Below are 233,596 nucleotides of genomic sequence, written 5' to 3' on the forward strand. Positions count from 1 at the left end.
ACTGGCCCTCTGCTCTTTAATCTCTGCTGAGAATGCGTGTATTGAACATCAGTGAGAAAATATGTAAGTGCAGGATGTTATTTTTTTTCTACTAGATGTAAATGTAAAAATAGGATTTTTTTGAAAATTTAGCCTGCTACCTGTTACCCCAGGTAATTCACTGAGATTAAAGCACAGACACACTTTAGAGACAATGGACAATTTATTCTGATAATTGAGAAATAAAATTAAGCACAAATTATGTAGACAATAACTTTTTCACTAGGCTGTAACAGCATTAAAAAAAAAGGATTTATCATTATATCTTAGAGATGTTTCTACTTTGATGTTCTCTCTAAGCAGACAATGAAGCTTTCAGAAATAAAAAAAAGATTAAACCCTTTCTTTTAAGTGTCTGCATTTGTAGTTTCCTCAGATGTAGGAGTTTGGGAGCTGGGTAAGGAGGGGACTTTGGGAAGGCGTTCGGGTTTTTGTGAGGTTTTTTATGCTGGGAGAACAAAATCTGAGCAGCATCTAATAGAGCAGCAGGCAATTGCTCAGTTAATAAGCCAGGGGTTTTGCCTCCATTTTGCAGCAAGGCTGCTCCACCAGCCTCTACTGCCAGTGTAAAACAGAAGCTTTGAAGAGCATTTTAAACACACAGTAAGAGTTAGACCTCCTCCCAATCTGCCTTTCGGTATGCCATGCAAAATGTCCCCTTGAGTCTTCAAAATATGCATAATGAAGGACCAGGTAAAGGCATGGAGTGAGCAAGGGGAATATGTAGTTCATTGCATGCACCGTCCTGCTTCATAAGTATATCCATATCAGCACAGACCAAAACCTGAATTCTGTATTATGGACATTCTTTAATACATAGGTAATTAGTGAGCCTCAATGTGATTTAATGTTGTTTATAAAGCTGTTCAACATGTTCATACTCCATAATAATATGCTGATCTCAGGGGTCATACCTGAATCATAGTCACAGACGCTCAGAAAGGCGGTACCCAGCTAATGCTACATGCCAGAGAAGTGTCAGAGTAACAATGTCTTAGTGGCAAGGCATACCAGAACGCTACCTGCTTCAGACAATGAAAGATGGCAGAAGTCACTTTTAGAAGCTCAAGTTAGGAGTCGAGTTAGAAACGTTTCCCTCATCCCATGCAAACTTTTGCCATTGCAAATCAGGATGCAAAGTCAGACTGTTAAAAGAGATAACTTACTCCTCCCCAAAAGGGACTGCTCTAACTCAAATATTTCACTTAGATGTCTTCGAGATGTATGTTTCTTGCTTGTTTTTCCAGACTTGTTTCTCTTGTAGCTAAGAACACATTCCCTGGGCTCAACTCTCATTTAAGTGGTGTGGTGTTTGATAGTGACCCCCCAGAAATACTAAAGCGGTGCCAGTGCTCCTGGAAGAAATGCTGGAGAGAAGCAAAAGGCATCAATTACAGTACCTCAGATTTTCAAAAAGACTTAAACTCTAAAGCTATCACATAACATGGGGATCAATGGGTCAATCCACCCCATTAACTTCATGTACTTCACAGGGTGACCAAGTTAGGATCTCCGCCGCCGGCAATGCCACCTTAGCATGGACAACAGGAACTGTTCACCTTAGAGAGATGCCAGTCTCACGGACCTCACAGGAATCAAGGGCTACTGCCATGCTCAGACAGCAGCCTCTCCCTTGTGCACCGGGAGCTCCTCTGGGCCCAGTTCAGCCTTTCTGAGGATGCTAGCCAAGCTGAGGTTACAAAGAATGAGTAAACACACTTCCCCCGCCACAGGAGCTGATCCGGAGGGAGAGATCCACCAGAAGGAAGGATGCTTTCCATGGCTTGCAGCATGGAGGGACTAAGCTTCCATCAGGTTCGTACCAGTTAGAACTCTGCAGTCATGCTGCAATCCAGCTGCCTCTGAGAAGATGCAGCACTAGCATGAGGCCAAAACTTTAATGGCTGAGAAGATTAGGAGCAGTGTTTGGTACATTTTTTCTCATAATGGAATAATAACAAAATAAATACAGGTAGAAAAGTCACAGTCAATAAGCAAAAAGTGACTACAGAATATATTGTTGTGGTAAAAAAGCAATTACTACTTTGGTTATTACAGAGTCCCTCACCCCCTTGGTATTCATGATGTATCTCAAGGTTCACTAATAAACCTTTACCTTTCATAAATTTCGAACAGCATTTTCACCCCCCATCACATAACGAAGTTATAACTTTCACAAATAATGAAGTAATCTCATTTTCCAAATTGTTCTTTGTTTTATTTTCTTTAAAAAGGACTGACAATCACACTCAGAAATCAGTCTATGTGGCTTTACTCATTTTATTTATTCTTCAGAAAAGATTTGTTCTGGCTAGCGCAAAGGATTTATGTAGGTTGAACAAAAATGCCAATGAAGTTAATAGAAAGTATTCTACTCACTCTTTCGGAATAGCTTCAGGCACATTAAAATTATGTTCCATTACATTTCCTTCCTTTACAGTATGGTGATGGAAAGAAGGAATTAATTTCATATCCCTTCAAGCCTTCTCTGTCACTAAGCAGTTGGTAATGTTTGATTCCCATCTCCTTGGGTGGTTAATTTTTACTGGCAGTAGGGAAATATAATTACCTTCATTCTGGTGTAGTTCTAGGCTATACCTGGTCTCCCAAACATACCAAGAGCATCAAAACTACCTACTGCAGGAGTTTCAGCATATATATGTTAAAATTATATATTAGATTCAGTAAATCCTTTTCCCCTACAGCATCAAATCTGGCCTTTGTGAGCTGGCATTGCATGAAACATTAGCTGTCCACTTAAACACAGAGAATTCATTTGCAGAATTGTATTTTTTGTCCATTTGAAATCCATTTTCAGACTATATCATCTAATAAATACCAGATCCTAATTTATGTTCAGGTAGAGTATTATGTTATGATCCTTGGAACTCTATCTCATTGTTGCGCCCTGCCTACATAAGGCAGTCTATTTTCTTTAGATGCATATGTCAGCCTACATAGATGAGATCCTCCCGCTCATAATAACTGGTATGAAATTGTTCAGCAGTCTCTACACAGAAATGCATAGCCCATTCTGCAATGAGCCATTCAGCAACCACATGAAAAGCCAGCAAGGAAACCACCTTCTCCAAAAGCTAAAATGGCATATCAAAACTTGCGAATCTTGGTATTGAATCAAAGAAACTTAGAGCGTTCTCCAAGGCTCTGGGCACAAGAGCATATGCAGAGCCCTGCGTGCGCAGTCCTTTGCATCTCCTCTGGTATGATGTGAAGGCTAGGAATTAAAGTTGCTTATTAACTTTTTTGCTTACAGAGGAATAAGTCAAAACTGTTCAAGATTTCACAGGGTGTATTTAAGGTCCTTGAGTTACAAGCTTGTTCATTTTCACCTCAGTGTACCATTGTCTTCAATATGTTTTCCCTATTTTGCTTTGCTGTTGTAATGGATGGGGCTGCTCTCTCAGGAAAGCTTGGGAACACTGCTATGGAGCAACTGGAGAGGGAATTACCTGCAAAAAAGAAATTCAAGTGGCTATCTCGTCCCTACCCCACACTGATGGGGAGATTAACCTGTCAGATCAGTGTCCAGTTGCTTCTTGAAATTTTCTGACAAAGGATGTTATAAAGCCTCTCACATCTCTGTCGCTATGTATCTTTAGAATTGATTTTTTTTCCTAAAATCAGACTTACACCTTCTTTTCTGCAATTGAACTGAATACTTCTTGCCAGCTGTGGAAAACAACTGGACATGGAAAGAAATGAAGTGTTATCCTCTTCACAGTGATCTTTTACATATTAGGAATCTGTTATGCTGTTCCCCAACCTTCACCCTCTTCTCCTCAGACTAATCAAAGGCAGTTCTTTCAACCTGCCCCTCAGCAGTGATGTCTTCAAGTCAGCTATCTCATTAATGCTACCTTCCAGCTTTTGAGATGCTCCAGTTCACCCACTTCTTGAAAGGTTCAGGTGGGAAAAGGTAAAAAAGCAGAACTGAACAGAATCTTATTATCTGGTTGCAAAAAGGATACTCTTTAACACAGTGGACACAGTTCAGTCACCAACATATAGGCATCTAGTGTCTTTTGAAATGTCCTACAGGTCTCCCCAGCTGACTGATGCTGCTCTACAAGGGTACAGCCCTCCCATCGCTGTGTATTCCCCAGTTCCAAACAGATGTCTCAGATATCAAAAGCAGCAAAAAAAGCACCATGTTCAAGCAACTCAATGAACCTCTACATGACTGCTTGCTGAGCTGGACAAAAAAAAAAAAATCCTACAAGATACGAATTAATGTCAATTTAGTTGATTCATTTTAGACATCCTTGTGCTTTTGCAGGCCAGACAGATTTTTACTGTCTCATATTATGCAGATTTACACTTCCTGAGGCTCTGCAGGTGCAAGAAGCATGATTTCCTGTCCTTGTCCAATAATAAAGGAGTTTACTGTTAATACAACCTATATATTCAGATCTGAGTCACTCTCTGGCCTAAGTATTTTTTTGTTTTATGAATCATTCTATAAGCTCCAAATATAGTTAGAGGGTGATATCCAAACCCAAAACAAACTTCCATGAAATTTCACTGGAAAATCTGGGTGTAAAACTGAGACTTTTCTCTTTGTGTGAGCCAGCATCTGATTATCATCTGTTCTTCCAAGTATGCTTCTGCCAGCTACTTTGTCATCTATGTAACTATGTAGGGATGTATATGTGGTTTTCTTAGTCTCCTTCTGTAGTTAACAAAAAAGATAGACCCTTCAGACTTTGGGATTGTCAATGCAGATAAATGCAAAGGGCCAGGAAGGAAGTTTACACATTGAACCTTTGAGCATGTGGAACTTTCCTTATTCCTTCATATGTTTTTGATTGCTTCAACTAATTCTTCCCAAGATTTCACCCAAGTCCAGCGCAGATGATAGCAGAATAGCTCCATCAAACATACGTCCCACTTTAGGACATGTATCTTCCATCTCTATGGAAACATCACTTTGAGGGTCTAAAACACAGCTCTCCTGTTGTCTTAGGCACCTGAACTGAAAGAGCACACAGAAGAGTAAACCCAGAAAATCTTTATTATGTGCTTAACGGGAAGTCCCACTGACCAACCCTCCGAGATACCTCGAAGTAAACTGTAAGGCGAACAGCAGGGCATAATTTCTCTCAGTGTTCCTTAGCAGCTATGTGTTTTTTCATACTGAAGGAAAACCATACACTTTCTCTCAACAGAAAACCAAAAATGCTTCTGATAATCTCTATGGTGAAAAATACTTATTAACATGCAGAAATTGCAATGTATAAAATTACAGCTTTTAATTGAAAACTGGCATTGATACAAGCATGTTGCTGGAAAGGGAAATATGGTTTGTGATACTAGCAGTGTTGAGCCCCATAGTGGGCTATTATTTACTGATGTTTTTATACATACAAAGCATACACCCGTCAGCAAGCCCCTGGAGTAAATAAGTAGGGTGTAACTGTAGTTTGCAACTGTAGTTAACAATTATTGCAGCTGAGCCAGTACTGAATACAGACTCTTCTCATCTGCACTCAGACATACAGATTTTCCCCTTTAAGCTTGCTGCTTATGCTTACGTGTGAAAAAATGAGTTCTCTTTTTTATGTGATTTGCCTTTCTATGTTATCTGCAGAACACGAGCACAGCAGCAGGGCTGAAACCCTCCAGAGTGACTCAGAGAGTCATGAAAAACCCACCAGCCACCATGCTAATACAATGAGAACTTGAACGCAGAGCTGCTAACTGCCTCCCTGCAAAAAGCTCCCCCTGTGCTAATACATCTCTGCTTACCGTCTTCATAGCATTGCTTCCATACATATATATATGCACCACACTGTGGGGGCCTCAGTGAAGTCAATTGTAATACTCCTGGTGAGTTAAACAGCTTGCCTCAGGTCTTGAAGTCAATGTGCCTGTGTAAAATCACTTCTAAACAGCAGGCCTGAGCACAGCTTGGGGCATTTGTATTTTGGTTTACCCTAGAGGGAACCCTGGGAAAGTCAGTGTGTCAAAAGTTTGACATAGTCCTCATATCTCACCAGTCCCCTGGCTGAGGCATGAAGAAAGTGCCCCCACTGCTGCGACCCATGGCCAGCCCGCGTTCCCCAAGTATTGCAGCCCACCCTTTAACCAGATCTGCTGTTCCAGTAGCCACAGCAGCCCCCCAACGTCAGCTTCATCTTGTAATCCTGTTTATTGCTAGACCCATCTTACGGGACAAGCAAAATCCCATTTATTGTCACAGAAGACAGGGGCAACATAATTTATTTATGCAATTGGGAACAAAGTTGCAAAAAAAAAAAAAAAGGAAAAAAAGAAAACCTAATGATAAAAGCCACCTGAAGTATTTCTCTGTTCTCATCTGCTCCGTAAGGACTTGCTTGAAGATGTTGCTGAGCGTATGCCATGGATAAATTCTCACAAATACTCTTCAGAGTGTTATTTTGGAGGCCCTGCCTCTCCCTCTGTTCACAGTCCCCTGTTTACAAGTGTTCTGAAAAAAAAACCAAAAACAACTCTAAATAGTAATGAGCCTTCAAAATTTGACCCATCTCCCCAGTATTCCCCTTTTCAGCTATTAACATCAGAGTTTGCACTGTATTTCTGCTCCATTTCTTCTTTGCCCTCTGCCAGTCTGTGCAGACAGGTCCCCGGAGGCGGGTTTGGTGTGTCACCAGTGCTATGCTTGCTGCCTGGCACAGCTAGCCAGGTCCCAGCTGGTGTTTAACCCCTGAGATAAGTGCTGAAAAGTAGACCTTTTTCCTGAACTTTCACACTTCCACTACACATTTCCACCCCCAGTTCAACCAGTCCCGTGTTTTATCGCAAAGCTTCAAACATTATATATTTCTTGTTCCTTAAGATACAGTAGCACTTCACTAACACCCAGCTCAGCAAATTTCTCCCCCCCTTCCCCAGATACCAGCGCCCAAACACGCTCTGTAACAGGGGCAGAAAGCAGAGCGGAGGCAAGAGCTATGAGCCTGCCATCTCGGCCTCGGTGCAATCTGCTCTGGGCAAGCACTTTGCGCAGGGTGAGGCTGAAGAGGCTCAGAGCAGTGGAAGCAAGCCCAGTAAAACCGGGCTTGCACTCGGCTGTGTGCATTCATGGTCGCTGCCGGGGGTGCCTGACCCCTGCAAGCCCACTGTGAAACCCAGCCCTGAAAATGAGGAGCTGAGCACAGAGAGGGTAAATCCCCCCTTGCTGGCGTCCTGGGTGAGATCTTGGCCTCGAGACCCCAGGGGGGCCATGGGAGGTCAAGTTGCCCCCTCCGTGCCCAAGGGTAACACATGGTCGTTCTGATTCAGCAACCCTCCAGAGATGCTCGTGCAGCGGTACCTGACGCACTCCCCTCTGCACTGGTTTTCTGTTCACAGTGTGAAAACAAAAGCCATTCCTGACCAGCAAAACACAGCAGATCAAAAGCCAGCCCTTACTGCAGAGAGTATGTGTTTCTCTAATTAGGGCACCTTCCCGATATCTGTTTTTAACTGCTATGGCAACAGGTGGTATGAACATTAACAGATCGAAAGGAATGGGAGCAGAGGCTCTGAAACAAACAGAAAGACAACATTACACGAGTGGACTGTGCAAAATGACGCAAATGCCAGCAAGACTAGAATTGATTTCATAAGTGATATGCAGCAGGTACGAATTTTTCATGCCTAGAAAATAGGGTAAGATGTACAGAGATTTATCAGCCGAATCCTGGTAAGTTGTATCCCGTATAATTATCGTGACATCTTGAAGTGGAGATGCCTTGGTTGAAGTAACCAGCATTTGGTATCTGCACACAACCTGAGCAATTACTCTTTAATGTAAAAACGTCTTTAAAGCAAATTCAGGGCAGTGCAGCAGTGCAAAAGTGGTTTCTGTTTCTCACGGCTGCAGTGCTTTCCTGAAGGAGCAGCAGTGTCTGGTTGCACTGCCCTGCCAGGACCAGCACCTCCTGCGCTCCAAGGACCAGAGGGCAAACATGGGCACTACAAACGTCCTTCTAAAGCAGGACTGGCAAGCAGGAGAAAATTAAATACAGAATTTATTCTGCAGTTACAGACAAATGTAGATACAAAAATCAAAATTAACGCAAGGTAAGTGTATTTCAAGAGAAAGTGACTGTAAATGAGACAGTATACTGGTACTATATACTTCAGGCATGACAAGTGATTCCTATTCTCCTTACTTCTTCTCATTTCTAGATGGGAATTCAGTTCACTTCTATCCCTCTTTACAGGTAAGCCCCTATTTTCACACTGTCTTGGGACTACCACAGAATACGTGGAAATAAGAGTTTGTGAGGGGACAAACCCAATACATATTCACCTCACTCCATTGACTGCAAACCCATTTTTCTGACTTTCTCGATTTCTTTGTAACATATACATACACTAAATTCATATACATACAGAACATGATGCAACCAAATCAAGAAAAGGCAATGTTGCTTTATCCTAGAAAATCACCAAGAAAATAAACACAGAGTGATTACTACTGAGGATTCTCTAATGCTGGAGTGCTGCTCACTTACTACCTTTACTTGTTATGTAGCTATTTATAGTTCTATAAATACATCTAACTAGTTTCACTAGTTACTAGAAGCCATCAAAACAGATGCGAACAGGTATGAAACCCCACCAGACTGTCTGTCCATCAAGCAGTTGTCTAGGAAAACCTTCAGGGGTCAAACCACGCTTACTCCTCAGTAGGTGATATTCCATCTTCTCAAACCCCAAAAAGACAATACAAGCTAGCAAGGTCTCTGACATGGCTCTGTGTGCTTCTGAGGGTGCACAGCACCTAATGCAGCTGAGCTCAGTCCTGATGGAGTTTGCAGACACTAATAACAACTCATCAGTTAAAAGCCACCTTATTGAAAGAATACACATTCATTTAAGATATTCTAGAAAGAAAATAATAAAATCACATTAACTTTGCAGCTGAACGCAGTCTGTCCAAAGGTGTCAAGAGGCATTCAGCTGCCTCTAGGAGGGTCACAGGACCACGGCTGAAAACAAGCTGCCACCTCTGTAGCAGCACTGCCATCTCCCAAGGTCACCATCGCTGGGGCTCTGCTCGCTGCTCCTTGCTCTCTGCTCACCAGAGCTCCACAAAACCCTCGTGAGCCACCAAAGCAGAACCTTAGTTTCAGGAAATCAGTTTGCTCTTTGAGCAATGTATCATAACTTTGGTTTGAGTTGGAAATAAGGAGTGAGCAGTGTTTTTGCCAGGAATGTGCTCTGGACTATACAGCAACACAGTAACAGTGTAAATGATCATGACAAGATGAAGATGTCTGTGAACTACTTTATTGGTTCCACCACTGAAATTTGCTCCCCCTCAGCAGACCTGCTAAGTCCTCACAGTGGTGAAAGAATTGATATTTAGTGCACACTTCAGAAAAGGAGAAGTTTTGCTGTTAACAGGTTTAAATTCATACAGCATGTCTATGAAATACAAGGCTTGAATACCTATGGATTCAAACATGGTCAGTTTTCTTTTCCAAGTGTATGAATCCTATGCTCAAGTAGCTCAGTATACATACAGTTTTCTAAATCCCTTTTAACAGACATAAGTCACCTCAATTTTATTTCCAAGTTTTATCAGCAGAATACTGTGCCTCATGTACTGAAAATAAACTCTGCTTGCTTTACTAGCTCTACTTACTGGGACATTCTTGCCTGCTTTTTTAACCCTAAGTTCTGCTGCGTATTTATGGATTTGAATATATATAGCAGGAAAAGGAAGGCAAGTGGATTTTCTAAACACCTGCTGTAAAGACCACTCCCAAAGAAAACTCAGGGAAAGGCTGGCCTTGCCACAGGTTCGCCTGTTCATCTGCCACAGCTGCACAGTGGAACCATTTTTTCAAGGTGGAAATGAGCTGCTGGACAAAGTGAGCTAGCCCCTGCAGATAACACGCGGGGTTTCCTTTCTTTATGGGTGAATCTGACCATGTGCTCTGCTATGTGTCATCCAGCTTCCTCCAGAAGTCTCAGGACATCTTCTAGAGAAGCTCCTGTGAGGAGTGCCGACAAACAAAGAAAGCATGTGCCAGGCAGGGCTGCAAACGCAAGTAATCCCAAGGAGGGCTGCTCTGGGCACCCAAGCATCTTGACTAGAACCGCTGTGAAATGGGACAGCCTCTGAGGTCAGGACACACTGGGCAATGAAGTTACCAGCACACCTGAGCTCTTGTCTCCGCAGCAGTATGGGTTGTCCCAGTGCGATTTTCCCTCCGAACCAGAAGATTTTTTCCCAGTTTGCAGCTAGCACTAGCTACCTGGGCCACAGGCACAGTCCGTGGGGTGAGCTGCTTACCCACCGAGTCTTCCCTGGAAGGACTAAGGTGCTCTCCCCAGTGAGCTCAGTGCTGAGAAGCGATAGTGCCTGGCCCCAGTACTTACATGAAAGGCTTAAAGTTTACTTTCAGCTCTGTCCAGTAAAGCATTATTGCCCAAATGATCTTCTGAATCAGAAGAGAAAGAAGAGCTGCCCCTTTGCCAGGCTGCTGCCGCCAGTGTGTAAGGTGCAGGGAAGAACCTCCCGTGCCCTGCAGAGTGGAGTGACAGGAGCTGAAATGCTTGAAGATGAAAAATAAGCTTGGAATGACAGCAAGCTACAGCCCACTGGAGGTCACAAACTTCAGCTCTCAGGAGCTCAGAGACGGCTGGAAAGCTGTCATGAGAAACATGGATACCAGAGATGACCACTGAAATGACCTCTTGTCAAGCAAATGATGCATATATTTTATCCACTCCTGCTTTTGGATGCAAAAGTGTCTAGCTCCCAGACATGAGTATCTATAACATTTCAGGTCCGTACACATCTAGGAGGAAAGCCTGATCTAGCTGAAGGAGCTAGACCTTCTTCTGTGGCAGAAGAGGGAGCAAGGTACGGGGGAAGAACAAGTCCAAAAGGGCAACATGGACTTTCCAAATTGTACCTGTGTCCTGCAGGGCTTTGCAATGTCTCAGGAGGGGCAAAACAGCAGGTCCCTACTTTGCCTCACCCCTTTCCCCAGGGTTTGCCAGCCAGCTAATCTACAGCAAACTCCATTCAAGTCTGCTCCTTTTCGGCTCTGGTTCATCCTTTAGATAGCAAACTGTGGCTTTGGCAATTACTGATTTCCAAAACAGCACAGAAGGCCCCTTGGAGGCTTCATGGTACAAGAGCAGCCAGATACATGGTTTAGAAGTGAAATAGGGATGGGCAATTTCTGGGAGATTGTGAAGAAGAAGTAACAGTCTTTGGGCCATGTGGCAGGTTGGCCCTAACTGGACCCCAGGTGCCCACCCAAAGCTGCTCTATCACTCCCCTCCTCTGCTGGACAGGGGAGAGAAAATAGGACAACAGGCTCATGGGTCGAAACAAGGGCAGGGAGATATCACTCATCAATTACCGTCAGGGACAAAACAGACTCAACTTGATGAATTAATTTAATTTATCATCAATTAAAGTCAGAGTAGGATAATGAGAAATAAAACCAAATCCTTAAAAAAAAAACCTTCCCCACCCCTCTCTTCTTTCTGGGCTCATCTTCACTACCGAATTCTCTACCTTCTCCCCCCAAATGATGTGGGGGGACTGGGAACGGGGGTTGTGGTCAATTCATCAAACCTTGTCTCTGTTGCTCCTTCCTCCTCATGGGGAGGACTCCTCACACTCTTCCACTGCTCCAGCATGCGGTCCCTCCCATGAGAAACAGTCCTCCACGAACTGCCCCAGCGTGGGTCCTTCCCACAAGGTGCAGTCCTTCAGGAACAGGCTGCTCCATCGTGGATCCCCCACGGGGTCACAAGCCCTGCCAGCAAACCTGCTTCAGTGTGGGCTGCTCTCTCTATGGGTTCACAGGTTCTGGCAGGAGCCTGCTCCAGCGCGGGCTTCCCACCGGGTCACAGCTTCCTTCAGGCATCCACCTGCTGTGGTGTGGGGTCCCTTCCACGGGCTACAGGTGGAAATCTGCTCCACTATGGACCACCATGGGACAGCCTGCCTCACCATGGTCTTCATCATGTGCTGCAGAGGAACCTCTGCTCCAGCACCTGGAGTACATCCCGCCCCTCCTTCTTCATTGACCTTGGTGTCTGCAGAGCTGTTTCTCTTATATTCACACTCCTCTCTCCCAGCTGCTGTTGTGCAGCAGTTTTTTTTCCCTTCTTAAATATGTTACCATGGAGGTGCTACCACTGTCGCTGATGGGCTCAGCCTTGGCTAGTGGTGGGTCTGTCTTGGAGTCAGCTGGCATTGGCTCTATTGGACATGGGGAAGCTTTTGGCAGCTTCTCGCAGAAGCCAACCCTGTAGCCCCCTTGCTACCAAAACCTTGCTATGCAAACCCAACACAGGCCAACAAGTGAAAAGCCTGTCTTTGTCCACCAGCTGCTTTTCTGATCCTAACAGTCATTACTGACTGCCCACAAAGTTAATGAAGTTATGTTTCGCTCTGCAGTTCGCTCACTCACCCTTGGCAAAGCGCTTTCTCGTGCTGTAGCTATCCCCACCGAGCAGGTGCAGCCCCATGCCAGCAGTTCATGACCCACTCTCCCTGAGCCCAGCAGGCACGGGTCCTCCATCAGAGGAGAAAGGGAAAATCGTACCTCTTGCAGCACTGAGCTAAAAGCAGAGCAGGTTTCCAAGCTTTCTCCTCCACCCTTCAAAGTTCCGGCTGAACTTGCCCATTGACACATCTTGATCTCAGTTCCCCTGAAACAACCCGTTTCCCGAGGCAGTGGCCGGATGAGCTGGTGAAGCCAGCCCTGGGCTGCAAGCTTGCTCTCATGCTAAGGTCCACAGGCTCCTGGCAATCGCTGGAGCGTCTGCTGGCTGCTTACAGATGGATAAATGTTCACGTTGCAGCACCTCCTCTTTCCTGTTTTCAATCATTTCATGAGATAAAAACAGATATCCCCAAAAAATTTCTGAATGCTACTTGAAAAGCAGAGCTGGGGCATCGGGATGGTGGAGGAGCAGCTCCTGAGCTGGCAATGAGGGAAGAGATGGGCTCGGGGCAGCCTCACCGAAACATGATGCTGCGTCAACAAGGATGACCAGGAATCCCCGCTTGAGGAGATTGGGTCAGAAAAAACTTTGGGCTGTTTTACAGAGACTTGTCCCCAGGACAGGCTTTAAACATCCTGAACCCGTGGGGAGAAACAGGACCAGTCTGTGGGAAAGAGCTGCCCACAGCTCTTCATCGGGGAGGGAGCCTGGTGCAGCGCTGTGCCCCAGGGGAGGGGAGAAGTGCAGGAACAGGAGCATCTGAGAGCCAATGGGTTTGCTAACGCATCTGCCAGCTATGAAAAATCACAATGATGGCAGGTATCACCTTGATAAAATAGGTCTTTCACTGGAAGGAAGCTAAAAGGGACCTAGAGAACATTTTTTGCACTCTGTTAAATTCTGCATGTTTTATGGTAGTTTCTACTGAACTTTATTTTCCCTGTAGTTTTAAAACATATCCCTCATAATTCTATAGTTACAGTTTATCTTTCTTTTAAAGAGATAAATTGGCTCAAAAATCCTTTTCAAATATCATAATTTTCTATGAAGTTTTTTCAGAAGCCACACTGAAAATCCATATTAACAGAAACTTCAGTTACATAAACAGCAGATATGGATATTTTACAAGTGTGTATCCACACATAATAATTCATATTATGCAGGTTTCCCAAATCAAACTATCCATGGGAGGGAATGGAGAAGTGATTTTCTCTATCAAATGCATTCTTTTTCAACTTCTTTTGGCAAGTCGAAAATAAACATTTTAATACAAATCGTTTGCTCTAAATAAATACAGAATTTACTTATTTTCTACATCTTCAAAATACCATTCACTATCATCAAATCCCACCATCTCATATCTATTGATTTATTAATTTATAAGCAGCCAAAGGGATTGGACTTAGATAATACTTTGGTATATAATTGATGAGCTCAGTGTTGCAGATGCCCTTGAGTCAAATAGCTGGACCAAGCTACTCCATCCTGACTGAAGAGGTTTTTAGTGAAATGTCACAAAAGCATGTGATGAATTATTGCCCATCAACACTGTATATTGGCTGGTCCACTGACTGGACAACAACACATTGCCTGCAGCTGCTGCAAGTCCTCCTTACTGCCAGCTTTCAACACGGTGCAGTTTCTGCAGGTACAGATTTTCAATAGCTTGCAGTGAATTACTTTATCCCAGCTGTGAAGTTTACAAAAATCACGAAAAGTAATCTCTGTTTTCCACTTTTTAAGAAAGGGGTTGGGCTTTGTTAAATTCATCAAATTTGTTGCCCAGCCTCATGCCAAAGGCTTCTTCCAAACTTTCTTTTCAAAAAATCCTAAAGGCCCTGACATTTTCTTGCACTCTGAAAACATATGAGGTTTTTACTCTCAAAAGGACAGAGAAAAAATCTTTTCTTCCTACCCCTTCCTCCCCTTCCCCTAAGCTCTCTGCATCTCCCCTCTAGTTTGAAAACCAGATGTAGCCTGCAGTGGCAATGGAAGTGGGTGGGGTAGAGATGGTGTCTGAGGAAGCTTTGATGTCCGCTGGCTGTCATGCCTTTCAATGTGCAGTAGAAGTGGGTGTACGTCCTCTGGCCTCTCCAGTGCAGCCAAACAATGGCTGAGCATTTGCCAGTCCAGCTCGTGGTTTCTGCTTCCTACGGCACCAGTCCCAAGGCAGCAGGACAGGGATGCTCCGAGTTGCCATTTTGCTGCGTTTCATGTGGGCTGAAGAGTTCAGGGGCTTGCCTAGTGGGGGTTGTTCTCACCACCAGCCAAAATCTTTCTATCCTTCCCGTTTCTGCGAGCAGAAAGAGAGAACTAACCCATCTGAGACATTTCCAACATCACTGGTCAAGAGCATAAAGGGAAGTTTTTTTCCACTGGCAAATCCTGACTACATTTGCTATTATGCAGCATCGCACAGAATAAAAGGTACACTCCTTGGTGGCCTAGAAGGGGAAATAAGGTGTAATTTCTGTCTGTATTGCAAGATGTCTCTTGTGAAAATGAAGGCCATGACTGTGGTTTCAAGTTGCCCTGAAAAGACCTTTATCTAGCACATTAGAAACATTTTCCTAACATCAGTAACCTTCTTTTCACTTCCTCTACCAGTTTCTATGGAGCCTGAAATTTAGCTACTACAGAGCAACACAGAGACCCTCCCTCACAGCAGTAAACTGGGTTTTTTACTTATACTTAGGCCGTATTGTCAGTAGTCATACAGAGAAAAAGGCACATTCTCTTGTTCCAGGCCAGGTGTGCAGTCCTTTCATAGAGAAACAGATTCAAGTTGAATCAAATGGTGTAAGGGAATATCAAGCAAGACACTCCACCCCACTTAAGAGTTGGTTGCTTTACTTGGGTAGGGCAAAGAGAACACCAAGGATAAAATCAAGATCTGCCTTACCCATGTTGGCTCATTTTGGCCTGACTAGTGCCATTTAAAGCAATTGTTCTGTATTAACCCACGAAAAGTCCATTAAGGTCACTTGGAACTGGTGAGTTCATGGTGTTGAGGATCAGATCCACATTCATCAAGCTTCAGTGGTTTCCACTTACTCTGTCCTCTCCAAACAGCGTTTTCTCTCACCTTGACCTGACCCTCACAGACAAAAGTCAGTAGAAAGTCCCCCATCGTTACCCATCTTTAAGATGATGTTACATTTCTCTCACTTCCAGTAGCAGAATAAAACATCTGGGAGTTTTTCGCACTAATCTCACCATGGATAATGTGAAAATGTCAGCATCATGGGAACAAACTCTGACAATAATTTGGCTTTGATTTGACAATTCTTTGGCTTTGATACAATAATTTGGATTTGATTTGCCTTTGATGATGATTTTATCAGTGAAAGTAAGTAGATGTTTTAATTTTCACCTGTAACGAGATTTATTCCAAAGAGTTAAAATACAGTCTAACACAGGCACACACACATGCACACACATGCACAGACACCCCGTGCGCAAAATTTGGTCTGCTTAATTTAAATATTATTAATTATTATTAAATATTAAAATAGTAAAATATTTTGCCCTTGGGTCTACAAACAGTTCGTCCATGAGGACACTGATATGCATTATGCAGTATAGAGAATTTAATGCAAAAATACCTGTACTGGCATTACACAAGAACAGCCACTGATACCGTGAAGAGCTGAGCAAGAAACTAACTCCACTTGTAGGAACCAAGAGGGATGTGATTTTTCTCTTGATGCCATAACTGCCTCTTTTTGGGATCCAGTACACTCAATTCACTTGAAGCCGTTTCATTCCAGCAGTGGCTGTCACACAACTTTCACACAGCTGTTGTCAATTAATAACAAGAGGATACTATAATAAAAAGAATAGCCTATTAGTTCACATCCTGGACTATTTTCTCGCCTCACTCTCCAGAAAACCAGCAGGCAGCTGCTCTGTGACTTTGAACTGGTCCCTATTCATTTCCTGCGGGGTGTGCCTGGACACCGAAATGTATTATGCATGCACACCCACACAAAAAAGTCTCGTTCTTGCTTCGAGCGTGTGAAAATAATACATGGGATCTGATGGTTATATAAATAGTCGTAATTATGCAGAAAACAGCACATGTTCCCTTGGTAATGGCACCTCATTAATTTTGCTGAAACCTCCCCAAATTATAGCAATGAATTCTGCTGTCAGGTTCTGGTTTGGGTTTTTTTGTTTGTTTGTTTTTCCCTTTCATGAGCAAATTATGCCATAGAAAAGTAAGACAGGAACGCTTCTGCTGGGTTGCAGTGGACAAATTGCCCATCAGATAAAACAGCAGTGGGAGAGAGGAAGAGCTGTGATGGATAGTATACACTAAAATTGTCCTTGCTAACAGCTGTAGAGAAAGTATTACTTTGACAAAAAAAAAAAAATCAAGTAGCCCCAGTTGCCAATGGATTTGTGTCTTGTGGGTACCTGAATTGCATGAAGGCAGCAGCACGAACTCATCATGTCAGCAGACATGAGAGAACCCTCTGAGGAGAAAGAAACAATAAGAATTTTGAGAAAAACTTCACTTAGCCTTTTTTTTTGTTTTTGATAGTAGTACAACGCCAGATAATGTCCTTAGGAGCCAACCGTTGTCACAGGAGAGGACTCCACTTGTTACCGGCCCTGTGCGTCGTGCAGCTGAAGGTGAGCCGTGAAACAAAAGTCACTGGAGGCCCTGAAGACACCCAGAGCATCCCTTCGCTCTCCGTACAGATCCTGTGGCAACCCGTATGATTTCATCTTGGGCTGGAATATCTTTTCCTTGGTAAGGAAATGAGTGGAAATGCAGTGTCTTTGAGGCTTTCCCCAGCCTGTCAAATATGGCCAAAACTGAACTGCAAGTTTGGAAGTTATTGAGAAGGGAGCTGATGGTGGACATATCTGTGCAGAAATGGAGAACGAGCTTAGTTTCTTTGGAAATCAGGCTAATAGAGAGATCAACTTTCATTATAGTCACCTTTCTGGTTCCCAGGGCTAGCTGATAAAAGTGTCACCAAGCTGATGGCTTTTACATAAAAGTCTACACATATTCCTCTCAAATTCTCTGTCTTTGGGGGTCCAGGCCTTTAATACACGTAATCCTTTTCAATGGACAAACTCTAGAGAAGTAGCCTTCTAGTCTCTAAAATGAAGTATCACATAACTTTTCACATACAAAACTAACTTCAACTCAATGAGTAAAAGGAGGGACCAATATCAGGACAAGACAGCACTGGGAGGTACATTGTCAGAGATCAGTTTGCTTGCGTGCTGAAGCAGTCAATGAAAACATAGTCAGTGTTCGCGGTGCAGCCTGGGAGCAGGAGGTCGCAGAGACTCCTTTCTCCTTACGCATGAAGATGGAGCAAGCAGCTACTGCTCCAGTGATGCCAAACTTCAACAGCCTCAGTACTTTTCAAAACATAATTATTTCAACCATAATTATTTCAGTCTTTATTCCCACTTTCAAAAGACTGTGAAGAGGCTTCTTGAAAGACTGAGAAGAGACTCCAAGCTATTTTGATTCCATTTACAAAATATTGGCTAGATAAATAACTGCTAATAATACTCCACAAATCTGAAGGGTGTGTGAAATTTTGTCCTCTGTTGCTCTTTGTGAAGCCCTAAAAAGGGTTTCCTTTGGTTTGCATTTGGAAGGAGGGGAATTGTTATTGTAGAGCCTCCTATACAAACTAACATTTATTGTTAAGTGAAGTGTTTCTAAAGCATTTCATTTTATACTCTGTACTACCGGAGGCAGTAAGAGGAACAGCTGCTCGGGTCAATTCACCATTGTTGCCCTGCGGCACACACAGAAGCATACAGAGTCACCTGCCACTTCTCCAGTTTGCAGCACAGTTAGTTATCGGTGTGGTTCTGATTGTGTTTTTTTTCCGTTCCTTTGTTAATTTTACCTCATCCAACCTTGCAACTCCTGGTGAGGGAAGCTCCTAAAAAATCCCAAGAATTTGTTATTTCGCAAGTTTACCTCACTCCCAGCTATGCCCCAGCTTTCACCCTGTCTGGTTCATGTATGGCACGCTTCTCCATCTCTTGTGGTCTGCAATCTGCAGCTATACAATGTCACTATTATATTTCAGTCTGGATTATTCATTTCTTTCATAAATTGCATGCCCATGATACGTTTTCCCATACACTTTTCAACAATATGACCATGCTAAAGAATCTTGATACAGCAAAGAGTTAATAAAAGTGTAAAAGCAAGTATTAAAATATAATCTGAAAAAATGAAAAAAAAATTTGTGTAGATGAAGTAATTGGCATGAGCATGTGATATTTCTTGAAAGGCCAGTGGTAAGGTTGGAGAACAGTAGGGAAATCCCTGGGCCAGTTCTCCTTTCTATTGCACTGCTAGAAGTGTACTCTTTATTGTAGCCAACACACCTGCAGAGCCAGGTCATCGCTTTCAATCTCACTTAGTCTGACGTTAGGAATATAGACTACACACAGACTGTTGACTAGAGGCAGGAGTTCTTAGTGACTGTAAAAAATAATGTTTTCTAAATTAAATCCCCAAATGGGAAAAATACCAGTCAATGCCTTTCTTACTAGCTGTTTCAAATTATTCTCCTATTTCATTGTGTTGGGTTTATGTTACAAGATTTTGGTAGCAGGCGGGCCGCAGGGGTGGCTCCTGTGAGAAGACATCAGAAGCTGCCCCCATGTTGGACAGACCCAGCTCCAGACAGCTCCAAGATGGACACGCTGCTGGACAAAGCTGAGCCTATTGGTGATGCTGATGATTCCTCTGTGATAACGTATCTCAGAAAGGGTAAAAAACACTGCGCTGCATCTGAAAGAGAGGAGTGGGAAAACATGAGACAAACAGTCCTGCAGACACAAAGGTCAGTGAAGAAGGAGGGGCAGGAGGAGCACCAGTTCCCCTGCAGCCCATGGTGAGTCACGCTGTCTCCGTGCAGCCCATGGAGGTCCACAGTGGAGCAGATATCTACAATGCAGTGAATGGTGAAGACCACAGTGACACAGGTTGTCTCCTTGCATTGCATGGAGGTCCACAGTGCAGCAGATATCTGCCCTGCAGGCCATGGAGGACCCCATACCAGAGAAGGTGGATGTGCCCTAAAGGAAGCTGCAGCCCGTAGAGAGTCACAGAATCACAGAATAACAGAATGGTAGGGGTTCGAAGGGACCTCTGTGGGTCATCTAGTCCAACGCCCCCTGCCAAAGCAGGGTCACCTACAGTAGGCTGCACAGGACCTTGTCCAGGCAGGTCTTGAATATCTCCAGAGAAGGAGAATCCACAACCTCCCTGGGCAGCCTGAAGTGCTCCGTCACCCTCAGAGGGAAGAAGTTCTTCCTCATGTTCAGATGGAACTTCCTGTGCTTCAGTTTGTGCCCGTTGCCCCTTGTCCTGTCGCTGGGCACCACTGAAAAGAGCTTGGCCCCACCCTCCTGACACCCACCCTTCAGATATTTGTAAGTATATATTAGGTCCCCTCGCAGCCTTCTCTTCTTCAGGCTGAACAAGCCCAGCTCCCTCAGCCTTTCCTCATAGGAGAGATGCTCCAGTCCCCTCACCATCCTCGTAGCCCTCCGCTGGACTCTCTCCAGTAGCTCCTCATCTTTCTTGAACTGAGAAGCCCAGAACTGGACACCCTACTCCTGATGGGGCCTCACTAGAGCAGTGTAGAGGGGAAGGAGAACCTCCCTCGACCTGCTGGCCACACTCCTCCTAATGCACCCCAGGATCCCATTGGCCTTCTTGGCAACCAGGGCACACTGCTGGCTCATGGTTAACCTGTCATCCACCAGCACTCCCAGATCCCTCTCCACAGAGCTGCTCTCCAGCAGGTCTGCCCCAAACCTGTACTGATGAATGGGGTTGTTCCTCCCCAGGTGCAGGACCCTGCACTTGCCCTTGTTGAACCTCATCCTGTTCCTCTCTGCCCAACTTTCCAGCCTGTCCAGGTCACGCTGAATGGCAGCACAGCCTTCTGGTGTATCTACCACTCTTCCCAGTTTGGTGTCATCAGCAAACTTGCTGAGGGTACACTCTAAGTCTTCATCCAGGTCATTGATGAAGAAGTTAAACAAGACTGGGCCAAGTACTGACCCCTGGGGGACACCACTAGTTACCGGCCTCCAACTAGACTCAGCACCGCTGATGACAACCCTCTGAGTTTTGCCATTCAGCCAGTTCTCAATCCACCTCACTGACCACTCATCCAGCCCACACATCCTGAGCTTCCCTAGAAGGATATCATGGGAGACTGTGTCGAAAGCCTTGCTGAAGTCTAGGTAGACAACATCCACGGCTCTCCCTTCATCTACCCAGCCAGTCATGCCATCACAGAAAGCTATCAGATTGGTCAAGCATGATTTCCCCTTGGTGAATCCATGTTGACTACTCCTGATAACCTTCTTTTCCTCCACTTGCTTGATGATGACCTTCAGGATGAGCTGCTCCATCACCTTTCCTGGGATGGAGGTGAGGCTGACCGGCCTGTAGTTCCCTGGATCTTCCTTCTTGCCCTTTTTGAAGACTGGAGTGACATTGGTCTTTCTCCAGTCCTCGGGCACCAATCCTTTCCTCCAGGACCTCTCAAAGAGGATGGAGACTGGCTCAGCAATGACATCCGCCAGCTCCATCAGCACTCGTGGGTGCATTCCATCGGGGAATCTCCACACTGGAGAAGCCTCCTGGCAGGAGTTCCAGCCTGTGGAGAAGAGCCCATGCAGGAGCAGGTTTTCTGGCAGGATCTGTGAGCCTATGATGGCCACAGGTGACCCATGCTGGAGCAGTCCATTCCTGAAGGAGTATATCCCATGGAAAGGACCAATGCTGGAGAAGTTCATGAAGGCCTGTATCCCATGGGAGGGACCCCTCACTGAAGACAGGGATGAGCGTCATCGTATGTTGTCTCTGCTGCAACCCGCATTCCCAGTCCCTCTGCACCACTCTGGAGGCAGAAGAGTGAGGAGTGAAGCTGAGCCTGGGAAGAAGTTTGGGGGCAAGGGGGAGAAGGTAGATTATTTAAGTTTATTTCTCACTATCCTAGTCTGTTACAATTAATTGGCAATAAATTAATTTCCCCAAGGTGAGTCTGTTTTGCCTATGATGTCAATTAGTAAGTGATCTCCCCGTCCTTCTCTCAACCCATGAGTTTTCTTCATATTTTCTCTCCCTTTCCTGCTGATGGAGGGGACTTGGTGGGCACCTGGAAACCAGCTAAGGTAAGCCCACCACGTTCATTTATATAATATTTACTCTTTCTCAAAAGTCCTCTGCACCTATTTACTCTTAGTCTCCCTATCACATACACCTTATTTTCTCTCTCTCCTGTTGCAATGTTTCTTATGTAAATACATAATCACTCATGTTTTTACTAAGCTTTAGTTACTAAAATTGCTTCATTTTTATTCACGAGTTTTGCTACTTAATAATTTTATTTCATTTCGCTTGACCTTTCAAAGTCCATATACAGTCTTTACTAGTGCAACACATTATTCATTCAGTTCCTGCGGTACGCATAGTACTTTTGACAAATGCAACAAGCCTGTCCTCTAACAAGCTTACTGCTGAAATAATAGCTGACAGAAGAAGTCTGAGCTGGGGGCAATCAGGGAATGATAAGATTTGCACAGTACACACTTGAGAATGAATTGACCACAGGATATATATAGATCATCGCATTCTTGATGGCATGTAACCATGTAATCAGGGTCTGATAAAGGCTTCAAGACATCAAAGCAATGAGGTTTTAGAACAATCTTCTTGTTAGAGTTGTGTGAACAAAAAGATAAGTCATTCTGCAGCTGGAGCCTGGTGTGTTTCTGGAAAGGACCGCGTGATGCTGTTGCCTGCAGCAGCGGGAGAGTGGATTTTTATTTTTTTTACTTTTTTTCAAGGTATTTTTGTATTTCCTTGTTGTGAACCAGGGAGGAAAAGGGGTTTGTTAGAGTGTAGGTTTGCAGAAGGTGAATGTCCAAGCTGCATGCATGAAGGACAGCAGTCAAGGAATAGCAACTTGTGAATGGATGAAGAAGTGTCAGCACAAGAGCCAGCGAGAAAGCAGGGTCTTATTAAATTGCTTTCCAGTGCCTTTTCCATCTGCTCCTGTGGTAGCTCTTGTCCATGCTCAAGAGCTGAAAGTATTGGATTGATGGCACAAGAGATGGACATTGAGCATTAGGCAGAGTATCGCTGTGGACCAGTCGATCGTGGACTAACCCAATGACAGCTGCCAATGTGACACGCAGAGCTGTCAGCATGTGGCACCAATCCTGCTAGCTTGCCGAACCAAGTTAAAATAAACCATAAACTACTTTCCAAATAAGCAGTTACTCTAGCTTTTAGAGAGCTAATAAAGGCAGGAAGGAGAAGGAAGGTGGTCTGTTGGGTGAGCAAGGGAAGGGGGGCCATGGCCAGACAATGATCTCCCAACTGACTGCAATCTGTTTTTCAAAGATAGTTTGTACTCCATCTGTAAACAATATATTTCATAATAAATGGCACTACTGTTAGAGTGGCTAGACATTTTAAGAAAAAATTAAATAGTTTATTTGAATATAAGGGGGGTAAAGCATTTGTGCAGGCAAAGCATAATTAAATATCAAGTTCTTTACAGCCCTCAGAACATTGCTGCAAGGTTAAGGTACTGTCTTTTTCGCTTGTGCACTGATTGCACTGATTGTTTTTTACCTACATGCACACACACATACACACACGCACACACAGATGTATTCCCCCAAATCTGTCAGCTTGCTGGACTTGCAGTTTGTTTCCTGATTTGAAATAGCCTTTTCCTACTGTAGAAAACACTTTTATACCACTGCTGCTAGCTTCCCAGATACTGGTAGCATTCAGGAAGCAATGACACGGAATGGCTAATTCGTCCCCCAGGGGTTAGTACGTGCCCCAGTCTTATTCAACTTCTTCATCAACGACCTGGATGAAAACTTAGAGTGTACCCTCAGTACCTGGGAGGACTGGTGGATACACTAGAAGGCTGTGCTGTCATTCAGCGTGACCTGGACAGGCTGGAAAGTTGGGCAGAGAGGAACCTGATGAGGTTCAACAAGGGCAAGTGCAGGGTCCTGCACCTGGGGAGGAACAACCCCATTCATCAGTACAGGTTTGGGGCAGACCTGCTGGAGTGCAGCTCTGTGAAGAGGGACCTGGGTATGCTGGTGGACGACAGGTTAACCATGAGCCAGCAGTGTGCCCTGGTTGCCAAGAAGGCCAATGGGATCCTGGGGTGCATTAGGAGGAGTGTGGCCAGCAGGTCGAGGGAGGTTCTCCTTCCCCTCTACACTGCTCTAGTGAGGCCCCATCAGGAGTAGGGTGTCCAGTTCTGGGCTCCTCAGTTCAAGAAAGATGAAGAGCTACTGGACAGAGTCCAGTGGAGGGCTACAAGGATGATGAGGGGACTGGAGCATCTCTCCTACGAGGAAAGGCTGAGGGAGCTGGGCTTGTTCAGCCTGAAGAAGAGAAGGCTGCGAGGGGACCTAATAAATGCTTATAAATATCTGAAGGGTGAGTGTCAGGAGGGTGGGGCCAAACTCTTCTCAGTGGTGCCCAGTGACAGGACAAGGGGCAATGGGCACAAACTGAAGCACAGGAAGTTCCATCTGAACATGAGGAAGAACTTCTTCCCTCTGAGGGTGACAGAGCACTGGAACAGGCTGCCCTGGGAGGTTGTGGAGTCTTCTTCTCTGGAGATATTCAAGACCTGCCTGGACAAGGTCCTGTGCAGCCTGCTGTAGGTGACCCTGCTTCGGCAGGGGGGTTGGACTAGATGACCCACAGAGGTCCCTTCGAACCCCTACCATTCTGTGATTCTGTGATTCTGTGATTCAGCCTGTGTGGTTCTGTCACCGATCATACCTAGAGACTGAATCCTGTTTAAAATACAGCTTTATTTCCTAAGTGACTTTTTGCCTAGAAAATCAGATGTCTGAATGAAAAAGGCTAACTTCTGGGAAGGCAGGGTGTGATTGCAGCCTTTAGATTTTTCACTGGATTTCAAGTAGGAAGAATTTTTCTATGATGCTACGTGACAGTAAAATCCGGGAGCTCCTGCACAGCACCTACTTCGGAGCCCTAGATTCCAGAAGCCACGCTGGTGCAGAGTCAGGCTGCTCTCTCCCTGGTTTCTGTGGTGCCTGAGCTATCTCCACTGAATGTTTCATTTTCTGTCACTCTGCAGAAGCCAGGCAATGCTGTTGGAATTTTTCAAGCATCTCTAAACACTCTGTCACACAATTATTTCCATTAAAACCTTCTTCAGCTCCTTCATTCTCTGCCTACCTCACCCTCCTCCGCAAGTCCCCTTTTGCTGGGCGGCTGCTGAAACCTTGACACGGCAAAGGTACCTGCTGTTTTGGCAGTTGCTGTCTACCGCCTGGCCCATCCGTCTATGTCTACCCATGGAAACTCGTCAGCTAATTATATTGCCCAGTGCGGAGCAGAGATGGGCTTTGGCCAGCACCCAGGGATCCTGCTCTGTGCCAGAACTCCTGAGCACAACAGTGACACAAGCGTATTGACAAAATAGTACTTGAAATAGAAATGGGGCTCTGCCACAACACTCTCAAGAGCTCCTTTCCCCTCTCTGTTGTTGTGAGAGTAGGAGTTTGGTCTCTCTCTGCACACCGCCTTCACCAGATGTCTTTTGCAGCACACCCAGAGGGTCAGTGGGCCTGGGTTAGTCAAAACCAAAGCAGCTGCCTTTAAGAACATTTCTCTCTAAATGTGTATCATGGATGGAATCCCAAAAGTAGCATCTCCCCCTTGATTTTATTGCATTTCATACTGTTTTGTCTTGGTCTGTTATTTAGTCTTAGGTGCCTTTCTGGCAATAAAGATGTATTTTCCTCCATGAGGGAGCAGAGAGCATTTATTCCTCAGCTCTATAGATCTGCTTCACCTTACTCCATCTCTTTCAGGATAAGCCATCTCTAGCAGGGCTGGGTAAGCACAGTACACTGAACTTTCTGAAGCTAGGCAGGAGCAAAAAAATCTTGGGTGCAATGGTTCAAGCGCAGGGTGTCACATCATTTGTGCCATGGTCTTGGTGAGGGAAAAGAGAAGAATTCAGCGGTCTGCCATGATGCGGCCTGCAGAGACACTTCTCCTTCAAATATGGGGGTGACATCCACAACCTGTTCTCCGGAAGACCAGTGATGGTTGCAGGCCTGGTGAGCTATGGCATATGCCTCTTAATTCTTGAGGAAAAATATCCAGAAGCCCTTGTGTAGAGGCATAACACACCAAACTGACTGAAAGGAGGGAGAAATGGGGTAAAATGCAGGATGGCAGAAATGAGAGGACTGGATGGGACAGCCATCCTACCAGCAAGAAGTATGGCCAGTGACAGGCTCTCCAGAACATGAGGCTACACCATTGCCCTGGGCATCACCTTGTTGCTGACCAGACTTTTTGGCTGTCAATTCTGTGGAGAGGTTTTGTCCTGGAAACTGTTTCCCCATTGCCCCACGTCTGGAATAAAAGCAGAGAGGCTGAGAGAAATTTCAGGCCGTAACGTGATATCTTCAGAGGGCTTCCCAGAAAACATGATCGTCAGTGCCATTGAACAAAGTTCTTCTTGCCCACCCTTGTCTGGAGATCCAGCTTCTCTCCTGCCACTCCAGTAAATTTCATTTCTGTCACGTAAAACAGGCAATGTATTATTCCTTCATGTTCACATACGGATAATGGCCCAGAAGGTGCATCCACTGTAACAGCTTAGATTTGTTGCAAGCACAGCTTTGTTCCAAAAATATCTGAGGTTTCAGATTAGGCCAAGCTTTGCTTTTGTCCTGAGTTAGGACTTCAGACCAACCAAAGTTACACGGAAGCTATTCTTAAGGTTGCCTTTGAACTTTCCTATAAGAAACAGGCCTGCCTGGATATAGACATGTGTCACTCTATTTACCTTGATATGAACTGAAGAGAAACATATTTTATGCTTCTTGAATTTAAAAACAATGGAACAAACAAAGGGTTTGTTGAAAGCTGCTGTTAAGTAAGAAGAGACCAAAACAAGTACTAAAACTTAGTTTCTTTAGTACTTTCCCAGAGTCTTCAAACCTCTGTTCACTTTGTAAAAATCTGGGGTATTAGGAAAAGCCTCCTCGCACGGTTACTCTAGGCAATTAAAGATGTACTATCATATTTTCATACTTGTAAAATTCCTGGCTTTCTGTTGTTGAAGCATCTTAAACCACATGTCACTCACTGTAGTTCTAACAACATTTGTAGTTTCTTTGGGAATACTTCATTTGTCAGTAATTAAAATTCATTATCACTAATAAGATATTCTGATTTCAGATTGTCATTTCCGATTCTAAATATAAAGTAATTACCGGCACATGCGACCTCCCTAATGGAACAATTTTATCATCATTTCCAGAAGTATCATCAATACTTTTGTTGCTTCTTGTAAATGAAAAGCCTTTACCATAACGAGCCCCTGACAGTCAGGTAGAAGTCATTACATAGATATAAAGGAACGAAATAATTGCATCAGCAATTTAGCAACATTTTCTACTTACAAAAGCAAGGAATAAATACAAAAGGGCAGTTACTTAAGTTATTAGGTACAGTTATACAATGCAGCTTTTGGTTTTGTTTCCAAAAAAAATTACCCAAAATATGAAGTTGGGTCTCTGAAAACTGCAGCAACACCAGGCAGCAAAGAGAAGTTGGTGTTGCTTGTAAATCTTAAGAAATATAATATTCTTTCCTTATATTTCAGCATGCCAATATCACTTTGCAAACTATACAGCTATTCACAGGACGCCTTTTAAAATACAAGCAGCAAATTCATAAGTGAGCTGGATTTCAGGGGTAATTTTGTCAAGTGCAGTCCTGACATTTGTGCCCTGCAGCACCTCTTCTTTTTCAGCGTACCTTTTGTAGTAGGCAAGCGCTTCTGTTAGCATCACCATCCCTCTTATGATTTGGCCCTATCAGCCCAGTATGCTCCACATGGGATTTCCTGTGTTTGATATAGAGTATCATAAGATGTCTAAAAAGGGAGTCACACAAGTAAACAGACATTTATACACTCTTCCTCTACCTAGCATTCATAGTTAAGATTATCTAAATAATTACCATATTCTTATACAAACTGTTCCTATTCTATAATAGCATTGAATATCCCTGCGTGTGTCTATATAACACATGTATATATAGCCTCATCCAAGCTTTACAAGTCAGATTTTTAGACTAGCAATATTGAATATATGAAGAACAGTGAATGATTACATAAGGATATAAAGAACATTTCTTCATTACTTATTATTTCTTATTGAGAAACTGTATTCTGTACACACTGTTCTGGTTTATTTTAACTGGAAAGTTTTTCAGAATAAAGTACCATACTGGACATCCAATGAGATCAATACTTGGACAGACATTAACTATGTCCCCTTTGCCATTTCCACTTCACACCCATTTGAAAGACATGAGACTTTTGTGGATTTTTAACCAAATTTTTCTCCTTCTTCTGAGGGAAGGACCATGAGAGGATATTGATGACGAAAGAAAACTGGAAAGATCTTCCTGGATCATCAGATCTAGTCTTCTGCCATCTCTGTCAGCCATGTCATACACATTTTTTCGTAAAGAGACTAATACATAAGTTTTTTTTTTTACTCCTGTTGGAAATCAGCTACCGGTTAGGAGCATTGGGTTCATTTCCACTTTGAAATTATTCTTGTCCATGTTTACTTCCAGTCATTCTTGTATCAGTATTTAGGTCAGGTAAATGCAGCAAAGTCCTTCAATTTATAGTCACAAAATGGTTTTTCCTTTCTTCTGCTTCTCCTCTCCCTCTTGCCACCTTTCTTACAGCTCTTCAGAAAGGACACACACTGTGTGCAGTGTTTTAGGTGGGAACATACCAGCGTTCACACAGGGTTAATAAGACCTTTCCAGTCTCTGACGTAAGTACTCTGCCCGATCCAGCCAAAGGCCCTTTGCTGGCCTTCCTGCAGTTGTATCTCAGCCTGTTCACCCTGCAGTTGCTCAGTATAACAAGGTCTTTTTCCTTCCTCCTTTGTTTCCAGGTGATGAATTCCAGCTTGCAGCACAAATTTCCGCTACTTAGCAACCTTGTAATTTTGACTTTCACAATTTCATTGTTTCTCTATTATGTCAATGTTATGGATTTGCGTGGCAAGGTTTTGGTAGCGGGGGGGGCTACAGGCGTGGCTTCTGTGAGAAGCTGCCAGAAGCTTCCCCCATATCTGATAAAGCCAGTGCCAGCTGGGTCTAAGATGCACCTGTTGCTGGCCAAGGCCAAGCCAATTGTCGACGGTGGTAGCATCTCTGTGATAACATAGTTAAGAAGGGGAAAAAAACTGCAGTGAAGCAGCAGTCGAGAGAAAGGAGTGAGACTTTGTGAGAGAAACAACTCTGCAGACACCAAGGTCAGTGAAGAAGGAGGGGGAGGAGGTGCTCGAGATGCCAGAGCAGAGAGTTTTCCCTTGCAGCTCATGATGAAGACCATGGTGAGGCAGGTTGTTCCTCTGCAGTCCGTGGAGGTCCATGGTGGAGCAGATATCCACCTGCAGCCCGTGGAAGGGACCCCACACCACAGCAGGTGGATGCCTGAAGAAGGCTGTGACCCCATGGGGAGCCTGAGCTGGAGCAGGCTCCTTCCAGAACGTGTGGACCCATGGAGAGAGGAGCCCACGCTGGAGCAGGTTTGCTGGCAGGGCTTGTGACCCCATGGGGGACCCACGCTGGAGCAGCCTGTTCCTGAAGGACTGCACCCCATGGAAGGGACCCACGCTGAGGCAGTTCGTGAAGAGCTGCAGCCGATGGGAAGGACTCGCGTGAGAAGTTTGTGGAGATGTGTCTCCCGTGAGGGGAACCTCACACTGGAGCAGCGGAAGAGTGCAAGGAGTCCTCCCCCTGAGGAACAAGGAGCGGCAGAGACAACGTGTGATGAACTGACCGTAACCCCCTTTCCCCATCCCCCTGCGCTGCTCAGGGGGAGGAGGGAGAGAAAAGGGAGTGAAGTTGAGCCCGGGAAGAAGGGAGGGGTGGGGGCAAGGAGTTTTAAGATCTGGATTTATTTTCTCACTATCCTGCTCTGATTTGATTGGTGATGAATGAAACTCCCTTTTCTCCCCAAGTTCAGTATGTTTTGAGCGTGACAGTAATTAGCGAGTGATTTCTCCTGATGCCTGTCTGGACCCTTGAGCCTTTCATCGTATTTCCTCTCCCCCGTCCAGCTGAGGAGGGGGAGTGACAGAGCGGTTTTGGTGGGCACCTGGCATTTAAGGTGATACTGTTGTTCCTGTACTGTTCCTACCTCCCAGCTGTAAGAGTTCATCAGCCTGTTCCTGCTTTTTCTGCCAACATCTAAGACACCTCTAAGAGTCTCTTTCCAGTCCCGGAGGAATTCAGGTCCTACAGATTAGTCCGCCCCCTCACTGCAAGCCTCTTGCCATCTGCTTATTGGCCATTCCCTTAGCTATCATATACTGACACACAGAACTCCAGACCAATTAATCATTTCTCGTGACAAAATGTTTTACTCAAGTCCAGACAGATTTGAGCTACTCCACTTTCCTTGTATCAAAACTTAGTTGACTCCTGAGAGGTAAATAGTAGGTTAGGTTGGCACAAGGTACTGCTGGGAGATCTTAAATCTATGTTATGTTTTATTCCATTCCCATCTAGTTCCTGGCTTTTTAACTATTTTTTTTAACTATTCTTTCAGACTTCTGGGATTAATATTACCTGACTTCCTAGTCTGTCTCCATTCAGCATTCTGAATTCACAGAATAATAGAATCATAGAAAGATTTGGATTGGAAGGGACCTTAAACATCACCTAGTTCCAACCTCCACCTTGAACACTTCCAGGGAGGAGGGCGCATCCACAGCTTCTCTGGGCAACCTGTTCCAGTGCCTCACCACCTTCACAGTAAAGAAATTCTTCCTTACATCTAATCTAAATCTGCCCTCTTTCAGCTTATAAAGCCATGACCCCTTGTCCTATCACTACAGGCCCTTGTAAAAAGTCCCTCTCCGGCTTTCTTGTAGTCCCCTTCAGGTACTGGAAGGTTGCTCTTAGGTCTCCCCGCAGCCTTCTCTTCTCCAGGCTGAACAACCCCAACTCTCTCAGCCTTTCCTTACAGCAGAGGTGTTCCAGCCCTCTGATCATTTTTGCAGCCTCCTCTGGCCCCACTTCAACAGGTCCATGTCTTTCCTGTGCTGAGGGCTCCAGAGCTGGACACAGGACTCCAGGTGGGGTCTTACCAGAGCAGAGCAGAGGGGCAGAATCACCTCCCTCAACCTGCTGTCCACGCTGCTGGAGATGCAGCCCAGGGTACGGTTGGCCTTCTGGGCTGTGAGCGCACATTGCTGGGTCACATTGAGCTTCTTGTCAGCCAGCATCCTCAAGTCCTTCTCCTCAGGGCTGCTCTCAATCCATTCTCCACCCAGCCTGTATTTGTGCTTGAGATTGCCCAGACCCATGTGCAGGACCTTGCACTTGGTCTTGTTGATCTTCACGAGTTTTGCATGGACCCACCTCTCCAGCCTGTCCTGGTCCCTCTGGATGGCATCCGTTCCCTCCAGCATGTCGACTGCACCACACAGCTTGGTGTTGTCGGCAACCTTGCTGAGGGTGCACTCAGTCCCACTGTCCATGTCACCCACAAAGATGTTAAACAGTGCTGGTCCCAGTGCTGGCCCCTGAGGAATGCCACTCGTCACATTTGAATTTGGTTATGGGAATCAGCATACTTTACCATCAAGCTCAGAATTACTGGGTTCAGTTGAACATAAGGTAACAATTATTTGTAAGGCTATGTTTCCATTATATAATATGTCTCTTTGGGCATCTATATGACTGAAGAAACTTTTCTAATTTGTTTTGAAGTGCATTACAAAGCCTAAATGAATGCCATTTTTCTGCAGTTCTGACTTCAGTCATAATCTTCTTGGTTTACAAATTGTCATTTTTTTGTTGATCTACCCCTTGATTTTTTGCTCATCAGTCTAATGAGTGCCTGTCTCCCTATACAGATTCTAAAGATACTCTCCACTGCAGCAAGCCTTCATCAGCATTGCAGATGCCCGCAAGTCAGAAAAAATGAGAACCAGCCTTTCAAAAAACACTGTAACTAATTCAGGACTTATGGACTTGACATATAATATAAGGCTTTGAGGCCTCTGTCATGAAAATCACGTATAAGATCCTAATGGTCCCGCTGGATTTTTTGTGCGTAATTAATGAGCAAGCTTCTCACTAACCACATCCAGGAAAATTGTGCCCCACTGTTATTAGCATGGTTCTTTACACCTGAGAAGGTAGCTTCCCCATTCATATTGCAATTCTTACTATGTTTTTAACTTGAAGAAGTAATCAAATATTAATGTACTCAAACACATTCACACAAGCAAGCATGGAGATAAAAACTGAAAAAAAATGTCAAAGATGTGTGTGAAATAATTCTGCAGCACACACTACAGTAGTACATTTGTTTCAGTAAAACTAGTAGAAAAGGCCCTTCTTATTGGCATTCTTACTAACATCCCTGCAGTCACCTGGAGCATTTAGCTTCACACTTATTTCTGGTGTAGTAAGAGAACTATAGAATTTGACCTAGTTTGTAGATTTAAGAGAAACAAGACAGACAAAGGAAGAAGCTGGAGGTTTGTAAGGCAGAATGTTGCCAGGGTTACAGGACTTTGCTCAAACAGTGCTCTCCATTACACTCAAACCATCCCAGGGCTGTTTCCTGGGCCCACACGCAGAAATAGGTGCATATGCACAGGTCTTGAGAACGTCATTTATAGATGATGGGAAGGAAGTACAAGATGCTGTGTTCAACATTGCTTTCAGCTCATTTTGTTCCTTATCCCTTATCAAACCAACTATTCTATGTCAAAAAAAAGAATGAGGTGACCTTGGTTTGAGGAAGTTAATTGGACTTCATGGTAGCGCCGACGAGTTTCAGAAAAACAAACCTACGTTTTAAGTCTGTATTCATGCATATTTGTGGTCAGCAGGTTGAGGGAGGTGATTCTGCCACTCCACTGCGCTCTGGTGAGACCTCGTCTGGAGTCCTGCATCCAGCTCTGGAGCCCTCAGCACAGGAAAGCCATGGAGCTGTTGGAGCAGGTCCAGAGGTGGGCCACAAAGATGATCTGAGGGCTGGAGCACCTCTCCTATGAAGAATCACAGAATCACAGAATCACAGAATCACAGAATCACAGAATAGTAGGGGTTGGAAGGGACCTCTGTGGGTCATCTAGTCCAACCCCCCTGCCGAAGCAGGGTCACCTAGAGGAGGCTGCACAGGATCTTGTCCAGGCGGGTCTTGAATATCTCCAGAGAAGGAGACTCCACAACCTCCCAGGGCAGCCTGTTCCAGTGCTCTGTCACTCTCAGAGGGAAGAAGTTCTTCCTCATGTTCAGACGGAACTTCCTGTGCCTAGAAAGAAAGGTGGAGAGAGTTGGTATCTCAGTTGGTCTGAGATATTTCACCTTATCAGCATCTGACCAAAACCAAATGTTTGTTACAAAACAGTACATTCTAAAACCCTCTCACAGAAAGCCAAGTGTGAAGATTTGAAATGTGTAAACCAGGATCTTCCCTGACCTCTTTCCCTGCCTGGGCTACACCACAGGTCCCTTTCACCTGCGACATTCCCTACCGACTGGGCATCCAGGTCATCTTTGTGTCCTTAGTCCCACCTGGCCCTGCCTCCTGCATGAACCTCAGACCCATGGACCACAGCAGTGTATCTGCTGCTGCCGGCTGGACTCCTGACCTGACTCGCTACCTTGTTTCATCTGCAACTGTCAGTGGATCCTGCCACTGCCACCAACCCAGACCCGATCAGATCCTGCGAGACAGTGCCCCATTGCAGAGGGAAAACTAAACCCGAGCTCCAAAGGCAACAGGGTTGACAAATCAGAGCAAAGAAAGTGCAAGCCCTGTGGGAGCTGTGATGAGGATGAGCCTTCCTTGCTCTTTGGTTCTTCTAGACTCTTCTGACTTTCCAGGCTGAGGATCAGTCCAACTGGGCATGGCCTGGCTGAAGCCCGCCTATGCTTCTGCTACAGCTCTTTCCAATTATCCTCTGTGCAAGAAGGATTATGGTAGTGTCTGCAGCAACTAGCTTTGCACGCCAGTGGAGAGTTTTCTTCCACCTGGGAAGGTCCTTCTCTTGCCCGATTACATCAACCATACCATAGTACCTCGGAAGCACACTCTCCAAGGTCCCCTGGGGATCCATGGGGCCCAGGAGAAGCCAGCAGTATGTGAAGCTTGCTTTCATCTCAGAAATATCCAGGTAGCTCTCTGAATGCTGATTGCTACAAATTCTTACCACAGCACAGGGTGTTAGAAACTAATCTCGGTTTCCATGAGCGTGCTCTAAAGCACTCCTTTCCTGCTGAGATCGTTCCACTCATCCTAGTCCTTGCTTTGTTTTCATGGCTAGTCCCTAATTATCCCACTGATTGATGCAGAAGGCTGTGAGGACAGGTTGCTTTTGACATCAAACAACTTTAAAAAAAAAAATTTTCATTAAGGAAAGTTGGAGGTGTGGTTTGTCTGAGGCCCATATGGATAGAGCCAAAAGACCTGTTAGTCCCATAAGTAAAGCTGAGACCAGAGTGATCTCACGGGCTACGTTTTCATTAATAAAATGCACGCCAGCAGAGGGTTAACATTACTTGAGCACGTCTTACCTGGGTTCTTGTGAGAAGGCTTAGTGCCCTTCCCAGCACATTTTAGGCTTTGAAGTACTCTGCCGCCACACAGAACGGGGGCAGGAACGGGTTCAGCCTGCTAGGTGGGCAGTCTGCCGTCGTGAGTGTATGGCGGTGTTACACACAGTACCAACCGGCCCGATGTTGTTCAGGCACGTATGCGTAAATGAGATGCAGAGCGTTCAGAACAGAGGCATTATGCCCTGTCTTGCATCACAGCGCACAGCCCAGCACGGCACAGCCCAGCTGCCTTTTGCACAACCCAGCCCCAGAGCCTCTCGATTCCTGACTCCACAAGCAACTCCTAGAGCTCAGCAGCAGAGAAGAAGGGCAGAAGGCAAGCTGTGGTTTCCCCACCTGCCCCTAAAGGCAGCTCTCCTGGCTCCCAGCCCTGCCTTAGAGAGGAGCAGTGCTCCAGTGGGGCACAGCAGAGGGTCTCTGAATACCTGGAGGAGGAGGAGACAGGGAAAAGATTACGCTGAAGTCAAGAGCTGGGGCAGCAGAAGGGAACTCGCTGTATGACCTCGAACAGCAATATTCGCTGTGGAGACACATCCCAGGCTCATCACCTCTCCTTTGTTCCTGTTCCAGCACCCAATGTACCAGATCTCTCCTAATCAGCATCGCCCTTTGTGAGCAACACAGGAAGTTTCCCATTTTCTAGATACAGCCAAATAATGCCTTGATTGAATTTCCTGCCTGGAGAGAGGCAGAGGGAGAAAGACCTTCTTCCACCTCTGCCCCTACACTAAGAGGCCCTGAGTGCAGCATTATCTACAATACTCAGAAGCAAATTTAGCTCGCTGCCTCCAGAACTGAAAAACAGGGAAATCAAGAATAGCATAAAATCTGTGCTGTCGCTGCTCTAAAATGTCCTTTGACTGCAGCTTTTAAACCCAGCATCAGAACAGAGGCATGTCCAGGCAGTGAACGACTTAAGATGCAGTGTGTTAAGGTTACAAAACCTAGACTCCTCCATCTCCTTTGTTCTAAAGTTTATCTCCTGAGCCTTTGACGTGCTAAGTAACTGCATACCCCCACTGCAGCCAGTTTGTCTTTTTAAAGTGAGGGCCTCGTGGTGTGTGACCCTCAGCACTAGTAGTACCACGGCTAAAATACGCTAGCAGGATATGGGCCGTATATGCCTGCAAGACAATAAATTTATCTTTGCAAGCAGTTCCCATTGGCAGTCTTGGAAATCATGCAATGTGATTACTTAAACATTTGGCTTAGCTAACACAAAAAATAGCATTCAGATATAAAAAGACAATATCGATTTGTAGGAACTTTATTCCATGGTTTAATGGTCTTTGAGGCAGCGTAAGTGAAGCTGTGCGCAAAAACAGAAAACAGGAAAGAAGGCAGTGGTCCTGGCAAATGGCATAGTCATTTATTCTAATTAACTCCATTAAATTACAGGAGTCAGACAAACTGTCTTTCTACAACCAGCCAACCAAATCAATACAAAGGATTAGTCATAGCAAATTTGGTAGTGTTGCCTGTTATGAAGGTGGCTGGACATTTCCTATTACAAGACCTGCTTTTGAGCTAATTATCCCTTGCAAAACTTCGTCTGTCTGAACTGAAATTTTCCATATGTGATATCTAATTTTGACTGATCCTTCCGGAAAATTTTAGCAAGAAGAGTCCAACCATTTCCAAGAATGAAAATAGTGAATAGGATACTGCTTGGCCTTGCTACTTCCCAGGACCTTTCTTGCCACCTTCTTACCCTTTGCTTTGGAGGAGGGATTTGAAATGCAGTAGAAAGTGGAAGCTAGTGTCAGGAACTGGACTTGCGCCTTCCCATAAGGTTTAGCCAAGCCCAGCTTAAGCTTCACCGTCCTCGGAGACTCCACAGATACTCTGCAGAGTTTGACAGCTGTGATGCCCAGAGGTCCAGCCTTCCCTGAGCGCGCTGCGCCCAGCTCCCTCACTGACACAACCCGGAGGACTGCTCAACATACCGGACCAGTGGGAAGCTCCCCTCAACAGCTGCTCTCAGCCATTCCAGACCTACCTGGGAGAAACAAAGAACTTGTACTTGATTGTGCCTTTGATCGCACCCAACCAACCCGAGGGAGGGACCAGTCCCACTTTGAATAAGGAAGGGGCGCAAATCAAAACAGCGAGAAAGGAACAGTCTGTCCAGGTACAGTGGAGTCACACCTAGGCCTGGGACAGAGAGCAAAGCATGATGCAAGAAGACCATGTTGAGACAAGCACCCAGGCGATGGCCCAAGTCCATACTCTGTGGGGGCCCCAGCACATATCAGTGTCCTCCCTAAGGTGGTTTCCATGGGGATAAAGCTCCCTGGGTGCAAACCAGACAGAAGCTTCATTGCAGTACAAGAGGTGCTGACGCAGTGAGGTGAAGAAAGCCAGGGCAAGGGGAGGAAGGAGGACTGGAATGAAGCAGAGGATATGGCACGTCACCAGGCAGGAGAGAATACTGCTGTGAGTGACAGAAAAAAAGACAAATATTTCTTATAATAGCAAAGTTCTAATAAATAAATATTAAAAAGACAGTAAGGCAAAATTAACACACTAATTTTTATTAATCCTCTTGCTCTTCTAGCAGGTGTGCTCACTATTCCTGGCCCACAACACAAGAAGTAACCAAGCATTATCCAGCCACGCAATGGAGCCATCAATAACTCTGTTGCCAGGATGCCTAAGGGAATTCTCTACTAATCTGTTTAAGTCGCAATGAGCTTGGGAGTAGCTGTCAGGGCAGACTTTGATGATCTGTTCTAATCATCTTTTCAGGCCACTGGGGAAGAAATAAAACCAAAGATTTTATTATCTGACTCGCTGTGGGTTTGGGCTTGGCTTTTTTTCATTTCTTATCTGAGGAATTCAACCTCCAATAACTTTCTACTCACTTCCTTCGGTTGGGGCTGCAGAGGCTAATCTAACCATGGTCAGATGTGCTCTGCAGAAATGACTGTCTATCCATACATTATCACTTCCCTGTTGGAGGCGAACACTTCTGCACCCGAATCAGGAGAACTGATTGCTGGACTTCTCCTTAATTGGCCCTGTGCCAGCTGCTGGGTTGATTTAATATTCTCTAGAAGGCAGTTTAACCTACCTACTACCCTGGCTTATTACGCCCTGAGACAGATGAAGAGACCTCATGTTTCCTCCAGCTGAGGGAGCAATCACCTGTGAAATCATCCCACGTATTCCAGCAGGAATCATCTGCTTCGAACCTAAGCTTATGGTGTGCAAATGTTTAGTGCAAAGTTTATGTCCCAGAGCATCTGTTTGCTGCGACAATTTAGTCCACATAATGCTAAAAAAAAGAAAAGCAAGGACAACACAGATGCTGCTGTATTTCAGCGGTTGACAAACATTTGGTTTCGAGATGTTGGCAGGGTAGCATACAAACACTTGTAGATGAGCAAAGTAATGTCCACCTTTTATTCATATTAGAGTTCCCTATAGCATCTGTCTGCCAAGGGAGAAGGCCAGCTTATTCCCTGTATATCCTCTCCTGTGAATCTGAATTCTGAAAATGCATGAAGAAAAAAAAAAAAGGCAATTCAAATATGCATAAGGTCATGCTTTGTGAAAAAATGACATAAATTTGCATGATTTTGAAAAAAAAAAAAAGGCCAGACACAGGGAAAGCATCTGAATGTGGCACACAGATGGGTAAATATCTCTCTGATTTTCATCCCAAAATAATTTGGCTTTAGTATTCTTATCAGGCAGGTGTCATTGCACAATACTGAATCAGATGTGCAGAGTTGTGGCTGAGGAGAAGATCAGCCAGCAGTCCAACGCGGCACTACATTTCTGCTATTTTGCTTCATCAGACAGAACCACTGATGCAAATGCTACCTGTCTGTAGCAGTCATGGAGACCGGCAGGGAGTAAGTATTCTGCCATCTCTCTTCAGCTTCCTTATCCACACCAGTGGGGAAGGAGCTACAAAACAACTGGAAACACTCATAACTCTTACGATTCCCATCCTTTCTTTACAAAATATGTTGAAAACCTCAAATCTTGTTTCAATCTATGCACACTCTCAGATATCCTGATTTTTTCAGGGCAGCTTTGGAACTGATTCATATTTTGGGGGAAAACTGTGGTGCAAAGATTGTTCCCCAGACACCTTTTGAAAGCCATTGCTCTGGTTCCAGCCACAGCAAAAGACTAATCCCATTTCAGGCAAGTATGAGGAGAGGGAGGGAAGAACAGAAACATACCTTCCGTCTCAAGTTGCAGTATTTAATGGTGTCAGCAGCGCAGTGGTCAAGTCTGGCCAGGAACCCCCCACATAAGTTGTTGCATGGAGAAGAAGGAAACTCAGGAGGTAAAAGCCTGAGCCGGCATTGCACCTGCGATCCTCTTCCCTCGGCAGGCACATCTGGCTTCAAATAGTGTATCAGCCTCCCTAATGTGACTCCAGCCAGACATTTTAAGAACTATTAACTCTTCTCCCCCTGCCTTAATTCATTACAGACTTGTTGCCCTTTTTTCATTTGGGACTTCATTATAATACTGCGATACAAGAAAATAATCACTGATAGGAGCTGGCAGTGACCTGTTGCGAAGACGACAAGAAGAAAAGAAAGAAAAGTTAAAACACTGGCTATGGTGCAGCCCTTTACCTTGATATTTTCTGGTGCTCAAATTCTCCTCAGTGTTCATTTCTTTTAATTGTAGTTGCTGCAGACTGTCTCTGCATGGCCTTCTATGGTTCCTGCTTCCTTGTATCCAAAAGGCATGTATTAAACCTCAGAACTGTGTTAGGCTATTTTCCCCAAGAACAATTGCCAAAAAAGAGAAATACGACAAACTGCCAGTTTTTCGAAGTCAGTGGATAACCTCACCCTCTGGTCTCTCATACTTCCAGCCCCAAACTTCTATTCATGCAAGGATCAAATCGATAATATTCTTGTTTTCATACAACGTGTCTTCCTGGTTCGTTCAAACGTGCATTTACTGTCATCCTTGTAGAAATAAAACACGGAGTTGTTCATACCAACAAGAACATGACATTTCAGCAGAAAAACAGCTCAGGGGGCTCAGATTTCTCTGTTCCCTCCAGTCCTAGCCTCCTCTTTTCATCCTTGGAATGAGACTACAGACAAATTAACCATTTGAAGGACATTTGAGACCCCACCTGGGGTCCTGCATCCAACTCTGGAGCCCTCAGGACAGAAAAGACATGGACTTGTTGGAGCGGGGCCAGAGGAGGACCACAAAAATGATCAGAGGGATGGAGCACCTCTCCTGTGAGCAAAGGCTGAGAGAGTTGGGGTTGTTCAGCCTGGAGAAGAGAAGGCTGCGGGGAGACCTAAGAGCAGCCTTCCAGTACCTGAAGGGGACTACAAGAAAGCTGGATTGGGACTTGTTACAAGGGCATGTAGTGAGAGGACAAGGGGTAATGACTTTATAAGCTGAAAGAGGGCAGATTTAGATTAGATGTAAGGAAGAAATTCTTTACTGTGAAGGTGGTGAGGCACTGGAACAGGTTGCCCAGAGAAGCTGTGGATGCCCCCTCCCTGGAGGTGTTCAGGGCCAGGCTGGATGGGGCTTTGAGCAACCTGGTCTGGTGGAAGGTGTCCCTGCCCCTGGCAGGGGCGGTTGGAACTAGGTGATCTTTACAGTTCCTTCCAACACAAACCATTCTAGGATTCTATGATTACAACCTTCTCTTTTTTAACCCCAGGCTGTTAAACTAGCAGTTCAAGCCTTAAGAAGTCCTTCCTTGGAGCTCTCTTGATGCTGACTGTCTCCCTAGGACTGCCTTGCTGGCGAGGAGAGAGCCTGTGCTCTTCACCATGCCCTGGAAACCAGTAAACATAACCAGTGTGAGTATTCAGTTATTTAAGCAGCAAATGCTCTCTAACCCTAAACCCCGTGAATGGTGAGGAAATTTCAGTGCCAAAGCTCCCACAGCCTCACACCTGTGGCATCATGAACTATTTCACTTTGACAAGCTGCATTCGTTCTTCTGTGTCTCTCATGAGCAAAGCCAGCCTCGATCTAAAGACCCAGCAACTGTTCGGGTGACACCTGGGCCCAGATTTTCACAGTGTGCTGAAGTCTTTGAAACATCGAAGAGGAGATCTGGCCTCTTAATGGGTGTATCATAGTGAGACTAGAGAAAGTCTAATGAAATCCATGCTGGGATATTTCATTATCTTGCAGGCAATAAAGCTATCAAAACAAAGCCATTCATTATCTTTCCTATTAGGGGAGAAAACAAGTGATCTGTATCGTTTAGATTACCTCATTATCCTCCCTGGTCAAAAATGACAGTGGCATAACGAACACTAAAGAAAGCAATGTATATTATTCACTTCTTTGTTTCCACAGGAAGAAAGCAGTGCCTTAGAAGTAAGAATAAGCTTGAGGGCTCAGCTGCATAAAAATTGTCTGTTTTACAGCTCATTGCATTGTTAAGTAACATTACAGTGTAATTTGGGCTTTGGGATATAGTTGTCCATAAGGTAGACATAGCACTTGCAGATTTTTTTTAACATCCCTTTCACCCAAATGCGTTACACATAACCAAATTAAATATTTGGGTTTTTAAATCTGCACTAAATGGAAATTACTATGAGCACACATGACAGCAGGCAGCTTCTAGATTCCAAGTCTGAAAACGTAATTGCTTCTAAAGTGATATATTAAACACTTTGGAATTGCTTGTCTCTGTTGTGTATCTTGTTAAAACAGATTGTAAGCTCTTTACGGTAAGAGCTCCGTTACATCAACATGCCATAAGGCTATGATCCTAATAAGAGATTTGGGATGCTGAAAAAAAACAATGATAATAACAACTTTTGTCCTGTTTCATCAGAAAAAGAGACTTCTGTGACTGCACCATTATTTCCCCACCTCTTCCTCAGTCTGTCAATGAGCTTCTCATAACTTCCGGGAAATTTTCAGTCATGTGTGACAAAGAAACAGGGGTCTCAGAAATGTGAAGTTCCTCCAAACTGTGGAAACAAGCTATAAACACGCAGGTAAAAGGCAGTTGTTAGTGATAAAAAGCACCAGGGAGCCAGGCAGGTGCATCCGCTAGGTGCAGGCTGGGCTGACCCGCGCTGCTACCAAGGCAGCCTTAGCAGCAGCTCCTCCGGCCTGGAGTCCCAGGCAACTGCTCTGGGGCTTACCTCCTCACCTCTGATGGTAACGGGAGCACTCAAACAGGGCACACCGTGCTCCAAAATACACGCTTTCCACAGCTGTATAGAACACTTGGGACAAATAAAAATAGCACCTCAGTTGTTGCAATGTTTATTAGGCATGTTCTGCTTAAGCAGCAGAAGAAAACATACTAGTGAGGTATTCTCCCAGGTTTTACCTTCCTGCTCGGCCTTTGCTTTCCCTGGTCTTTACTGCAAGACAAATGATATACATGCAACTTATATTCTTGCTTTATTCTTCCATATAAATATCTGATTAGATAACACTGTACTGTGCTAACAAGCCATACTAGCTTATAAGGACATGTCCAAGGGAATACCTGTAGCCAACCATCAGATCCTAACACACAAAATGTGTCCAGTCTGAGACGGAGAGCTCTTAGCTTTCTAAGCTGAAAAGAGAGGGGACAGGGGGATCTTTACCATGGCGGAATCCCCATTGATTGCATACGGAAGACCCTCCGTACAGACACTATATTTAATGATGATTACACCAGAGGTAGACCAAGGCAATTGTGGAATAGGTTTATCCAGTATTTGGATTCAACAAGGCTAGTATTCCACATCTAGGAAATGACTTTTCACATTTTATGTGCTGTTTGTATTTTAATTAAGCCATAATGAGATTCTAGTCTCCTTGGCTGTGGGAAGTAATCTGAAGCCAAATTATATGGCTTAGAGGCAGCCATCGAAACCAAAGGGAAATTCAGAAGAATGTGTCATTATGATATCGCCTATCTTTTGATGACTAAAGGAAACAGCATCTAAAAGAGCAGCAGCATATATTTTACTTTCAGATTGGAGTCTCCAATAAATAAATGGCAAAAAACCCCTGTTGGCAGTAAAGACAATCAGACTGTATGAAAGCAAGAATGTTCCAGGTTCCCTCAATAAGGAATTTCCCTACAAAGAATGTGACTAGCACACATCATTTTTTAAAAGCTTACTTGTAATAAATTTTTTTTAATTTAGTAGAAGAAATTAAAACTAGGAAAAAATAATGAAATTTCATTTCATGGGGGGAGGGGAATTTATGGATTATGTTCTGGAATTGAATTCTTAATAAACAAACTCATTATTGAATAGCTATTCATTCAGGCAAGTAAAATGGTGGTAGCGCTTAAATTCTGTATTATTAAACAGATGGAACAAAAGCCATTCTCCAAAGTTGGACTTTTATTTTCAGGTTCACTGTAATGCACAAATCTTTAATTGTAGCCCAGCAGTAGATGATCCTCTGTGCTAATTTAGCTTTAAAGTAATTAAGTTCTTAATGCCACTGTAACACAAATTTTCCCTACCATTTTCAACTTAGCTAAAAGGAGAGGGCCCAACGTTGCCTTTGGGCACATTAATGTAAGTTACATAGACATCTGAATGAACTTCATTTGGTATTTGAATTTATAAATTCGCATTTGAATCCAGAAGAGCTATAGCTGACTCGCTATAGCTGACTCTGAAGCTGTTATCTAAAATATATCTCAACTTAGGTGATAATGTATGAAACCATAATCCTACGTAAATGAGTTTTTCATCTCACCAAATACTCCTGTAGTACTTTTCATCCACAACGCTTTCCAAAGGACATCCATTTGGGTAAACCGAGGCATGCACTAACAAATTCATTCACTTAAGGTTGTGCTGTGAGGAATAAAATCCTGTCTCTCAATCCTCACTTCTGGGCTCTAGCAAAAAGGCATCTTCTCCAGATCCTAAACCAGATATGATCATGTATCTATCCTACAAACTACAATACAGGTCAGAGATACTAAAGCTACTTTTAAAAAAGATCTCGCAGAAACTGCATATTCATGGCAATAAGGAGCAGGATATACAGCGATACTGGGAATGAATTACCAGTTCCACAAACACTATGGACAAAAAGGTATGATTTTCTTCACTGTAGGTTGCAGTTTTACAAAGTTATAAAACTAAAAAGAGATGATGGGGTCCATCTGAAAAACACGGGCCAAAGCATACTAGGCATCTAGTTGCTGATTCATCAAAGAGGACTTCAAACTCATTTGAGAGAGAATTATGGCTAAACGCCCCTGGGTAACAGAAATTAGAAACAACATATAAATAAGCTCTTGGACTGAGCTGGTGGAAAATCTGCTATGAAGAGTGAGAAAATCCAGCAACAATACTTTACCAGAAGCAATGGTTCTTTGTCCAAACACAAAGGCTTCCTCCTTTAAAAACCTCCTCTGGAATCTCACTTACTCAGTGATGGTGAGAGCTGAGATACTTGAAGTGCGTGACATGAGAAAAAATGAGAAAAAGATGGCATAATAGTCCATGTTACAATGCAATCTATTGGGAAGTAAAGACTCTCCAAGTCATATATTCGAAAACTCTATGGGGAAACACATACAGTAAAAGAGTGCTTTCTCTAATCTTGGGATATTTTTAATGGTCATAAAAGGTAGCCCAGTAGACTACGTGGGGTGTCCTTCTCTGTTCTTTTGTGAGTCAAAAGATGAAGAAGAGCAGGACAAGTATCAGGACGAAGAAAAGCACCCATAGCGTTGGGCTTCACATCACTGAAGCACTTCTTAAAATCCAACCAAAGCAACATCAAAAAAGTCTGATTTTATGCGCAAGCAAAATTTTTCAGTTTCAGACATGAAAAATATCTCTGCCTTTCAGTACAATCTCTTCACCTTGTAGTCCCCAACCCGAAACATCCATTCTGTTGAAAATAATTATGGACATCTACTGGCAGACACTTAGCAGTGCATGATTTAAGGACTCATCTTCAGTGATTATTTAGTGACAAGTATAAGTCAAATCATTTTCTGGCCAAAAAAATGTGATTTTCAACTGCATTAACAAGTGCAAATATTCAGCTTAACAAGGGAGTGTCACAGAAACATGCCTGAGAAACTGATCATACATCTATTTATGTTTTTTATACTTTCGTACCTAAAAACCTTTAAAAATCTGATTACTTCTTTAAAGAATATAAACAAGGTAACAGAGCATCACAGACCACCCTAGAGCAGAGAGAGAGAAATACAGTGCAAAAATACTGCTAAATTGTTACAGGATTGGTGTCACAGCAATGATGGACTGAGGGTAAAGTGAGGCATGATTTGTGGGGAGTAGTAGTATTTTCATTAGATAAAGTTATATATTTGGGAAAAACAAATTAAATTTCAGGTACACAAGCTCTCCTTCAGATGACCCAAAAAGCTTGTCAAAACTCTTCCCGATGAATCTTTTCATTTCACGAAGATTGTTACATCTGCCTTCAAGATTGCTTCTCCTCTCTAACTTCACACAGTGCTAACCAATGTGTCGAAGAGGCAGCAAAGTGCAGGGTGTTAGTTCAGACAGCAGCAGGCACCTGTTCTTTTATCAAGCTCCTGCTGCTGAACACTGCAGTAAATATTACCAGAATTTTTATAACTGCGTACAGTAGAAACAAAACGTACATGAATTAGCACCCATTTAAATTAAGGCTTCTTACTGTTAAAGAACAAAGCGAGCAATCAAGCAATAAGACTGGGTAACAGTTGCTTACCCCTCTCACACTCACATATTCCTCTGCCTCACACTATGTGACAACCAACTCTCAGCTGAAACAATCCCAGGACTTCTTCTACACACTTCTCAATTTAACAAGCAATCATGTCTTTGTTCCCCAGCGAACTCAGCGCTGCGTCACCCTGAGTAAAAAGCAGATCATTACATGTACAATCTCATGCTTAATTCACTGAGTTATACAAGTAGCAAATCTCCTAATTCATGCCCCTCGGGAGGTCTGATACTCTCCTGCTCACATAAAACCGTGCTGCTATCTAACTTCACGTAGCCAGATCTTTGTGTCTTCAGTTCCTTGCTAAGAAATGTTTGTTGACCAAAACCTTTCTTTCTTAAAGCTTGTATAAAGTTGAAAGAAAATGCTCCCAAGAGTGGTATCCTTGTAAGTCTGTAGACACAAGTCTGGCAATAATAATGATGTTAGCAGTAAGATAGTGTACACGGAAATAACTCTGCATTGGGAACCTGCTTTATACTCAACTATAAATTAGCACAGACCAAACTTTGTAAAAGATGTCACATCATGCTCCCAGGACTAAACACAAGAAAAGTACATTAGCCAGCCACAAGCGTTAGAAGTTAATGTTTTGACTGTTCACAATTCTGGATGCCTATTCAATTTCTCAGACCTTGAGACTCAACCAAACCATGTCATTAGGCAGGTACATTAACAGGACTTCAAGATCTTCCAGGTAGTGCTTGCATTGGAACTATGCTGAGAACAGGGTTTTTTTATGTTTACAAGCCTTCTTCTATCCCTTTTGGGAAAAACTAAATTAAAATCCTGGGTAGGACAGATGAATGAGCAGCACATCCAGCAGAGGAAAAGATAATAAGCATTCCCCAGCCTGAGGCTGGCAGTAGCAGAAGCAGAAGCAGAAGCTGGCACAGGCTCTTATGAACCAGCAGGGATAATAACTGGATGGATAAAGGAGTGATGCACCAAGTTCCAGCCATCAGAGGGAAAAAAGAGGTGCTGTCACTTCTTCCTGTTGAACCTGTGCTACCCCAGAGAAGAGGATTCAAGGCTTGCTTGGCCGAAAAGAGACAGCAAGAGAGGTTCTTTCACCTATTTATTATGGCACTGCTTCAGCAAACAGGAGTCCTGTGCTCTGGCTCCTTTGCCAACAACTGTTTCTGTCTTTTGTTCAATAACGACTTCAAATATATGCACAGTCTAAAGACCTGGGCTCAGGTGCTCTCCCTGCCTCCCTCCCTCCCAAGGAACCTCCTGTTGCCTCAGCTACAGTCACATACTTGCTGTTGCTCCGACACAGGACCGGTTGGGTATTTTTGCAGATTGCCCTAACATTGTCGTAACAGCTGTGACCATTGGCACCGAGAACTGATTTTAACCTTGTTGAGCGGGCAGTCCCCAGAGGAGAGGGGGCCTGGCTGCCTCTTAAACTCAGGAGGAAAATGGCCATGTCTGCTACATCCCAGGGGAGCGCCGTGGGAAACAGATTATTGTTTGGCAAGGGAGGGAGGCACACTGCACTGTAACGCAGCACACCAAAGCAGATGCTGCTGCTGCGCCTCGCGTGGAGCTGGGCCAGCAAGGGCATTCAGAGGACGCGTCCCCGAGCACCCATGCTGTGGATACACCCGTGCAGGACTGTGGCTGGGCTCAGGCAAGCACGAGTTGCTAAACTCAATGCCCTCACTAACACGGAGATGGTTTGAGGCCCACGGGAAGGGTGAATGTTGCACTCTGGGGAATCTTCGGCTACCCAGGGATGAGTCTGCTTACTTGATCCCCCAAACCAAGGGAGTCAGTTAAATCTAGCTGATTAGAAACAACGAGCCAAGGGTAGTGACTAATCCCCATTTCAGCACCTACACATGACACATGAGGAGTAGGATGATCTAACCAAACATAGAGCCTTTTGGGCGAGGCTCTTCTTTAAGGTTCATGACAAGAACGAAGCAATATCCATGGGTGATTCATCTGATCTGCTAAGGATGACTGAAAATCACCTGTCTTTCTCTGCTGATTATAAAAGGAGCCTGTGGTGAGTAGCTCACATATAGGCATCAATATGTAGCTAAACTGATACTGTGCAGGTGCTTAGATGTGCACAGTTCACCTATTTTAAAGCAAGGACTGTGTTGCTGTGTTTTGCATAATGCCCCACCACTCAAGTAGGACACGTACCAAGCTCAAAGAGGACCCAGATCAGGCCATCCAGGGTGACTCCAGCACTGTGCTGCCTGGTTTCTGGTCTCACATGGGAATACAGCCCCAACAACTCAGCAGGATGTCTGTGTGGAAGTTTGAGGAAGCTTTCAGCAAAAAAATGGCTGATAGAAAGGTGAACACAACACCCATACAGGATAGGAACCATTTTTGGGAGTCACAGGAACACTTCATGGTTTGAGAGGTCTCTGTTGGCACACACTCCTTAGATGCACGTCGGAGGCCACCACGGCTGGGTGTTTCCCCAGGTGGGTTCAGAACTGAATCACACCGGCATTTGGAATGGATTCTCAGTTTTGTTTCCTCCAAAAGGAACTGGGGTCTGGTGCACAACAACTGCTGTGAGAAACCAATCACATGTAGTAAAAAGAGAGGGTTTGCTTCAAAATTAACTCTTTCTCCAAATTGTTAATTTAGATTTAGAAAACAAGCAGCATGTTCCAAAGGTAGCAAAAGTTGTATTCAAGCGAAAAGACACCTGAGGTCATATTTTTAATTCTCAAATTGACTCTGTGAAATCAGGAGTTTATTGAAGCTGTTATTGCGTGAGGTTATGTCATGCAGAAGCTCAGAGCAGACTATCCTAACTGTTGCTTTAAATACACAGACTTTGGGATTATGCTTTAATCCAAGACTTGAGCCAGTTCTTAGGTTACCCAAACTACATTACTGTTAACTTCACTAGCAGTATCCAGCTGTTTCTTAAGTGATTAACCGTACAGCCCACAGAAGTAGAAAAGACAGACTTCCCTTTCCTGGAGTATTCCTGAAATACAGAATGTTGTCTACATTTCAGGCAAAGATGGATTTCTAGGCTCTGATCCAAGCCTAAAAGAGCATGTTACCAGAAGTCCAATAAGCCAACCAATTTCCTCAACTGAACTAGCATGTTATGAGCAAATATTTCATATACAAACAAACCATCAAAGTGTAAAGATTAAAGTACACAGTTTTTTCCAAGATGAAAGACAGTTTAACAGACATTATTCTAGCAGCAGGTCAGCTAGGGCAGACCAGGATGAGAGATCCTGCAATCCATGAGGAATTTTAACGAGCAAGGAACCAGACAGTACTCAAGATGACTCACCTGTATACAAACAAAGAACAACAGAACTGGTCCACCTGTGCTCCACAAAAAGTTATTTCACATTAAAAAAAATACACAGCTTAAAAAAAAAAATTACAGATAAAAGTAAAAGAATCAACCAGAGATTGGAAAATCAGCATTTCTGGAATTGCTATTCAGAATGAACTTCCAGTTGAGGTAACATAGACATTTTCTTTGGATATCTAATAGATGCTTACGTAGATATTCTGAGTAATTTTCTGGGAAGTACACAAATATGAACCTCTCATATAATAGAAATTATGTAGATTCTTTTCACTTCCTTCTCTTAGATGAGTCCTTCATTCATTTCACCTTGTCAGCACACGATGGTTAACAATTAAGACACAGCTGAATACCCGAAAAATCTAGACAGTACTGAGAACCTGATACAGGGAGAAGTATCTGGGACACGAAGTCCATTGCCATAAAAAATATAAAGGCTGCTAACTGGGAAAATGAGTAAAATCTTTCAACAAAGCACTGACCGTGTCAACACTGGGGACAGGGTGAAACAATAAGAGGAAGAGTTTGGAAGTTATCACAGAGCTAAAAGCTACCAATTCACTACGCTAGCAAGGAAAAACTAAGCACTACGTGGGACAACATGCTGAGGCACAGAAATATATCCTGTCTCTCCTACGGATGCCCAAGTGAAGGTGCCTCCTCCTGCTTGTGTGCAAGGATGAGGTGTTATTCTCTTTTAGGTACAGAAAGAATTGTACTGTTTGTCTGCTTCCCTGTTGTGCTGCAGTGAGTTTCCCCACTCCTCATGTGGAGTAGACTACATGCTTTCCCAAGGGCAATGTTACTCTGATTCCCTCCTTGATCCACCTTACTCCCTTTCTCGGCAAATTTTAGTCACCTCACATACACAAACAGCAAAGTTGGGGGAAATGAGCTTCAGCCAGTCCCACACAGGTTTCCACAGTCCCTGTTCACTTTTGTGCTGATCTGGCTTCACTGCCAGCTGTAGCCAAGCTGACTCAGAAGTCCTGTATGCTGTAATTACGCTCCCTATGGTCATGAAGACACACACAAGAGTTTGGGCAGAGCCTTTCATTTGCATTGCTATGGTAACTACAACTTTGCTCCCATGAGGAAGTTAGCTCAGGTTGGTAAGTCACTTGTTGCTCTTACACTTTATCCCCCGTCAGTATCCTCCACACGCTTTTGAGCAGCACACCCCTGCCCTTGTGGTCATTGACAATCTGCCTTTCTTTTCCTGAAAACTTCCTTTATCTCGAGGCTGCAAATCCTGTTTGCACAGGTTCTCGCAGAGAACTCAGCCTCTACGTTCAAGCTGTTGCTCAAAACCTCCGATGTCTTCCTGGCAAGCTAGGGCTTAGATGCCTGCAGGGGAATTTAGGAGAACCATGCCGGAGTCTCATGAATCCCAGGTGACAGAACACCCTCTTTGGTACCACCCTGTAACCAACAAAGTCACACTTTGCTTGATATGAATATGACACCACTGTAGTGGCTTCAGAAAAACAGCAGCTAGTGCAAGATCTGGCCCACCCTCCCACAAGTACTCCCTAATGAGGAATAGTCTGGTTGGCCAAGCAAATCCTCCTCAGTGTCTCAGGAAAACTTAGATATATGCCTCTCCATCAGATTCAACCTCTGCAGGCATTACATTAGCAGATGAAGGTTATCACTTCGAGCTGCTACATAAACTAGGAAAGAAATCTCAGCTTCAAGGCAGTCCATGTTAAAGAATGTTGAGCAGATGCTAAAAGACTTCACATGTAAAGACAACAGTGAAACAGGAACAGACACAGCTCTGTCCACGGTATCAGTTAAGTGCAATACTGACCCCACAGTCACATCCAAACTTGGATGCTGCTCCCCTATTTTACAAACAGGCACAGCCTCTGGCCCAACCTAACCAAGCTACAAAACTTTCTGTGAGGGAAAACCTGAGCGTGGCTGGTGTGTCAGCACACGATCACTTTCTGGATGAGGTAAGCATAGATTTTAAGTGTCATCTTCCAACACACCCAACAGATCTTTCCAACACACCCAACAGAACTTCCCAGCACCCAACAGATCTTCAGCCCCCCAACACCCATACCCAACAGATCTTCAGTCAGGTTTTCCCAGACAGCAGTTTAGCTATCTTTAGGCTAGTAAAGCAGACATGCTCACAGAATGAACCCAGGAACAGGTACATGATCATCCACTCTGGCAAAACACAGCACAGCTTTGTCCCAGGGTATGTAGCATTCTCCCCCAGGCAACCTTCTGAGAGTTAGCATGCACTAGGGACCTTTTACAGCAGGCAGCCTGAATGTGGCCCCCTTCTTCAGAGGTAAGCAAGTTTCACAGAATCACAGAATAGTTGAGGTTGGCAGGGACCTCTGGAGATTGTCTAGTCCAACACCTGGCTGAGAGCAGGGTCACCTACAGCAAGCTGTTCAGGGCTGTATCTAGTTGAGTTCTGAGCATCTCCAATGATGGAGACTCCATCATCCCTCTGGGAAACCTGTTCCAGTGTTCAACCATCTGCACCATGAAAAAAGTTCCCTCTTAAGCAGTTTCCCTATGTTTCAGCTCCTGCCTATTGCCTCTTCTTCTGTCACTGGGCACCACTGAGAAGAGTCTGGCTCCATTTTTTTTATTCCCCTTGCATCAGGTTTTTACAAACATTGATGAGATCTCCCTTGAGCCACGTCTTCTCCAGTCTAAACGACATCAGCTCTCTCAGCCTCTCATCATATGATGGATGCTCCATTTCCACGGTCCTTCACTGGACTCACTCCAGTACGTCCATGAAAGCTTAGCTGTATAGAAGCAAATGCAGCCACTGCAGTTGGGCTCAAGAGACTACCGTGCCTGCCCCAATTTAGTATTACAAATACAGCCCTTGAGCCTAAGCAACAGTCAACTGAGCCAACATAGGATGGAAAATACAGACTTTAGATTCTGCTGTGCTCCAAGATTATGCTAAACAGGAGTTTTAACCAGTGGTACTGACCTAGATAGTTTAGCGCATTAGGTTACCTGCTCAACAGTTCATACTTCCCAAGGAGGAAGAACAGATCCAAGTCTATCAAGACATGACCACGCAACATGCAGACGGAGATCAATGCTCTCAGAGTAAATACATATATTAGAGAACAAGTCTTACGAGGAGTGGCTGAGGGAACTGGGGTTGTTCAGTCTGCAGGAGGCTGAGGGGAGACCTTAACGCTCTTTACAACTACCTGAAAGGCAATTGTCATGAGGTGGGTGTTGGTCTCTTCTCCCAAGTAACTAGCGATAGGACAAGAGGAAACAGAATCACAGAATCACAGAATGGTAGGGGTTGGAAGGGACCTCTGTGTGTCATCTAGTCCAACCCCCCTGCCAAAGCAGGGTCACCTACAGCAGGCTGCACAGGACCTTGTCCAGGCAGGTCTTGAATATCTCCAGAGAAGGAGAATCCATAACCTCCCTGGGCAGCCTGAAGTGCTCCGTCACCCTCAGAGTGAAGAATTTCTTCCTCATGTTCAGATGGAACTTCCTGTGCGTCAGTTTGTGCCCATTGCCCCTTGTCCTGTCACTGGGCACCACTGAAAAGTCTGGCCCCATCCTCCTGACACCCACCCTTAAGGTATTTGTAAGCATTTATAAGGTCCCCTCTCAGCCTTCTCTTCTTCAGGCTAAACAAGCCCAGCTCCCTCAGCCTTTCCTCGTAGGAGAGATGGTCCAGTCCCCTCACCATCCTTGTAGCCCTCTGCTGGACTCTCTCCAGTAGTTCTTCATCTTTTTTGAACTGGGGAGCCCAGAACTGGACACAGTGCTCCAGATGGGGACTCACTAGGGCAGTGTAGAGGGAAAGGAGAACCTCCCTCGACCTGCTGGCCACACTCACAGAATCAGAATCACAGAATCACAGAATAGTAGGGGTTGGAAGGGACCTCTGTGGGTCATCTAGTCCAATCCCCCTGCCGAAGCAGGGTCACCTACAGCAGGCTGCACAGGACCTTGTCCAGGCAGGTCTTGAATATCTCCAGAGAAGGAGACTCCACAACCTCCCTGGGCAGCCTGTTCCAGTGCTCTGTCACCCTCAGAGGGAAGAAGTTCTTCCTCATGTTCAGATGGAACTTCCTGTGCTTCAGTTTGTGCCCATTGCCCCTTGTCGTGTCACTGGGCACCACTGAAAAGAGTTTGGCCCCACCCTCCTGACACCCACCCTTCAGATATTTATAAGCATTTATTAGGTCCCCTCGCAGCCTTCTCTTCTTCAGGCTGAACAAGCCCACCTCCCTCAGCCTCTCCTCGTAGGGGAGATGTTCCAGTCCCCTCACCATCCTTGTAGCCCTCCGCTGGACTCTCTCCAGTAGCTCCTCATCTTTCTTGAACTGGGGAGCCCGGAACTGGACACAGTACTCTAGATGAGGCCTCACACTCCTCCTAATGCACCCCAGAATCCCACTGGCCTTCTTGGCAAGCCGGGCACACTGCTGGCTCATGGTCAACCTGTCGTCCACCAGCACTCCCAGGTCCCTCTTCACAGAGCTGCTCTCCAGCAGGTCCACCCCAAGCCTGTACTGATGCATGGGGTTGTTCCTCCCCAGGTGCAGGACCCTGCACTTGCCCTTGTTGAACCTCATCAGGTTCCTCTCTGCCCAACTCTCCAGCCTGTCCAGGTCTCGCTGGATGGCAGCACAGCCTTCTGGTGTATCTACCACTCCTCCCAGTTTGGTGTCATCAGCAAACTTGCTGAGGGTACACTCTAAGTCTTCATCCAGGTCATTGATGAAGAAGTTAAACAAGACTGGGCCAAGTACTGACACCTGGGGGACACCACTAGTTACCAGCCTCCACCTAGACTCAGTGCCACTGATGACAACCCTCTGAGTTCTGCCATTCAGCCAGTTCTCAATCCACTTCACTGACCACTCATCCAGCCCATACTTCCTGAGCTTCCCTAGGAGGATATTATGGGAGACTGTGTCAAAAGCCTTGCTGAAGTCAAGGTAGACAACATCCACGGCTCTCCCTTCATCTACCCAGCCAGTCATGCCATCATAGAAAGCTATCAGATTGGTCAGGCATGATTTGCCCTTGGTGAATCCATGTTGACTACACCTGATAACATTCTTTTCCTCCACTTGCTTGATGATGACCTCCAGGGTAAGATGCTCCATCACCTTTCCCAGGATGGAAGTGAGGCTGACCATCCTGTAGTTCCCTGCGTCCTCCTTCTTGCCCTTTTTGAAGATTGGAGTGACGCTGGTCTTTCTCCAGTCCTCAGGTACCTCTCCTGTCCTCCAGGACCTCTCAAAGATGATGGAGAGTGGCTCAGCAATGACATCCGCCAGCTCCCTCAGCACTCGTGGGTGCATTCCATCGGGGCCCATGGATTTGTGGGCATCCAGATTGCTTAAGTGATCCCTCACTCAAGGGATCCCTCCTCAACCAAAGGAAGGTCATCCTCTCTGTAGGCTTCATCCCTTGCCTCCAGGGCCTGGGATTCCTGAGGGCCTGCCTTGGCACTGAAGACTGAAGCAAAGAAGGCATTCAGTAGCTCTGCCTTCTCTGCATCCTCCATCACCAGGATATCCACCTCATTCAGCAGCGGCCCCACAGTATTCCTAGTCTCCCGTTTGCTACTGATATACTTGAAGAAGCCAAACGTCCTCAAGTTGCATCAGGGGAGGTTTAGATTGGAAATTAGGAAAAATTTGTTTACTGAAAGAGTGGTCAGGCATTGGAACAGGCTGCGCAGGGAAGTGATGGAGTCACCATCCCTGGAGGTGTTCAAAAAACTTGTAGATATGGCACTTCACGACCTGGTTTAGTAGGCATGGTAGTGTTGGGTTGACGGTTGGACTCGATAATCTTAAGAGGTCTTTTCCAACCTTAGCGATGCTATGATTCTGTATCTTTCTTCCTACATCTCCTTCATTCCATACCCCATTTTGGAATGAAAACACCAAACTGCTTTATTTCATTGTTATCCCTTACAAGAATCCAAATTTCATTATTCACATGCAAATGAAAAGCATATAAGTAATCTCACTTTGTTAAAATTTAGTGTGTAATTCTGTATTAGCAGGCTGTCTTTCTTGTCCTGACACTGCACTAACAAATTATTGCTCTCTGCAAGATTTCTGTATTAGGTGTAAACATAAAAATGTAAATGAATACACTTCCACTGAAGGTCCTTACTCGAACAGGATGAGAGGTCTGACATAATGCAAAAGCACGCTTCACAAACATTTTGCTTCAGAAGGATAAGAGTCAACCTTCAAACTTCACCCCCTATCCATGCTTAGGAATTATTTCTTCACAATTTGCACTGTGTATGTAAGGTTTGGCTTTTTCACATCCTCCTCTCTCTTTAGTGAGAGAAGCCTATAGGTTGCTTGTGACAATCATGCTTCATTTCACAGAATGGTTGAGGTTGGATGAGACTTCTACAGGCCATCTGGTTCACCCCTGCTGCTCAAGCACAGCCACCTAGAACCAGACACCCAGAACCATTATCCAGGCAGCTTTTGAGTATCTCCAAGGATGGAGACTCCACAACTGTGCTAGTGCACGGTCACCCTCACAGTGGAAAGTGTCTCTTGATGTTCATATGGAGCCTCCTGTCGCAGGTGGTGCCCATTGCCTCTGATCCTGTCACTGAACACCTTTGAGAAGAGCCTGGCTCCATCCTCTTTGCATCCTCCCTTCAGGTATTCATATGCATCCATGAGATTTCCCCCCTCTCTCCTCAAGCCTTCTCTTCTCTAGGCTGAACGGTCCCAGCTCTGGCAGGCAGGTGTTCAGCCATCTCCACGAAAGCCGGGCTTCATCACATGTAACAGTGACTTGGGAAGACAAACACCATATCCCTGAACATCTCCCCTTCCTCCTTCTTGCCCCTCAGCTTTTATTGCTGAGCATGATGTCATATGACATGGGATATCCCCTTGCTCAGCTGTCCCAGCTGTGTCCCCTCCCAGCTTCTTGTGCACCCCCAGCCTTCTTGCTGGCAGGGTGGTGTGAGAAGCAGGAAAGGCCTCGACTTTGTAAGCACTGCTCAGCAGTAACGAAAGCATCCCTCTGTTAACACCGTTTCCAGCACAAATCCAAAACATAGCCCCATACAAGCTACTATTAAGAAAATTAACCCTATCTCAGCCAGAACCAGCTCACTCTCAGCCTTTCCTCACAGGAGGGATGCTCCAGTCCTTTTACCACCTTAGTGGCCCTTTGCTGGACTCCCTCCAGTATGCCCATGTCTCTCTTGTACTGGGGAGCCCAGAACTGGACCAGGACTCCTGGTGTGGCCTCACCAGGGCTGAGTAGAGGGGAAGGATCACCTCCCTCAACCTGCTGGCAACACTCCTAATGCAGCCCAGGATTTGGCTGGAAAAGGCTCGTTTGCCTTCTTCCGTTTCGGAAATGGCATGCTGCTGCTAACGTCAGCTCCAGCAGGAGATGGATCCCTTGTGACAGTGACATGTTTGTCTCCAGGTTACTGCTCTGTGCAGCACAGTTAGCAGGAAGAGGATTGGTAAGGGCACTGGGAGATCAAGGTGCTGTTGCCAACTCCACTCCAGGTTGCGTGTCTTTTTGTTTCCTCGGTTTTTTGGATACATCACACAGACAATGCAACTGGGACACGACTAAATGAAAAATTCCCTCCTTGACACCACAGTTCACAATTGTCACTATGATTCTTTAACACAGTAGCTAAACACTTCTGAACAACACTATTTAATATATTTGAAAATACTTAGGAAATGCTCCACCTTTCACAAACCAGTGGCCAGTATCTCTCATTGGAGAAGCATACAGTGACACCAATTCTGTCAATACCTGCTATTTCTAAGGCACACATTTGCAAACCACTTTAGAAAAACACTGTCATAGGAGTACATTTTATATTTCTTTACCATTAAAGCTTCTTTTAGAGAAGAGATAAATTTGCTGTGTAGCCTGAGATTTTCCAAAGCAATGCAAAGCTCTCAAACTTACTGTTTAACAAAGCTGTAATAAGCAACACAGTGCTTTTTATTTTTCTATTGATATTGACCTTTTGAAGAATTATAAAAGTCACTTTGCCCAAAACCAAAATGAAACACAAAGCTCAAAAATTCAGAACTTTTCTTTACAGGAAAGGGTGCCCCAAGCATTTGGAGGTCATCAGTTACATAGTTCAGGTCCAGCTTCTGTGACAGGTCTGACGATGCCACATTGCTAATGGGATCCAGCTCACCAGAGGACGGAAAACATGGGTGAACCTTAATTCACCTTTATAGTCTTCTGTTGAAATTGACAGTGTTGCGCAGCTGGAGCCCAGATAATTCTCCAGGTTTATGACTGGTCCTTCTACAACTTTCATACAAGTGTTCAAATCACATTTTAACATATGAGTATATTTACTTTCTCCCTTACAAAATACAAATACAAAACTGCCTTCTAATATCTCTCAGTAATTTTGCAGGTCAGAATTACATTCAGGATTATCAGGCTTTCAGAAGAAACAGAGCAAATAAACTTGAACTGTTGTAAAGCGAAATCACGTATAAAAGCAAAGTGAAAAGACATGTATCCAACATCAATTATTATAATCACAAAGAACTGAAACACAGCAACAATTTCTCATTTGTACATATTGAACAGCAAAAAAGTAAAAAAATATATATATACACATCAAGTTTAATAGGGAAACAAACCTGAAACAATCTTCTACTGCTCATGGATAAGACAACTTCCTCTTAACTTTTTTAGTGCATTCCCTCTCATTCACAAGAACTAGTGCATTTTATCTTCCTGTTCTCAGGCAAACTGAAAACAATCAAATCTTCTTTCAAATCAAGAACAGTTGTGAACTAGTGAATTAATACATATTCACCTGAGATCATTCTGAAATACAGGACAAGATCAATGATAATTAACAGCTAAGGTGCACAACCATTTTGTCATTTTTAAAGAGAAACAGCATTTATACAGAACAGTTTTTGCTAGAGGACAGTAAAAGTGTCATCTGTAAAGAGAATTATTGAAAACAGTACAGGAGAAGACACTATGAGGACCATAAGCAGCTTACTCTTCTACTTTCTTCTATTCAATATTGTCCTGTTCCCAACTTTCTGTAACATAAAAAGAGGGAGGGGAAGGAAGAATAAATGGAAAAAAAATCAATTATTAAAAATATTTCTTCTGTAACTCTGTTTATTTCACGCTTATGTCAGTTTCTCTCAAATCCACTGACTGACTTCAAAGTAGTCCTATGGTAAATACTACATGTAGATGCATTTCATCTAAGTCAAAAGCATAAAGCAAAATCACAGAGCTAAATATAGTCTACATGTGTATCCAGCTCTGATTAATGGGTAGGATTAACCCCAAGATAAAAATAAATGAGCCAACCCTTCTATCCTTCTTTTACATCTGGAATTAGTTATTTAAACCCTTCTAGAGTAATTCTGTTGAATACAATAGGTATCCGCCAATGACATGTTCAAACAAAATCAGCTTGACTACTGATAACTACTTCAAAGCATCACAAAAGTGTATTATCCAAGCACTGAAAAAGTCACTTCCGCAACAGTAAACAGAGAATTACCATTCATAAATTCAATAGAGGAAAGCAAGTTCAAAGCTAAAAGGGCTGTCCTGGACTATGTGTTGCTCTCAAGAAACAGAGCCATAGTGATGTCTGGAGGTGAGAAAGATCCAGACAAGAGTGAAAAGGAACATGACAATGGGACTTTCTTCAATGATTATAACCTGTTAGAGAGGGATGGGATCCACCTGTCTAGAAAAGGCAAGGGGATCTTTGGCAACAGGCTAGCCAACCTGGTGTGGAGGGCTTTCAACTGAAGGACTCAGGGGGTGGGGGCCAAAGTCACAATGCTCATGCCATCCCATCCAGCTGGGGATTACGTGTGGCCAATCACAGCAGTGACAAATGTTCCTCAGCTGTGTCCCAACCTGAGAAGCAAAAGACCAACAACCTTAAGGGTGGGCATGGACACAGCAGATCCTCTTGCACCCCTCCAGGGAAACCAGCATGCTCGAGGTCCTACCTGAAATGTCTGTACACCAATGCATGCAGCATGGGCAATAAGCAGGAAGAATTAGAGAGCTGTGAGCGTTTGCAGGGTCACGATCTCATTGGAATTACAGAGACATGGTGGAACAGCTCACATGACTGGAATGCTGTCATGGATGGCTACAGACTCTTTAGGAAAGCCAGGCCAACCAAGGCGAGGTGGTGGAGTCGCTCTGTATGTGAGAGAGCAGCTGGAATGTATTGAGCTCTGCCTGGGGGTAGAGGAAGAACAAGTCGATAGCTTTCTGATGCAAGTGGTGGAGGAGCCAACGAGGAGCTGCTGGACCTTGTACTGACTAACAAAGAGGGACTGGTTGAGGATGTGAAGGCTGGGGACAGCCTTGGCTGCAGTGACCATGAGATGTTTGAGTTCAGGATCCTGCGTAGAGGAAGCAGGGCGATAAGTAGGATCAAAACCCTGGACTTCAGGAGAGCGAACTTTGGCCTCTTCAAGGAGCTACTTGGAGGAATCCCATGGGTCAGGGCTCTAGAAGGTAGGAAGGTCCAAGAGAACTGGCTGCTGTTTAAACATCACTTCTTCCATGCTGAGGATCAGTACATCCCCCTGAGCAAGAAATCTAGCAAAAGAGGCAGGAGACCCGCCTGGATAAGCAAGGAAGTGTGGGCTGGATGAGTGGTCAGTGAGGTGGGTTGAGAACTGGTTGAATGGCAGAACTCAGAGGGTTGTCTGCGGTGCTGAGTCTAGTTGGAGGCCGGTAACTAGTGGTGTCCCCCAGGGGTCAGTACTGGGCCCAGTCTTGTTTAACTTCTTCATCAATGACCTGGATGAAGACTTAGAGTGTACCCTCAGCAAGTTTGCTGATGACACAAAACTGGGAGGAGTGGCTGATACACCAGAAGGCTGTGCTGCCATTCAGCGTGACCTGGACAGGCTGGAGAGTTGGGCAGAGAGGAACAGGATGAAATTCAACAAGGGCAAGTGCAGGGTCCTGCACGTGGGGAGGAACAACCCCATGCATCAGTACAGGCTTGGGGAGGACCTGCTGGAGAGCAGCTCTGTGGAGAGGGACCTGGGTGTGCTGGTGGACGACAGGTTAACCATGAGCCAGCAGTGTGCCCTGGCTGCCAAGGCAGCCAGTGGGATCCTGGGGTGCATTAGGAGGAGTGTGGCCAGTAGGTCGAGGGAGGTTCTCCTTCCCCTCTACACTGACCTAGTGAGGCCTCATCTGGAGTAGTGTGTCCAGTTCCGGGCTCCCCAGTTCAAGAAAGATGAGGAGCTACTGGAGAGAGTCCAGTGGAGGGCTACAAGGATGATGAGGGGACTGGAGCATCTCTCCTACAAGGAAAGGCTGAGGGAGCTGGGCTTGTTCAGCCTGAAGAAGAGAAGGCTGAGAGAGGACCTAATAAATGCCTACAAATATCTGAAGGGTGGGTGTCAGGAGAACGGGGCCAAGCTCTTTCAGTGGTGTCCAGCGGCAGGACAAGGGGCAACGGGCACAAACTGAGGCACAGGAAGTTCCGTCTGAACATGAGGAAGAACTTCTTCACTCTGAGGGTGATGGAGCCCTGGAACAGGCTTCTCAGGGAGGCTGTGGATTCTCCTTCTCTGGAGATATTCAAGACCCGCCTGGACAAGGTCCTGTGCAGCCTGCTGTAGGTGACCCTGCTTTGGCAGGGGGGGTTGGACTAGATGACCCACAGAGGTCCCTTCCAACCCCTACCATTCTCTGATTCTGTGATTGTGTCTACTTATTTTTTGGTCACTCTAGGACACGTATCAGTACTGTATCTGCATGCACCAGGTCATGAAATCATTTAACATTCTGTTCTTCACTCTCGTAATTTGGGGAGGCATTATTATCTTTAACATGTGGTACATCAGAGGGAAAAAGTAATACACTAAAAATCACAGAAGAAACCCACGCTGCGGCTAAGGACTGAACTCCAATTTCTAGCATCTCATAGCAGTATTTTAATCAGGAGACTCATATGCAGCCTTAATTGTCTTTTCGGCACAGCTGCTTAGTGACTATACCATGCGAGAGGAACAAAATCAGAGGGGAAAGTTGTGTCCTGCTTACAGAAGTGCTCAGAAATACTGAAAAGCATGAATGCACACATGTATCAGAGCACCATACCAGCCACAACTGTGATGAATCTATGTAGGGAAAATAAAGTAAGCCTAAGATTCAAACCCAGACCCTGCAGAGATGAGGTGTCTTGCAGGAAATATAACCTCCAAACCGAAAAGAAATCTGTTGCTAGTATGTTTACCAATGATATAACAACCAACCCAACACCACTTTGGCAAAGCCTAAGGCAAACAAAGCCATGATTTTATAAAACTTGTTTGTATCTCTATCACTCTGCAGATTATATCCAAGTATTTATCACAGAATGGTAGGTATTGGAAGGGACCTCTGGAGATCACCTAGTCCAACCCCTCGCTAGAGCACGTTCACCTACAGCAGGCTGCACAGGGCCATGTCCAGGCGGGTTTTGAGTATCCCCAGAGAAGGAGACTCCACAGTCTCTCTGGGCAGACCGTTCCAGTGCTCTGTCATCTTGGGATGTCTTTGTCGTATCAATGCATCAAATGCAATTACAGGTGAGTATTAACGCAAAATAAAAAGTCCTGTCAACATAGTGTATTCAAAGTGATCCAAACTTGCAAATGGAAGGACCAAAAAAAAAAAAACACCGTAATTTTTTAATGTATTTTCATTGTATCCTCAAACACTAACACAACTTGATTTTGTACAGCATCCTACATATAAGCTGTACCCAAACCATTTAGCAGACTTGAATATCACAAGTGCAGACTTAAGCAGCAGAAGAGGAAAACAATTAAGTGCTGCAGGCAAGGAAGAAAATACAAGCTTTCCAACGGGATATGAAACAAAAGCAAGAATCAATATAACTTTGCCTCCTGTTTTCAGTCTAGAAGTAAATGTCATAAAGCACTATCAAAACTATTCCGTTTACCTCAATAGCATCGTCCATTTTTGTGATCTCATACAATCATTTCAGCTTGTTTCTGAATTAGGGAACTCTCTTTCTGGAGAATTGTCATCGCTGAGGTCACTGTAGCTGTCACTGTTAAAAGCAATACACAATCAGAAGGATCCAAACCAAATATTTTATTTCCAACCCGCCAACCCAAATGATGCACATGACTAACACTTTCCTCAAATGCAACACATTTCCAGACAACTACTTTAAGCTCATGCTCAATTTCAGTATTTTAGAACACCTTCCTCTACAAAAATGGGCTTAAATTTGGAGTCTAAGATGTGGTGAGGAAAAATATTCTACCTGATAAACAGTATGTTCAATTTCTTTTTGCTTGGCTCCTGTACATTCATCCTACAGTCCGCTGGTGCTGTGTGCCTGTGACCATGATTAACAACATGGAGAATAACAGATATTCAGAGCAAGACTAAAAGGAATTTCTCCTTTATGATAAAGAAAATTATTGTTTTGATCCTAAAAAAGTTAAGACAGCTTCAACTCTATTTACTCAGAATGATTCCATTTATACTTAAATTACAATTCTTGCTCTTCCAGTCAGAACATCAATCATTTTCACTGTACCAAGCAATATCCTGATGGTTTTTCCTGAGGTTTTATCCCATTCTGTTGTTTCCCAAGAGAAGCAGACTGGTTTTCACAGAACAAACTGGCATGCAAGTGATCATTTTGTAAGTGGCCAGAACAAGTAAACAGTGAAGGACAGGAATTACCACAGCAACTGAGAGAATGAAGTGCCCACAAACCACATTTTCAGTTAGTTGTGATGTCTGTCAGGGCTCCAGACTTATCTTAACTCTAAGCGTCCAAACCGCACCTCTTCAGCAGAGCCTCCAGTCTCAGTCTCCCCCTGCTACGCTTCACTTTTACAGTCTGTGAGAGGAGCCTATAGGTCGCTTGTGACAATCATGCTTCATTTCACAGAATGGTTGAGGTTGGAAGGGACTTCTGTAGGTCATCTGGTCCACCCCTGCTGCTCAAGCAGAGCCACCTAGAACCAGACACCCAGAACCATTACCCAGGCAGTTTTCGAGTATTTCTAAGGATGGAGACTCCACAACTGCCCTGGGCAGCCTGTGCTAGTGCACGGTCACCCTCAGAATGGAAGAAGTGTCTCCTGATGTTCAGATGGAGTCTCCTGTTTCAGCTGGTGCCCATTGCCTCTGATCCTGTCACTGAGCACCCCGTTTGTGTGGGTATACCAGTGTCAGCCTTGGGTGCCAACTCTACTCCAGATACCGCACATCTGTCTTGTCACTTCTCACTGTTCTCACGCACACCCCTCATCCTCCAGCCAACAGGACCTCAGCCATGTCACGCTTCCCAGCTCTGGGCATGATCTCCCACTGAGACATCCAGCTCATCATCAGCCCATGACCCACCTAGACACAGCCTTATCAGCTGATCCGCAGTGACTGCCTGCTGTGCAATGTTTCGAGGAGCACTACATAACCCCGCAGCTGGAGATCTTTGATCTCGACCGCAGTGTGGAACAGTGAACAAACTGCACTCAGCTACACTGGTGCTTGTTAGTGAGCACTGCTTTGTATCCTGAATTTCACCCTCTCTTCTTTGGAAAAAAAAAAAAAAAAAAATCAAAGATTAGGTAAAAGCACTGCCATTTTAATAGAGTGGGACAAGAGAAGTGGTACCAACAGTCATCTCGATTAATTTCTACCTCTGACTGCTAGGAAAGCCTCCCAGCATTACAGCAACTCACTGCCCCAAATTCTGCATAAGACAGTAGATATTCTGACCTTTCTAACAATTATTAAAACTTTGCCTACAGTGTTCTGCCTTTTCTTCACATGACTTGCATGCTGTTGATGTGGTTCTTATAAAGAGTGTCATATCAGGCTAGTGAGAAATGCTCGGTCATTTCACCAGCTGGCAAACAATTACACTGTTCAAGTGAGGAAAGTGTTGTTAACGGTATGATAAAGCATGCCAGATGCACACAGACAAACACAACGTCATCGACATTGTACTTACTTCTTTCTGAAAGTACCCATGGAAACATGGAATAAAAATTCAGTATTATTAAAACAGTTTTGAATTTTCACATCACAGTAAAATAGCAAGTATTGTCCACAGAACAGAAGGTAAAACTGTGATTGCAGAGCACTGCATAATCTCACAATACCCCTGGTTTAAGACCACAGCCTTCAGAGAACCCTTTTTTTTTTCTGAGGGGCTCTGCTGCCCAGTGGCAGTCACAGCCCAAAAACATATGCCAGAGCTCCATGTACAACACAGTATGGGAGACAGATGCTTAAGTAAAAATGCTCAGGGACCAATGAGGTGAGTGGAGAACCGCCCAGCTTCATCTCTTGAAGACAGTCAGGCCCTGATCCCCACCCAGCACTCTCATCACCAGTCCTCCCCCACTCAGTTACGTGGGTTTTAGAGGCTTTCACCCACAGCAACGGTCACACAACGCTGGCTGCTTCTGTCATTTCATTGACTTACCACTCTAACTTCTCAGGCCTGTTTCCAGTTTGCAGAAGCTGAGGGTCACTTGGCTAGGCCACTAGCCCAGGGGCTAAAACACTTACTCAGCTGATGACAGTTTTGTTCCTGTTCCCACACTGCCCAGTTCAGTACAAGGTTTGACTCCACACCCCAGAGCAGGTCACCACATTCTTGACGGTTTTGCAGTAGCACCTCATGGTCTTTCCTACTTTTGGGTGTAAGTCAGTTTTGTTTCTAACAGGCAGGCCACAGCGGCAAGAAAGGTAGGGAAAATGCCCAGGTAAGGGTCAGCCCTTGGGCTTCAGACTCAGATAACTGTCAGTCTCACAGTTTCAGTTGCTTGAATGATACCTGTAAGCACCCCCAAAAGCTGTGGCATCACGTTAACAAGAACTTGTGCTCCAAGGAAACCTGAATTTCAAGAGCTGAGCTGCCAGTGGACTTGAAAGCAAACAGGGACTCATGAATCTTGACATATCTGCACCTGGGTGCTACAGCTTCAAACCTGTGCTGACATCCAGTTTTTAAGCTTGACTGTGATATGAACTGTGTTCAACGGATAAGAAATCTGAAGAAAAACTCCAGGTAGTGTTAACCACAAATAAGTTATCACCTCTCTTAGGAATAAACATGTGCTTCCTTCTGAATTACACTGAGTTGCTACACATGTACTAAACACAAAAAACAAATGGATATTTTGTGCTCACAGTTGCTAATACTATGTAATCTTACTTAAATGTGCTGGCTAGGAAAGTGGTGGTGGCAGCAAATCAAATAAGCCCAGCTCTTCCTTTACAAAATTCTTTTTCAGACTGAGTCCTCAACTAAAAAAATACACTCATATTTCCTTCACAAGTTTTTTCTCAGTTTGTGTACAAATTACTTAGTAATTATCTTGGGCAGGAACATGACACCCACTTCATCTTGTTTGTAACCATTCCCACAACAGTGGACTCCAACAGGAGCTAGTGAGCAGATCTGAGGCCATCACAGAAGTTTTGTCTTTTTCTTTTTTTTCATGGAATCTGGAGTATAAAGATGTGGCCAAGAGAAAAATAGAACAAAACTCAGAGTATGCAGCGTCACTGCATCTAGTCAGTCACTTCAGTCTTCAAAATGAAGAACTTTGGTCACTTTGATCCTTATGCCTAATTTACCCGTAGTTAATGGAAATAGATTCACTGCAAAGTGAAATATCAACCAGTACCTAGCAGGTATTTCACTTTGCAGTGAACTGCAACATATCTCCTGACTGGAGCAAGGAAAATCTCCTCTGTTGAGTAATCACATTACGGGGTTTTGTTTTGTTTTAAAGTTCATTCATCCTCGGATCCCTGTCTTCTCAAGACATAAGCAATATAAAGAACTTCTCTCTGCATGTGTTCCATTATTACCAAATTCATGCCTATTTCAGATCTCTGTGTTCTACTGACAGAGTTATCACCATACCTCTGCCATGCATCAGTCTATAGCATAGAAGGAGGCAAGATGAGAAGATTGCCTATGAGTATGGTACAGGAGGCAGATGATAGCTGGGGCCACATGGCATGAAGCTGGAATGCATCACCTCAGCAACCAATCTCAGCTACAAAAAATCACTAGAATTAAGACTCAACATCAATTTTAAACCCATATTTCTCAAGTAGCTGCTCAAAAGGAAACTGCCTGCTTTCAATGTTTTCATTAAGAAACACAGGCAACTGTAAAATGGGTTCTCCTTGAACACTGTTTGTTTCATTTAGAAAATTCAGATCAACATTCTTTAAAAACAAAGTATTTGACACAGTTTCAGAGGGACTTTTTCATCCTTTTTAATGTATAATTGACAAAAAAGTCCTTTTCCAGAAATGTAAGCAATTTAAACAATTGTTACTGTAATGTTATTCCCTGCAAAGGCAGGAGCCAAGCTAAGCGCATTTCTTCCTCAATGCAAATTAAAGATGAATGTAATTACATTTAGTACAGGCTGTGGCTGTTTAAAACAAACAATTGCTATAGCTTTTGAGAACCTACCAAAAAGAGATGTCAGTTATTATTTATTCCCCCCCCAAAAAAAAGCTGAATGATTAAAATTATTATAGTCATTCAAGTCTTATTTAAAATAAATGCATATTTGATTGTGCAATAGTTCTAATTGCAGTCATATTTCTCAGCCTATATTTTTATGATCATTATATGATCATTAAAATGATCATATATCATTTATTATGATCACCATTATTATATGATCCTATGCTTCCATGATACGCCATTTCATTAAAGAATCCCTCAGCCTATAACTAAGACTCCCAAGTTCCAATCTGCCAGACATCTGCACTCACATAACTGGACCTAGGATAATGGTTTTATTAGGACCCAACATCACAAAAATCACAACCAAGATTCCAGAACATATCTTGGCATTATAAAAACTCTCAGCTGAGTCTCATGCATGGGATTCAATTCATACAGCTTTAGACACCTTCATCAGAGATATTTACCGCCAGCTTCTTACAGTCATTGGAGAGAAACGGGTGCTTGTAGGGTGCTTCTGATCCATTCAACCATTACAATGAGCTATCGGACTCCTTTAAAGTGCATATTCACTTAGCAACCACAGAAAAAGACTTGGGGTGACTAGCTCAGAAGTGTTTTCACTGTGAACACCTAACATTCAAATGACAAAGTAACTGCCATAACTAACCATTACTAATTTTATCACCAATTAGCACTCTGGTTGAGAAGGGATTTTTTCTTTAAAACTTATTCTGTAGTTTTTCTGTAAGAGCTCTGAAGGCACCAACAGGTCTTAGCCACTCTAACCGTCCTCACCTGGGGCCTTCAGCAATGGGCCCAGGAGCCTTGGCCTCCAATCTCTGCCTGAGCTGCATCGCAGACTTGCCTGTACCCATCTCTGTAGTTCCATAGTCACTTGTCGACTGGACTTCCTGGACTGACCTTAGACCTGACCCATCTCTGCACTTCTGCACTGGACTGTCTGTAGGACATGGTGGACTGCCACTGGAGCCAGCCCACTTGCCCTCCTTGGCAACTGTGGCATTGACTCCTGCTGGTGAGGACACTACCCCTAGCAGCACAGCTGCCACCCCTGAGTCCTGGATTCTCTTCTTTGGTGGAGCAGTCACTCTCTTGGTCCTTTCTTGACAGTCTCCAAGCAACATCATTTCCTTCACTACTCTCTGAAATGTCTGGATTTGGCCAACGGCAGAAATATGATGCTGTGCCAGATGTGTTATTGGTTGGGAACAACATACAGGGGACATCAGAGAGAGCCCTGCCTACACCTCCTTTGTCCCTCACACACCAGAACACATCATACAGGCTGTTCCCTGTTCTGTCTATAGGTGCTTGCCCAAATGTCCCTACACAGCTGGTTTGGGAGACATCTGGACAATGTTAGCGCAGTAAGCACCATATGGACAAGTTTTCCAAGGTTTTCTGTTTATGCACAATTCCTCCTGTCCTCTGGCCATTTTTGTTCCTTTTCTCTGAATGCAACTCATAAGTCATTTTTTATTAATAACCTGTCCAGAACTTAACAGATTACTCTGTGACTAGACACCATTGGACTGGTGCCTTCCATTAGCATATTCACTGGTGACTTGCAAAAACTTCTTTTGGCTGCAGTCCCAGTTGCCCACACTTTTTCACCTAGGAACATTTCTCACCCTACATTTCCTCCCATCTACCAGATATCTGTGTTTAAATTATTTATCTTTAGCCTGTTACTGTCTTCCTCCAAACACACAAGTCATTTCATTATTTTCAACTCAGGTTTCTAATTTGCTGTATCTTTTTATGTTATTTCTTCCTTCTGAATAGTGCTTTCTGCTCTTCCTTAAATGATATTATTTGCAACTATCCTTAATGCACTGCGGCCTACTCTTGCAGACCACTAATATAATAAAGATGTTGGTTGAAGGGAGAGAAGAAATAAAGCCTGCTGATGCTAAACTTGCTGGGGGGGGGGAGGGGAAACCAGCAATATGGCTTTTGCAATCCATATGACACCATTCCCAAAGATAAGCCAGTTTTTATTACTTTTTCCAAGTGAAATTCTGTAAGACTCAGTAAAAGCCAACATTGCGTCTGAAGTTCCCCTCTCCATCCACCAGTTTTCTATCAAAACCTTTTGGTTTCTCTCAAAAAGCAGCAGATTTGTCGGTATTGTACACTTTCTGAGCGTCTCCTGTGGTTCTAGTGCTCTCTGTCTTTTAAAATTAAACACAAACTGACAGCCTCTCACCTTCCTCTGATCCTTATAAAATGGTGACTTCAATATTCCCACAGAACGATTTGGAGAAGGTCATGATTTAAAAGCATTCACAAGGAACTGAAGCGCGTGGCTTTGTCTGATGGTCAGGCACTCATGCCATAAAGCACGAGAGGCTGAAACCACAAATGCAACTTACATGCTCACCTACCACTTCAGGTAACTAACTAATAACTCCACACTGAGTTACTCCAATCTTTTGCTCAGTTCGTGACTGTCTCTGTACACACCAAAGCTCCCAGGAACTAAGTTTACCCCAGAGGATGCATTCCAGTCTCAACATAGCTATGCTCACCCCTATGTGTAAGCACTCTGACTGTTTACCAGACTAGGCCTCACAAAAATTTAAGAGAAGGTTTATTCACTTTTATTTATTTAGGGCACTCTCCTGGGAGGTGTGGTGCATCTTTAAATTTACTGTTTGCTTTGCTCAGAAGCTAGGGCTTCTCTTCAGGTGTCACACGTTCTAAAACTGTGTCCTAATTATGGGGCTGTTAAAAAATGTTTGGGTAATGATTTCCTGTTAAGAATCTCATGCTGAAATATGTGTTTCCTTTTGTCTCAGGACTTCATCATTAACTCTCTTTTTAGTGTTTTTCACAGCCTAGTTTAAGTAATCTGCTCAACTCGCTGGCCTCCACAAATTCTCTTTCAGGTGACATCTTTGCTCTAGTCAACAGCATGACTACGTTTCACGTAGGCAGTGCTGGATGAGGTGTGCAGACAATCCATTCCTCGGATTTGTTTCAGTCTTGTTATGACATGCCTTAGCTTTACTGCTCAATGAAATCACTAGCATTGTGGGGTTTAAAGGTTTAAATTGGAAATCCCTTCCACTCCGCAGGTGGATATGGTAATATGAGTGGGTGTGCTGTAATGAGCACTGAAATTCCCTCCTAAACATTCTTTCCTGCAAAATGCTCCTCTTATACTCTCGAAATGTTTTTCTGTTCCAGTGTTCCTTCTCGAGACAGAGAGGTTTGCTTGATTGCTGTGTAACTAGCTAAATGGTAAAATTTGTATTTTTATATATGAAGTTTTTCAGTATGAATTTTCGTCTTTACTTAATGTTTAAGTGTTCGTTTGAGTTCATTGTACGAACATGAAGAAAAAGAGTTGGGGTTATTTTTTTATTGATTATACATTAATTCAAATAAGTGAAGTGTGGCACATTCACTAACTGCCAAAACTTAGAAAACATATTAGCCATATTGCTATGGGATTTAAATTTCAATTAGCAGGGCACATGCAGATCACTCATTCAAAACCAGTAACTTTTCTTTATCTCAGAGAGACTATTAGGTATACTTGTGGGAGGAAGCAGTAAAAGAAAGGATATTGGAACCTGGGAAACAAGATGAACTGTGAGGCAGAAAGTGCTCAGAAGAAAAAAGCCTGAAGACATGTGGCTTGAAGACTCCCCTCCTACCAAGCACCACAAAAATGTGACCTGTGTAATGCACTAGCACAAATTTTAAAACGTAGATAATGTCAGGACCACTACTAACAGTGACAGGGCAAGGTACTAGGAGTATTTCAATCAAGCTTTCAATCAACAGTTTACAGATCAGAAAGAAATTCTCTCTGTATGTACATCATTGCACAATTGGGCAGTGTAAGCAAAGATGAAGTACATTTAACCGACACCTATAAGGAGCAGGGTACCAAAACAGATTGATCTGGACTGGCTTGCCTATTTTCCGCTACTACTGAAACCTGAACAAAATTTCTATTTCTCACTTAAGAAAAGGGCTTCACTTTAACAATAGAAAGTAATGCTGAAAAGAAGAAAAAATAAACAAAAAACCAAACTAGTTAAGTTTGGTGCCTCGTTTAGAGGAAAAAACAGCAAGCCAGGGTTGGATCTGTTCTGTGTTATTATTCAGTTATTCTGCAATGGTTTTTTTCGTATTTTTTTTATTGTATCCTAGGCTGCCCTCTGACCTCTTTATTATTGTTATTGTAATGAAATTGTAACTGTTATTAATATAATTCAAATAAAAAAGAATGAGTTAACACTGGCTCAAAACTATTGCTACATTCAACAAACCAAAAAAATCTGTGTCCAAGGCAACTGGGACAAAGGATTTTCATTTGGGTGAACCATACAGTTTTGATCTAGATCCAAACCCTTCCATAAGTCTAAAGATATCCCAACTGTTTTGTTTCAGGCCTGTCTCTGCTAGATGATATTAATTATTTAGCTACTGCAAAACAGAATCAGTGTTCTCTTTTTTGTTACTGTCATCATTCAGATACAACTAGGTAAGAATTTCACTTCATTGCTTGATTCTCCAGCAAATCTCTTCCCTGTGAATCATTTCATTAATGAAAATCTCCAGCAAATCTCTTCCCTGTGAATCATTTCATTAATGAAAATCTCCAGCAAATCTCTTCCCTGTGAATCATTTCATTAATGAAAGTTAACACAGGAGGCCACTAACTTCATGTGAATTTACTACAGGTTTTTTACTTCATCTGGTTATAACACATGGATCTAGCTTTAGCCCTAATAGCCTCTGAAAAGGAGAAAGTCGGGAACTGTGCGTACTGCTTACAGATACTTTTAAACAAAGGTTTATGTCAGGCATGAACAGGAACAAGTAAATCGATACATGAAGAACTCCATTTCCTCTTCTGGACTTCTGAATTCAAGGATGGGACAGTCCCTCCAAAAATGTGACTGACAAACTGCTGGCAAGTAAGCAGGAAAGATTACCTTGGAGACAATTTACATCCACGTTGCAGGTATGCATTGAGTGTCCCAGTTGCTGCTAGCAACAGTCCAAGGTATGGAGGTGAAGGTTTCATGGGTCTTGAGGAAAACTCTGGGTGGAACTGAACTCCCACAAAATATGGGTGATCTACAAGATAAATGCCAAAGAAAATTATAAGATGTGGGAAGAAGACAGTAGAACAAGGATTAGGAAAAAAGTTTATTGAAGATTTCACACAGGAGTCCAGAAGCCAGCTCAGCATGTGTGAATTTAAGGGTGAGGCAGCAGCAATCTTAACTTTTTCCATGGAAAGCAACTGACAACAGACAACAGAGGCAGAAGGTTAGTAAGGCAAATTAAGTAAAAATCATTCTGTGATTCAACCTTAACATGCACAATGCTGTAATTAAAAGCTGAATAATAAATCTCTACTGACATGTAAGGGGGGAGGGGGGAACAACCACAGAGTCTGCATTTATCATGTTATTACCATAGTATGTTGGTTTCCAATATATATTTATGCATGTATGCTCAGAACATGCATCCATACCTATCTGAGGGAAAAATAAGAGTTCCTGAAAGACCAAGCATTACCATACAGCAACTATTTACTCATTAAGAGATGGATATGAAAGAAACATACAGAGAAAACTAGGGAAAACAAACTTCAAATAATTAGGCCTGGAAGTGATCTCCTGGGACATTAAGTGCAGCCTCCTGTTATTAAATGCAGCTACATTGTGTAGTCTCATGCACAAAGGGTCAAGGCTCTGCTGTAGCACCCCTAGGTTTTTTTGCTCGCACTAGAAAGCTCTTCAGATACTCTCTCCTCTTGCTCAGAAATCTTCTCCTAATTCACTGGCCATCTTCGTTACAGCCAACTTATATCCATTTCTTATGGTGGTGTTCTCCCCTGCTGTTTGTCCTGTGTGATTAGGGATGACAATATCACGATCATTCAACTCAGCCTGCTAAGCTAAACAAGCCATGCTGCTTCATCTTCTCTTAAATCTTCGTCTCTGTTTCCCACTCAAAGCACCTCTTTACAACTGCTGCTGCTTCCCTTCTGTCTTCTTCAAAAGCATAAGGAACAATGTTTTCATACTCTTCACAGAACAGAATCACAGAATAGTAGGGGTTGGAAGGGACCTCTGTGGGTCATCTAGTCCAACCCCCCTGCCGAAGCAGGGTCACCTACAGCAGGCTGCACAGGACTTTGTCCAGACGGGTCTTGAATATCTCCAGAGAAGACTCCATAACCTCCCTGGGCAGCCTGTTCCAGTGCTCCATCACCCTCAGAGGGAAGAAGTTCTTCCTCATGTTCAGATGGAACTTCCTGTGCCTCAGTTTGTGCCCATTGCCCCTTGTCCTGTCGCTGGGCACTACTGAAAAGAGCTTGGCCCCGTCCTCCTGACACCCACCCTTCAGATATTTGTAGGCATTTATTAGGTCCTCTCACAGACTTCTCTTCTTCAGGCTGAACAAGCCCAGCTCCCTCAGCCTCTCCTCATAGGGGAGATGTTCCAGTCCCCTCACCATCCTTGTAGCCCTCCGCTGGACTCTCTCCAGTAGCTCTTCATCTTTCTTGAACTGGGGAGCCCAGAACTGGACTGAGTACTCCAGATGGGGCCTCACTAGAGCAGTGTAGAGGGGAAGGAGAACCTCCCTCGACCTGCTGGCCACACTCCTCCTAATGCATCCCAGGATCCCATTGGCCTTCTTGGCAGCCAGAGCACACTGCTGGCTCATGGTTAACCTGTCGTCCACCAGCACACCCAGGTCCCTCTCCACAGAGCTGCTCGCCAGCAGGTCCACCCCAAGCCTGTACTGAGGCATGGGGTTGTTCCTCCCCAGGTGCAGGACCCTGCACTTGCCCTTGTTGAACCTCATCAGGTTCCTCTCTGCCCAACTCTCCAGCCTGTCCAGGTCACGCTGAATGGCAGCACAGCCTTCTGGTGTATCTACCACTCCTCCCAGTTTGGTGTCATCAGCAAACTTGCTGAGGGTACACTCTAAGTCTTCATCCAGGTCATTGATGAAGAAGTTAAACAAGACTGGGCCAAGTACTGACCCCTGGGGGACACCACTAGTTACTGGTCCTCCAACTAGACTCAGCGCCGCTGATGACAACCTCTGAGTTCTGCCATTCAGCCAGTTCTCAGTCCACTTCACCGACCACTCATCCAGCCCACACTCCTGAGCTTCCCTAGGAGGATGTTATGGGAGACAGTGTCGAAAGCCTTGCTGAAGTCTAGGTAGACAACATCCACGGCTCTCCCTTCATCTACCCAGCCAGTCATGCCATCACAGAAAGCTATTAGATTAGTCAGGCATGATTTCCCCTTGGTGAATCCACGCTGACTACACCTGAAAACCTTCTTTTCCTCCACTTGCTTGTTGATGACCTCCAGGATAAGCTGCTCCATCACCTTTCCCGGGATGGAGGTAAGGCTGACCGGCCTGTAGTTCCCTGGGTCCTCCTTCTTGCCCTTTTTGAAGATTGGAGTGACATTGGCCTTTCTCCAGTCCTCGAGCACCTCTCCTGTCCTCCAGGACCTCTCAAAGATGATGGAGAGTGGCTCAGCATTGACATCCGCCAGCTCCCAATCTTCCATCTTGTGCACCTGTTCCTTCTCTGAATATTGTTTTAAAGGAGCTAACACTAAGCACTTCTAGTGCCAGGACACTGCACAAAATTAACCACAGATCTCTTCTGGTTGGACAATTTCCAAGACAATGCCAAACATTCAAGGAATTTCTCTGCAGTACAGACTAAGTGATAACAAGAAAGCTGTGTTTTTCTTCTATGAAGATAAATGCAAACTATATGATCTTCTCTCTGCTGCTACATCTTAAAGAGAACTTGGATCTTAAATTTATCCCATAGGTTCTTTTTCTCTATCATGGAACTTAGTTCTTTAAAACTGTAAAACAAGACAATGACAAAGCATCTAATATCTCCTGTGGGGATATTCTCCTTAAAAGCTTTGTCTTAACTATCTGGCGCACTGTTATCTCTGTGCTTCCGCTCCAACCCACCCTCCTCCCTATGATGATTGTTTTTCTTTAGTAATCAGAGTCTCCTTGCAGTCCATTGTGAAATAATTCCAGGTTTTACTGCAGCTTTTATTCTTTCCACAGTAACATGCAATTTAAAAATCTTGCCTGATTTATTTCACCATGCTTTCTATAGAAGTTGTTTCATGCAGGGCAGACAAAATAAGCCTCCCAACACCAGCATGCATAACAGAGGTAATCTATCAGGAACAAACTAAGCAAAAAACACCATGACAATTAGTAGTTTACGAATTCACATGTATCTTTTGCTCTCAGATTACTCTCTATGGTGCAGTTGCTTTACACTGAATATAGACACCTACTTATAAACTCTGGTTCAACATTACAGCACTGTTCTTCAACATACCATGGAGTACAAAATGAATTCTCAGGAGCATCATGTCACAAATAGCATTCCACAGGATGATAATGTATTTGTATGATAAATCTATGTTTCTGTGGATGGAGTTTACCTAAACTAAGGGCAATGAGCAGCCACGTAAGAAAAAAAAAAAAATCTGGTAAGGTAACGTGCATCTTCAGGTGCTGATACTCTTCTAGCCAACAGCAACTTAACAGCAGGGAGTTAAAGAATCAAGGAAAACCAAAGGGCTTATTTCTGAGAGCTGCTCTGCATAGCCTTCAACAAACATATGCAGTGCAGCTCCTTTTTATTTCAGAACCTTCTCAAAAGACATCAAGTCTTATTTGGTAAAGTAATCCAAATCTACCAGATTTCCACAGTATCAAACCCTCACCTATCTGAGTGACTTCTGTGAAAGAAAGGAGCTTGCTTTCTATTTGATTTTCATACTTTTTTCTCCGATTCTAAACAGAGGGTAACTGAAGGAGACAAAAACCGATTGGAAGCCGTCTTGGGAGGTCTCTAGTCCCACCTCCTGCTCAAAGCAGGGTCAAGTTCAAAGTTAAATGAGGTTGCCGACAGCTTTCTGTTGTCAAGTTTTGAAGGTGTCTATCTGCAAGCATGGAGATTTCACAGCCTCTCTAGGCAATATATTCCAGTGATGTTTTATGTATACTTGCAATATAACCAAAATATATTTCATATACTCAAGCAAACTGAACATATATGAGTTATCAGGACCTGACTAAGAATATTTGAGGGTGCTTAGGGAGCAGGCTAATATCACCGTGAAGCTGGCTGTTATCTTTAAAAGGTCAAGCCAATCACAAGAGTGAAATCACAAAACTGGAAAAAGGCAGTCACCATGCTCTTCTTCAAGAAAGACAAAAAGAAGGATCTACGGAACTACAGGACAGTCAGCCTAACCTCAGTTTATGGCAAGATTATGAAACAAATCCTCCTCCAAGGCATTTCCAGACACAAGAAGGACAGGCAGACAACTGGGCACAACAAGCTTAGCAACAATCAGTCTTTCGACGCAGAGAGAGAAGTAGCCTTCCTTTATCCTTACTTTAGCAAGGCTTTTGATACGGTTTCCTAGCATCCAAGTTGGGAGCTACGGACTGTGCGTAGACTACAAAGTGTGTTAAAAAATGGCTGGACTGCTGGATTCAAAGAGTAGCGGCAAGTGGTTTGAAGTCCAGCAATAGCTTGCTTGGAAATATTCAGAACTTGACGGATACAGCTCTCGACAACCAGATTGATATTTGAAGGTAGCCCTGTGTTGAAGCAAAGCGTTGCACTAGACGACCTCCCAATCACGCTATGATTCTACATAGCCAAATCCCACTTTAGCTAGAATTATGACCTTTTGGAAAAGGAGCCTGTCTCTCCCTGATAACCAAATACACACACAATCCCCGAGAAGTTTAAGACTTCTCCTAACATACTCTGAATCTTCACCTACCGCAATACACATATGGAGTCAGCATTATCCCCCAGTATGATCTTGGCTGTTCTGATAACTAAATATTTTGCCTACATGCCATTTAACAACCTATAGTTTATGTGGTTTTAAAAGATGCAGAAAGTACTACAGACAAGTAAGACACTCACTCTCCAGTTCAATAATTTCCATTCTGTTCCCTTCCGTATCATGGCCAACAAATTTCAAACCTTTCTCTTCAAAGCAGTGAGTCAATTCGGGGTTCACCTGAAATATTGAAAGTAATAATAATTGTAGTTCTGTTTATTTTTGGATTTAACAAACAGTAGTAGTTATTGGTAATATTTTTAGTATGCACACAAGAACGAAAAGAATTGAGAAAAGAGTTGAGAACTTTTACTTTCTTGTTTTAACAACTCTCTGGTGTAAATTTGTAAAAGTGGGCATGCTTATTACATAAGAAATGAATCAGTAATTTTAAAACTTACTACATAGCATGCAACAGATTAAAGCCAGGGTCCTTTCTGCTTGGTGTCCTCCTGATTCTGAGCAGCTTGCATTCCTTATTTTTTAAACAGCCCAATATGGTAGGGATAAAGACTGACCTCCTCTTTGAACACTGTATTTCAGTGTTTATGACATAAGCTGCAGTTCAGTTCCTCCTTCAAACCAATGAGGTCTGCGGTGAGCTGTTTCATTTCCTTGGTGATGTTCTAACCACTCGGTTAATATTCAAACTCTGAGCACCTTTAGCACCACCACATACTTCTCCCAGCTTTTTAAGGAAACTTCACATTGTGTGAATCAGTTCGTAGCATGCACACGTCTCATAGCTCAGGCCTCTCTGGAGATACTGATGGAGTCAGGTCCCTTCTGAACTATCTCAGCATAAACTCTAGGAGTGCAGCTCTTGCCTGTCTCTTGGAATGACAGTATTTTGAATGTACACAGACACCTTTGCTCAGATGTTCTCAAACAGATCAGCAGACCTATACAAGGGGCCTGCAGAGTTGGATGGTAAGAAGCAAGTGATCTGAATTAGCCTCTGAGTTGTAGATGCCTGAAAGTCTGACTACATTTAGACTATGAAAAAGAATGTGCACTACCTGAACATAATCTAAGCCTTTAAAAGAAGCCAAATGGGCCAAGCAGCAATGCATTTAGGGATTATATGCCTTTACCTTTCAAATACTTCACAGGAAGTCAAGTCAGGTAATCTCTGACATCTCTTTCCAATACCATTTTGCTAAGACACTGCACCATCTCTACCACAGAAACAGCACACTACATTATTCCCCTCTATTGAACACTTGCAAGAACACCTCTGAGATACCATGTCTAGTTTCAGGCCCCTCAGTACAAGAAAGAGATTGACAAAAAGTTGCAAGTCCATAGGAGGTCCACCCAGAATGGTTAGAGGGTGGACCACATGCAACATAGGAGGAGAGACTGGAAGAGATGGATTTGTTCAACCTGGAGAAGAGAAGGCATACAGTGGATCTCGTTGCTGACTTCAACTACCTAAAGGGACGGTATAAAGGAGACTGAGCCGGACTCTGTTCAGAGATTCATGGCACAAGACTGAAACATAAAAGACAAACTGCCCAAGGTAATCTCCTACTAAATGTAAAGGGAAAAAAGGGTTCACATTGAAGTGGTTAAGCATTGGAACAGATTGCCAAACAATGTTGTGGAATCTCTCTCTTCAGACAGTTTCACAACTACATGGGACAAAACCCTGAGCAGCCTGATCTAATTCTGAAGTTGGCTCAGCTCCAGGAGTTGGACCAGAAGACTTACAGAGGTTATTTTTTATCTAAATTATACTATCTAACCATTATTAAATTTGGGGTTGTGTTTACATAAGAAGTCTCCCATTGGCTTTAAGTAAAATTGTGTCTACCAATAGAAACAGAATTTGCTTAAGCTTTAACTTTTGAGCACCAAGTACATTAGCAGTGTTTACCTCATATCGATGCCTGTGTCGCTCCTCTACAAACACTTCATCACCATAAAGTTTCCCTAAATACACAATAAAAATTAAATTAACATTAATGTGTTGCTTTAATAGATGTTAGAACTATTTCTTGTAATTTAAACCTCAAAAAAATTTAATATGTAAAACATAAGAAGACACTATTCATCTCACTCCAGCTTTCTGTTTTTCTGAGTGATAACTAGAGCCTTTTAATTTACTGTTACCTGAGTTTATTTAGGAATCATATTCAACATTCCTTGACCAGAAATAGGTTAGGTAGAACTGAGTCTGAAGGCCACGCTTCAGCTAATTTAAATTGTAAAGCCCAAAGTAAAATTAAAAAATGTTTGAGTGAACAAGCAACATAAAATCCCTTCAGGGTTTTACAACAGTTGTACACAAAAGGTGCAGTGAAGGCAACTCCACAGCCTTTTAACAGCATCTGTTCCATTTGAACAGATTATGCACAGCAGCTGGCATAATACCTCCAGTGACAAACAGACAATATTGTTTTTCACTGTTTTCCTGATCTCATCATGCAAACGACTCTTGCAGTCCTCTGAGCCTAATCTGGAACACTCTACATTGCCAAGCAACAAGGAGTAAGTTAGAGGTATACAGTAAACCAGAATTTAATCATCTCTCTCACACTCACAGCTCAAACTTTGCTTTCAATTTATCCTAGTGTCATAAGGATTACCATCTCGGTTAGGGATTGGTACAAGAAGTAGACTGCCAAGAAGCTCTCCAAAAATTGCAGGGTCATAGCACTGCAATTTTACAAAGTGGTATATGTGATAATTTTAAAGAAGCACCTTTTCAAAACCAAGTTGTAAAGCATTAGAAACAGGAATCAGATATCCTGAGTAGACTAACAAAGCTTTCTGAGTCTTTGACAAATATGATCATCTACACAATTCATAATACTGGTAAAGAGTTACAACACATGGTAATTTTTAACTTTTCCAATAAGTTTTTAGGCCACAGAACAACTTGTACATTGCGATATGTATATCTGTATCACACCTAGTATCACCCAGGTCAGTCAGACCACTAGCACAGGCATTCTCCAGAAAGGCAGATTTTTAATTAAATGTGCATATGTATTACATTTTGGTCTCCTGCTGAAGTAAATATAATTTTTAAAAGCTCAGACAGATACATACCATAAGGTCAACATAGCTAAATATAGTAATAGCTCAGATCAATGTCGGGGCAGGGCAATATAAGAAATATGTCCATATTTATCGATGGACAAGAAACCACTTTTTACACATTTTCAGCATTACATATTGCTACTATATACTAGCCTGATTTATTGGAAACAAGTATTACCACAATTTAAAAATATATATAGATCAAACTGAATCACTTGCTGTATATTCCAGTTGCTTTTATTTTGCCTTTTGAAGCATCCTGTTACAGCAAATCATGTTCCTTTCCCACAACAAATTATTTGCTTTCCCAAATCAAGGCTGTTTCCAGTTCTGGGTTAGGCCTAGGGCAGTGCTGGATCAGAGACCAGAGTAAAACAAGGCCTGGCTATAATTAGGATACAAACTAGCAAACATTGTCAAAAGAAGGTGAGGACTAAGGCAGAGAGGCCAGATTATGTTTAAGGCTGAGGTGTACTGGCAACTCCAGGGAATGACAAGCAATGTTTAGGTCTGGCAAGAGCATAATGGGTAGGAGTTGGGTTAGTTCTACCATAAAGCTTCAGGGGTAGAACAAGAAGCCCTGGTCCACACATCCTATCAAGTTATAAGAAAATAGTAAGAAAATGCTGTGACCAAGAAAATATTGACTCATACTACCATAAAACTTATTTCAGTTGTCTCCACAGTCTCCTCGTTTATTTAAAGCATTGGACCCTAACTGACCTTTTCACTGGGACTTCCAGATACCTCTCATTTCTTTCTTTACATACCGATCCTGGGTAAATGTATACTGGAACAGCCTCAGAGTGAATGAGCTCAGGGAAGCTGTCACTCAATTGCTCGCTTGAGGTTGTAGTCCTTTAACAAAATGTGCTTTGGCATTTTTGCTTTTCCATATTACAGAGTTCCTACCCAAAAGGCAAATCATCAGAGCAGAAATGTAACTTACTTAGAACAGAATTTTGTGTTTTAAAGACAGTCCTCCTCTTCCCCAGTCTCATTGTTCCACCCATATCTCCTGGGTTGTGTTCTGGCATGTCGATAACCTGTAGAGAAAAAATGTTTAAACACTGTTTAATCCAACAAAAAAAAACCTAACAATTGTGTAACAGGTTGCACAGATTTACAAATGGTAACACTATTTATTTTTTCTCCAAGCATTCTCAATTATGACTTCTTTTTGGTTTTCCTAATGCTTTGTTCTCAGTGTTGGGACTGTAACAGACTGAGGATATTAACTAACTGGTGTGAAACTTTTTCATTTAACATTAATATCAACAAAAGCAATTTATTACCTTGATTTAATTTTTTTGTGTGGAAAAAACATTTCTTTTAAAACAGATACTAAAATGTTAGCAATAGGATAATTCTGTCAAAAGCTCTTCTTGCTGCTGTAAAAGTACATAAATGTTTAAAAACTGAAGTTCAGAGACAAAAAAATACTCACTTAGTGACAAAGACATCATCTCTAAAAAACTGAGCCCCTGAACCACACAGTGATAGAGGCTGAAAGATTATCCTGGGTAAATATTCCTGTACACTAGGCCCTTTCTTACGCTGTTCGTTACAGACAATGTTCTTTCTTACACTAAGAGGCAGAAACAGCTGTCTCATCAAGACAGAGGAAGTCCTTTTTTTTTGGGAAATGGGGAGAAGGAGAGCATGGAGCGGCAGAGTGAAGAGAAAAGAGGGCACTTGAAACAAGACTATTATCTAATGTTGTAAAACCAGAGTACTAAAACAGGTGACTCAAACATGTGTGTGCTATTTCAGATTATGTATGTAACTAATTCAGGGAGAGAACTGAAAAACTTTCCTCCCTAATTCATTTTTACTAAAGGGTTTCTCAGAGTGCCTAAGAATCCACAAAATACTGGGCTACCTTGTATGAAGAAGATGCTATTTAACATACATTTAAAGAAGAGAATATACAAATACTGGTTTTGAGGACTGAAGTGGATGGGTCAAATGGCTGCTGTGTGGGTCAAGTGGAATCCAGAATGGTGGGATTCAGAAGATGTGGCTTAGTGGAAGGAGTGCATTTAGTTTTGCTCAGTCTGAAAAATCCTGCTAGGTCTCAGAATCATGTTTAGAGGATGTCTGCCTCAGAGAGGTAAGACAGTTCAAAACTGTAGAAACACATGAGCTGAAACTATGACCTGTGTGCCTATATTCACATATACAGCCAATGAGGAATGTAATTGACAATGAAAGGTTCTAAAGATACAAATATTCACACATATGGGTAGTCTGGAATTGGATTTTTATTAACCTTAATTTGCCCTCTGGGAGTAACAAAAACAATTTCTGATGATACACTTCATAAAGTGAAGTTATTCATTTCAGAAGGGATGGTGGAAAGTGCTTAGCCTTTGGCCTTGTGCCAATGCATTTCAGCTATGCAATTATCTCTGTATAACCTTATACCTTCAAAGCATTATTTAAAGCTATATACTCATTATAAAAAGTGTCATGAGCAGGAGTTGTGAGCAAACCAGTGGGATATCACAAATCTTCTAATTACCTCCTAAATCATGAAGGTGAGAACTATGCAGCACATTCAGCTAGAAAACTCCACAAACAAACAAAAAACAACCCAACACTGAATCCTTATCACTTCAAAAAAGATGAGACTGTCTGTTGTTACTTTATTTCCTTCCATTTACTTTCACTTTTTTCCTGAAACTATGGCCACAAAAAAACCACAGGACATCAGAAGCGGTTAGAATGTACACAGCAAACTGTGTGCATATGTCAAACACTCTGACCCTCTGAAATCAAACACAAGTTTTCCATGAGCTGTTATTTACTTGCCTACACCCGTACTACAGATAACCTTAAAGTTCTGCTCCTGGCTCTTGTCAAATGCTGTTGAAGTGGTAACATGCAGCTATCAAGTACCTGAAGTATGTGCTTCTCTTTCGATTACAAAAATTTCACTTTAACAGCTATTTAATGAATATTTGCAGTTGAAAAACAATGAGGGATTTTTTGTTTGCTTGTGTTTTATTAAGTTTGGAGGCGAGAGTCAAGATTAGACATTCCTTTGTTTTCAAAACTCTATCAAGCACCTAAATACTGTTCCCTAAGCTCAGCTTTAGATTTTTCTTCCTAAAAATTTGGGGCAGGATGTTTTGGTCTAACTTTACTAACTGAATCCTAGTAATACCCAGGTTATTTTGGTTACTCCCCCCACCCCACCTCCAACCCCTCGAAAAAATTAGATTTCACTATTTTCACCCTTCAGTATTTGCTACACTAAGATACTCTCTCTACCCAAACATTTTGAGCGTAATGCCATGAACAGAAGGAAGCATGGGGATACAATGAGTGGGATGCTAACTTCTTGAAAGACTTTGCTCAGCTCTTAAAATTCTCAGTTAAAACACTGGCTCCAAATGAAGTGGCCCTGTCTACCTGTCTATGCAGTCCATAGCAGATTTCACTAATCTACTGTGCTTAAATGTGTTCTCCAGGAACACTCAAAAACATCAGCTGGCAAATATACGTTCTTCTGCTCATTAAACTGAGCACATCAGTTCAAACAGGTTATGGCCACACTCTCAGCTCTTCCTTCTTTCAGCAGGCAAAAAACAAACACCGGATGCTCCCGAGTCCCGCTAAAGCTCTAGACAACGGCCTGGAATGAAGCCAGACTGTGAAAGCGCAGCTTCATCTGCTCTGCTGAGGGCTTCTGCTGCCCTTTGGGTCAGAACCTGACATGGGGCTGCAAGCCCAACAAAAATTCCACTGGAGAAATGGCCTCGCAAGGAAGATTTGGGCATTTTGCCCCAAATAATCTTTGTCTTCTAAAAGGCCTGCTTCCTTGTCTCAACACTACCGTGGTCAGGGCCACATATTCCAAAGAGGATCCAACCCTTAAAACTGTCACTAATGTCTGCTAAGTCTTAACTGAGGTGTCCTTTAAGAAACGTTGCAGGATATAACTGTTCAATCTTATTTCTATCTGTGGCAGATTTTCTGCCAATATGACAGCTGTATTGAGTTTCAACACCAAGCAGCTTTCTCTGTGTGTTCACGTTTTGTTATTGATACATGCATTATAAACCAGCTCTCCATCTTCCCAAAGATTTTTAGATTTATTATGGTAAAAAAACAGGCAAGGCTTCAAATATTAACTTTAGTAGTCAGGAGAGGAAAGGAGCTACGTATGATATAATAGCTCAGAGCTATTCGGACTCTGGATCTTCCTTTTTAATATGCTCTGTGGCTCTAATCAACTTCAGCAACTATCACAGCACAGCCCTCAACGTTGATATATCACTTGAGTTCCTCTGCAACAAAAGTCTGTGCAAGAAGCTTTCACAAGCAAAATGCCACTGCTGCCCTGCAGCCAAAGGACAGTAACAAGCAACAAAAAAGCAAGTCATAATATAGAAAATTCTGCCACATTTTACAAATTTTATTTGATCAAAGACGAACCTTCAAGTGGTGGTTATTTTGAATAACTATGCAAGTGAATAGATTCTTCAAATAGCTTATGCTTCCTGACACAGAATAAATCAGCTCTTACTATGCATTAGTTCTTTGAAGAGCAGAGAACAGCACTGAACAACAGGAACCACAAGCAACAAGAAAGCATCAGTAGGGAGGGTGCAAGAAGAGATAAAGCATTAATTAGGTCTTTCTTACCCAAATCTCTGAAAATTGCCAGCACTACAGGGATTTTACAGATCTCATATTACACACCAGACAGCCAACATGAAATAAACAATGAATCACACTCACATAACACAAAGCACATTCTAGATATAAAACAGTCTGATCAGTATTAAATCATGCTACTGATGAATAGTGACTTTAACTACCCATGAACTGCAATCTTCCTTTAGAAATCTACTGCTTGGATTGTTTCACTGTTGTTAGGAAACATATAAAAGCTAATGAGAAAACCTCTCAAGCCCAGACACTCAACATAGAGCAACCAAGGTCCTGAAAATCAAACACTTGTCATTTTAGCAATCACCCCAGGACCATTAAGTTTTGTCTTTATTTTGTCTCACATACTGCAATGCCACTTTGAGAAATACATCTACCTTGGTTACCTGGGGAGAGAGGGGGATGTGTTCTGTTTGGGTTTTGTTTGGGGGTTTGTTTTTTGGGAGGGGAAGGGGGAAGAAGGTGGGGAGGGAGGGGAGCATTACTTGATTTGTACAACTCATTGGTAAGTCACCTTTGGAAGCAGGATTTTAGGTTTTTCGTCTTTTTACTCTGTCCCTGTCTGGTGAGCAAATAATTTGTCAGTGCTGAAAGAAATTTCTATACATGCAAGTGCTGATCAAAGCTTCAGGAGAAGCTCCAATCCTAAAGATTATTTGAACACTGAAAAGAGGCTGTAAGACACTCAGCACACAAGAGATGTGCCGAGAGAAAGCTGATGGGAGCAAGGAATACAGTGACAGGTACTGATGAACATTAATCCCTGCTGAACACAGCTATGAAAAAACCCCAGCAAACTGACAAGGACTCATCTGAAACTAGAGGAACCCATTCTTTTATTGACTCTTGCATCATTTCTCTGCAGAATTAGTCAGTACTTGCTAGATTGGATCTGATCTGTTTCAGTCACAAGTTCACCAGTAAACACGCCCAGTCACCTAGAAATGGGATGTTTATACCAGCAATTAAGAAACAATATTACAAATATTTTAAAGAAAAAAATTACAAATGCAACACTAAGATTGGTACTGACAGCTTCTTACTTGGCAAGTAAACCAGAAAGACTCTTTCCCCATTCAAAAACAGGGATTTAACATTTTCAGTTACTGAAATGATGACGATCCAAGGGCTGAAGCACCTCTCCTGTGAGGAAATGCTGAGACAGTTGGGGCTGTTCAGCCTGCAGAAAATAAGGCTCTGGGGAGACCTTATAGCAGCCTTCCAGTACTGAAGGGGGCCTATAGGAAAGATGGGGAAAATATTTTCAGCAGGGCTTGTTGCGACAGGACAAGGAGTAATGGATTTAAACTAAGGGAGGGTAGATTTAGACTAGATACAGGGAAATTATTTTTTACCATGAGGGTGGTGAAACACTGGAACAGGTTGCCCAGAGAAGCTGTGGATGCCCCCTCCCTGGAAACATTCCAGGCCAGGTTGGTTGCGGCTCTGAGCAACCTGAAGATGTCCTTGCTCACTGCAGGGCAGTTGGGTTAGATGACCTCCAAAAGACCCTTCTAACCCAGAGCATTCTATGATTCCATTCTATTCTATGAAAGAAGGTGCGAGGATCAGACATCTGCCAGAATCCCTTGCTCCCTCATCCCCCAGTGATACCGAAGTTCCAAGCAAACCAAATCATTGCCCACCTATCTAAAGCACTCAGCCCTCTAGGATGCAACAAGTTGCCATAAAGCCACTTGCAGATTTTGGACTACTCTGTGGTCCATTACTCTGAAGTTATGTTTGTTTGTCAAAAAGATGACCGCCATCATGTATAAGATCAAAGCACAAACCATCAATAGCTGACTGATGCAGCTACATAGTGATATGAGTGACCAGCTTGAAAAATCCTGTACTCTGCTCTCTTAACTAAGCTACAGCACAGTATCCAAATCTTTCAACAAATATTAGCTTAAATTTCTTAAACTCTTAAAATCCCATAGCATGTTACTGTCAACCATTTTCCAGTTCAGGCAATCCTCTTTTCCAGAGATTTGTTGTTTCCTAGTTTAGAATTAAGTAATTGCCCTAAAGCATTTATTTAATTAAAGCCTAAAAACTCTCTAAGAAGTATCCTGCCTGAACAAGCAGAAATTCTGGTACAGAATGTTTTGTAACAGTTTCTTCAGAAAAAGTCACAAAGGGTGTAACTCCTTTTTTCAAACAGTGCTTACTCACTCCTAAACATAGCAGAGTGAACTGAGAACGTTAATGGAGATGTTGGTATGCAAAGCCATCTACGCACAGATACTGCGTAACAGCATTTTAGAACTCATTCTAGTTACTCCAACCACATGTCCCAGAGTCAGCTTGAAGACTTAATCTAGCAGAAATCTTCAGACTGTTAGTGTTAGCAAAAGGAACAGGGTCAGACAGTGCTGGCTATAGAAATGCACAGCAGTTCCAGCCATGCCCAGCCAGGAAGTGTAGGATTGGCCACAGACTTGAGTAACTGAAAGAAAGTGGAAGGGTGTTCTCAGGCTTTGGACTGGTCCGGCTCACATTATAATTAATGACCAAATACTCACTAATTTAATTTCAGAAAGATTAGCACGTCTACAGCTAAGGAGAAATCCTTCCCTTCCTACCACATACGCCTATTAAAAAGATTAGAATTCTATCACTGCCTTTGATGGGGGACTTCTCCAACTGAAATTGCCAGTAGGTGCAATTTTGCCCTTACCAAATTCACTTAAATCCACACGAGATACGCCAGAAGGAGGAAGGCACGAAGCAAGTCTGTGCCTCTGAGCATTCCAAAGCAGAGGGAAGAACCTAGAGAGGGAGACAGAGCCTGGTGCTCTCTTCATCAAACACCGCAGCCACAGAGATGAGATTGTAATCAAACACGTACAGCCCAAGATTGTTTAAACAGTAGTATTGATGGTCTCTGACTCAGAGAATTATTATATCTTACAGGCATCTGCCATGGAAGACTCAGCCACAGACAAGCCCCACTAGCGAAGATGTACAAAGTAGCCAAGGAGATGTGAGATTGTCCTTAGAACAGACAAAGAACAGCAAGTGTTCTACTCTGAAAACTGTCCACAGTGTTCTGCACCTCCTCTGCTCCGAGTTATCATGCATGAGCAAGCATCTATTCCTCTTATTTCTCATCCATTAACAAGCTAGCATTAGTTAGGATCACTTCATTATCACTCATCTCTGCCTTCAGCAAGCATGGAAGAAGGAAAAATGCTTACTTCAAGCAAAGCAAGCAGGAAAATTGCTTATTTTGAGTGCGCACTACTCCACACCTTCACTGAGGAGAATTCCTGGTACCAGCTTCCAGGCAATGCCCAGTACCATGACCTGCACTAGCCTAGTATTTCTTGAAGAAATTCCATTCATCTGCCATAAAAATCAATATCCTCATAGAGAACGTGAGGAAAACGAGCAGCCGTTTTCCCATTTCCCTAGTGCAATCAGACCACTTCCAGACTTGTGACTAAGCAAGGCTGCCTGGATTCCAACCACTGATTCTTCTCACAGAATCATGTCACCAATCGCCCCAATAGCTTGTCCATCTTCCAGATCTGCCCAATGGTGATTTGGTAACTTGATGACCAGGGACACAAACTGAGTCATTTCTTTTAGAAAGGAAGTGAGTGGGCAGCAAGTAGAAAATTATAGATTGCCCTATTTTAATTTGTATTCTAGTTGGAAGGGACTTTTGTTGTGGTATAACACTTCCCAGCTAACTTCAGAGCTGAGAAGAAATCCCTGGAAAGATCCCGGATCAGTTGAAAGCTGTCTTTTGAGTAATCTCTCTCAAAGGCTAATGAGAACAGCAAGGCACAGCCGTTTGTTTCTAATTCTTTTTTGTAAGCTCTCCTCCTTTTTCAGGCCTGCCAAAACAGGTGCAGATGCACATTTGCCACAAATTTACTGAAATTGTGTGTGCACATGCTAAAATATAACAGTTGTTGCAATGGAAATACAATACCTCTGTGGACTATTTTTTATTTCTTGGAGATGAAAAAGCATCCTATCAAAAGAATAGCCATATAAACAGGAAAAAAGGAAGGTAGCAGTACAATACTGTACTTCGATAATGAAAAAGAGACTGGAAGTTTTCAAGTAAGAGCTCTACTCCCAGAATAAAGAAGTGCAGACGCTACCTAGAGCTTGAAATCCATGTCAGTTACAAGAATACAAACCTAAACGTGATTTAACTTCTGCTTTAAGAGAAATGGCTTTATTCTGTATGTGATTCAGCCTCATAAATAATTTTCACACTATCTGAAAACACATGCTTGACTAAGATTAACAACTTCATGTAGTTTAAGATGATGTCACGAATTAGCTTTAGTTCTTGTACATTTAATTAATATATCACTAAAGTGAGGTTTTAAACTGAAGGAAAAAAAATATACTATCACATTGCTTGATACTCCCACAAGAAAATGTCTTATTTAGAATTTGGAGTAAATGAATGAAACAGAAATAAAGGATTCTAGCTCCGTAAGGATTTCTGTGCTACAGATACGCAGGAAGCAGCCCAGTACAACTCTTTCCAATTAGGATATGCCCAAAGATCAGTGGCAGATCATGAGCTTTAAAGATTGATTGATCACCTTTGAAAACAGACACCAGAATTTAAAACCTGACATTTCTACATCAAAAAGAGAATTCTCTACTAGCTGAGCTAAATTAGTATCTCCGATAGGTGAGCGTTTTATGAAAAACAGCTGAATAGAAGGAAAAATAATACACTTACTCAGGAAAAATTCCCTGATGTTTAACTCAACCTCTAAGAACAAAAAAACCCACATTACAATTGAAGATCTCCAGTAAAGGCAAAGTAGTGAGAAAATATCTTAAAATGTTTTAAAGACACTGCTAAGCAAACATGCTAAACTGCTACAAGTTATTTTGCAGGTTGTTTACCTCTGCAAAAAAAAAAAAACACTGAAGTTGTAGGCAAGTGCAGACAGTTGTGAAAGTAAATCTTAGTCTACTCCCAGTGCCAAAATCCTGTGCCAGTCTAATTCATTTAACAAGCAGCTCAGGTGAGTCCAGCCTGCAAAACCACACAAAACAACCAGCTCATGCCAGCTCCTGTAACCTTTAATTGAAGCAATTTGCTCTGATGAGCAAGTCTATTTTCAATTTTTCTTTTACATTTAAGCTGCAACTTTGTAGAAATGAAGACAGATGTAGATAATAAGAAATGTAAATAATGAAGGCTACAGTAGTTCTCACACTAATTTACACTACAGTCATGCTTCTTCCCATCTTCCATCCTCTTCCTTTCTTTGTTTTCATTTTTTTGCCTTTTGAAATGGCATCTCACAAAGGATCACAACCCGGAACAACACTGTACAAGCTAAAGTAACTGTTTTTCGAAGGCAAGCAGGATCACTTTTACTGTCTAAACAGAGACTCACATCTACTATCTAGATATCTTGGAACATTTTACATGCATTTTTGTATTGCTCTCCTTCTCCCTCTTTGGAAGCTTCTGGTTTGGTTTAACTCCTGTTTAAACATCGTGCCAGTTCCCTCACCCCTACTACATGGTAGCATGCTGTTCCCCATAACAAAAGCATACAAAATGAAAGGACCTACAGAACTCAATCTGGCTATGCCATGAGTTAGTGGTCCTCCCACTTAATTTACTAATTTGAGACATTCTAGTAACGATAATCTTATGGACTAAGAACAGACATACTGTAACAGAGAATTTCTAGGCAGAAAGTCTCTGGCACAGTAACTGTAATTTTAACTACTACTGCTTGTCTTCCATAGCACGCCCAAGACAATAAAAGTACCTTGGCCTATCTGGTCTTTCAGGCCTGTAACTTTTCCTAAGTTACAGAGAACAATCTGAATGCTGGATATCTCATTAGGCATACAGAATGGTCACTCAGTCCTCTGGAAAGCTTTCCAGCAATGAATAATGGGAATTTATTTCCCCCATGAAGTGAATAGCAGTAGTGGAGATTACTTCCATGAGTTGTTATCCCCCCTCCCACATATATATCATAGAATTGCTCATTAGCTGGAGAACTGGAAGAAGTAAAGCAAGTGCTGGATATCATAGAATGGTAATCAAGGCACTGAATTTTAATTCTAGGATTTCCTAAGAATACTGTAAACTATATTAGAACAAAAAAAAAAAACCCAAAAAACAGATGACAGAATAGGGAGATAATTACAATGACACAACTTTAACCAGTCAGATTATCTTGCAAAAAAGTATCTTGGCATTTTCATTATTGTCTATCCAACCAGAGTATGCATCTCACAAGCTTCAGAAAACCAAAAGGAATTATATGTATTAATATGATAGCAGAGATTAATTACCTTAATTACTTCTGCCAGCCATTTCAGGGATGCTTTGAGTCACATGCACTACATTACATGTTAACAGTTTCCTGCTTCCACTCAGAAAAGCTTCAGCTGGCCAAGGATAATCTTGCCTGGAAAAATATTAATTCTGGTAGAAGATTTATGGTCTACAATCAAAATCCTTTTTATTTCAAGCAGAAACCACAATGTCTTCCTTCTGAGCAGGATCCTTCCTGTCTTGCTTTGGTTGTTCTGCCTCCTCCAAGAACCTGATAAACATCACCATCTAGATCTTAATCTAATTCTGTGCTCCTGTCGATCCTCCCCCTAGCACATTAACTCTATCCCCCTTAACATCAAGTGACCAGAATTCTTCAGAGTTTGCTTTCCTTAATTGTGTTTATACAGGTATCAGGGTCCAAGTTCAGACTGTATTTAAAAAGACAAGAGGCTTGACCAGTTGCATCCATGCCACCTACATCAGCAGAGCTCAAACGTTTATCACTTCCTCCCCTAACAAGGCAGCAGGGAGCACCACTAGGATGCCTGGATGCAACTACAAGGTCTAGAGTTAAGATGACGGTACAGACATACCCGTGCAGTTCTTGTTCGCTAACAGATCATAAAACCAGAATCAAACACCTACAGACTCATTTTTAGAGATTAATATGGCACACGCTTTTATAATATAATCAGATAGGAGGAGACATATACAAGGAAGTAAGAAGAGAGAGGCAGAGACACTGTGTGCACGCGTGTGGTGAACCATTAGCAAAAAGGCCAGAGAGGAGTAGAAATGGATCTTCAGATCTTTTCTCATTTAGCAACAAGATGGTGACAGCCTACAGGAAATATTTTACCAATATTGTTTCCAAGAAAGTAACATCTACAGAATAATGTCGCCTTTATACCACCACAAATCAAGTAGGCATCTAATTAGCATGACATCAGATGAACACACCCAGCACAATTCAGACACCCTCTGTGAAAAGTGTGGGTGGACAGGTACAGATCAATTCAACAGATAGTGCAGTGATCCACTCAGATGCTACAAATGTTTACCAAGCAACCAGCACAAGATATTGCCACACAGCAAAAGTTCTAGGCTGTGTCACCAGCTGGCACAGTATCACGCACAGCGTGCAGATGGCACAGCAGCTAGCTCTCCTACAAAGCAACACAGAACTGCTACAACCCTGCAAAGGCAAAGTGACCTGTTTTTCAGTGGTGCCCATACAAAAATCGTTCTTCTCCTTCACCTGCACCTCTAATAGTTTGCATCTGCAATGGCAGAATGAAGAGTCAGAGAGCTTAAGTACAATTTTTAGTTAAAGAGCACAGGTCTACACTGAATCACTGTCAAATCCATTGCAAACGCAGTTCTGTTGTTCAATGCCTAGCTGCATAGTATGGAATATTTTATCATCACATACAAGTCGAGGATGGAAGGCAAATAAATACAGAATTAAGGTAATAGAAAGCCTCATTTAATAAAAACGTCTTCCTTTTGGTGGAACCTTTGTACTATTCTTCTACCTCACTTCCAACAGATAATTTGATAGGGACGTGGTATATTTATTAAAATTAAAACTTTGGCTGATATTCTTTATTTTTAATTAAAATTACATAGTACAGAACATAATGAACTCACATCTCACTAAATCCACCCTCCAACACAACTATGCAACTGATTTGAATTCCTGAGGTTTTTATTGCCCATGCACTCTTAGGCACAGGTTCAGTTCCAGTTCTCACTCCTGGATGTCTACAAGGCTGTTACGAAAAGGGTGGAAGCGCTCAGCTGCTCCACAGACCTTTTCTTTGTAGGTATCAAGCCACTTTACAAAGGCAAGTATGTTTCAATACTTTCATTTGGTATGAGAAAAATAAGGCAGATTAAGTGATTTGTTTAACCTAACAGAACCAGGACTTCTGTGACACCTAATCTTGTTCCTGATCTTGTTCCTGCACTTTAGAAACAAGGCAGCTAACGATACAGAAACTCACACATTCCCAGGTGAGCTTCTAATAAGGCCAGAGTCTTAATGTAACGTGGTCAGTTATCTAGGCAGGAGAAACTTCTATGGAAACAGCACTCATAATATTGGAGGTGATTTCACGTAGTTTTCAACACATGAAGTGCAGTATATAGGTAATCTATTTCATCATTCCTATTTTTTTTTTTAATACACAATTTCTACAAGCTTGCTTGCGTGGGCATTTTTTGGGGGACAGGGGGGTGGAGGAGGTGTTTTTGAGGCATTATATTCCAGATACATGGATATTGCAATATATATATTCTGATAGATTATAATATATATAATATCGGTATATAATAATCATGGTATTAAGGGATCTGGACAGCCCCCTTCCACATTTACTTTATTTCATTGGTCTGTACTGCATTTTTAACCTGCCAAACAGGACACCTGTGAGGAACCACTTTACCACAATGCTTCTAAATTAGTCCTCGTGTGTGGGAATTACCTCACATAACTTAGCTGCATAACTTTCAGATAGATAATTTAAGGGAGCCACCTGAGTGCTCCTGTCAGTAGGGAGCAGAGCACATCCAGAAGCCAATACATTCCAGCCACAGAACCACCCTAAAACATGCGGCAGCCTGAAATCCTCATCTAAGCCATAAGGCAGGCAGTGCTGTTCTGCCCTAACACATACAACCTACTTGCACAAGACGGTTTTGTGAATGGCCCTTCCACATCCGTACTTTGTCAACACTATGGATGCCACCCCTGGAGCACCCACAGTTCATACTGAAGTGACATGCTATTCAAATATATTGCAGCATTACCACAACAGACTTGGGCATATAGCCCTCCATAAAATAAACATTCTCTGCTTGTTACATCAGACACTCACGGGCACTCACCTATGTACACTTCATCCAGAACATTGTTTTGCACATAGCATAAATTTCCCTATTTGATTTACAGTTAGTTATATATAATTCCTTATTTAAGCACTGGAAAGGTCAAAGACTTTCTGAAAATGTAATGTGCAATTCATTTTTGAAAAATTCTTCATCTGAAGCAAACCTTAAAGGACAAAAGTGGGAGGTTATTATCAGCAAGAAGGCATCCTCCACAAAAACTATATGTCCAAATGAAGATAATGAAACACAAATATTTCTAAGTTGAATATATAAAGACTAAATCATTATTTCCCCCTCCCCAAATATTCAAGAAGCAAATAAAAGTAAAATATTTTTCATTCATTTTCATTTAAGGTGAAAAAACTAGCATTGTAAAGCTAATTAATTATCTGGATTAAAAAAAAAAAACAAATCTCATAGTCAAAGAAGCCATGACCATGGCATAAAAAAATGAGCATTTTGCTTGTGTGCATTGCCCAGGAGTTTGAAAGAAATTCACAAGCTAAAAACCTTCTTCATGGGAGACTCTCCCGTGCCCATCTCAAATTGAAGTGTTAAAAAGAAGTGTTTACAAAACAAATAGACAAAATAGACAGTAATAAATCACTGGAAACAGATGGTACACACTCAATTTTGAGGCAACGGAAGGGTGAAATAGCTGACCTAGTAACTGTGGCTCATGGGCCTTGTCACCCAAAGACTCCAAAGTGGCCAATACTTCAGAGGAGACCTGCAGTTTGAAACACCTGCTGTCCATGCCAGGCAACCTAGCAGAACCTGTAACAAAAACGTAGAAGTAGGGGCACCTGGGCAGCTCCATCAGGCTGGGACACTGCTAACAAAGATTTTGTAAAGGGAAGTTGTCTGTCACCTGGCTACTGAAGTTCTTCAGGCGAAAATTCTGTGGATAAGGGAGATTTGGTTGACAAAGTCCAGTTTGACTGCTGACAGATGTTAGAAAGGCACGTAAGGCACGCCACCAAAGATTTATAAAAAATTAAGCAGCTATGGGATTAACACACACAAAATAGAGTTAAAATACAAAGTACAAGGTAGAAGCAAATGCAATTTTTCACAGTGGAGGAAAGTCACTAGTAGAGTTGAACAAAGCTCTAGGAATAGTAGATTCAACAGATTTGATAAAAAGAAAAAAGAATGAACAGTAGGTGACAGTCTGCTGATGACAGCTAATTTACTGAGGGTAATAAAGATGCAGGCTTACTACAAAGAATCACAATAGGACCTTCTGCAACTTAGTGATCTAAGATTAAAACGTCAGGTGATATTTAGTAGAATCAAATATAAAGCCATGCACAGAGGATAAACCAAACTTAATTTCACATTGCAGTTACAGGCTTTGAGCTGATCACAGCCCCTTGGAAACATGACCTTCAGACTACCATAGAGAGTTCTACACAGATGTCAGTTCAACACTCAGCAACAGTCAAAAGCTATTCAACATTATTAGCAATTACAGAAGGAAGAAAGACCATAACAGAGGAGATCATTGTAACATTTCTTATCTCTGTGCTGTCCACAGTTTATAACGTGCATTTTAGGCCTTCTAGTCATCCCTGGTTGAAAACATCTGAGCTATAAATTGTAGGAAACGAGAAAATGTACTGGGGAAGCATCACTGTACACCTGCTCTACTATACTTTTCCCCACATATAACTACTCATAGATGACAACGGAGACAGGTGATGGGCCAAACGGGCCTTTGGTCTAGACGGAGCTGTGGTCTGACCCAGCGTGCTTTTCTTACATAAAGCTGATACCATAAAACGCACTGGAGAACACTAAGTGCACTGTTTGCCTGTGATAAAACCATAGGTGTGCTTAGTTCACACATATATTCATCAGTTCAGTCTGGGTTCTAAGAGGAAAACTGGGTTCTTTGGTTTTAATTTGTTATGTCAAATAAAGGTCCTCCTACTACTACTTGTCACTAGAACTTAAGGTTTTGCTGAGATTGCAAGGGCATGGCGGAATTAAGAAGAAATTAAATAAATTCATTGACAGAAGAATTTTTAGAAACTTTTTCAGTGGTTTGCTAAAGTATCGGCTCTCTAATGCCCCCAAGAAAGCAGAAACAAATAAATGTGTCTTGTCACTTCAGTTCCAGCTCAGAAAACACAGGTAAAAAGCACTTACGTTGGGTGAGAAGGTGTTAATATAAATATATTCATCACATAATGTTGTTAATGACACTGAATTTCAAAAACAGTAATTTATTTGGTGTTACGGAATTCTTATCATTTCTGTATACCATCACTTACAATTCCACATTCACAGCGAGAGAAACAGCAAGACAACATAAACCTTGCAAGAACTAATTATAGCTACTTAAAATGGATTGTTTTGAGAAGGTTTAGAATATTCTTCTGCCACCAGGCAAAAAAGTTTTTTAAAAGTCAAGCTGTGCAAGAAAGCAATGGTTGCTGATCTCCGTTGTCTGCAGACACAGCATGTCTGCTGTGATTTGTCAAAACTTATTTTTCAGTTTACAGATTGAGTAACACTGAGGGTTTGGGATTTTTGCCAGGCTCTTGGGTAACTGTTGGGTTTCCTTCTCATCATTGAAGACCAATGTTAACAGTTCCATGGCAAGTTATGTCTCTGATCCCTATGCAGGCTCTCTGTAATTAGCCAGGCCAAATGATTATCCCAATGGAAGCCACAGATAATTAAATCTATACTATCTTTTAGCTGCAATGCAATAATCAGCAAGTGTTTTTACACATGTATAATACCAGATTCTTCATAGCTAGATATTAGGGCTTGTTAATTCTAGGATGCAATGGACAGTAGAAGGTGAGTGTTGGGAAAACTCAGCTTTAGTAATGTCTCAGAGGAACACCAGTGTTTCCCCTTTTTTGATGTTTTGGCAGTTCTGACATACAAAGGCCACACAGCATGCACAGGTATCTTGGAGTTACACAAGTCTCTTCCAAACCGATGCTAGCCTTCAGGCCAAGCTCCACATGACACCTGGTGAACACCCTTACAACCTAAAGACTCATAATACTTTCTCACAAAATTCTCCTGCTTTTGGTTCTGAATCCTAAGAATCTTCTTAAAGCTGTAATTTGTTACAGCTTAGCTGTGAACTTCTGTGTAGTACCGGAAAGCAAGAAAAGCAAAAAGCAAAGCCTTTCTGTGATGAAGGCAAGACTAGTCACTAACCTAAAATAAATGAAACTGGCTTTAAGGTTGAATCTTAAATTCTACTTAAATGATAGGTTCCTCACTAATACAAGTGAGAAATGAGTTATGACTGACATGGATAATTTGTTAATTTCAGTTTATAACAAAATGCAAATCTACTTCTTTGAAGTTCTGTTTTGCAGTCGTTTATAAACTGCTCATTTGATGCATTTGTGTAAACTGAGAACTTCCAAGCTACTACTGCTGTTACTTCTTGAATTTATTATAATTTGGCCTTGATTTAGTAATCACATTAGGTAATTAGAAAATCTAAAATTAAGCTAAGTACACAAGCACTATCCTTTCTTGACTCCAGTTTTTGTTAAGTAGCAATAGGTTTATTTCCTTCAATAGGCTACGACCACATATAAAATATTTAGATCACTGATTGCTCTATACTGTTAGTTAGACAACAGGCACTCTTCTCACGAGCCTGATTAATTCCCTCTGATTTAATTTTCGGTTTTCTCTCATGTTCCATGGTAACTCTTGACTTGGTCAAAAGAGGGGACAGGGTGGGGGAGACTTCTCTAGCAGCCTTTTCCTTCCATTGTCCCAAATTCTCATATCAGAGAGAACTGAAACAAATTCATGGTAGTCTACTTGCAGAACATTTTGACAGTCTTCCTTTGGAAAGAATTTAGTAAATATCTATTATAGCTACAAATCAACACATCAAAGTGCTAACAGATGAGCAATTCATATGCCAAAGGTAAAGCCGTTGCTTTGTAACACCATTTTTGTTATGTTGCATATTGATAATGAAACGTATCCCAGAATACCACCAATAATCTGATTTTACATGGCATGGCACGCTTGCAGACAGCTGACTGAGAATTCACAACTACTGAAGCTCAACCAATGCATAAGTGCCTCCTTCTCTGAATCAAAGAGAGAGCTCCAAGGATTTTACCACTACGCTATTTATCTCTCTGCCTCCACGTTTTGTGCTGCTGAGTCTGACCAGGCCAGTGAGGCCGATTTAGTCGTTCTTACAGAACACTTAAGGTAAAGAAATTGAACAGAGATTCAGAGGTTGCTACCACATAAGCCTTGCAAAATGATCTCCATTTTTTTCTCCCTAAGTGCACCTCTCATGGTTGCTGCTGTTTTCCCCAAACTTACCCATTCCTGGAGGAAAGCAGATGGTCATTTCCTACCAGAAGCACCTTTACTCAGTATCGTGGCACTGTCTCAATAACTCCCATCTACTTCAGCAGCGAGACCAGCACAACTGCAGCAGGGTCACAGTGACCTAGAGGGTCACTGCAGCACAGTTCTGACAAAAGACCCCAGTGCCCGACTTCTAGGGGCTTGAGCATTGTAACCGTGCTGAGGGCCCACTGTCCCTACCCAGCGCACAGACACATCTACACAAGAGTGCGCACTGGTCCACATGTTCAAAAATTCAGAATACTCATTTTCCCAGCTCCTGCCGTTTGATGTAAATGACAAAAATGTTTTAGGCACAGAAGCCAGAGCCCAGGATTCCCTATCTTCCCCACATGCACACAAAAAGACTCAAGGGTATCCTATCACATCACACCATACCACCTCAAGCTGCAGGCTTGCTTTAAAAGAAAGCATCACTAACTCACATTATATCAGGCCCCTTTCTATCAAATCATATCAAATAAATTTTAAGAATACATAATGGATTAGGCCCTTCCAGGATTGAGACAACCAGATGTGTCATTTCTGACTCACTAGTAGGATTATTACATTGACAGACAGTCGTCCTGGACGTGCATGAATAGGTATTTCGCAGCAAGAACCAAGCTGGGCAAAGGAGTTTCACACTTTAGGTTTTAGACATCTCAGTGATAAATAAATCCCACATTATCTGCTCACATGGCTTATTAGGTGCACCTCTAGAACTCTTTTGAACATTCCATCAGGTTTGCATTGTTAAGAGCAACAACAATGCTCTGAAAAGAAACTACAAAACTCAACTCTATCTCACCTCATCTGTTTCATTTTCAGGATGAAGAAGGGTTCTTAGATACAGCTGAGACATCTAGAGAGTCCAGGCATCTCCAAGGTCAGAGGACAGCTGAGAGAAGACTTAATCTCACCAGGGAAATAATGAGCTGGCTAGTGTCCCTTGTACGGCATTACCTTACTTGTACTTACTTTGCCCTATCTGAAACTCAGCAAAATGTCACTCCTTCGCAAATCCGTATGTGCCTTGCCGGAATGGAGATTTATGCATTTCTGAGCACTCTTAAGAATACCAAAACACAAATCTGAGTGTAGGAATGAACAAAAAGTTTTAGGGTTTTAGCAATTACACTAACTGTAAATTTCAGCTGTGACAGTAAGGACCTTCTTGCACTGCGGCATGAACCAAGGTTTAGAAAGTGGAAACTTTCTTATTTTCAATAAGTTTTCTTACTGAAACATTCTCCCTCAAAATTACCTCTCGCGTAGCATAAAATATCGCAGGGAGCTTCAGCGATATAATAGTTTGTCTGCCAGATGTGTACACATGACACAAAAGCTGACAGATACAGCTACAATGAGTAACACATCACCAGCTTAAAGCTGTCTACAAACAATGCATCATATTAAATCATTCATCCCTGCAGCAGCCACACCCAGGCCTGTTCATGGAGACACCTTCAGCGTCTCATTAGGTGCATGTCATAGGGAGGGCCTGGAAGAAACTGGTCAGGATAACCCATATAGTTCAAGTTTAATTTGTAAGATGAGACAACCCATTTACAGGTCACCATTGGAGGTTTTACAAACAATGGCAATTCTAACACAAGGAATGCATCAGCTGTGACACACAAAGGCTTTTACAACTTCCATCTAACAGTTCCATAGCTCAAAGCAATGCCAGGTTCTCTGCAACAGCTGTAGTGCAGTTTGCTGAACTTCTCACCCATAATTATTTGCTCTTTCAGAAAATTTGTTAACTGGATATGCTTTCTCTCTCAGTTTGTCCTTTGGCTCCTCCTAGCCTGACAGTAAGAAACCATGGCACTGGCAACATTGAAAAGTTCTTTCACAAAGTTCTGTTTGCACTAGAGTTACTTCCCACACCTGCCAACATACACCTTGAAAAAGGTCCCGTGTAGCAGGCTACTATCAGCATACCAACTTTAAAGCCTTTTCCTTTTTGCAGACAGTGCAAGAATGGCTGAAGATGACTGCCGTTGCAGGACTGATTCTCCGCAGAACTCACCAAAGCCCTTATAGCCGAAATGAGCACACATCATGGTAGCAGCAGACATCTGCATCTCCATGGCTTTCCTTTTAGTATTTGCAAATTATCTACAGTACAACTACTTAAAAAAAAAAGTCTTCCTACTGATGTATTATTGTACGTATCCTATATTTAACTTCAGATGCAGCACAGGATTGGTATTTTAGGACAGGCATAGGTACATGTACGTTCTTTATACAAGCATTGTTTCTATACAAATATCACTCTGCTGCTTTACTCAGTAAGAAATCAAACTTATTTGACACCTGTGCAAGATTTCTTTGGAAATCAGATAAGAAATAGTATGTTCCACAGCGTTCCTAATCCAGCCCAGTTACTTCAATTGTCCCATCATCTTTCCCCACTTCCACTTGAGAAAGTAACCAAAGTCAACAAAGGGCTTTGATCTAGTGGCTGATGTCTAGAAGCTGGAGACGATGCGCAAGCAGGATACACGTAGAAACAAGGGAACACTAAGCACAAAACCACCTCCTGCTCTTTCTTTCCAAATACACAACATCCACAATATATGTTCTCAATCACAGCCAACCTCACCTTGACATTAGACATTTCTACACTGCGGTCAGGCTGTAACATCAGCCTCACAGAGATTCCTCAACTAGCTTTAAAGTAGTTGGGCTCACATACACGTAACGGCGGTGCTGCTACAATAAAATACTCCTAAGAAGGTGGAAAAATACTGGAGGGTTGGGGCGTTAACCCACTAGCAGAGGATTAAACAGGATGACCGAGATAGTAGCTGCCCTCAGGTGACAGACCCACCCCTGTGGAAGCTGCCCTGTCTCTTCCAACAGGGTCAGTGAATGGCACAGAAATCCACTTGTAGACCAACCCAATTTATCGTCCAGCATGTTAAGGTAAACAAGAAGCACAGATTCACATGCCTTTCTGCCATCAATGGTGGCAGGAAGGATGTGGCAAGGGCAAAAGACACAGCACCTGAGTTACCACCCCACTTGATCCATCATTAAACATGCACAAAGATCGTGTGACCACGATGTTGTAAGCTTCACCACTCCTACCACTAGCAGTAGTGCCCAAACTTCAGTCACCCCTGCAGCTTGTATTCTCTTACTCTCTAGTGTGATCAGAATTTCTTGCTCCAAACATGCCAGCAAACCAGTTTACTAGGGCAATATTCAGCAATAGCCAATTTTGAGGGAATATTGAATCTGCAGACACCATCACTGAAAGAAAACGACACACAATCATCATAGGGACATGTGTGTGATGTGAGTCCCTAAACAGAGTTACAACACATCATCAACTTAGTTCTTTTTTTGCTAATGGCTTTGCATCTAAGCTACAATAAAAATGTCAATTCCAAAAGGATATAGTGCTTACTAACATGATTTCTCTAGCCCAGGGCAAACCCAACTGAATTATGCCATAAACTTTAGGAACAGTACATATTCATACATCTGAGAAAGAGCAGCAGAAGACTGTAACCAAATCTGGACTGCTGCTTCTACCCTGGGAGTCAGCTTGCACAGACATCAAAGCTTGATACCAAGAGCTGTTCTTCAACATTGGTAAATGCTGCTCTCTGCTAGTCACACATCACCTAATATTGGCAACAGTAATATATCATCTTTCCCTACATTTGTTCAAATTCTTGGTCAGCAACCAGAATTCCTTACCTAATTCTGCCATCACTGAATTGTGCTGGATAAACTGTACCTGTTTCAGAACAGGACTTAGGTCCTACTAAGGGGTCTTCTGGCAAAGACAGTGTACTGGCACCTGCCAAACTGAGTTCTGCTGCCGATTCCGATACAGAGTTCAGAAACACCACACAAACTACTGAAGGAGGGCACTGTGGTCTAAAGGAGAGAGAAGAGGAGACAGAATTGGGAGATCAAACTACAAATCCCAACTCTGCCACTGTCTCATTCAGATAGTCTCTTATAGATCACAGTGCCTTGTGAATAAAGCTGATCTGAGAAGACAGGATTCATCCTCAGGTTTGGCACGCAACTCTTGAGCAGGTCACCTAAATTTCCAGACACTGGTCTCTCACTTCCATGGGAAGATGTTTCAGTAAAACTGGTTATGTGATTTTGCAATTAGGTTGTGTTCTTTAATGAACTCTTAACAAATTAACAAGGCTAATGTGCTGAATTCCTTGAGTCGTGATCCCTCGAAATGCAATTCTTCCTCCACACTACCAAGCATCTTACTACTACATCTTCAAGTCAGGGAGGTGCCTTTGGTACAAGTAAAGAGAAGTCATTTGAATACTTCAGAAAAAGGTTTGCAAATACTGTAACGTCAAAAATACACAGGCACACCAGCTTCCCGACACTGCTTCCAAAAGGATAAAGTTGTAAGCACGGTGAGGATACCATGGGCAGGAGCTGTAGGCAAGGAGAATTAGCAGATGGGGAGCAGAGAAGCCTTAGCAGACCACCAGGTCATGCACCACTAGTAAACTTTCACCACCTACCAAAGGTGGAAAACAGATGGAAGGAGAAAGAGACAGATGTTTGGTTTTCATTTTGTTTGCAGAGAGAAAGAGGAAAGGGCTTATGACTACTTCTTGTCATGAACGACCACAGAGTTCATGCCCCCAGTTTGGTGTACTGGACTTGGCCTAAACCATATAATGCATTCTCAACCAGGACTCCCAGACTTGCTTGCACTGCTACCACCATCTACCGTAGCAGCAGCAGAGGTTCTGCTAGTGATGACAGCAGCAGCTCCTGACTTTCTGTTGAGCCAAAAAGCAAACACAGGAGAAAGTGTATTTCCAGCTTCATCCTTCAGTTGGATTGGACAAAGATTGGTGGATGCCTGACCCCAGTTCTCTGACTCTCAAGCTAATGCCAAGCTTTTGCACTGAATTTGATATTAGCATATTTGTCTTCCCCACAAGCTTGAAATATAGCATCTATAAACCTTACAAAGTCTTCTACTACTAAAGACCTGTAGCCTGCCATCTCCCTGTAAAATGACATACAGGTTCTCCTCATCAACTGAGTGCTTTAGAACTATTTAAATCTGCAACACCACCAGCGCCCAGCGTGGTAAACAAGCTGTACACCTTTGGACACAGCCTCTCAAGCAGGACGGGAACCAACTGGAGAAAGTCAACAGATGAGTAGATCCAAGAAGCAGGACTTCCAAAGGACGAATAAACTAGCAAGGATTTCTGAACAAAGAAAGGAGGACGGGATTTCTCTGATGTGTTAAAGGCCATTTGAAGAAGGAAGACGATAGGTCCGTTCTCCCTATCTGTGGAGACAGGAGAAGCAAAGGGCTTAAGTGCAGCAAGGCATGTGGAGATTAGTAATACTAACAGTAAGAGAAGGAACCACAAGGAATGGACCAGATAAGGAGGTTGTGGAGTCCCCATTATTTAATGCACTTAAGAATATGGTAAGCAGACATCCAACATAAATGCCTGTCATTAGGGGACTGGAGCATCTCTCTTACAAGGAAAGGCTGAGGGAGCTGGGCTGGTTTAGCCTGGAGAAGAGAAGACTGAGAGGGGATCTTATATATATCTTAAGGGTGGGTGCCAAGAGGATGGAGCCAGACTCTTTTCAGTGGTGCCCAGTGACAGGACTAAGGGGCAATGGGTGCAAACTGAAGCACAGGCTGCCCAGAGAGGTTGTGGAGTCTCCTCTGGAGATATTTAAAACCCGCCTGGATGTGGTCCTGTGCAGCCTTCTCTAGGTGAACCTGCTTCAGCAGTGGGGTTGGACTAGATGATCCCCAGAGGTCCCTTCCAACCCCTACGATTCTGTGATCTCACTCTAGGACAAAGGGAAGAATGAATTATATGATCTCTGGAGGACTCTGGTAACACTCTTCTGACACTTTGGGAAGTGAGTATAAGCACGTGCAAGCAGGCTGCTAATGCAAGGTATCTACGTAATTCATCTAGCAAAGCTTGCCTAGTCTTCTCAGGAAACCTCCTACTTATCTGTCACGGAACCCTAGACCCATAAACCTGCAGTTCCAAAAACACTCCTTCCAAACCATCCATCTCCTACAGACCCACAAAACTCTTGGCCAAGTTATAAGCGACACAATGATGATTGAGTCTCAGTAAGTGATGCACAGGGTGAAAGATCTAGGAAGTGAGCATGGAGCTAAGCACCAAAAAAAGGCAACAGCAGACAGCAGGCACGTTACAAACCACATGTAGAAACCACAGCCAGAGCCAGCAACTCAGCAGTTGCAAAACCAGCAGCGTGTTAGGTCACGAGGCATCAAACATAGGTTGAATATCACTCAAAAATGCCTCACAGACCATCAACAGAACATTATTTCTGAACCTGCAGAACACAATACTCAGTTATGAAGTTGTTTTCAGAACTTTAAATTCACCTTTCCCACTCAGAATGCTTCAGTCTTTTTCCATTCACATCATGGAGTGTTTTGATTCTTAATAGTAGCAACCAAAAATTTATACCAGAGGAAGTCCATCACTCTCCTGTGCTACGAAATACCACAAAATTTAGAGAACTGATTTTAGCATTGGTGATCACCAACTCACACAAAGGGCAAGTAGCTTCTTCATATCTTATTTATCTGGATTTTTTTAAAACAAAGTTATATTTACCATTTTCCAAAAGTCCTTAAAATAACAAATGCTATACATTTCCCCATAGGAGCCTTTTTCAGGCTTCTTTGGGTGTGGTACAACTTGAAGTGTAAAACGCAAAAATTTAAGAGAGAAAACCTTTCCAGGATGGCCTATAAAGACAAAGTAAACCTACATCAAGTGCAGTGGTGGATGCTGATGCCGATCCATTCCAGAGATTAAAACCAATATTACTCATTTCTACTGCTAAAGTATCCTATTCTTTTAACTATTGAAAACACAGTAAAACTAGTGCACTGACTCAATGACAAATGCTAGTTTCATAATGAGGGTGGAGCATGCAAGCAACTATAAAGGTTGCCCCAGTCTGAGACTCTCACTTCTGCTGGATACACTTGAAAGCTTTGGATTTTGAGTGAGGTAAGCATAACCTAAACATACTGGGTGTTTCAAATCTTTGAACCTAACTTCGATTACTTTTTCTTTCTTGGGAGAGCTGATCCAGAGGAAAAAAAATACTGCCTCTTTTCATCTAGGTTAAGTATTAAAAAATTCATATGGTTAGTAAACCAATGAACTAGGTGTCAGACGTATTTCAAAATTCTGATGCACAGCAGTGTTATTGTCTGCTTTGTCCACAGTTACTCTTCAAGAAAACATCCAAGAAACATGGAACATCTACTCAATGACAACCTTCTGAAGTATTTCACCCAGTATGCTTTACTGGAGGGCAGCACCTCTGCACTGTCCATTAGTGGGCTCAAAAATCTACTTCAGAATCAATTTGCACAGTACCTGAAGGTAAGTGTCACTTATTGTATTCACTATGCTTCCTACAAAATGGATAGGAAACAGGAATTACAAGCAATGATGTTGCAAGGCAGATTACCGTGCTCAAATGGTTTCACTGATACCATAAATAATCCTTAAATAAGGGTTGGCTTACAAAACTTCTTTCATATTAATGAACAGCAGCACCAAACAGATATTTGAGTAGGCAGCTCATAAAAAGGCCCTATGAAATAATATTTAAAAATCTAAGACGCTGTTTTGTTTGGGTTTTTTTTTATGTAAGTCAAATTTCACCTAGAATATTGCATCTGAATCTTATAAAATATTTTTTGTTTCAGTCTAAATGATAAATCTTGAATCTAGAAAATATTTAGAAAAATCTATAAACCAAGTACACCAGTAGGACAAATTTAAAAGTAAGGGACATGAGACAGTTTCTATCTAGATTAAGTTCCCACCATTGCAAAACAAAAGGTTTGCCATTACAGAAAGATGCCAAGTAAAAAAAAAAGGAGATGCCACCAAGCTACAGAGAAAAATACTCATTTCCTGTAGCTGGGAAAAAAAATCTAGGTTTGGATTTCAAATATATTCTCTGCTAGACCTTTCCTGGATTAGGACTGAATTTAGATTCTTTTGGTAGACAAATCCTTAAATAGTTTTTTTGGATAGCTGAAAAAAGCAATTTCTGCTAAAGGTCTGAAAGAAGTTGCACTTCAATAGAAAAATCCAGTATTTTGAGAATTACAGTAATCCAATTTAGTTGTTTCATTAACATAAAGTGGCTAATTAAAAACAACAACCACCCACCAGTTTTTTTTTCCCCTTAAAAAACATGTCATAAATTAATTGCAAAAAATTAATAAGAAATGTGATGCCAAATTCAGAAATACAATGCTTTTTCTACTAGCTGTAGACGATTTAGCACCATACCCACTTTCCCAGATATGTGGAAAAGCAAGTGTTCAGGAAAAGGAATACTGATTTTTTTCTGTCTGGACATCAGCATCTACTCTGTTTGCAGAAATATATGGCACCATAATAAATCAACATAAAAGCAGGACAGGACACGCAATGCATAGACATAAAGTCTTTTCTTTCTACAAAGAAAGAAAACATTTGAAAAACTTGTATTATAAATCAAAACTGGTCTTATATTTTTTAATTAGCCTGATCAGGGACATTATCAGAATACTCACTGCATCAGGATGTTACATGCAGTTTTACCAGACATGACAAACAAAAGCAGCTAATAATCTAAACTATATTTAATACATTTGAAATAATTTACCAACAGTGAATACAGTATTCCTAGTGAGGAGGGGAAAAGGTGAGGGAAAGAGACTTTCAGGTGCTGGTCCAAAGCCTAACAAAAGTAGCAACACGTTTTCAAATAGTGTATGCAGGGCCCAAATTAGTATCTAATAAAGCAGTAGGTGGTATGCATATTATTTTTTGCTGCTGACTGTGTACATGCTGCAGCTGCTCCACCTGCTCCCTTTCCTAAATTCGAAATTTACCCACAACACTGAAGTAACCCGTCTGAGTAATACTTGATACTTCTAAAATGGTTATCATATCTTTGTTAACATTTTTGGCAGGCGACAGCAGGCACTGTGTTTCTAGTCTAACCAGTAAAACTGGTAAATACAACACTACCAGTAAAACATTCAAATAACACTGACTGTTATTGACTGCATCACTTCTTGGCAACATTCTTCGTAGGAAAATAGTCGTGCCAGTCTTTTTATTTCATTCTCTCTCTTTTTTTTGTTTTAATTCTTTTCCTTTAAAAACAGGATTCATTCTCACTTGATAACATAATTAAATCGATGGACAAAAATAATGATGGAAGTGTCACCTTTGATGAGTTTGTGACACTTGTAAAAAAGATAACTGGTACAGGACAGTAAGCATCTGCAAGAATGAACACTGCTGCTTTGAAGGAGAAGAGCCTGGCGTTCGTGTACGTTATACATACACCTGAAGCCACAGATTTGCTACAATTTTAAAAAGTACGGAATAAAGATTTGACATATAACAAAGTATGTCTGGTATTGTGTTTCCTGCACATTCACTAGCCACACTTTCCAGCTAAGCTGCCTCACAATTAGTTCAGAACTACTTGTTTCCATTTCATGCTACATTTGAGAAAGTGTTGTTTAACAAATCCTACTTTACCTGAGCTATGATTTTGACCTCTAGAGCAATTCAAATCAAATGGTTTCTAAAGCACGCAAAACAAAAGATGTATCTTTCCATTTGAGGAGTGTCCTCTAGTGTATACTACCCAATACTCCTCCCAGTTCAGTTTCATCATTCACATAATGCAACACTTCCATATGGTAAACTGTTCAAATTTTTAAAACCTAAAGTATTGATTTTCAATAACGATGTAACAATGCTAAGTATAACGACCGTAACATTACATGTTCATTTTAAATTATATTTGTGTAAGTTTGTACTTCTTTTATTATGACTTGTAAATGGGAATACATATATATAGGAACTGAGTGATTGCTATTGCAATTAAAACATTCCTTAAATTTATTTGGTGCAGTTTTAACCTTTTCATTGCATGATTCCCTGCAATCCATGTATTTTCACAGATGTAATTCATGGACGTTATTATTTACTTTAAGAGGAAATTCATGAAATAGAAGAGAAACAAGAAGAACAATAATTTTGAGGACAAGTAATTCAGTGAATCAGGCGCTAATCCTACCAGATAATTTCAAATTTTGGACTGAATTTTAACACCAACATGATCCATTATCCTGATAAATCAGTCAGATCTCAGAGCTACTTAAGGACTCAAAGGCTCAACTTAACTGCAAAGCCTATCAAGTGCATTCAAGATGCCAGATCCCATGCTACAGTGGTTTCTATCCCTGAATTTCCCCTCCATGAAATGATACATAAAGTACTCCACACCAGTGATGCATGAATAGGAGCCTCAAAAATTATGATATTTGTACATGATACGAATGTTCTACCAGGCTCCTGGGCCATTCTTGTACACAAACCCTTCAGCTGCTTAAATGCGTTATGTTTCTTGGAAAAAAAGAAAAGAAAATCTTAATGTTTATTACTTTTTCCTGGTTTATGAAAAAAATTGATTCTAAATTAACCATATACTTTGATTTCAAAACTAAATACGCTAAATACGCATATATTTGCTTACTAAGCTACAGTAGCTACTTTACACACGTAAGTAAAACCACGGCATTTTAAGAAGTGCTTTTGCATCAGTGGGACATACGTTTCTTTTCCTTTCTTAGGCAACCTCAGAAATTTTTTAATTCAATCAGGTTACTGACATCCTGAATAGGAAATGAGGGCATTAAGAAACAAACATGTTATAAGAGTGTCACCTACTGGCAAAATCTATTTCTGCACATTTTTGTGAGTACATAGAAAATGTATTTATTTTACCCAGTGCAGTATTTAATGTTTCATGATCCTATATACGATACAATAGGTCATGAAGAACAATAGTCACAAATACAATTAGCTTTTTTAAGTTAAAAAAAAAAGTGTGTTAAAATTGTTTCCGGAAATAGTCTTTTTTTTTCTTCCTAGAACTGTATTAGATGCAATTGCAATAAAATTGACAAAGAACATAATTAAAAGGCTCATCCAGAAAAATAAATCTGAGTTTAATAGCAGAGGAAGATGAGGGAGATGGAACAAAACAAATAACTCTTCCCATCCAGTGAATCCAGCTCATTAGTAGCTCACAGACTATACAGTTTCCCTTTAAAGGAGTCAATTTTAAAATTCTCATTTGCAACAGAAAACTCATACTAAGCACTACTCTCAAGCAAATGCATTACTTTTCTGAACAGCTATCTTCCCACAAAGAACAGTAACAACTGACCTACTATTTTTATCCAAAAAGCTAGAAAGTAAAATAAAAAGCTTAAGAATATATAATGGGAACACGATCTGCAAATAATCAACAAAGACAAGATCAAGAACTTGAGGGACTGCCACCAGCGCTCATGTACCTCCCTCATTTTCCCTGTTGAAATCAAACCTGTGTTAAAGAGGAATTGAAGCCAAAATCTTAAGGTGGTATTCTGATAGTGTAAATAGTATGGTCTGGTGAATACAGATAACTGCCATATCAGAGGTCTTTTTTTCTTTTGTTCTTTAGAGTACACATTTTTAATTTAAGCCTAAATAAAAACATCTAATAGCAACTCCGACTCTCCCAGATACAGGTTATAATTCACAGTTTATTAATATTTTCAACTTCTTGGTCTCATTTCCTTTAAGTTTTCATCACAGATATTCAACTTCAGGATTTCTTTCCCTACAACATTTTAAAAACACTATTTTGGCTGTTTTGCATTATTAAGTCATTCAATTACATTTTTTGTACGCACAGACTACTATTTTTTCAAAACAATTTGAAATCTTCACTCTACAATACTTGCAGTCATTTACACACCAATATAATTTATATCAATAATCCCCCAAACAAGCAATATAGGGTTATACAGGGTTTCCTTTCTATATAAAGTTACTCATGGGTGCTTTGGCAGAACCCAGGTTGAAGAGCATTGTTGTAATGACCATCAGTAGAAACAGATGAAGAACTAAAATAAAACAGATATTCAGCATTGCAGGCAACTCTCTACATTTTCACATTCAGTTGTGCATTCATTGTTGTTCAAAACCGAACAAGTCACAACTGCCTTATCACACAAGAACTTTTTATAACGCTCAAAACTTTTTACTCATGCAGACAATGCTCTACTATAGCACAATAATTGGTGTTATTTTAATTGAGACACAGTTGCCAGTAATATAGTTTCTCATTATTTCAGCCACCTGTTTTTCCTTTGGAAGCCTAATTCTGAATTACATGATTACTTGACAATCTCAGGTTTTATTTCTAACAAAAAGGTTCAAATTTCCATAGATGCAGACAAAAGGGAAGCAAAGTTGACCAAGATATTTTACATGTACTTTAGAAGAAATTATCAACGTTGGTGAGGCAAGCTGTGAGTATTTGAATGCTTGGCAAGTTAAGACGCGATGTAAGTAGCTGCATATCTTATGGTTGCCCCTGACTTCCCTTGCCAAACTACATATTTGAACTTTTGCCTTTTCCTTTTTCTTAAAAATAAAAGGAAATAGAACTACTGTCTCACCAGTGCCCTTCTTCTCCCTCTTCAGTTTCCAAAGGAGCAGGAACCAAAAGAAAAACACACTGCTTTGGTCCTAAGTTAGCACTCAGTTGAACCACATAGTGGTATTATCAACAAGGTATTATCAGTGCCAATATGGTGTTTCCAATTAACTTTCTTGGATAATGAAACATCTACATCAGTTTGGTAGTTCACAAGCTTCACTAATCTGCTTCTCTTCCAATCATTTTTATTGATTTGTTATTATACAGACTATCTAAACATTTTTTAGCACAAGGGCTCTGCTAAAACAGATTATTTAGCAGTTGTAAGTACTGATAGTGCAAATTTCCTTCTTGGAATGATTTACATCTGTTTCTTGCCCAGAACTGGGATGTCAAAGGTCAGATTAAGATGCTGAAATACAACTGGCAATAACCAATTTCAGAACCTGAATGTAGCTCTGAACAAAAGAATATCCATTACATGTACTGCAAGCATACTGCTTCAATTGTAAACGCTGTATTAATCTTCCGACACATACATTCATGCCATTATTTTCTTCATTTTATGTCGACATAACTTTAACATATACATCTTACTTGCCCCTGAATGCAAACTGCAAATCTCTCAGTTAACTACTTGTGGAACAAAATTTTGTCCTAGACAGACTGCACTAACACACACTACAATTTCTGCAATAGAAGAAACTGCCAGTAGGGCTGCAGCAGACTAGCATCCATGTTCCTGACCTTCAGCTACGTGCAGAGCTCTGCATCAGAGCCAGCTACTGCAAACAACCCCTAGAATAATGGAGAGCGCCCAGCAGTTCCAAAGGGTGACTCACCCCTCACGATGATCTGACTGCATCCTGGCAAGGTACCTGAAACGTGACCAGCTGAAATGCAGTCATCAGAAGTTAAATAAAACTGTCACTAAAAAGCTCTGCAAACAAAGATGCCCCAGAATCAGTCTTCTGTACTATCCTTCTTGCTTCCCAAAAAATTTACAGTAAGCTTTCAATATTTTACAACCTATTGTTACTACAAAATTGACCCCTCCAGACAAAGAATACGTCTTTACATACTTTCAGGAAGGGTGAAGGAAGAGAACTCTTATGACAGCAAACCCCCAAATTTGATGCCAAATGAAAAATTTACCTTTGTTCACCTGAGGCCATTCCCAAATGCCACAAAGTTTTAGCAGCAAGTCACACTGAAATTCTGAACGTCTCTAATTCACCTTCAAAAACTCAGACTACATTATCTCTCCTATGCATATAAACAACCTTGACAAAAACTCAAGAGCTTTAAAAATCTCCTACTTGCGTGTTTCAGACTAAGCAAATGCGGAAAAAAAGTATATTTTACTTACAAATCCCAACAATACTCTCCTGAAGGAAATTGATATAGGAACAGTAGGTCATTAGGAACAACTCAATTTATCACTAGAACCGATGTTTACATCTTACACCAAGATACTACTTTATTTCTCACACGCAGTTTTTCAGTTCTCTTTCATTTTCTTAGAAACCCTCTATTACCAATCATTTTTAAGTTTTAACTGTTATGACAATGTGATACCATACTCTCTGAACTAGGAGATACCTGGAAGAACTCCACACTAAAATTCTACCATTGGCATATGATACAGAGAACCCTGTCATATCTACAGCATTTAAATTTTTCTCAAAAGGTGGAATGAGAGATGCATGGGGGAGGAGGGGTGTATTAGTTATTTATACTATTTGTATTTTCCTTTATATAAAGGGATGACAAGATTTTTCAGCAGCTTTCCATATAATCCTTATCTTTTTATATAAAATTATATTCTGAGAATAGCTTTGTGCTACACTTTCCAGCTTCCCTTTATATTTCATTCTCTAGTAAAGCCAACCTAATCACTATTGTCTACTCCCAGCATCAGTCTACAGCCAAGGAAACTATCAGAAAAACTACAAAAACAAAGCTAAGGCAAATCACAGAAATGAGCAGGTGAAAGCAAGGGACTATTAAAAGAAAGTACCTTTTTAAACAATACTGAATAGGAACAGTGGGCACCTCTTCATGTCCTGCTATGTAAATATACAGATAGACCTTAACTTACACAGAGTTAACTCTCTTTCTAATAAAAGATGTATGTTCACAAAACTTATGCAGGGAAAAAAAAAATCAGTACTTACAACTGGGTTTTTTGTGTCTGGGTCAAATTCTGTAGAATTTGCATCTGAAACAGAAGTTTAAAACAAACACAGTACATTTCCATTGTTCAACATGCACGACAGACTCATTGTAACAGTTCTGAGGCATTTCAGGGCTTGTCTGCATTTAAGCTACAATCTTGAATGTTGAAACACAATACTGTACCACTTTTGAAGCAACTACAGGAAGCATATGATCTCAGTCACACACACTCCCTTTCCTAGTTCCGAAAATTTTTTCCTCTCAGCTCTTAGTGGTAGAAATTCATTGGCAAGCTAAAACTCTTCATACTACTACTGCACTGGCTATGGTTTGGCGACTCCACTTAACGAAAGCAAGTGAGAAAACCACTTCTCACTTTTTACTCCTCACCACCTGCACACTCCAGAAAGAGATTACAGAGGTGAACTGCAAGCACGTTTTCTCCTACTCTCAGATTGAGAAGCAGGTTTCAAGCAATCTGCGTAATAAAGAATTCCTACTCCCCGGTACAGAAAGGGTGCTTAGCTCTTGCAACATGATCATTTTCAGCTAAGTACCTAATAATCACAGCATCCACACAGCATATCTAACAATAGATACACATTTCCCACACAGAGTAAAACTTCTTCTAAGCAAATCATATTCACACTACCATACCAAGCTCACCTTTCCAATTCAAACAGTTTCTTGCAAATTCCACAACTGCTAATTGCATTCCCAGGCAAACTCCTAGGAGAGAAAACAAAAACCCCAGAATTTAAGAGGACGAAGAGCAGGACTAACAAAGAACTTGCTGTTCTGTCTTAAACTTGACTGCTTAGAAATCTTACTATCCAGTGTATATACACAGGCTTACAAAAAACCTAAAACAAAAATGGCTGCTCCACTTAAAACTCACTCTTCAAACTTGGCATACTGAATACATGCGACACAATTACATGCTTTGAGCCCTTTAGATTTTTTTTTTCTCCCATCTATTTTATCATTAATTACTGTAAAGACAAATGAAAGCTGAAAGCCTAGGAATATCCAGATTCAAATACTGCTTTAGCAGCTAGTCAAAGCAGTCACTTACTTAAAAAATTGTAAGAAACAGAGTAGGAACCAAAGCTTCAGAGGCATTTACGCAAACAGCTCTCAGCTTACAGGCCAGATAGCATCTTCAGGCTTTACCATAATAAAATACACCAGTAAATCAACAAAAAATATTTAATAGGGCAAATGCATTCAAAGATACCTATGTTTTCTGCACACTGATTAATATCTATAATGATACTGATTTAATTACAGTAAGAAGGAAAGACTCTCCACATAATATGTCAATATAGCAACTAAAACCTTTGGAGTAGGGATAGTCTTTTTCCTCCTTCCTTATACAGCAGCTGTAGTGCGTGACTATGACCCTAGGCATTATTTACACAGCAAATATTCACAACAGCACATGTGCTTCCCTCAGACAGGATCCTTCCCTAGTGTGCATTTGGTGTTGTTTGTTATTTTAATCAAATCAATTAGCTTGCTATACACCTCCAAAACGCAGTAATTTCTGAGTCTAATGATCTTACCAAGAAAAGGTTTTTTCTTTGTTCTTGCCCAGGAGATAGCTTGGAGTTTGCCTTCCGTCCCCCTAATGCCAAACCCTCCTGGGACCAGAATGCCACTGTAATGATAACCATATATAAAGCAACCATCATGTAGAATCAAGCCAGCAAAGGAAGTCCATACAAATTGAAGACAGACTTCTGAGGTTACAACAAAGCAAGCACAATGCACAAAAGGCATGTCTTGTCCCACCACTCAGAATACACAGAACTGAACTCTAAATTTGGAGATCTGTCTCATCTACCCACTGCAATTCCCATTCGACCAAACTCATGCTTCACAGTGAAATTCTCACTGCTTAAATACATATTGCGTAAATAAACTAGCTACTTATTCACTACTCTAGGATCTTAACACCAAAACTTTATCTACTAAGTAATACCGAAGAAATAATGCATTTTGACCTCAGACAACACCCCTTCACAAATGCAAATTGAAATCTCAGCTATGACTCTTAACAGAGAGGTTTGCAGAGTGACACAAGCATTTACATTTATCTATTTTATCTAACTACTTTTCACTATGATGCATGTTGACAAAGAAAAATTTTTTACAACTGACCTGCATTGTAAAGAAAGTCTAGCTATCAAAAAAACCAAAACAAAACAAAACTACAACTTGTCTGAAGAGATTAAAGCAGAGTTTAAGGATATAGGTTGATACTATAATTTGCTATGTCTGAAGCTTGTCACCAACCATGCACATCTATCCCTTTCTGTAAGTAACAGAACTTTGGATGCACTGAGAAATGATTCACTGAAGCATTTTTCATCACATGAAATAAATATCATAATCTGCATTTGGGATACCGAATACCCAATGCCACTTACTCTGCTTTGCACAGTTTGTGCCATGCCTGGTGATATTTCACAGAGTTCTCCGCTTCTGTAGAACGTTCAAGTTCTGTTGAATCTATGTACTAATAAAGAAAAGCATGCAATAAAATAGTCTTTACTTACACAGAATGAGCAGCATACACTACATAACCAACATTTTAATATCATTAAGACAAACTATTAGAGTTTCAAGTGAATTTCCCAGTAAACTTCTAACAACTTCTCTGAAGATCCAGTACCTGCCCTGAAGACCCAGTATTTGCTCCAGGTCTGGCACGCAATCCATGCCCCTTCTTTGCACATAACTCCAAAGTTCTGCCTGTCTCCAGTCCTCATTTTGCTATCCTCCAGATAAGGAGACTTGCTAGAATGCTTCGTAACTGTGTACCCAGGTTTTCTTCCTATGGAAATCAGGGCACCAATCAAGGGGTAATGCTGACCTTCTCCTGACATCCAAATGAAATGTGGCCAGGATGTTCACTTTCCTAGGTTTTGGGTGCCACAGTTTACCTCATCATAAGACTAGATAAACCTGCATTGTCTAGCATTTGAGAAAGGCTTTCCTAGGGACTGTTGTGAAAACATCAACTGTAGAGAGGGAAGCAGACACATTATCTGAGTCCTGCTAAAAATACTGCATTAGAATCCCTACTGCAATTAACAAACACGGCTCCTGAGGTACCACTAGAGCAAATGAGTGAGGCAGCTATGTACTGCACTGGGGACACAAAAGATCGGAGTTTGATTCTTATTTTTTTTGTCAGAATAATGTAATTAATAGCATTCTGCTGTAGAGTCCATCCCCCATAAAAACTAGATCATCTGAAATGACAGAACTCATTTGTGTGCAGAGAAATGAAACCGACAAGAAGATTGTTGAAAGTTCTCCAGATACGATTGCCTTCTAGCAAATGATTCCTGCTTTCTCCATGCTCCAGAAGGCATCAAAAATACAACAGAAAAATGACTACTTATGAATGTTGTTATTACTAGCAGGATACTATAAGATAAACTAAATGGACACTTTATCACGCTGGGAGGTCAGAAAAAGAAACTAATTACAGTTGAAGTTAATTGTGATTTCCTTGCCAAACATATTGAGCCAGCACATTTATCACTTCAAGCAGCATCGACATTTCATCATTCAGATGGATGCTAGGTTGTGAGCTGGATACCGCACACAATATTAAATAGTTCCTCCAGAATACAGGATTATACAGAGAACCTTTAGACAAAAACACTAAAAAGGAGGTTGGCACATGCAGGTAAGCACAGTAAGAGCCCTTGCCTGTTAACATTTCATCAGCACACTGGAGCTCCAGCAATCATCAATTCACATGCTTGTTAATGCAAGTGCTCCACCAAAGTTAAGACTAGCTACATACAAAGCTAACCACACATTTGCAGACTTGGTGCCTTTCACTTTTTTTGCTAAAAGCAAAGTTACTTTACACATCATAGAAGCTTCCCACTGCACAGCTGCTAGCATAAAACACTATTTAGAGTGACAGAATGACGTAGGTCAGAAAAGGCCTTAGGAGGTCTCTAGCACAGCCCTCTGCTCAAAGAAGGTCAAATTAGAGCAGGTTGCTCAGGGCCATTTCCAGTTAAGATCTGAAAACTTCCAGGGACTAATTCTGGCTGTTCCCACTTTCTTATCTTTCATGCACACAAAAACAACTTTTTGGAGTACTTGCTCCATAATCTCCCCAAGGAATGAGGTGAAGCTGACTACCTGCCATTTCCCCAGATCCTCCTTTTTGCCTTTTTTGAAGATTGGTGCAACATTTGCCCTTTTGTAGTCATCAAAAACTTCCCCCAGTTGCCATGACCCTTCAAAGCTGACAGGAGAGTGGCCTCTCAATGACACCAGCCAGCTCCCTCAGCACTCTGGGATGCATTCTGCCTGGTCCCATGGACTTGTGTATGTCCAACCGGTCTGAGCACTTCCCAGCTATATGTCTATGTACATCATGGAGGAAAACTTACCGTGGAGGACAGTGTACCTTTTTCCTACAAATATATCTTTTTTTTTTTTTTTCCTCCATGATACCTCCTTCTATATCCCTTCACAGGAAAGGAGACAGCTTAAGTCTTAAAGCATAAGCTATTTCTTCCCTAAGCTGAGTTTCTGGTGGTTGGTTGGTTGTTTTTATGTTTTCCATGATACCTACGCATTGGCTTCCTAGTCACACAAAGTTTCCTTGAATTCGCTTAGTCCTTGTAATTTCAGACATACTTTTTAGCAGTGAACACCATGCATAAGTTCCTTAGTATGTAGACAAATATTTCCTCTTACTAAACACGATTTTTTTTTGTTTTCTTGAGTGGTTCCCTAGCTGTTTTATGTGATAGGCAGCAACCAGTTCTGTGTCTCTATACTATTCAACATTCAACATACCTCACTGAGGACAAGAATAGGACACTAAGATAACCAGTTTCTGATTTTTTCCCTTTTCTGTTGATAGCAAGGGCTTCTTACCCCTCCCCTTCCCCAGAGAATAAATCAACCCACTTCTCCCAGTGAAGTCCTACAGAAAAAATAATTCAGATATGCTTTTGTTTGTGCACCTCTGCATGCCTTCCCTACTTGGAAAGGTTCTGGGATGACATCAACAATGAGAAGCAAAAGATGAAAGATTTGCAGCTGACTGATGTGCCTGACAAGTTGCAGAATGCTACTGTGAGAAAACAACAGGGTGATTTCAGAGCCCACAACAGCACAAGCCACAGCAAAAAGTACATTCTACATCTTCACCATCTGATTAACAGTCCATCAGAACCAAGCAGTGATGTAGAAGGGTACAAAACGTAATTGGTTATCTTGGTACAGGGCTAGTCACCTTCTCCACCAAGTCACTGCAAAGAAAACACCTCAGGTGATGCATTCCTGGTGACCTGTGTTCTCAAGCAAACAGAAGTATGTTACCAGGTTTCTAATACTAGGAATTCCTTCTTCAGTACTCAGTGTTTAGGGAACTTATCTTCTCCCAAAGATATTGGAAATATCACTGTAAACAAGACTCCCATGTATTCATTACTGTGTGCTTCATTAAAGCAGTACGTATGTAGCCCTGGTTGTTCTAGGGGCTTCCACTGCTTCCTTCCGGGGTAGACGGACTGAGACAACAGAACGGTGGCTATGTCTTTGGCCTGCTGCCTGTTAGGCCTGTTAAGCCATCCTGGATATTAACAACCTTCCTTGTCAAAAAGCGATTAGTTCCAGTGAGAAACTTTCTAGAGCTGAGTGGAAACAGCCTTGTACAAGCATACCTAAGCAACCCATGCATAGCTTTTGACACAGTGAAATATTCCTTTCAGTATCTTCTGGGTTTTATATCATGAAAAAGGAAATGATCAACAAAGGTCACAGGGTTCAGCCATTTTCAGCAATTACCAAAATGCATAAACACACGAACTTGCCTCGATCAGAGACAGGCTCAGACCAAAACTTACTGAGTGCAGTACAACCTGCAACTGCCCACTTTGATCACCATTTAATGAATCGCTCTTAAGCGGCATGTTGTTGCTGATACTTTGTGACAATTTATTACAGTTTTACTACTGCCAGTTGCTAAAATGTCCTCTGTACCCATTAAGTGATAACAATACACACTTCCACACTGCTTCTCTACCACAGACCTGCCATTCCTAGCAACAAAACTCAGCAATGGAAACTGATAGTTCCACCAGTGAGAAAGCTGGTAACAGTTTTTCCCCATGTAGTTCAACTTTCTGTTCTCACTAAAATTAGACAAATTAGATCCCTAAATAGTCCTTTATTCAAGGAACTACTGTCTTGGAGAAACTAGGTTTATGGCACAATTCCGACATCATTAGAATCCTGCTGAAGATAAAATGGACAGCTCTCAGAATATTAAGTGAAATGAAGAACAACAGCTTCTAGCACCAAAGGTTAAAAAGAAACTAAACTGCTTTCCAATTTACCTATTTTCTCCTGTCTTTAAGCTAGTCTCATTAACATGATAAGCAGTCTCATGAGAACAAGTGAAACTTTAGATAGTAAGTATAAATTTGCAGGTAAAGTCTGCTTTTTCATCAGATCCAGTTTTGGGTAATTACAGTGTTCCCTTCAGCTAAGTTTAGTTTCAAATAAAACAAATAAATCTGTAACCACTTCTTTTAAAAAAATGAGATGCTTGGCCAGTATGTATTTATCTGCATGATTATTTTTCTAATTTCCACATGAGTTAAAACTGCCTGACATGACAGGAACAAGTATATTCAAAGTATTCCTGAAAGCAAAGTCCAGAAATATCCTCACCATTAAATCCAGTTTGTGATTAATTGCCAGTGCAGAGTGTTCCAGAGCCTTGAAAACAGATGCATAGCAATCACTCAGTTTTGTGTACTTGCCAACAAGAGCTATGGAACACACCTTCAGCAACCTTTCGTACCTGGCAAAAACAAATTCCTTGGTTATTACACCAATTTTCACAAAGAAAACATTTCAACAGTGTTCACTTTTTCTTTAACTTCACAAAACATCTTCTAAAATCTAAAAACTAACAATGGTTTTAAACACAGACCATTCACAAGTGCTGATCAGCAGCGTGCTACTGACCCCAGTCCAGTCTGGTGACTTCACAGCAGCTAAAAACCTAACTTGAATTAAAACACTTTTAGAAAAAAACAGCAGGAGTTAGAATACCTGTCAGCCATTTTCTTCCATTTCATTAGAAGATCACTTGGCTGGTCATCAATAGGTAAATTTAACCTCTGTTTAAAATATTTAATGATGCCTTGCTCCTCCAACAGAATTGGTACTCGGTAAGTGGAAGAAACATCATGGATAAATATCACCTAACAAAAAAGATTAAAAAAATATCAGGAGTAGTCAGCACGGATTCATCAAGAGAAGGTCACACTTGATCAATTTGATTAACTACTGTGATGAAGTGACTGGCCTGGCAGATGAGAGAAGAGCAGTGGATATTGTCTAACTGGACTTCAGAAAGGCTTCTGACACTGTCTCCTGTAAGATCCTCATAGACAATCCGTTGATGTACAGGCAAGATGAGCAGACAGTGAGGAAAACTGGCGGAATGGCTGGGCCCAGAGGGTGATGATTAGCAGCACAACATCTAGTTGAAAGCCCATAACTAGTGAAGTACCCACGAGTCAGTACTGGTTCCGGTCCTGTTTAACATCTTCATTAATGATGTAGATGACAGGGCAGAGCGTACCTTCAGCAAGTTTTCAGATGACACCAAAGTGGCAGGAGTAACTGATATATCAGAGTCATGCTGCCATCCTGACAACAGGCAGGAGAAATGGACTGATGGGCACCTCATGAAGTTTAACAAGGGGAAGTGCAAAGTCCTGCACCTGGGGAGGAACAACCCCAGGCACCAGTATATGCTGGAGGCCACCCAGCTGGAAAGCAGCCTGGCAGAAAAGGACCTGGGTATCCTGGTGGACACCAAGTTGAACATGAGCCAAACAACTGTATCCTGCACTGCGTTAGGAGGAGTGGTGCCAGCACGCTGAGGGAAGTGATCCTTCCCCTCTACCCAGCACTGGTGAGACCACACCTCAAGTACGGGGTCCAGTTCTGGGCTCCTCAGTACATGAGAGACATGCACATACTGGAAAGAGTCCATGGCCCACAAAGGGCCATGAAGGGGATTAAGGGACTGGAGCACCTCTCAAATGAGGATAGGCTGAGAGCTGGGACTGTTCAGCCTAGAGAAGAGAAGGCTTCAGAGTGGAGGTGGGAAATCTCATCAATGTACAGAAACACCCAAGAGGAGGGTGCAAAAAAGATTGTGCCATGCTCTTCAGTGATGCCTAGTGACAGGACCAGAGGGAACGGGCACAAACTGAAACACAGAAGGTTCCCTATGAACATCAGTGAGGGTGACCAAGCCCTGGCACAGGTTGCCCAGGGAGGCTGTGGAGTCTCCATCCTTGGAGATACTCAAAAGCTGTCTGAATAATGTCCTGGGCAACCAGCTTTATGTGGCCCTGCTGAGCAGGGGTGTTGGACCAGATGGCCTCCCTTCCAACCTCAACTACTCTGTGACTCTATGACAGCAAAAAAATGGGAAAGGTGAACTGAAAAGATTGATCCCCTTGAGATCGTAAACCACCATTCTAGACATAAAATAAACTGTAGCTTCTTCTCTACTGGCATTGCACATAGCTCCAGGAAGAAGAATGATGGTGTATCTAATCCTTCAGTTCACAAGAAATGCAAGATCATTCTAGGGAATATATAGACATGTGGCCAGGGTCTTCTGAAATCCAGAAGTGGTTCATTAATTTTAAGACATACAGGGGACTTAAGAATGGCTTTGCAGAAATCTGATGAATATAGTTAAGAAAAGGGAAAGAAAAAAAAAAAAAGGCTGCAACACAGTATGGCACCTAGCAGCATCGCAGTTCAGTCCACTGTGTCTAACTTCCAGGGACACACCTATATTACACAATGCACTGCTGTGGACAGACATTTGAGCTAGCCAGAACAACACAAGAAGAGTGCAGCACTCTGCTCAGGATAATATACGCAGCTTCTCATGAAAGCTGTGACTGGTACAACTATTGAGCTTCTACCCTAAAACGCAGAATTGTGGGGAAAAAAAAAACAATACCAGGAAGACAGCTCCCTCCCTGCCAGGGAAGTCTTAGGGAAGTTCAGTTGCACATGGGACTTTTGGTCCAGTTAGACTGGATAATTGCAGTTGGAATCTGAGTATGTACATGCTTACACGTGGCCTGATACTGCCAGAAAAGCACACACCATTTTTGTTTGATTGCACTTCCAGTTGTCTGTCTCTGTCTGGAGAGGAACCACAAAGGCATTTCTGAAGTATTTTGCAGAAGTTAGATCAAGGGTGTTGCCTTCCACAGACAGTAAGATGGAAGTGAAGCGGAGAAGTAATGGCCACACCGCCCTCTGTGTCTCACCTGGAATCTTACTATAAAAAATTTTTCTTACATACTTGCAGACAGAGAAGTCAACACCAACACTATCTGAAATACAGCATAACCGTTGGCATCTATTATCCCTTTAATATCATCCATTACTATGAAGAGTAAAATGCTCTTACTTGCAAAAATATTACAGCACATTTCATTTATCAAAATTAATATTTGAATAGCAATTAATCACAGAAACTAATAAGGCTAAAATCACACATGAATTATAAAAGGATGACTACACAGTAGATGTTCTAAGTATGTTAAAGGGCATGAATAGCCTATTACATATTATCACAGTAAGAATGTTCATGCAGCTGTGATGATCTATGGACATAAGCAAAACCCCTAGTTATAACCATACTTTATGCATCCATTATTATAATTACCTGAGATGACTTATGGACAATAACCAACCATAGCTTGAAACTGCACAGTTTTCACAACATAGCAATTAACTTTGTGCTCAAAATCTATTCTTTATATTAACTTTTTACATAACATGCATTTAAATTGTTAATGAACGTTTGACATAAAATTTGATATATAAACTCCCAATATTTTTAAAGTGCTATAGTGTACTTGATAGAAAGATAAAAATTGTAAAAACAATTACATATTAATGAAACAGTCTGAAATTGAAAACAGAAGTGCACAGAAATATTTGTATGCTTCCCAACATGTTTAAATAATGACGAATAAAATATTGAAGTACTGACCTGCTCAGGCTCCACATGGCAAAACATAGAAATCTTTTCCTTCACAGCCATTTCTATAGGTTTTGCACTTCTGCAGACAATCTGTCATAACAGCAGGAAAAATCTTAAATATTTACTAGGCAAACGAATAGAAGATCCTCAGTACTGTTCACAGAGAAATTTATCTCCTTCGGAAGCACAGCACAAATACATGTGCCTTTTTTTCCACCGCCCCTCTTTCGGAGTTTTACAATATATCATAGCTCAGAAATATCTGCTAGCAAGGCAGAAGTAAATCAGACACCTGCCCATACTGACCCACTTCTATTAATCTTTCTTTGGCATTCTCTGTAATACTGCTTCCTCATGTTCTCCTTTCTTGTAGCTACCATTGTAATACTCCTTACCTAAACTCTAGCAGTTCTGCAAGCATGAATAATATGATGAATCAAAAGAAATATTGTGATCTTATCAGCTAAATTTACAGCAGTAATACTTAGCTTATATCCATGTTTTCTACTATTTCAGTACTTCAGCACCTTGTAGTTCTTAACTTGTACATCATGATAAAAAGAAGGAGGCTGAAGATGATTATTTCATAATTTTTTGGTTTTTTTTCCTGGTGCCATTATTCTGCTGATACATGTAAAATTTTAGATTGGGAATTTTAGAAAATACTGATAATTTTTAACAATAAAGAAAATAAGCACATGTTTTGGTGTTTGTTGGAAGGGGGGGGTTTGCATTACGTATCTTCAGGCAACTAGCTGAAAACACAGAATTGCTTTGTCAATGTGCCTGTTGATTTTCAGTCTACTACCTTCAGTTATTTTAAATCCTGAAAGTATAACAGAAAGCAGGATAAACCTGTTAAAAGATTAAGTCGTCATTTTCCCCATCTTTCTAGCATATGCAACTGCTTAATGCATTAAGCCCTTTTTTTGTTCAGAAACTTTTAGCTGATCTTTGATCACCTTGCTAGAAGGCAGCTTAGCTACACTGATACTGATAAAGACTAATTAACTTCCCCTACCCTTGCAAGAAATTCTAGAAACATAAAAAAATGCCAAGTATAAGGGAAAATCAGTGCACATAAAAAAAGAATTATGAAACATTTTGTACATTCTATTCAATTAAGCACAACTTCTATTTAAAAATTGGGTACTGTAAAATTCATAAAACCTGACAGTATGAGCACGTGATTAAATCCACTTTGAAATCTATCATACATCTTGCTGAGACAAATTTAAAGTTAATGGAGTCACAGAAATCAAAAACACCAGAATCAGCATGAAAATACAAAACTATAATAACAGTGGCAGAGACGCATCTCAAAGAAACATGATACAAAGAAGATGAGGAACAATTCAATTGAGTAGGGCAGCACTGACAAGTGTATAATCAGTTGTCAAAACACTGTAACAGAGTCTATTAAAGCTACAGATACAGTGTATTCATTAAGCATTTAGAACATCCCTTGGAGAACAGAAAGGCTCCTGTACACACACAGCTGAGACTGGCCCAGCATGCCACCTCAGTGAAGCCTGAGACCAGACAGCAAGGCAGCAGGTATTAAGAACAGGTCTGGCCAAGTTTAGATCAGGCAGCCTGGCAGCACAGCTTGTGAGGGAAGCCCTCCTGACTTCTGTTCGAGGAGCTTCCCCATGTGTTGTCTTGGCCTTGGGCCCCTGCCTGAGAGAGCAAACATTTAAAGATTTTCTTGAAGCAGTGCCCAAGCGACTCTATAACTGTGCCAAGAGGCTTTGCTCAGAGTGTAATCTCTCTATGATTTAGTGGGGGCTGGGGGGAAGTACTGGCTTCTGGCAGTCCCAGAACTGCCCCAGGCAAGAACTCAAGATGTGAGAAAGTGAATAGATCAGTCTGCTTTCCTTTTATTCCATACACACACTTAACAGACTTTTAAAAATTAATTTGGAAAAAAGAAAATAGTCAGGCACTGGCAATTATCTCAAAGGTCTTCAAAAATCACATGCAACTTTCCATATGCACTTTGCACCTCAAGAGGGATTCTGAAATTTAGGTCCTGAAGCTTGGAATATAGAGCAGTACTGCGTTAATAAAAGTCTTTCCCTCCAGAAGCTGATTGCAGTTACCAGGTCACAAGAATTTGAAGCTACCTAACACATCCTTCACATATTCTATTTATTAAGCCCTTGATTTTGTAGTTACAAGCATGCTTTTTGATAAATGTAAAATGCAAGAGTTCAACAAAATAAACCAGAAAGAAGCACAACACAAAATTTAGTTGTGTGATTATCCTTTCAAGAATGATTTTTCCTTTTTGAGGATACAAACATTATGCAGAAGTAGTGACTATTCTCACTACCCTCTAATTTCGGAGAAGGGCTAGGAAGCTTTTTCTCCCAGTGGACTTTATGGGAATGGAAACTGCTCAACAACTTCCAGAATCAACTATGGAAAATATTCTTTCACTTAACAAGCAGCCTCACACAAAAGAGCTAAATTGCGCTTTTCTGTTCCTGAAGCAGACCTAGAAACAGAGTGCGTTTTCACATGCACCAGCTGCAGCTCAGGAAGATATGAAGCATAAATCTGAACTGGGGTTGTACTGGCATTTGAGGCTGTGCTGCCCTGGCTTCACTGCTATCAACACTTGACCAAGCAGGTTAACATCTCCAGAGGCAGACAGCTACCACAACAGGGAGTTGCAATGTACTCGTATGTCGTCTCTGCTCCCAGGGAGAAGTGTCAGGAAGGCAAACACTGCATCCACGTAATAAGTACGTACCCATTACCAGAGGACTGGGGAGAGACAATGGAAGGAGTTGAGCACCTGTCATCATTTGCCAACTGGCATGAGGTGAAACTTGCTGGCTTTAGGTTCACTATACTACACAGTGCAAGTCCAACCAAGAAAGAAACTGAGGAACCTTACTTTGAAGATTCACCCACATGTTTTATATTTCCAAACAGGAGTATTTCTAAAGGTTGTACTTCAAAGGTAGGAGTGCTTCTTCTTAATCATGCATAAAAAGAAATTTGAAGCACTCTAGGTCTTCCCACAAAGTGAACTGAGACTTTACATAATTTTTAGCACTGCAAAATGACTTTTCTGCAAAGATCCCTCTAGAAGAAGAACATAACTACAATTCCATGATACTGCATGAGTTAGATGAATTAAGTAAACTTAGAGTATATTTGAGTAATTTGATTTCCTGTGGCTTTAGTGAAGCAGTGCAGCATACATGTTGCATTTCTTCCAAAATTCTTGTCTTTCATGGGAGACTAAGGCTTATACATTGAACACAGATTATTCAAGGACATTACTAGATGACCTATAAATAAAAACCTGTATTTATTGACTCACCAAATCTGGAGACAAGCCTAGACCCCTCAATGCTCGAACACTGTTCTGTGTTGGTTTTGTCTTCTGTTCACCAGTGGCATTTGGCTGGAAAGACATATTTTGAAAGCTCAAATAGCAACTAAAATCTCCTAACAGAGCAGTTACAGGTTAAAAGAGAAAAGTCATTGCAAGTAATAATATTTGCATGGAATAAACATATCCAAACAGAGCCACAATACACCAAAACCAGAATGGCACCACTGTTATTACTTTTATAAGAAATTCTGTGAAGAAACCACATGGCCCTAACTCAAGTCAGATTTTTTTTGGTTTTTCTTACAGAGGAAAAGTTTCATTATGATTGACTCGGGTAGGAGCAGAAGAATATTTAAAAAGTTGGATTTTCCTAATAAATGGAGAACGTCCAACGTATCACAAAGCCTTCAGTAACTGTCCCAGCTGTAGTAAATAATTCTGTTCACAAATACACAGAATCAATCCCACCGACTGCTGATCAATCCTCTAATCCATAACTGCAGCGGTTAACAAGTCTCTTTTTAGCTATACAAGGTGCAATCATAACATCATTGCTAACCTTCGCTTACCAAAATCTCCCCAACAAATACTGACCTCTTAAAATAATAAGAAAACCTATTTGTGATGTAAAATCTCGAGTCTGAAAGGAAAAATACTTTTAGCCCTGTACAAAAAGTTGGTACTGACTGGAAGACCATTGTACTTTGAGGCGTCTGTGACCCACATCGGAGTTCGGCTGCGGCAGCCCAGGCCCAGTGGCACAAACCACTCGACGCAGGACAAAGGCAGCTGGCACACCGTGCCAGGGGAGTCTGTAGGCAGTGCCTGCTCAGCACCCGCAGCTACGCCCCTGGCGTGGCCTCGCCTTTACCTCGGGCTCCTGAAAACATCCTTTCTGCTTGACAGCAAAAATGATATAGTTGTTTCCTTGTAAGAAAATTATCTGTTAGCTCAAATGACTGAAAGGGGACAATCTGTTCTAGGGACATGATCTGCCCAGCACACTGCAGGTCAGGACCACTCCGTGCCACACCACCCATCTGGGGTTCCCACCACCTACGGGGGCGGAGGATCATTTATGTCATTCTCTCCTTATAGTGTTAGCTCTAACAAATACAATTTCAAATGATATCTTAGAGTTCGAGTGCCTTTCTTTACAGGGTACACAAGGTACCAGCACCCTGCAGCACAAAGCACAACTATGTTTAGCCTTCTAGATAAATCAGTGCTGATAAGTGGGTTTTTTTGGTAAAAACAAATTTGCACATCAATAAAGTAATTATCAAAGCCTCTGTCTCTAAAACCCTCAAGCATGAAAGAGTCAATGGGAGAAGTAAACTGATATAAAGCCCAATATAGAGTAAAATCTATTTTATTAATTTTAATAACTTACCTGTGGTACTAGACTAACATGGATGTTACAGAAGTTCTCTCTTTTTGCTTTGAACTGAAACTGTCTAAATGCTTCAACAAATGGCATTCCTTCAATGTCTCCAATGGTTCCACCCAGCTGAAAAAGAAAGCTTGGGTCTATCAGAGTGGCAGAAAGCAAAAACGAGAGAGAAAAGAAAAAAGTCTCTCTCTTACATATTCAACAAGTTTTCTGAAATTTTTATCTTAAAAAAACTGACAACCAAAATTTGCAGCCATACTCTGCAAAGAACCCTCATGTATTCTGTGCATTTTGTTTCCTGTGGAAAACATAAAACCATTTTCCAGTTTTGTTCTACTCACTTCACACCACACACAAGCTTTCCATGTGAAGATGTGTGGTGCTACTAAATAGTACACACTTTCACACTACGTTCAAAGTGGTGAAAAAGTAATCTATAGTTAGGCTGTTGTGAAAGGTTTTTTACAGAAAAACTTTATTTTCCTGCCTGTCGGATCAATGAACAGTTGTGACCAAGAAGATACAGACAGTTAGCAATATTATCATAAGTTTTCCAACATCAATAAATACCATGCAGACAACATGAAATAAGATTTCATATTATAAAAGACTTTAAATATTTATTATCATACCAAAACCCAAGACTAAGTCCACGAGAAAACTTGTTAATAAAGACAGAAATTAGATGTCTTTCAAAAACAAAGAGCTGTAGCAGACTAAGCACTGCATAAAGCAGTGTTTAACACGTCTGTCTGAAGTAGTTCTATTTCAGAATGATCTTTCTGTGCCACCAAGTGGCTTTTGACAGAACTGCATGCCCGTGTTCACCCAGTACCAGAAAAACTTCTGACAGCTACATTTAAAGGTGACACACATATTCAGTCTAACTCCTTCAGGATTTTGCCACGAAAAAAAAATTACAATTATGCTTAAAGTCCTGGAGAAAAATATTTTTATCAGGCTGAAGCTGTAACAAAAAAAAAACCCCTTACATGGAGGAAAGTGACCCTGCTTTGGCAGGAGGGTTGGACTAGATGACCCACAGAGGTCCCTTCCAACCCCGAACATTCTGTGATTCTTTGAAACAGAAAATTAAGCTTTGAAGTTCAAGGACTGACAAGCCCATCACTTATTAATGTTCTTGTGCAACTTCTATATTTAGTATTTTTACCTTTGTTTTATATAAAATGTTTGACTCTCACTGTGCACGTCATCAAAAAGATTTATAGCTATTCCAACAAGTATATTTCAATCAAGGTAGATTCTTCTGTGTAAGAAATACTGAGCAACTCTGTGGCCTGGGCCACAAAGCTTATCACATTATTGATTACGGTGGTCGCTTCTGGAATTAAGCCTATGACATATTCTTCTGTCCAATTCTCAAGTATAATCTTTTTCTGTATTTTCCGCTGTAATGGTCATACTAGCACCTATTGACTGCCTTTCCTCCAGTTGTCTCAATGTCCTGCTATGGATGGGTAAAACTCATTGTTTCCATTGCACTGAACATCAGCCAGTTAAATGGTTAACAAAGTTAAGGGAAGTTAATTTACAAGGTGTTTAAATATATTCCTTTAAACACGACCATGAGCAACAAGATGGACATTTGAAGCCATATGAAAAGCTAGAATGTTATAGGCTCTCCTACTGACTGACCATAGTAAATTTTGGGTATTACACAAGTTTTTTTAATACTATTAACAGTATAAGGCTTCGGTCAAATGTCTGTATCTCAGAATAGATATTTCACATTACAGTAACTGGCCACTTTAATTTATAAATTAATAAACTCTTAAGTAGCTCAGTTCCAGCAGTATTCTAGCAGCGATTTAGTCAAGTAAACAGAAGCTGTAAGGACAAGACTACGCCTATCATTCTCAGAACAAACCAAAGAATATAAAACCTGTCTTTGCATTGCTGCTCTCCATAAAACTTCAGTCTGACACCTTTTTAGAGTAAGGAGCAAAGAGAAAGCAAGCCAGCTCTTTGTGTTCACTGTAGGTATATATCCTAAAAAGTTCCAAACTTGCCTCAATTACACAAATTTGTGGCTCTTTTCTGTCATCATCCACCGGAACTTTCGCCTGATTCATCACCCATTCCTGAACTGCATCAGTGATGTGTGGAACAACTACAAGACAAAACCAAAGAAGGCAAGCATATCTTACATTAGGCCCATGTACCAGTCTTTGCATGCAAAAGAGGGAAAATGATCAGGAAGTCAAAAGTAAACTACCAGTTCCTTTTTCTATTCTTCCTTCCCTTGAACCCAGAAGCCCAATATTACAGCCTGTATCTCTTGGGAAGGAGAAAGGAATAGTGTGATTCACCAAGGAGCAGCCTGTTCTAGCTGATCAGTCCTTTGTGAAGACTGAATGGACTAGTATCCCACAGAATTAAAAATATCACCTTGAACAGTTTTTCCCAGGTAATCACCATGTCTTTCTTTATTAATGACATGCTGATATATCTTTCCAGTGGTGATGTTGTTATCTTTATAGAGATTGATGTCCAAAAATCTCTCGTAATTTCCCAAATCTAAGTCAACTTCTCCACCATCATTCAATACAAAAACTTCACCTGAAAAAAAGAAAGTAAACACAGACAGAAAAGGAATAAAATAACCAGAAAGCATTAAAAACACAGCAGGAATACCACAAACTTATCTTAAAATCAAAGAAACATTTTTTAAAATGACATAACTCAACACCGTATCAATAAAGCACATGCTGCAACTCAATCTGCATTGTCATTCTGTGTGATTTAATACCCAGGTCATCACTTTTACATCGAATGTCTATCCCTCAGTCACATAAGTTTTGCAAATAAATTTATATTGCCAAAATATTTAAGTGACTGCAAAATATTTCACCAGCGTTTCAACAGCATGCTATAATCCTTGACCGGAAGTAAAGAATCTCCAGGAATCATGAATCAGCAACAAATAAAACATTAGTTCATACATGGGAGCCAACCACTGCGCTTTTATAAGCATGAATTATTACACATGTTCGAAGTGTTTCACTATAAATTCTTGTTGTTTGGATGTATTTTAACAATTAAGGCTTGAATGAGGAGTAAAGTTATGATGAACACAAATGTTTCTTCAAACGTGATCACTGTTTCATATTCAGTTTTTTCATCTTGTGTATTTTGGTTCTATGACCACAGCGAGGGTTATTTCTGACCTTGAAAAATCTAATTAAAATATTCTTCAGGCTCAGACTTTTATTAGATCTCTAAAGAATCTCTAAATTCTGAATCAAGCCAACTTGAAGGAACTAAAGGTGCTAGATCTTGAGGTAAGATCTTCAGAAAAACCATAAAATATTTTGCCATGAGCCAATGAATCAACAGCTAAACAAAAGAACTAATATACAAGAAAAAAAAAAAAGAAGCAATCCCTCTGAAGGTATAGTGTGGACTATGGAAATATACATCCCACCAAGATACAACACTTTACTTCCATGAACAGTATAACAAAAACACCACAATGTGTACATCAGAGTGGAAGATTTATGCCTGATCCTGTGAGGCACTGAGTACCTCTTCTGTACTAAGTCATCATTTAAGCTAACAGACGTACAGTCGAAACAATGTTTCTCATAAGCAGTTCTTGGAAGAAGGAGAAGGAAAAAAAAAACACCTTTTAAAATATATAATTTATTTTAAAAAACGCTCTTCAGTTAACTGGAAATCACCAGATTAAAATCCTTTGACTCAATCATATTTCTGCCAAAACGTTAACAAAAAAGGCCTGCCACTCCAGCATGTGTGAATTTCTACTTACTACCCAGCAAGCCAGTGTTCGTTCACAAACAGTAAGAATCTAAACACTTAGGTGAACAGAGTGGAGGGGAGGGAAGTGTGGGAATTACATACCATAGTGTCCCCTCTCTCCTGTACCAGATCCAGGGGAGGAACACCTCCTCACAATCTGAAGTCATCGCAGGAGTCTTACCACCAAAGGTAAAGGCAGAACTTCCCCAGTCAACTGCCTAAGTAGCACCAGATGTGCTTCTGAAAGCGCAGGACTAAATGCGGCTTTTTGAGAGAGGTCTGATGTGTTGTGCTCTTCCTCCACTTAAAAAGCAAAGTGGTCTTTTTTCAGTTCAGGCGATAAACACATTTATCTCTAGTTTCAAAAATTTTGGTCTAGACTAAGAGCAAGCAGACAAAATCTGACAAACAAAAATAATTACAAATGTCTATTGGTTGGAGGTACTTTGGAATTTTGAATACCACTGTTTTTAATGAATGTACAAGTAACAAGCCAGACAGCTGAAGGAACGTTCACAGAATCACAGAATGGTAGGGGTTGGAAGGGACCTCTGTGGGTCATCTAGTCCAACCCTCCTATCGAAGCAGGGTCACCTACAGTAGGCTGTAGAGGACCTTGTCCAGGTGCGTCTTGAATATCTCCAGAGAAGGAGATCACTATAAATGCCTGTCAGACCATCTTGTAGCTCATCAGCAATGTAGCCAATACAATCAACATAGCTTAGAGAACTAACCAACCAAACTAAGCATCTGCTTTAAAATGGTATCACCAGCTGGGTCTCTAATCTTTCACTGATGGTTTTGACTAGATCCTCATTGACTAAAATGAGAACTTAATCTAACTCTGATGAAGACACTTATACTAGAAGGCACTGCCACCTGACAGCCAGAAAACAGCAGTCACAAGTAACTGTTGAGGACTTGAGTTTCAAATAAGTTCCTTAGTACTATTTCAATTTTTTTTTTTTTTAATCAAGTAGAACTGAAGATAGCATTAACTGAAGAAGGCCTACGGCTAGGATTTTCCCAACAAACTGGTATTTTACAGAAAGAAAGCATCTACTCATAAAAGTATCTTCAACAAACTGGCTTCTCCGCTCTTCACTTTGAGCAGACAACGCCCTTGAAAACACATAGTAAGGAACAAACTTGCATTGTGAAATAGATTATAAAACGACTAATAACTACCATGCTATTATTTTTGAAAAACAAAAGACAATCAACCAAAACACCACATGACTGTGAATACAAATATTTCTGCAAAAGGGAGCAGCACTGCCCTTCATACCATGTTCATACGGTGAGAAGGTTCCAGCATCTATGTTTATGTAAGGATCAATTTTGATGGCAGTGACATGTAGACCGCATGATTTCAGTATGGTGCCAATGCTGCTTGCAATGATCCCTTTGCCAATGCCTGAGATGACACCACCAGTTACCAGGATGTACTTCATCGGAAAATCAGCACAAACACACAGATCTCGAGCTGGAAATCTAAAATGACAAAGACACATCTGATGAACACACATTCATGTCAGGGAAGAACACAGCCCCCATATGCAAAGAATCTAAGTTGAAACAACCTTCAGAAACAAACACAAATGACCATTTTGGAATCTGGTAGTCGGATTCACCTCTCCCAGGTGATACACCAATATGTTAAGCTAAGCACCTAAATCCACTCTGCAGTCAGTGGAAAAACAGATAGCACTTTGATACACTGCCCTGCGCAGATGCGAAAGAAACACAGTTCATCCGATATATTCCTCCCCTGTGACAGGAAAAGCAGCTAACTTTCAGAACCACACGTTAGGCAAGATGAATCTCACCCTGGATTCCTTCTAAATTTAAGTAGTTCATAATTTCACCTGTGTTTTGAGAAGTTAGCTCAAAGATTGTTCATTGCTACTTTAGCCAGAACACTCACATTCTCTACCCAGTAGCTTTACCTTCAAAAATAGTGACTGTAGCTCAAAATATCTATTAAAATCAGAATGTTATACCATCCAGCTCACAGTGTATCAACTATTTCACCAAAAGCCTTACAATTTCCTACCGATCAGTAGAACATGAGACCAGGAACGAAAAACTGAACCAGAATGTCCATACTTCTACTACACTACGTTACTGCTCAAGAGCCTGGAGTCCCTTCTTCACACACCTACCCGTTCTCCCTCTCCAAGGAACTACTGTGAGAGAAAAAAAATCAGAAAACAAATCGTTTAGCATCTCTGGACTATGATGCAGAGTAAGAGTTGATGCTGTTCTAGAAAACAACAACACTGTATCTGTCTTAAGGTTCAGATTTAAAGAAACACCCGATGTTATGACACTCATTAGCATCCTGCATCCAGAACAGCAACCCTGGATGGAGTAGCTCCACGACCTATGGCGCAGCTAACGTGTCAAGAGCCTCTCATTCCCTGTCTAGACTGTGAAATAAATGATTCTTCACAAGAGGGAACTATGAATACTCACAAACACTGTACCCTGAATATAGAAACATGATAGTTAATGCATATTATGGTACTGAAGCCTTGATCAGATACACCACCATATTTCACAGTGCTCTACAATAGTATCAGCCTATGCAGCGATGGCTATTCAGATACAGAAACTTCCTCTCTTGAAAATTTATAAGAAGCCTGGATAATTAAAACTGAAAAAAGACCTGCTACGAACCAAGAGATTTAAGTATCACACTACGTAAATCATGATGGGGGGGATCTAACAGATGCCAATATGTCCATGCCACCTTGTGCTGAGTATGAATGGTAAGGGATCCAGAATAACTAGAAAAAGATGAGGAGACCCTCCCCTAAGAATTCTGATCTTCTAACTAAAAATTCTTCATCACCCTGCTTGTTGCTATAATCTGCCATTCGCATCGACTGCTGTTGATGTTGTCCCTGCTTGTCTCCTACTTCATCCGGCTTTCCCACAAGCAGAGATTTGGCCACCATTTCTGCATCTCATCCGAAACAGGACAATGTTGTGTGTACGTCATCCATAATTATGTTCACATTACATTCAGGCAGCTGTTCGAGGTTAATCACTGGAATAATTTTGGAACAACGACAGCATGGCTCACCACAAAGCAAAAATTCTAGGGTCAAAAAAAATCTTTCCTTACTTAAGTATTTAATTCGTCCAAGACAACATGCAACAACGTATGATCTAATGGCACTCAGGATAAACCAACGCAGTACGGTTCTTCAACCGCTGGTAGCAAGCAGCAGCTAGCGAATGGGCGTTGTACCTCCTCCTCTTACTACACTGAAGCAACATAAACAAGGCCTGGATCTTCAGGAGGCAGAGTTCAAGAACGTAACAATGCTTGTAACCAATACTCTTACGTTTCTTCATAATAGGAATTATTGTTTCCTTGTCAATCTGGACAAAAGGAAGACCATCGAAAGTACTGAACTCAGAAGAAAATGATCATCAGGAATTAACTTTCCCCTGCCATTTAATTTTAACATGTAAGTTTTTTTAATAGCATAGATTTTAAGATTTGGAGCCTATCTCCTCTGTTTCAGACTCTTCCTTCATAAATCAGCCAATGTTGCTGTCAACATTAACATTTTGTAACCACCTAAGCCATTTCCAAAGCTACTTCCAGAAAAACAAAAAGGGGGGGGGGGGGGAGGGGGGGGAGAGAAATTAATTCAACAGGTATAAACCTTGAGTATGTGCCACTTCAAAACTCTTAAGCCCTACCACCTCGCTCACAGGAACCAAAGCGAAAAGCCCGCTGTGATTTTAGGGAGAACGGTGCTTCCCCAGCAGCATCAGGAAACACGATGCTCACTTGCACCAGGAGCAAAGAGCTCCGGGTGGTTTGGGAAAGAGAAGGGAGTCAAGAGGCAGGGGAGGGAGAGCAAAAGGAGAACACTGGAAGCAAACACCCGCCCGGGAGCTGGACACCGGCAGAGCGGAGCACCGGCCGCTCCGCTCAGCCTCACCCAGAGCAGCCCGCCGCCTCCCGCCGCCGCTCCGGAGCGCTCCCCCCAGCAGCACAAACGGCCCAGCCCAGGCGAGGGGCTGCCCCGGCCCGGCCCCAGCACCCGGGCGGCCGCTACCTCACGGCGGCGGAGGCCGGGCCGGGCAGGAGCCTCTGAGGACTGCAGCCCACAGCTCCAGAGCCAAGAGGCGGCGCGGGCGCCCGCCAACGGCCGCGGGGTCACCGCCGGGGGCCGCCGAACTGAAGCGAACCCCTCCGAGGGAGGCGAAGCGAGGCGAGGCGAGGCCCGGCCGCCCGGCCCCGAGCCGCAGGTAAAGAGCCTGCGAGCCCCGAGCCCGGCCCGCGGCTGCCCGCCGAGGGACGAACAGCCCCAGCGAGTGGAAGGCGGTCGCCCGCCCCGCGCCTTCCGGCCCCGCGCGCACCCCCCCCGCCCGCGGCGCGCTCCCCACCTCGCGCGCCGGCTCCGCCGCCCCGCCTTCTCCCCTCCGCCCCCCCCCCCGGCGGAGAGGCGAGAGGGAGGCTAGCGCGCCGCCCTTCCCCGCCGCAGGCGGAAGTGGCGTATGCGGAAGGAGCGGGCAGCCGGGGCTTCCGTACAGAGCCCTGCTGGCCCCTCGGCCTTAGGAGTGGCCGTGAACGGCCGAGCGCGGCCGCCGCCGCTCCCACGCCATGTTGCGCGGCCTGGGCAGCTGGCTGGGGCTGGAGCGGGCGGGCGAGGAGAAGCTGCTGTCGGCGGAGGAGAGGAGCAGCTCCGCGGAGGAGGAGGAGGCGGCGGCAGGCGCGGAGCCGGCCGCGGAGGGCGCGGAGCCGGCGGAGCCGCAGGCGGACTCGGAGGCTCTCCTCAGCCAGGCCAAGGGGCTCGGCAGTGAGTGTCCGGCCCGCGCCGTGCCGCTCCCCGCGTCCCTGCCGGGGGCCCTGATGCAAGGCCAGGGCTCGAGTGGAAGGATAGCTTCGCTCTCTGGGGGGGCCTGCCGTGCCTTGGCGTCGTCAGGCCGGGGTGGGGGTGGGGGGGGAGCCTGCTGTGGGTCTGTCTGAAAAAAAGAAAAACGTAGAGGTGGCAGCAGAACGGGCTCAGTGTGGCGAGAGCAGCGCCGGGTGGCAGCTGGAGGAGGGAAGGTAGACCAGAGTAATGCATCTTTAGAGGGTAGAGGAGAAGTGGCCGGTCCTTGTCGTTGGCACTTAAAGCTAAACAGTTACAGTTACAGCTTTTAAGATTAAGGTGAGTTGAGCATGCTTATGCTCCGTTCAACAAACGTAAAAGAGAAGTCACTTTTCCTCTGGAAAGCAACAACTCCAACGTAGCTTGCACGGTGATGCGGAATTTATGAGGTGATCTGAAGACTCTTTAAAAAAAAAAAAAAAGAAAAGCATATCTTTTCAGGTGTAAGGGATAATTCAGGTCAGGTTAGGTAGTATGGAAAATTATCTCGGTGAAAGGTTTTAAAAGTCATTGTTTCCTACCCTTTTCTATTTTATGTGTTCACATATCTTTGTTTTGCATCTCTTTTGCAATGTATGTGTCAGCTACAGCCTGTGGCATGCATAGCTACTGTGTGTTTCAGAAGAGGAAGGTTTTCTTGCAGCATGTCCAGTCTCTTCCACAGTTCTGAAACAATCCCATGCAATTGATGAAGCTGAAAGTTTGGAATTCTCTAATTTGGAATTCTCTAATTTCATCTTCATTTTCCTGCATTTCAGAGATTCGTTTTAAATAGCAGTTACTGGCAATGAGAAATATTTGATTGAGTTATGAACAACTCTGTGCACTGTTAAAGGATGTTGGCTCACTGGAAATCAAAAAACATTTTAAAAAAACCTTGACTGTTTAAAATATGAACCAAACAAGTGGCTGCAAATGTTCCTTTCAGTTATCTTTTTCAGAATTGTTACTAAATGAACAGCATTTCTTTTAAGTATCTCTTCTGTTCACTGCAGCAGAAGTGGTGTTTGTATAGAATAATGTACTTCATGAATTAGTGTGGGGTTTCTGTGGTTTTTCATAGGGAAGTAAAAGAATTTTACTTTGTTGAACTTGTCTGTAATGAGGCAGGGCTGTAATTGGCTATAGATAAAAATTCTGCTTCATTATAGTAGATTCTTAGATAAAATTAATCCAAAGTATATCTCCATGCTGGTTGCTAAAGTTGTTGTTTTGTTGGTTTTTTTTTACTGGTGCTTTCAAATGCTGGATCAATATCATAGAATGGTAAGAGTTGGAAGGGACCTTAAAGATGATCTGGTTCCAACCCCCCTGGTTCTTTACTGTGCTTTGCCTTGGGCTGTCTAAACTCCAGCAGTTTATCTGTGTCTTGTGGTCAAATACTTGTCACAGAATCACAGAATGTTCGGGGTTGGAAGGGACCTCTGTGGGTCATCTAGTCCAACCCTCCTGCTGAAGCAGGGTCACCTACAGCAGGCTGCACAGGACCTTGTCCAGGCGGGTCTTGAATATCTCCAGAGAAGGAGACTCCACAGCCTCCCTGGGCAGCCTGTTCCAGTGCTCCATCACCCTCAGAGGGAAGAAGTTCTTCCTCATGTTCAGACGGAACTTCCTGTGCCTCAGTTTGTGCCCATTGCCCCTTGTCCTGTCGCTGGGCACCACTGAAAAGAGCTTGGCCCCATCCTCCTGACACCCACCCTTCAGATATTTATAAGCATTTATTAGGTCCCCTCTCATCCTTCTCTTCTTCAGGCTGAACAAGCCCAGCTCCCTCAGCCTTTCCTCGTACGAGAGATGCTCCAGTCCCCTCACCATCCTCGTAGCCCTCCTCTGGACTCTCTCCAGTAGCTCCTCATCTTTCTTGAAGTGGGGAGCCCAGAACTGGACTGAGGCCTCACCAGGGCAGTGTAGAGGGGAAGGAGAACCTCCCTCGTCCTGCTGGCCACACTCTTCTTGATGCACCCCAGGATCCCATTGGCTTTCTTGGCAGCCAGGGCACACTGCTGGCTCATGGTTAACCTGTCGTCCACCAGGACACCCAGGTCCCTCTCCACAGAGCTGCTCTCCAGCAGGTCCACCCCAAGCCTGTACTGATGCATGGGGTTGTTCCTCCCCAGGTGCAGGACCCTGCATTTGCCTTTGTTGAACCTCATCAGGTTCTTCTCTGCCCAACTCTCCAGCCTATCCAGGTCACGCTGAATGGCAGCACAGCCTTCCAGTGTGTCTACCACACCTCCCAGTTTGGTGTCATCAACAAACTTGCTGAGGGTACATTCTAACTCTTCATCCAGGTCGTTGATGAAGAAGTTAAACAAGACTGGGCCCAGTACTGACCCCTGAGGGACACCACTAGTTACCAGCCTCCAACTAGACTCAGCGCCGCTGATGACAACCCTCTGAGTTCTGCCATTCAGCCAGTTCTCAATCCACTTCACCAACCACTCATCCAGCCCATATTTCCTGAGCTTCCCTAGAAGGATATCATGGGAGACTGTGTCGAAAGCCTTGCTGAAGTCAAGGTAGACAACATCCACGGCTCTCCTTTCATCTACCCAGCCAGTCATGTCATCGTAGAAAGCTATCAGATTGGTCAGGCATGATTTCCCCTTGGTGAATCCATGCTGACTACTCCTGATAACCTTCTTTTCTTCCACTTGCTTGATGATGGCCTCCAGGATAAGCTGCTCCATCACCTTTCCCGGGATGGAGGTGAGGCTGACCGGCCTGTAGTTCCCTGGGTCCTCCTTCTTGCCCTTTTTGAAGATTGGAGTGACATTGGCCTTTCTCCAGTCCTCGGGCACCTCTCCTGTCCTCTAGGACCTCTCAAAGATGATGGAGAGTGGCTCAGCAACGACATCAGCCAGCTCCCTCAGCACTCGTGGGTGCATTCCATCGGGGCCCATGGATTTGTGGACGTCCAGATCGCGTAAGTGATCCCTCACACAGTCCTCCTCGACCAAGGGAAAGTCGTCCTCTTTGTAGGCTTCTTCTCTTACCTTTGGGGCCTGGGATTCCTGAGGGCCTGCCTTGGCACTGAAGACTGAAGCAAAGAAGGCATTCTGTAGCTCTGCCTTCTCCGCATCCTCCGTCACCAGGACACCCGCCTCATTCAGCAGCGGCCCCACGTTGTCCCTAGCCTTCCTTTTGCTGCTGATGTAGTTGAAGAAGCCCTTCTTGTTGTTTTTGACATCCCTTGCCAGCTTCAATTCCAGGTGAGCCTTGGCCTTCCTCGTCGCATCCCTGCATGCTCTCACCACGTTTCTGTACTCTTCCCAAGTGGCCTGCCCCTCTTTCCACATTCCATGGACCTTTCTCTTCTGCCTGATCTCTGCTAGAAGCTCCTTGTTTAACCATGCAGGTCTCCTGCCTCCTTTGCTAGATTTCTTTCTCAGGGGGATGCATTGCTCCTGTGCATGGAGGAAGTGATGTTTAAAGAGCGACCAGCACTCATGGACCCCCCTGCCTTCGGGAGCCCTGGCCCATGGGATTCCTCCCAGTAGCTCCTTGAAGAGGGCAAACTCAGCCCTCCTGAGGTCCAAGGTTTTGATCCTGCTTATCGCCCTGCTTCCTCCACGCAGAATCCTGAACTCGACCATTTCATGGTCACTGCAGCCGAGTCTACCTCCGACCTTCACATCCTCCACCAGTCCCTCCGTGTTTGTTAACACGAGGTCCAGCAGCACGCCTTTCCTTGTTGGTTCCTCCACCACTTGCATCAGAAAGTTGTCATCGATGCTCTGTAGGAACCTCCTGGATTGCGCCTGCCTAGCTCTGTGGTCTTCCCAGCTGATGTCAGGGTGGTTGAAGTCCCCCATGAGAACCAGGGCCTGTGACTGTGAGGCTGCTTGCAGCTGCCTGTAGAAGGCCTCATCAACCTCCTCCTCCTGGTCAGGTGGCCTGTAGTACACACCCACCATAATGTCACCCTTATGAGCCTGTCCCTTAATTCTAACCCACAAGCTTTCAACTTGTTCCTCATTTGCCCCCAGGCCAAGCTCAATGCATTCTACTTGCTCCCTCACATATAGAGCAACTCCCCCACCTCTCCTTGTTGGTCTGTCTTTCCTAAACAACTTGTCTGGTTGTTGTAAATCAGTCCTAATCTGGTAGTCACTCTGATTATTCAGGAAGGAAGAAGGTCTTTGAATTTCGGAGGAAGAAGTATTGACCGTTACAGGTATAGTGGTCCATCCTATAATTGGTTCTGGAAGTGAGAATTTGGTTTAGTGATCCATGGATGTATTGTCTGTGACACCAGAGAAGGTTGTGGTGGAAAGGCTTTTTTATATGGATTTGGATGTTGCTGTTTTAACACATGATAACTCTAGAAAACATCTGTGTGACTAACAACCAGGCAGGGTAGCTGTGTGGAAAGACTCTCCTAGCACATAAAGAATTCTACTGGGAAAACTGAAGCCTTGCATACATTATTTTTTGCTCATTATCACATCATTACAAAGGTTAGGAGAGTTCGTCAATGTGAACTAATAATAGAAATATTGCTCGAAATATATTCTTAATACAGGCATAGATTCGTAAGAGCAAGGGAAAGTTTCTTGGTTATTTGGAAGTGGAAGTGTTGTTTTCCACCGCTAATTCTATTTTTCTAATATTAACTACCACTTCTTACTGAGGTTTTATAAGTACCTTACTTCAGAAGGATATTTGCCCTTCATGGAAATGAAAAGCATTTTGCTCTTTGGACTGGTTCCAGGACTGGCCAAAATGCCCAGCAGTACCAAGCCATCACTAGACAGCAAATGTTTCCGCACCTTTTGCACCTGAAACAATTGCATATGAGAAAGTTTCCAGGGAGACATAAAACAACCAATAAAAGCTGGTAGGGAGGAAATAATTCCATTAGGCTGCTGCTTCCTCTACTGTCGTAAGGGGGGTAGTATAAGTGTCTGTATATAAAAAAAATGTCGATCTTCTACACTTTAGATAATGTGAAGCATGTGATGGGCTGTAAAGTCTGATAACAGATATAAGAGAGCCTAGCAAGTACTTGAAGGAAGTTTGGTTGCCATCATTCAGTGGCTTATAAATGCAGGTTACATAGAAAAAACCTGGTTTGCTTAAGGGCTGGCTAGACCGCTGCATATTTCAGTGTTGGTTTGGTGATATCATGAAGAGAAAATCGTCTAAACCACAAAGAACAGTTAGCTTTCTAAAAGGTGACATGAATGTTCCGAAGTAACTCATTTTACCAGTGGCTAAAAAGTGTGTGTTGGAACAACTTTTTTTTTTGTTTTTTTCACAGTAAGCTTATTTCTTACATTTCTAACCCATAAGGGAACTGGAATTTTTGTGAGGTCTTGAGGAGGAAGGTGGGGTTTTGTTTGTTTGAAACAGAAGTGCTGGTTTTTTTTGTAAGTCCCCTGTATAAAAGTCAAAGTTGATTTTTCTGGAGTAAGTAAAATATTCTTACCATCCCACATGTTTTACATTCTTACTAATTCCTCAAATATATCTTTGATAGTTACTGTGCAGTTTAGATCCACCATTACTACTTCTAACCCTAGAATTAGACCCCTCAGCCTCCTTTTCTCCAAACTAGACAAGCCCAGAGTCCTCAGCTGCTCCTCACAGGACATTCCTTCCAGCCCTTTCACCAGCTTTGTTGCCTTCCTCTGGACATAATTCAAGTACCTTCACATCCTTCTCAAATGGTGGGGCCCAGAACTGCACACAGTGCTCAAGGTGAGGCCACACCAGTGTTAAACACAGCAGGATAACCACCGCTCTGGACTGGCTGGTTGTGCTGTTTGATGGACCCCGTGATGCGGCTTGTCCTCTGGGCTGCCCGGGCACACTGCTGGCTCGTGCTGAACCTGCTGCCGACCAGCACCCCCAGATCCCTTTCTGCGAGGCTGCTCTCCAGCCATTCCTCTCCCCATTTATACTTGTGCCCAGCGTTAGTCCATCCCAGGTGCAGAATCCAGCATTTATTTTTGTTAAATTTTGTGGTGTTGGTGATTGTCCAATGCTCCAGTCTATCTAGATCCATCTGCAATTATTGTTATATTTACCATGGCACTTACTGACATTTTATTATTGTATATACTGTAACCATGATATTACAGTCATAATACAACCATTGCAGTGTAACAAAGTGCTTGTGTCATCATGTCATTATCTGAGAAATAAACAATGCTAATGTTATTTTAAGATCCTTTGTCAATAAAGTGATATTTAGTGTTGCTGAAGGTTTGTGATATACATCTGCTGCTTGCACGTTTGTTCTCCTTAATTAAAAACGAATAATAAAATGCAACAGTCCATGCTACATAGTTCTTTCCCTGCCACCTTTCTTCACTTCAGCACTGCCAATATAAAAAAATCAAGTTAGTCTTTGGAAGTATTTGTTACTGCTGCCCTGACACTGAACATATTCAGGAAAATAAGCAAACAGGGTCACAGTGCTTCTCATGGAGCTAAAAAGAGGAAGACAATGCAAAATAGAAAAGGGCAACCCTCAGGAACAAGCCTCTTAAAATCTTAAGACTTTCGAAGGAATCTCAAGTGTTACTTGCCTGAAATTTTTCATGCATTTGCTGCCTTCATTAGACTTTACTGTGCATGTTGATTTTCTTAAATATATGTAATTCTGTTTTAATACTGTTGTTAAAATTACTTTATTGCTTAATGTCTCCTAAATGCTTAAATGAAATTAGGAAAGACAAATTGCTTCCGAAAACTAATTGGAAAGCAGTATTTCAAAGACTATTAGAAATGTTTGATTTAGTAAACAAGGTTCACGTATAAAAGTTTTATTTGCAGGAAGCTGTGATCAAACATACAGTTTGATCATCATGACTGAAGACTATGAACTAGAAAAGGATAAATAGGATTTTTAGGAGTTCTTTGTAGGCTAGAAGCTGGGTTAAATGATTTTGAAAGAAACTTTCAAGTAGGTATCCAAAGGTGTGGAGAGAAAGGAAAATAAATCTAGTAAGAGAACTGGATGTAAAGAGATCTTTTTTTCAAGTCTTTCTCTTCTTATCTGTGAAAGGTTACCTCTTCAATTTTGCCACTGCTGCTACAAAAAAGATATCTGAATCCGTTGCTGAAACAGCACAGACGATAAAGAAGTCTGTAGAAGAAGGAAAAATCGACAGTATCATTGATAAGGTATTTTATTTCTAGATACTTGATCTAAAAGATCTATTTACTTACTGTTGTTGTAACATGGCAAATGTGGCATGTGATAACACATCTTTAAGCTGGCTTTAGGAATTATTTCAAGCACAAATACATTATTTATCATGACAGGAGATGACTAAAATGTTTATTCAGGGTAGACATGCCAAAAAATGGTCACTTTGCTTTACCCAGTACTGCACCTGCATTCCGTTCTTTCAGGATGTAGGTACGCTGGAGGAAGACCAGAAGAAAATATGCAAAATGCTGACATAGGAGGCAAGGCTGGAAGAATTAGTAGAAACAGGCAATTTGAGGACATCTGGGAGATGTGTGAATTGGTTTTTTTCCCCCAGTTTATTTAAGTGGAAAGAGGAATGCTGTAGCTTGTGTCTTAAATGCATCTCTGAAACAAGATTCAGAATAAGGTCAGCTTTGTGGATATTGTATACTAAGATCCTAGAGCTATATTGGTATGGTTTCATAAGACCGAATGAGTTAATAAAACAGCTTACTATTGTCCTGTTCTTTCCCCCCACCCTGACCCTGCCACTTAGCTCTTACCCTCGCTGTTCCTGGCTGGCAGCTCCAGTTGCTTATCTTTTGCCAGTGCTTCAAGTCATGAACTTGGCAGAAAGGGTTGGGGTGGGGAGCGGGCAGCAATAAGTGTTATGTATTGTTCTACGTTTGTTAACGAGGGTAGCTTGGACTGGAAAGGGAACTGGCCAAAACCAACCCAGCTGTAGCGGGACTGTGCATCCAGGAGTGTCAGACATGGGAGATGCGGGCTGACCCCTCCTGCTCCTCTCTCAAACACTCCCTCAGGGGAACTAAAGCAGTTCTTTTTTTTTTTTTTTTTGGGGGGGGGTGGGGGTTTATATTACGAAATTCAATTTGTTGATATAATTAGTTTTCATATTATTTTCTAAATTAATCATCAAATGACACTTTTAAATTTGTTATGACCAAATTTTGTCTCCAGATTTCATTGCCTTTTTAGTGACATCTCTAATAGCGGAGTTATATTTCCTGCTACAGTGTATTAGAGTCTAATATAATTTTGATTCACATCAAAAAGGAAAAATTTAGTAAGAAGGTTATTTGGTAATTTAAGAAACAAATAACAAGCTCATAAGAAACAGTAGCTAAGTACCTACAGCATAATTTATGCCTAAAATACCATTTCCTTCTTTCTTAGAGTAATATGAATTCCCTGTTTTGACTAATAAGTTTATATAGGGGAGAAACAGATTATAGCTGTATCATTGTAAAGCTTTGTCTTACACTATGTAAATTATTTTATTTCATAAATACCAAAAATTCGTATAACTTACAACCAGGAGGAACCACAATGATCTATTTGTATAACAGGCACTACAGTAGTTCTCTTACTGAGGTTAATCATAAACTGAAATGTGAGGTTGTTGAAGGAAAACAAAATTTCTAGGAATTTATCAGGATGTAGCCTGAAGACTGGCATGCTTTCTGGCAACTGTTAAGCCAGAGACCTCGCTGCTAAAAATTTTTATTTTGTGAGTGGTTTTAAATATTAATTTCTAGCTTCACGGCCTCTGCTTTCAACTACAGAACAACATTTCTGCTTCAAGCCTCTGCTTTCAACTACAGAACAACATTTGCATTGTTGCTTCTAGATTATGGCATACTGACTTCTGAGACCATTCTCCCATTTTTTATTTCTAAATTCAACATAGGATATTTCTGAATATAGTTTTTTTATGAAAATTTGTGAACAACATAAATGGAGAAATTATTTTATTTCAGCTAAGCAGACATTCTGAAAATCATACTTAATAATTTTACGAGTCTTATTTATTGCAGTGGCAATTTCTTGGGCAACTGTTGAAACTTACCGTAAGGCCAAGGGTATCTTTACGTGTTTAATGCTTTAAAAACATGTTTAAATAGGTCTAAACAGTTAGTCTATGTTGTCTCTATTTGATATGGTAAGGTGGTAAGTGTATATGCATACTGTGTTGATGTTCAAATTATCAGCTAGGATTTTCCTTTTTTTTTGTCCCCCGAACTTGATAAATTTGTAAATATAATTGTGAGAGCGTACACAATAATTTAAAATTTTAAAGGCAAAATCAAATGTTTCAGTAAAGGTGAATGTATAATTTCCATGAAACACCTTTAACTTATAAAAAGGGCCACCAGGGATATAAGAATATGATACTGCAGTGTATTTGAAAGCATTTTCAGAGTGAACATGAAACAAGAAGAGTCAAATTTTTATTATTATTATTATTATTATTGTGGTTCCCTAATTTTTATTTTAGACAATTATTGGAGATTTTCAGAAGGAACAGAAAAAATTTGTCCAAGAGCAGCAAACAAAAAAATCAGGTAACGTATGCTGTTTTTGCTAATACATAATAGTACATAAACTAAAACTTGTTGCAGGTTGGATAACTGAGCTATATCTAAACCTAATCTATCAAAACTGTTTAATGAAACATATTATGGCAGAACTTAACTTATATTGATAGGCAGATGACATTTTTAAGATCACTGTGCTGGCAAAGCTGATCTCTTATTCTTCTTTTGAATCTTGTAAAGCCTGTGTATTTATTGAAAACAGGCATGCTGGTGACCTTTCTTTTGAGCTTTAGCAATCATGTCACTTTTTCATAATGAAATGAAAAACATGGGTTAGGGTTTGCACTATAGTATTTAATTAGTTTCGCTGTAAGAGTTGCTCTGCTTACATTAAAGGCATAATTGCTCTTTTGCTTTATAATTATGTCATCTAAATCCTTTGAGTTATCCACCCATGTACTATTGACATCAGTGGATCTATTTGAGACTTCAAAATAAACACCATTTTTTTTCTCCATTGCATTTCATCATTGGCTTTTGTCTCTTCTAATGTGCTACTTGAATGCAGTAATTTCTGACAGTTTGGATAATTAGTAGCTCTATCGTTAATCTTGAAAATGAGCTGGTTTTAAATGGATTGTGATAAAATTTTTCATATTGTCTGTAGTTAGTATGTTAGTCTGGTTTCTTCTTGCAAGTCTGCTTATGTGATCGCATTCTGTAGTTCTGTCTTTTTGTCTCTGTTAGTTGACTTTGGCATCTGTTAATATATTTCTACAAGTTTCATGAAAATAGGTAGGTAGACTGATGAAAGCAGGCATAACAGATGGCCTAACTGAAAGAAGCATTAGTGTCAGATGTGAATCCATGTGGGTGAAAGATCTTGCTGATACCAGGTGCATAGGCAAATAAGCATTGTTGGTTTTAAGTGCACAAGAGTTATTTATTAAGTGTTACAGATGCATCATAATGTCTCTATAAGCTGAATTTGCATTGACAGTGAGGAGATTAATAGATTTCTATACATCTATAATAGTTTCTTTTCCTCTGTGTACAGCCTACAGAACTATTTTGGAAGTATCTGTGTAAATATATAAATTAGCTGAACTTGAGTATGCTTGTTCAGTGTATAACGTCATTTCAAAGAAATTTGTAACTTATTTTTCTCCATCGTTCAAGAAGTGGTGTCTTCTGAGTGTCAGAAAATTAATACAATAGTAAATGATTTTGAAAACTTAATTTAGACAAAGTTTACATGTTTAAAGTAAATCTAGAAATTTCTGTTTGCAGGCAGCTTAATAAGTTATACAGCACTACTTCAGTATTAACTAAGAGGCCCCAAGTTCTGACTGAACAGAGTGCAAAGAAATTCCCACAGTTTTAATTTTGCAATAACAGAAATCAGTAACTGTTTATTTTGATTTTTTTTTATCTCTGATAAGTGAAGATCCATTCCTAGAGTTTCTCTCATATGTCGTGAACTTAATTTAGGAAAAAGGAACAATGAATTGACTTACTGATGTCAGTCTGCTTTTTTGTGTGACATTATATGTTACTTTATATAAAGTGGTTTGCTTTTTTAAAAAAAGTAATATATGTGCAATTATTTTCCTCCTTTGAACAACAGAAGCAGCAGTGCCTCCCTGGGTAGACAGCAATGAAGAAGAAACAATTCAACAACAAATACTAGCCTTATCAGCAGTGAGTATTTTGTTTCCTGTAAAATTTGAAATTTTTCTGTTGGAGAGGTTAAAACTTTTTTTCAAAATAAGTTTGGCTGGCATTATTAAACTATGCATTTTCAGTATACTTTTTTTAGTGTGTCTGTCACTACACTGATCACGTGCGAGAATAAATAGCTCTTTCAGTATCAACTTGAGCCAAAGTAGATCCCCAATATATTTTTTTATTTTTATAAGGGCTTTACACCTTTGTGGTATGATAGAATTATGTGGGAAGTGGGATTGCTTTGATGTTCTCGTGTGTGAAATATGATATCCTAATATCAATTAATGACCATAAGTATGTTCTTCAAAGGATAAACGAAATTTTCTGCGGGATCCTCCAGCAGGTGTGCAGTTTAATTTTGACTTTGATCAAATGTACCCTGTTGCAATGGTGATGTTACAAGAAGATGAACTTCTTAATAGGATGAGGTTTGATCTTGTTCCCAAACAGTAAGTAATTTCTGCTGGTAACTATGTATGGTTGTACTTTTAATGTGTCTGTGAGTATTTGTATTTATTTGTATATTCCTTTTTCTTTTCACTTCCTTCAATTCCTTCTTTACGTACTTCCTCTGTATGTATTTTATATCTGCTAATTTCGAATGCACGAATATTGCAGCTTAGCAATTGGAGGAAAGAATAGAAGTAGATCTGTTAGAAATTCAGAGCTAATAAGGACCTGTTGACTTAAGCATGAGAGAGGCATTAAATTTTTCTAAGTCCAATGTGCTAAATTAATTGAAATCTTTTTCCCAAAGGTAAATGCAGCAACAAAAATGTTCAGATCTGTTGGTGTAACTGACACCTCAAAAAGGTTATTAGATAGTCAGAGGCGCCATGGAGGAACAGTAAAAGAGTGCATTACAAAACAGCAGCAATACAAGCAAGAAAAGCTGGTTTTGAATAGGCAATGGGAAAAGCACTGTGTTGTGACTGCCGTCCTAGTGGACCTAACTAAAAGATCCATGAGGTCTTTGTCCCAGCAGTTATGTCCTGTTCCAGTATGGCTTCTTGATCCCAGCTTTATTCCAGTGCTGTTCTCCTTCCTTGCCCACTCCCAGACTCTGCTCCTTAAGTTTGTTTCATTCTTGCTAAGTAGGAGTGCCCAACATCAGTCTCTTGTCTGAGGATGGAAACAGGAAAGAAAACATCTTTGTGTGCTTTTCTATCTTAAGTCTCCTCCTTTTATAAGCCTTTCCAGCTCCTTATTTACCCCCTTCCCTGCTGTTTTTTGTTGCTGTCAGTCCTAAAGCTATGCCCATATTCTAAGTCTTCATCAGATCTGTCTCTGATGCTCTGTCTTCAGCTTCTGGTCATGCTATCCTTGCCCATGCTACCCCATTGCTTAACGGGTTTTTTTTCCTGATCTCAGTAGTCGCTGTTTGCCTGAATGGGCAGGAAGGTAACTTCGCTCTCTTCTTTCTTTCTTTCCTACACACATTCCTTCCCGCAGGTCCTGTCATTTCTGGCTTCTCTTCCTTCTGGATTAAAGTTGGGTCTTTTCTTGCTTGCTGGAGAACTATCAGGGGGAAATGTTACCTATGAAATGGGATAGTCTCCCACTTAACCCGAGGTGGTTGTTTCTGTGATGGCAGTTTCCAGTTACTGAAGGTCCTGCAGGCATGCTGAAAGATGTGAAGATAGTGAAATAGTTCTGCTGCAAACTAGGAATGGCTTCTGCCTATAGATCAGAGATGTTTCAGTTCCCCCTGAGGTCTGGGGAAGATGTAGGTGAATATAGTTTGACAGTAACAGAATGTTGGTTTTAGAGAGTAAGTGAACAGAGTTATTTGGCTTGTTGGGTTTGTTTACATAATTTGGCAAGAGAGATGGAACAGCATAATATTGTTCCAAATTATGTATTGCTGCATGCTGTTAAGCTTTTTCTAAAGAAATAACATTACTATTATAATATTATGTGTTCAAGTCCATTGTAATTGTCTTGTAAGAGATCAAGAACTTCTACAATGATGGATTTTTTTAAGCTGTTAATATCACAGATTTCTGAGTTTTTACTTAGAAGGCAGCTATGTCTACTCCTTCCCTTTGTGTATTTAATTTTATTTCATTGCTAGATGGTAAAAGGATCCATATTTCTAAATGTAGTAATCAAAATCTGTTTGTTCTCTTTAGCGTAAAGGAGGAGGTGTTCTGGAGAAATTATTTCTACAGGGTGTCCCTAATTAAACAGTCTGCACAACTCACTGCACTTGCAGCTCAACAGCAAGCAGTAGGAAAAGAAGAGAACAAAGGCAGAGAAGAAGATAGTCAGCTGAAAGGTATGGAAAGGATTTGTTTTAGCACAGCTCATTTAGTGTCATGCATACTGACTGTGTGCATCAGGTGACATCAGATTTTTATCCTGGATTTCCTGTGAAATCAGAGCTTCTCTCATCATACTTGGTCTGTTTGTCCAGGTAGGGGAAGAGGGGACTCCTAGTGCTTTTAAGCCGTTTTCCAATTTCAGCCAGCTTTGTCAAAAGAGTGGGAATCTCAAAAGATGGAATTTTGTACTTGGCTTGTAACAGCTCAAGACAACTAGTGGTGTCTGGTGTGTTTTTTTGACTTGTCAGAAAGAAGCAGGAGGTACCTTTTGGTTCACCTAATAAGACAACAGATACTACTCAACCCAGCCAGCTGGCCTATGGTTTGCTCTTGACTTTTGCTTAGGCCTCAGGCAAACATAGTGATATGGGAATAGAATTACTCCAGTGGTGGAGGCAGAGACATGTGCAGGATGTGGAAAGGCACACAGTGCATTATAGAAATGGAGGAAGATGGGGACCAGGAGGCTACCTGGCATTCAACCTTGAGATGAAAAAGTCACTTCAACATAGGCATCTGCAGTTACACTGATCAGTTTATACAGATTATTCTTATTAACGCTCTTAGGAATCATTGAGCATCTTTATATGCACGCAAACAAATTCTACAAGCAGGAATATATGCAATTTAAAGAGTGTAAAGCAGTTACTGGTTAAGACACAAAAGATAATGAGTAGCTCATTAAATCTTAGCTTAAGCTAGGTATGCTCACTGCCCTTGGTAAGACACCTGAAGAATTTTGGCAGGCTGGGTAGGCATTAGGCAGAAGGAGAAAGCCTTTGCTGCACCTTGGAACAGATTCTCATATCCCCAACACCAATAAATTGTCATCATCCGTGATGACATCCATCAATGCTGATGTCCTGTTGATACTGCTGGCCTGACTGACAACCAACTGATCACTACCAAGTTGACTTGTTTTTTCCTTCCTTTCAGATATATCTTTCCATATTGGTATTTTTCCTCTGGAGTCCTTGCACTGCTAATGATCCCATCTTTCTAATCCTACCTCACTTTCTAATTTCACCTCTCTTGGCTTTTTACAGACTTTCTCACAGCTCTTCTGCATAACCTGGTAATGTTCTAAACAGCCTGAGCTAAGATTACTCAGCCGGGTCTTGGTTCCTTGAACACAGGCAGCTGAACCTTGGGCTGAAGTGGAGGTTACAAAGGGAATTACAGAGCTGGGCTTACAGGTTGCATAGAAGATAACTTTTCAAAAAGGAATGTAGTAATTTTTCAAGCTTTTGTGTGTGCGTGCCTTTGCTGTCAATTTGTATTGTTCTGTTTGTTGTATGTTCGGTTCAGAGTGCGTGTGTGTTAGCATAGGCAAGGTCTCTATCTAGAGTGAACAAAGTAGTTTTCTCTGAGTTAAAATTCAGGCAATGCTGACAGGACAGGTCACTCCAGAAGCTCCTGCAGACCAAGAGGCACCAATTCTGACTTCTGTTATCCAGGACAGCTCTCAGCTGTCCCAATTGGCTATATACACTTAAACACTGCAGGATGTCCACATGTTGAATGGCATGCTGTCAGTCATAGAAACACTACTCGTGCTATTTCACAGAATCACAGAATGTTCGGGGTTGGAAGGGACCTCTAGGGATTGTCCAGTCCAACCCCCCTGCCAAAGCAGGGTCACCTACAGCAGGCTGCACAGGACCTTGTCCAGACGGGTCTTGAATATCTCCAGAGAGGGAGACTCCACAACCTCTTTGGGCAGCCTGTTCCAGTGCTCTGTCACCCTCAGAGTGAAGAATTTCTTCCTCATGTTCAGCTGGAACTTCCTGTGCTTCAGTTTGTGCCACCTGTGCTGTCTCTGGGCACTACTGAAAAGAGTCTGGCCCCATCCTCCTGACATCCACCCTTAAGGTATTTGTAGGCATTTATAAGGTCCCCTCGCAGCCTTCTCTTCTTCAGGCTAAACAAGCCCAGGTCCCTCAGCCTTTCCTCGTAGGAGAGATGCTCCAGTCCCCTCATCATCCTCGTAGCCCTCCTCTGGACTCTCTCCAGTAGCTCCTCATCTTTCTTGAACTGGGGAGCCCAGACTGGACGCAGTACTCCAGATGGGGCCTCACTAGGGCAGAGTAGAGGGGGAGGAGAACCTCCTTCGACCTGCTGGCCACTCTTGTCTTAATGCACCCCAGGATCCCATTGGCCTTCTTGGCAGCCAGGGCACACTGCTGGCTCATGGTCAACCTGTCATCCACCAGGACACCCAGGTCCCTCTTCACAGAGCTGCTCTCCAGCAGGTCTGCCCCGAGCCTGTACTGGTGCAGACTTAGTAAGTTAAAAAATATCGTGGCCTCACTTGAGCATGTTACATGGAGCACAGAGAAGATCTAGGCCAAATCTGTGCAAAGTGACTACAGGCCATGTAGACTCCAGAGGATCTTAGCCTTTGAGGAGAGTTAGCTATTGCCAGCACACACCAGTAGCCTGTAGGGAGCAGGGTTCCCTCCCTGGGAAGACTGACAAAGACAGTATAGAAATAGCTCATGATTTATGTGTTTACTATAATGATGTAATTCTTTTGCTCAGTATAGTTCAATAGCATTTGCTTTAAGCAAAGGAATAGAGAACTTGTGTTTGGTTTGGTTTTTTTCTGTACCTTCAATTTAAAGTAAGTGCAGGTTAAAAAATGAAGTTGAGAATTACATGAACGTGAATCTTCCTACTGTTTCCATACATTGGAAGCACGTTCTTTTCTCTCCGTAGACACAGAAGAGCAATAGAGGAAATGTGATTGTATGGAGAAACAACTGATCAGTTTTGTGGAATCTGAGACTTAATCTTTTCTCCTTGTGTGAAAGAGCTGCTCTTAGATGTTCCACACTAACTCTTTCATCCTAACAGAAAGCTTTTGTCTTTACCTTTCAGTGCAGACTGTATTTAGGCTCATTTCCTGCTTACCTGTTCATGTCATGTCACTTCTACACTCCCACCATGTTCAGCTCCCATTTTTGTTGTGTTCTGTGAGCAAATTTTGTTTACTGTTACGCTATGTGGGTGCCATCAACTCAGGAAATTGCTGGGATTCTCATCATTTCATAAACTTTTGCACCTAACTGACATCTGAATGCATTTATCTAATTTTCTCTTTCTTGTATTTCCTTATTGTTGTGATTTTTAAAATTTTTTTTGTATTTCTGTTCCTCTGGATTTTTTTTTATTACACCAACTGATAGGATTACATTATAGACTATTAAGAGTAGTGACTGTCTCCTCCTTTGGTTTCTGTAGTGTCTCACAATAGATCTTTCAGTATCGGATCCTTTCATTTGCTGCTGCATTTGGTCCTTTGTATAGAGGAAAAGGTTGCATTTGGAAAGATTAGAAACATAAACTCTGCAAAAAAATATTTTCTTCACTGTTGTTTACAAGCATATACTCTGTGAAGTCTGTTTACTATCAGTATGCTTCCCCTTTCCACTGAGCTTTTTATTTGATGTCTATTTTTGCATATCATGGCTTCAGTAAACCTATCTGAGAAAAAACCACATCTGCTACTGTTGTGGCTGACTGGCTAGTCAAATAAAAGTGTGTGAGCCGGCACAGGCAGGACGCAGGAACAACCACAAAGACACAGAAGAAATGTGAAGAGTGAATTTATTTTCATTACGTCACCAACCGGGGGATCCCCGAAGCAGCACCCGGGCAGAGGCACGCAAGCGGGGAGGCAGGCACCACGGAGCTCGGTCCATGCTAGAGGATCAGCAAGCCTGCTGTTTTCACCTGTTTATCAAGGATTCACACAGGCTTAGTTTACCACTGTGCTTTGATGTTTCCAGCAGCAGGGCAGGAATCTCAAGGATGTTTGATAGGGTGCCTCTAAGTCTATCACAGTGCTATGTTATCGAAACACAGATGTTCTGCTTGTCCAGAACACAAGGCCAAACAACAATTACTGTGATATACATGTTTTTCGACACCCCAGCTGCAAGTCACTTGAGCGTGTTCACAGTCCTTCTTGCCAATCTTCCATTATTTTCCCACAAGAAGTTATTCTATTGTTAATTACAGTGGTGAAGGTTTCCTTTATGCAAGATAAATATGTAGTTAAATGGACAGTCTCAAATTGTAAGTTTGTAGGGCAGCATAACCTTTTTTTTTTAACAGTACAGTACTCAGATTTGCCATATTAGGACTGTTTTAATTAGGGTCTCAACTCCGCAGGAGATGGCAACTGACCCTATTGAACAGCAAAACTGTTATCTTTGAGTCATCCAAACCCTTGAAAATTGCCAGTCAAAGAGAAACTTGCTGGATAATACCCAAAGAGTTATTCCAGTAGAAGTAGCATTGTGACTGAAAACAAAAAAATCTCCATTAAAAAAAAACCAAAACCCACACCATAAAAAACTATACACAAAAAAAAAGGCACTGTCTTTTGGACTGTTGCATGTTGCGGATCTCATACAATTCAGAAGACCAGTATAGGATATGCAGATAGATTTACTGTCCTGATGAGCATATATTCTGTAATGGCAAAGATACATTTACCAGACTGCAGTAAATACATGTTTTGTTTGACTCAAAAATTGCATAGATTTGGGAACCTCTGAATCATGTTTGTTATTTTCGATTTAAATAACCTATTTGAAGGTTGGATTCCCTAACTGGAGGCTAAAATTGGAAGTAATTGCCTGTTGGTAAATCCTCGTAACATTCAGAGTTTCTTCTTAAAGCTGACTGATATCTGTAAAATAGAATTAATTGTCTTCCATTTTTATCTCTCTGTCTCCTCCTTACCTGCTGTTTTTACAAAGTTAAATTAGCTTGGTTGATGTGAAAGGGAAAAAGAAGGGACAAATGGAAGACATGCCAGGTTGTAGTATGGAGGCTATGTAACATCTGTAACGAAATGCCAAGTTCTGGTCCTTCTCCGGGCATTAGTAACTATTTACTTGGGAACAAAGTTACCTCAGGGGCAGAGAGCACACCAGCAGAGGAGGAGGAGATGCCAGGCCAGCAGATCCAGAACAGTGCTAGTGGTATGGTAGTCACATCAGACTGGTGCACAGCCCAGTGCAGAGCTGCTGTGCCACTTCTGCGTGAGAGCAGCAGATGGAGCTTGAGGCACCTCTCCTGCGCGGTGCTTTGGGCGCTCGATGCCGAACAGCGCAGAGTTAGTGCCATGTTCTGCAGCCTCTCTGAGCAGGGAGCGCTGGAGCCCCTTGGCTGCGGTGTTGGGTGCAGTAACAGATCCTCTGAACACTGAGAAGGGGAAGGAAGAGAGGATGGGACAGAGCAATGGGCATTGAGTAGATGAGCTATGTAAGCAGTTACAGCTACCAATTATGGAATTTTAATTAGAACTGATCTTAATTTTCGGAGTTAAACCTGAATAAAATCCCCTGTCAGAAATTGCTGAGTAAGCAGGAAGGGTCCACCTGGGCACACTGCGATAAGCAGAGCTGCAAGCTCAGTGCTGCTTTGCGTGTTTAAACAAACAGAACTGCTAAGCAAGCACTCCATCACTACCACAGCCTGCCCTGTATGTTAATTGCTTTTGCAGCTACCTGGCTCTTTATTGTGACTCCCCTACCCTGACAGCTGCACGAGGAAGAAGATGGGGTGTTCCCTTACCAGCCAAGAAAAAGATCTGTTCTTGCTTGTAAACAATCGTTGTCCTCCTAGCACAATGCTACTAAATACAGAATGCACAGTGAGTTTTCTTAGGAAATCGGCAACAGCTTCTAGGGTTTATGTTTTTCAGTGACTTCCGTTGCCTGTGTGAAAGAAATGAAGGCTGTGGAGCACTCTTCTCGCGCGCGTTCAGGGGTGTGCATACAGATGGAGTTTGGTACGCCTATGAGCTAACTAGTGCCCATGTCAGTAGTAGTACCCAATCAGGAGAGTTCGGGAACTTCTGTGATAGGCAGTAACCGGATTTCATGACCAAGTCTACACCTTTGTAAATGTATATCAGGATCTTGTGACGTGGTGCAATCTCTAAGTGTTTTATAGAAGACATTCTTTCAGATTCCCATCTGTTCCTATTTATGTAGTTCTTTGGGTCATTTTGAGGGCCAGAGGGGTTCCTGTGATTTAACTTTGGAGTCATAATGAGGAAATGGTTTGCTAATTTTGCCTTAATTAAGAATAGAAAATTGCTTCTCTTCCGTTTTGTTGTTGCAAAGCTTTGCCTATGGCTTGATTCAGCCTTTAATCACCAGGATTCCTTAAAACTTAAAATACAATATTTCCTTTTACATTTAATAGCTGTGCAGATTAAATGAGATCTTTATATATTTAAATGTAATCTACCTTTTTTTTCCCTCTTGATAGAAACAGTACGGCCAAAGACACCGCCTGTTACAATAAAGCCACAAATAAAATCTCAAGAGGTAAAAATGCTGTTATGTTTTATCTGATATTTAGTATGTGAAACTGATACTTAGTAGGTAATTATGCATCCTCTTGAGTGAGTTGTGCTATGAAACCATAATAATGTAATATCTGACAGTTCTAATCTGCTGCTCTTCTGCTGTGATCATAATTTTTAGTGCATACACTTTAAACTCATTTTCCGTATAAAAACCAGTAGCTTATCTGAAGAATACTTTCATTAGTATCCTTCACGTTATAATAAAACATGTTTTTACTCTGAAGTGTAACGTTTCCAGAATGTTTGGAGTAGGAGGTTTGTACTGTATTTAGACACAAGGAGTACCTTCATTAAAATAGATTCATGTGCCGTGTTCTGTGCAACTCTTCACCAGTTGTCAGGCTTAAGTACAGGAGTTCCAAATGATTCAATAGCAATATTGTTTTATTGCAACAGAAAGAAGAGTTTTGATTGATACTGCAAAAACCTTTAACTTGGACACATAATGCCCCTTGTTTATTTCTGCATTTTAAAATCAGTGCCAGAGAGCACTCTTGGCAGAAGCAGAGCTGTGAATTCACTTCCCGATAACATGCAGTGGACTAAATTAAGCTAGAGAGATTTCCAAAGAACAGTCCTCTCTTAATCTTACTTGTGCGTAGAAAACTTACTGAATTGTGGTCAAAATTTAATATTAATCTCAGGTACAGTTCTAAACTACTTAGGAGTTTATTGTTGTTTCTGAAGATTACAAAAACAGAATTAAAGTTGTTCAGAGAACACAGAAAGGAGCCTAGGATGAAAAGTAGATCATTTTCAGTACAACTATCTAACATTTTTGTCTGTACAAAAATACTCTTAAAGGAAAATAGCCCATGAAGAAAAAGTCAGAGTAATGCATTTGGTTGGGTTTTTTGCTGAGTGTATTTAAAAGGCAGTCAGTCACGTGAATGGAAGTATGTATTGGTGACATTTTTCCCCCTTTTTGGATATGCTTATACAAAACTGTCTTACTGCAGGAGGAGGAAGAGATTTCCACAAGTCCAGGTGTATCAGAATTTGTGAGTGATGCTTTTGATGCCTGTAATCTGAATCAGGAAGACCTAAGGAAAGAAATGGAACAACTGGTGCTAGACAAAAAGAAAGAAGAGACTTCAGTAGTAGAAGGTAAAGTCTTAAATTAAGCAGTTCTAAGATAGGTTGATATTAAAAAAAAAAATGTGATTCTGTTTAGGAAAGCTGGTTCGTGACCGTTTTTCAAAGTGTATGAAATAACCTGCAATGAAATATTGCAGAAATGAATTATAACTCTCACCACAGTCAAACCACGTCTTATACAGACTGTTAGCTGTGAGGAGTTTCAATCCAAAGAACCTACTAATTTTTAGGTGTCTCATTTATGAAAGTGACACTGGAGTATTTTTTTTCTGTCTGCCTCCTCCTTTCCCTGCTGCTTCATGTGTCCTTACATGTACAAACTTTTTTTTTTCTTCAATTGACACCCTTGTAGGTAAAGTACAGTATTTGCAAGTCAGGCTGTGTTTTCTTCTTGTGACACCAGCTAAAAAGGCAGTGTTTGCACCAGATGGTGAGCTTGCAGATGCCTCTGCTGTAAAATGTTTACATGCATTTGGAACAGTTAAATTTTAACAAATAACTTTAAGAACGATAAGAAGAAATAAAGTGGGGCTTATACTTAAAATAATTCAGGAGAACTAGTATCAGTGTAAAAAGCATAAAAATAATCTGATGTGATAGACTGTGGCCATACACAATGAACAATTTACTGTGAAGACACTTGTATATGTAGATGCTTATCCTAATACAATTTTCAGAATTCATCTTGCAGTGTGTTTTGGATGTTGCTGAATCCTTGTTTTCTGAAATTGGTTTTCTTTCCAATACATATCCAGGCTTGAGGATTCTAATAAGTAGTATCACTTCCTTGCATCTAGCTTTTTGATGGAAGTGTTTCAGTCAGTCATTAATGTGTAATTTGTTCAGAGAAATCTCAGCTGGCCTTAGTGACTTAGACTATGGAATTGCATACCTTCATATCTAGGCTGAAGTACTAACCAAGATGTAACACATCAGACACCCATCTCCTCCCCCATACTCTTGCATATGGTAGGTAGAGCTAATTAAAACAGAGATTAACAACACAGGAATGCCTTCTGACTCATTTTTAGCCCTGAAGTATGAAACATGAGTACCTTTAACCCTGATTAAATGAAATTGCCTAGCTACAAATGTCAGCAAGAATACCTCATTCTTTTTTCAAATTATCCACAGTATTTGATCTTGATTCCCCACCACCACCAGTATATCCAACACACTTATGAACTTCATTGATTTTTTTTTTCCCCAGAAATTTAAAACTACAAAGGAAGATTCAGTTGATAGTAGACTGAAAGACTACAGGAAATATGCTTGCAAAGGGACGCTTGTTATGACTAAGCTGCATATTTGCTTTTTATATCTTTATTAGAGTATACAGAAAGGAATATAGACTTGTATATTAATGAATTCCTATCTGTGGTCAGTATGACGATGAAATTTCTGATCTTGAAGTTTCTGTAGTTTTTAAGGGGAATTGTCCATAAAGTTTGTGGGATATGAGAGATTCAGTGCAAATTCATCTAGTTTTCTATAAATAAGTGGCATTCTGTATTATCAAGTTCATCTGTACACATCATTTATGTCTTGTAGAAGAAACTGCTGATTGGGAAAAGGAATTACAACAAGAGCTTCAAGAGTATGAGGTGGTGACAGAATCAGAAAAGCGTGATGAAAACTGGGATAAAGAAATAGAAGAAATGCTGCAAGAAGAAAATTAAGCATTTTCACAAAATCACTATAACCCTAAGCTTTTTCTGAGGACTGACGTGGATTTCTGCTTTCATATTTTGCTTACAAAAGACCTTCAGAAGACAAAAAAATCTAAAATAGTTATAATTCCATATGGGGATGCAACCAGTATTTCTGTTCTTTATATGAGCAGTTTCTGAACTTCTACATTCTTCAAAAGAAAAAAAAAGAGGAGACAGACTTCAGGTTACATGTCATAATTAAAAGCGATAACATTATTACATGAAGCAACAGTTTAGTTTGAGGTATTTTTAGGTGGTCAAGAAGCTCTACAAAGAGATTTCTAAATCTAAGAATCTCAGTTTTTTTTGTCTACAGCCTTCTCTTTGGGATGTAAAAATGGATGTTGTAACTTAGTCCTTGGAAATTACTCTCTCGTCACATTTGCACTCTGATCCCTGTATAATCTGTAAATGTGTACTATTTTTAAGGTACCTGTAGCTTGTAGTTTTCATGTGTATTTAACTTCCTCAATGTATCTAGCCAAAGATTTATAGAAGAACTTCAATAATTTGTTTAAAAAATACTAATTCAGATCCCAGAAGAAGTACTGAGTAATTATTGGTCAGGTATGATTAAGTGGCAAACATTTAAGCATTTAAATAAGAACAGAGTTATTAACTGCTTGAATTAAACTGTTGTTTTTGTTAAATCATCATATTAAGATATTGCCTTTCCCCACAGAGAGAAATGGTTTAATGCATTCTTTCTTCAGAAGACTATTATGTTTTCATTTAATTTTGCTGTCTGAGTGAGAGCAAATTAAATATTTCTCTTTAAGTGCTGAAACATTTATGTAAAAACTTTGGCTAGTTTGGACATCTTTATTAAATACTGTAGATATGTATAAAATTGGCTCATTTATTTGGAGGGAGGGCAGAGGGAGGGGCAAACGTACTTCACACTTATACAAATTTCAGAAATATACTTTGTGACAGTGCTTAAGACATGGAATTTAAATTTAAAAAATAGTTTTCTTCAAAAGATTTTTTGGTTCTTCTTAGGCATCTGTACGTTTTCTGTAGTTGTACCCATTAATTCAGTATCTGAATATATATAAATGACAATTTGATGTTCTATTGTTCATCTATTTCATAAACCTCTGTGACAAAACATTCATGACATTCCAATTATGAAAGAAAATGGTAACATAAGTAGGTAGGAGCCATTAAGCACAATTGAATTACAGGCATTACGTACAGTAAGCTCTGTCTCAATGACATAATTCTGCAGAAGACTTTTGTAAAGAGACTGAAAATATTATAGCTGTAACTATTCAGTCAATATTCATCCAGTGGGAATTGAAAAGAGCTTGGTTTTAACTGCTGTTACTGGAAGAAAGGACTATTTAAGATTGTCTCTATTAGCAACTTGGACAGAAAGCCCTCCTGTATTTCTCAGTGTGGAAAAATAATTGTTTTAAACTTGCACGCATTTGGGTTCTCAAATTAGTTTCCTTATTACCATAGACTTTCTCAACTACAAATCATCTTAAGCACGACTTGTATTTTTATAGTGTGTTTCACTTTTAGTTAACACATGCAAGATAAGCCATGGTAAATAAGAGGTACTTTAGGAGCTTTTTATATCTGGGATGAATTAAAGGCCACAAATTTAAATCTGTTACACTCACAAAAATCAGAGTATTCAAAGCTTAATGTTTACTCTTGAGAAATGCAACCATGCGTAGATTTAGGCTGGAGACATTAGGATCTGCCCACTGCACAGTTTGACATGACACCTTCTAAAAAGAAGGGTAGTTTGATTCTGATAGTGGCAAATCTTCCCTGGATGACAGAGAGCTCAACATGACTGCTCCAAATGTCCGCTTTCTTAAAATCCAAACTGATCATTCCTAGTGTTTTCAGATGTATGACGGGCTTATTTGCATGGGGTTTGTACATCAGGCCTCATCTTTCTTTTCATGTAAGCATAGCCTATATAATGGTTATAGATATTAAACTCCATCTCTCATAACAGATGGCTTCTACATGTAAAAACTTGGTTTTCCAAGTTTCATGAAAAGCAAGTATGTAAAAAAAAAAAAACAAACCCCAAAAAAACCTGCTACTTCAATTTGCATTTAAAAAGGCATTTATGTAGCAAGGCTGAATCTGACGAGCTCTGATATTTCAAGTCACTTATCAAAAATCATATTAATATTTTCGAATCTGGGTATCTGGTTTTAACCAGGAAAACTGCAGTAAGTTTTGTGTAATCCTGCAGTTTTCAGGACTGGCCCATGCCTTTCACTTCGGTTAGTCCTACAAGTGCCAAGCAGTTTTCATTGTGCATGGTAAGAGGGAAAGCGTCTGCATTCCACTTGTGACACGAGTTGAACACAGATCGGCCTCTTCATGTTCATGCTGAATTTTGCGGGCCTTCGTAGCCCAAATGTGTCACAATAATATATTTCATGTTTTCTGGTGTTTCCTTAACAACATCATTCCAAGCACTGGGATGGTGCAGATGCTAAAATTCAGCAAAAAAACAGTACAAAATCCATGACAGAACCAAAAGAAACCAAGAATGGATGTAAATAACACCAACCTGTAGAGACAATGTAACAGAAAATGGAGTTGTTTAAAACATTGAGGAAAAGCAAACAACAAGATTGTTAACCAGTTTTCTTACAAGCAGCTAAACTTGCAGATTTTGGAATTAACTTTTGAGAAACAGGGAAAAGATTGCCCAGGAATCATTTAGAGATACCAACATCTCCCGTTATTCTGTGCACCAAAGCATCCTCTTCAACTAGTAGTTTACTAGTCCAGTTGATATTAGTTAATACATGTATGGAATTTTTTGATTCGGTAATTTGTTTGGAGGATTACTTCAGAAAACAACAATTCCTACAAAAGCATCAGAAGACAAGCATGGCTTCATTGTCTTCTCAGTATAGCCCAGTATTGGCTCGCTCTATATATATATACATGTATGAAGACCATGTATATATAAAAATGCAAACCCACATCTATTAGTATGTCTAAATATATTCAGAAATTCATAATGTACTTTTCAGCTGTTACTTTTAACTCGATACCACGGCGAGAGGAGGAGCAACCAAAATAATTATCATTAGTTTGTCACTCCATCATTTTGAATGAGACAGCGCTCTGTAGAAATTAGCTTGACGAATGAATCACCGGCTTCATTTCTGAAAAGCCTGGTTTTGATTGTGGCACAGGTTGGGACATTCTCCTTTGCTAATTCAGGGATTCATGAAGCTGTGACAAACCTCTCCAGATAGACCTCGGAGGTATGCTTAATCCAAAAGTACATGGGCAGAACGGTTATTCTATCTAAGCACGATTCTGACAAAGCAGGGAAAGACAGGAGATAAATGCAGCTAGTTAAGGGTTATATATAAAGTTAGAAGAATAAAGATTTGATGCCTCCTTTGATACACGATGCTCTAAAGAAAACCATGTTTAGTGTGGGGTTTTTTAATTATATGCAGATACAAAACCTTAATTCTGCAGTTGCTTTTATTTTTTCCCTCAACTATGGTTTCCGTACTCAAATGCAAAGATTTCAGCGCCAGACAAAGCTGCTGCTTCTCTGCATTTCCTATCCTTCCCAAGAAGAAATGAGCCCAATTTACCTCACATTCAAATGATGCCCAGGGAATAGATCGATTACACCCAGCTTCTTGTCCCAGTTTTACTTCAGACATGTTTTAATGCTGGCCGTGTGCCCTTCCGTGACTTTGATGCCTGCAATTTAGACATCAAACAGTTCTGGTTTTGCTGTATCATCACCGCCTTGCATCCCGTATCGTGTGTAACAAGACTTTCAAGCCCATCGCGCGTTGGGTGGACGAAAAGTGCTGCCATAAGGGCATTACTGGGGTGGAGAGGAGCCTCCGCAGACATTTGGCGCAAATGTGGAAACAACAGTCTCTCCCAGTGGGATGTGGGGTCAAAAAATTAGTGGCCATGCAAAGGAAAGAGTGGAAACCATTGCCCAGGCAGGCAAAAATACTGGTGCATAGGATCTTTCAGGTGGAGGAACGCTGTTATCGGATACACTCTGGCTCTCTCTGGCTATGGATGTACCAGTCAACTGACGTGTCTGAGCACGTGTTGAAAACTGAATGCCTATGAACAGTTAGAAAGACCCCTAAAAATGTTTGCCCTGAGCCATCCAGCAATCTCTCCATCAGCTCCTGGCCGCTGAGTTATTCCCAGCCGAGCTGGCGAGCAGCACAGCTTTGGAGGCCAAGCGCCGCGGGGTCCAGCAGGGTATGGTCTGCATCCCCCTGGCCTGGGTGCTGGAGGACAACCGCTGGCAGATTTAACTCACAACCGCACGCACAGCCCCTGGCTCGGCCGTCCTGCCTCCAGTCCTGGCTGGTGTGAACAGGGACACGAGCGGCGCTGGGGTAAGCAGCACCGGTTCGTCGGATCCCAAGGCCGATCGCCTGCCCTGTCACAGTGGCTGGCATCTGAATTCTCTTTCAAACAACATCTGCACGAGCCTGTGGCTGGCTACCACTCTTACCCATACAAATGTCCAGTTCCTTTTTGAATCTAGTTCACTACTTCATTGGTATTGTGGGGTAATTAGTTTCTTAATGTGTGAAGGGGGAAAATCTTTTTATTGGTTTCGAATGCGCCGCTTTGTAATTTAGCTGAACCGTGTGTGACAGAGGAAAGCAGAAGAATCTGCCTTTTCCTTCTTTTCCCCATGTCCCACGTGTTACTTTCCCCAGCCAAGCACTTCGGACTTTTGACTCTGGTCATATTTTACTGGGGGCATTTTTCTATCCACCCAGTAATTTGTGACAGCTTTCCTTAGAGACCATTTACCTTCAGAGTTAATTTTCTGGGAGGGAGGTGTGACACGCGCAACAAGCACGTAGGAGAACACACCACCCAGCTGACGCACGCTGCTTTCATTTTCTGTATGACTCCTCATCCCAGTCCATGCATACCCCGACATCTTGTTTGTTTTTATTTCTAGCTGCATGTTCAGCCATTACGCATTTACAATATTGTCCGCATTGGGCCCCAGGCATCTTCCCTAGTAACCATCGTTGAATTTTAGTATCCTGTGAAGTAGAAGAGTGGTGATTTGGGTTGACTTTTTGATTTGTTTGTATTTTTCTGTTTCCCTCCTGCCTTCATTTTCGTTTTCAATTGGCCATTCTGTGAAAGGTAACATTAGAAGAATTACAGTTCCTACTCAGTGCAGGGGGAAGAGCGTTCCAAGAACAATTCTGGTAGTCCAGAGCTTCTTGAAAATTTCCATGAAAGCAATTATCATAGTAATCATGAGAAAAGGACAAAATTAAATTTGACGCTGCATTTCAATAGTTTCCTGACTGCACTGCATGTAATAACAATGCTGTAAGAAAAGAAACACCAACATACATCATACACCATACTTCACAGTTTCCCAATTGTCATTGTTTAGAGTTTTTAACATCTTGTTCTATTTGTCACCCTACTGACGTGTTTAAAAATATAATGAAGCAACTCATTTTCACCAAGCTGCCTAGGAGTCCCCACCCCAGTGAGGACAGTGAAGTACTCAAGAGAGGTGCCAAACTGGCTGCTTACGTGTACAGGTTTTATGAATTTAAGACTACTCTTAGAGAACGGTAATAACCACATAACTCAGATGTAGTTTGTAAAAACAGATTACTCTGACAAATTATAAAAAGTTCATGACTAAAGATTTTTCCCAATGGACACTTAGTTATATTTTAAATAACACTAATAATAAAAAAGAACTAATTTTCCTAAAATTTCAGCTTCTTGCCCATCAAAATATAAGACCACTATTTTTAGTGCCCAACAGTTAAGCAGCTTCTTGGCAATGGCCATTTGGGTGGAGCATCTGCCTAGCTGCTGCTCCTGGTGTGTAGTCCATGACTGTTCCTCCCTCACACAGCAGTCTCCAGCAGGGGCATCAACAGGGCACAACCGCAAACAAGTTCTTATCCTCCTGTCAGTACGAATTTCCAGTACTGTTCATAGAATCCTGGAATCATCTAAGGTTGGAAAACACCTCTAAGATCATCAAGTCCAACCATCAACCCATCACCACTATGCCTGCTAAACCATGTCCCAAAGTGCCACATCTACATGTTTTTTGAACGCCTTCAGGGATGGTGACTCCACCACTTCCCTTGGCAGCCTGTTGAAGTGTTGACATGCACTTTGCTGGTAAGTGCATTTCTGAGGGAAAATGGTTCACAAAAACACACACAGAGACACAGGGAGAGAACAACAGATGTAACTGAAAATACTGAAAGTAATTTTTTTCATTCAGTTTCACATTTGTGTTCTTCAGAGGACAATAACACAGCGAGCAAGCTTTGCACCAAAGATCTGTGATTGAGTCTGGAAGCTGACCGTACCTCTCTCGCTACACCTGCATCAGCTATCCTCAAAAAAACCTAAACTTCTGTGAAAACTGACTTACTAGGAAGCAGTACCTTTCTTCACAAAACAATTATAATTGATCTGTGTCACTGTATCAGCAGAAAAAAACCTGCCAGCTCAAGTGTGAAGGGTATTACTGCTGCAAATATATTCTCTAATGTCTGGTAGCTCTTGAAGAAATCTTTGTCCCGCTTGACAGAACAGCCTCATGCCTGCTTCTGCCGCACAATGCGTGCTGAACTCTCTAGCACCCAAATTCACCAAAACAGGCCTTATAATGAATTTTATTACAGTAAAGGCTTACAGACAGCAAGAACCCTGTGGTTCTTTCTTCCATTCTCTCTCAAAGTAGCTCATGTTTGTAATTAATCTTCCTTCTATTCCAAAAGGTGCCTGTCTGGGGGAGGAGAAGGAGGGTGCAAGAGGAATTGGTGTTTTGCTGCATACATTCGAATAATGCTGGGGAGAAATTAAAAGTAATCTTGAAGCCCTATTTAAGGATTTCATGAGCCATCCTGGGATCAAACGGAGCATATTTGCATGGACCTCTTGCTACTCTCAAATGGAAGGGATGCACGGGAAAAATCCGGAAGCATCAAAATTCTGCTGAGGGAGAGGAAGGCCCCTTGCTTCTTTTTCCAAGAGTTGTACCAGTGTTATGCGTGTCTGCAAAAGAACAAGTGTTATTTTGGGGGAGAAAAAATCCACCCGAAGGTCAGAATGATAGCCAAATGCCTAAAATTGTTCTTCATCTTGAAATCAGCAGTTGAATAGTTCTGGTAAGTACGGATTTAGGACGTAAGGACACAATTTATGCAGGTGCTGCCTCGCAGAAGCCGCTCGACTCAGCACAAACATCCACTCCACGCATTCCCTGAAGCAGCAAGCGCCGAGGGAGGTCTGGAGCCCCGGTTTTTTCCAGCCACTCTGTCACCGAGCGCAGACGTTCCCCTCACCGTGTGAAGGGGGCACGGCGCAGCAGGCACGGTGGTGTTGGCGGCTGGACCTGACGTTCTCAGAGGTCTGGCTTCGCCGACCTTAACGATCCCACGACTCTGTGGCTCCAAGAGCACAACCGCCCCGCGCCACTTGGCCACGACGAACGCAGCGACGGCTGCAAGGCAGGCGGGACGAAGCCCGCGGCCGCCCGTTGGTAACGCTGCCGCCGCGGCCCTGCCGCTCGGCCCACGCCGGCGGGACTACAGCTCCCGGCGGCCCCCGCGGCGGCGCAGGCTACCGGTCCCTCGGGAGCCGCGCGATGCTCGCTGGGAAGCGCAGTCCACCTCTCTCCCGGGAGCCCCGCGAGTGGCTCCGCCACCCGGCGGGCAGGGAGGGCGCGCGTCTCCCACGTGATCGGGGGACTGCGGGGCGATTGGCTGCCTTCGGGAGAAGGGGCGGGCCCGCAGGGAGAGCTTCCGGTGTGCCTCGGTTCGGCAGCTTGTTTGGATGCTGCCGTCACATCATGGCGACGCGCGGAGCGGAGGCAGCGCGCGGCGGCGGCAGCGCGGCGGCGGCGGGGGGACGGGCTCGGCGCCAGAGCCAGGGCGGCGAGGGGGAGGCGGCGGTGGCGGCGCTGAGCGGCAGCCCGGAGGTGAGGGCGGAGCGCGGCCGAGCCCGGGGGAGGGCGCTCCCCCCCCCCCCCCCCTCTCCCCGCCGCGCCGGCTTGCGGCGCCTCGCTCCCCGCTTCCCCCGGCCACACGCGGCCTCCGCGGCCGGCCCGGGCGCTCGGGGCCGGGGCAGGCGGTGACCCCGCCGCCTCCCCCGCTTGCGGCAGCTGCGCTGGGCAGGCCGGGCTCCGCTCGGCTCGGCTTCCCCCGGGAGCGGGCCCGTCGGCGCAGCCGCGGGTGTGTGTCCGGGGGGGGTGTCTCGGCGTCGCCCCCGGGCAGCCGCGCCCGCCTCGCCGGGACGGGGCCGGGGTCGGGGCCGGGGAGCGCGGCGGGGGCGGGGCGGTCCCTGCCTCCCGCGCGCGGCGGGCCGCTGGGGGGGGCGGCGGCGGCACGTGGCGGGGCCCGGGGGGGGGGGGGATTTCCTCACCCTCCGAAACGGTCCTGAACGGGTTTTTCTCTCTTCATTTTTCCCCTCCACCTGCCGCAAGGACCCCGAAGGCAGCGGTGTCCCGGTGACGGCGCAGCAGCCCCCGGTGGCGCATCCCTGTGGGACAAGCCCCGAGTGGGTGCCCCGCGCCCGGGCGCACCCAGCAGCCGGGGCGTACAGCGTGCTTGAGATCGGTCGCTGCGTGTCACCCCCCCAGCGCGGCGGTTCGCGGGGCCGGGCTGCCGTGGTAGCCTCACGCCGCGCCTCGGGGTCTCCTCGTCTGTCCTTAACGTCAATTCAGGTGGCTTTTTTGTGTAGCTTTTTTTCCCGTGGTATGAAGGATAACGGCATCCCAGAAATAGTAACTTTGTGGTGGGGGTTGGTTGTTTTGGCTGTTGGAGGGGGATTTAGGAGGCGATGGGGCTAGTTTTCCTCGGTGAAAAAGGATCTCTTCTGTGAGTTTTCTGAAGTTTTTTTTAGCGGGAAGTGGCTTGCGAGTAACTCTGGTGTCCCCTACCAAGGCAAGTGATGATGTTGTTTTAAAACGAACAAAACCCTAAACAAGCTGGCATCTCCATATTACTGCATATGCCCACGGTCAAACGGAATTTAATTTTTTAAAAAAGGTGAAATTAAGCAAATTTTACTTTGAACTTTTTTTGTGAATTAAAAATCCTTCTGCAGTCTCTTACAGATTTCCCTCCCCCTGCCTTGGTACGCGGGAGCCTCTTTATTTTTAGGTTCCTTGTGACCTGTTTGCATTGGGAATTCAGAACTTGTCTACCCTGCTTTTTCCAGAAACGTTCTGTGGATGACTAGAAAACTATTAGGTTTATGGTAAAGAGGAAGTGAAACCTCATCAGCGGAAGTGATTCATACTGTATGAAATGCTTTCTTAATTAGTACCTGTCTCAGATGCTCGCATTAAAAAGGGCTGGTGAAATGTGCAGCACTTTGCCCTGCATGTAAATGCACTGAAAGCTTCCATTTAAACTTTGGGTTCCTCCAGTGAAATTTTTGCTAGAGTTACAGGAAGTGTGTTTTAACATTTTAAGGTAAAACAGGGAAGGTATCTTTCTAATCTTTTTTTGAGAACACTAGACAAGAAAAATGATACAAACCCAACCTCTTTTTTTATTTTTATTTTTTTCCATTGAGATTACGTTTGAGGTAAATATAGAAAGCTGTTTTTAAAAGCAGGAATGTCTTCTGTGATTCATGAGGCCACTGAAAAAGCAAGAAGCATTGGAATGGTAACAGAAAAAAGTAAGGACCGTAAGCAGGGGTCATGTGAGAATGTAAGTGTCAGAACCAGTATCAGAGATCATGTCTTGAATGTAAGGCCAGCAGTATTAATAGTGGGATTCTATTAACATTTACTCTGACTTTTACAGAGACAAAATACAACTTTCTGAAGCAGGTAGTTCTTAATCGTCTTCCTGTTGTGATGGGACTTCTAACCTTGCAATACTTTGAAACTAATGATGAGCAATACTGCAGGTGCCTCAGTCCAGTATTTGGAATGTAGGTAAATGAGTGCATTGAACATAACTTTTAATGTAGTGACAGAACAGTGTGAAATGTTTGTTTGAAATGACTTTCTGATCTCACAACTAAGATCTTAGTTAGGTGGGGAAGCCACCTCAGAGGCCATCAGGTTTTCAGAAAGGTATAATTAGACTGTGTGATTATTTAGGTCAGTGAGCAGCATACAGAGAAGTATTACGTGGACAAATAATCATAATAAGCTAATGTTGTGGTCACAAGCACCTGAATTATTGTGTCTAGACCAGTGGATGAAGGTGTACCTGCTATAAAATCCAAACCCAAATTTTGTGCCATCCTGAAATGCTAGTCTTTATGGAGAAGTCATGAACAAAATTACTACTGAGTGATTGATTTTTCAGCACAATACAGTTGTGTAAAATGAAGTCTTCTTGAGTATCTGTGCTAAGGAAAAGTACGTTACACACATGTTTTCGAAGTAAGCTTTCCTGGGTTAGCCGGTAAAAGTAAATTGCTGGGATGCAGGAAGCCTAAGATTTGTTATAAACCAAACATTTGTGATAAGTACGACATACTTTTTGCCACAAGTGTTTTTAATGTAATTGGTCAGGAGAAGGGGTATAAGGCTTTTATGTCCAGTTGCCTGTGTGAGAAATTTGAAAATGTAGTCAGCTGAACGATGTTATTCCTGCTTATTCAGAAATGTCAGTGTCTTGTAATAGCTGGTTTCACAGCTGGGTAGATGGCAAGTATCTTTTTTAATGGTAGTTTTGAATTTTGACAAATAATTGTGTGATCTTATGAAGTGGCACATGATCTGTGCCATACACACTTTTCTGTCTCTCACAGAAAAATCTTTCTAGGTATGTAACAATCTAATTTTGGTCTTTCGGGTTCTAAGCCACCTATCGCTAAAGCTAGTTAGAACCTGGAGGTTGGAAGCCAGGCTGGAAGCTGAGAGAGCGTGGTAGCCGCGAGAAAAGGTAGTGGTGATTTCAGTAGTAGGTCTTTGGTGGGGTGGTTCTGTTTTGTTTTTATTCAGTCAGTACTGAATCAGCGCTATTATACAATGTGCTGTTGGAAGTGCTGTGTTCTCAGCTGGAACGTTAAACTGAGAAGTTCACTCGTCTGATGAACATGCATTTGAAAAGGTGGAGGTAAAAGTTGGGGGGTTCTGACCATGATCTCGGTAAGGGGGGGACAATTTCAGTGATACTGATGTGGTTTAATACCTAACATTCTCAGTGTGAAGTTTATTATTGCTGTACTCCAACTTGAAGCTTCATATAGTTCAAATCTGAAACTCTCTGTAGTTGAAGTGTTTTAAGAATAAAATTCAGAGTAAGAAGGCTGTTCAGACTGTTTTATGTAGTTTTAATATCTAAAGTGACAGGTAATGTAGAAAATTTCTTCATTAGTCATAATCAGGAAGTCATCTAGCTGTTAGTGTTGGTGGCTCCTGCCAGGCAATAGCAGACTTCTCTGTTTAAAATGAAAAACAAACACTTTCTAATCTGGGTTAAATACATTAGAATTTTAGTATGTCGTGCCACTGCTGTCAGTTTTGCTAGAGCTTATGGGCTACAACTTGATAGAATTTAACTAGGGTTTTTTAGTTATTTTCGTATGTTATAAGGTTGTTCTAGCTGCTGATAGACCCACTTCTTTAAATACTGTATTCTAGCCGGTGGTCACCAATTTTTAATTGTATTTAAGCTAAGTAAATTTGATATTATTATGAAAACTGTCTACTGCCACAGTGAGCTTTGGTTTTGCAGGGAGCGTACTTGCTTGTCAATAAGCTTGGATTTGTTCAGTGTTCACTGGAAACTCAAGAAAAGGTTGACAAGTTCTGTAGTGTTTTTGCTATCGCTATTGTTTTCAAATATATTTGAGATGTACCAGACACTTGTACAGAGACCTTTTTCTTCAAAAATTTCTACCTCCTCTGTTAGACTTCAGAGAATGAGTCTGAAGTTCTGAAAATCCTTGTGAGTTTTCTGACAAAGGATAGAGAATACTGAGCTGCGAAATTATTGTCAGCGAAGAATCAGACTGACACCTAATTTGACTTCTACAAAAAGCTCTGCTGAATTAATGAGGTGGTGGAAACTTCCAGATGCTTTGGAATATGCATGTTAAATGCGAGCTCTGAGTTGACAGGTGTTTAGGTGACTGTGACGGTTTGCTAGTAGAGGTGGGTGTTTTGCGACTTAGTGGTTGCATGTATGCCCCTGGCAGTAGTTGGGGTTTTTTTTCCCCCAGAAACAGCAGAGTTTTCTCAGATGAAAACTGATGAAAATCTCTGGGTTGTCTAAATAAAGCAGTGCTTCTTGTGAATGTCTTCTTGCTGGCAGTGTTCCAGTACCTCAGCAGTCGGTGGTAACTGGGTACCTGTGGTGTGGTTCCTGGTGCTCCAGCCGTGATGACTCTTTTTTATTTTTTTTTGCCTTCAGTGACTCTCGTGCTTTGGCCTCTTTCCAGCCACGGTGCTAGCACTTGTGGCTGGCAGGATCGCCTGTTGCTGTGCAGTGAACTGGGCTGAGGTACTGACCTGGCTACAAACTGTGTCAGAGCACACTGTGTGAGTTTTGTTGCTAGCAGAGCAGAGGCGGGTGTGAGAAAGGGCAGTGAGGTGACAGCAGGACAGCGGTTTGGGCACTGCCACCGTTCAATGTGTGACCACCACTGCAGCCCATCAGGCCACTCGTTGGGTTCCAGGCAAGACTGCGCTCTGCTTTCAGAAAGAAAGATTTCGGTCTGTTTGTGGATTTCAGGAAGTCTGGAAATACCGTGCCAAACCAGAAACATTGAGTTTAGAGCAGTTTCCCTACCCTTTGCCAGGCTTCTTAGGCACAAGTATTTGAATCAGAAGTTCATGTTCTGTGTGATGGAAAAACTGCAAGTTTCAGTGGGTTTGTTGGCACTGCAGTTCTGCTCTAGTATTATGGCACGTTCGGATACCTCTGATCTTTCCTGTTTTATCAATGGAACATGACACAGTATCTTCAGCTTCTGTATGAATCATGGTTTTCAGAGAAAATCTGTGCCATGGTTTCAACCGTTGGTACCTACAAAAAGGTTAAGTGAGCTCTGCTGTGTTCACATCTTTTGTCCTTTTTTGAGAAGCATCTCTTGTTTGTTTAACTGACCCTAAACTTGGAGGGGTAAGCCTTTCCCATGCCAATAGAAACCCCACAGTTTAAGACAATCTAAAGAAGAAAAAGATGCATTTTACAGCTCTAAAAAGTCATCTGTTAAATGGTGGGTTTGATTATTTGTTACAGCAATTCTATTACTGCATTACCTTTTCAGGCATATATCGAATGCGTTGTCTGACGTGATTGGAGAGTGGTAAAACTAAAGTGGGTTTATATTTGTCCATAAAACAGGTGCATCATTTCCACACTTGTAAAGAGCAGTGCAAAGTGAACCTTCTGTGATAAGTCATAAGTTGCTCCGTAATGTCAATACAGATTATTTGCAGTTAAAAAGCTTATTGTCTTTTCTTGAAAGGTATTGTATGAATTCCATCTTCTCGAGAATGAATCTGCCTTGAGATAAGGTCTAAAGCAAGGGGCTTGCTTTAAGTATAGAGAACAACTAAGCTGTTACATGTTTTTTTACAATATTAATGCATGTTTGCTTAACGATTTTTTAAGTAACTCATTGTCCTGGGTTTGGCCAGAATAGGATTAATTTTCACCGGAATCCAGGAAGGGGCACAGCCGGGGGGTGGGGGCTGACCCCACCTGGCCAAACAGAGCCCGGTATTCCATACCATGTGACGTCACGCTGGGTTCCGGTGGGGGGGGGGGGGTGCGGCACGGCGGGAAGGCACTCACGGCTTGGGGGGGCGCAGCGTCGGTCCTGTTTCGGGAGAGCGGCTGTCTGTACGGTTCGTTGTTGTGTTTTCTCCTTATTTGTATCGTTGTTGTTCCTGTTTTCCCTCTGTTTGCTGTTCTGTTAAACTGCCCTTATCCCGACCCACCAGTTTCTGCCTCTTTATTTTCATTCTCCTCCGCACGCCGGCGGGGGGAGGGGCGGCCGCGTGGCGCTTTTGTTGCCGGCGGCAGCCGAAACCGAAACATTAAATTGGCGCCCAACGTGGGGCGGGGATAACGGCAGGGCTGAGCAGCTGGTGTTAAAACTGCTTTCATAGATTTTGTTAAAATTTATCATACGCATTTACTGTGTTAGTTAAAGTCGCCGGTAAAAATGTTTCTGTCTGTGATCAGATGGCTGTGGTTTTTGAATCTGTACTTGCACTATGTTTTCCCTGTGGTGCTGTTCATTACCTCGGGGAAAAGGATCAGGGTGATGATTTTGCTATACTGTATGATGTCGACTTATGACATGATAACGTCAATGTTCATGAAATTAGGCTTGTATTTGCATGCGGCACTGCGGTCATTTCCGTACCTTGGATCCTATGTCTTAGATTTTGTGAATAATCAAACCCAGTCTGTGGGGAAAACCGAAGGGGATACCTTCCCCCACTCTTTTGCCCCCCCTCTCTCCTTCAGGCTGGTCCTAATGGCTTTTGAGAACTTCGAGTACCCGTGGGATGCTCAGGCCAGCACTCTCCTTTTGTTATGTCTCCTGAATGGGTTGCAGGTTTTGTTTAGGGCTAAACAAGTCGTTAAGAACATTGTGCAGAGACCTGCCCCGGGGCCGGATAGCTGTGAGTGGCTGGGTGTGTGGGACAGCATGGGCAGGTGTCTAGAGCAGTGGGCACCACCGGTGTTTTTTAAACTCACCCCTGAACAAATACAGAATCCAGACAATCTGGTAAAATATCTGAAAAAAGTGTGCTGCCACCCTGGGAACTCGAGAGAGACACAGATCACCGCAATGTGCTGGGGTCTGGCCCACGCCTACCGAGCGCTGTTCAACCTGATTCAGTGCCCTAAAGGGGAAAGGGGGGGAAGCGAAGCGGCAGGCGCTGCAACTGGCGCAGCCCCCCCGACCGGCACCATGGCTGCTGCAGCCACAGCTGCAGGGTCTGCCTCGGTTTCCCCAGCGGGCACAGCAGCTGCTCCAGCTCCAGCCACAGGCACAGTGACTGAGCCCAATGACCAACCTGTGCAGGTAGCAGTCGCCCCCGTAAAACTAAAGAAAGACACAAAGAGAGCAGATCGCTCCGGGAGGGATGATGATGAGCCAGGGTCATCACGGGAGATAGAGACAGAGATCATCACCCGGTCCCTGTCCCTGGGCGAGCTGTGAGACATGCGGAAAGATTTCAGCCGCCACCCAGGCGAGCACATTGTCACCTGGCTGCTGCGGTGCTGGGATAACGGGGCCAGCAGCTTGGAGTTAGAGGGCAAGGAAGCCAAGCAGCTGGGATCCCTGGCCAGGGATGGGGGCATTGACAAGGCCATTGGGAAAAAGGAACAAGTCCTCAGCCTCTGGAGGAGACTTCTCTCAGGGGTGAGGGAGAGGTACCCCTTCAGTAACGATTTTGTATGTCATCCTGGCAAGTGGACCAATATGGAAAAGGGTATTCAGTACTTGAGGGAATTAGCTGTGCGGGAGCTGGTTTATAATGAACCAGACGATGACCAGTTACCCACAGACCCAGATGAAGTCCAGTGCACAGCATCTATGTGGAGGAAGTTTGTGCGGAGCGCACCCTCCTCATATGCCAACTCACTGGCAGTTGTAAACTGGAAGGGTAAGGAGGCACCAACAGTGGATGAGGTGGCTGTCCGACTCCGGCAATATGAGGAAAGTCTCTCTTCCTCCCTTGTCTCAGCTGTGGAGAAACTGGCCCGGGAGGTGCGGCAAATCAAAGAGAACATGTCCTACTCCCCACCTGTACGGGCCAGTGTCTCAGCTATTAGGGGCAAGCGTTTCTCTGCTCAGGAGAGGGAATACAGAGGCTATACACTCCGGGGCACCATGTGGTTCTACCTGCGTGACCACGGAGAGGACATGAGGAAGTGGGATGGAAAACCCACCTCAAGTCTAGAGGCACGAGTACGTGAGTTGCGAGGTAAAACAATCACCAAAGGGGATTCTGTTAGGAAAAGTGCCGCTCCAGTTTCCAGCAGCCAGCTCTCCAGACCAGGTAGACAGTTTGACCTTGATTCCGATCCTCTGGAGGGGATCTCCAAGTCATTTTTACAGCAGGTGAGCAGCAAATTCTCTGACGAGGATTAGAGGGGCCCTGCCTCCAGCCAGGTGGAGGAAAGGGACAACCGTGTTTATTGGGCGGTGTGGATTCGGTGGCCTGGCACGTCAGATCCACAAGAGTATAAAGCTCTAGTGGACACTGGTGCACAGTGTACTTTAATGCCATCAGAGTTCAAAGGGTCAGAGTCCATTTGCATTTCGGGAGTGACAGGGGGGTCCCAAGAGCTGAGTGTACTGGAGGCTGAAGTGAGCCTCACTGGGCAGGACTGGCAGAAGCACCCCATTGTAACTGGCCCCGAGGCTCCGTGCATCCTTGGGATAGACTATCTTGGGAGAGGCTATTTCAAGGACCCAAAGGGGTATCGGTGGGCTTTTGGCATAGCTGCTGTGGAGACGGAAGAAATTAAACAGCTGTCCGTTTTGCCTGGTCTCTCGGAGGATCCTTCTGTTGTGGGGTTGCTGAGGGTTGAAGAACAACAGGTGCCAATCGTGACCACAACGGTGCACCGGCGACAGTATCGTACCAACCGAGACTCCCTTCTCCCCATTCATCAGCTGATCCGCCAGCTGGAGAGTCAAGGAGTGATCAGCAAAACTTGCTCACCCTTTAATAGTCCCATATGGCCAGTAAGAAAATCTACTGGAGAGTGGAGACTGACAATAGACTACCGTGGCCTGAATGAAGTCACACCACCGCTGAGTGCTGCCGTGCCAGACATGCTAGAACTTCAATATCAGCTGGAGTCAAAGGCAGCCAAGTGGTACGCTACAATTGACATCGCTAATGCATTCTTCTCCATCCCTTTGGCAGCAGAGTGCAGGCCACAGTTTGCTTTCACCTGGAGGGGCATCCAGTACACCTGGAATCGACTGCCCCAGGGGTGGAAACACAGTCCCACCATTTGCCATGGACTAATCCAGACTGCACTGGAAAAGGGTGAAGCCCCAGAACATCTGCAGTACATCGATGACATCATTATATGGGGCGACACAGCGGAGGAAGTTTTTGAGAAAGGGGAGAAAATAATTCAGATCCTTCTGAAAGCCGGTTTCGCCATTAAGCGAAGTAAAGTCAAGGGACCTGCTCAAGAGATCCAGTTTTTGGGAATAAAATGGCAGGATGGGCGTCGTCAAATCCCAATGGATGTCATCAACAAAATAGCAGCTATGTCTCCACCAACCAGCAAAAAGGAAGCACAGACCTTCCTGGGTGTTGTGGGTTTTTGGAGGATGCACATCCCAAATTACAGCCAAATTGTGAGTCCTCTGTACCACGTGACCCGGAAGAAGAATGATTTTGAATGGGGCCCTGAGCAACGACAGGCATTTGAACAAATTAAACAGGAGATAGTTCATGCCGTAGCCCTTGGTCCAGTCCGGTCAGGGCAAGATGTTAAAAACGTGCTCTACACCGCAGCCGGGGAGAATGGCCCAACCTGGAGTCTCCGGCAGAAAGCACCAGGGGAGACTCGAGGTCGACCCCTGGGGTTCTGGAGCCGGGGATACAAAGGATCCGAGGCCCGCTATACTCCCACTGAAAAAGAGATTCTGGCAGCATATGAAGGCATTCGAGCTGCTTCAGAAGTGGTCGGCACTGAAGCACAGCTCCTCCTAGCACCACGATTGCCGGTCCTGGGCTGGATGTTCAAAGAGAGGGTCCCCTCTACGCATCATGCCGCCGATGCTACGTGGAGTAAGTGGGTTGCTCTGATCACCCAGCGCGCCCGAATGGGAAACCCCAGTCGCCCAGGAATTCTGGAGGTAATCATGGACTGGCCAGAAGGCAAAGATTTTGGAGCATCACCAGAGGAGGAGGTGACACGTGCTGAAGAGGCCCCACTGTATAACCAGCTGCCAGAAGATAAGAAACAGTATGCCCTGTTCACGGATGGGTCCTGTCGCATTGTGGGGAAGCAGCGGAGGTGGAAGGCTGCTGTATGGAGCCCTACACGACAAGTCGCAGAAACTGCCGAGGGAGAAGGTGAGTCCAGCCAGTTTGCAGAGGTGAAAGCCATCCAGCTGGCTTTAGACATTGCCAGTCGAGAGAAGTGGCCAGTGCTCTATGTTTACACCGACTCTTGGATGGTGGCCAATGCCTTGTGGGGGTGGCTGCAGCAATGGAAGAAGAACAACTGGCAGCGCAGAGGCAAACCTATCTGGGCTGCCCCATTGTGGCAAGATATTGCTGCCCGGCTGGAGCAGTTGGTTGTAAAAGTCCGTCACGTGGACGCCCACGTCCCTAAGAGTCGGGCCACTGAAGAACATCAAAACAACCACGAGGTAGATCAGGCTGCTAAGATTGAAGTGGCTCAGGTGGATCTGGACTGGCAACATAAGGGTGAACTCTTTATAGCTCGGTGGGCCCATGACACCTCGGACCACCAAGGAAGAGACGCGACATACCGATGGGCTCATGACCGAGGGGTGGACTTGACCATGGATACCATTGCACAGGTTATCCATGAATGTGAAACATGCGCTGCAATCAAGCAAGCCAAGCGGGTAAAGCCTCAGTGGTATGGAGGACGATGGCTAAAATACAAATATGGGGAGGCTTGGCAGATTGACTACATCACACTGCCACAAACCCGCCAAGGCAAACGCTATGTACTCACAATGGTGGAGGCCACCACCGGATGGCTGGAAACCTACCCTGTGCCCCATGCCACCGCCCGGAATACCATCCTGGGCCTGCAAAAACAAGTCCTGTGGCGACATGGCACTCCCGAAAGAATCGAATCGGACAACGGGACTCACTTTCGCAACAGCCTCATAGACACCTGGGCCAAAGAACATGGTATTGAGTGGGTGTATCACATCCCCTACCATGCACCAGCCTCGGGAAAGATCGAACGTTACAATGGGCTGCTAAAAACCACTTTGAGGGCAATGGGGGGTGGGACTTTCAAAAACTGGGATACCCATTTAGCAAAGGCCACCTGGTTGGTTAACACCAGAGGGTCCACCAACCGGGCTGGTCCTGCCCAGTCAAAACCTCAGCGCCCCGTGGAAGGGGATAAAGTTCCTGTAGTGCACATGCGGAACATGTTAGGGAAGACGGTTTGGGTCAGTCCTGCCTCGGGCAAAGGCAAGCCCGTCCGCGGGATTGCTTTTGCTCAAGGACCTGGGTGTACCTGGTGGGTAATGCGGAAGGATGGGGAAGTCTGATGTGTACCTCATGGGGATTTAATTTTGGGCGAGAATAGTCCATAAATAAATTGTACAAAGTTAGTTGTTAAATAACCCTGTCACTGTCTGTTATCACTGTTATAATTGTTATATTTTGTACCAGTAGTAGCATAGTAAGAATTGTCCAGATTAAAGAAGGATGAACTTTTTCAATGAAAACTAGCAGAGCACAGTGATGATCGAACTGGACCTGGTTTTCAACAACTGGCATCCAGCAACTTCATCAAGATCAACATCTCCTGCAGACTGTGGGCACGGGCCGCACCAGATACATCAGCTGTGAGCTCCGGGTGCCCACCACCACACATCACCTCTCCTGCCACGGAAGACCATTATGACAGATGGAGCCCGAAGTCATGGATTAAATGAACTCAACGGACACTTTAGAGTGATGATCCATAGACTAAAGGAATGATATCTGGAGACAGGAGAAGTGGTGGTGATCAACTGGACAATGGGGGACCTGGGCATGACGTAGATGGTATGGAATAAGGGGTGGATAATGTCCTGGGTTTGGCCAGAACAGGGTTAATTTTCACCGGAATCCAGGAAGGGGCACAGCCAGGGGGTGGGGGCTGACCCCACCTGGCCAAACAGAGCCCGGTATTCCATACCCTGTGACGTCACGCGGGGTTCCGGTGGGGGTGGGGGGCGGCGCGGCGGGAAGGCACTCACGGCTTGGGGGGGCGCAGCGTCGGTCCTGTTTCGGGAGAGCGGCTGTCTGTACGGTTCGTTGTTGTGTTTTCTCCTTATTTGTATCGTTGTTGTTCCTGTTTTCCCTCTGTTTGCTGTTCTGTTAAACTGCCCTTATCCCGACCCACCAGTTTCTGCCTCTTTCTTTTCATTTTCCTCCGAACGCCGGCGGGGGGAGGGGCGGCCGCGTGGCGCTTTTGTTGCCGGCGGCAGCTGAAACCGAAACACTCATCCAAGCATGCTGAACAAATTGGGAGTTGAAATGTATCTCATAATATATTATTAGTGTTGGCTGCGTTCCTTTGATGTTGGCTTACTCGTTTTGAAGCGGAAAACGGTCCATCTGTGCGGAATATAAAACCCAGTGCAAACCTCCTGGCTTTAAGAATTAGCGCATTTTTAATATTAAAACATAAGATAATCTGAAATCAATTTATGCTTAAACAGCATAACTCTGTATATAAACAAGCCCTGTTCTTGTAATTCCTTGTGACTTTTTAAGGAAATTGGTTTATTTTCAGTCAAAGTAAATGAGAATGATTACTTTGGTGGTAAAGTGTGTTCAACTCTGCTTATCATACTTTTAACTATGTATCCACATTGTAGTAGGGTTGCAAATGGACAGAAAAAAATATACCAAATCACCTCCAAGTTTTGTCCTGAGTCTCAGCCTGGGTAGTGTAACAAAAAAAAAAACACCCAGCCAAACACTTTTGAAGTTCTCATCAGCCTGAAATGTTTCTAGAAATTGAGAATGTTGTTTTGGTGATTGAGAGAGGAGTCTGGTAGCTGCTTAATAAGGTGTAGAGTGGTACCGTCAGGTGTTCTGCTCCAAAATATGGACATACCACTGCAGTGTTAAAACAACTGGTGATGTTTAACTTTTTGGTTAAATGGTTAAACATTTTGGGGTTAGGAAATCTTTCGAGAAAGTTCTGTTTAATTTACCAGGAATAATGTACTGTTAAAAATCATAGGTAGTAGGACTCCAAATCTGAAACCAGTTAATAGTCACTTTTTTGATGATGGTTTTTTTTTTTTTCATAAATGTGAATTTTAACAATTCAAAAATGGATGTGCTCCTTGTCCTGTTTATTATACTTGTTATAACAACAGATTTTCTCCAGTTGTGTGCTGACAATCATATTTCGCATTCTGATTGAAGTAGTTTAAACTCTTAACCTATGTAAGTTATCAAAACAGTGTACTTCTGTGGATTTCTTTAGACTTCCTAGCAGGTTAATTCCCCCCACCCCCTTCTTGCAATATGTCTCTTGAATTATTCCAAAACTGATACCTTCCAGTTTTCTAAAACTAATATGTAGTAAAGTTGTTTTTAATAAAGATGTCCTCCTGTCTCAATTTTTGTACCTTATTATTCAAGTAACGGTGCATAAAACTAGTTAAACTCTGGCTTTGTTATAGATTTAGTATGCTTAGTGTTGATTTGTGAGAGATTTTTTTAAGAATGAGGGAGAAATATTTTCATTGAAAATAGTGTGCTGTAACAGCTGAGATGATAGCCAGTTAGTTTTGGAGCTTTAAAAACAGATTTCCATGTGAACTTTTAATTTCTGGTGTATAAACATTTTTGCAATGACAAGGTATCGAAGTTGTTTCTTAATAGAGTAACTAATATTTTGGGCTGTCGTATGCTTCGTCACTCTTTAGGCTCATTCTGTGTACAGTTATGTATACACCTGTCTTAACAACAGTGAGGATCAACTTGAATAACGGTGAAATTTTACTCTTATTTGTCTATACAAGAGAAATGTGGAAGTTTTCATTTTAAATACAGTTGCTTGACTGTTTCCTTCCATTTCTTCCTTTCCCTTCTGAAGTTGGTTGGTGGCGCAATGGAAGAAGCTGGATCTCTGGAGATGGGAATGAATAACCAGGATCAGCTGGTGAACAGCAGGTGCAATGAATTGTCTGATACAGCATTGCAGCATGCGCAGTCCAACTGCTACGACCTGGAAAAGAGGGGCGCACTGGAAGACGCTGAGTATATCACGAAGAACAGAAAGCATCTGGGGTCCACGTGCTGCTCTCAGGAGTCTCGTGAGGAGACTCCTGGGAGAGAAGAAGCCCGTAGTGATCCACCTGACGGCCAGCAAGATCCAGAGAGTGAAAAACACAAAGAGAAAACATTGGGTATGTTCTCTTTGGCATTTTGATTTTTAAATGGCTTTGTTTTCATAAAATAGCTATGCATTTTCTCTGTCTTTGTCTCAAGTTTACTTTGTAGCCAAAACTTGTCATCTTTAACAGGATATTCTGAGAAAATGTGTACTTCCTGCTTAGGAAAAGACAGTTCTTAATGCATATGTAAGAATCCTTCTGCTGGTAACACTATTTTTACAGGAACTTTAATAATAATGTAATAATCACTAATAAGCTTTTTTAACTTTCTGGTTCTTGGATTAACTTTTAAATTTGGGATTGTGGTGTTCGATGCTACCAAAGCACTGCTGACATTTAAATTCCAAAGGCTTATTAAAAATACTTGTGTGAATATCCTTTATTAGCAAAACTTAACCTTTTAAATTTCACTCTCTCAGATTTTTATTTTCATCTGTGCTATTATAAAACAAAAATGTTATTGTGGTTTTAATATTAAAGTAACATTTACTATCCAGGTTGTGTAATGGTACATAGGCAAGGCAAATTTATTCCTACTGTGATGACTTCCCATTTGTCATCCATTCGGATTAAGCAGCTGTCAGACCAGCGAACAACCTAACTCGCGCTAATTTCTCATGGTTCTATATTGTACTTCTAAAGGCAGGCTGCTTTGCTGGTGTGTTCTTTCTCAACATGGTTGTCTTTCATCCAATGCATAGGAAAAGAAGTGCTATTATTAATGCAAGCCTTGAACACACTTTCTACTCCAGAGGAAAAGCTGGCAGCTTTGTGCAAGAAATATGCTGATCTGGTAAGTAATTTGTAAAGATAGCAGGAGTTAGTCATGTGTTAATATTAACTGTGGAATGCAGGAACTTCTAATACAGGACAGTTAACAATTTTGAATGTTTCACAGTGTTGGTAGGGAGGACAAAAAAAAAGAATACTCAGGCTTATTATGAGTACTGCTTCAGCCAAACTTGCATGTAGCCATTTCGTTTCTACATGACTGCCTAAATCCAAAGGAAAAATAGGTTGTGATAACTTTTTGATGACTTGGTGCTGAAGCATAACATTAGGATTAACAGAAAAGCTAAGGGTTTCTTTTGGGACTAATTATTTTCTTAGGTTTTGTCTGTTGATAATGCTTTTGTGCTAGCATTTTATAATTTATACCCTTTAGGATAAAGGGAAAGAACATGCTGTGATAATGAGATTTGGAAAAAAAGTTGTTATACTTAACTCTTTAGTGATGTTTGGAGGATAGGGGAAGTTCGAAAGATCTAGTTTAGTTTTGCTTTGTGCTTACTGATCATGCAAAGGAGTGGATAGAAAAGTATACATATCTTCAGCAACAAACCAAAAAGGCAAATTTTAGCAGTAATTGATCATAAAGTGTATTCCCACCCGAAGTAGGAGAAATGATTATTTATTTTCTAAATTAATTGACGGCAAAACTTGCAGGGGTGAGATGGTGGTGTGGAGGGGGAAGGCTCATAAGTTAACTTTTTAGAATGTGCCTGAAAACAAAAATGCTTCACTTGTTCATCGAGACAGGGACAGACAGATAAGGATGGAAAGACTGCAAATGCTATGTGTATATGTTTTCCCAGCATATTTGTAGATATAAAAATAATGCAAAACTAAAGAGAACTTAGTAGCTTGAAAAAAGCATGCGATTTGCCTTCTGTGGATCTCAAGTATATTATATATGAAAATGAAATGTCGTAATGGCTGCGCAACATGACATAACTCTTCTGAAATAAATTTATTTTTCCTTTGACATTAATAGTGTCTCCAGACCTTTGAGGACGAGCTAGGGGGTAGTCTTTTTACTCTCAGAGGCAATGCTGATTACTTAAGAATAGACTTAGATTAGTTCTGTTTAGGAAATCCCAAATCCTCCTTAGAGGCCTGTTACATTTTTGCTTTGTTTTCCTTGCTCTGTCACATGCATACTCTTGTTCACGAGTGAATTTCCTTGAAAACCAGCAGCTCCTCTAAGAAGTCACTTTCATTTAAATGAGAAACAGTAATACTTCCATAGTGCAACTCAAGGATGGGGAGCCTGCCTCAAAATGAGCTCTGATACTGGGGGAGAAAAATGCAGTAAATGAGTTAATTCTTACGAGAAATTGCTTGTGCATGTGATGCCTTTTCTATCTGAGCACATGGCTCCCATGTCAAATCACAGTGGTGATGGTGATGGCCTGCATGAGGAGCTAGGTTGGCATGAGTTCCTCGCTTCTGCAGAAAGAGAACAGTCTGCACCATCTTCACTTTGAGTTTTGTTGTTGAAATAAAGATCTCAAAACAATTAGGGAACAGCTAGACCAAATGAATTGTAATTTCCTTCAGGAAGCTTGGTAATCAGGAGAGACGTGGTCACGTTGTGTTTTTTTCCCCTCCCGGGAGAGAATGAATAGTCTGTAGGTACAGAAAGCATTGACAGTCCATAGCCACCATCCTACAAAACCAGTTGCTTTCCCCATAATGCACAGAACTGCTGGGAAGTTGGGTGGGAGCTTGGCTGGGTGTAGCAGTAGCTCTGGTTTAGCTGGATGAGTCTTAGAGGTACTCTGTTCGCCTTTAAAAGTTTAGGTTGGATATGGTTGTGTTCCCTTTAAGATGCGTTCTTTTCTTCATGGTAGTGGTGGTGAACCACTGGCATAGGTGTCAGCTTTAATGCCAGCAGAGGTTTGAACTGTTTATGACAGTGCACCTACAATGCTTTTTTTCTTTTTTTAAAGATTCATCATCTTTAAAGCTCACTGTCAGGTTTTTCAGTGGTGTCTCATGAAAAGGACTGTACAATAAAGGTAGGAATGTCTCTCTCCTGGCGAAAGATCTTCCACAATTTTTTTTTTCCTAGTTTGGAATCTTATCAGGAGATCAGTTTGCGATGCAGGAAGGTTGTCTCACAGTGGCATACTTTTACAGACCTGAAGTTTGATAGGTGTGCAAACAGCATAGCCACTTGAAGTGTTTTTTCTGGCCACCCAAGAAAAGGGCTTTTTATGTTTGGATATAAAAACATTTCCTTAGCATTCATTTTCTCTAAACTAGATTAAACGTACATTTAAGGTATTCTTGTCATGGAGGTTCTTAACTTTATTCTTCTTTCTGTGCTTCAGCATTATTTTGAGCTCTTTCAGAAAACCAGCATTGTATTCTTCTCAGTCATGGTGATGTTGCTTGTTGCCAGCTGCCTTTTCCTGTGGTGTCCCGAGGCTGAGGCACTATCTAATAAGGAGCAGTGTTACACTTAATATTGTTACTTTCTTTACAATAGAACAGACTCTAAATAATATGGTTTCTTGGGGAGCCCAAAAATCATGTGTAATGGAACTTAACTAGATAATGCAAGAAACATCATTCAGTGGGTGTTCATAGAATAGAGTTTGAAGCCAGCACTGTGTACAAAGTTTAACGCTGTCATCTACCATCTAAGTAGCCTAAAGGAGACAGAATCATTGTTTCAAGTGGTTGAGAGTACAGATCTCTTAAGTCATCAAAGTCTGGGCTGTGCAGCTTTAACAGTATTTTACTTGATTTGTTGGGGCTGCTGGTTTTATCTGTTCCTTTCTGAAATACCTTAGCATTTTACAAACTTGTATCAATTACTGCTTCCTTTGGTAGGAGCTCCTGCTGACAAGAAAGAACTCTGTATGCAGTTCAGTGGGTTTTCCTTTTTGATAGTAAGAACAAGACCTGTTGGATAAGCAGTTGTGTGTACCTTACAGAGAAGAGAGTAGAAAAGGTTGTGACTTGTTGAAAAGCCAGTTTTAATTGGCTTTCAGTTGTATCTGTCACATCCTCCTTTCTCAGGGCTAGTCCTACCTCTGTAGCTGAATGCAAGCTTATAGCCCATGGTCAGCAGGTCCGTGGTCCCTGTTCCTCAAAGGCAAATGTTTGTTAAGGTGGAATTTGTGTATTTTTGTCTTCTCTCCTTACACATTTAGAATTGTCTGTAGGATGATGGGAGTTTCTCTTTAAGATCAACTTGGGGGTCTTACTGAAATTATTTTACTTCCTTGCTTTCATCTGGATTGTTTAAAAATTTGTTCAGTCTGCTCATCTAGATGCATACAGATAGTTTCACCTATGTTTATTTAATAAATGTATTCTCTAATGTTAGTTGGAGGAGAGCCGGAATGTTCAAAAGCAGATGAAGATACTGCAGAAGAAGCAAGCACAGGTTGTGAAGGAGAAAGTCCACTTGCAAAGTGAGCATAGCAAGGCCATTTTGGCACGTAGCAAACTGGAATCTCTCTGTCGGGAGCTTCAGCGTCATAACAAGACCTTGAAGGTTAGTTTATTTATCAAGTAACAGTGCCAGTGGTGGTGGAAATCTTACTGATTACTGCTGAAAATCTCAACTGCTGCTTTTTTTTTACTTACCACTTTGCCAGTTACCTGTACCTGCAGAACAGGAGTGGCATGTGTCGTAAGTGTACCTGATTTTAAGGTAAAGAATATGGGGATAGTTCAACTCACTAATTTTTTCCCACTCAAACTGGTTCATAGATCATAGTACTGGCAGTATGTGATCTTGCCATATTTGTTTCTGGGAGCAGCGCTGCTGGAAAAAATAGCAAGTGAAACAACAGCAGCATGAAATGGCAGGGTATCAAAAAGGGCTTAATTCTGTCAATATAATGGATGGGAGTGAAATGGAGGAGAGCAAAGAGGTTCTTATCTGTGACCACTGTAGGAAATCTCATTATAGAATCAGTGCTAGTTTTGACATCTGGGTAATTCTTATACTTGCAAAGGTATTCGTGTGGCATCTTACAATACCAGCCTCTGAGTAATGTAGGAAGTAGTGGTAAGGACAAGATCCTCTAGAAGTTTTGGAATTTCTAGGTTCTTCCCTCCATGCACCTCATGGGTAGTCAGCATAGCATACTATGATTGTGGCCTATATTAACTCTAGCAGTCTAGAACTTGAAACTGTCCACAAGTGAATTATTACCATTGTTTCTTACTCAGAAAATATTAAAAAGGTGCGTGGTTTGGCTTGAACACGTTAATATTCTCTTGTAAAAGGAAGAAAACATGCAGCAAGCGCGTGAAGAAGAAGAAAGACGGAAAGAAGCAACTGCACACTTCCAGATTACGCTGAATGAAATTCAGGCTCAACTGGAACAGCATGGTATACATAATGCCAAGCTCCGTCAGGAAAACGTTGAACTGGGGGAAAAACTGAAGAAGCTCATTGAGCAGTACGCATTGCGAGAAGAGGTGCTTACATTATGCTTCTAATGGGAATCTGTTAGTTCCTTGACTGAAGGGATTGGATAACAATTTAAAGGGGAGAAGGAAACCTAACACTTTACAGCCGTCGTGTATATATTTTAAATTATTCTTTTTACTTCACTACTGTGATAAATTAAGGAGCCATTTGGCACACTATCTGCCTTTACTGTCTGGTTTTGCATATCTAAATTCAAGATGCATTGAAAAAATCTTTCACAGTGCAAGTGATCAAATAGAAAGAAGTTGTCCAGAGATCGTGGAATCTGTTGTCTTTAGAGGTATTCGTAACTCAGCTGGGCACTGTGTGAGCAGCCCGATCGGACTTTGAAGTTGACACTGGTTTGAGTGGCCTAAATGGCTTCCAAAAGTTATTTCCAACATAGATATGTATTAATATTTGAGGTTCTTCTGTACTATAATTTCACGTTATAATGGGAGGGGGTAGAAGATTTATTCCGTCTTAGTTGCTTTGGCTCATTAAGGTTGAGAGGTTTTGGCAAGCTCCGTTGTGTATGTAGCTCTTCTTGTTGGCATACAATCAAAATAAGCTACCATGCTTTAAGAATATTTTTGGACTGGTGTTATGGAAATTACTGTATTTCAGGGCTAACAGAGCTAGCTTTAGTTGGCACCAATATGTGAGCTAGTGAGTCTAAGCTACAGTAGTGGAAAACTACTACTTGTCAAAGAGAACAGTAAGCTTCAAGGAGTTCTACAGCTAATATTAGTTAGTTCTTAGTTGGCATAGGAGGTTTGGAATAGAATTTCTCAACTGGTTTTGTTATTTTTTTTTTAATCTGAATCAGTTAGAAAGCTGTTTGTAGTTCCCCACCTTTTGCACTCATGGGGTATTTGTATTTACCATGAGATAATTTGGGGAAGAGAAAATGTAGGAAACTTCCTGCAGATGGAAGTAAGACTGCAGAATTCAATGACTTGCGAAATTTCGTCAGCCAAATAAACTATTGTTGCAAACTTGGCTGATTTTGAGCTTTTTTCATTATGAGGACTAGAGCTTTTAGAGATGACAAAATATGTTTAGGATTAGAGGTAGACACACCAATTTTGGAAGAAAGGATGTAGACTACTTGTTACAGGATTTATGTAATGCCTGGTGTGAAGTGACGGACAGTATTGTACCAATTTAATAAAATATGCATTTGGTTTCCATGAAAGACAAAAAAAGTGTAGCTGTAATGTATGGCAGTAACGGGAGAAAAAAAGCGTGTAAAACAGTCTTGCTGCTTTTTATTTTGCATGAAACTTCTAAACAATATGCATCTCCCCATACATGTACACATACTTATTTGACCAGTGCACTGTTTATATTTGACTAATAGGATTTTCTTTCTTCTTTTAGCACATTGATAAAGTGTTCAAACATAAAGAACTGCAGCAGCAACTTGTGGATGCCAAACTTCAGCAAACGACCCAACTTATTAAAGAAGCAGAGGAAAAACATCAGCGAGAAAGGGAGTTTGTAAGTGAATTCTGTGTATGTTAAGAGAACTAACAAAACCCACCAAACTAGATTCTTCATTATTTAAAGCAAATACAGCAAACTGAAGGGACTATCTTTGGAAAGTTAGGATAGATTTCAACATTAAGACTGAGATTTACGTTTTGTGCATGTGTGTATGATACCTACAGTGTTGATGTCTGTGTTCACAGGCAAGTAATGTTGCTGTTTGCATTTTCCCAGCAAATGTGCTGGTTATTATTTAGATTTTTCTTAGACTGGGAAATGTCTCGAGCTGAAATACCAAAAGCACTTACTTTCTTGCTGTCTTGTGGTTGGTCTGTTTTCATGCTATAAGAAGTAACAAATGCAGAATAAAGCCTGTGTTCTTCTGAACTGTCTGTCCCCAGAGCTATGCCTGATGTTTTATTTGTGTGTTGATGATCAGCAATTTACTTGCAGTCTTCCAAGAAGGTAGCTTCCAATTAAAAAATAATACTCGGGTGAAGATTTTTTTTTTTAATGATCCTTATGTATCTGTCAACTTCTAAGCAAAAGCCTTGCTTTTCCTGTGTAATCTTAAAATTAACATCCAGTGCTGGGTTGTTCTATATTAATAAAACATAATTTTGGAATCACAAGATGATGAAAATGTCTTCAAAGATGAATCTACAAAATGGCATCAAGTTGAAGCAAACTTGAACTAGTCCATAAAGGTAATATTAGTGACTGGAGAAATGGAGGTGGAAAATGAATTAAAGGTTACAAAACAGTTATAAACAATGTACAGTTCATTAATGTACTACTCATATGAATTCAGCAGTTCAAACTTGCTACAGAAATAGAAACATTGACTTGTGCTACCAGTTAGAAAAACGTCTCAGTAAAAAATAATTTCTGCATGCGAGCACATGCTTTAAGTCGTATATATGAAAGTATAGTACAGTAATGAAAAACCCATGTGAGAAAACATGGTTGACTGGCCCTTAGGTGATGTTACCCTTTGTTCGTTTTTCATCACAGGTCAGGTTCGTTAAGCCATTCTTAGGAGTGCTTCAGACATTATGTGGCTTTTTGCATTTGTTTTTCAGCTGCTAAAAGAAGCTACTGAGTCCAGACACAAATGTGAACAGATGAAGCAACAGGAAGCTCAGCTGAAACAGCAGGTATGGTTTTTTTAAGAGAGCACTCTTCAGTAACAATTGTTCTGAAGAAGAAAAAAAGAAGAAGAAAAAAAAAACCCCCAAAAAAACCCCAAACAGAAACAAAAAAAAAAACCCAAGAGATTTGTTACTGTACTGAATATAACAACATATGAAAAAAACCTACGTGTTATGATTCATCAGACGCAATATACTGTTTGTGAAAAGTACTTGGTATTTTTTTAATTAAGTCTTAAATTTAACTTTCTGGTAGGTAACTCTTCAAGTGTGAAGTATAAATTGTAAAGACTTGACATTTTGTACTTGCTGTTTAGTACATCTGGAGAGTACTGTTACTGGAAGGTTCTGAGCACTGAATTGCTGGAGTTAGTATCCTTTTAAATTAATAACCTTAATATTACAAAGACTAGAATATATGAAAGCTTAAGAAAATATTCATTGTGGCTGCTCCTTTACCATTCCTTGGCTTCTCTGAAATTGTTGTTCTCTCTTCCAAAGGTATTTTAATGTTTTTTTTTATAGCTGTTTAGGACCAGAGAGGCCCTTGTGGCTATAAAGAGTAGGGTGGGGAATTTTGCCCATGCAGGTTTTAGGATTTGTTCCTTACTGTTTTCATCCTGTCTTTTCGTAGAGGATTGGGAGCAAGCAATGTCACGTTTATCCTTGCAGTTGTTTGGGTTTAGTAATGTAAAACTGAGTGTCTCTGAAAAAAAAAATTACTATCTTCCAATTGTTTTCTTGCTGTAAATGCTACAGAAAAATCCTCTCTGAGGGTGGAGAGGTGGTCTCCAGTTTTTGTGCTGTGGTTCTGGATCACCTGCAGTCATAGGCCACACGTGAGCTCAGCACGTAAGGCAAAGGGAAATAGTAGGTTCAGCTAACATCACTGCACACATACACACACATCTGAGGCCGGACTTTAACTCTTCCCTTGTGAAGAGTTTCTCCCATACGCTGAAGCTCTCTCACAAGCTGCATCCTGAGCCCTTCAGCCGGCTGCTGCTGGGGCCTCAGCTCCATGGCTCCCTTTTTACACACATTTTTCCCCTAGAATGTATTTTATTTTTTTAGAATGTATTGCTGTTCTATAAACATAGAACTCTCCTTTCATACATAATTTGAATAGCAAGTTTTCAGAAAAGTTCTGCATACTCCTCAAATGTATATTATAGGATAATATTAGAAAAAGATAAAAAGTAATTGATCTTTTAATATTTATATTTTTTCACTTGTACCTTAATATTTTTTTATTTGTGTACAGCTGTTCAGATTAATGTTCCTGCCTCTTTCTCAACAGCTTTCTCTTTACATGGATAAGTTTGAAGAATTCCAGACCACCATGGCAAAAAGTAATGAACTCTTTACAACCTTCAGGCAAGAAATGGAGAAGGTACTTACAGGATTACTTGGTTTCATAAAAAGCAATTTTAAAAATGCTGGCTTTTAGTGAGATGCATTTTAGATTTTTTAACAGTGTTTGCCTTCTGAAAATATATGGGGTATTTTGACATTTAATTTGGATCATAAGGTAGGTCGTAAGAATTTGTCAAGTTGTAGAAAGAAATGTAACTTTTTCTGGGTTTTTTTTACGTACTTGCATAAGATCTAAATCCCAGCGTCAATTTTTTATCAAAGGCATACAACAAATTTCAGTCTTTTTTGGCTGGATGTATGTTTTAAAACTTATTTTCCTGGAAGTTTTTATTAGTTGTACTTGAAGGTTGCTAGTCTGTTGCTTTTAAGAATCAATCTTGTTTTCTCTGAATGCAGAATCTGTATTTGTGGGGTTGGTTTTGTAGACTTCTCTGTAAAAAAACTTTTTCAAACTGGACTTGGAAAGTAACATGAAGAAGTTGAATTACTCATGTAAACCTACTTACGTTGCAACGCGATCCACAAAATTACGTCTTTTATTTATCTTTTGTAGATGACAAAGAAGATTAAGAAACTTGAAAAGGAAACCATAGTGTGGCGTACAAAATGGGAGAACAACAACAAGGCTCTTCTGCAAATGGCTGAGGAGGTAATTATCTTTTAAGCACCAGTATGGCTAAACTAGAGTTTACTCTTTCAGTAAAGACATTTCTCATAATATCCAATCTAAATCTCCCCTGGTGCAAGTTGAGGCCATTGCCTCTTGTCCTATTGCTAGTTACCTGGGAGAAGACCAACACCTGCCTCACTACAACCTCCTTTCAGGTAGCTGTAGAGAGCGATAAGGTCTCCCCTTAGCCTCCTCTTCTCCAGACTAAACAGCCCCAGTTCCTTCAGTCGCTCCTCATAAGACTTGTTCTCCAGGCACTTTACCAGCCTCGTCCTTCTCTGGACACGCTCCAGCACCTCACTGTCCTTCTTGTAGTGAGGGGCCCAAAACTGAACACAGTACTCGAGGTGCAGCCTCACCAGTGGTGAGCGCAGGGGGATGATCACCTCCCTACTCCTGCTGCTTACCTTTCTCTGTTCTTTTAAAGAGCTAGTTCAGAGAGCCAGGATTATGGTACCTTCTGACCTGGATTCTGCTGCTGGATCTTAGATTTCCCACTTGTATGCCCTTCTGTTCCCTGTAGTTGCCATTATTTGGGTTGTAGCTGACTGCCTTATGGGGCCTCATATCAGGATCCTCACTGATACTCAGCCCTCAATTACAGTTAGCATTATGTAGTTACGTAGTTCTCATTGCTTGATTCTAAAGGTGTCTGTTGCCACTCCAGCTTAGACAAACCATCTGAAGCGTAGTGGTCAAGTATGCTGAGCAAATCTGCTGTAGTGCAGCTGGAACTTGACCTACTAGATTAAGACTTAGTTTTCAGGATTAAATAGTGGTGATTCTTTTCATTAATTGAAGGAAAAAAACCCAAACAGTCGGATCGCAGAGCTTTTCTTTTCTTTTGTCCTTCAGAAAACAGTAAGAGATAAAGAATACAAGGGCTTTCAAATAAAACTGGAGCGTTTGGAGAAGCTATGCAGGGCCCTTCAGACAGAAAGGAACGAGCTGAATGAGAAGGTGGAGGTCCTTAAAGAGCAGGTTTCTCTCCGAGAAGCAGATGTGGATCTAGCTGTGCAGGTGTTGCAGTCCTGCACGCTCAATTCCCACGAGGAGCTGGGAACTCCCACTGACACGGAACCAGGAATCCAGCCCGATGTGGAATCACGTGCGGGAAATAGTTCCGAAAAGACTGTCTCAACAAGTCCTGTTCCTGGCACTGAATCTGTAGACTAAAATGAAGTGTAAACACTGTATTGAGAGATATATTTTGTGTATAACTTTCTCTGTTGGTGGTAACTATTTGGTTTTGTGGTGAAAATTTTCTTACTTTTTCTACCATATCTGTATTTTCTTAGAACTACTGGACTTATGTGGTACAGAAAGCTGCATAGCAGCTTTAAATAGCTTAAACTATAAATTTTCCACAACTGTGTTGCACATCTGCCTCATTTTTTAAAAGAAAATATTTTTCCATAAAAGGATGCATGTGCGTTTCCTCCCCACAACACAAATCACTGTCATGGAAGACCGTGTACAGATACAACATCGTTCCAGGGAAAACAGTGACAGCGTGTCACTTTTTTGGTTGAAAGAACAGCATTCTGGTTTCGTTCATTGGTTTGCCAGTCAGTATACTAAAGACTACCAATTTTTCCAGTAAATTTGTCTACATAAGGATGTCTCATGGCCAGTAAAAAATGTCAGCTTTCCCCTCTAGTACGTTTTTCATATATATGAATGAAAAAGTAAAGGTCCGGAATATAGTAGAAGACACATTTAAAGGGTTTTATGTACTTTGTGGTATGAAAAAACAGCTTTGAAATCCATTAATTTGCAGCTGGTGAAACAGGGTGTACAACTTTCTGCAGACTTCTCAGGGTTGTGTTGTAAAGGTTAGTTGGACTATTTGCTGTACCTGTGAACATGTTAAATAGAAATGTGTGAGAAAACGTGCGGTGACGTTACTGCGTGGAATTTTGCAGTTGTGTAGCCTATTGCACGGGTGTTGGTCGCGTGCCTCCCTCTTAGCTGCAGTGTGTCCATCACGTGGTGATCCCAACTAGCGAAGTCCACTGCTGCCGAGACGAATCTCTGGATTATCTGAAGGGCTGGAAAATAGACCTTTACTGCCATAGGTGTGGAAGACACGAGTCTGTGGTGTATAGGCTTTCTCTCATAGCCTGGTATGCAATGTATTTGTTAGTTATGCGTAAGCTGGTTATAATTGAGCATGTAGATTCAAATACTTTTCCTGAAGTACAGCGTGGAATTTCTTGCGCGCTCAACCTCGAAGTTGTATCAGTTGGCAGAGTGCCTTCCCAGTTCGGTTATCTGGTAAAGATGGTACTTAGATTCTTACACTGACATACCACAAGCAAAGCTCCCTTATTAACCTTAAACCATATAGTCTTTCCCTAGGAAATTTGATACCCACGTTTTGACTTCTTTTCCTGAGAGAAACTAGGACAAACATTTATTTTCTGGCAAGACAATGCGTGAAATAATCGCAAGCTCCCCTTAACTTTAGTTCCCACGTATTTACTTTCTAGTCTTGGTTGCTGTCGTTTTGAGATAAAATACAAACATGTGTAGCCTTTTCTGGTACTGATAGTTCTTTGCACTTACTTGGGAGGGGATTTCTGAATCGAGCACATCTCTCGGTGAGCTTCCCACCCTCGTTGCCCTTGGCAGTTCAGTGGCGAAATTACTTGAATGTTCAGGCTGCACTGAGCTCCTGGTCCTTTTCCTGTAGTAACGTACGTTGAGATAATGTAGCTGTCTCTGAAAGAGAGTAGGGTTATGTAAGGCCTGATAGATGTGTTTTAGCTCATACCACTGAGAGGAACTGTGCAAAACTGATATTTCTTAAATGGTGGAGCAAATGGGAAGCTGGCCGTCCTCCTCCATGATCTGTGCGGGTTTTCTGTTTGTGGTCCGAGCACAGTGCAGGAATGGAAAGAAGGTAGCGATGAGCAGTCAGTCGGGTTAGACTCAGAGCTTTGAAACGTTAATCGTGCTAACCATAGGGCATAAAAATACTGGAAAGAAGTGTTTCAGACTTGCTTGTCGAATGACTTGCTTTGTAGAGTCAAACTGTTTAAAAAAAATCGTTGTTGCAAGAACTGGTTTTCAGCTAACATTAAGCACGAAGTCATTTTCCTGAGAAAAAGTGGAAAACTTTGTACCTGATGCATCATACCCTTGGCAAGGTAGGACCCACAGTTTTCTATTTTTACAATTTATTATTTGGTCATTTGTATCGTTAACAATTCTTTCTGTAGTGCTTGTTCTATATGGAGGCAAGAGTGAGTTTTTGGACCCTGCTGCAAGAATATTTTAAAGGGCTTTTAGAGACATGACAGATGTACAGAACAGCAATACAAATGTATTTGTTACTGACTTAATATGGAAATGAAGCGGAACACCCTGAGTGAAAGGCTTTTAAAATGGGGATATCTCTTCTCTTTCCTGCCCGTAACATACCCGTATCATATCAACTTATCTGGCCAAGGTGAGCTATGCTTTGCTTCCTGAAACCGGTCAATACAGTTTCATGCACTGCTGAAGTGTGTTGTTTAAAAAAATATAAAAAAAATAAAAATACGAATTTATGTAAGGGATAAGCTCCGTACTCTAACTGATCTGCCATACAGCAGGCTCTTGCACTGCCAGTCTGCAGCCAAATTGGCTCCAGTAGGGTTTTAAAGTAAATTTGTATTAATGCCTTTCTCCCACTACCATAAACTGTTTAACCTGGGCTGGAAACTGACGTAGCCGAAATAATAAGTATGTCGAATTGTCAGAACTCTGGGGCCTGATTGACAGTTTCACCATGATCAAGCTGCAACAAGCTAAATTATACCTGATGTGAGACCCAAATACGTGTACATGTACACAATATCTCTATAATGTTTTGTCCTTCCTTTCATTACACCTGGTTACGTTACAGTTCAATTCTCAGGTGTTGCAGAAAATCTACCTCTTTGGACTGTAGATGGAAATAACTGTGAAAAAAGTGATGCAGAAATCTAGTTTGTGCTAAACACACTGCTTTATTTTTACAACCCATGTCTGCTTTCATGAGGAAAAATGATAAATGAACAGGCAGTCTTTGTTTTGCTTTTCAAAAACATTTTGTAGAGATTTTTCACTAATGTGAATCCGAAATTTTATCTACTCGACTCTGTATAGATTAAGTAAATAAGTATGCTTAATATATTGGACTCTGAGTTTTTCTTTAACACACTCGTGTCTTCTGACTGGATCTGCTGAACTCGTTGTACCTGTTGGCAAGCTCAAGAGTGAGAATTAAAAGATGTGAAATTGGAGTTTGAGCGTGGTGTTGAAGCAAAACGCCCTGAGAAGGGTGCTCCAGCCGGGCTGCGTCAGGGGCTTGGTGTCGCGGGCAGCAGAGCAGGGTCGGCCCCGCAACCCGGGGCTGGGGGTCGGGCAGCCGAGGGCAGGTCCCAGTCCGAGCGGGGGGGCTGCCTGCTCCTGGTTCCGCCTCTGCCCTCCAGCACCAGCGGGTTCGCTTCTGTCATTGGGTTGGGTGCAGCGTGAAGAATGTGGGGTTTTCTGCTGAAAGTTGTGTTGTCTGGTTCATCAAGTGCTCCCCGTTCTGTCGTACGAACCTGGGGTCATTTGTTGTTAATGTACAGTTCTCTCCACGTTCCCTAACAACGCTGAGTGTTCTGTTTGCCTGTTTTGGCGTACTCCCTAACATTTGGTGACTTCTCCAGACTTACAAGAACTGGTTTTGAGTTCAGTTTTCCTTTAGGTGTACTTTGTTCTAGGTAGTGCACAGAATATTTTTACAGTTCTGTATTTATACGATGTGCTGCGTGACTCTGAAGATAGTACTAATTTTTTTATTTAAAGTTACTCACTTTTTTGAAGATACGCATTTCATAAAAGCTGAGCAACGTAGGTCCTGCCCCTGAGCCTTTTCTAGGACTGTGCCACGTGTTGTGGAATGCGGAATGCATTTTCTGGCCTCCTGGCTGTCCTTGTTTGCTCCCTCGCCTCCGAGAGCTGTCTCTGCGGAGGCTGCCCTTTCCTGGCGTGCGCACGGATGCAGGAGTCAGATCTGCTGTTGGTGGTTCCGCGGATCTCCCCCACCTTCCTGAATTCCTTATGCAAATCTGAGCAGTTTCTGAGCTTTTGGTAGGCAGAGATTTGGTTATATGTCACAGTAATTGCTAAGGAATTTTGCCCTCCTTTTTAGGTGCTTTTTAAAATTTTGTTAGGTGCAAAGTCTCTGCTGTTAATGTACACGTACACACATACACACACGTCTGAGGCCGGACTTTAACCCTTCCCTTGTGAAGAGTTTCTCCCATACGCTGAAGCTCTCTCGCAAGCTGCATCCTGAGCCCTTCAGCCGGCTGCTGCTGGGGCCTCAGCTCCATGGCAGATGGGCAAGCGTATCTGAGGAGCTTGGAAAAGATGCTTGCTTTCAGGCCTTTAGTATGTTACTCCTCACAGGTACTTTTTTCACTCTCTTACAATTTTTTTTTTTTTTTTTTACATTTCCCGTTATCCACATTTTCCCTCTTGTTTAGACACATCTTCTTGAAAGAAGAATGTATTTTCTTCTAACAGCTGAACTCGGTCTCGTCTAACTATGCTAGCTTTTATTTATCTTAGAATCATAGAATCGCAGAATGGTTTGGGTTGGAAGGGACCTTCTAAAGATCATCTGGTTCCAACCCCCCTGTCATGAGCAGAGACATCTCCCACCAGACCAGGTTGCTCAGAGCTCCATCCAACCTGGCCTTGGACACTCCCAGGGAGGGGGCAGCCACAGCTTCTCTGGGCAGCCAGACCCAGCACAGGCACCTTCACATGCACAGCCACAGCCTCAGCCCCGCCGCCCACCAACTTGTCAGAATCCAGGTGCAGACACGAGCAAGTTACACATCAAGGGAAGTCACATTTTCAACATTAAAAAGAAAAAAAAAAAAATTTCACATTTTCAGTATCACCAAAGTCATTTTTCAGTTTGAGCAGAAAGATCAGAACAGCCAACAATTCATTTAATTGAGGCCTGCCTTAAGTAACTAAAGGCTTTAATTTAAACTCGTTAGACACCAACTTAGATTCGTCTGACTGACAGCTCCCAAGGTGATCCCTGATTTGTCTGTAGAACCATGATAAATATGGAGATATTTTACAGCCAGAGGTTTAGAAGCAAACGGTACATTTGTCTTGTATTCGTTCAGCTATTGATGTATTTTAGACACCTCCCTGATTGCGTCACATCATTTTAATCAAATGAGCCCCAGGAGGGCTCCAGCCACAGGCAGGCGATGGCAATTCTCCGAGATGGCATCACCACCTCAGCACCTGAGACAAGAACAGGTCAAAGCACCGCACTCCCACCACCACTCCAAAAACCAAACCCCAACCCCAGCTGACCCACGCAGCCCGAGACTCACACCTCCGCTGTGCCAGCATCTGACCGCCGGTCCCCACGCTCTCCCCAGGCCTCCTTCCAGATCCCTTCTGCATGTGAAGGATCCAAGGTCCCGGTTCCCAGTTTTGCACATCAAGGCAACTCTCAGCCCCCTCGACCTTCAGCTGCGGGGTGAGCTGCAGACTAACAGCCACGCACCTTTACTACCATGCAGAAATTAAACCGCATTCAGGCAAGAAGGCATTCACTGATGTCAGTGGACATTAAACACACCAAACATTTTAATACATTTTATTTATGCAAAGCCAATCCAAAAGTGTTGTGTAAAAGTGAAAAGCTCTTTTTACATATTAATAAAAAATTTTTTTTGCACACTTCCTCTGTGGGAAGAGTGAGCATTTGATCAGTTTATTTACAGGAACCCACTAAGTTTGCTTAAAAATATAGACATAGGTATTAAGTCAGTCTTCTTTTCCCTAAAAGCTAATTGCTGTACAGTATACAATAGCTCAAAGTGCCCAAATAACCAAGGGTATCCCATGACAGCTTGACCACACAAGCTTTTTGTGCCCCATTTAAGAATATTCTCATTTTGATGTAATGCTTCTGCCCAGTGCTTGTTTTCGGTTTGGGTTTTTTTGTTTGGTTTTGGTTTTTGGGTTTGATTTTTTTTTTTAAGGGGCTTTTCCCTCCCCCCCCTTAAATGTATATAGTAGTCAAATTATATTACTATGTCACACCCAATATTTCCTTAAGGAAGAAAAGTTATGTTCCTTGACCCTCCAGCTCAGCTGCTGCTATATCTGGTTCTTCATCATTGTAAATGTTTTCTGCCTAGAGACACAAAATATGACATTATAATTGGTACACACAATTATTTTTAAACAATCTTCTACAATTTATACAGAAAAAACCCTGATAGTACCAAGAAGGCACAGACATCGTCCCCTCTTCCAAGGGACCTTTTCCCTGCCCCTTCTCAAAGGGCAGCCAAGTCCAGAACAGGCACACAGCGGCCAGACTTCAGCTGCTGCCTCCTCGCGCTGTTCTATTTCAGCAGCGTAAGCGCTGGCCGTTTAGCCATTAGCCTTCCCATCAACATTTTGTTTCGGCCCATTTCAAGCTCAGTCTGAACACACAAGTTAAAGAACAGGTATAAAAACTCGAAAGCCTGACCTGTGATGCACTTTTAAGTCTGTTACATTTTAACTTAAATTATTCCCCATTTGTAAGATAACCCATCAAGTTCCTGTAATGTAAAATAATCTGAACTACCTGGAGAGTCAAAAGGTATCTTGCTTCGCAGTCCACATGCAGGGGAGGGGGGCAAGAGTTACATCTTGGCTAGGACTGGATATAAGTTCGCAACTGCCACATTTATTCTTAGTATTAACTAGCACCCAAGCTTCGGAGTCAAGAATTAGCTACCAGTTGCATTTATTCAGGTTGGTTTAGTCTTTGTTTTCTTACTCAAGCCTTGCTCTCCGAGCGCACGCTGTAAGGAGCGCAGGTTACAGACTCCCTCCCGCCACAGCAGGCACAAGCTGCCCGAGGGAGCTGAAACAGCTCATGCTTCATTTGTGCGACGAGCTCCCGAGCAGCCTGCGCGCTGTGTAACACTCACCATTTGCCAGATCTGCATTATGTTGTCCTCCGATACCGAGCAGATCACCCAAGGCTCATTCGGATTCCAGCTGAAGTCTGAAATTTTGGCAGTGTGTCCTCCATGAATAAACTGTTAAAAAACCCACAAGTTTCAGTAAGCCATCGCGTCTCTAGCGAGCAATCTGTCAAAACCCAAGATTCGGAAGTTAAATTTATCATGCTGATGACTACACACAGAAGAACTTGCTACTAGAGACTCACAGCACAGACGTGAGGAAGGTGTGTGTGTGACACAGCACCTTCCACTCACTGCTCGTGGACACAGATGCCACTGCTGAGACAGCAGTTCAGATGACAGCCCGTCTCATCATAGCAACTACCAGCTCAGAACCTCAGTCCTCAGAACAGTGCTACTTCACTCAAGGGTGGGCTGTGAAATCCAGCCCTGTTTTCTATCCGTTACCTCATACAACTATAGGAGCAATTCTACAGTTACACAGGAAATGGGGACACCAAACGATAAGCATTTTTAATTGTCTGTTTCCTAAGGAAGCAAAAAAAACATAAGCCTTTGTCCTTTCTACATCAGTCAGGTTAGCTGTACGGAACCTAACTGGTCTAATGCAAGACAAATAATTTGAGGCCTTGGCTTTACACGCATTTAATTATAAAAAGAGTACCAGCAAGCACTTGGCTGAACTGTAAATATGTTCAACAACAAAGATGTGTAAATCATGTTCAGGACAGCTTTGAAAAAAAATCACTACCTTTAGAACTGAACAGAGGAAGCCTACTGCAGGTTAGAGCAATGGACTGAAAACCGGGAAGGGGAAAACATTTACAAACTGCTGCAGTTTGAGCAGCACAGTCCTAAGGCACCACAGTGCCATCCAGCATGTCAGCAGATGAAACCAGAACGGAAGCGTACCAGCAGCTCAGGAGGGCCATCTTCTGCATCCTCTGCAGACTGCTCTTCTCCAATTTTACTGTAAGAAAGTAGTTTATACTTTTTATTAATAATGAAAATTGTATCCTGTATCAGCTTAGCTTAACAGTTCCTAGCCCTTGTTGCCAGTATTTACTTTTGCTGTTGTTTTTTCTCACTGTCAAATAACGATAAGCCTCAGGTAGAGAACATGAACTGTTTGGCGTTGTCATTACTGAAACAGAATCTAACTTGTGAAGCACACAGAGGCAGAAATCACTTATTTATTACTAAAGACAACAGGAAACAATTCTATTGGCAAGAAATCCTCACAGAGAAGTAACATTAGAATAGTGTGCTGCTTCTACTGTATCCCCGAAAGACCACGTCCAAGTTCAGCAAACCAAGGAAGGCTAAATAAAGTAAAAGTAAAGCCAAGTAAAGCAGGTCTGTTGTTTTTTTGTTTTTTTTTTTGTTTTGTTTTTTTTTTTTTTTACCATCTGTTCATATATACTGAGAGAAAGGAAATGCTCCTCACCTCAGATCCCATACATTAAGCCGACGATCAGTACCACTTGAAGCAAGGATTGTTTCATTATGAGGGGACCAGTGAACCTATTGAAAGAAAACAACTTGACTGGAGCAGGTACTGATTCTAAAGCACATCCTGAGTACCCAGCACCAGCACCTGGCCACCAGTTTACAACAGCTATACTCAATGCTTCAGTTTCTTCCAGCACAACAGATATCCTATAGCTCAGAGTGCTTTCAAGTCTTCTTAAAGACTTCTCAAATTGAGCAGCCAACATTATTTCACTGTTACAGACATACTATATCACAAAACTTCATTGTCTAAAATTCACTGTTACTCGCACCTACTAAATAGGCAGAGCTCACAGTATTAGACTTGAACCCAAGTCCTCTCCGCAGCAGGAGATTTCAGAGAAACTTTCTACCCGTACTGAAGGTACTCCCATTCTCCCAGCATCTTTTTAGCAGTAAGTTGTTGACTACTTGCGTCGGAGTCAAGTGAGGAAAGACAAAAAGAACCTCTGTGGTACTGTCTGTATTTGTTGAACCAAAATTCACTATTTAATGTTTAACAGACTACTTTATTGTGGTTGGTGACCATATGAAAATCTACATGTTCTTGTCCAAGTCAGTGCTCTTCTATTTATTTTTTTTCCTACAGCTTGTGAGAGAAGTTTACTCACCTGAAAAATTTCATCTTTATGAGACTCAAAAGAATGGAGTTTCAATTTTAAGTTTCGAAGATCCCACAGAGCCACCGTCTGGGAGAAGTAACAAGAAATTGTTTTTACTATAATGGCTATGGAACTATCATCTGGAATACTTATGAATTTAAAGTATACACAAGTAAAAACCTTGTCAGCAGAGCCAGTTGCTAGAATGAACTCGCTGTAAGGATTGAAGGACAGGCAGTTGACCTCGGCTGTATGAGCATCTACAGAATGACTTGGCTTGGACGTGGTGTTAGATCTTGTGTCCCAACTGCGGCAATGAAGGGTTTGGGGGAGGGGCAGGGAGGAGAGAGAAAGAGTGAAAAAGCCTAAGTTTTCACAGGAGGTTCTTTTACACTACACATTAATTTAAGAGTCTACATTATTATTAAACCTGGTCTGAAGCTACAGCTTTTGTTGCACAACCTTTCAGAGTTTGGGGTCTGTTGTACACAAGTTCACACCAGGAAGCTGACATACATACTAGTTACATTAGTTACATGTTATTTTCAAATGATGCGAGCACGTTAAATGACATGCAGATTTTAACGATTCTGCAGCATTACTTCAGTTGATTGCACTGAAAAGCTACATCAGACCATTCCAGAATTCATGTTTTTTTTTAATCCAAATGCTCTGGACTGGTCCACTGACAGCACACAGCAGGCACTAAGCATCCAGAAACTGGTTAACCCCAACTTACATCATAAGCTTCTGATCATCTGCCACAGATCCAAACAGAGATTCATGGAGCAGATGCCACGCCACGTCTTCTACTACTGCAGAGTGCCCAGTAAAGATTGCTTTTGCATCAACAATTTTGCCTTCTTTTGGTCCAGCACTTACATCCCACAAACACACAGTCTGTAAGTAAGAGACATATTCTATTGTTACATGGACTCCGACTGTATTATCTTTCAAATAAATAAGTAATCACATTCTACATATAAACAGAGAGATGACACTCCTGAAACAGTTCTTTGTTTTTGAAAAGGAACACCTAATGTGCTGTGAGAAGTAAGCTATCGATCAGTTTTCTGCAAATTCAAGGCCTAAGGATTACTTATAAGGTCACAAAAGCAATTTACACTTTTAAAGCCCACAAAGAAATTTATAAGCTATTAATCAAATTGATCTTTGAGAGTCTTGCTAATGTATGGTCTCAGACCCAAGCCAGTTTAAAGGGTTGTTATACAACAATTTCCTCCAGCAGACAACTATAAAACCATTCTGTTCTTACTTCATGAGGAGCGTTACAAAGAACTGGTTGTTGATGACAGCCTGCAGTCAACTGACAGCCTTTAGAAATATAATTACAATATGTGAGAACTTCCCCTCACAGCAACATATAGCTACACTAACCCAGTTTTTCTCTCTCTATCACAGCATAAATCAGGAGGGGTTGTTTGGTTTTATTTTTTCAAAGAGGGGAAAATATGTGGTTTTTACGTGATCATCTGATGCACTGAGAAGATGTCCACTCAAATTTGAGTTCCATGATAAGCCATAGCCTTCCTTCTGGTGCCCTCTAAGTCTGAGGTCAGGACTACACTCTCCACTTGGGTCTGAAAGAGAAGAAATTCCTTCCATTTAGCTTCACCTTGCACATCAATCCATAAGACCATCACTATCACCTAAGAACTTTGTTTCCCTTGCAACAGTCCTATTTTATACATCAGCCTTCTAGGACAGTGCTACTTCTATAAAGATTCTCTTATGATACTGAGCATAACCAGGCAGTTCAAGTCACCAAAGACATGGGCCTTCTTATTCAGATTCCAGAGCCCATCACCTCTCCCCCCCAGTTCCAGTTAAATACAAAATTTACCCCTCAACAACAAGCAACATGGTGCTTAACTTCCAGGAGTCTGACCCACCTGGTTTTGAAGGATGTTTCGTGTAGTCAAACACCAACACATCAGCAGACGGTGTTTTTGTAGCAATGATGCAGGGATTCTGTGGCATGTAACGAGCACGGTTTACTTCACCTTCATGGTTAATTTTAATCTCCGTTTCAATTTTGCCGGTCACAGATCCAAAGCCACCAAACTCTGAATTTGTTGGAAAAAGGTCAGTTATCATATCAACTATTTTACACAGGTGAAATGGCATTTCACGACATCTTCCCCCATTCCAAGAAACACTGGTAAGCACCTTATCATAATATAATAATAGCCTACGAAAGACTAGCACCATGTGACAGAACAGCATTAACACTTTAGATATTTTGAATCCTCTATGACACAAACTCTTTCAGAGCTTTAGTCTCTACTTGAGATAGATGTGTATCGGTTTTCACCACAACCGACACAGCTCACAGAAATGCTAGTAAGGACTGCATATCATAATGTTACCTAACTTCTTCTGAAAGAAGGATTTTCCTCTTTCTAGTCACAATTAATAATCCAGAATTAGTGTGAACTGATAAGCATATGTCAACTTTAGTATTTAACAGACAGTTAGAATACCATTAGACAGAACACTTAGTAATGCTACTGCTAAAACATAATCTAAGAATGTAGGCACGCCCACCTCCTTTCTCACTGTCGTACTGCGAAGTATCAAACTGATCATCATTGGGAATCTGGACTCTTGCAACAACCAGGTGGTTCTGTTCATCGGACGTGTGTGTTCCCAAAACCAGCCAGTGCAGCGCGTAGTCCTTTCCTTCTGGCCTGTTTAGAATAATAAACGCATGGAATAAAATTACAGGCTCAGTTCCAGAAGTCTGATAGCTAGCATCAATAACATTCAAGATCCAAACTTCTTCAGGGAGCTACAAAAGAGAGACTCGCGCAAGAGATCCTCTCCTTTGTCACCAGAGACTTGTGCAATAGTGATCTAGACTCTGACATAAGCAAGCCAAGATACAACCAGCAAGGCTAGAGTGACAATCCAAGTCAGTAAACATCATCACTGTGGCTTGAAATGGACGATTACAGTTTGCACAGTAAAGGTGACACTAGTACCTAATTCTGTCTTTAATTCCCCTAGCAGAGGCACAGTATTGATTAGAAAACAATCAGTACTACTTTCTGTAAAACACAAATACTGAGGACAAGTGGCAACCTACTTTAGTTACTTCTCTTAGAAGCTTTTACCAGTTATTATTTTATTTCAGAAGCTCATTTTTAAACACTGCACAAATCCTAGCTAACTAGAATAAAATTTATCTTCCCGTGGTTAAATGCAACACTTAGTCATAAGTGAAAGGCTGGGTGGACAGCATCAGTTATCTCTGAAAGGGAAAACTTCAACAGTCAAAACCAAGCAACTTCTGCATTCTTGAAAGCAACAAACTAATTAGGCCATCTGAATCCAAGCAAACGGGAATCATCTGGGCAATCATAAACCACCAAAGGTATTACTACACCACTTCCAAAGCAGCATCATACAAGGGGGGAAGAAAAATACAAAACAAAACACACACAATGCACATGCACTTACTTGCATCAGGAACAGGTGTCCCATCATGTCAGGTGCCATACAAAGAGACAGTCCTTGCCTTAAATGGCTTACATATTTTGACACTGGATAATTGGAAATACCAGGTTTTAAACTGAATATTAAGTCAATCTGCAAAATACGAGGCAAGCAGAAGTGTTCCTCATAAGGGCTCCACACCCTCAAATCCCCACTTCATTTTCTCCATGCCATGACTAGTTAGCTCATATCTCACAACAACTTCCCCAAACATTTTGGTATACAAAATTAAGTGATCACCTAACCACCAAGCATAACAGCACATATATAAGGTTGAATTTTAAAGAGGAAAGAGACCATCCTCTGATCGTTGCATGAACTTGACATGTAAGATATTTTAAAACCTAGCTGTACCCAGTTTACAGCAACATGAGGGACCCAGTCCTTGTCCACCACCGTAACGGAGCCCTGAGTGGTTACTATGAGAACTTAAGTTCTGTTAGAAGTAGCTGGCGTATGAGCAGAATGTACCCCCATCTTCAAAATTCTGTAAGAAATCAACCAATGAGCCCACAATTTTGAGGGAGAGGTGGAAGAACGGGAAAATTAAAATAAGTGAAGTCAACAGTGAGCCAGGGACAGAAGCAGGACATGAAGCACCAGCCTTAGAACAATATCCTCTTAAATAAGTCCAGACTTAAAATAAACAGAGACAGATGCTATAGCTTCTACAGAATAGTAACCTGTAGTGCACATGAGAAAAAACAGTCTTCAGAAAAAGCTAGTTTAGTACATACATTTCTCTGATCAGAATTAACTATAGAAGAGTGTTAGGTCTCTCACACATCAGTGAATTGAGAAAGATGTCGCTTCTCACACTTCACGACGCCTTCTGCTGGGCTAAGCTAGTTCTGTAAAGTCTCCACTTGTGACTTTTTTTCCTCAAAGCTTCTGCATACCCAAAGGGTTCTTAAAGTTGTAAGCAAAATGAAGCGTTACAAGCTCACAGAGGGGTTTAACCCAAATTATTTTTGTCTTGCGTGGTTTTCATCAATTTACTTAGCAGACATGGTTAACAGAGACAGAAAGAGCAGCAGAACAGCATCTCGGCTCCCGACCCGCAAGCCCGGCACACCAGCAGCCGCGCCCCGCGGCTCCGCGGCCCCTCGCAGGCCTCGCCTCCCTCCTCTCACCTGGTCACGTCGGGCAGCCACTGCACGGTGAGGCTGGGCCACTCCAGAGCGTGCGTCATCACCAGGTCGTACAAGAAGGGGGTGTTTTTCTTCCAGATCTTGTACTCCTCGCTGATGACGCGCTCCTCCACCGTGTCCTCCAGCACTGCGGGAAGGGAGGGCGATGAGCCGGGGGGGGCCCGGCGCCTGCCGCCGCCGAACCGGGGCGCGGGCGGGGGCCGGAGCAGCGCCGGGGAGCGGGCGGGGCAGGAGAGCGGGTCCCGAGGGGCCCTCAGGGGCGGCCGGTGGGAGGGCAACCGCAACCGCCCCACCCGCGCCACCACCCCGTCGGGGGCTCCTTGGAGAGGAAGCCCGGGGCGCCTCAGCCCCGCCGGGCACGGCCGCCCTCGCCCCGCCGCCCACCCGGGGAGAGGGAGGAGGGGGTCTCCTACCTTCCTTGCCCGCCATTTTGGACGGCGAGCGAGCGGGCGAGGCGGGAGGCGGCGCGGGACGCAACGGCTAACGTAACGGCGCCGAAGGGAGGGGGAGCGAGGGCCTCCCCGCTGCGGGCCCCAGCGGCACCGCCACCGCCCCGCCGCGCGGGCTCCCCGACTTCCAACCCGCGCCTCGCGCCACCGCGCATGCGCCGCCGGCGGGCCCGCGGCACCACCGCCCACAGCGGCAGCCAATGGAGTGGGCGGGAGGGCGCGCGCGCGCGCGCGGGGCAGCCGGCGCGGGGGGAGCGGGGGCTCCAATCAGGCGCTGGCGCGCACTGGGCCGACGCAGGACGCGGGGCGCTGTGACGGCCGGGAGCGCGCAGGAGGCGCGTCCGTGCGGCGGCCCCGGGGTTGCGGGGCGGGGCGGGGCGGGTGAGGAGGAGCCTGGCGGCCGCGGGGAGAGGCCGCGAAGCCGCGCTGTTGCCGCGAGGTGGGGCCGCGGGTAAAGCGGCTCCGACGAGGGGCCGGGAGCGAGCCGAGGGGCCTGGCGGGGCACTGCCCGCCCGTTCCGGGAGCTGCCCCTGGCCGCGGGGCCCGCGCAGCGCGGCGGGTGGGCGGCTCCCGCCGGGCGCTGGGGAGCCGCTGCCCGCGGGCGCCCTTCGGAGCCGTCCTCGTTGCGCCGGGACAAGGCAAAAATCCAGCAGTGCGGAGGCGTTAGATAAAATCCCCCCGAGCGCTGCGGGGCGGGTGGGGACAGAACCGCTCTTGTGGCCCCGCTCGAAGTGCCGTGCGCACTGCCGCCGCCCTGGGGCGGGCCCGCTCGGGAGGGCATCGGCCGTGGCGCGCTGGAAGCGGGAGGAGCAGCAGGAGCACGTAAATCACTCCTTAGCCTTCGTCGGCAGAACGCAGGGCTCGGGAAGGAGGGACGGCGCGGTCAAGGAGGGGGAAATGCGAAAAAATTACGGTTACAGAAGCGTCCAGAGTGCGAAGTGCGGGGTAGGCCGCGCCACCAGCCGGGGGTTGTACCGCTGAGCCGTTAAAGGGGAAAGCACAGCCCCCGTCTTTAACACCAGTTAGAAAACGATGCTGGCACGACTGAAGGCCAGAGAGCGGCCCCGAGGAAACGGGCGGGAGACTTCGGGGGACCCGGGGGGGCCGGGGGAGCGGGGCTGGGCGCGCAGTGCTGGGCCGCGCGGGCTCTCACCCCGGCAGCGTGTTTCTCCGAGCCGTGGTCCGTGGTGTACGGAGGTTGGGGCTTTGGCGGTAAAACAGCCGTTTCCTGGAGAGCCAGCGGCTGCCAGGTGGCCTGTCTGTATTTGGAACAAACTTACATTTAGCGGCAAAGAATGGCTGTTGGCCTGTGCAGCAGCCTTCCAGTACCTGAAGGGGGGCCACAGGAAAGCTGGAGAGGGGCTTTTACAAGGGCAGGTAGTGATAGGACAAGGGGCCGTGGCTTTAGACTAAAAGAGGGTAGGTTTAGATTAGATTAGGTGTAAGGAAGCTAGTACCTGGCTAAGAATAAGGAGTGGGGCAGCTCTGACTCCCCTTTCCTTTCCGCTAGCAAGCCCTCAGTGCTGCTGATTGTTAGCATGGTGTGATGATGAGCTAGGAACTTTTTACAAGGGTCTGTAGTGACAGGACAAGGGGTAATGGCATTGAACTGAAAGAAGGTAGGTTTAGATTAGATATAAGAAAGAAATTCTTTCCTATGAGGGCAGTGCGGCAGTGGAACAGGTTGCCCAGAGAAGCTGCGGCTGCCCCCTCCTTGGCAGTGTCGAAGGCCAGGCTGGATGGGGCTTTGAGCAACCTGGTCTAGTGGAAGGTGTCCCTGCCCATGGCAGGGGGGTTGGAACTAGACAGTCTTTAAGGTCCCTTCCAACCCAAACCATTCTATGATTTAGTATGTCTTAACTAATAAGCCCTAACTAGTGTTAAAAGCTTTGATAGTAATCTCACATTACAACTAGGAATCTGTAAGTAAAATTGGTTACAGAGGCCACAGCTGAACAGTTTCTAGTTCTCAGCAATGGTTCTGAAGATAACAGAATGTTGCTTGATTTTCTAGTAGAAATGCTTGTTTGAACTATTTGTTAGTTGCAGTTAGCGCATGGAAGACACTGAACGGCATTGCTGAATCCTCAGTCACATAGTGTCAGTCAGCCTTACAAGAGTTTTAAATTCTATGGTTGTCTGATAGGGTCCGTGGTATTGTCTGACTTCTGCGGTGACTGAGACAGCTTCGTTTAAGCAGTCACACATAAAGCAGACATGCAGCTTTGCTGCCGTGCCTGCCCAGCCTTTCTGTTCTCTCCTTTCAGCTATCACTAACCAAAAGACCATTTAGTTGAATTGCTTTTTGTTCAGCTTAAATGAGCAGTGCTTGCCACAGGTAACAGCCCCAACCAGGGTAGATCCTTCTGGCATCTAAGAACACTTTCCAGCGGAACAATGGAAATAGAGGCAGTTAGGAATCAGGTTAGATTCTCCTGAATTGCCCGAAAGTGTCAAAGGAACTTTTTGCCTCCAGATTGCCTAGATTTTCTTGCCACGTTGTGACTTACAGTGGGAGCTCACTGTGCTCAGCTAGAGACAGCAGCAGGAGAGAGGGGAACACGCAGCCAAGTAAGAGCTGGCGTTTTTAATTTCGCTCTGTGAGGACACTCTTCATGGGCTGAGCCTTCTACGGTCTGGACTCCAGTTTTTCAAACAAGGAATCCAGTTATGGAAAATGTTTATGTCTGGGAGAGGCTGGAGAGTCAGAGGCTGGTAACAGCAGCCAAAGGTTGTAGCATGGGAATCGGGGAAGCAGGCTGAGGTAGGCAGCCAACTCCTCAAACAGGAACCCTTCCCTAACAAACCGTTGCTCTTTTGGCCAGAGTGCTGAAAAGCAGAAATCTTTTGGTGAAGTTAGATAACTATTTATTAATCTTCTCCTTAAACCTGCACAAACTGGAGTTCAAGCTATGCCTGGCTTGCTTACTCAAAATGAAAATCTTGTTAAATTAATTGGAAGCTGCAAAATAATCCGCTACACGGGAGTGCACAAGTCAGTGTGCTGACACAGACGCAGAGCCTTGATCGTACAAGATGTGTTACCAGCTTGCCTTTGGCAACGCTGAGGAGTTGTTTTCGTATTTGCTGCCAAGTATGTGTCTGCTTCTGCAGAGTGCTGGGGCCTTCCCAAAACGTTGGAGAGCGAAGACTGAGCCTTTCAGAGTCTGCGTGTTGTTACAGAGCGTTGATCACTTCAACCTCAGATGCTGGATAAAGGAAATCTCTGCCAGGCTTCCTGGCTTTAAGTGACCTCTGTTAGCTCTCGCTGCAGGGTGGTTACATGGCCCCTTGAAAGATCCAGCCTCTGTGAGTGTTTGGGTGGGATGCTGTTTGTGCCTTTTGCTGTGAACGGCAGTATTTGTTGCCACAGCTTACCTGGAATGTGATGAGGAAAATGTGAACTAGTTTTGGAAAATGATAAGCAAAATCGTCCTTCAGTGATGTCATGTAGGGCTTGGCTGAACTGTACGTGATGACAGGAACTGCTCCCCGACCCTCCACAAATTTGTGCACAGACTGTTTAGGATCTGCAAATCGAGCTGGATTCCAATGGGCTGCCAGGACTAGTACTGGCTTTGGTGAACAAAACCCGTCATGCCTATATATCAAAATACTTGGTAAGTAACCAGCACAGTTCTCTTCTCCTTGTTAGCAATTATACTTGCACACAGCTACGTTTTCTTTTAATTTAAATCCACGCACCCAAAATCCTATTATGAAGTGCTTTTTCTCCCATTGAAATTGTCACGGAAAAGACAATTTATAAACAGTAAAGCTATCAAAGAAGGCATGTCGTCGACTCTTAGGTTGGTTATTTGCAATTCATCAGCATGGTCATATCTGTGACCACACATCTAAAATACATCCTTTGATTCCCACACTTTATATGGAAAGTAATTATCCAAGGCCATTGTCCATCACTTGCAGTATGTGTAAAATGTACAATAAATCAGTTTTGAAGTAAAAGAGTGACTTGAATCATAAGCTTTATTTTATTAAGCTATAGTTCTTTCAAACCTAAGTATGAAATATTGCATTTTTGTTTCAGTAAAAAAAAAATCTCCTGCATCCTCAATTGTATGTGCTGCATCGTGCTTCAAATTGCCAGATATACTTAGGAAGAATTATGTGCACTTATTAATTTTCAGCTTGAAGACATGTATGCTGATTTATTACTCTGCGAAGAATTAGCTGGCTTGCTGATGCTTATGTCTCTTACACATTATGCAGAGCTGATGGATGTTCATACCACAGCTCAGCGAGTAGGTGTAGGTATTACTGCGAATGACCATCTCAGTCAGAAAATTGTTCAAAGAAATCAAGTTTGCATGAAAACTCAAAATTGCCCACTGGAGAAGTAAAGTAGCAGCCTCAGCATTTGTTATTCTCTCAGATGTTTGCTGTCATTGCATAGTCTCAGTAGCCTGTTTGGAGTAAAGCATCATTTTGATCAAACATGCAGATCAGAAAAGCTCACCTCGGTCTAATTGATGCAAACATCCATCCAGAATTTCTTGAAATGTGACCGTGTTTATTTTCCCCACTGCTCACCCAATATTTCTTTGTAGTTACGCAGCAATTACTATGTCCCCAGTGTAACTCACACCCAACCAGTACCCTGCTGTCACGGAAAATCCTGAGCTGTAGCAGTGTCTTGGACTTTCTTGTTCTCTGGGACATGCAGTTTGGGATTTGTCTAATGACGGCGTGTCTCTGGCAGTTCACTTCTGAATAGGCTTGGCTGTGTTTTATCCTGATACGCAACGTATGTGTGCTGCATAGCCGTGTGCAAATGATAGCTTTTGCTTTGCAGCGAACGAAGTGGAGTCGTAGGAACAGCAGTACTTAGGGGAAGGCGTGACTCACTCGGACTGTATCCAGCATTGTAGAGAAATACTCCTCTTGCACCTTCCAGGTGGGATTGCTCCCACTGTTGGGATGCTGTAGTGGGAACTCGTGATCTGCATGTTTTGGATAACGGGCACTGTCACGCTTCCAGCTAACCGTTGCAGATTGTACTGACCTTCATGCTGCCAATGAGAAGCAACCCTACGGCAGTCTCGGGCATTCCTTCAGTATTCAGGAATATGCAGCAGTGTTTTACCTTTGATGTAGAATATGTTTGTGTTGGAACGCACAAACTAAGCGTGTTCTCATATAATGAGCCCCCCTCTTCCCCTCTCGAAGTAGCATTAACGCTGCACTAAGCCCAGAGTAATAAATCCAACCCTGCTGAACACTTTTTTGTTGCTTGCCATGGACATGGCAGCATTCTTTCAACACCTAGGTTTGCTAGGCTATTTCTGGGCTCTGCAGCATTTGCTTAGCATTTTCTAAGCATTTTTTTAATAATTCCATATAGAATGGCAGGTAAGTTGCTCGAGACATAGATATCCACATTTATGTAACTGGCTTGGTACGCTTCTGTTAATTTCACACGGAGTAGCGAAACTGGGGAATACGTGAGCAGGTTTTAACAGGTCATCTTATGAAACGGTGCTGTGGTATGTGCTGGTTTGCATGCTATACATTTCCAAGAGGATGTCAGATGTGCTTTAATCGTAAAGTCTGCTGTAGCTCTGCAGCCTGCTGGCCTGGACAGATTATTGCCCACATGTGGAGTTTGCAGACCTGTAGGGACATTAAATGAAATGGCAGAGAATATTTTGGTCGGCAGAAGATACTTTGGCTTTTTGATAGAAGTAACAGACGTGCAGATTTGTACAACAAACAATCTGTTTTCCTAAAAGTATAATTACTTAAATGAGTGCCAACAGGGGTATTTTCAGTAAAATGGATGGAGACGTCTGACTTCTGAAGCTTCCAGCATTTGGCCCAGTGGATTTCCTTGCTGCTTGTTGCCCTGGCCTCCCTCCTTGTGATCTCAGAGGAAGTTGGGGAGCAGGAATGGGGTAGTTCTGAGCCTGCCTCTGGGTCACAGGAATCAGAGGAGACTGTAATCCAGAAGCTCCTGGTTCCAGTTATATGGAAAGGAGTCAAGGCAAACTGTTGCTCTCAACGATACGCTGAAGCATCGTGAAGCACAGGGAAGTCTAAGCCTTCCGTGCCAAAGACCGTGAAAGGGAGATGTTTATTATAACACATTTCCTCTTCATCTTCCACTCTAGGGCTTAAAAGCCTCTACAAATATTCAGTGAAGGGAATTGATCTCTGCTGTTGCCTGCTAATCTTTGGGAATGTCTCTCCCCAGTTGAGCTGCCTGGCCTTCTTTTTCAGAGACTTCTCTGAGGTCACCATATGGTTTCTTTCTTTGTTCTTCACTCGTACTCTTTTGAGACGTAAAGCAATTAATAATGGCATTATCTTCCAGGTTTTGGATATCTCAGAGGTGAATCCACTGAGACAGGAACTGTGCCAAGCTGTTTTAGCTCACAGTTCAGTTTCTGTGGTAATGAAGATTTTTGTTTGTTCTGTTTGATTTACTCAGTCATTGTGGCAGATCACCCTCAGGTGCAGTCTTCAGAAGCTCTAGAGATCTTGAATTTTATGTCCTCTCTTCTTTCCAGGTGTTCTGAGTGCCGAGAACCACAGTACTGCACAGAGTATGTAGTGATGGATAGATGTTATGTCAGGTGGCTGTACAGCTTTTTTACTTTGGGAGACAGAGACTGGGGCCAGGTTAACTATGGATTCACAGTCTGTTAGCGACGCCATACAAGGGAGGAAGGAACAAGCAGACAGAAGATCTGCTGAGACCAGACTGGTGCCTGTTTTCCATTTCTGCAGTCCATTCTAAAACTGGTGGGTACCCAAACATCTTAGGAGTATCCAGCGCATAAACTTTGCTGCTGTTTACACTGGTTACTCCCAGTGGTGTCTGCAGCTAAGGCGGCACAGCCACATGCTCAGAAATGGGAGAAAAGAAAGATAACCGCGCTGCCCCGTTGGGTCAGCACTGACTTGAACATGTTCTGCAGTTGGCAGTCTGTCTTGCATTCCCTGTGGGCCAGTTCAAAGTTCATCATGCTGTTAATGCCATTTTGCGATAAGTTTCAGAGTATGTTTTTATGAACAGCTTAAGCCAGTCTAAGACCATAATGCTAAAACGGGTAGCCCTGATCTCTCCTCTTGGTAGCCACTCTTCTGCTGCTGCCATTGTGTCAGCTCTAACACTCATGTGGTCAATGGGGAGCTGAATGAGGTCCTCAGTCTAGTTGATTTATTTTTTTTAGCAGAGTTGGTTTTCAGCCAGGCGATCAAGCTGAGCGTACTTGCTGTACATCTTCCTGGTCTTAAACCTGGCACGATGGGGAGAACATGGCCAAGGGCAAGAGCAGGGACGGCTCCATTCAGGCTCTGGTTTCAGATTAGTTTGTACCAATTGTGAGACTGCACCACAGGCCATGCAAGTCAATAGCGTTAGCGCCTTTTTGCTAGTTCACTGCCACGTCTGGAGGGTTCAGTTCCCTGAACAGCCAGCTGGTAGCATTGTCTCTCTGCCATTTGTCTGTCTTCTGCAGATGAGGACACCGAGAAAGAAGGTAAAAACTCTGTTTACATGCTTTCTTTTGCTGGCATGGGAGGAAAGCTTTAAAATTTCTACTTAGTTACTGCTGTAAATGGGTTATGTAACTAGGACTTCCATTGGAGACAACTGAACTAAAGATGAGTGCGGGGACTCCCGGTATCATGGAACACTGCTGATACCTTATTTGACTTGCATTTAAAATATTCTTCAAAGAGTTTTTTGAAAAGGAAAAGGGTTTTAACAAAATTGCTGCTTTGCTGAGAGGCAGCACAACTGGATCGAATTAAATAAAACCTGAATTTTAAAGGCATCTTGTGATTTGAGATACTGCAGAGAGCCTCTTTAAAAGGTGTCTGAGACTGAGCATCCATCAACTGAGGAAATCCCTAACACGAGGGGCTTTAGAAAAACCTAAGCTTTCATATTTGAACAGTTTCACCATACAGCTGGAAATCTAATGTAAACAGGGCCTAAGCAACTTGGCCAAAGTAATTTAGGGAATCAGAACTGCTGACTGCTAATCCTAGCTCAGGTTTCTAGCCACCTGCCCAGAATGCTAAAGTATGGCTTTATTGTTTTATGCTTTTCCTTTAGTCTCTGCTGAGAGGTACATCGGGGGAACACTAGAGCAGTGAGGACTGTTAACATAGCACCTCTGCCCTCTTTCTTGAGAAGGACCTGTTTTCTGCTGAGTCTTAGGGAGACAAGTACAGACTACCTGATAACATATTTCTGTGTGAAAAGTCATTTTTGGCTCTCTCTCATGTTAAAAAAATACTGCACATGGGAGGTTAAGGAGGGTGTGAATAATCTGGTTTCTTTTTTGGAAGAGTGACGCAGCTGCAGTACACTGGATGCCAGGACAGCTTTGTTATTAGTTATGTGTTACCATTACCTCTGCATACCGCAGTCAAAGGTCAGCACCTGATTCTGTCAGCCCTCTACAGGCACCATAGGAAGACGTCTGCCGTTGACCTGAAGATCTGTCTTACTCTGAGATTTTGAGAGTAAGACAGTTGGATACAGGAAGATGGGACTGTGCAAGCCGACAGTTATTGGTGAGCAAAATAAGCAGTTCTCATCATGGTTGCAACCTCCCTGGTAGCAGAGATAATGTAGAAAGAGAATTTGAGAAAGGCACAAAGTGGCTTTGTTTATGCTTATGGTAGAAATGTGCTTGGGTGAAATAAGCAAGTAGGAAAAAAAAGGCATAGATAACTTTTCAGATAATGCTTTTTTTTGTTGTTAATTTAGGTTACCTCCCAAAAGAGTTGCTCCAGGACCCTGATTGTTAGTCTACTGGGGTTAACATTAGCATTTTAGTTTGGACCAGAAGCGAACTTTTGAAGATAACCTTCTGATTGTCCCCACTTGGTGCACATTCGTTTACACTGCAGACTGGTCACAGAGCATGTGAATTGGATTCTTTTTCATAGAACCATAGAATATTTGGGTTGGAAGGGACCTTAAGAGGTCATCTAGCCCAACCCCCCTGCAGTGACCAGGGACATCTACCACTAGATCAGGTTGCTCAGAGCCCTGTCCAACCTGACCTTGAAGGTTTCCAGGGATGGGGCCTCCACTACCATTCTGGGCAACCTGTGCCAGTGTTTCACCACCCTCACTGTAAAAAATTTGTTCCTTATATCCAGTCTAAAACTACCCTTGTTTAGTTTAAAACCATCACCCCTTGTCCTATGGCAACAAGCCCTGCTAAAAAAACAGTCCCCATCTTTCTTACGGGCCCCCTTTGAGTACTGGAAGGCTGCAATCAGGTCTCCCCGCAGCCTTCTCTTCTCCAGGCTGAACAACTCCAACTCTCTCAGCCTTTCCGTATAGCAGAGGTGTTCTATCTGTTTTTGAATGAAACTAAATCAGAAATATGTTCCATCTGCCAATGAGGGTGTCAGATGTACAGAACCAGACAAGATAACCTAAAATAATGTTTTAAAAACCTACAAATATATTTAGCATGGAGTCCAGGTCATCAAAACCAATTGCTTTACTCTACAGACCCACTTTTAATGCGTGGTACTACTTGCTAGCACGGACATAAGTTATCTTGTCTTGTGTTTGGTTTTGGTTTTTTTTTTTTTGAAAGGAATACAGCTTTTTGATAGACTTTCAAGTGCTCTTTGCTTATATTTCACAAATATGCTGATATCCTATCATCTGTAGTGCCTTGGTGGCATTTGCTCAGGTAGCATTATACGCTTTGCTTAGTATTTGCAGTGAAGTTGCACCTATTTCAGGACAAAGTTTCTAGATTCACAGGAAGTGTCTTGTAAGCTAAAATGGTGTACTGCAGGCAAATCTCAGATGCCTACTCAGCATTTTGGCAATGGCACATATGGAAACAAACAGTTAAAGACAGTGAAAGTCAGAAATTCTGTCTCAGGGGTTTTTGACTTGAAATGTGAGAATTTAAAAAAAACATGTTACAGGTTTTAAAAGAACATTTGGAAACACTTTTCCCTCTTTCCCATGTGTGGCCATAGAGCCATTCATCAGTCTCTCCTCCCCACTTACTTGGCTCCACAATGGAAATATCTAGGGGCAGTACACTGTTGATCTTGTATGTGTTTTATTAAGGCCTAGCACATTTTCAGATCCTACAGAAGAGTTCAGAAGAGAAATATTCCCGTAACATGTGGAACACAGAGAGATGAGGTGGTGGGGCAGAAATGTGGAAACAGTCCCCTGTCTCCATACACTCAGAGGGAAGGGAAGAATTTACCACAAGTTGTTAAGGGGTAATGTAACACACTCTCACAACTAACCACAGGAAAAAGGAGGGCCCCAGAGAGGTGAAAGGTGGTTCTTCCCACAGACTTTACTTGGACTGGTACAGCTACCCGTAGTGCCATGTCTTAGGGCTTGTATATACATGAGATGGTGGTCAGAGAGGGTGGTCACAGAAGAATCTCAGTTTCATTAGGACTGAACTCCTACAGGAATTAAGGACAATGAATTTCACGACCTGTCAACACAAGTCCTAGGCACATTTACTCAGCAAAGCTTTTGTGATACAATATAAATAAGTAGCAACATGGGAACTTAATGTCAAGGAGGAAAAAAAAGTCATGCTAAAAGTAAAAGCACAGAACTCTCCTAAGAAGGGATAAAATAATACTAAACCACGTTACAAGTGTCAGGTCACACTTGTAAGTCATTCTCCAAAGGACTTCAAAAATGTAGTATGAATACAATAAGAATAGTTTAATAGAATAGAATCCTCAAAATAGATTATATTTGAGAGGTATTTTCCTAAGCAACAGATAATGGCATTCAGTGTGTGGTTCACATAACAATACAAAACTAAGCCTGTGTAAAGACCTGTTCCAAGTGGCGTAGGGCAGTAAGTGGCAGTATGCCAATATGCCATGATGCCATTTTTTTTTTCAGACATCAGCTTGCCCCTTTTTTGCTGGGGTAACAGCAGCTTGCAGCAAGCCTGAAGAAGTGCTACAGTAGCTACTGTCTCAGAGGAAAGCAGGCGATCAGCTGCTGCCACTGAAGTCTTGCAAGTGCTGGGCAGCAAGCTGCTTTGGGAGATGTTGCCATAAAGGAAAGTCCAATACTATTCAGGATTCTCATTGCTTTGTGTTCAAGATGCAGCAGGACCTTGATAATGCCTACTAGGTGATCTTTCTGCATGAGGCACAGACTTCCAGCAGGTCTTGGACCAGACCCCAGCTAACAGGGTCATGTTTGATGGCTTCAGAAATTCTAACTAGCAAAGAGAATCTGTGTTAAAGGAAAAGAGAAAAAATCCAAACCCTCTTTGGCACAGTTGTTGCTGCTGAGCTAAGAGAAAACAAAAAGAGGAGGAGGCTCCTTACAAATGTCAGTGAATACGCTGTGTAGCAACGAACATTTGGTTTATTGCATAGAGTAATGCTGAAACACATGTAGGGGTTACAGCGTGCTGCAAACTAATTTTCTTACAGTAAAGTGAAGGCAAAAACCACTCAGTATATCTGTGCCTGCAGCTGGGTGAAGACATATCTAACCAAGCTTTACACCAGCAAGTGCCTTGGAGCTCTGTGGAAGTGGGCAATTGGCTATATTTCTAGGGTTTTTTAAGATACGAAATATCTGGGTTTGTGTGTGCATTGCTTTCCACCTAAATTGTCCATTTCTCCCAAAAAAGAAGCAGATGTGGAAAGAAAAAACACAGGAATGTGGAAGAAACACAGCTCCCATAGCTAAAAGATGCTGTCTCTTGTGATGTCCCGAGTTACGGTCTGTTTGCTGCAGGGTGAACTGTGAGAGAATTTCCGTGCCATTTTGCTGAAGAAAAAGACAAACCCACTAAATAAGCCCATAACACAATGTTGCACAATGAAAGACAGCAATGCTTCCTACCAGCATTTAGATCAGGAAGCAGAGGGAGGAAAGCAGTGTAGCAGAAAGACGAGGCAAGATACTGATGTAATCACTGTGTTTTCCCCAGGCACCTTGTTTGGTAGCTTTCAGGCCAGCAAAGGTTATCCTCTTTATGACTGATCCTGCACCAGGGACTAACAGTACAGGGAGTCAAATGTTAAAGCAGATGGTGTCCACTGCAGATGCTGTCTGTCAGGCTGTCAACAATTGATACAGTTAGTTCATTTTATCTTAGTTTTCTGCTCTTTTTCTTCTTCATATCCCTTTCAGTAAGGACTCTTCCCTCCCTGGCATCGGGGGGGGAGGTTCAGCTACATCCAGGGACTCTATCCTTCCACACCTTTCATGAACAGCTAAGGGGTGTTCTTTTGCTCAGGGACGTGCAGATGAAGTTATTCCTTGTTTTGACAACGCAAAGAGAAATGAAATGAAGAATTCGCTTAAAAATGTGAAGTTTATACTTCCCTTGAGCTAAATCAGTTGCAATCTTTTCATCTTAAGTATAGACTGTAATGGCTTTCATCGGGAACAGTATCACCAGAATCGGTAATGTGACAGTGTCACCTCTGTCCCTTCTGGACCACTGAGTGACACAAAGTGGCTGTACCCACTCTAACCAAACTCTCCTGTGCTTTGCTTTACTGAATATGGTGTTTCAATTACTGTTCACACAAGAATGTTTGTCTCTAGTTGTATTGAAACTTTTCACTCAAGTGGTCTGACCTAGCGGAAAGCAAAGCGCAAAGCTCACAGGAATTCATGTCCTCAGCTACTCATACGGCCGTTTTGCCATAAAAGCTGTATCATAATATCATCTGAACTGGTCACAGCCATTCAGGATATGGATTTTCAAGGGACCAACAGAGTTATCAGAGCCAGATCTTACTCTGTATAAGCAATCATGCCATACATTTCCACCCAAATTTATCAGATTTCACTTTCAAAACCATTAACTAAGTTTGTCTTGCTATTTATATTGGAAAAACTCCATTCTCCCCCAATTATCCGAATTTGAAATTGCTGAGCAAAGTGTTATGAGAACAGAACCAGAATTTCTGACCCATTCTGCTCAAGAGAAAGGCAAACCCATTAAGTAAGTCCATAACACAGTATTATGCAAAAAGAGATACGCGGTCCTTGTAGGCTGTTAGTACAACAAAAGACAATACAAGACCTTAGGCAGGCAGAACATGATTTTAATTTACAATCCACTAAGTAAATTGATTCTAGCCATTCACACTCTCATGCCCACATATTTGCAAGCATGAAGACATGTGCATGCCTGAGCAGTTTTGCCTGGATCACCTGTATGTCATGCAGATGGCTACAGCAAATAGCTTTCAGGTCCTAACTCTTGGGTTCGTCTCCATTGGTGACGATAAATTGGGTTTTGACAGATTTTTATACTGTTTAGGAGTCAACAGTTATTATGGGACAATCATTTTCCCTCAGAACCTCGTTTATTTTGTCCTCCATAAATCTTCAACATGGTTGCCGCCCATTCTGTTTGCTTCTTCATTTCACATGTCTTTATGATGAGGGTCTGTCTTAATGTTGAGATAACAGGAAGACAAATAGCCCTTCCACTGTGATGCAGCTTTGCTGCTTTGCTCCATTGTTTCTTCTGGTGCTTTCACATGCATATTTCCATCCAGACCAATTCTAGGATTTCAGGTACATATCTTTACACCCTGTAATAGCAAACAAGTTTTTCCACCACTCACTGTAAAGAATCTCACAGTACATCTCAGCTTACCAGAGTACTGAGAATCTGGGGGTGTGGCCCCAGAAATCTCGGTGCTGCATGCAAGTGTTGTTTTCAAGTGCATTATCTCAAGGGACGTCATCTGAGTGTAAATAACTGTCACTCTGCAATGAAGTCAACTGAAGGTCATTTCACATGACTGGATACCTGCCTTTGATCCAGCAATGCTGCTCCTGCTTTCCAAACAATATTCCTCCCAACATCACAAAGAAGAAGTCGAGAGAATGCCTCACAGCTTACATGAAGATACAAAGCTTATGTGAAGAAGTAATACTTTCTATTAGTGTAACAGGAAAAAAAAAATCCCAAACATTCAAGCTCAAAGTTCTTTCAGCAGGTCACTCAGGGCACAAAACCACTTTAATGGTGATTAACATTAAGTCTTGCGAATACTTAGTATTCCAAGCTGTTTCTCCTTGCTGCATATATTCAGGGGTGCAGATGTACTATGTCAGGTCAGCTGCAGAATAAAATGAAACATTTCACGCCTTTTTCCAAGTTGTCCAATTTTAGTGCATGTGAAGAAATTTTCATAATGACCTTCTAAAATCTATGCTTTATTATTTTCTCCTAACATTAAGCACACTAGGTATTGATGCCTTTTCTGTTATTACAGGTTATTGGCAAGCTCAGACCAACACTCTGAAACTAAAGGCTATTCAGTTCAAATTCCATCAACTTGTAGTCACAAGACTGGAGTCACCAGTATAGAAGAGTCACCAGTATGGAAGAGATCTATGAAAGATAATTATGGGTTTTTTTTTAAATTTCTTTGCCTGATGGAAAACATTTTGTCATTCGGAATACAGAATTTGTCATTCGGAATACAGAATTTGTCATCCTGGCTTGAATCTGTTGAGTGAAGCTCTGTCTTCACCAAATGCATCTACCCAAGCAATGGAGGACTGTGGAGCCAAAGGGAGGAGTTTTTCTTTTCTTAAAAACCAATAAATCATTGGTTTGTTTGATAAGGTTTATTAGAGTGGGTTGCATCCAGTTAATAGTCACCAAAATCACACAGCACTCAAAAAAAAAGTTAGTGCGGTAACTAACTTGGCGATCAGCTGCAGAATTTAACTCTGGATTTATTCCCTCTGGTATTACAAAATTGTAGTTTAGATCTTAGATACACATTTAGTAAAGAAATAGCTGGAACAGTATAAATTGTTATTGACCAACTCTTTGTTGTTGTCCTTCTGCCAGACGTTAACACAACCACATTTTCCACATTGTCCCCTGTTGGATCAGTAAAGCAAAATGGTCCTTCAGCCAGTTTGATGTGAAATCTAGTAGTCTAGTAACAGAACCCAAATTACTGTGAGAGACAGTTGATGCTGAGCTTCCAGATTTTGTATGATATTGGCTTAGGAACGCTTAAACGTTACTTGCAAGAGGTTTGGAAAAGATAGCTGGGGCTGGGCAGGGAGGGGAGTAAGGATTGGCAACATCTTAAATCACTGCAACTGGTTCTTTAATGAAAAAGCACACAAGCCTTGGAACTGTATCCTGCCATCACAGTAATTACTGTACCACGGCTTTTTGTCATCCTTTACAAACCCCTTGGAAGTGCTAATAAGAGTGTTCAGAATAGATAGGCTGCTCACTTACATTTGTTCCAGAAGTATGGCCATTAGTCACTCAGGAGACAGTTTAAGAAAAAGTTAGGCTTTTCCACTGTGTCAAAAAGGAGATAGTATTTGATTTTTGCCTTGAAATGCAGCTCTCAAAATGTTGAGTTATAAAATCGGCATGAAGAATGCAAGGCTAGAAGTTCACTGATTCTAAAGTTTAACAGGTATTATTGTTTTGTCCCATAAATTGTCAGTCGTTCTCAAAGAGAGGTAAAAGAATGTGTAAAAGCCTCCCTAAGATTTAATAAATTGTAAGTGACAGCATGCTAAGGCCATGAAACACCTTCACAGAAGTGTAGCTAGGAGCAAAAACATTCACCAACAAAAAGGCAGCATACCAAAGAAGTTTTGAGCTTGGGTGAAAAAAGAGGCGTTATACTTCCCATTCAGCACTATATATGCACGGCATAAAAATCCACAGAAAACTGAGGATGAATAGTCTCCCGAAAAAAACAGTGGCTATCTTCCACTGTGTTTGTAGCGTGGGAACGTTGCCAGACAGCATCACTCAGCAGCCTCCCGTAGTGTTCTTTGCTTCAGCGAGGCAAGCTGAAAACCGAAGGAATGACTTTGCACTCACGCTTGTACCAAGGAAGCTGCGGGAAGTTTTCCATCCTTGCCTAGCGCAGTCAGGGGTACTAAGAGACGTATTTGTCAACAGCTTTGCGTTGCTCTCGGTATCGTGTCGGTTGTCCTTGCTCTGGAGGTTTCTGCTGGCAGCACTGTCCGTGCTAAAACTGCTAACAACAGTGCAGCTGAATCACTGCGAGCAAAATTCTTCACAGTGCACCAGGCTCGAGAAGACTCAAACCAGCAGTGATGCACTGTCATCAAAAACTGTCTGCAAGTAGAAGAGAGATGATTAAGGCTGGCCAAAAGCTGCCCAATGTGAACAGCTACGCTTCTTGTATCTAGCTGGGGTAGATGGTAGAGTTCTCTTTTCAATACAGTAGCTTTGTTTTGAAGGCTGCGGTTATTTAGAATATGCACAAGTACACACCATCAAGGGTGGAAACAGGAAAAAATATTCAGCGGGAGATTTCTAATGGTGCTGTAGTCACTGTATTCACCTTTCCTTCACCAGATGTGGGAGCACGGTTGGATGACATAGCTCATGGCACCTCCACCCTGAAGGCAAAGACATAAGTATAGCTTGAGTAGATATACTGCAGCTAGCTTGAGGGTAGCTAGACGATGAAAGGTGTGACCACACAGAGGCTGCAAAATCTGATTGAGCAGCCAGGTAAAAGTTTGCATAGCTGACGACACCGAGCTGCTCCAACATCTTTCTCCAAATCATCCGCCCAGAAATTAACTCCAGACTGTCCCTGCAAGCTGCAGTCACATACTGATTGCAGTATGGGCACATATTCGATTTTACTCAGTACTTTTAGTGGTCAAGCTCTCTGAGTTCATCAAAGTTGACTGGCAATCAGAAACTATTCGTTAACGAGGCTTTTATACCCTCCCCTCAGGGGGCTCTGTTGGCACGGGATTATTCTGAAACGATGTATTCTGAAACAGTGCCTTCTTCTGCATTAGTATATTCAACTTTGTTGGTGAGTAACACAGCATTAGCAAGGCATTCATAATTCTGTAGTAGTCGTTGTCCACACATGGAGTTCCTCTGAAGAACTAGCCTGCAGATTCTCACCCTATTTTACTCCAGACTCGTTTGCAGGTTCCCTGGTTGGAAGGAGGTGGCTCGCTGTTACTTCTCAGCCAGCTCCCCAGAACTTTTTTGTTTCTTCATAAATGCCTTGATATGGATTCCTCCATATATGTCATTCTTGGCAGACTCTGGCTGAAGGGCTGTGCCTCTTCTGCTGGCAATTCAGGACCATTCTTCACTGTAGGCCCTGTCCCAGCTTTTCTGTCTGTGCAATTTATTAAGCACATCCTTTGGTACCCAATTAAGACACTTGCCTGCTTCCTCACACCCGCCAGCAGTAACATTTCTGTGCTGTATGAGCTTTAGGGGCCTGCTTGAGAGCTGAAATGTGTTTCTGGGTTGGAGCAGGCAGGCATTTTGGAGGAGAGCAGAAGGCTTTTGGCTCACTTCAGACCCCCGCAGCCTTCTCCCGCCCCCAGAGAAAGATCCTGCGCCTTCCATCCTCGCCCTGTGCCAGCCAGAGCCAGACGGGCATTGCTGCCCTGCGGAGATCAACCGGCACTGCATCTCTCATAACGCCACCAGCGAGACAGCGGCTAGGCCGAGAAACGCACGCTGAAAGTTTTTTCTTTTGCGTTACTTTCCAGAGTATTGAACCCAAGTGATTTTTGTATTGAAATGATCTAGAGGGTAATGATAAACAAAAAGTTGCAAAATGATTCCAACATGAATTTCCACCTTGCCACCAACTGTCATTGTCTGGGGTCTCAAGTGGAAACGACTTTGCCTTCCTCCCCAAACCCTCTCACTGCCCTTGACAGGAGGCAATTTTGTTTAATGAAGACAGCCATACTTCAGCACAAAGGTGTCAAGTGAATTATTCATGAGCTTCTTTATCTCCAAAGCCTTCCAGCTGCTCTATCTCGTTGTAAAATTGTAAAAGAAAATTAAAGTTTTTTGTTGAATTGCAGCTGTTGCTTTGAAAAGCATCTTTTTGCCAACTGATATTGGGAGACAAGAACATGCTCAGCTTCTGCTGTTAAGCGGCAGAAGGAAAAGACCAACAGAACTGCGCAGACAGATACACTGGAGAGAAACGAGCGTAACTGACAACATCAGCACTGTGAAGAAATCTATATTCAGTTATTTTTAGGTGCCTCATTTTCTGCAATTAATGTCTTGAGCAGTATTGAAAAAATTGCGTCGCTGAGCTTTTTTCCCTTCTTGATTCCCCTTTCTTGAACATATGACTGTTCTTTACTGTGAAGTGTTTCATTACAAAGCAGCTCTGTCATTAGCGCAATGTGTTGATATGTATCTTTACTGACGAGGAAACCAATATAGTCAGCATGGCCATTCATGAGCACAACAGTCTTTGCATTTCATCTAATTTCAGAGCCGAGATGCACATACGCTGATTCAATTACAGAGTATAATTCACCGCAGCAACTGAGGGTCTTATTCTTACTTCACTGACTACTTCGTTATTTAAATTTGCACAGATGTGCAAAAGCATTGCAAAAGAAATGGTGATTTTTCTTCTTGCTGGTATTTTATTGTTGTGGAAGTACACGTAAGCTATATTGAGAAATATGGTTAAAAAATCACCATACCTTTCAAAGTCAGACCAGACCACACATAAGCATCTTGCTGAACTTATTATAGCACTCTGGAGGTTTGTGGGAGCAGGCGCACTGCAAGCTTTCGCCCTTTATTTCACCAACTACACCCCTCAACCTTGCGGAGAGAGTTCTGGTTTAAAAGACAAGTTACCATGATTTATACTTTCACCTCTTCTTCTTTACAATCTTATTGCTAAGTATTTTCTTATAACCATTTAATCATAAAGAAAGCGCACCTCTGTGCCTGCGCGTGCAAAGCCTGCCATGAGCCACACACCCCGCGCGTTTTACATCCCGGCGAGAGAAACTGGAGTTCATCAGTTCCGCTGCTTGTGAACAGAACCGCGATGCTGACTCGCTCACAGCAGTAGTACGCAACCCACCTTTGCCAAGCTCAGCGATGAATGAGTTTGGCAGAGAGCTATCACAAACCACGTCCCCAGCTCTCCCTTACCTGCCCTAACTGCCAGGCTCCGCTCGCAGCCCGGGGCTGGCGGTGGACTCCCTGCCTGCTCCCGTCGAGCCCCCTGCTCAGTTCAGCGTCACCTCTGTCAAGGCTTGTGAGCAGCACGTCGAAACGTGACTCTCCTGTGCAGTCAGAACACCTGTTTATTGGGAAGCAAGTAAGGTTGCACCTCCCAAGTAGCAGGTCATCCGCTACATTCCATCACTGCTTAGCAAATCTAGCTGAATATCGAAAAATTTATTTTTACCTCTCATTTATCAGCCTTTGTGCCTGCAAGAGGACAGAAATAACATCGTGTGGGCTATCTTACTTGTGGGCTATCTTACTTGTGACATTTCCTAATTTTGGGGCACTTTATTTTTTAATCTCAATATTTATTTTTGTGCGGGATATTTTTATCTAGAACAATCCTAATACAATGGCATCAATCCTCAGATACCATCTTCAGTTATCAAACCAAAGTAACATTTAAAAATGTGATCGCAATCTTAAAGGCTCAAACATCAAGATAAGAAAATACATAATCATAAAAAAAATTGCTTTCTTCAGTGCAGAAATAGATTGCAATTACTCCTAATTAATTCTGGTGCTGCTGAGATTGTTATCTGGTTTAATATAGCTGCTGTGCCAACTGGATGCTAATTTCTTCCTCCTGAGCATGAAGATTTTTCTCAGTTTTAATTTAACTGATAACATAGGATTTGGCTAATAGCTGCTATGGCAGCTATAGTGCTTTTTCTCCCTGTTACACGTGATGCTAAATTTCATGGATGATCAGGAGCAGCTACAAGCATTTCTTGCATTTGGGCAATACCCTTCTGCCCAGCTTGTAGGACAGAACTTCAGGAAAGGAAAGAGAGATTAGTGAGCAGATTATTTTCCGTCAGAAGTCATCTGGACTGCAGAAGGCAAGAGAAAACTGATGGATCTGCCAAGGAAGAAAAAAATGTTTCAGTAATGATGCTAGGAGATTGCTGTGCACTGGCTTGAGTGACTGCACCAAGTAAAAGGTAACACCAGTGCCCTCAGGTCTTCAGAACAGAAGAACCTTTCTGACTCCGGCTTTCTGCCAGCATTGTGAAGGTACAGACAGGCCACAGAAGTGCTCTCTCACTGGGAACAGTCTGTGGTGTTCCTTCAGCCCCTTGTGGGTACCCAAATATCTGGACAAGAGAGAACTGTGGGAAACCACTCTTCAGAAACCCTGCTTCTCACATTTTTTTTTTTTTAAATTAGGAATGCTGATAACTAAATTACTTCCCATCTGCATATCTCTTGTGAGTTTTCTCAGAATAAGTTATTAGGATTTTTCTGAATCTATAGGATAATCAAGGATTACTGGAGTTGACACTAAAAATATCCACAAAAGAGAATATGTCCTTCTTGCGAACATCAGCAGCTATAACAGTTCTCATACAGTTTTGATTTGTAAGTACTCCAAGCAGCAGACTGCCTCTGAACATCTGTTCACTGAATGTCCCAGAGAGATTGGTTTTGTGCTGCGGATTTCAAGCATCTCTAACATTGCCATGCAATACCAGCATCTTTGCTCCCCTTGCTGAAATGTTTGTAATGTGGATAAGTTAGAAGAAATACATTTGTCTGAAAGCTGATAAATTCCTACATATTTTTAAATTCCTACATATTTTTTAAATCTTGAAGGATTTTGCAAAACTCATAACCACTCATCCTGCTTAGCTATTCTTTTTAGCTTTCTCTTTTCTTTCTATTTAATTTTCTTTCCATGGCATTTCTTATAACTGGAAAAGTTGTTTGACTTTTCAGATGATGACTTTTCATTTGGATCCTTGCTCAGGGTGCACTCTTCCATTAAAGCTTCAATGACAATTCACTAAAATAGAAAATTATATTTTAACATTTGAGATCAGGCTTCATCTGGCACACTCATTAGCTGCAATTCTTTGCAGTGCTATCTATCTTGCAGTAAATTTTTAGGCCATTGTCCTGCACATGTTTAACTTTGCAGCTGTGTGTAGCCCTGTGTAAATTCAGTATTCTTTCATGGATTTTAAACTTGAGCATGTACAAAGAGATCTGGCCCTCAGGGTACGGGATTACCTGGCTGTGCTTATGTAGCAAGAGTTAGCACAAGAAAGAAGCAATTATGCTACAAAGCATATTTGCTTTGTATATACAAAGCATACACAAAATCACCCTCAAAACTCAGTATAGCCATACTCTGGTTTTGAGTGTAGATGTTCATATTTATGAATTTTTTCATGTAGTTTTAGCTCAATATTGCAGGTTAATAAATATGACACCAATAACATAAGCTTTTCTAGAAATTTATACACTCCTCTGTAACTGTACTAGGATATAGACTTCATAAAAATTTATCTTGTTTACCTTGAATTAGCAGAAGAAAAATAAATTAGCAACAAAAAATAAGAATGCCAGCCCCCCCCCCAGGACCTCTCTGAGCAAATCTTACTCCTTCAAATCGATTACACTTTGAGTAAGTACACTCATTAAATTATAACAGACACACTGGAAATGTTCCTCCCTTAAGCTATCCATAGTTTTAGAGAAGGTAAGACTTGCAAGAAGGCAAGAGATTTGTATATTATATTAGAGACAGCAAGACATTTGTGCATTATTTAAACTATGTGGAAAGTACAACAGTGTTCAAAAGTGGAACTGTTCAAAAATGCTTGTCTGCTTGCTAGAAAAAGAGGGTACATATTCACTAGGAACCTAGGGATTCCAGTGGCAAGGGCTTTGCTTCTGAGCTGTCCTACTTCAAAACGGTTCTTCTGGGGCTTCCTCAGATCCCTTTAGCGCTTCCACAAGGCTACCAGACTGACACTGTTTCATCGGTTCGTATGGTAAAGCAAAACAACCAGACATCCCTAGGAGCTTTAATTTAGGGTGGCAACATTTTGTAAAACCTTTTGTCTCTCACTGTGCTTTTTTAGGACAGACTAATCCTGAGTTTCACTGCAGTGTTCTTGCACCTGAACAGCGGGGATTGCAGTATCGGTTCTGAGCAGAACTGTCGCGTTGCTGTAGGAAATATTTGTAAAACTTCTAACCGACCAAGCACAGGAGAGTAGCTACGCATCCTGTGGCCCAGCTTTAGTTGTTTTTCGGCTGTCAGGGCCAGGAGCTGTTGATGCACCGCGCCCAGAGGAGTAAACAGGAAAGGCTGCACCTACGGCTTTGTTCTGCAGTGCTGCGGGACCAGGGGACAGACATGTCCCAGCGGGTCCACGCAGGCAGGCCTGAGCTCTTCAGTCGTCAGAGCTGGCTGAGGCAGCGGGCAGGAGGGTGGCTGCACCTATGCAACTAGTCCTCTCCTCTCCTCTCCTCTCCTCTCCTCAGCAGAATTTTCCAATCTCAGGGCCTGTATCCTCTGGTGGAAGTGAAGAGAGTCCTCTAGTACTTGCAAAGAGAGGAAAGAGGAGGGAAGGTACCTTGTGGGTGCAGCAAGGGAAGATAGGGAATGTGGTGGTAAGTGACTGGCAAGGAGGATGAGAGACGGATGATAGGAAAGGTCCAAGATCACCCACAGCCAAGAAGAGTGGGATCACTCAAAAGAGGGAGATGAAATAGGGCAGGGGCAGCTTGAGAAATGCTCTTATTGTATTTGAAAGATGCTTCTAAAACCTGATTTCTCCTTTTTAGTGTGCCATTGATCATTCTTCCATCTAGAGCTCTCCTTGTAGGTGTTGTGTTCCCATGCTTATCCATGGGAAGCTCCACGGGAAGCTTCTCCTGTGTACAAACTACTCCTGATGCATGCCTACATGACACTCTGCTGAGCAACACCGGAAATCCTGTAGCTAGCACCAAAGAGCTGGTCCATCACCACAGCCCAGCCCAGTGCCATTCACAGCCGTAGTCTGGGCTCCGGAAGGGTAACTTTGCCATTAGCCTTCACCTGAGCTTGCCACCTTAGGCACGGGCAGCTGTGCCACTTTGATTCGCCAGCTAGCGGGTCTGGCTCCTGCATGGGATCTCTGAACTTCACTGCCATGTGGAGCCTGGCTGGCTGCACAGAAAACTGGAATAACTTCTGAACCATGCAATCAAATCCTGCATTTCACCAGCTTACTTCCTATAAGTCACTGTCGTCACACCTGAAGTGGCTCCAAAGGCAGTCAGGAATAATCTCCTGATTGCTAGTCCTACACTGAGTTTGCTTCCCATCACCCTTTCAGAGCATCTGAAAGCCCAAAAATTGCCTGTATCTCCCAAGAGATTGCCTGTATCTCACAGGAGATTGCTTGTATCTCACAGGAGATTGCCTGTATCTCACTAGACTGCTGTATGATTAGGAAATATTTCCTTTGTGTTACTAACAAAGAATGTCTGCAGCCTTCCATGGCAAATGTAGCAAAGATAGGAGCAGTACCAGATTTTTCTGAGTGTGACTAAGATACACTCCTCAGTCACAAGACTGTAATTTGTCTTTCTTACAGGCACATTCCTTCTCCACCATGATGAGATTTAATATCTAATCTCTAATCTCTATACTGCATAATAATATGTCAACTGCCTGCAATTCTTACACCAGGGGAAAAAATGAAGGACATATAGAAATAGCAAAGCAAATAGTATTCTAACAATATTTAGTCTTTGCCAGTCAATACTGGCAATAAGAACACATGTAACTAAAAATATAAGATTTTATATAATAACATGGTGTTGGCCCAATAACGGAAAATGTACGTATGCACAGAGTAGCCTTTATTTTAGGTCTGATCTTATTCCTGTTTTAAATCCTGGCTTTAGATACCTCAACAGCAAATCTATAAAGCACTTAAAGCACATCGAGTTGCAAAGAATATAAGCCATTTCTTTTCTCACACTGCTGTGAAAAATAACTTTGGTGATGCTGCTGTGGTGCCAGTGAAGGCCACTAAGTGGGGAAACAAGCCGGCAGTACTCTGTGAGGAGGTGGTCAGCCAGCTGACTCCCTCCTGAGGTCTGCAAGCAGGAAAGAAAGCTTGAAGAGGGGTCTGGGAAGAGCATGTTGCTCTACACTGCGAGAGGCTCCAAGGGGAGAGCAGTTCCTGGGAACATGCCATAAACCATCTTGTGCTCTGTTCTCGTTGCGGCCAAGGTGAAGCCGTCTGATCTGTGTGGGATCTCTTGTGTTCAGCTCTGCAGCTCTGCCTTCTGCATGAGAGAGGGGCAATCAGCTACCTCCATGGTACCTTCCCCTGCTTGCTGACTGCTGACCACAAACAGGCTGGCAATGATGTTTGAGCTAGGAGCGACATTAAGAGTCCAGATGTGGTCTGTGCTATTTCTTCTGTACAGTCTCCTGTTTGTGGCTTTGGGGCTCTGACACTCAGAGGCTGTCCCTGCTATGGGCGGGCTTTACCAGAAAATGAGAAGCCCACCTCCAGTGCTGCTGAGAAACACTGCCTGCTCCAGACTAACACCACTCAGGTCTCTCAGGTTTCGTGTCTCTGAAAGCGATATCCCAAGCTTGGAGGGAGTGGGAAAAGGGATAGGAGACGCCCACGCGACGGCGTAGCGGCTGTGCAGCCGGGCTGCAGCTGGCACGTCCAGAAGCCGTGCCACCCAGCCCGTCCCTGCTGCCCCAGCGCTTGCTCCAGCACCCTGCACCAGGCGAGGGTACGCGGAGGCGGCGAGGCCGCGGCGCGGTGCTGCCGGCGAGGGAGACGCGGCTCCGGCTGTTGGGGAGCACGAGCCAGCCATGTGTTCGTCCGTCTTCGCGTGGGAGAGCTGTGAGCCGGAGGCCGCTATCGCATTGCAAGGAGCGACGTGGGGACAGCACAGCCCTTCTCACAGCGACGCGCGGGGAAGAGCTTCGTCACGGGCAGGTCACCAGCTTGACAGCACGGTGCGCGCTCCCGCAGAAAACGCCTGCCACCATACCTTCTGCAGTCGCAGTGACATCGCTGCAGGTGTATTTGGTCCGGGAAAATCAGTCATCAGTAGAATTTACTGTTGGTGTTTCTCCACTGTCTGTGTTAACAGCAGAAGCCATAGCGTATCACAGCTGATTTGTTTGTGTTTTATATTGAGTTCATAAGTTAACCAGAGGACAAGGTGGACCATCTGCTGCCTTAAAATGTAACTAGCAAAGTGGCATCAGGGCATACTGTTTGCCTTAAAGGGAACTTCTTTAGGTCAAAACTGCATATGAAGCGTGAGACTGCAGTAGCAGCATCAAATGCCCTTCTTGGTCAATAGGTTATCATCTTGTAACTGAACACTTAGAATCATAGAATCATAGAATCATAGAATCATAGAATCATAGAAAGTTTTGGGTCGAAGGGACCCCTAGAGGTCATCTAGTCCAACCCCCCCGCAGCGAGCAGGGACACCACTGACTAGATCAGGTTGCTCAGAGCCCTGTCCAACCTGGTCTTGAATGTTTCCAGGGATGGGGCCTCCACTACCTCTCTGGGCAACCCGTTCCAGTGTTTCACCACCCTCATTGTAAAGAATTTCTTCCTTATATCCAGCCTAAAACTACCCTGTTTTAGTTTAAAACCATTACCCCTCGTCCTGTCACTGTTGTCTCCACTAAAAAGATTGTCCCCATCTTTCCTATAGGCTCCCTTTAAGTACTGAAATGCTGCAATCAGGTCTCCCCACAGCCTTCTCTTCTCCAGGCTGAACAAGCCCAACTCTCTCAGCCTGTCCTCATAGGAGAGGTGCTCCAGCCCTCGGGTCATTTTTGTAGTCCTCCTTTGGACCCGCTCCAACAGTTCCATGTCCTTCTTGTGCTGAGGGCTCCAGAGCTGAACGCAGTACTCCAGGTGAGGTCTCACCAGAGCAGAGTAGAAGGGCAGAATCACCTCTCTCGACCTGCTGGCCACTGTTCTGTTGATGCAGCCCAGGACACGGTTGGCCCTCTGGGCTGCCAGCGAACATTGCCGGCTCATGTCCAGCTTTTTGTCTATCAGTACCCCCAAGTCCCTCTCAGCAGGGCTGCTCTCGATCCTTTCATCCCCCAGCCTGTATTGATACCAGGGATTACCCCGACCCAGGTGTAGGACCTTGCACTTGGCCTTGTTGAACCTCATGAGGATCACACAGGCCCACCTCTCCAGCCTGTCCAGGTCCCTCTGGATGGCATCCCATCCTTCTGGTGTATCAACCGTACCACTCAGCTTGGTGTCATCTGCAAACTTGCTGAGGGTACACTCGATGTCGCTGTCCATGTCATTGATAAATATATTGAACAGCACCGGTCCCAGTACGGACCCCTGAGGGACTCCACTCGTCACTGGTCTCCATCCGGACATTGAGCCATTGACCACTACCCTTTGGCTGCGACCATCCAACCAATTCCTTATCCACCAAACAGTCCACCCATCAAATCCATGGCTCTCCAATTTAGAGAGAAGGATGTTGTGGGGGACCGTGTCAAAGGCTTTACAAAAGTCCAGATAGATGACGTCCATTAGTTTTCCCTTGTCCACTCTTGTTGTTACACCATCATAGAAAGCCACTAGGTTGGTCAGGCAGGACTTGCCCTTGGTGAAGCCATGCTAGCTGTCTCGAATTTTCCGTATCTGAAGGCAAAATTTTTGAGAGGTAAATTAGCTGAAAGGATGCACAGAAGAGTGAATGTGCAGTGATTTTTTACTGAATTGTTATTTCTTCTAATGGAAAATCTGCATTTTGCTTTGCATGAATGGCTTTCTTGTAATGATTAAAGTCTTTGTGCCTTTTTGTGATTATTTTTCACTTAAAAGTGTGGTTGCCAGCAACAGTTCATTAAAAGAAACAAGTGATGGAACACTAGCCACCTCACCAAGCACTGAGAAATTTTCTTAAATTATGATCTGTGCTCTTGTAATAGCCCTTTCTGCGTAATATGAATTTCCCTCCTTGTCCATGAGAATACAGTCAACTTTCAGGATATACTGCAAGATCTATCTTTAAACCTGCGTCTGTGGGAGAAGACAATCATAGGTCCCTTTTATTTTTTTTTTTTTTTTTAATTTTTATTTTTTTTGCATGTAACTTCCAGGATCATGTAGCTCTTCCCCTGGCAGCATTTCTCGGTTCAGGCTTTGAAGTGTGCTGATGATACGACCTTTAGGAACCATTGCCCTGCCATACAGTCAGGTTGGGTGCATTCTGGTTGAAATTGGGTGTTTGGATAGTTGCCACAGGCTTTGTGAGATTCCTAAGTTAAAGCACAGATGATAGAGGAACCACATTTCCTAATGCTTGGTTTGTTGAGTGACCTTTTACACCTGTGGAATATAAAAATAAATGGGTAATCTTTCAAAACTAAACCTAAAAAAAATAACAAAGCCTAAAATATTTTTTCAATTTCATGTGAAGCCATTATTTTAAATAAAATAAACTGCCAGGGGCTCTGATGGAAATTAATGGAAAAGTCTGTAGTTTCCTGGAAAGTTACCTAAAAAGCAGTATATTATTTTCGGCCTTGCTCTTTCAAAGATGTGTGCATGGGCGTAGCCTGATGCCGCTAAAGCTCACACTGCATGCATAAATCTTTGTAAAAGGTCTTTGTAAAAAGACGCTTCTACACACATCTAGTTGTGATATCATTACAAGTTACAAAACTTTCCTGTAACTAAGAAACTGTACATACCAGTAAATCAAAATAATTTGAGTATTTATTGTTTCCTAGAAAAAATTATGTCAGTTATGTAAACTGGATTGAAACCTGACTTACGAAAGCATGGTTTAGATCTGTGTGAGGTCCTCCTTCCCTCCACACCCAAAGAATAAATATATGGATATATTTGTCAAATCTTTTGTGACTCCACCTGTTATTCTCTGTTAGGTACTCAGCTGCTTACAGAAAAAACTGTCAGGAACTGCGTCTTCCACAAGCGGCTCAGAGAAAGCAGTTTTCACTTACAATGCCATCTAGTTTTTGAAAACAATGAATTGGTCAGCACTAGGAAGCAGCTACTGTTTGTGGGGGTTTTTCACGCATTAGAGGTATTAGCAAGCTGGAAAACAGGGAATCAAATTTTACAGTTCATTAACCATTTCTCCTATTTTTCTTAGAGATGGAATATTTTCATGCAAGCAACAATGCAAAGATTAATAAGAGTATTTGCACGCTGAATCGATACAGGAAACTACAAGCTCGTCAATTATATCCGAGCGTGCCTGACGCCATGGCTGGGAAACCTGCCCCACCAGTTGCTTGTCATCGAAGTCTTCTTTCATTTTGCAAAGAGAGGAAATAAAAATAATTGTTATTCGGAACAATGGGTGAAAATTCACTCAAACTGACTTGGGAAAAGCTAAATCACAGTTTTCCAGCCAACCAGTCGCATGTGTTTCCGAAGCTTCACGCGGTGACACGCGGGCTGTTTTCTCTGTCAACGGGAAGCAGCTGCCAGCCGGGTCTCATGACTTTTAGGCCAGGGCAAGTTTGACGTGATCTGAACCGTAAGATAAATGAAATTATGTACAAATTTGAGTGACTGGTCCTTGGCTGTACTGCTGA

At 42.6% G+C, this 233,596-nt stretch overlaps 4 protein-coding genes and 1 long non-coding RNA gene across 7 annotated transcripts; 3 read left to right on the top strand and 2 right to left on the bottom strand.

Annotated features, from left to right (window-relative positions):
- Positions 1–55,347: 55,347 nt before the first annotated feature.
- Positions 55,348–134,819, bottom strand: CTPS2 (CTP synthase 2). 2 transcript variants are annotated; one of them, XM_009940652.2, is made up of 19 exons: positions 134,737–134,819; positions 131,612–131,817; positions 128,953–129,123; positions 128,574–128,674; positions 126,544–126,660; positions 125,136–125,219; positions 121,808–121,888; positions 118,819–118,970; positions 118,432–118,564; positions 114,141–114,229; positions 113,274–113,368; positions 112,375–112,437; positions 111,708–111,751; positions 79,687–79,783; positions 77,569–77,624; positions 75,773–75,869; positions 70,737–70,881; positions 61,228–61,338; positions 55,348–57,316 (listed from the first exon to the last, which is right to left on the bottom strand). In XM_009940652.2, exons 2-18 carry the CDS (start codon positions 131,775–131,777, stop codon positions 61,269–61,271), a joined length of 1,761 nt encoding a protein of 586 aa, XP_009938954.1. In that variant the 5' UTR covers positions 131,778–131,817; positions 134,737–134,819; the 3' UTR covers positions 55,348–57,316; positions 61,228–61,268. The 2 variants fall into 2 exon arrangements, with proteins under 2 accessions (XP_009938954.1, XP_075285050.1); XM_075428935.1 differs by lacking the exon at positions 134,737–134,819 and adding an exon at positions 134,406–134,618.
- A 21-nt stretch (positions 134,820–134,840) lies between these two features.
- On the top strand, positions 134,841–158,810 carry SYAP1 (synapse associated protein 1). The gene is made up of 9 exons (XM_075428945.1): positions 134,841–135,149; positions 142,240–142,358; positions 144,668–144,734; positions 146,335–146,408; positions 146,745–146,884; positions 148,568–148,713; positions 155,051–155,109; positions 156,110–156,257; positions 157,800–158,810. Exons 1-9 carry the CDS (start codon positions 134,954–134,956, stop codon positions 157,925–157,927), a joined length of 1,077 nt encoding a protein of 358 aa, XP_075285060.1. The 5' UTR covers positions 134,841–134,953; the 3' UTR covers positions 157,928–158,810.
- Positions 158,811–165,884: 7,074 nt separating this feature from the next.
- On the top strand, positions 165,885–194,176 carry TXLNG (taxilin gamma). 2 transcript variants are annotated; one of them, XM_075428955.1, is made up of 10 exons: positions 165,885–165,941; positions 179,752–180,064; positions 180,754–180,845; positions 184,173–184,343; positions 185,084–185,278; positions 186,654–186,773; positions 187,844–187,918; positions 189,213–189,305; positions 189,843–189,938; positions 190,815–194,176. In XM_075428955.1, exons 2-10 carry the CDS (start codon positions 179,767–179,769, stop codon positions 191,133–191,135), a joined length of 1,461 nt encoding a protein of 486 aa, XP_075285070.1. In that variant the 5' UTR covers positions 165,885–165,941; positions 179,752–179,766; the 3' UTR covers positions 191,136–194,176. The 2 variants fall into 2 exon arrangements, with proteins under 2 accessions (XP_075285070.1, XP_075285078.1); XM_075428963.1 differs by lacking the exon at positions 165,885–165,941 and adding an exon at positions 167,796–167,908.
- Positions 194,177–196,592: 2,416 nt separating this feature from the next.
- Positions 196,593–205,313, bottom strand: RBBP7 (RB binding protein 7, chromatin remodeling factor). Its single transcript, XM_075428979.1, has 12 exons — positions 205,136–205,313; positions 204,705–204,849; positions 202,621–202,763; positions 201,966–202,139; positions 201,538–201,653; positions 200,792–200,952; positions 200,233–200,359; positions 200,062–200,139; positions 199,386–199,462; positions 198,851–198,908; positions 197,942–198,052; positions 196,593–197,151 (listed from the first exon to the last, which is right to left on the bottom strand). The coding sequence occupies exons 1-12, from the start codon at positions 205,149–205,151 to the stop codon at positions 197,083–197,085; spliced, it is 1,275 nt and encodes a 424-aa protein (XP_075285094.1). The 5' UTR covers positions 205,152–205,313; the 3' UTR covers positions 196,593–197,082.
- Positions 205,314–206,319: 1,006 nt separating this feature from the next.
- On the top strand, positions 206,320–219,735 carry LOC142362255 (uncharacterized). The gene is made up of 3 exons (XR_012764875.1): positions 206,320–208,791; positions 213,601–213,721; positions 219,434–219,735. It is a non-coding gene; the product is annotated as an uncharacterized LOC142362255 (long non-coding RNA).
- Positions 219,736–233,596: the final 13,861 nt, after the last annotated feature.

This window comes from Opisthocomus hoazin, chromosome 1, assembly GCF_030867145.1.
Source record: "Opisthocomus hoazin isolate bOpiHoa1 chromosome 1, bOpiHoa1.hap1, whole genome shotgun sequence".
Lineage (NCBI taxonomy): Eukaryota > Metazoa > Chordata > Aves > Opisthocomiformes > Opisthocomidae > Opisthocomus > Opisthocomus hoazin.

Coding starts and splice junctions, on each gene's coding strand:
- TXLNG (XM_075428955.1), top strand. CDS start 179,767: ATGGAAGAAGCTGGATCTCTGGAGATGGGAATGAATAACCAGGATCAG. Junction 186,774..187,843: donor ATCAGCGAGAAAGGGAGTTT/GTAAGTGAATTC, acceptor TTTGTTTTTCAG/CTGCTAAAAGAAGCTACTGA. Junction 189,306..189,842: donor TCAGGCAAGAAATGGAGAAG/GTACTTACAGGA, acceptor TATCTTTTGTAG/ATGACAAAGAAGATTAAGAA.
- CTPS2 (XM_009940652.2), bottom strand. CDS start 131,777: ATGAAGTACATCCTGGTAACTGGTGGTGTCATCTCAGGCATTGGCAAA. Junction 125,220..126,543: donor ATGTTAGTCTAGTACCACAG/GTAAGTTATTAA, acceptor ATGTCTTTCCAG/CCAAATGCCACTGGTGAACA. Junction 121,889..125,135: donor TAGGCTTGTCTCCAGATTTG/GTGAGTCAATAA, acceptor CTGTTATGACAG/ATTGTCTGCAGAAGTGCAAA.
- SYAP1 (XM_075428945.1), top strand. CDS start 134,954: ATGTTGCGCGGCCTGGGCAGCTGGCTGGGGCTGGAGCGGGCGGGCGAG. Junction 146,885..148,567: donor TTTGATCTTGTTCCCAAACA/GTAAGTAATTTC, acceptor TGTTCTCTTTAG/CGTAAAGGAGGAGGTGTTCT. Junction 148,714..155,050: donor AGAAGATAGTCAGCTGAAAG/GTATGGAAAGGA, acceptor CCCTCTTGATAG/AAACAGTACGGCCAAAGACA.
- RBBP7 (XM_075428979.1), bottom strand. Junction 202,764..204,704: donor TGGCTGCCCGACGTGACCAG/GTGAGAGGAGGG, acceptor TATTCTAAACAG/GCCAGAAGGAAAGGACTACG. Junction 199,463..200,061: donor ATAAAGATGAAATTTTTCAG/GTGAGTAAACTT, acceptor TTCTTTCAATAG/GTTCACTGGTCCCCTCATAA.